We start from the raw sequence: 279,483 nt of genomic DNA on the forward strand, positions 1-279,483 counted from the left end.
TGGAGACGTGTGCGCCGCTCTGTGCCGTCAGTGCCGTTGCAAATAAAGATTAAGGGAGACAAACAAGCATCAGGTCAAAGGTCAGCATTAACTGAGAGGAAGCCATTATTATCTATTATAATCTATTATAATCTCCAGACACTGATGACTCTAAACCGAATTAAACTATTACTCACCACACAAACAAATGAAAACACGCATCAATTCTTCAGACGTAAACAGATTAGAAATACGTTTCGGTGCTGAGATGCACATTTCGGATTCCAGTTTTATTTCTTCTAGTGACTTTGATTTTGTCTTTCACTGTTATGATCTCTCCCTTACAGAAAATGACGTCCACACCTGTGAGGACATTATCAGAATATTGCAGCTACATTTCGAAAAATCATGCTTTTTTTGCACACTTCTACACAATCTTTCATCAAAAGACCAGGAATCTATTAAAAGCAGCATTGAATCTTTCCGCTCGGATGAAAGCGTTCAGACGCGTCTGATGATCTCGACAGATTTACATGAGCGCTACAACATTTTTCATAAACGATTTATCAAACGCGCTGACACGCTGCCCAATATCTGCTCCCTCTGCATTAACGCCGTTTAGACTTCTGTCCCAACAGAGACTATGTTGATGCATAAGCAGAGATTTGAAAGCACAGGTTCAGCTCAACGCACAGATTTATTGCTATCCGGACACACTCGGGTAACGGGTAAGTGTGTGTGTCGAGATAGAGGGTTATGAGCCGCGGCTCAGCGTGGGGGCCGTTCCGCTGTGGGACCCCTGCCCTCTCGCTCACCAGCCCCTTGATCCACGGGGGACGTACGTGGTTTTGGGCTTTAATCTCATTCATAGCACGCTGGGGGGGACATCAGACACATCTCAGACACAAAACTAAAGTCACAGTACTACAGTGAGATCATGCAAATCCCAGAAATATCCTTCTCTTGTTCAGTATAGCCTATCTGTCTTATATTCCAGTGTAAACGTCACCTTTCTGCGCTGAAATGTGTTTTTATTCATGCTTAAAATAAACAACGGCCTGATGCTGAATCACGATTCAAAGTTAAGCAGCATCATCACGATGACGGTGAGATGTTATTGAATCGAGATGTGTGTAACACATACACGCTCCCTCGAGTCCACGAAGGGGCAGAAAGGGGACGGGGGTAATTGAGCTGTGGGGGGTGGGGAGGTATCTGGGGAGGAGGAGGGGCAGAGGACGTCGGCATGGCAACAATCAACGCTGCCGTAATGTGATTCTGATTCATTCATTCGTTCATTACAGACCTGACGTCTGCTCTCAGACACGCTGGAAATAAAACTGGCGAGGAAACGGGCCGCTGAGCGTTCACAGACTCGAACGATACGATTGGACGGCGTTGAGGGGTCACCTCTGATTTGATGTTGCTAAGACACAGAGAGCAGAAGCTGAAGAGAGAGATTTTTCCAGTGCTGGTTAAACCGGAAGATTTTTATGTGATGACAAATAAAATTGTGTATGATTGAATTAACGCCTCAATTAACTACTTTGATGCCATTAAGATTAAAAAATGAACAAAAAAGATGTCAAACACCTGTTGACCAGTTACTGTGTGTTTCAATCATAGAGATCAACTATAAACTCAGTTTACATGTCAGGTATTAGATCTGCTGGTAGAAAGAATGAGACTACAAAATTACATCAATATGATTCATAAAAGGATGTTTGTAGCCATAATATTTTTATTACGTGATAATCACTTTATAACATCTATATGACTAAACTGTGATATTCTGTAAATAGAGGTAACTGACTGTACACCCCTTTAACTGTGACTATATATATATGTGTCCTATGTAATATGGCAAAATTAATAGCATAAGAGGGATTTCTCTTCATTGTCAAATATAAATATAATTTTTTTTACAAAACCCAATATAACCAATATAACATCTGACCCATTAGTACAGTCTTCTACTTCTTTTCTACTTTCCTACCCCCCCCCAAAAAAAACAATTCTTTGCTTCGTATATGGTGATAGGCTCACTGAGAGCAGCTTTTACTGCACCTATGCATTGTTGTTCTTTTGTTGCACAAATTGCTTTTATTGTTTTCCCCTAGTACTCTGTATGTCACTTTGGATGAAAGCGTCTGCTAAATATAACACAGCCACCTCTCAACCCTCGTTGCTTAAAGGGATACTTCACCCAAAAATGAAAATTCTGTCATCATTTACTCACCTTCGAGATGTTCCAAATCTGTATAAATTTCTTTGTCCCACTGACTCCCATGGTAGGAAAAATTACTTTATCTTTTTTTTTGGTCAAAAAAGATATTTTGTAGAATGTAGGAGAGCAAAAAGTTCTGGGGCACTTTTGACTATTTTTCCTACTGTGGGAGTCAATGGGGGGCAAAATCTGTCTGGTTATAAGCATTCTTCCAAATATCGTTCTTTGTGTTCATCAGAACAAAGACATTTATACAGATTTGGAACAACTCGAAGGTGAGTAGATGATGAAAGAATTTTCATTTTTGGTTGAAGTATCACTTATTTTGTTGGTCCAAGTTCCAACGTTGAAGAACAGAAAGCAGCTGATAATTTTATCAGACTAAATAAACCACCACTAGATGGCCACAGAGGAAAGAAACACAGAGAAAACCCTCTTCATCTCACTCACAAGAACAGAAGTGAACTCAAAGTGGGTTAGTTAAACTTGCACATACTTGACTAGTTACAATATGTTGAAATTGTTTTGTTGTAGGCTGCACGGATTAATGTGATAAACTAAACATACACTATAAATTGTTTTCAGAAAAAAGGATAGTTGTCCTTATGTGTAATAGCAAAGCAAGCCAAGTTTTAATTTTTCTTTCACTAGAATTATAACGAGGTGAGCATCATAGATTCGTACCTGTATCCTTTATTTTTTTTTCTATGCTTCATAAATGTGGTATCTGATGTTTTAGGCCTTTCTCCATTTAATTTTGTGTTGATTTACAACTTTCCCCGTGTCGCTGTTTGACTCTCAGGTGTGACGCTACCAAACCCCGCCCCCACGCGAAACTGCGCAGCCCTGGCGGCGTACGACATCACGCAAGTAAGCGATTTGAATGCAAAGCAAAGCTCTTTCTTTACATAACTTCTACAACCGCACAATGTCACTCACATACTAATATATGTAAAGATCGTATTCAGGGTGTCTTTCATTACATTATTATTATTTTGCGCGAGCGCCGCATGAAGCTCATGTCGCCCAACTCCGCCACTCTTCATACTGTGTCGAGGTGGATTGTGGGATTGACGGCGGTGAAGGTTAACGAGCCACAATTAATTTTTGTAAACGTGCATTTACATTGAGATGACTGTCAAAGTGTTTTGTGGTTTTGTCAACATTTTAATTCACATTACTGACAGTAGATGTGTTCCAACAGTTTACTGTCGTTTTCTTTTGCTGAAACATTTGTTGGTTCTGTGTGGTGCGTTGTTTGTGTGTTGAAGTGGTGCAATAATAAATGATGAGGAACCCAGATAAAATGAGTCACGGTTGAATAACAGTAGGCAGAATCTCTGTGCCAGAGACCTCACAGACACTCACACATACACAAACACACACTGCAAGTGTTCGACAGATGGCGGAAGGTTTTCTCTCTCTCTCTCTATTTGCATTAGAGTGGCAAATATGACAATGCCAGAAATAAACCTACACACCCACCCACACGTACACGAATAAGATCACTTTAATGTCTCATTTTCATGGATAGCAGTTGGAGACCTTTATCCCTACTTCTCAAATGTTTCTCCTTAGAAAGTGACCCGGTATTCTCAGGTTTTTCCCCAGAAGAGAACAGTCTTCAATGAGGAATCAGAGAAACCCAATATAACATTTCTCAACATTCTTTCAAGAGCAAATGATATGAGCTCTAATCCATGTGAATTTAAGCCATGGGCACTTTAGTGTTTGTTTTTATTTCGTCTGATGAAATTTAGAAACATCCGATACTTGATAATTGAATAAACTCTGTGTGTGTTTAAAGTTTTTTTTAAGTTCATGTGGTTTGGAAGAAACAGGCAGATGGTAAGAAATGAAGGAGCAAACACAAATGTACATAATAATTTCATGTATTTATTGAATATTATCAATATTATATTGAGAGTGGCTGAAATCTCCAACATTTCCAGTGAAACAACTCATGTAGTTAGTAAATCCTGAATCTTGAACACTTGTGTGGTTAATGAGAGTATAAAATCCTTTAAGAATACCTATTTGCAAAGAGAAAATCTTCGAATAGCTGTAGCATTATATAATGCAATATCCTAGAATGATCATAAATAGCAGAGATATACAGTCCTAGTATATGAGTATTGTATTGCAATTAACCTGCAGACTTTAATCACGTAAGTCAATAAAACACAAGAGACACTGTTGTAAATATGAGAATAAAATGACCGTCAAAATAAACAATAATTACACCAAAATAGAAAATGAGCACAACACACAATCACAGGTTTCCATTCAATAAAACGCATATCGACTGAACCTCCTGCCCTTAAGCCAAACCAACTCGTCATTTATTTACAAAGGTACCAAAATCTTTACACAAAAAAGTTACATTTGAAATTCAAACTTGATGCAAGTTAAGAAAAAATAATCTCTCTCACACACACGTTTACACAGGCAATTTATAGAGAATCTCAAAAACATGTACATGTCAAATTTCACCCTAAAATCAAACAGAAAATTCAATATAATACATAATTATATCTTTTCTGTAGCATTAAGATGTGGCGTTATTTAATGACAATTAGCCCACCAAAATCCTTTTACTCTGACAAAAAAGGGATTATATGAGATTATATTTTAAGCAGTTATACACGGTGGTATTGTTTGTTGTACTTGATTCAATTTATGCTGATGTTTTGTTTTTTAAATCGTCATGTCTGGACAGGATTAAAGTAAGGGGTGGGTGTAAAAACCGTCCTTCAAAAAATGGATTTTGACAATTTCATTTCTGCTGTTTATTCTGGGGTGAAATTCTCAGGTGACATTTAGTCCCATTTCTACAATTGAGCATGAAACAGGACTGAATTGGCAGAATTCATTTGAGATCTTTCATTTAAATCTCATACTTTGCCTACAGGGAGAAAAGCGTCTGATGGATTTAGATTGGGGTAATTTTCACAGCAAAGGCACAGAACCCCTCAGAGCGTCAACCACTGCGGAGCACACGAGACGTCTGATGCGAGCAGGTTAGGGTTGCTATGGAAACGGTCAGAATGATGCTGTCTGCAGTTCATGCTACAGGTGACAGGTGTAAAACCTGCCTACATTTATCAGGATCTCTGACACAATTTATTTTCACTACAGAAGGCAAAAATGGGCATCTTTAAGAATTGTTGTGAAAAAAACCCTATAATACTAGTTATTATAATCACACAATAAAAATGGCAAGTGTCCTGAATGTGCTCGTAGAGCATTCTGCCTGTACAGTAACACCAATATAATACTCGAAAATTCTTTTTTTCCTGATTTCTTGTTCTTATTTCTCTGTGCTATCTGCAATAATAGAATATTTTCTTCATGCATGTATACTGTACATATATATTTATGTTTGCGTTAGCATTGGCTGAAACTGCTTTTAGCTTAAATGTTGGTTGGCCTACATCCGATTCATATATTTATAACCAAATCCATCTCACGGGCGGCACGCTTACACAAACGAGTTCATGGCATTAACAGGAGACGGCGGCTCTGAGCTCTCATGACCGCGCAGCACGCTCCGATCAGACTTCCCGCTATACTGTCCTATAAAAGAGCCGTCCTCGTTGAACTGTGTGTCTCCAGAGTCTCCGTAGTCAACTAAACTGTCGTCACTATCGTCTCGCTTCACGGTTCCACTGGACGGTGTTCGGCTCCCTTTTAAGGGTTTATGGTCCTCGTCACTATAATAAACAAAAACACATGCAAGAGTTACAGGTGAAGTTATGATGGGCATCAAACTAATAACAACAAATAAAACGATGATGAGAGAAACATGCAGGGCTCCGACTATACCAGCATCACATGAACAGTGAGCCTTGCATCATTAAATAAACATGCAAGTTTTGATACATATTCAATATTAAAATGAAATATTCAATATTCATTTGTAAAGTAATGCTGAATATAAGCATATTTATAACAAAAATGTCTGTATGTCATTCCAGGTCAAATTTTCCATGTAAATATTTTGAAGGCTGAAGATGTGATGAGACGTGATGGAGCGCAAGCGATGACCTGCAGACACCTGCGCAGCTTCATGACACGTGCAACACGCTGAGCTTCATTCATGAAGAATCTCTGTGTATTTCAATCATTACTGAAACTGTCCCGTTAAAATAATGCACATAATCCATATCCAAGCTGATATACAAACTATTTACACAGAACTTCTTGCATGAATGTTTCATGATAGATTTGCACAGACGTTCGTTCCAAATGAGGCCAATCAGCTGCAAATAGAACAAATGAAATTGGAGTGAGTCGAAGCGATGACCGGTCAGATGGAAATGCGCTCCTGCTGTGAAGTTCTCATGAGCCATATGACAGCGTTTGTCTCCATGAATCAGACTCTCGCATGCAACGTCCTGCTTACCGAACCCGCAGCCGAGCGACACAAACGTCACGAGACAAAAAACAAGCAGCGGAGGTCATACTGAGAAAGAGAAAGTGTATCGGAGTACCATCAGCCCCTGGAAAACAACACAGCTCCCGGCCAGCATCATGACCCCCGCCGGGTCCTGCGGGAGCCTCGTGGGGCCGTTCTGAGTGATGCTAGCGATTTAAGAGTGCGCGTGATGGCCGAATGAAACAGTCAGGAAATCATTGCATCTAGTTTTTGGAAGGTTGTTCAGCTCTTTTGATGCGTCTAGGTAATGACATGATGTGTCTTGGGGAAGTTGCCGGAACATCACAACCTCAATCTACTCATCCATCATTACAGTTTCTTATATCTGTTTTATCAGGCAGTGGAGGGGAGGAATTACTGTAAACAAACTCACACACGGCCGAGTTATTTATGAACATCATTAAGAGCTCTAACAAGAATGTCTCATCTAAATAAACATTTGACATGACTGTATAGAGATCAAATCTGTATTTTGCATTCATGTACAAAATGAAAGAAAAAAAACAGCATTTTTATGACTTGGGGAAAAATATAAAAGTCTGTTCAGGATTGCTGTAGAAAAGTAAAGTGCGTGAATGTTATTGTGCGTGCAGAATATAAGCCGGAAGAAATATTCAATTACAGAAGCGTCACATAATATCATACAATACCTAGAATATCTGCATAATGAAAAGAATCCGTATTTAAAGCTTATTTAACATGTGCATAAGCATTGAATAATCCATTCAGCATAAGGAAATTAAAACAGAGAAAGACAGTCAGTTCTTTTAGCTACAGATGGAAATATTCAGAGTCCATCGATGGCAACAATTTATAGTCTATAAAACTGAATGTCACATTAAAACCTGATCGGTGTGTATGGAAGCACATAATTCTGTATCCCTGCAGAGCGACTGCGTGCCACATGAAGAACAGCGTGATGAATCCCAGAACCTTCATCCCACAGCAGAAGACTGAGTTTGGGGGGGTCACTGCTCCTGAGGACACTGTGTGCTGGGGTCAGAGGTCAGTGTTCTCTCACCTGTACTCGCCGAATGTTAAATCGTCGTCCTTCATGGGCTGAATCTCAGGATCCCCGTGAGCGTCTTCTTTCTCCTTCACTGAGAGAAACCAAAGGAACGAACGTCAACCATCAGGACATTGAACGTCATCTCGCACGATCAGGTAGAACTGAATATTTAGCTGGAAATAATGTGGGCGGGATTGGATTCTGTCAATCAGGATTTGAACAAATGGGACTTTAAATCAAATAAAACCAGCTGCCTTGATACCATCAGCAGAACAGGAAAGACGTCTCAGAAGTGAAGAATGTTGCATGGACATTTGGACATTTTTTAAACACTTGAGACTTTAAAGGAACAGTTCGCCCAAAAATCATCGTTTACTCGCCTTCCAGTTGTTCCAAATCTGTACAAATGTCTTTGTTGTGATGAACACAGAGAAAGATATTTGGAAGAATGCTTGTAACCAAACAGTTCTTGGCTACCATTGACTGGCATAGTAGGAAAATATCTTCATAAGTTTCTTTGTTTTGGTGAACACAAAAGAAGATATTTTGAAGAATGTAGGAAAACAAACAGTTCTGGGGCCACTTGGTAGCCAAGAATGGTTCGGATACAAGTATTCTTCCAAATATCTTTCTCTCTGTTCATCAGAACAAAGACATTTATACAGATTTGGAACAACTCGAGGGTGAGTAAACGATGACAGAATTTTCATTTTTGGGTGAACTGTCCTATTACGCGGTGAAGATTTTCTCACCTGGATATTTCCCGCCTTTGTTTCTCTTGATGAAGCAGACGATGAGCAGGATGAGAATGAGTAAAGCGATAGCAGACATCAGACCGATGAACCAGCCCTGAGTCGCAATGTCCACCTGAGGACTCACCATCGCTGAGGAGAAAGATGAGACGCGGTGAGACACACCAAACATCTCCATCCTCAGCATTAACAAAACAAAAACACATTTCAGATTTTAAGGTCATTAGCAGTGAAGTTATGTCGGAGACGTGTGATTTTCAGGGCTCAGAATCCTGAAATCACTCTGTCGTCAGTTTCACATATAAACAACAATTTATAATCACATGACATCCAAACGAATGCTTTAACATGTGAAACCGCTCAATCCTACACTCTAAAAAGTGATTCGTTGTCTCAACAACCATATTGTATTATGTTAAGTAGCTTCTACTTAAAGATATACACATTTTTGAAATTTTTAGCTTAACTTAAAATCCTTAGTTCATGCAACACAAAAATATAAATTACAGGAAAAGCTCAAGAGTATGCATGAAGTGAATGGACAAATTTGAGTTGTGCAAATTACAGTTCAAATTAAGTAAACCTAACATACATTTCCAGCGCAATGAACTTAAAATGATCAGTACAAATGCTGTGAGGAATACCCATAAGCCCCTGTGCCTGAAAAGTTAGATTATTCATGCTTTTTTTTAAATAAGCATTTTTGGGGCATTTATATAGATGTTAATAAAATGTATAATGAAATTTAAGATGTATTTAGTATTATTGATGTTGTTTTGTTGTGAATAATTGTTTCTGTGAAGTTACCATTCAGGTGATTCGTGTTTGCTTTGGTAAGCATAGACCCTGTTCAACCCGTCATATTTCTTACCACAATGAGGAAGACACACATGCATCAGAAATGCAGTTTGTCGTGTGCTTCTGTGGAGAATCATTCAATGACTGACATCAAATCAGTCATCAATTATTTCAATACCGTGTGTTATAATAATATACTTCACTATGCCACAAACGTTTCCATTGTGCGGCCCCCTTTGTGTAGAGTGCATCGCTTTGCGGCCCCCCTTATATAAACTAATTATCTTAAACTTATAATTTTAATTAAACCAAAAACTAATTCTGTTATACAATCCTGGGACATCAATACTTTTGGTTGGTTGTCTTATTTTTCTGATGTTTGATTATATCAAATGTATGATAAATGTCTATATTTCATATAATGCCACAAAATCTGTGGCCACCCTGGATCCACCTTGGGGCCTCCCAGGGGTCCACGGCCCCCAGTTTGAGAACCACTGCACTATGCTATATGAACATTAAGGTAAATGAATGAAATATTTAAGTACAGCCTACATGAGCACTGTACGTGGATTGAACTCGTGCTACATCATTTTTTAAGTGAAGAAGGTCAAGTGAACTCATATATTTGTCTTAAAATCCCCTTAAGTTGAATTTACTTAAAAACCATTATGCAAAAATGGTGCACATACAGTATATTTTAAGTAAAGTCAACACATCATTTTTTACAGTGTTTAAACATCAAGCAAATGTTCAAAACTCAAGTAGAGAAACTCCTCTCGTACAGTAGGATATAGTCATGCTGCTAAATCCAAAAAACAACATCCATCAGATTCATGCGGCGCATGCATGACACACACCAACAAGCCGCTATAGATCTACATAAAACCACACTGCACATGCCAATCGCTTCAACGACATCACGATCACACGACCATCATGCACAACTGTCACATTTCCCACAAGGCCTTGGGGTCGAGGCTGACGTGATGCCTCACCTGGGACCTTAACCAACAGCTCTTCAGAGTGATGGAGCGTTCGGTTGTCATGATCTCTGGCCACCACACGCACCTTGTAGGCCAAACCTTCTTTCAAACCCTTGAGAACATGAGAGTGAGATCCGTTCACCTTCTCTTTGTGCCAGTCTTCTTCACCTGAGGGGTTTCCGGCAACAGAGGAAACAGTTCAACATCCCGTGGTATCTAGATGAACTACATCCTAGTTTCGTCATGCAAGTTAGATGAGTACGACTGTTCAAGAATCTGAAGGTTAAATCTCGCACAACAGCGCTGGACTGAATCTACACTGCTATGATCCTTCGGTGAAGAGACCGGCATACAGCTCTCATCCGATTGACCAGTTACTGTTCTGCTGGTCTGTTCACTGGGGTGCATGAGGTGTTAACAGTATGAATCATGAGTCGTTCAGTATTAGTGTGATGCAGGAGATTATTCATCCGTCTGATGTTTTGGGTATATTTAAGTATGTCTTTCTATGACTTCTGGGACACTAAAACATGTCCACCACAATCCACAACACAACAAACATGCATGAAGTCTTACTGTTGTCTATAATATATTCAACATAAAGATGGTTTTCTGGGCCCCAGTACTCCCAACTGATTAGCGGTCCATCCTCGCTCAGAGACGAGCTAACGTTCCCAAACGCAGGAGCGGCCGGCAGCGCTGAGCACACACAGGAGAGAGAACACATCAAACCCACGCCGTCGACCAACACGGGTCACGTCGGAATGACCTTTGAACTTCATACTTCATACTGAGGTATGAAGGTTAATATAAAACAGGTCAAAGGTCATGCACGTGTACATCTGAGCTGTTTATGGACCCTGAACGTTCAACCAAATGAGAATCCGAAAGAGAACAGGATGAAGGTCTGCGCCGTGTTTGGTACTCGTACTGACACATTGACATGAAATGAAAGCGGTGAGGGGTGTGAGGTGGGCTCTGATGGGTGATCAGATTAGCACAGTTAGGGGCTACTGGTGTCTCTACGGTCTGTACCCTTGTGCTGGGGGGAGCGCGGCGAGCTCAGGGGGACGAGGGGAAAAGCTGGAGCTCCTGGAAAAAACAAACACGCACGCACGCAAAGACACACATAAACACACATATGCATGCAGGAGGACTGAAGAGTAGACAGCGGGTCAAAGGTCACCAACAGGGGTGAGATGGGAAGTATTCCTGAAAACTGACTTTAAAAACAGCACACACATCAAGGACATCAAACATGATGTTTTGAACCAGATTCGTGATTCTAGAACGCTTTACTGTCCACAGTCAGCGAACGCTTCATTTCGAATCCAGCAGAAGAACACACTCGTGTTCACTCATTAGTAGGCAAACACGTACCTTTATGCACAATGGTGACGGCTTCCTCGGTAAGAGCCGGTCCGGAGCCCTTCAGGGTCTTTGCACTGAAGTAAAACTTGTAGCGTGTGCTGTGTTTGAGGTTGTGCAGAGTTACGCTGCTGTGATTGGACGGGAGGTCCAGCTCCTCCAACACGCCCAAATCGTTGCTGCTATTCACTGCAATGGGAAGATGGGCGGGGTCTTGTTACTTTGACCAATGATCCGTCATTTCTTCATGAACTATATAGCATGTGCATCCTTCCAAAACTATCAAGAGAGGCTTTTGTTTGGTGCATAGATACAAATTTGGTTTAGGCAGTTAAAATAAAACAAAAATTAAGACTAAATATCATTTCAGGAACACACATCAGTGTGGGAGGAGCTTAACTTGTTCTTGAACTTCTCAAACAGAACACATGTGACTCGGTCGCACCTGTCTGATATTTGAGCGAGTATCCCATAAGATGTCCGTTCCTATGGTGAGGTGGACCCCACTCCAACGTGAGCGATTCCAAATCTGAACCCACCACCCGGAAGAATGACGGAAAACCAGGAACTGGAGAAGAGACAGGATTTACTCAACACTTCCATAGTTCATGAGATTTTATGGAAATGTGCATGCAGCAAATGTAAACAGATATAAAACGGACTGAAGACATCACTGAAGGCACTTACCGTCCTCGGGGGTCTCAAAGCGCTGGACAGAGGCGGCGGGACCCTCTCCTCGCCCGTTAAACGCCGACACGTAAAGACTGTAGACGCTGTGCGGGTGCAGGTGGGGCAGTCTTCCTCTGGTTTTATTGGGACTGAAGATCTCGATCTTCTGGTCGTTGTGATGAGAGTTGTGTCTGTGTAGACTCCTCTCACAACGGTAATGAATCTAAAAACAGGATTGAAATCAAAGGCCGCTCTTCTGATGTGTCACACACGTGTCACAGTTTGTCGTGTGATACTTACTTTGTAGCCCTGAAGTCGGCCTCGCACAGATTTAGGAGGAACCGCCTTCCAGTGGATCTCTGCCAGCGTGCTGTTCACCACGTTAACCTGGACGTTATCCGGCGCTGCTGAAGGAACTGCACAAATGCATTCTGGGAATGAGCAATTCTGCTAGACGTCCAGCTTGTTTAAGCCAAAGGGTCATTTTAAGGTGTGACTTACAGTCCTCGCCTGAATATCCGATAACAACGGCAGGTTTGGGTCCGTGATCCACAGCATTCAGAGCCTGAACCTTCACCTCGTAGGGGACGAAAGTGGGCGTCCCCGACACCACAAATTTGGTGACGTTGGCCACGGCGACGGATGTCCACTCTGTCTCGGCGTCCTCTTGACGCCACATGACTTTATATTTGAGTCCAGGACCGTTGGACTGTAGAGGCGTCAGGGGCTGAGAAACGCAGAATTGTGGATATTAAAAGGAGGAAATGCTTGCCATTTGTATGTTTGTTGTTGACAAAACTTAATGCAGTTAGTTCCTGTCTTACCTTCCATGATATGACCAGATTGTTGTGTTCCGTGCCCATGGCTCTGACATCACTGGGGTTCTCATCAGGAGCTTAAGGGTCCGAACAACACAACCACCATCAAAGACTCAATGTGTACGCAAGCGTGTTTGTATGTGTATGTGCTGGTCCGAACCTGCGGGGTTGGTTTTGTATTGTCGAGTGGTCTCGCTGGGCTGGCTGTAACCCACGCTATTGAGCGCCAGCACTCTGAAAGTGTAGTGGACGTACGGCGAGAGTTTCAGATGAGCGGTGGTCTTCATCCCAGGAACCTCAGTGAGATTGTGCCACACTCCGGCGTGATGAAGACCATCTTCATACTGAATCAGAAACTCTGGAAACGAGACGGATACACACATATTGTGATTATAGAATGTAAAGTATCTTACTCAACTCCGACTGATAAAACCGGCATGTGAGAGAGGTGACGTACTCGTGATGGGGCTGTTGTGGTCGTCTCCGGGCGTCCACGTCAACTGCACGCTTCTGGCTTCCGGATCCGTCAGTTCTAGATCGGTGGGCGCATCTGGCTGCTCTGAGGAGTCACACGTCATCATTCAATGGCTTTATGTCATAACAGACCAAACGTCAAGACAATGCCGCGTGCATTAAACTGACACATGAGCGGACTGAGCGAACTTAAATAGATTCGACATTCACATGATGATTCATGCAGTTCAACACCGACTAAAACACATCTGCGCTGCATGAGGACAGACATGAAATGAGACGTTCCTGTAAATCGTGTTACCTTCTCTGGAAACAAATAAAAAGATTCAAAACTAGATGAAAATGGAACTGAACAAACGCTGGTCATTTAAAAAAAAACATTCAGCCAGAATCAAACTCATATTCATACAAAATAAATACGATTACACATCAGCATGCTCGACTCATTACAAACACACACGAGCCCACGGCATTATGGGAAGCGTTGTGTTATGTGTTTACCGGAGATTACAGCAGGGGTGGGTGTGGTCTCTGAGTGGGCGGGGTCAGAGGGAGTGAGGAGGAAGTGTTAGTTTACAGACGACATCACTCTTGTATTTAAGTCGATATATTTAGCTTTACAGTAATGTGCATTATGGAAAACAATCTATTTTCTCTCCTTGAAAGTTTAATGCTATGTGATGAAACACAATCACAGCCAATCAGAACACATCTGATGTTTAATATTTAATAATTAATGTGTGTATAGCAGGATTTCTGACCAATCAGATTTTTTAAAATCTAGAAACCAAAATCTTTCTGTCTTTGACGCTTTCGGCGGTCAAATCTGGTTTGATTTCCTGTGACACTCACCGACCACAGTGAGGAGAGCGCTGGCCGAATCCTCGTCCAGCGTGGTGTTCACGATACACGTGTACTGACCAGCGTCCTCCTCTGTCACATCTGTAATGGTCAGACTGTCTGAATCCACTCGGAACCTGAAACCAGACACACGAAAATGAGAAATCTGCGAGGAATCTGCTTAATAAATTGGCTTTTTTCTTTATGCAAACTATGTCCTCGCCTCTCGTCGTCAGGAAGCTCTCCGTTGTCCTTCAGCCACGTCACGGTGGGCACGAGAGACGGGTCGTGTCTTACTTTACACCCAAACACAACGTCTCGGTTCCGCTGGACCACTCTGTACTCTGGTGGTCTCAGGATTCGCGTGGGCTCTGAAAGAAGCACAAAACTCAAGATTTTAGTTTCAAAAACGTATTAATGAAAAAAGACACGTTGACTCGTTTGATTGAAACGATGTGACAATGTGACAAAAGAGTTTTTCATCCTGATGCTGTTCTTGAATTGCTCTTGGTGTCTGAGAGGACATTTTGTTCGTTTGCATCTTCAAAACACAGACAGAAAAGGACAGAAAAGGGCAGAAACTGCCAACTTGCAGATTTCAGTGTAACAAAAAAGCAGTCGGTCCTCATGCAATAAACTGCATCTGTTATAGTGCCGATGAGCCGAGACTGAGCTGATGTGATTTCTTCTGTTAATGGTCTCAATACCGGATGTTGTGCTTCACACAGACACACTTAACTGCAGTGGATCTCCTTTAGAAAGTGAAAAACATGCAAGCTAAGAGCTAAAGCCTTTTAACATGATGCGTGCTGGGATACCTGGAGCCATAAAGATAAATACACAAGGCTATCAAATGCACTAAAATACCGTCAACACAGCACAACAAAAACATCCGCGAACATCACCAACCCTGAACAACAGAACGAGTCTCTCACCTTTGACCTCCAGGTACACGTGGTTCTCTGAGATGCCGAGCGAGTTTCTGGCGACGCAGGTGTACTTTCCACTGTTCTGTTTCTGAGACACGTGGATCTCCAGAGCTCCGTTTTTGTGGAACACATAGGGGTCGCCTTCTAAAGTGCTGGAGCGGCTTTCTTTAAACCTGCCACAAACACCAATGATAACTATCGGCGTTCACCGCTACACTAATACTGTCAGACAGGCACAAACAGACACAGTCTTACCATGTGACCGCTGGGATCGGAGAGCCTAACGTCGCACACTTCAGCAGCGCAGGTTTGTTTATGATGACCTGGTAAACTTTATTTGGTGTGGTCAGAACTCTGGGAGGCTCCGCTGAAACACAAACACACGGATGTCGATAACAACACCATATACCATATCACTGTGCAAAATGTGATTTATGTCAAAAGTTTATTTCGAAAGGTAAATTGTAGGTTTAGTGATGTGTGTGTTTTACTCACCCAGTACATTGATGAAGGCATTGGACAGTAAATATCCATATTCATTAGACGCGTTACACTGGTAAACGGCACTGGAACCAGTCTGAACCTCTGAAAATATGATGGTGTCGTCTTCCACTGTCCTGCTGGGATCTGTAGGAGCATCTGTCACGTGAAACAATGCGAATGTAGTGTGTGCGAAGCAGACCTATCAGCAGTCACACTATATTTTGTGATGATTCTGATGTGGAGACGGTCTCTTACTCTCTATCGGGACTCCGTTCATGGACCAGCTGATGGTGGGTTTGGGGTGACCTCCCGCCCGGCAGGTGATCACGCCCGTCTCCACGGGAGCTAGAACCAGATTCCTGGGAGCACTGATCCAGTACGGAGCAGCTGGGATGATAACAAGTTCATATGAATATTAATAATGACGGTGTGTGGCATTAGATTCGAGTTTTGCTCTGCGTTCAAGAATCAAAACTAAAGATCAGGAGGAGTGAGATACATTGTGAGATGTTTTTCACCTTTGACAGTCACTCTGATGGTGTGATGGACCGTTCCGTGCCGGTTGGAGGCAGTGCAGCGATATTCTCCAGCGTCCGCCTCTGAAACCTCTTTTATCCTCAGAGTCTTATGGTAGTTAGGGAAGGAGCCACGCATGCTCGGTATCTCACCGCTGACTTTATTCCACGAGATGTCAGGAGTGGGGCTGAATGAGAGATTAGAAAATCTCATGACACATCAATCACAACACGGTTAATATTCATGATGTGATGAAGCCACACGGGTGAAACTCACAGGCCGTCTGCGATACACTCCATCTCTAAAACATCTCCTCTCAGAACCAGTTTAGAACTGACAGGCTCGGTCGGTACCATAAACGTGGGCGCTCTCTCCTCGCCAGCTTTTTCTGAAATGAAAAGATGATTAAGACCCTGATGACTTTGGTCGCTCGTATACACTCGTGCCGCACAACTGGACAATCTTGCGGCTCTCACAATTAAAAGGGCAGCAGAACTTTATTTTTAAAATGAACTGAATTAATCAGGGTTCAGAACATTCTCAATCCAAAAAGAATTATGTCAATGTCTCCTAGCAACAGCCAATGTATAAAGCTTTATTTGGGCACTAATTTTAGGACTGTCAAGTGATTAATCGCTTCCAGAAAAAATGTCGTGTTTACCTAATATATGTCTGTGTTCTGTGCATATATTTAAGAAAACAAAAAAAATGAAATTAATTTAATTAAATTATTGCACGTAAATATTTCCTAAATATATATACATGTATGTGTGTTTATAAATACAAAATAAATATGCACAGTTCACAGACACATATTATGTAAACACAAACTTTTATTTATTGATTTTTTATTTATTGATTTATTTAATAGGGACCATGCATATTCATGAACATTGTTGTATAAAAATACACCATGAAAATATGCCAGAATTAGTAACAATAACTACTTTTCATCTGCAGTCCCTATTCTGGATGCAATTAATCGCGATTCATCGTTTGACATCCCTAGTTAAAAATATTTGTTGCGATGTAATAGTGTTGTGCGTGGATAAATGTTCAAATAACTTACAAATTAAAAGATTCGAATAGAGAAGAATTAACACATGAAGATGAACTGAGATGAGTTTAGGCAGAATGAGATGAGAAGAGTCAGTGGTGAGAGGATGAAGATGTTCCTCGATATTCTAAACATTTAAACCTGTTTAATTGTAGAATACTTTTAGATTATAAAATCAATTTTTTATCATTTAGTTAAAACCTTTAATAGTCTTGACAAGAAAGAAAACAATTTAATTGTAAGACATAATCTTTGACAAAAGAAACATGCAGTAGAGAGATGCGATTAATTCCGACTAATTCCCATTAATCAAGAAAACAAGAAACTCGTATTGAGAACTCAATACACAAGAATCATTTGTGTGTGTAGGGTGAAAGAAGTTTAGGGGTAAAGTTGAGGTTAGATTTGATTGGGTGTTTGGTAAAACTGGTTGGTTATTTTATAGAAGGGGGGGTCAGTCACTAGGGGGCGCCATCACTCACCACCAAACAAATCTGTTTCATTGAAATAAGCTTCCATTGTGTCATTGATTGAATCCACTGAAACACAACAAAACAACAAATCAAATCAAACTGAAATGAACGTAAAATATCATCTGACGTCTATGTGGAATGTGATTGGCTTAGAAAGAAAACTCAAAACGAAAGAAGGGCCGAGACAGACAGTTTCACACGGCTGCAACCGTGACATTTCTGAGTCGAATGATGTTCGACTGAAGAGCTTTCGTTGTTCGGGCAGACGTTTAAATGATGAATGGACACTCAAATCGTCTCTGAACAATGGCGTTCATTCAGGCTCAGATCTGCGGTTAGACCCATAACTACAGGAAACAGACGTCCCACTGATCTGCGTCAATCTCCCACAGGAGACACTTACTGTTCAACACGCGGACGCTGATGGGCTGCTTCTGCTGGATGGTCTGCGTGTGCGGGAATCGAGCGTAGCAGATGTAGTCGTTTCTGGAATCTTCTGTCTGGACGCTGGAGAAGTAGAGGTCTCCGTTCAGGCCCTGAGAAACTCTCCGACTCTGAGGCAGTCGCTGGAAATCTGGAGAGACAGAGACGAACGTGTCTCATTCACAGCTGCGGTGTGCTACTCAAAACAGATTTAAAGTCACTAAAGAAAGTCTCAGATTAGATTCTTACTGTTGTCCATCCAGAATATGATGGGTGGGGGGAGTCCAGCGGGGGGCCGGCAGGGGAGAACCAATGACTGTCCTTCCTGTGCGATGATTGGATTCATTCTCTCTTTGGACCACAGCGGTGATCCTGCGGGAAACACAACGGAATCATTCCGATGTGATAACGTTACAATCGTGATGACAACACTGAGGTGATGATGCAGGAAAATGAAGCGGAGAATGAGATCTAAAACACTCTGAGGGTCAGTCTCCTGGAGGGTCCGGTGGGCCGTCACATGCATTACAGACAAAATCACATTTACCTTTCAAAATTAGATCCATGATTATGCTGAACAAGTCTTGTGAACACAAAAACAGTGACAATGAAACAATAATAATGGTTGTTATGGTGAAAAATGAGCTAATGTGTGACGTCCCATCATTGGACGAGAGTTCAGACGGTCACGTACTGGACTGCCGGATGATGATGTTGTTGGAGACGGCGGTTCCGAGCTCGTTCCGAGCGGTACACTGATAAACGCCCTCGTACGCCTCAGCTTTCTCTCCTCCGCTGATGTCAATCACGAGCGTTCCAGAATGAGGCTTCATGATGACTTTGGGGTCTTTATCGATGTCGAAATGAGTCCCATTCCTAGTCCATGAGAATCTGGGGGAACATGATATTCGTTATTTTACGCTCATACATCTTTAAAACTCTATACAGTAAAAATGATCTCACCTGGGATGAGGTTTGCCTTTGGCCTCACAGTGGATGATGACATTCTCCCGTGGATCTATGATGAAATCTTTTGGAGACTGATGGGTGATGGTGGGAGGCTGCGGCACTGTGGTCACATGACACAGGAGTTAAACACGCTCCTCGCAACAAAAACAGACAGGTGCGGGTTCACCTACAACACAGGGACCGTTTGCATGCAGGCTTTCAGAATAAAAAAAATACATTGACTTAACTTATGATTCCATGCCTGAACGGTTCTCTGGCTTTAATGTATGTAGCACAATGTTGGGTTGTAAAAAAATCGCTTACAAAAAAATATACACTCTACAAAGCATGACCAACACACACAAATAAAAAAACATTTCGTGCGAACGTCATGCAAACGCAACCACTGCAGATTCACGGCAAACTTCATAAAACTACAGCAGATGTGCGGAAACTTACATTTTTCCAGAAGTTTAGCTTAAATCCCCATCAGAACAGAGACAAAAGCACACAGACATACGCAAGAAAATATCATTAATAAATAACACGAGCTACCTGCTGACATCTGTGATTGTGTTTATGAACAGCACCCACATTAAAACAACAGAATGAAGATTTATTAAAAAAATAATAACTGAGCATAATACAATAGATCGCAACCTTCAGTCCCATTTACAATTATCAATAAGATATTCTAGAGCTTAGCATAGCTATAAACTATGATAACACTAAAGAAATGTCTTGATTGTTGGTCTTTTAACTTATTTTAATACTTGTTATTTTTAAGCATTTTACATCATCTTAAATCCTCCTTAGAAGTTTCTTGTGGCCTCCTCATGTCCATCGGCCTCTGGTTGAGAAACAGCGGTTCTGTGTTTGTTTGTATTGTAAACACACATACACACGCAGATCAATCCTGTGCGTCTCTCTCAAGCGATTGTAATTGGACAGAGTCAGCGAAACTCATTCCGTCCCATCAGCATTTGCACTAAACACACACGCACACACGCATGTTCAACAGCAGTTTACTCTCTCATGAAGACAGCAGCATTACTGTTTATTACAGTAAACCACTGCGTGAAATTGTCTTTGAAACTGCTATTTAATTGCGCACCTTAGAGATGTATTTGACACATGAATATGCGAATGATGCGTACAATCAATACGAACGCAGTTCAGTTAGTGGCGCAGGGATTTTAAGAGATACGTACGGTCGAGAGGGACCTCCAGTGCTGCGATCACACGACACAGGAACATCAACAACAGGGCGAAACGGCCGTCGCTCGGCCCGTCCATGATGAGCGTGGGACCAATGAACCGCCTCTCCAGTGAGTCGAGTCCCGCCTTCAACCGCGATCACGCAAACGCATCCAACACTGAGAGAGACGCAGAAAAAGAGAAACACACACGCGCTTTACAAACTGTGATCACACATTGGTTTATTGTATGGATTTAAATGTATGAAAGGATAAAACAAGTGGACCCTGGACTACGAATAATAGCCACAAACTAGACTAAGTGACATCATAAAACAAACACAGAAAGAGAGAGAGAGATTTCATATCCTGTGCTGTTGATTATTCGTCAGTCTGTCTGATGACATCACGACCCCGCAGGGCACGACAGATCGTCGGTCTCGCTCTCTGCCCTCTGGGACATTACATTAGTAGCGGTTGGTCATTTACGGCGGGTTCAGATCACGTCTGGGGAGCGCTCGTGTGAATCGCAGGCCTGCGGTCATGATCAAACACAGGAACAGCGAATCAAAAATGTTTTCATCATGAGCTCTGTATCTGTATGCATACGTAAACAAACACCTTTTTTATCTCTTACAGACACTATCGAACTGAATGACGTACAGTACAGTAACCTGAGGTTGTGAAGATTTGACAAAATGTTAAGTTGTAAGTGGCTCTGGATGGATAAACGTACTTGTTATAAACGACATCATGATCTAATTTGAATTCAAATGCGGTCCGACTCTTACAGTCAATGAGGCATCAGCTCATTAAGTCTCACAGCGTGTCCTGGACGATCCGTTCTGATTCATCTGTGCCCTACATCATGCCGAGACGGTGATAAAGTCTCTATGTTTCTTTGTTTCAGGCTGTACACAAATGTCTGAAGCATTTTGGTATTACACAGACAACGAAACATTCAGAGCGAGGGCTGAAAATGACGTCAAACACACAAAACCGCAGGGTAATTGTCTGAAAACACTAAAAATGTGTGATGTTTTCACAAGCGCTGGAAGTCATATCAGGCAACATTAATGTTGTTTGTGACTATGTTCAATGCATCTTTATCTTGCCACATTAACAAAAACATTGTTGAGATGGATTGGATAAAAATGTCAATGCAAAGTTGTAAATGATGGTTCATAACTGTAATGCGATTTAAATAACAAGACTAAAGCCTATAAAACAAAATACACAAGTCCTGTGGTATTTCAAACTTAAAACATTTTGTTTCAAGAGGATTAATGTATTTCAGGAGATTAAACGGCACTCGTGAAACCATTTTACAGGGTTTTGTGTTAAATTAGTTTGTGATGTTTTGTCTCAGACACATTATAAATGTAAATATTCAATAACCTTCATGGATCACTTTCATCCGCACACATTATACTTGCAAACCCAAACGTTTCATGTGAGACCGCTGCCGTATTCTTCAGGGTAAAAGCAACCGCTGGTTAAACATCGTAGCACATCATATACTCTCTACATGTTTTAATAATATTTTAATAATATTATTGTAGATTTATCAACGCATGTCATTTCGAATAAAACAAATGTACACTTCTTACTTTTACAAATCCCTTCTTAGCTCTTTCTTACCAATTTACCATTTTGTATCTGGCCTGTTCACTCACTGACGCTGTCACTCAAGGGCACTTCTGTCGTTCTGCTACTTTACATTGTTTTCCTAGACGATGGAATGCAAATGTTTATGCAACGTGTCTCAGTCTCTTGTGAACTCGGCTCGCTCCGAACCCATTAACATTCTCCTCTTTTCTTACATTCATATTAACAAACACGCCGTCCACAGACATTCCTGCTTTCAGATGCTCGTCCACTGAGATGCTAATGTCTGGCACGTCTTAAAGGAGCGACGGCTCATTAACATGCAAAAACTCGCCTCTCCAAGAAGCTACACCACAATTACTGAAACCACATAACAAGATCTAACTTACTAAATCAAACAAGTTGTACAGATTGTTTTCACATATTCATGCATTTGGCAGATGCTTTTATCCATAGTGACGTACAGGTTATTACATGTATCAGTATGTGTTTCCCTGGGAATTGAGCCCACAAATGTTACAAAAATACAAATTGAGCTACCAATTCTACATTTGTTTTTGCTTTCTGTGCACAATCCAAATGAAAAGCCGAGCAGAGGAAAACGTCTGAGGCGAGACTGCGGACAGACCGTGTTAAAAGCAGATGAGACCTTCGCCTGACCCCAAAACAAACACATCAAAGACAGGATTACAGGTCTGGAATCAGTTTAAAACTCATTAAAATGAGATGAAGGACCGCTCGTGACCCTGTAGACTGAAACACACGGATCTGTGTGTGTGAGAAATATCCTTCACACACAGATGATGATGACGGGGGGGCTTCAGACAAACTCAGTAATGCTGCTATTGTTTTCTGGAAAAAAATCCACATTCAAACACAAAGCAGACACACATGGCCTGTGTTGAATCTCCTCTAAACCCGTTTTACTCTGAGTGAACGCATTGAATCAAACATTCATGTGTCATGCCAGCATGTGATAAATCACACACTCACTTCTGACACCTCCATCACATGGCTGTTTCCATGCCGACATAGCTCTTTCAGAAATCGGTTTCCTGCATAGTGTTGACCTTTCCAATAAGCAAAAAAAAACAACAGACAAAACAACATGCATCCGTCATGTGGTGTCACGCAACATTTGAACTACTTTTAATACATTTTTCAAAACAGGTTTTTCAATTTCAATTTAGAATGAGTACCAACGCAGCTTTTATTAGCTCATATTCATTTAGAGACCACGTGAAACATTTATAAATGCCTACTTTTTCTACTCATAAACATATTCTTTTAAAGTCTGTTTCTATTTGAAAAAGGAGATAACTCTAACAGTTTTTAAAAATGTTCAAAAATCATGTTTTTATTATGTTATGTTTTACCTGTACCTGTATTTTTTTGTTAGTTATTATTACTTAATCAAAACTGTAGTTTGATTGATATTACTTGGAGTGCACAATAAAAAAACATTAGGGATTCACCGATATGTAAATTTTGGCCGATAACCGATAATTCTTTAATATTGGAAGCCGATAACCGATATATGGCCGATATACCACGGTATCTACTATTATTAATATAAAATTCCATAAGACTGAAAAGGCAAAAAGTGGACAACTGCTTTTATTTGAAAACATTGCACTGCAGAAAACAAGGTAACCATTAGTTCTTTTTTCCCCCTGAAAATCATGTACTAAGCCTACTTTACACTACTTAACGATTCTTTAACCTTCAAACTTTTCTGGTATATTTTTTATTTAATAAACAAATAATAGATGTTCTTCCAGAGCAACCCAGAAAAATGTTCTTAATAGCCACGTGTCTAACAGGTCTCAAGACAGAAAGCATTCAGACAGCAGTCTGATTCAAACAATATGCTTTTGTTCCTATTATTTACACATTCATAAATTCTACATCTACATACTGTACCTACATCAACAATGTTTTGCTAAAAGCAGTAAGTGAATGATGAGGACAGAAAGACAGTACTGGACTGTACTTTAACTGTGAGCAGCGTGCAGCTGAAGACGTTTAACCAGAGGAACGGATTTATCGGCTATAATATATCGGCCTACATTTTATTATCTTGTAAAAATCTTGTTTTTTAGGGATGCACGATAAATTATCGGCCATATCGGTACCAGCCGATAAATGGTCATTTTTAATTTTATCGGTATGGCCGATAATTTATCGTGCATCCCTAAAAAACAAGATTTTTAAAAATGTGTAAAAACAGAGTTATCTGTTTCTGTAAATAAACTCTTCAATCGTAGCCAAAATGTCAAATGTAAGTTGCTTAAAAGTGCTAAATTGATAAATGTACTTTAAAAAACCATTCAAATAGACTAAAATATAATGATAGAAATCTAAAGAATTTGTTATCTATGCTTGGATACACAACAAACATAATGAAGAAAAATACGGGAGGGACTGAAACGGTACGATGAACTCTCCACGTGAAATGAATTCATGGCAAATACACAAACCATTCCACAATGACACGGGTGTCTTTGGACCGATCGTTCGCAAACAAAGCAGTAAAGTTAACATATAATAATGGGCTGTATTGTCATGTTAATGTCCGTCTAATGTGGAGGCTGCTGAAATCAGTGACCTCAGCTCTTTCAGAGGCCATTGGGCGGCTCATTCAGTGCTCTAGAAACATCTCTGAGGGATCAATAGCCTCTCGCTCTCTGGTGGCTTTGCGATGTGCTGACTGTCCGCTCAGCTCCTGCTATTGTACTGCTGTTATTGAGCCCAGCCAACATTTGACTGTTCAACCATCAGTACATTTACACCTCAACAGACCAAAATAAATGAAAAATAACATTTCAAATGCTTGGGAATCAAATCCACAACATGTTTGCCGCTAACGCAATGCTCTACCAATTGAGCCACCAAACAGCACCAACTAAAGAACACCCTGTCTGTATTCACTTAGCCCCCCGTGACTTTGGTGGGCGCTTGAACTCTCAAGATACTGGACTGAATCCAGTTTTCTATCTCGTTTGAGTTCGGGTGGGGTCAGCGGGGTGCATGTGGGACAGACGCCCTTTCATTGAGTCTCCACCTCTGAAAGCAGCTCTTTAGACACTGAACTCCACCTGCTCGTCTCAAAGGTTTTCCTGGAGGTGGGCCGCTCCCGTCCCACTCACAGCTCCGAGAACAGTAGATCTCCTCTGCCAGGAAATGCAATGACTGACAAATAAAGACGGTACATTGTCAAGGCAAGTTCTCGTGTCTCACATGTAACCGTGTCAGGAAAGTTCACACACACAGATCTGATACTCCATGAGCATATGGAAAAAGAGAGAGAGCTCATTATGAAGAGTTTGTTTACAAAATGAGATAACTCTGTTTTTAAAAAATGTCATGTTTTTATTATGTTATCGTGTTTTTAGTGTGTTAGTTAGCTGTATTTCTTTGTTATAATGGCTTGAACCAAAACAAACTGACTGCAGTGTGATTGACATTAATTGGAATGCACAATAAAAAAACATGTTTTTTGAAAAAATCTCTTTTGGAAATAAACTCTTCACATATACCCATACATACGGACATACATACATGCACAACGCAGAGAGAGAAAGGGATGCAGAATATTTAAGAAAGAAGAGGTGGTGACATTCTGTGGCCTCTTTTCACCTCATTCATATGCTGCAGGTGAATAGACATCATTTCCCCTTCAGCGCCCTCAAAAGACCTACGACCCTCCAATCTCAGAGCCTCCGCTACAAACAAAACCCCATTCAAAGTGTGAGAAAATCAAATTGCTCCCGTTCCGTGTGTGTGTGGGGATGGAGGAGGGCTCGGCCCGCCTGCTCGAAATCACACATAGAAAAAAACACATTTCATCTGAAATATGTTACACCACAAGTCGATCACGTGTGTTCTACATGTTTTATAAAGAGATCTCCGAGACATTTCTTTCAAATCTAAAATGCATCAATATGCCTTAACCAGGAACCAATAGAGATATTTAAAGACCATTTATACAGAAAACTAATTGGGAAAATATTTAAAAACAGAAGAGTTTTTAAAACTGTCATGTCTGTCTATTGACTTTATCGGATGTGTTCCAGTTCATATGTTGACTGGCGAGTGTGCTGACCCGTTCTAATGCGTGTCCTGTTTTCCAGTGACCCGTTCAGCCTTCCATTAAGATAACAGACAGTTCAGAAAAGCTTGACACATCACTGACACAAACCACTAACACACTGGACATTTACTGACGTTCAGATTTACAACAGGATTTAATGTTGTGTGTGTGAGTGTGGCCTTATTTTTATATCCCGGTGGGGACCTAAACCTGAATGCACACCAACACAACACATGGGGATTTGTGTCACCGTGGGGACCAAAATTGAGGTCCCCATGGGCAGAAAAGCTTATAAATCGTACAGAACGATATTTTTTGAAAATATAAAAATGCAAAAAATATAAAAATCATTATGCCTTTGGACTGTCCCCACGGAGATGATAAACCAGTGTGTGTGTGTGTGTGTGTGTGTGTGTGTGTGTGTGTGTGTGTGTGTGTGTGTGTGTGTGTGTGCGTTTGTCTCTCTTTGACTCAAATCTCACCGAGTTCAACACACAGGATGTTTGGTGGCACTCCAGGAGGAAGAACCTTTCTAACTTCCCCTCTGCTGTTTTTAGTCAAACCAGTACAAACACATCTGCTTTCTTGCCTTCTGGATCTTACTGTACATGCCATTCTAGAATTGTGTGCCAACAGAGCCCGTTTACTTCAGGACAAAAGAAAGAAAAAGGTGAAACATAAAGTGGTGATCAGTGAATTCATAGAAATTGATGAGGTATTGCATTAGCAGTTTTATTGAATGCACCGCAGACATTGAATGCGCAGTCAACCACTTTGGATATAAGTGCTGTCAAATGCATCATTGTTACAGTATATATAAACAAGTATACATAAGGAGAGCCTAAAATGAATTGTTGGGATTCAGGTTTTGGTCAGCTGATTTTGGGATCTAACTGAAGCCTGTATTTTTAAGAGGTGTGCCTGCTCTGTGGTTAATAGAGGTCAACAGGAACATGGCTATAGATCAGCTCCACCACTTTACTAGAATCAGGTCACCCAGAATGCCCAGCACACAGTGACTTTCCACAGACTATTACAATGTCACAGTAAGACGTGTAGTTAAAAGCTTCATGTCAGTGGAAATAATAATCATTTTATTATTATGATTATGCATATTTAATGTAAACTAGTCTCACCCTTGACAGTACAATGGAATCGGCATAACAGCAAAGGCCAAGTGAAGTGCATTGTGGGATACAGTAATCCACACTGTGTGCTCTGGTTGTATACTGCACATTTTGCCAAATTTTCACAAATGCATAATAAAAAACGGACTCCGTATGCATACTAAGTGCAGTATGGTAGAGTATCGTTGTGAACACCGCTGTGAACATGAGACACGTTGAGTTCTTGTGGTCAGTGTTCCCCAACCATCTGCCACTCGTGTGAGCGCTGATCTCAGACCTGCTGCTAAATCTTATTGGCTCCTCACCTGCAGAGAACCCCCCACTTCTGCACCATATGACTGTGACCTGCTGCTCACAGATAGAGACGTTTAATATCAGAACCAACAGAAGATTAAACAAAGAGCACAGCACAAAATCTATGCAAAAGTCAAGATTAACATTGAATTATATTTATGTCTATATTATGACTACAAACATACCAGTGTGACAGGGAACAAATGACATATCTGTACACAAATCTGATCCCCCTAGGCTACACCCGTACATAAGTCTGATGCTAGTAAACTACATCTGTACACAAATCTGATCTCTGTAGACTACATCTGTGCACAAATCTGATCTCTATAGACTCCATCTGTACACAAATCTGATCTCTGTAGACTACATCTGTGCACAAATCTGATCTCTGTAGACTACATCTGTACACAAATCTGATCTCTTTAGACTACAGCAGCACAAAAATCTGATCTCTGTAGACTACATCTGTACACAAATCTGATCTCTTTAGACTACAAGTCTAATCTCTGTGTAAATAATTGGCATTGACAGTAATTGTTGGTAACAATGAATGTTGACTGTTCTGCTAATGAAAATCTTCAATAAAGACTGACAGGAATATGACTCATTTAGCGGGTTTATGAGGTGATAAAACTACATTCTCCATCATGGCAACAGTAAAATACAGTATTACCTAAAACATCAATTACACCTAATGTGCACGTCTACTCTTCACTGTGTCGTACTAGCACCACAAAAGCTTCCTGTCTTTGCTGGCAAGAAAAATGTAATTACCTAACAAGTCTTTTTATTCAAACCAGAATCACTTCAACACGCATCATGTTCCCTTGGAACATCGAAATGAATAAATGCAAGAACTTTCTAGAAAAGCCTACAGAAAACCGTCACAAAACTGATGAGAAAATTGCGATGTGATGTTCACTTACAGCAAACACAGTTACATAATCACAGTTCAGATGTGAAATATACCCGGAGCATCTTACGCCAACATCATGCTGTATTTGTGCATCCATAAACACCCAAACAGTGCTGTGCATTCATAACCCGGATAAAAATCGGCATACGCATTACGCAATTGTGCCAAATATGAGCTGGCCAGATGTCTGAAATCTCTCAAATGTCTCGGAGATTACAGAGATTTTCCCCCAAGAGGAATAAAACAGGATGATATTTTGACAGAAATCATGTCACACTGGCACAATTCAAAAAGTCTGATGGGTTCAAACTCACCAGAGCAGATCTGATCTGATCTATCCTCGATCTGATCTTCTGTCTTTCTTTAGAACCTGAAAGCAGATGAAACAGACGTTCATGAGCTCATGAAAGATGCCATAACAATAACAAAGTTCTTTTTTTAAGATTAAAATGATCACATCACTGTTCCTCGGAGTCAGAATTCTGTCTGTCTCATCAGATTTACAAACACTCACACGCACACGCACACGCACACGCACACGCACACGCACACACACACGCACACGCACACGCACACGCACACGCACACACACACACACACACACACACACACACACACACACACCTGTTCTCTTTGACAGGTGTTTTCAAACCTGCTATTCGCACCTCTGAATCTCACACATGGATGAGAAGAGATTCAGACCAGCCTCGGAAACCACATGAATTCAACCAGAGTAAAATACGGAGTCAAGAAACAGAGAAATTGTCTTCATGAGCATCTCACACAATTCTTCTTCCATCTCAGTTCATTATTTGTTTTCAACTTCATCAGCATCTCACGTCTAAATCATCAAACCGTGTTTCTGTCAAGTGTACAAACTGATCAAATATACACTTTGGATAAAAGCACCTGCCAAATGCATGAAAGTAAACTCTCAAAATGCAAAACCTTGAAAAATAAAATCACTTTACCTGTCCTGCTGCAACAGTCCACCAGTCCAAACAACCCAAAATATACAACAAATATCCTACACAAATACAACAGTCAGGTCCACATGTTTCCCCAGCGTCAGTCTGTGCCTGAATGTCACTCCGAAATGAGCGCCGTACCCCTCACACACACACAGAGGGGCGAGCGGCCCCTCCCTCACAGCAGGATTAAATCAATCTTTTGTCTTTGGCTCAATGGAGGTTAAACATTTCCTTCTCTCACGGGCACGCCAGCGCAATCTTGAAAGTCTAGCACAACTTGAGGCACAGTTTGTTTGCTTTGTTGCGCCTGTGTTTTTTTTCTTTCATTACTGACGTTCGGCCGATTCAATGCTGATAAAAGTAACAAAACAAAATACATAACAAGTAAAAAACTCCTTTTTTTACGATTCTTCAGTTTCACGCTCAGTCTGGAGGTCCGGGGAAAGTGGCACTTGTGACGGTTTTAGGAAATGCCTCGGGACAAAATGTAACCTTCCCATCATCCCCTGCAGTGAAGTGAGAGCTCAGCAGCAGCAGATGTTGCAGGAGTGAAGCTGTACTCATGTGCTGATGGGAATCTGTATATTGCAGCCATTAAAGAAAGTCTTTTGTTAGTTGCGGCCGCGACAATGGAGGGAAGTTTCCCTTTGAAAGCGTCTCTTTTCTCTCGGCTCGGGCAGTAATAATGCCGCTCTTTTACAAAAGACCACGACTCGAAACATAATCCGGCGCAAAGTGTTTGTCCGTCACATTGCACAATGAGAAAAGGTCCCAAACCAGCCCATTCTCAAATTCACCACTTTTATATCCCCTTTAGATTTCCACTGCCAACCGAAAAACAACATCGGTGAGCCGCTGTAAGCAGGTAAGCCGTGTCGTGTTCCTGAAGCTGGCGCTAGCGACGGCAAAGTCATGGGTTTGTTTCCCAGGGAACACTTAATGAGATTAAAGAGAGAGCAAGTGAACACGTTCCAGAGAACATCTCAACATGATCTCAGATAGTTTAGTCTTTGTTATTTCTCCTAAGAACTTTTTTAAGAGTTGTATGAGACCAAGCTGAAACCTAAAAGAAACATAACCGAGAGTAGAGATGCAAGACATGCATTAAGCAATAATTGAATATAAAAAGCGAAAAATGCAATATGCAAAACTTACTAAATATCGCAATGTGCAATACAATAACTTTGTAAATTGTATACTTAAATATTAAAATACGTTTCACATTCTTTCTTGCGAAAATGAACAGACACGTTTAACAGCATTAGATCAAAACTAATTAAACGTTATTTAATGTTCTTGCAAAACATGACAATATTTACATTGCAAAACTCACTTTGGCTATATTTCGATATGTTGTGCAGCCCTACTCTTGAGGTATTAAAAAAGGTATCTGATTCTAGATCAGTGTATCCCGACAGATACAAACAAAGTTTGTTTATATAAAACTATAGATAGACTACATAAAGTCTATAGAAATGATAATTAGCTGCATATAAAGACGATAGACATCTATAGTATGTCCCCATTTAGCGCCACATCCTTCCAAGAATGTTTTTCTGAGCTCTTTGGGGCACCATATTCCTCATGATGAATGGAGCTCATTTCTGATTGGCTGTCAAAACGAACAGGATTTTGAACCCTCTCGAGTTTGCCTCAAGTGCTGTTCGGGGGGGCCGAACCTTCCCCTTCAACATAAAAGAAGCCCACCGCAGAGCGCTGTTTTTCTGTCGTCTGGGTGACACGGTTTACAAACAACACAATATCCATTAAAACAACATCATTCATTGGTCGACTGTCTTTGGGAAGCAGCAGCTGTGTCGTTCAGCATCGTGTCCCGCTTTCATAAACCTAGGATGTGATGAAAGTGTGACAGTCTTTTCTGAAGATCAGTGAAGATCCGTGAATCGGGGCTGGTTATCACCAAGAGAAAGTAGGTTAATTTAGGAGGGAATTTGAGACTCGATCAATGTGAAATGATCTGCGTGTATCAGGTGGATAAGTGAGGTTATAACGAACAGAGAAAAACTCCAAATGAAGAAGTAAATGGATAAAACGAGAGACGGTCTCGCGGGATTCAATTCAGAAAGTCAGGACACAAAACCAGGACAATGGTGGCAGTCTAAGAGGATATTTACAATATTGACTTTCTTAATCCCGTGGAAAGGACACTGAGGTCAACCTGCCCCTTTTACATCCTAACACAAAAACTCAGAACGCACACATACGCAGGAAGAACCACAGGCTTTCACGCCGGTTTTAAACGTGTGTGATTCTTGTTTACTGTCTCTCTACAGATGCATTGATCACAAACACAGAGCAGAACAACACACATGCCACGCTATAACAGGGTTGAACGACAACATCTGTTTCACCGTACTGACACATTAATGAGCTCACATGTTGAATGAAAGCAGTTCGTCTGATCAAACAGCATATAAAGATCAGATCAGCTCTGATGTCGAGCTCCGGCCCGCTTCTGCATTTCTAATGTGCGATCACATGAAAGACAGTTTCTTCCCATTCACAGACAAAACAAATGCACAGATCCAAATCAACACTTAAATCATTGAAAGCATGTTGAAAGCATCTGGTCTCATCATGGGTCAAAGCTGATGTCCTGCCCCGAACTGATGACTGCAGTCGGGACATCGGCACACGCGTGTCGCGTGTAGCCCACTGTGACAGTGAATTATTGATCTGAGGAGCTTTACGTCCACACACTACACGACACACCTGTTACGAGCATTTATAATTCACAATCTTCATTAATGAAGTCAAAGAAACTCGCATAGAACGCAAAGACTAAACCAGAACATGAAAGACGACTTGAAAATATTTCAACGACGTCATCCGTCCGTACTGTACTAATGCATCAATCCCATAATCCTCAGCGACAGACCGATCATAAAACACAGATCAACAACAAATAGATGCTGGAAACCAGCAGGCTGGTCTATTTATAGAGCTGCTGAGAATAAAGGTTCCCTGCAGAAACTCGCACTCATCGCTGTATTTTAACCGTGTGTTGAGAGAACACGAGAAAATTTCATGAATCATTCATTTTGCCTCGGTAATTGGATTCTGCTTTTAACAAAAACAATGCAGCATTACTAATGTTTGTGAGCCACGGTTTCTGCATTGTGAAACTGGTTTGGGATCCGATTTCACTGCTTGTCCTTTGTTTTTGATTTTAAAACGCAGAATGTTATTAACTTGATCATTTGTCCATTTTGACAGTGTCTCTGTATGTTGGTACATGGTCTATGATTGATTTTCTATATTTCTTTCCCTGTCTGCCGTGAAGAAAAACAGAGCTTCATTTCCGGGGCGGCGTAAAATATGCTCTGGCTGGTTCAGGGGTAAAAGCGTCACGTTATCGATCGGACCTCCATTAGGCCTATGGCACAGAATGTCGCGGGTCTCGACTGCATTGATGTTGTGGGTCATGCTTCATGCCAGCTTTAACACGGAAAACAAAACAAGCCAATATCTGTATTGACAATGAGTGTTAAATCAACACATTCCCCTGTGAACTCGGCACAGATTCTTTACATCTATATATTACCCCTCTACATTCACAACGTGCTAAATATAAAAAAGAACTGAGATAGGTGAGTAAATTATGATTGACATAATGACGTATGTTGTTGTTTGCCACAGACACATGAGGCAAAAACAGATAAATAAGTCTATCCTGCTGCTCTATTAAAAATGATTGAACAGACGTGATAATGCAAACCGCAGTTTCAGACGGTAGAAAATAACAGTTCTGGTAAATGCCATGAATTTTGCAGCTGGCAGCATCTGTTATGTCAGCAGATGTAATCGGAAGGTTCCGGCGCAGAAGTTAATCTGCATATTCATTGAGTTCATTATGTGTGAACATGTCCGACAGCATTAAAATGAGAAATGACTCGTTGAGTTTAATAGAGATTTCATCTGCGGTTGTAAATGAGGAAACACTTTCTAAACTTTCTGAAAGCAAACTTCGACACACACTGATACTGCATGTGTGCCATATGCGCTATAATTCATAACTCAATCACACTCTTTCTCTCCCTCTTTCACATCAGAAAATGCTTTTTCGTTCAACAACATTCTTCAAAATATCTTCTTTTGTGTTCTGCGGAAGAAAGAAAGTCATACAGGTTTGAAATGACAAGAGGTTGACTGAATTTTTATTTTGAAGGTGAACTACTCCTTTAAAATAGTGAAATAAATCAAATAGCTGCTAGATTGACAGGCATGTTTCAGCATGAAAACAATTCTTCGCAAATACTGTCAGTCTTTTGACCGTTTGGATGGGAATGATTGTTACTCAACATAACATCTGCCACAGCTAAGCAAATAGACCCATTCACTCTCATCAACCACAAAACAAACGATTAACTCTTTTAACTCTAGCCGACACAAGAGTTAGCACAATGTGGTCTCACGTCTCTTATGTCCATCATCAGACGTTTGTTCAGACGGGCCTGTCGCCGGTGAGAGACGTTCATCCGACCGGAATCTACTTGACTGATTAACAAGCCTAAAAGTCAAAAAGCGAAATGGCCCTCGACTCTGGACCAACAGAGACGGACAGACAAAAGCTTTAATGCTTGAACCTCCACTCAAATCAAGCAGCTAGACAAACAAACTTCAACTTCACATGTAGTTAGTAAACCAACATTAATTGAAGTGGTTTCTATGTTAAATGGCATTGACAGGAGTGTCTATAGTTAACCTCTTTACCTCTGTGTTTGTTTAAGGAGGTTCTGTGGTCAGCTGGACACAGTCTGATGGCTGTTCTTTAAAAGCATCTGGTTTGCACATCGTGCCCTCACCGGTGCTATACATCACTTAATAAAATGAATGCTGTAGAACGCTGAATCAACATTTCGATGCTGCTAGATAGTCTGAAAGCCATCAGAGAGACATAACATCGTCTGTTCCTTACCTGACTATCAAGAGTCAACATTCATATCTTTTCAGATATCAGTTTCTATTACAAGAATGATAATGGTCAACCACGAGTATTAAGTCCCCGAGAACCGGAAGTTGCGATCGTTTTTACTTCCGTATTCTGACACATTTCCTAGTGAAAAGAAATTTAAAAGGACAAAATTTGTAGGCGTGGCTTGCGTTTTTCACTGCGAATTGATTGGATGTGTAAAAACAGCTGTTGCATTGATTTTGAAATGAAACTGGCAGCTGACAGTTGAAGGGGAGGAGTTAACGGACGCTCCGCCCAAGCCTTCTAATTTAAGTCATTTGAGATGGATAGTCATTTCAGGGCAGAAGTGCATTTTCAGATTTTAACTGAAGATTATGAGGGCACATTAGTTTTAAAAAGAAAATGACCCACATTGATAAGATGTTTACTATAAACGCTGCAATATTTAATGAAAAAATAAGAATGGTCATTTTTTATTTCACTGGGACTTTAAATGAAGTTCACCTCCCAGAATACATGAACAACCATTTTAAAACCACTGAATATCTTTTAATACCAGAATTGTTGCAGACGCATTTCTTTAATCTCTCTGTTCATTGCGATACTCTGTCCGAACTCAAAAGAGTCTTTATAACCAGGAATGCTTTTTTGTTGCCCCGTACAACCACCGATACCCTTTATGCGCCAGCATTCCTCCTAAAGCCAAAAATCAGCACATTTCATTCTCAGTAACTGTCCAGTGCATCCAATCATCACAATGCCTGTCAGAGTCGACCAATCATTAATAGACAGGAAGTACAATAAACCCCAAAGCCGTCCAATGGAAAGGTGGAAACAGTATCAACACACAAGAGTCCCAAAGCGGCCCACACAGCGACTGGAACACATAGATGGTGGTTCTTTTCTTATGATAAACAGCCCGCAGTGTTCCCCGCTTTGTCATGCATTGCTTCAGCGTCTGGTTTATGGCATGATAAAAATGCATTGTTCTATTAAAACTTTGACCGTGACATAGAGCAGGAGGTGGTCCGTTAAGCCAGCGCTTACCCAGACTGGCCCGACATTTACGCCCTAGAGTCTGAACAATAGAGCCGATGGCCTGTGATCCCAGCGGGCCCAGCATTCAACACCCAGAGAACGGAGCCCAGACGCGACCGAGACCATCTCAGACGTTCTGGGACAGCAGCCCGTAACACTGGCAGGGGTGGTCACACCAGCAGAAAGTGGACAATATATATTCATTTTCTTTAAATGCGTCTGTCAAGACACGGCGTAAGTGCCAAGAATCTTTCATCAAGAGTAAATCTTAAAGTTCACATGCAACATTGTGTCAATAACATAGTGGACTCTCTTGTCTTGTATTATTAAGAGCACTCAGAAGCTCTTATTATTGTTTTAGAGGGACTTACCAGAGTATATCAGTGAATGCTCTGGTTAAGAGACCCGGTCAAAGGTGTTGCCCTTAATGGTCTGATCTGATTGATACTGGAACACTTTAATGGCTGGAAATGGGATGAAGGTGTTAAGCTACTTAAATGTTTACGTGTAAACTAATTGAACAAACTATCGAGTTAACAACATTCTGCTACAGTCATAATGACCTTTATAACGGCTGTGATGAGGTCAGTCGGCAATTAGGATTTTGATTGGTTGTTAATGTTTTAGCATTTATTAGCTGTGACTAAAAACTATGAGCTGTGAGTTTAGTTCAGAGTTCTGACATCACAACTAGGGAAAATCCAAAATAAAAGTTTGTGTTTACATAAATATACAGAATGTCTGTGTGTACTGTGCATATTCATTTTGTATTTATAAACACATATACATACATGCATATATTTAAGAAAAATATAAAAATTAATAAATATTTATATAGAATTTAAATTACTGGTCAATTTAAATAAATCGAAATATTTCTTATACAGTATAAATATATATATGAAGAGTTTGGTTCCAAAATGAGATAACTGAGATAACTTAAAATTGATTTAAAAAAGTGATTACGTTTTTAAAATGTATCAGACTGCAGTTGGTTTGTTTTGATTTAAGCCATAATAACTAAAAAATACAGCTAATTAACACAATAAAACAGAACACAATAAAACATGATAACATAATAAAAAACAGGATTTTAAAAAAAAAAAATAAAACGGAGTTATCTCATTTTGGAACCAAACTCTACATATACAGTACAAGTATGTGTATGTGTTTATAAACACAAAATTAATATGCACAGTACACAGACATATATTATGTAAACACAAACTTTTATTCTGGGCGATTAATCGTTTGACCTCATAACAGATTTCGGTGATTGTTTCTGAGGTACGCTGAACTCCAGTCACGTGACCCAGAAGCATCTCTTACAGTGTGATGACATCCACATCTGAATCTTCACTGCTCTCCACATGAAAAGCTTTAAGAAAGAAGGATTTCCCAGTTTACTGGAGCGTTTGATCCCAAACATCCCTGACTCATCTCATTCATTCCCTGTTTCCAGCTCTGAGCTTAGTGACTAACAGCACAGCTCTGTTTGCTTACCTGTCTCTCTGTCTTTCTTTCTCTATTTTCTCACACATTCTGGCCTGTCTGTCTTTTGCTGTATTGTTCATTTGTATACCGTCTTGTCTGTCTGGTTTTGTCTATGTCTCTTCTCTGTCCTGTCTATCTGCCTCATTCTGTCTATCTTCCTCTTTCTGTCTATTTCTCCACAATCTGTCTGTCTGTCTCTGGACCGTCTTGGCTGTCTGTCTGTCTTTTTATCTGTCTCTCTCTCTACTGTCTCTTTCAAAACCTTATGTCTGCCTCTTTCTGTCTGTCTCTCTCTCTACTGTATGTCAACCTCTTTCTCACCATCCGTCTGTCACTGTACTATTTTTCCATGCATTGTCTATTTGGCTCTCTGTACTGTCTGTCTTTATATACTGTCTATCTTCCTCTCTCTCTCTCTCTCTCTCTCTGTGTACGGTAGGTCTACTTTTGTCTGTCTCTCTCCATACCTTGACTATCTGCCTTTTCTGTCTCTCTCTCTCTCTCTGTATTATCTCTCTGCTTCTTTCTGTCTGTCTTGAACATGGTTTTTGCATTTCTTCTATTTATTAAGCTCATTTTTTTCACTATTGCAAACTGAATAGTCAAAATTGCTTTTAATATAATTTGTCTTGCTTTTCAATAAAATACAATACAACTTAATATAAAATTGAGCAAAACAAAATACAAATGGAACAGTATTAAACAAAAAATACCTCTTTAATAGCCTATATTAATTAGGCCTATAACTGACTGTAAAAGAATGTAATGTAAGTACTCTGTACCCCTACAACAAAACAGTTCATTAAAAAGTGTCATTCCACATTAGGCCTATAAGCTAAAAATACGAATAAACTAAAACTGTTGGATTATTATAGGCTACATTGCAAAATGATTTAAGAAAAAAAAACATCAAGCAAGCAATTCTGACTGATGCTGACTGACAACCATTTCAGTTCAGTCTCTCTTCCAAACTCCGCCCACAAAAGCTGACTGTTCTCTAAGGTGCACTCGTGGCCGGGATGCACACGAACATACTTTGACAAGTTGTTTAGTACAGGGAACTGTGTGCGACGCGACCACTGTATGATGTCAAAATGTCGCGNTGGTGTTCGGTATTATTCGGCCTTCGGCCAAGTGTTTCACATCATGTTCGGCTTCGGCTTCGGCCAAGAATGTTAGATTCGGTGCATCCCTACTAATTAACACAATAAAACATGATAACACAATAAAACATGATAACATAATAAAAAACATGATTTTTAAAAAAATAAATAAAACAGAGTTATCTCATTTTGGAACCAAACTCTACATATACAGTACAAGTATGTGTATGTGTTTATAAACACAAAATTAATATGCACAGTACACAGACATATATTATGTAAACACAAACTTTTATTCTGGGCGATTAATCGTTTGACCTCATAACAGATTTCGGTGATTGTTTCTGAGGTACGCTGAACTCCAGTCACGTGACCCAGAAGCATCTCTTACAGTGTGATGACATCCACATCTGAATCTTCACTGCTCTCCACATGAAAAGCTTTAAGAAAGAAGGATTTCCCAGTTTACTGGAGCGTTTGATCCCAAACATCCCTGACTCATCTCATTCATTCCCTGTTTCCAGCTCTGAGCTTAGTGACTAACAGCACAGCTCTGTTTGCTTACCTGTCTCTCTGTCTTTCTTTCTCTATTTTCTCACACATTCTGGCCTGTCTGTCTTTTGCTGTATTGTTCATTTGTATACCGTCTTGTCTGTCTGGTTTTGTCTATGTCTCTTCTCTGTCCTGTCTATCTGCCTCATTCTGTCTATCTTCCTCTTTCTGTCTATTTCTCCACAATCTGTCTGTCTGTCTCTGGACCGTCTTGGCTGTCTGTCTGTCTTTTTATCTGTCTCTCTCTCTACTGTCTCTTTCAAAACCTTATGTCTGCCTCTTTCTGTCTGTCTCTCTCTCTACTGTATGTCAACCTCTTTCTCACCATCCGTCTGTCACTGTACTATTTTTCCATGCATTGTCTATTTGGCTCTCTGTACTGTCTGTCTTTATATACTGTCTATCTTCCTCTCTCTCTCTCTCTCTCTCTCTGTGTACGGTAGGTCTACTTTTGTCTGTCTCTCTCCATACCTTGACTATCTGCCTTTTCTGTCTCTCTCTCTCTCTGTATTATCTCTCTGCTTCTTTCTTTCTGTCTGTCTGTCTGTCTGTCTGTCTGTCTCTCTGTCTCTCTGTCTCTCTCTGTACTTTGTGTCCTCAGGGATGTATTTTTTTATGTATATGCAACATTGTGTAACTGGTTTTATGCCAGCAATTATGGCTGATTTGACCAGGCTATTAAACAAGTTCAGACAAAAGTGAAACTTTCATTATTTACTTGCATCATGCTTTAGTGGAACAAACAATAAATCAACAAAATTGTTTACTAACAATAAATCAATAAAAACAAGTAGTACAGTACTAAGATCAAACTGTCCTCTGATTCGATTCATCAGATGTTCTTTCCAATAGAGCCGACGGTCGTACAATTCTAACTGAATGCCACAACGCAACTCGCCACCCACAAGACAATGTCACCATGACTACAGACATGCTTCTACATCACTATAAGAGGACCCTTGACACGCTGACATCATCAATGTCAGACACATATTTCACTGTCAGGAGAACAAGCGCGGCCCAGCGTGTCTGTGGGAGTCTACGGCAAGCGCTTAGTGACACATGCTACCATCTCTCTGTTCTTCACGAAACCTTTGCCCACCGCCAAATAAAAAACAGCCATTAACGTTCGCCACAGACTGCCCCCTATTGAGAAACCTTCGGAAATAACAGAAGCACAGAAATGAACGGCTGATGTATTGCGGTCATTTATTGCCCTTAAATTCACTTGAGACGTGGAGGCCTAAAGTCAAGCGCTGTAAAAATTCTACAAGTACAAAAGGTGTAAAACGTGTTAGAAATTCGACTGAAACGCATTGTTGTGTTCAAACCTCACACAAGATCAAAAGCCTCTCTAGCTTTCCGCTGCGTTTCTTTATTCTCATGCTAATCGCTCCATTGCTGGAAGGGAGAATTTGTAACTTGTGTTTTCAAAGGATTCCCCAGGAACCCTAATAATGGTTTCTTTTGTTTAAAACACAATATCATGTAAATCCTTTATGTGTCAATGCACTTGTTTCTAGGCACATAAATATAAATATAGAGTGTTAAAATAATGCTCGCCCTTTCATTCATAAACTACATCAAAGAACATGTCAGAGAGGAAAGCTCGTGATGTCTACGCTTTGATGTACGTGTAGGTTGCCGTGGCGATGGTTAAATCTGAACCCTGTTGAAGGAAGTGGTGGGCTGGGGTAATACGGGAGGTCAGAAGTCTGTCAGCCAACCACAGAGAGTAACGTGAGGTCAAAGAGAACGGTTCAAGAACAAGCCACAAGAATTATACCACATATTTCTGAATGTTAAGTTAATAGAGTTTAAAATAAATGTATAAAAAATATTTTACCTCCACACGTTCTGGCGTGTCTTAACGCCTTCAGACATTCTGCAGATGACGCTGGTGTTAGTTTATGTGCGTGTGTGAGGGTGGATGCGGTTCAGGAGGTGAAGATGGAGTAAAGATTTATCACTCTCTCACAGAACACTATCTGAGCTTTAGAAGACTCACAATCCCCGCAGGTTCAGCTGCGGGCGCACAACATCTAATTGGATTTTTTTCCACCATGGAGAATCCAATCGCAAACACCCCCGTATGTTTGTGGAGCGCTAGGATATTTTCTATTCTGCAAGCAACTGTTAGACACAATAACGGTGACAGCTGTGCCGCTGTGTCAAAATATATGAACTGGAAATGAAAATCACGAACTGTTACCCGAGTGTAAAATGAGCCTTTACTTCCTGTACGGTCTGAGAAAACAAACCCGACGTATTCAACACACAACAGCTTACGTTTCAGGTTAACAAAACCAGCCATCTCTAGTTACTCTGAAAGGGGTGTGGACGACCACAACCTTTTCACAAGCTAGATAATAGCAAATTGGATCTATAGTCTCTAGATCACTCTTCCTGTGGACCCCTATAGAGATTCCCAAGAGAAGATTATGAGAGCCAAGAGAGGACAAACACTTTCCCTGTCCTGATGGGATTCCCTCATCACGGATAACCGGATCTAGAATGAGTTCACAATAAATACAAGCTCTGATCAGAACGTGGACAGGATTGGAATTGGGTGCTTATTTATTTAGAAATAATAGTGGAATATAATCACAAACCTGATTCGAACCTGGATCATTACCATGAGCAGTGTTGGGTGTAACTAGTTACGATATAATTAGTTACTATAATTCAATTACTTTTTCAAGGGAGTAAAGTAAGGGATTACTCTGTGATTTAATTACAGTTACTTCTGTTGTAATTAAACTAAATACTTGGTGTAATATATGTGTGTGCAATAGTGGAATTGACATTAAAATTCAAAGTCTAACTTTAAAATCTGTGCTTTATTGTATAATTTGTAATACTTTGGTCAGTTAATAATACTACTTTATATAGTTTTATATTATTCATTTGAATGAATTAAAAGAGCCGTTTCATGTCTATCCTTGAATCACTTAACTAATCAAGGTTGATATAGGATATAGAAAGTAATAAGTAATTCAATACTTTTTGGAGAGAGTAATTTGTACAGTAATCTAGTTACACTATTGAATATGTAATTAGTAACTAGTAAGGAATTACTTTTTCAGAGTAACTTGCCCAACACTGACCATGAGCACCGCAGTTTAAAAGTTTAAGTTTTAGATGTTAGCTGAAATTTTACATCAGTAAAACGGATCTGAATAAACTGCATGATGTTAAAAAATCTGACTGCACGTCAAACCCCACCAGACAGCAAGAGCTAAACGGCGAGCTTTAAGCCTAACACAAATGAGCAGAGCACAGAGGATCATGGGATTAATTTTAGTGGGTTGGTGGGATTCCTCAACCCTGCACATCAATCCTGCTCCATATGGACAGACTGGACTCTCAAATCAAACAATTGAAGTGACAGACGTTTTGTGATGATGAAACCAGAAAAGCTGATGTAGACGTGTACGTGTACGCTAATGCTAAAAACACGTCTGATTGCTTACAGCCGATCGGACTTAATTTAGACATGGGGACAAAACTTAAGCTTTATGTCTGAGATGCAATGTGAGGTTCAGTGTGACAGTCTCTTCATCTTTACAGGTGATGTACTCATCTGACCACGCAAAGCTAACTCAAGTCCTCATGTATGAGATCCACAACTATGCAGAGCAGATCATTGTGGTAAAGTGTTAGTAACATGTAGCGTAAGCAGCTTTCATACAAAGCCCATTTTACTTCCATGGCTCATTTCTTCAGCTTGATCTTCTCACGGGGCAACGCATTAGTCTCTCAGGAGAAAAAACATCTCCCTCTTCGGCTCAAAGTGAGTTCTTCTCGAGCTCCCTAGAGACCCTGCAAATGCATTGACCGGAGATCCTGTTACAAACACGTCCTTCTCCTGATTAAAACATTCCCGTTTTGTTTTCTATGTCATGAAACTGAGGAAATGCAGAACTAGGTTACAGAGTTTCTGTTGTTTATTTATTTACATATGTACGTGCACCACCTCAAGTTTCCAGTTAGAAGCGAAAAAAATTGTCACAACCTGATGTCAAAGGAGAGATCATTTTTCCAGACCAATCATTTATATGCTCTTTTAGAGAGTAAAACACATTATGGCTCGGTTTCACAGACAAGGCTCAGCCTAAGTCAGGAGGTTAAATTGGGATATTTAAGTCGCTTTTATTAAAATGCCTTAGATAAAAATATCACTGGTGTGCATCTTGAGACAAAACAATGGGAATGAGATATTTTAAGATATGTCATTTATTTTTAGTTAAGACAGCTCAAACTTTTATTTTAGTCTGGGACTAGTCTTAGGCCTTGTCTGCGAAACCGGGCAAAAATGTTGTTAACCCCGGTATTAAAACTATCGTAATCCAAATGGTAATCAATCTGACAAAAAATACCACACTTATACTATAGTAAAACCATCATAAATTTTGCAAAGGTAACCTGTAATCAGTCCTTCGTGTGTGATCCACACATTGTACAATCTTCATTTTTGATGTCATGTACAGCTGTCCCTGGATCAGTCTGAATCCTGAACGTGTCACATCTGACAGACTGAATTAAGTTCCTGGCAAATAGGACTAATACCTATTGTCCTCCTGCTCACTCTGATTGGCCAGTTTAAAAACCTTGGTCGAGTGATCTCTCTCTCTCTCTTCTGATTGACATTTCGAGGGTTTTTCATTTTTATACAATTCCAGTGTGCTGATTTTAATGGGTTTCTGACCTCAATCCCCTAGAAGCATTTCCAAGCCGGGGCGGAGATTAGAGGTGGGAGATTATGATTTTAACCAGCAATGTGGGACAACAAAACAAGAAGCAGTATTCTTCCCCATCGGTGCCATTGGGAAAATCATGATTTCAGAGTATTTTATAGCGTCATAGTCTTTTCTGTTCTATGAAATCTAGACAAATGGCCTAAGAGCACACAATTTCAGAGCACACAATTTTAGCTGTGTTGTCAGTTTGACAAGGCTGTTGTTTGGCAGAATGATTCCTTTAGACATAAAAGCTGATTGGTCTCAGAGCTGCGGTGAACGAAAACGACTCAAAGACTCGATCTGTCCATCACCTACAGCAGAAAACACCACCATCAGCAGCCCAATGGACAAACACACACTGGAAACACAAACAGTGAAGAAAACTGTTCCCAAAACAGATCTGTCCTCGTTCTAACTCTATTTTGAGTAACAGTGCCCTAAAGACCAGACTGTTCCAGAATCAGATGCTTTGAGAGGGGATTGGTGACAAAATGCATGTTTTGTAAATGGGTTAAGCTGATTCCAGACCAGTGTTAACTGGGTAAAGCTTTAAGAAGGTCTCTTGAGCTCAGCAGTTTCAACGCTATGGATGAAGCCACAATACTGTGCTTGCTGAACAATTACACTGCACAAGTGTGTGTGTGTGTGTGTGTGTGTGTGTGTGTGTGCGTGTGTGTGCGCGCGTGCGTGTGCGCGTGTGAGGCCTTGAGCTTATGCAAATTTGAGGAGGATTTGGAGAATCTCAACTGAGCTTGTCCCTCTCTCTCTTTATCAGTGTGTCTCCCTTTCTGTTTCTGTGTGTGTGTGTGTGTGTGTGCGTGCGTGCGTGCGTGCGTGCGTGCCTCTCTCCCTCCTTTGTGTTGATTGACGGATGCACTTTATTTTATCATAAAGTTTCTTTCTGTGCCAAGTCTGTCTAAAGCATCAGTAAACACATGGTCTCCTCTGCACTGGACACTTCTCCTGCCATCTAGCAACCAAAGGTCATGCAGAGTGCAGTAGCGCACGCTGGGAAACTCTGGAGAGAAAATTCCGGAGCTCCTTTTTTGCTCAATTTAGGATGCCCCCTCCACACCCTTCCCACTTGAAGATAAAGACAAAGACAACGACCCCACGAAGAGAGACACACAAAACAGACCGTCTTTGTCCATCCCTGCTTCTCTCTTCAGCTTGAGCGCACACGTTCTCACACATGCTCACTAGCTTGTGAGCTTCTTCACACGTAAGTCTGATGTTGTTACAAGCCCAACATTACATACATGCATACATTTAATCCAAAGCATGCAACTCATAATATTAACTTTGGTTTAAAAGCTTTACATTACACCCATCTTGTTTTGTACAGAATTCTATTTAAAATCAATATTTATAAATAAGCTGACTGCTCATAATCGGACATAAAAGCTTCCTAAGATGACACACACAATAAAGTCATCTAATATAATAGAATATAAACAGAGCGAACAGCAAAAGATATGTAATCATTCAAAAACACCCCCCGATTCGGACGTAAACACAGAAGTAATGCAAAAGACCGCTAAGCATTAATCACAGTTATCACCATGAAAGCAGCGACAGCATCTAAAACATGCGTTTTATCACAATCCGACACGGCATGCCTGGATGGGCTTTTCATTTAGAAACCCCATCACTTTGATAATGTAGCTAAGGTCTCATCTGCAGTCATTTACAGATGTGTCTGAAGTCATTACACCATACAGTAGCTGATAAAAGAAGTACATCAGCCGCAGAGACACGCTTGTTTGTGTTATCATTCCCACAAAACACTCATGTCTATTAGAACTAAACAAATACAGCCAGGGAGCGGCTCTCTGGTAAACCTTCAATGCTCGCAAAAATAATCATCCTTCTTCATAAACAATATATGATGAAAGCATTAGTGCCAATGAAGATTCAGTAAAGTAAAGTTTCAATATATCAATAACAAGGAAACGTTCACTGGATAGGGTAGAGTCTGAGCTTCGGTTATTATGAAGGTAACGCGTGTTTCCCGTGTTGACAGTTTGTTTGTTGAGGTTAGGCAGCTCGACTGTGAGACAGGTGTTTGCTCTCCACTGCTGTCTATCTGTAGTCCTCACGTCCACCTGCATGTTCTGTCTGTCAGGATGTACTGAGATACAGCTGGAAGCTCAATTATCTGTTATGTAGTCTTTATCGTATACATCTTTTACTAAACTGCTTACTTCTTGCATTTGAAACTATATTCACTCGTATTGAAGAAAAAACATTTTAAGTCATTTCACAGCAAACCCTACTTAATAATTCATACCAATTTGAATGGTTTCCATTACAAATACCATTACAAGCCATCGGCTGTTTGCCAGTAAAACCATAAAAAAACTGCATGTAGAAAAAAAAAAAAATAGAACCCTGCCCAAAAAACAATAGAAAATGTAATGTATTTAATAGTTATAATGGTTTCTTTAGGGAAACTATAATAGTGTCTATTGGTATATATATGATCCCTGCTGAAAAAAACTATAGAAACCCAATAGAAACCATTACAGAAATTCTAACGGTTTACAATAAAAAATCATTATGAACCATTAGCTTTTTCCATTAAAACCATTACAAAATGCCTTTTTGTAGTGTGTTTTGGGCAATCCATCACATACCAGTAGAACCATTACAGTTTCCATTAAAACCAATACAAATCCCTAAACCCATTAAAACCATTATCATTTCTTTAATGGTTTCTATTGTTTTTTTCAGCAGGGTAAAGAAGTTGTAATGGTTTAAATGGTTATAAAGGGACTTGTGTTGGTTTTAATGGAAACTATAATGGTGTCTACTGGTGTGTGTTGGATTCTATTGGTGGGATGTTATATTCTTTTGGAATAATGCCCAAAACACACTACAAAAAGGAATTTTGTAATGGTTTTAATGGAAAAAGCTATTGGGTATTCTAATGCAAACCATTAGAATTTCTGTAATGGTTTCTGTTGGGTTTCTATGGTTTTTTTCAGCAGGGTGTTTTCTGGGTTTTATTCCAGTAGGGTTTAATGATGTTTTATTGGTTCCCATTCGCCAGAACATTCTACCAAAAGAACCCAACACTTGACCATCACAGTTTCCATTAAAACCAATACAAACCTCCTATTCCAACCTATAAAGCCATTCTAATTTCTGTGATGGGTTCTATTGTTTTTCATTAGGGATTAGATAAGTAATGAGACATACACTGAATATCATCAAAAGGATTAAAATATCAACACGTGGGCTGCCCTAGATTTAAATTATTGTTTCTGACAGCTGGGATCAGGGTCAGCATATGAGCTGGAATCGGTGCAGGTTTTTACCAAACCCTCCCAAAGAGGGTAAAATCTACTTAAAATGCACTTTAAAGAGATTCTAGAGTGAGATTTGGTGACAAAAGTAGGCCAACTGCAGCGCTATACAGTATATGTGAACATCATTGCACGGCTCATGAGGCCACAAAAAATGAACACGACATGCATTCAGACAATTCTTCAGACGACTCCAAGATGACATCATAATGACTCAAACCACGCGTGTGTGTGTTACTGACGCGTTTCTGAGTGACCAGCGGACAGCACGCGGCTCCGCGGACTGGATTTGCTTTGTGGCAGAATACCCAGCATGCCTCAGCATCCCACAGGGTGAAATAAATGGCATTCACATTCAGATGCCCGAGTGGGTATCCCTCCCACAGAAGGCTTCTTTCCCATGGGCTCAATGCCACCCTGACACCCGTGGCATACGCATCCCTGGATCACACACACACACGGGGCATCTATAATGCCAGTCACAAACAAACATGTGTTTTTGGAGCCCGTCTGAATCTTGTTTAATACGGCCCATCTGTCACGTCACTGTTTCTGGGACACTCATAAAGAAAAACAGTCCAACAGTTTTCCAAACTCAACGCTGAAACACAAGCTCCACTTACTCAATGTTCTAAACACACAATAGATCTCAAAACAGTTTAAAGAACAGCGCCTCAGATTTGATGGCAATGGATGGTTGAGGAGCTGCTATTGTCCCGTGTGAGTCTGTAAAGAGTCCAACTCATCAGACAATGAGGCCGTCATTAGCATTGCATTAATTGGGAGATGTGACCCAGTACTGGAATGCGTGTGTGTGTGTGTGGGTGTGTGTGTGTGTGTGTGTGTGTGTGTGTGTGTGTGTGTGTGCGCGCGTGTGTGTGTGCGTGTCGTGTGTTTGGGGTGAGGAGGGTGTGTGTGCGGGGTTAACTACAGTTTGTGGACAGATTTGTCCTCTCAGCAATGAACTAGCCTGTTGTCACTTCAATTAACTTTACATAAAAATAGACGTCTGGAGAATAATTGAAATAGCTAGGAAAATATGTGTGCATATGTTTGTGTGTCAGACTGTTTAATTTGACAAGAGAATTGTCTATAGAAAAATACTTTGCCACAAACCATCCCTCAAATTCGAGCGCTCAATTGAAATGTCGCAAGAAAGATGATATGCCTAAATGTTCTTATAATTATAAAAAATAATACATATTTAACACAAATAATTAAAAAATGGCGTTATTAAAATTACACTGGAGATGATGCCATACAAACGTGTCATTAACTCTGAAATAACAAATGTCCCTGTCTGACAAATTAAAATAATCGGCGATATAATCTGATTGAGAGCGCGCGAGACCACTTAAGCGCGCGCCCGAGCTGCACCTGCTCTCATTCCCTAAACGCAAGCACATTGCTTAAAAGTAATTTATTAATGTCATCACTCAACACAACACGTTACAAAAATAATAATTACATTTAATTTCAGTACGCCACTTATTTTCGATAAACAAACGACAGTCTACTCTAGGACACAACTCACATAACGCTGAAATGTCAAATTAAACGTCAAATCCCCAATGAAAGAGTGAATCTTACCTCATTATAACGTTATATCACCTGGAACATCACATTCCCCAAAAAACGATTAACGTTAGGTCCTAAAGACTACATCATTAAATATCACACATCACATCCGAGAGAAATGTACCTCTCTAAATATCACCTGGGACATCACATCCCCAATAAACGAGTGAACGTTACCTCATCACCTGGAATATCACATCTCCACCAAACAGTGAACCTTAACTGAATAAATATCACATGAAATATCACATCGCCAAAAAAAGGTGTGAATATTACCTCACGAAATATCACATCCCACATATCTGCGTCTCATAAACCGTGTCAAGTGCTTCTGAGCGCATCAGTCTCGAGCGCGTTCGCGCTTCTTACCTTAAACTTACGAATTATGACATTCAAACTACCACAGCGCGTCAAACACATGATCTACTTACCCAACGAAACCCAGATCCGCTTCTGGCCCGATCCGTGAGTCTCTGCTTCAGTGCGATTCTGTCAACGAGTCTCCGCGCGCTAATCTCCAGAAAGTGCGCGCAGCTGTCGGGGACGCGTCGCTTCAAATGCGCCCGGATCTCGGGGACGCGCAGGGCTCAGCGTCTCACTGCAGCGACGCCTCCAGTGACAGCTGACCCGGGACCGGCACCCATTCATCTCGTATCAGTCAGAAACACAATAAATACACACATTTACAACACAAAGCGACTAGAAAACAATTTATGAGATAAAGATGGTAATCTGTCACAATAATGAAACCCCTGCTGAAAATAAATAATGAACCATGGCAGACATAATCACAGAAAATATAATGGATAGATATAATGGAAGTTATATGAGTTTTAATGAAAAATGAATCGTCTCTGTTGGGCTTGTGTTGGGTTCTTATGGGCGAGATCTGAAAAAATATCCCAGCTGAAAAAACTATAGAAACCCAATAGAAACCCTTACAGAAATTCTATTGGTTTCCATTAAAATACCATTATGAACCAATAGCTTTTTCCATTAAAACCATTACAAAATTCATTTTTGTGGTGTGTTTTGGGCATAATTCCACTAGAATTAAACATCCCACCAATATATTCCATCATATCCCTGCTGAAAAAAACCATAGAAACCATTAAGGACGTTGTAATGGTTTTAATGGTTTTATAGGGATTTGTATTGGTTTAAATGGAAACTGTAATGGTTCTACTGGTGTGTGATGGAATCTATTGGTGGGATGTTAAATCCTACTGGAATAATGCCCAAAACACACTATAAAAATACTTTTTGTAATGGTTTTAACGGAAACAGCTATTGGTTCATAATGGTATTTTAATGGAAACCAATAGAATTTCTGTAATGGTTTCTATTGGGTTTCTATAGTTTTTTTCAGCAGGGATACCAGTTAAACCTACAGTTTCCATTAAAACCAATAAAAATCCCTTTTAAACCATTTCTATAAACCATTGAAAAAGTTATAATGGTTCTAATGGATTCTATTGGTGAAATGTTAAATCCTACTGGAAAAATGCCAAAAACACACTACAAAAAATAAATGCCACCAATAGATAGATAGATAAAATACTTTTGTAATGCTTTTAATGGAAAAGCGAATGGTTCATAATGGTATTTTAATGGAAACCATTATAATTTATGTACTGGTTTCTATTGTTTTTTTCAGCAGGGACGACATAAACGAGTTTTGTAATGGTTTTAAAGGTCATAAAGGTGTTTGTAATGGAAACCACCAGAATTTGTAGTTGTTTTTAGTAGAGGTATCAATGTCTTTTAAACATGTGATTTTGACCTGTTAGCGCTGGCGGGTTTAAACCTTACGATCTGATGTGATGAGATGCACAGTCACTGAACATTTTCAAGAACTCGGTAAGAAACGATCCATGTATCCTGTGTGCACATATGACTGTAAACATCCTCAAGGTTCGATGTCCTTTGTTTAACACTTCTGAGACAAATGAGCAGGCCACATGGTCAGGTTCTGTTTTCAAACAAACTGATGAAAATAAGCAGAACGTGGAGGATTCTCTGCATTCTCAGTGATGTGCTGAACGTCTTCTACAGTGTTGGCGAACTGTATCGTAACTCAATCCTGATCAGCTGAATAACAGCATCTTTAGCTCCTGTCTATCTCTGTGGCTCTGCTCTACACTGATCACAGTTCAACTCAGAAAAAAACATGTCTTTCAGTCTCGTCTGTGTCACGCTCCAAAGATGAAAAAGAAAACCAGCTCAGGAACTACACGAAACAGAGCGGAAAACAGGCAACCAGAACGAGATAAGAGCAAGAATCCTTCAATCTCCTGGCGTTTCCCCCCAGCACCCTTCAACTATTTTTCTCATTGCTGTATGTCTGCGTTCTTATAACCTGATCTCCATCGGTCCCCTGGGGTCCCAATCACTATGAACCGCAAGGGATCATGGGACTTGTAGCTGCGTTAATTGGGCCGGTCTTTCATCACACACTGCCTGCAGTCATCAGCTCACAATCACAATCCAATTAAAACCGAACATCAGCGTCTGAACGAGAGTCAAGTTAATGCACAGCGTTTTACATCCGCTAAAGCAAATGCGAGACAGAATGAAGAGCAAAGTCTGTTGTTTGACCATCTCAAGGAAGTATGCGGGACAAGCTGAAACTCACACGAAAACATGCATTAGTGTAAGAGCACTGAGATCCAAACACACGTCTGGATATATGACCGACATGACCGGATGAATTACTGCTGCTATGACTAACAGACAATGTAAACAAACATCTGCGGCTGCTACAAACTCAAGGTTAACGGCTGAGGTTAAAGGCGGACAGAACTGAGTTTAATGACTAAGACACAATCTAGAATGAACTTCTACACGATCACAACTGTTTTGTGCCTTCAACACTTATCATTTATTTGAATTAACTTTAAATTCTTTATTATCACAGACGGCACTTACAATATCTTTTTATTCAAGTATTATGAAGGATGTCACTGTAGATTTAATGGACTGCTGCAGGCAGTAAAGCTTTTACCATCAGCAGAGATCTTCAATGCTGTTAGCACTCACAAAATCAATGCGGCCTCCTCCAAACACGCCTGATGCTATTCGACTGCACACAAACTCTCTCTCTCTCTCTCTCTGTACAGTTTCTAAGCCCCTGCAGCAACACACACTCGCTATCTTCTTTCCCTGTGTCATGAATTTTCTTTCACACGGAACAATACAAACTCTACCCAACACACCGCATTAAATCTTGTGTTCGACGCATTAGCCGAACGACCTAAAGTACATACCGTATATACTGTAAAAAATCCATTTATATATACAGCCATGGAAAAAATATACACATAAAAGATACACAGTCCAGAGGTCACAAAACCGAGCAGCACATGATGCTACAATGTTGTGGGTGGTTGCTAGGGTATTGCAATGTAGACGCTAAGGACTTCTGAGCGGTTGCTAGGCCACTGCAAGGCTGTGGTGGGTGGTGAGAGGATCTCTGATCTCTGAAGCCAAAGAAAAACACGCTCTTCATCAAGGGTTACTTTGACACACGCCGGACGCAAGAGGTGTGAGACCTGCTGTGAGATGTGACCCACGTTCAGGCCCTGCTGATGGAATGTTACCCTATCAGTGCTGTTTGCCAAGTCACACAACACCGGTACAAAAGCCTAAGATTTGGCTAAAAACCCTGGACTTACACTGAAGGAAGAGAGTCACATCTAGATGCCATCAGTGATGTAGGAGTGGACTCTGAAGAACACCTTAGCAACCATACAAAAGTCAACAACAAGAACACACTTGCACAGCAACACCCTGGCAACCATTCCAACATCATAAAATCACTAATTAATGTTCACGAGTATAAATGTGAATGTTGTTTAAAGAGGAAAACACACAAGACACACAAAGATCATTTCAGAACAATAAAAGATAAACATTTATTATTTTAATATATTTCTCAAATAAAACGAATGGAAACAGTTTAATCTTCATATATGTCTTTATATTCATAACACTGCAAAGATGCTTTCTCGATAACAGCTTCATGGTTTAGTCTTATTTAGACTCTGATTTACAACGCATCCTTTGAGAACTTCACCCAAAAGGGATTAAAACACATTCAGACAGATTATTTTACACACGGACTTACTGACCGTTAAAACCCTGAGCAGGAAAGAAATACCACAGCACAAGGATGAAATCAGAAAACATGCACATATTAAATATGAACTGAATTTTGTTTAAATAACAGTAGAATGAAAATAAAACGTGAAAGAAAAAGATTTTATGGATGATAAAGAAAATGATAACAATTGAGTGTTTTTCACCACTTCAGACTGACTTTTATTTTAGTATGAACTCCTGCATTTATAAATGGTTTAAACACAGCTAAAGTTCAATAACACAGCTTGAATGTCTTTGTACACGTATGTGTGCGTGAAACAAACGCGTCGGATTCAGAACATCTACTATGTCAAAAGCTTATGTATTTCATACAGTATGTACTGTATTTCATCAACTAAAAACAAATGAATCCCAACAGTCAAATGCACATGTTATAAATAAAAACTCAAGATTGATAAAACTACAAACAGAACGAGTGGATCTTCAAGTATCAGGTGTGAAAGAGCTCAAACGATTCATTTCAGAGTTGCTTTATATGATTCATAAGAATCAATCACGTTCAGCCGTGGCGTGACGAAGTGCTTCCATATGTTTAGGTTTTGTACTCTATATAGAGACACGAGAGGCCTGTCAAAATAAAAGCTTCAAAGCTTCCAAACTAAAACAACATCTCGCCTGTTTCTAAATCACACAAAATTACAGTAAGTGCTTGATAAATAAATGATCAAACATGTCATCTGGACCGTATTATGTCACACAGACCCGCGGACGAGCCGCAGACTGTGATTGGTCACAAGAACTCTCACATCACTGAGCTTAAATTATTTTAGTGGCAATTTTAACTATGAATTAATCTTGAAATCTTAGTGTTTAATTAGAATATTAGAAACAGATCATATTAGAGCTTATTTTATATCATTCACATCAACTATAGGCAGCATCGCATATATATTCGATTATGGCATGGCACAAATGTATTCAACAGTTCCCTGTCTTCTTAATTGTGTGTAATGTTTTGATGTTCGTTTTACCATCAAATTTGAATCATTTTAATTGGAAAATAGTGGAAAGTGTAAATGTGAATTTTTTATATCGGACGTTGCGATACAAAACTAAAGACGGTCTCCTTTGATGTCTGATCATTCAAGGCTTTGGGTAAAACCCGACGTGATTTTTAGATATCCAACCGCTTTAGCCTGATTCACTGTCACTGAATGGAAGGATGTTCAAATGAAAGCGAATGGTGACCGAGTCAGTCAGTTTTGGGTGAACTGTTCCTTTAAGGGAGTTTTCTGTCGTTTTATCATGTCAACATACAACGAAAGTAATGTAAGATCTAATAATTCCTCTTTAAAACACCTTGAGTTTCGTCTGGATAATTAAACCCCCGTAAAGGTTGTAACGGTAAATTTCTTCTTAATATTGAGCAAGAGGGATGTGAGGGACTGGACATTTTAGCACGTTTTCATGGAGAGGTAGTTTTCGTCCTACGCTTTGTACAAACCCTCGTACATGTACGCTTTGAGTCGAAGCCACTCCGTCAGTGTCTGGACGGAACTCTTGTCTCGCGTCAGCTTGTCCACGACTCGTCTGACTTTCTCCTGGTTTCGCTTGAGGTACCGAAGCCCCTCGGTCTGCATCTGCTGGAGTTTCTCGTCTCTGCTCTCGTCCAGAGGAACCTCCTCGCTCATGTACGGGTTGAAACGAAAGTACGTGTGTGGAGGGAGAAGAGCGTCCAGCATGGTGTGAACTTCTAGAAAGACATGTTTTTCCGTTAACACTATTTTTCAGAACATTGGGGACAGAATATGACTGAATGCAAACATGAATAATCCAATAGCAGTGAAAAAAACGGCCAAACCAGATGGTTTACTGAAATGACGGTGGATTTAAACAGCAGTTAGCGGTCCTCACTTGAGTTGTGGGAATTCAAGGATTTCACAGGAGTGACAGCTGTCAATCAACTACATACAGCATTCTTACGGTTACTCTGCACTCACCTTCAGTGTTTGTGGCGCTGCTTATGACGTTGGAAAGTTTGGTCTTCAGACTGGTGTAGGCGACGCTATTCCTACCGGTGGTCTCGAAGCGTCCGGTCCCCAAAGAAACGACACACTCGAGCGGAACGCCGGGCCACAGACACTGACACTCGTGGATGGCCAGAGCCGTGGGATTATTGATCAGCAAACCTCCGTCCTGCAGACACAAACTGGACTTTAGGTTCACATTCACCACCAATCAAACTTCAGACACCAAAACTTGAACTCTGGATGGGATGTAAACTTCTGAAACACATGTCCAGACGCACACTTCTAATCTGTTTGTCGGCTCACGAGAACACGTGTGCATGAGTGTGTCATCTGCATACATTAAGCAGAACACTAGAAACGCTCACATTACAGTCGGTGTAACAAAGTCAAGAGTCATTTAATATCGATGCATGTTGGGTGAGGTTAATGAGTGTTTTCTGAAAGCGAGGGGGGTAGAAAGTTCAAACGCAGGGGTGCTCATTACTGAGGGAGACCCCGAGGGCTCTGCAGACGTCTGGAGATTTACAGCATCTGTGTTCTGAGGCCTGTGTGAGAGTAACCCCACGGGACGACAGCCACATTCACTATCGTAGCAGGGAAAGTGTGTCGACCCCGCCAGCGTTTCAGATACAGAGAAACGGAGAATGATAAAAAGAAGGAGGGGGTTAAAGATGGACGCTCAAAAAAAACGCAAATTAAACATGTGGCTAAAATGAACTTATTTGACACAGTTTAACGAAATGATGTTCCACTGGAAGACTCAAGAAATCGCTTTTGCTCAACAAACTTCCACAATTCAGGAATAATTCTGTTCACATTTCATTTTATGGGGCTTTTCGTAATTTTGCATTGTTGCAAAGAAGCTATACAGTAAATACAGTACTGTACATACTAATACTGACATGAAGAAAAAACAAATCATTGAAAATTATGAAATATATAGAATACAAGGTATTACAAGAATGAACTTGGAATAGCACAACGGTCATTTTTTACCCAGAAAGCCTCAACATATTCAAGACCAGCCAGCTGCTGGGTTTCCTGAACAGGCAGTTGACCAATCAGACGGCAGGAATCTGACTAAATCACATTTGCTGAGACATTCCAGAAGAATTGGTCAAATTGGATGAATCTGAAAGCTGAAAGAGCTTGGCTGATATTAATATAAAGGAATGATGTCATCGCTTACATCTTATAATCCAATACAAGTCACATTCAATTCATCCGTCACATTCCAGAAGTGAAATGCACTTTACATGTTGTTTTATTCTGTCAATAAATCTCATATTAGGACTATCTAGATCTTCCTTGATTTCCTCTGTGGTGTGTTAAGATTGAAGATATTGAGTTGTGGTGTTGTGAATGCGCCGTTTTCCAGCTGGCTGGTGACGGAGTGTGTTTGCTTTCCGTCTCTGTAAATGAGGTTCATCGGAACGACCGGTGAAAATACGCGCTCCATCTCACTTTGTGTACGATCAATAATTCATCCCGAGCAACAGCTGCAGGAAATGCAGAGACTCGCTTCAACGCAAGAGATGAAAAGTGTGTGTGAGAGAGGATTAGAGAGAGACACGGAGAAAGAGAAAACGAGACCGAGAGTGAGGAAGAATGACTTTTTTACCTTTAGGGTCTCGATAGTTCCTTATAAATAAGATAAACGTAATAAACATCAGAAGAATGAAAAAGATATATAGATGAATAAACCAGAAATGTAAGTAAAAACATCTATATGTGAGTAACAAGATCTGTGAACCTTCAGTGAAACTAGTATTAACTGCTAATGTCAAGAGAAGCCTTCTCACACTTGTTGGAACTCTTACATTTTACGACTGCTTCTTCTGCACAGAGGCATGTCTGAAGAGTACAGAGTAATCGTTTAAAACCCTGGATATCCAGCAAAAGCTGCCAGTGTTTGACAGGTCAAAGGTCATTTCCCCTCAAAAAGATCGGGGACGCCAATGTCACTCTCACTCTCTTAAATGACGACATCAGGCATCCAGAACACAGCAGGTCAAAGGTCTGCAGAAAACACTACATGTAAGATCAGATACAAACAATTCAGTTCTAGATTGTTCTGTCTGTTTCTGGTGTTATTGCAGAAGTAAAGAAGCAAGCAATCACACCGATTCGTGAGAAAAATCACAGGTGAGATCTCTTATTTCTCCAAGACATTATAGAGATTAAACAGTGAACAAAAGGAAACGTTTGCTTGAGTATGGTCTGCGTCTCAGATATTTCACCTGAGAAAAAGAGTCAGAAATGAGCTCAGATTTGTCAAGTCTGCAATCAAAAGTCAATATTATAGAAGATCTCAATATCAACTCAAACATTTCTCACCAAATCCAGATTCTTTCACCTCTACAATCTACATTCATTTACACCTCTAGATTCTTTAGCGATTTCAACAGTTCTCAACGGTGTCATTTGTTTATGTTTTTATTTCTTCTAAGCAATATCAGTAGAAACATTTGAAAGTTGATATTTCTGAGCTATAAATAAGCAACGAAACTTTCTTCTGGAAGAATGGGAAGTTTGTAAACAGAGTAAAGACTGAAATACCAGCTATCAGTCCTAATAAGAAAAGTATTTCTTTTATAAAGGAATGCGTGGCTAATCAATGTTAAGGGCCGCTGACTGCTGTAGTTCAGCTAAACTCTCACAACAACTGACAATAACTAAAAAATGGAACTAGGAAAACATTTTAAACATGTTAAAAACCCAATAAAGGTCTCAGATTAGAACGGTACAGTGATGTTACTAATAAAAATGTATCATTCAAGTGTCCAATGCCGAGCTTCTGTGTGACAGACAGACATTCATGAAGCTTGATGGGTCATGACACAAGGTCATCATGCCACATTATGCAATTACTCTGACTGGTTCTCCTCTGTGACCTTTGACCTCTGAAGTCACAGGCAGTAAATGAGGTTCAAGTTGTGACGATTAACACCCGAAGACAGGAGCCCCATCTGGGCGGGCGAGCGGTAGAGCGAGAGCTGCCCTCAGGGTACGAGTGAGAAATACACAAGACAGTCCTAATATTAGCCAATGAAATCACTGCATGAGGATTACCCATGAGAAACAGTGCTGTGGGTTATATCAGGGCTGAAATAGAGTGCGATGCTGATCATTTTTGCACTGCAGATGATAATTCACATACGGGTTCGAGCGCTGTGGTTATTTAAATCTTAAATTGCATTTCATATATAAAGACGAGGCTTGACTAAGGACTATAAACATGAGTCAGAAATATGAGCCAATCCAAACGTGCCAGACGTTTAGATTAAAGTGCCAGACCATCTTCTCTAAGCAATGTATTTTTTACATAAGCATACAAGATTATTTTAGTTTACTAAAATGAAAACGTTCCTGTTCATTCAAATCAAATCAAATATTGACCTAAATTTTGGGGGAAAAACTTAACTCAAGGAAAAATTGAAAAGTTGCCTCAAAAATGAACTGAAGTTAGTTTAAAGCTGTAAAATTGTAATGATAAACAAAAACTAAAATAACTCAAAATAAACTCAAATAAAAATTAATTAATCTTATATAGCAACATTAAAATAAACCAATAAATTGACAAAAGCATACACCAAAATTGCTAAAACTTTAACTAAAATTAAACAAAAACTAATTTAAAATATTTATAAAACTAAATCAAAACAAAATAAAAACTATAATAACTCCGTAAGCGTAAAACACACTTTTTAAGTCATTCATGAAAACGTGTTATTAATTATGTTCCATAAATTGTACTTTGTAGTTTTATCATGAATGTAAAACTCTATTATATTAGCCACAGCATTGAAAAATAAACCTCATTGAATGTTTTTACCAAAAAAAAAGATCTCTTTGCTGAACCTAGATGCAGCAAAACCACTTTGAAGACATTTATGGGACACTTTTTTTACATTTCCATGAGACCACACACACACACACACACACGGGTGTCATTGTCACATGCACGGCTGGCATCACCGCGGAGACCGTTAAAAGAACCGCGTGTCTGAGCATTGAAAGCTTGTGTGCTCTTCACAGGCGTCACATATGGAAATAGATCTGATATTTATAAAGTACAGTGTTTGTGAACAGATCAGACACTCTGAACGATGTGACGGTAAAATCTGATTGGTCACCCTCATGTCGGTCTTAACTAAGCCTATCACAATGCCCAATTTTCACTGCACAAGTATTGTGGCCAAAAACGTTCTACGTCTATTAAATAAAAACATAAATAACACTATCCATCAAACATTGTAACGATCTATACGTGAGCACATTGACTCATTGAGACTCTCTGATTTTAAGTCTGTCTAGCGGACACACGCAAAAGATCAGAAGCAAGTGTACCATTAACTCCACAATAACTCCATTGTGCTCAGTGTGTGAAAAGCACAGGATCAGAACCTGTGACACTAACTTACCCATAATGCCTAGAGCCTGACAAACACACAGACAGCCAAACGTGTGAACACTGCTGGTCTCTGAGCTGGACTCTGTGTGGGAGGAATCTCATCCGTACATCAGCGTGAGCTGAGGAACATCAGTCTGACGCTACAGACACACAACGTGAGAGGACACGTTGGACACAATTTCTGGGAATTACCCGAGAACACGCATCCGTCCAGCTCATTTAGAAGTGAATTAAAAGAGCAAAAGAACAGACGGTGGAGTCACTAACATTACAGGAAACGAGCTGTTATCAGACTGATCTCACTGAAACTGTTTCTGCTGGACTGGACATCTTCACATTGATTTCTGGAGATGACATCAATCTCCTGAGATGACTGTAGCCGTCACAAAACATCACACACACAGATTAATGCACTGCAGTGTTGCTCCTGGATGATTGATGATGGCAAACACACACGGCTGATGCTGATGAGTGGATGATGTAAACATAAGCAGCATTATTGGGACGGGCTCCCACACAGAGCAGGACGTGTGTCCACTGTCAGAATATCTACCAATATTCTGGATAAGGATTGAGGAAGCTTGGAAACGTGGTAAACAAGTCATATTTTCAGGCAGAATTATTCGGTGAGCATCATCTGCGGTCTCACCTGATGTAGGTCGTTTCCAAGCGCAAACTCTTGGAAGTATCCCGGGGCTGCAGACGACGCTCGGATGGCCTCCCACATCTTGTGGTGACAGCCGCCACGGTAATGCGAGCGTACACCGGGCGGCAGGGTGTAGTTTCTGAATACGTAGGCCTTTATTGGAGGGCCCCGGTTTACTACTGTGCTCACCGCCGCCACCTGGTGGACAACGAGACAAACAACCAAAGACTGAACATATGTGCAGTATTGGCACTTCCCTGATCCCATTTTTTTTCTAACGTTAACTCTTGTATAGAGCTTAGGATTGTGGGTAATATTCAAAGATCACGCATAGATGCATCATTTTGACAACCTATTGAAAATATTATGTGACTTTTATAATCATAAAGACGAGATTCAGCCACAAACAGTAATATGCTCAAAAAAAGATATTTTGATACAAAAGAAATAAAATGACCCACCTTTGGGCAGTCGGGGTTACGTGATGTTTCGATGAGAATATCCGAGCCCATTTTCTCCCTGCAGAAGGTAAAAGATGAAATAAGACGGCGATGTTTCTCTAGTTTGGTGACAAACGTTCAGTGGCTCACTTGAGGACTTTCTCCCAGATCTCGCTGTCGTAGAAGGCGTGACTCCATCCCATCTTCACCGTTCCTACAATCACGTTCTGCCTGAAGACGTCGGAGCTCAGCTTCCTGTAGAGATCCTCGCACTCCTTCAGCGGGATTTGAAAGACCCCCAGCATGAAGCCCAATATAGCACCTGACACAAAGAAAACGCTTTTGTTCATATTCCATTTAGACATGATTAGCGTGACTAGTAAGACTAGTTCGCTACCTGTACTGACACCACAGATGTAGTCAAACAGCTGGTAGATGGGTCGTCCCGATAGCTCCTCGAGCCTGTGAAGAGTCTGAAGGGCCAGCAGACCCCTGCGGGAACACACGCAGAATGTACGCTTGGATAAAACGCTGAAAGAAGTTCACGTGGTGAGAGCGGGTTTGAGAGCAGCTGGGTCACCTGGTTCCTCCTCCGTCGATGGACAGGATCCGGATGCCTCTGTTCTTCACTGGCTCGATGTAGCCCCCCAGAGCCAAAGCCTCCCTCACAGCGGCCTTCAGAGACGCGTCGCTCGCCTGACGCAAGCGGAGCAGACGTGGAATAACCTTTTCCTGAGAGAGATTGACCATGTTAGGAGAGCGTGGTAATTCCTCACTAACTCACCTTCATGCCATTCGAAACTTGTAGTGCAGAAGATATTTTGAAGGATGTTGATAACCAAACGACATCAAACCCCATTGATTTCCATTACTTAAACACAAAACCACCGAGACATTTCTCAAAATATCTTCTTTTGTGTTCCACAGATGAAAGTCACATACAGGTTTTGAATGACATGATGGTGAACAAATGATGACAGAATTTGTATCCTGTTAATATCACTAAAGGACTCGCCTTGATAGCCGCAGATCGTGTTTCTGGAAACTCCAGCAGATGAAGACTGAGTTCCTCCACCCTGCTGATGTAGAGACGCACGTCTGACGCGCGGTGAAGAGCCTGCACCAGAGCCCGGGTCCGGTTATCCACACTCACCCGAGCAATGATCTAGACCAAACATATATGAGCCCAATTCATTTGAATAAAGTCTCAAATGTTTCTCCCAAAATTATTCTTCAAATACATAAAGTATGAAGGTGTAAAATGAATGTAGATTGTAGAGGTAAAATCATCTGGATTTGGGTCAATTTGATGAAAAATGTTTTTAATTATTGAGATCTTTTGATTGCAGACGAGACCAATCTGAGCTCAGTTTGAGACATTGATGACATCTCTTCTCCAACTCTAATGACAGACACATTTCTGACTCTTTTCTCTGAGAAATATCATTTTCCATTTGCTCTCTATTGAATCTCATTAATATCTAGGGGAAATAATTGAGATTTTAAAGTGATTTTTCTTTCTTATGGGATTGTCTGTGTTTATCTGTCTCTTTAACTAAAAGTAAACAACATCTACACCTCTGGACTTTCATGTCATTGGACACGCATGACACAGAGCTCACAGGTCCGGCAGCTACGAGTTTATTTTGAAACAGTTCCTAGAAAAATCCTGAACACACGACCTCATCATAGGAGTGTCACATTGCATACAGTAAGCATGTCGTGTACATAGAATACATTGAATTCAAGACTGCTTGTACAGATAAAAAAGACAATAATGTTTCCATTGGTAAAGGTTTGATGCCGAGAGAACACGCATACTAAAAGAATGTATAGCTTGAATGCACCGCAAGTTAGAAATCTCAGTTGCTAACATTTTTCTAAATATCTTTCTTGGTGTTTAACAGAACAAAGAAATGAAAGTTGAGTAATTCATGACAGAATTTTCATTTTGATCTCTTTAATGTACAGGTAGTACAGGTACCTTCTCTCTCTGCAGCACTAGACGTCTGGCTCTCTCATCTGCGTCTCTCTGTTCTTTACTCGACGTTTTCTTCAGTTTACCGGCGTCGTTCTCAGCATGAGAAGGTTTGTCTGCCTGCACTTTGTCCTCACTTCTGAACCTGGGAACCAGCGGGGTGATGTAGTTTCCTACGAACGCTTGGACGCTCGGTGACGAGTAGGTGAAGTAATTCCCGAGTCCTTTATTGACAGAGACAGCAGAACTTGCGACTGAAGGTTGGACTTCTTTCACCGGCACAAGAGAAGTACTTTCCTGTCCATTTGTCGAATCAACCTGCGTGGATGAGCCGATGTCTTTAATCTCGTCTGTTTTAGTTAAGCTGCCAAAATAAGAGTTAATATGCTCAGACAGGTAGCTGTAGGTCTCGCCCAGGTGGGCGCTGAGGGACCCAGGGTGGAAGAGGGGTGTGGTCTGCTGGGCCGTGACAGGGTTTGAAGGCGGGGCTGTGTTTTTGGCCCGAGGTGTGGCGGTCTGGGAGGTAGCAGTAATGTTATTGGTACTGTGACAAGTGTCTGTCAATCTAAGCCCATTCTGTTCCAAGGTCCCAGCTGTAGTGGAAGGCGGGGCAGAGGGCGGAGTCTCAGGTAAATCCTGAGGTGGAGCCGAGGTTGAGAATCTCTCCTGCTCTTTCTCTGAAGGTGTTTCTTGACCTGCCTCCTTCGCTTCCCCCTCTCGATCGCTGCTCGGTTTGAGTCGGCCGATTAGGGTTCGAATCTCCACTTGCGTTCCACTCACCACTTTGGAGACCAAGTCCAGCGTGCTACGCAGGCGAGACATGTGATATCTCAGGTCTATCGACCCACGGCACGTCGACGTGCTAAAGTTGGAGATGTTGGGGTGGCACACGACTCGAAACCTGAGTGGGCCGACACCACACAACCAGGACCCTCGGCGTCGCACGTGTCCCCAGGAGAGTCTGCAGCCCAACTGTCTTTTGACGTGTAGATGACAGAACGGGTTCCACAGTGGGGAGAGGGTGACGGACGCACGTCCGGGTCTGTGCCATAGATGCAGCATGTAGGCTACCGGCTACGAGAGTCATCACGTCAGCATCTGCAGATCAGACAACACGCTTCTCATCCTCCTGCGAACAATATCAATTAATACGGTGTCTTACATTTCTACATTTACACTGTTTTCTAACAATGCTGTCTAAGTCTTTGTTTATTGTGCTTGTTTTGTTGTCATGGCAGTGGTAAAGTATGTAATTAAATACTACAGTAATTTACATGTGACAATATTAAACAGTATGGTACTTTAGTGGAACCTAAGGTGCCCACGGTCAATTTTTGTAAATTTTAAGGCTAACTACACCATAACCAAAGCAATCATAAGATATTTATTATTCAAACAAATATATCAGCAATAACACCAGGGGCCCGTTTCAAGAAGGAGGTTCAACCAACTCTAGGTTAAACCTTGAACTCAGAGTTGGTTCTGAAACGGAAAACCTCATTTCAGGGTTAATATGCTCAGAGTTTTCACTAAACCTCCTTTCTGAAATTATTTTTCCATTATTTGGACGCAATGTTTACAAATAGATGGTATTAATGTACAGTATTTTAATCAAATGTACTTTCAAAATGAAAATACATTCAAATACAACGAATAAAGACATATATTTACGTAACATATAACGGTTTGATAATATAAATAACGTTACCATAGATAGGACACAAACATACAGGTCACACAGATAAAACTAAACATTCTACAAAAACAACTTCGATAAAAAAAAAACATACCTGTTGGTGAAACACTGACGTATGAATGTCGGTTAAACAAGTAAAGATGAACTAGTAAATATTCTTGCGCTGTTTAACTCGCGTCGGCTTGTTTACGGGTCAGTCCTCAACACAAGAGCGTAAACCATGGCGTAAACACACAGCCACTTCCGCTCTTAGTCATGTGACCCTCAATAGAGCGTTTTGACGGGCTACACGAGTTTCTACGTTTTCAGCAGTGCGTTTAGCTGTCACACTGGTGTACTATTACTGTATTTCAATTCACCAAGACAAATAAATTGATTAATGAAAGACTTTAATTTATTTTACCGTACGTCTCCGCCAAGCAGCGCATTTCCACTTTGGCCCATGGCTGCGATGGGTTAACGGCGCCGCCATATTGGACCGGGCATGAGTCCCCCATAAACAAATAGAAGTGGACGAGAGAGTTGCGGGTTTTTTCTGCATAAAAGCACAATTTCCATTTCTCAACCGATTTAAAGAATTACGATCTACACGGAGTTTAGAAGCGTTTCCCCACGAGTTACTTAAAGCCTTAATAGTTAGACTTAGTTATTTTTCATGATTGACAATTGACAACAAATATCACAATTCTTATTTTTTTTGTCTTACTTACTCATGTATGACACTATTTCAAAAAAGTAAAAGTAAATCAAAAAGGTTTGGTGTCTACTGATGCTCCCTATAAACAGTTCTGTTCGTGTGTATTTAGCACAAACTGTACAAGATTAATTAAAGACTGAAATGTAATATAAAGGGTTATGGGTTTGAACAATTTTGTTTAAAAGCTATTTAAAACCCATAGACTTTTATGCATCCCAAAGTCGAAGATGAGATGCAGGGGTGACCGCGCTTTCTCAGTATCTGCCCCCAGATTGTGGAATGCTCTGCCACTCTGTATTAGAGCTGAATCTTCACTATCTGTTTTTAAATCAACGTATCATGGCGTATCATGAATTTTTTTTTTTTAATATTTCATTCCGTATCTGTCTTTATTGCTATGTTTTTATTTAATTGTGCAGCACATTGGTTAACCTCGGTTGTGCTTAATGGTGCTATATAAGTAAAACTGACATTGACATTAAAAATCATGATACTTGCATTATGTTTTTAAGCAGTGAGTATTTATTTCTAAGTATCTTCTGTGTAAAAACAGGATGCGAGTCATGTTATAACTGAATGATTTTCATCATTTTCTTTTTTTTAGAGATAAATACAGTAAAAGATAAAAAGTATGTTGTGCAATAGTGGAAAAGCTTTCCTGTAGCTCAGTGATTAGAGCATGGCGCTAACAACACCAAGGTCATGGGTTCAATCCCAGAGATTACACATAATTACAAACAAATGTAGTATAATGCAATGTAAGTCCCTTGGATAAAAGCATCTGCCAAATGCGTAAATTTAAAACAGCATACACGGATAATGGGTCATGAACAAATAATATCTTTCTGCCATCCAATTTAAGGTCTACCAGCCTGGCCAAGCTGGTTTGGCTAGTCTCTTTTAATGTAATGACCAGAATAGACCAGCAATTTATCTGTAAGTGTTTAAACATTCTTTGTTATCTGTAAGGTACTTTTATGCTCATTTCCGGATAGGAAAATGTTGTGCAATACCTTTTTTACTTAAAACTGACATTACTCTCAAAAAGTAGAACAACATCAAAATGGCAGCGCTGCTGAAGCTTTGGTTTCTACTGATGCTCCCAATAAACACAAGTTTGTTTCATCTACAAGAACCTCTCTATCTGTTTGGAACCAAGGGTCTTCATGTCACGCTGCAGATGGTCTGCAGAGATTTAGCTGAAGACATTTCTTTCTATAAATCAGATCAACAAAGGTCTTTTTTTCCTCAACAAATCAACTCCCCGTCAGTACGTCAATCATGGAACTTTACCAATCCTCATTTCAGAAAACCAGGAGTTTTTGTCTGAATGCTGGAAACAAGGAACTCTATTGGAAAGAAGACATTTTCACGTGATAGTGTGTGCTGAGAAGGATACAGAAGAGAAGATGTCTTTACATCACGGTGCTCCTGCAGACATTCTCTGTCAGAAGTTTAACCCCAGTCGTGGAGAAACTCTTCAAGTGTTTAAGAACATACAAAACAAATCATACAAATTGAGCTGTACAATGATTTTGGATACCAATGTGTCCCTAGACATTATTCCAGATGTGCTGAGAAGCAGAGTCGTGAATAATGGATCTTTAATTCATTTCTCAGATGTGTCAGCCGTTGATTCTGGACTTTACAGCTGCGTGGTTTGGAGGGACAATCAATGTCAGAACGTCAAAGAAACTTCACTGGATGTTAAAAATCAAGACATCTTCTTGGAACCAAAACAGAGTTTCACTTTGTCGTGTCTTGCTAAAGATGTAAAACCAGAGTCAATGTTAGCTTGGTGGTACCCTGTCGGACTTAACCTGCCTGGATTAAAGAGCGAATATGACCAATCTGAAATGTTGAATGACACACAGACTGGTAATTACTCTCTGGTCATACCTCACGTCACGCTGAACCACACTGGAACATACACCTGTAGGGCAGGCCAGAAATATTATAATGTGGTCAACATTTTTGTTTGCTCCGATCTTGAACCCATCAATATGACATTCTCTTTGGGTGACGTGGCCTACCTGAAATGTCACCCGCACCTCACAGAGACTCTCAGAGTACAGTGGTATCGGGAATACGATCAAAGCTCCAAATATCTTCTGACGGACACTCACGGTGGATTCGTAAATGAGAAAATGAAGAACCGGCTGATGGCATCCAACGCTCAAAGCTACATAACCATTTTAGAGCTTTTGATTACGGATGGTGGCTCGTATTGGTGCAGGGTCTGGGGAATACGTGATGTTAAACGAGGGTTGTGTTTCAAGCGAAGAGTCCACTTGACATACGTGGGAGATTATGAGGGCACTTTTTACATGGTGTATGCCTCACTGATGGCCAGCATGCTCTTAGGTATGATTATTACTGTGGTGTGCGTGACTGTATTAAGCAGGAAGAGACGCCCGCCAGTTTGATGGTGATGGGTACAACTCGTGCTTGGAGAAACATGTCAATCGCAAAGCTTATTGCAAAGATTTTTCTCAATCTGCAGTGCAAAGGTAAACAAAGACCACATTGAAAATGTAGATTTTCCATTAAAACCAGAAAACAGAGTATGTTTTAAATAAAGAAATGTATTTTTAAATCAAGAAAGGTTATGACAAAATGAAAAAAAAAGGTAATTAAAACTGTTAATGTAACGGTTATTATTTGATTATTTAACTACTTACAAAAGGTTGAAGAACATTCTCAAATCATGATGCATGAAGACATTTCTCAAATTTGTATAAATTCTTCAATTGTTTAATAAAAAAATGTTATGCTTACTAACATGTCATTTACATTTTCCATTAGGTTAAATTAAATGTTAAAAATTAAAAATTAAAGCATAACAGAAGTATTTTACTGTTGGTCACATCTTTCGGGTATATTTTGTGTTGTTTACTGCTGTTTCAAACACATATTATATAGCAACATTTCAGCTGAATATTGTTTTTAAATATATATTTGTGTTTATTACCTGGCTTGTATTGCGTGCTTGTGTCTAAATTCAAATGTAACCCAATAAAGGTTTGTCTTTTTCAAACATCTATCAGGGATCTCGTGCAATTTATGTTCAGCGCCAACAATAATAAATACACAACAACACCAGTAAAAGTAATGCAAAAAAAAAAGGAAAAAGTTTCTTTCTTCGACAACTACACGCTGAAAAAATTGAACTTTTTGCTCACTTTTTTTTCAAAATACATCCGCTTGCGGCGGTAACAAAGTGACACCACAGTGCTTCTTTTTGCGCATGCGCAACTTAATAGCCAGTAAATAAATTAAGACAATAAAACACCGATCCAAATGAATGAAAACGAATTAAAATGTATTTTAATTTTTACATTATTTCACATTTTTCTGTAAATACTTTGTCTTACTTGATTTGGTATTCTATATCGACATACGGCGATATATTTAATGTTTACATTATTAAATGGTTACGTAAATCAAAACTGAACCAATAAAACGATCAACACAGGCTTTGGGACGCGTCGTTGCTAGGAGACGAGACATCCGTTATCCGCGTGCTTGGCGACCAATGATTTGACGCATTGTTGACGCGTCAGGGGGCGGGGTCACGCAGTGGAGGTGGGGTTGTACGAAGGAAGCTGCTCGTGAAGCACATCGAGCAAAACAAAAGCGATTAAACGAAACATTTTGCGACCACATTTATCTGCTGGTGAGTTTGTTACGGTTGATTTGTTCTAATATAAATGTTGTTTAAATCAATCGATCCCGTTTAAAGTCTGTAGAAACGCGCAGCTGCGATTTAAACTGAAAAGTTCTGCATCAGTTTGGGTCTCCTAAAACTCCTTATAGATCAGTTCTGAATTTGCCTGCAGTATTATAACTAACTTCTATTAATAGGTTTTAACTTATTAAGATAAGTTTTAACATGACTGCAGGTTTTAACATGACCTCGTTTAGTACATTACGTAAACTGCAAAGCAGACTGTTCATGTTCAACAGATGCTCTGTGTCCCCAGGTTTGCTGATGATGTCAGGTTTTGCGTCTTCTTCCTCCAAGAGTTTAACTTCCACTCCGCTCAAATCCAAACCCAGCGTCCTGCAGCGCAGCAGAAGTGTAGAATCCACAGGTGACTCCACCTCCTCTCTGCTGTCACCCATCTATCATGACAGCTTTGAGCTATCAGAAGATGAACCAGACCACCATCACGCTCAGCCCGCTAACAACAACAAAACCGTCACGTTACGGGAAGATGTTGCACCTGGAGAGGGATCCAGGTGAGCTGCACTGCGGAGATGTTTCGCTTGAATTCAAATCTCCATCACGCTAGTGTCCCGTCCTTTCATCTATAGTCGTAACATTTGTTTTCAGGGATGAATCTGGTACGGCGGACAGGTCTTCTGATGCACAGTTCATGCTGGGTGCCTGGGAGCAGTGGCTCGTGGATAAAGCCCGAGAGGATCGTGTCAGAAAGCAACAGAAAGCTCTGGAGGTCTAATAGTGTTTTCTAGTATTTCTAGTCACGACAACAACGACACAGAGCCACAGACAGACATTCATTGTTTTATCTCTGTTTTTACATCATCGTTTTCATCTTTCTGTGACGTTGATGTTTTTCAGGATCTGGCACTGAAGGAAAAGCAGGAACGAGAGAAAACCCATCAGCTGAAGAAGAAAGTCGCCAGCGATGGGAAAATTCAAGAATGGCTGCAAATGAAACGAGAGCAGGTGCCTAAATCTCATAGATGCTTTGGTTTTGTAACTATGTACACGATTCAAGCTTGTGTACATAACGCTGATGTCAGAATGATGTTTAGGTGTCTTGAAGGCTACTGGGATGAATGTACTGTGTTTTGTCTTCAGGAAAAGAACAAAAGCATTTCCAAGGAGTTCCAGAAAAGCAAAGAACAGCTTCAAGAGGAGAAAAGACGTGCAGGCATTGAAGTCAAAGCCCGGGAGAAATACAAAGAGTGGCTGAGACAAAAGAAACAGGAGGAAATGGAGAGGAAGCTGAAAGAGAAGGTTTGACCTTTTCTCCAACTGACTTTGTCTGTTTTTTATAGAATAATTCAAGTGAATACATGCTGATTTTTGGTTAACTCGTCCATTGAAAGGAGGAAGCCGCCCGGAGAGAAATGGAAGAGCAGGAGCGTAAAAAACAGGCGGATGAGAGCTTTAAAGAATGGCTGGAGTCGATAAAAACTAAAGGAAAAGTGAGTCGACAGTCTTCATGCTCGGCCGGTGAGTAGAGAACTGCGTAACCAACAAATGGATTCTATGTCAGATTTGAAGGTTTGCATTTTGCTTGCAGGCAACTATAACAACGTGAATTATCCATCGCCAAGCTTCGTAAACCCCATTCCGTGGAAGCCCATTCACATCCCCAAGCAGGACAGAACGCCTAAGAAGAGTTTGGGATGTAAGAAAACATCTGGACCGCCAAAAAGCCAGTCGACCCCCTGTCTCACCTACAGACCTAAAGACACTCTCAGCTTTGCTTGCAAAAGACGGTGACGTTGGCATCTGCTGGTCTGAGATCAGTGTTGGACAAAAACAGATCAAACTCAAGATGAGTCAATTGAATATTTCTGCAGGTATTTATGAAGTGTATTCGGATGAGCTACTAGCTCGACGATACAGAATCCACATGTTATACAGGACGTGTTGGATCCATCCAGAGGCGGATTTGTAAATCTGCAGGTTTGATGTTCCTTGTGGATCTCATTGTTTAGGCCTTTGGCAAAGTTATCACAAATGACACATTCTGGTGGCATATTTTCACATTCCATACTTGCTATTTGTGGATTTAACAAATTTTTGGTTGAGTGTGAACCGTATTGTTTTTGTACAGTTTTTCTCTTTCAATAAAAGATATTTGGAAGTGTTATGCATTTAGATGGATGACCTCATTTTAATGGAAAGACTTAAAATTGGCATGAAACAGATGTTGAAATGTTGTTGTCTTCCTTATCGTGTCAATCAGTTTTTGATTGATCGGCTCATAGGAGGTTGGAAGCCTGCCAATGGACAGTCAATAAAGTCCCGCCTTTGTGCCCTAGCCCGGGGAAGGTTGATTTTTATGATAATAGATTATAAATCATTTATAAGAAACACTCCAATATTCCATAAGAATAGAATTGTTCAATCATTTTAAAGTTTGAAAGTCACATGACCTCTCAGATCACTAAAGCAATGCCCTGGCGAACAACTCTCGTGTTATCTTCAGATGACGTAAAGGTCTAGTTGTTGACGTGTGTGTCAAAATGGGGTCGGGGCAGACTTGGAAGTGAGACTGTACGAAGGAACATTTTTTGGTCCCCATGAGGAAACAAGTTTATAAATCATACAGAATTCACTTTTGTGAAAATGTAAAAGAGCAGACAGTTGTGTGTGATTGTTAGAGTTAGGGGTAGGGAATATGATATACAGTTTGTACAGTTTAAAACAATTGCGTCTATGGAATGTCCCCATAAAACATGGAAACCCAACATGCGTGTGTGTGCTTGTGTGAGAGTGTGTGTGCGTGCGATGCGAGGGAGGGAGTGAGTGAGTGAGTGCGTGTTATGCCCCTTTCCAAGGATCGCCACCTTGACGTGGTGGAAAGGCTTGTGTGTTCCAGTAATCCCAAGAGTAAATCAGTCTGGAGTGTTTCACTTCAGATTGGCATGTTTACGGGTGAGGTTCCAGACTAAGAGCGATCCGAATGGTTATCAACAGAACAAGACATACAAGTGAGAGAGTTGTGTGTGCTTGTGGGATAGATGGATGGATGGACGAACAGAGTATGACTGATAGAATGATTTTTAAGTTTAAAAGTCAATAAAGTCTCGCCCTCGGGCTCTAGCCAGGGAAAGATTGATGTTTTTTTGATGAAAGATTATGCGGCTATTTGAATAAAAAAAATGACACTGATAAATCATTTTTAAGAAACACTTCAATATTCATACGAACAACAATAGCATTGTGAGTAAAATTCATTATTTAAACGAAGCCTAATTTAAAGTTGAAAAGTCACATGACCTCTCAGATCACTAAAGCAATGCCCTGACAAGCAGCACTCGTGTTATCTTCAGATGATGTAAAGGTCTAGTTATACGTTGATGTATGTCAAAACAAGCCGCTGTTGTGTTGATGGTGATAGAACATTTAAGGAGTTGAATGGCCAGAGTTATTATTCAGCTAATCTGCATTTCCCCAACTGTGGAGTCATCAGACACAAAAGACCTCTGACCTCCAGACCGGGCCCGGAGCCAAATGTGGTCCTGACACAGACGTGTGTATTGTCAGATGTCAAGCTGTGCCTTGTCGTTCCTTCAGTGGGTGACGTGATTCTGCGTGTGTGTGTGGGACGGGGCTCATGCATTTACAACTGTGCTGTATGTTTACTGTACACACTACTGTAGATTTGACTTTGCGGGAGCAGAAATACTGTAAGTTTGACTAAAAAACATTTCTATTATCTCTGTAGAAATACAAGGTGCGTTTAATAATGAAAAATGTTTCCAGGTCATTGTTGTCTCTTACAAAAAAGTGTGTTATTAGTGTACGTTTTTCAACTAAAAATGAAGTTTCAGTCGATTTATGTACTTCTCATAAATATATGCAAAATTACACGTTTCTGTATACTGACAGAAAACTAGTATTTGGTCTATCTTGTACTCAACCTTTGAATGGACATATACTCAAAGTATGATAACGTATTGTATACTCGTATACTTGGCTTGTAGTTGTGTTTACTCTTGATTGAGTAGCCTATTACATACTTTTTCCACACAGTTTTCCATACTGTCTGTGTCTCATAAACTGACATGTTTAAATAGTAATAATATAATATATAAAATAATGTATAAATAATAAACTAAAAGTATTAGGTAAAGTTTACTTAAATAACTTTTGGAACAAGTTAAAACTGAAGTTTACTCTCAGTAAACGTTTGTATTTTGAAGTCTAAAGTTTCAAAGTATGCTTTCAGAAGTATTCAACTTATAAACTATCAGCATACCTATAAGTTTACTTGTTTTTTGTTTGTACTGCGACTATACTACGTGTTTGTAAACTAAGTATGTGTGCAACATTTACTACGGATAGACCCAACTTGCGGTACACTTTTACAAACTAAAAAGTACGCCACTTTTATTTTAGTAAAATAAATTTATTTATTCATTTATTTCTTAGATATTATTTATTATAATGATCTTGCTTGGTCTATAAACACCATGCACTGTGCTGTGTTTTACCTTTCTGTGTTTTTCTTATTTGCTCCTGTAAAGCTGCTTTGGAACAATGCACATTGTGAAAAGCGCTATATAAATAAAATTGAATTGAATTGAATTTAGTCCCAACTAATACTGAAAGGGTACGCTATACTACTACTACATTGATATTACTTTAGAAATTATACAAAAAATGTATTTAAACTTAACTAAAGTTTACTTAATAAGTAAGGGGTTTCTGTAGCGAGTTGTGTCAAGGAGGTAAGTTACAGGCTGGCAGTCAGACTGATTACCTGATTTGGGATCTGTATTAATCATTCGTTGTCTTTGTTCCAGATATATCAGATCTGATCTGGGTTTGAATGCATTAGTTCGGGAAGGTGTGAGTCTGAGTGAGTTGTGTTTATATCCTGTTCTACTGAGCAAAGGTCACCCCTCTGCTTTCACTTCGTGGTGTTGAACTCTGTAAGACATGGAACTGACGTGTTAAACTCGTCTGTTTTTACTCCCCGATCAGGTTAGACGGAGAAGGAGGCCAAGCCTCCCAAGTGTGCAGTGCGAACGTCTCGTAATGTTTTCTCTCTCAACAGATCGCTGTATTGACAAACAAACTGCAGTTCCCAGAGATGCCGTGGTGCAGGTGGGCCGGGAACTGGACGTCCCACCTCCAGACGCAGGTAGACGGGCGTGACTGTTTGCCTTTGAGGCACTCGAGTCAAGGGTGGAGGAAAGTTGTGTGAATTCAGTGTCAACTTGCCGCCAAGCAGTTTGGCGATATATTTGGAGACGGGCTGTTACAGATATGGATGAAAAGCCACTGAACCTTTAATGTTGTGCTGTTTTGGGATTTATGATTTATGAGAAGACGATCCAGAAGTATTTATTACAGAAATGCAGTCCGCAGGTGAAGAAGCTGAGGATTGCTGTGACTATCTGTTCAAGATCGTTCTGATCGGTGACAGCAACGTGGGAAAGACCTGCGTCGTCCACAGCTTCAGGTCTGGAGTCTTCAGTGAAGGCCAACACAACACCATCGGCGTGGACTTCACCGTTCGCACCATAGACATTGATGGCAAAAAAGTGAAGGTGAAGGCACTTTTTCCTTTTTAGACAATGTTCTTTAAAGAGATAAAACCCCCAAATAAAATTCTGTTATCATTTATTCACCCTCACGTCATTGAAAAATTGTATATGACTCTTTCATCTGTAGAACACAAAAGAAGATATTTTGAGAAATGGTTTTGTGTTCATACAAGGGAATTCCAAAAGTTACCAATTTTTCAAGTCAAACAGGTTTGAAATGACACGAGGGACAGAATTTTCACTATAAAACGGTCAGTTCTGGTCCTTGATTCTGATTGGCTTAGCCGAGTTCTAAGCCGTTATAAAATACCCGATTATAAAACGGTCAGTTCTGGTCCTTGATTCTGATTGGCTTAGCCGAGTTCTAAGCCGTTATAAAATACCCCGATTTATAATGGCTGACAGCAATACATAGCCTAAATATCACTTTATTTACTTTATTTTATGAAACCTTGCTACACAAATTGAATAACCATTTTATAAAAGCAGTAAAACTCCACTTCGCGGCGTGCCACAACGCCCTTAGCTGTTATAAAATGCACTGTAACCCACTGCTTCTAGGGGCTTATTGCTTTATTTTTGGGTGAACGATCCCTTTCAAGTCCAAAAATATATATTCAGGAAATCTGTGGCACTTGTGAAAGCAGATGCAGGTGTGGGACACGGCGGGACAGGAGCGTTTTCGAACCATCACTCAAAGTTACTACAGAAGTGCCCACGGTGCCATGATCGCCTACGACCTCACCCGACGACCCACTTTCGACTCCCTTCCTGACTGGATACAGGGCGTGGAGCAGTACGGAGCCGCCAATGCCGTCTTTGTTCTGATAGGTCAGAGGATTTTTTCATTTAGTTCTTTTTTGGATTTAGTTCTTACTTTCCAATGCAGACAAGAACGTATAATCTTTATAATCGTTTTGTTTTTGTTCTGCAGGGAATAAGTGTGACCTGGAGTCTCAGCGGCAGGTGTTGTTCGAGGACGCGTGCACTCTAGCGGAGCAGAAAGCGGCGCTGGCGGCGCTGGAGACGTCCGCCAAACATCACCACAACATCGAGGAAGCCTTCGAACTGATGGCTCGGGAACTCATAGTGAGACACGGCGGCATCGTCCATCAGGACAACCAATCAGATTCACCCATCGTTTTCTTACACTCCGATTCTCATCCAGTAGATGAAGGGCGGCATCCAGAGAAGAAGTCATGTGACTGCTGATGGACAAGTTATATTTCTGACGAGTCTGGTTTGAGATCGCTGGAAAACAAGGATACCAGTTTGAACTACTACACTGGGATCGAACGATAAGGACGCTGGCTCACAATACAGATTTGTCATGATACATATGAACAATTTCTTGAAAAAGTGGAAGGCACCAAACACAATCTGGCAACTTAATTGCGTTTAATGAAATAACTCTGTAAACATGTATACAAGAACAACATGACAGTTTTGGGACATTTATTCTGCAATATGTCGTACACAATGTAGACTTGGTAAAAACAGTAAATTCAATAAATCTTTTCTTTGTTTTTTAAAACACAAAACTGTAAATTTATAGGGTTAGGTGTGTATTGAGCAATATTTTTATTATACCAACACAATCACTTCGTAACTATTTTACAAGGTGGCTAATTCATATTAATTCATACGATCTAGCTGCACGTTTTTGTATGACTCACAATCACACAAATTAATATAAATTAGCCACATCCTAAAAAAGTTACTTTTTTAGACTTTCTTTCTTCTGCAAAACACAAAAGAAGATATTTTGATAAATGTTGGTAACCAAAAACCGTTGGTCCCCATTGACTTCTATTCTATGGACACAAAACCAATGCCAAAGTCCAAATGGGGACCAACATTTTCCAAAATATTTTCTTTTGTGTTCTGCAAAAGTCATACAGGTCTAAAATGACAAGATGGTTTGTAAATAATGGCAGAATTTTCATTTTGAAGGTGAACTATTCCCGTGTTAAAATAGATATTTAACAATAACAAACGAATACATCACACAGGTTATGAACCGTTTACACACACAAACTTGTGTGTCAAAACAGATGGAGTGATACAGCGCTCACATGAGGGCGAGACAGAAAATTCATAGTTGGGCGATGTACAGTGTAACTCAGCTAGACCTGACACGACAATCAAACACAAATATAGTTCTGTGTAAACGGTACAATGTGTCCTATAAACCTAGTGATCCAATTTAGATGATTCAAGACTCGTTTGCAGAAAGAACTACTGTGACACATACTTTAAGTCCTTTAAGTTAAGAAACACACATAAGTCCTTCTTGCAATGGCATTGGGTTGTTTCTTCATTAACTAATATGGCTTCACGGATGACTGTCTTTCATTGCTTTCAGAGTTTATGCCCATGAATTATTACGACTTGTTGAAAGTCACATGAAGTTCCTGTAATGCTCTGTTTTTGAGCCGATGGCAACAGTGTAAACCCATAACTCTAATTCCTACAGTGCATGAAGGAAAATAGTTTTCAATTGATTCAACGAGACAATTTACAAACAAATAGTTTCACGAACCGTTTACGCAAACATTAAGTAAAAAAGAAAGCTGGGTTGTTTCAACCCATGATTGGGTCAAATATCGACGGGCTGTTCAACGACTAATTGCGATTAATCGCATCCAGAATAAAAGTTCGTGTTTACACTACAAATACAAAATTAATATGCACAGTACACAGACATACAGTATATTATAAACACATACATGTATATATTTAAAAATGATTAAATGTTTATATATCATTGAAATGATATATAAATATAAATGTATACATCAAGTATTTCCTAAATATATACATGTTTGTTTATGTGTTTATAAATGTACGGCGCACATATATTATTATGTAAACACAAACTTTTATTCTGGATGCGATTAATCGCGATTAATCGTTGAACAGCCCTAAGACAGGTTCATTATTTCTAGGTTAATTTAACCCAAGACGTGGGTTTTGCTGAAACATTTCAGCACTTTCTGTACAAATGACGCATGTGAATCAGTCTGCGGCATCTGAAGGCATCATTTGGGATGAAGCCTAATATCGCATCTCGCATTTGAGATTGTCAACACTGGAAGTGTCAAAGCTGTATGTCATAAGTAGGTTTACTAACCACCGACCAAAACTTTTTGATCAATTTAAATCTAAAATTTTCTTTGAGAATTAGTTGGCAATTTGGCATAAAAATTCTTGAAATGTTAAAATTGCTATAAACATAAATACATACGATAAAAACTAAATTTGATTTAAAAACCCAGAGACTAAATCACAGATTTGATGTCAAGATCAAAAGTTATACAAATAATTACTAACAAAAAATCTTTTTTCAAAAGAAAACCGTTTCATTTCAGATAAATAGGGATATGGGAAAGCGAACAGCAAACTCTGACGCTTCTAATGTTTGACAGGCACATCAATTATATTTCGTTTTGACGTCACCTCGCACAACCGGATCTATTCCAGAGGCCAACCTTCTAACTGAAAAACCAGCTCCACACCTTCCCGAACGTCCTGGACCACGAAGGACGGTTGTGTGAGGCTGGGGTCAAAGCAGAAGTCCCTGTGACCGTGGAAAATCTGCTGCTCCGTGACCGTCTGCTCGGGGTCGGAGGGTAAGTCCTGCTGATCGTGGTTGTAGACACCCGTGCAGACCAGGATGGAGCTGCAGCCCTCGGGCAGACGATGCTCGAACGATCCTCCGACCGACACCTCTCCAGAACGTTTGGCATCGTCGAACACTTCATACGGGATGTCTCCGACGTGTGCTTGCGCTTGGGCACGGGTGCAATTTATGGCTTTGAGGTAGCGGTTGTAGAGGTTTGCACCGTATATGTCTGCCATCGGGTTGTCACTATGAGAGAAACACGAACGTCAGTGGAGCAAAACTTTGGAATAATTAGGGCCTTGTTTAATGTACAATCTGGTTTGAAACATCTCGCATACACATCGACTGACCCAAGACAAACACTTCCCATGAGCGTAACCAATCAGACGTTAAATAAAGACTCACCCAATGGCGTAAAGTCTTTCTACAGGTTGGGTCCAGCCCAGATTCTCCGCCTGTTGTCTGATGAGAAGCTCGGCGTAGTTATAAGTCACAACACTGGGTTTCCCAATAAGAGCTTCGTATTTCAGCTCACAGCCGGTTATCTTCTTATAGATGTTCTCCAGACAGACGAGAAACATGCCGTGACCGAATCTAATGGTCAGAAATATCAGTCCGCATTACTCGCTTCAATTCAAATAGTACGTTTATAAACATCCGTGTACGGGTGGTCAAAAAAGTTCGTTTAAAGTCAACGCTAACCTCGGGTTCTTCGCCTCGGCCATCCACAGCAGATCCATGTTGCAGGCCAGTACGGGGATGTGCGGGTAATGCGGTGATGTCACAGGGTTCCCTGGCCTCCCATTGGACAAGAGCACATCGGTAATCAGTTGTAAGTTGGTCTCCCATCTGATAGGCTCACCGAACAGCACGACAGCTGTAACATGAAGAAGGCGTAATACGGATGAATAAGACAAAAACCCATTAGAAAGAAAGCAGAGGATTGAAACTTACCTTCAATTGGTGGTAAATCCTTGGACGGAGGGATCTGTGAAATAATGAAGAGGAGTTGGTTTTGAGGATTTGAACAAAGCCCTAAGTGAACACTACTTGTCTCTACTCACAATCTCTTTGGGTCTGCGATTGTGATCCACCATGTCCAGGAGAGGATACGCCTCCCGTAGCGTGTCAATGGTCACAACGTTCTTAAAACCTACACTGGAGTTTAGTTAGTCAAGAACACGTATTTTCAGGTTGTATAATAAGTTATAAACATCTTCGACGCCAAGGGTGTCGCTCGCTATGCGGTTGCTAGGGTGCTTATCGGCCCAGAAGAGCCCCTGTCTATATTTGGCACAGATCCCGTCCATATAAATCTGTTTTATCGTCCAAAAGGTAAAAATCGTGATCAGCTTCACACACCTGATGCGTTACCATGGCGATCCATCACACCACATTCAACTGTAAAGGCATCGCAGGAGAAAAGGATACTTGTGTGCGACGTCCACGACGGGTCCCTGTCCAGACACCAGGACGCACATGTCGTGAAACTGAGTAAAGACCCGCAGGGGACTGTGAGACAGCATCACCTGCTCCGGTGACACCTGTTGACATCAAAAGCCCGTCCTCGGTTTTGAACTGTTATAAGAGCAAAGGCCACCTGACAAGAGTAAATGTATGTCGACACTCACCTCCACCTCCAGAAGGTGAGAAAGCTGCTCTGCTTTGGTCTGTCTCATGGAGTTCCCCGCGTTCGTCACAAACACCACGGGCACCTTGAAGTTTCCGTTTCCATCCACCAGATTCCTGAAACACTGTTTAGCAGCAGGGATGGGGGTCCGGCCACGTACCAACACTCCATCAATGTCAAAGAGAAGCCCGAATAAGCCGCGGTCCTGTTAACACACGTGACATGTAGTCAGTAGACATCAGACACTTGTGTTCAAAAACAGTTTTACTCAATACAAGATGACCTGACGTTAACATTGACAATGGTGATGATGATGGGTTGAACCTACTACAATCTTTTACAAACCAGTTCAGATGTTTCACAACAATGCCACACCTCCCAAGTGACAAAGTGATTAATTCCTGCTTTAAATAGCACGCCCTTGTAGACTATGTTCTCGTTTTTAGCAAAAGGAAAGTGAAACTTAGGGGTTAACATTACATTGCGAATACAAATCCAGGTGAAAGTTCATGTGTGTCAGTATTTGGGACATATAACGTTATTGCATTTTTGTGACGCTACTGGCTCGCGCAGCCACGAACGCTACCTACTAAGTTTTAGGACACATTTAGGGTCTGTCTAGACTGAAAATACAAACTAACCTTATAAAAAAAGCCTAGTTTTACTACTCTTTCTGATGGCTAGGACGTTTTTATTTCTCTTATGTTTTATTTATAAAGGTTAATTGGTAAATATTATTAATAAACGTCAACTCACTGTGCTGTAGCGGCGCATCGTCTGCGCAGGAGCAGCTGCACGATTCATCATTTTCCTGCTCAATTTCACGCATCTCCACCCGAGCTTAAACATATTCAAACGAGAAAACACCCCCGCCATCTTCGTAAAGTAAAAAAATATAAAACCGATACAGTGTTTCTACTTTGACCTGAGCATAACCCCTCCTACTGCTAACCATAAGCTCACATGCTATCAGCAGCCACCTAACATGTTTTTCTAGTGATACGGGCCACGCAGGAGATCATTGAGTCTGAATCAATCCCTCTGTGGAGCGGTGTTTCACCACAGCGGTGTTTAGAGATGTCAGTGACAGGCGCAAGTCTGACGCCACCCGCGGGGGAAGGGGTTACGATTGCGCATGTCTGCGCATGTTGTGCGCTGCAGGGACGTGCTTTAATACCAGCTCGAGACTTCCGGTTTCTAACCGGCGGCGTGTTTTTAAACTGAAGTGGACGAAAGCCTGCAGGTAACCATATAAATAACATATGTAATAACAAACTAAATATATTTTGTTACAAAAAGCATTACAAATAATTATGATTTTATCGTTAAATATCAGTTTGATGTGTGAGCACGAGCTAATCATTTGAAATGACGAGTGAGCAAGTTAACAACATAAATAAAAAAACACGAAGTTGTTTATTTTAATGTGATTCATTCATTTCTCTTAGGTGAATATTTATGTTTTGATGTACAAGTGAAGTTCTAGAGCTGTTAACGGGGAAGTTAAATATATAACGTAAATGCGCTTTAATAAACCGCTGGTGTGCTTTGTTCGTTTTCATTAACCACCGCAAAGCGTCGCGGTTTACATGGCAACCACAAACGTGTCAAACTCACTGATCTGGTCAAACTGAACACATATGATCACTGAAGTGCTTTATGTGTGTCAAAACATCATATGTGTTATACTGAACACACCTTAACACATGAAAACATGAATCTTCAACATTTTATATTTTCAAGCAGCATCTTTACTTCAGACAGAGTTTGTTAGTTAATGAAATATATTCAGAACTGATTTGCTTTTATTTCGCATTTTTATTTTATTTATCCGTGCAGTGCAGCACATTCAATTCTGATTTTCATTTTAGACTGAAACTAAAGATGCATTCTCCGCCCACAAAGGAGAATCAAAGAGAAAGGTACATGTTTACATTGTGCTATTTACTGGATTATTCAATAATATTATTAATAAAGTATTATATAGTTTGTACTATTCTGTACGTATTTCTTTGTAAAACCTAAACCATAACTACGATAAAACAATTTGTCTCACTTCTATTGTGTCACAAGTTATGTAAGATTACTGTAGAATACTCAATTCTGTCTCTTACAGAAACAATAATGTAGCTTTACGGTACAGGAATAGTGTTCAAAATAATGACCGTATTGATGTATTTGATTACATAGATTTTACACGATATTCCAAGGTTATTCAAAGAATGTCATGGTATTAGTATGGCTCATGTGCGAACAGCCCGTCCCGTCTCTGTGTTGGTGTCAGTCGTGAGTCTCCTCTGCCCTCCATCTCTGAGCGTCTGGCGTACCTGCGGCCGTCCCGGGAGCTGCTGGAGTTCTACAGACAGAAGGTGGCTCAGTTTGATGGAGAACACGAGGATCTGCTGCAGATGCTGGAGAAATACAGAGGCACCGCTGAGGAGCAGGTGGGACATTACGGATGAAAAAACATTGATGTTTGATAATTCATTCATAATATTGAAATAATGCTGACAATATACTGAGCTCACAATTTGATACAGTATTTGTTTTGTCGTAATTTATTGTAATATTGTTACACCCCTAATATTGATTGTAATAAGAGTCATCTCTGCATGTATTGTTTGTTTGCCTGCTGCACATTTGTACAGTATGTAATGCATGCGTATTTCCGCAGCACAAGTTGCAGTGGGAAGTCCGTCAGCGCGAGGAGGAAATCGCGGAGCTCCAGAAAGCTCTCAGTGATATGCAGGTGTATCTCTTCCAGGAGAGAGAGCAAGCGCTCCGTCTGTACGCCGAGAACGACCGGCTGAAAATCAGGTCAGATGTCCAGCATCATCCTCAACCGAGTTCAGATATAAACACAGACTGATGTTTACAGTCTTTATTTATCATCACAGAGAGCTGGAGGACCGGAAGAAGATCCAGCATCTTTTAGCGCTCGTGGGTCCAGATCCGGGCGAGATCACCTATTTTCACCGCGAACCTCCACACAAGGTTTAAAACCTTGGTGTTTTCGTCGCACTTCAGGTGTGTGTAAAGCTGTTCTTGACGTGGTTTGTTTGTCTTCTGGTTCTTAGGTCACTATTCCTCAAAGGAAGATCCAGCCGAGATCACTGGAGGATTCAAAGGTGGCAAAACCTTCAAAGCTTGGATCAGCAAAAGGTTGGATACTCCTCTCTTTTCTTCTCAAACTTTGAGTAGTTTAGGTCACACAGGTAAAGTTAATCAAGTTGCACGTGCTTACGGCATGCACTCCAGGAAGCAGAAAATCATGTAAAGAGGGAAAAGATGCTAGAAGTTCAGAGCAACACAAGCAAGACAACCAGACGTTACTGCTGCAGGTGTGTGTATCCTCAATATTTATATCAGGACTGGTAAAATACATAAAACAAGGAATTGACTGTAATGTTTATGGGTGTTGTTCTCACGTGTCCAGGTGGAGGCGCTGCAGGCTCAGATGGAAGAGCAGACTCGGTTGGCTAAAGAACAGGTGGAGGCACTGCTGGAGGACAGACGCATTCATCTGGAGGAGAGACAGGTGCAGCAGAAGCGTGACCAGGATGGAAGCACAGCCCTCACGGACAAGTGCGTTTAATAACCCATCCGTCCTGTTTTCTGATGTGGCCTAGCCGAGACCCTCATGTTGTCCCTCTGTCCCGTCAGACTCCAGCGCACACAGAACCTTCTGTACGAGAGCACCAAAGACTTCCTGCAGCTGAAGTTTGAGAGTCGAGCTCACGAGAAGGGCTGGATGGTTGAGAAGGACCGTCTGCTGCGTGAGCTGGACTCGTGTCAGGAGAGACTCCGAGCGAGCCGCAGTCATCCCGAGCAGCGGCCTCCATCCGTAGAGCCTCCGTTTCTCACACAGCCCGGCAGAGAGACCAGCCAGACTCGCCGAGAAGAGATCAGGGTCAGACTTCAAACATATGTTTGGTTTTTGTATGAAGCTGTTTTGGGGTCACACGTCAAACACGTGTTCCAAGTTTGACATGACATAGACGCCTGGAAGAGTTTTAAATGGTCATGTAGACTAAAGACTAGATTGACGTCGATTGTAAAAGATGATGTTTAAAGGGAAACGTGTTTAGTGCTTGTTGTTTTTCCCAGTAGGCTTTGCAGGAGGAGCTGAAACAGACTCATAAACTAGCCGACATGTACCGAGAGCAGTGTGTGACGCTAGAGACTGACCTCTCCCAGATCAGAGAACAGGGAGATGTTGGTCGAGAGATATTCAAGGTGCACAAACAAAGAAAGAAATACTTTTATCAACAGTCTTCATTTATGTGTTAAATGATCACGTGGTTGTTGTGTGTGCTTTCAGGAGCGCTCCGATAAGATGGCCAAGCGTCTTCAGCTGATGACTCAACGCTATGAAGCTCTGGAGAAGAGACGTGCCCTGGAGGTCGAGGGGTTTAAGACCGACATCAAACATCTGAGGCAGAAAGTCAAAGATGTGGAGAAACTACTTTTCAAAGTTAGTCATTTCTATTTCATTTAGATCATTGCTCTGCGTTGTTTTCTGTTGTTATTTGGCATGGAGAGATGACTTGTTTGTATCATTATGTGTTTGCTTTCACTAGCTGACGCTCAGCGCGAGTCCTGACAAGAATATGGCGATGCTACAGGAAGTGCGACAGAGCAACAAACGCACGCTCAGAGTCCAGAATGAACTGAAGACCCTAAAAGCAAAAATCTACAAACTGGAGAATGAACTGAAATCCTGAAGCTACCAAGACCACACATCCTTGACAAGATGTCATATCAAATATCTGTTTCTAAGACAGAGAAGATATTCGGTGTGTCTAAATGTACATACTTGCACACAGAAGACAGAATTGTGTTTATTTGTGCTTTTGTTATTTCTATGAGATCAATAAAGGTTGATTGTTTTTTTATTGTTTTGCAAGAAATTCATTATTTTAGACTGATTGGAGAAATACTGAAACGTTTGGAATGGATTACACATGTTGAGGTTCACAAAAAACAAAAGCACACAGGCGAAACCTCTCAAGCACATATTCTGGTGATACTGCACCATCAAACCCCTTTTGTTTTAGTGTTACTAAAATAGACTTTCTTCATTCTCTTCATGAAAAATATGTATTCCCTTTAAATCTTGAGGTGAAAAATAACCTGGCCGTACCTTCATGAGATTCAGTCATAGGTCAAAACGTATCCTGAGCTCATCAGTAGTGACAGTTTTTCGAGAAAAGTCACCAGATCATTGTCTAGTCCCGTTTCATTCAAGTAAAGCATCTGTTTCCGCAAACAATATCATCTCCAAATAAGAGTTTTGTCATTTGAACTTGAATATACAGTATTGCACAATAGTGTCAAACGTACCATCGTTATAACGTTGTAATAATATTAACAGTACAAATGTAACACTTCATAATATGCATCGACTGTAAAAACAGCCAAAATATATACACTGTAAACTAAAATCCACGTATAATACAACAGAACTGACCTGTAACAGCATCAAAACACACATCAGCACGTCACCTGTAGACCTCAGTGATGACCGCACAATGACAAAATAATTCAAATCACGGCCCGTTCGCTCCTGAGGCACAAAGTGCATCGTCACTTTACACTCGATCACATAAAATTAATTCTGAAGCGTTGACACTTTGGCCCTTTTGGTGGTTGACACAAATGTTTAAACTTCACCAGCATTCTGCCAGTTTCCCCATCACACAGAAGTCATTTCACTGATTTGAACTCCTTTGGACTTTACCAAACTATGTTTCTGTGTATTGCTAGGACAAAAATCGAAGATTCTTTCATAAACTGCACGAGTCCCGACCAGCAGAACAAATACAGCAGTGTGGAAAAAAATCATGTTGTTCGCAACATTCAAATATTTCATATTTCTGCGATAAAAAACCCTTCAAGACATCAACAGGAGTAAACTTACATAGACCAGAAGTTTTCAAACAGCTGGCCCTTTAAGAAGCACTTCTCCGTGTCAGAATGATCATGTTAGTGTTTATTGGGTTCACATTGTCTGGACTGACCCTGGGTCAGATCATGTAGTTCTTCTTGAGCACCTCCAGGTACTGTTGAGTGGCTTTGCTCACGGGGTCCGGCTGTTCCAGGGTCAGATTGAGATTCTGAGAGCCCGATGCCGAGCCCACGGGTGACATACGGGCAGAACCTCCCTCCAACTCTCCTGCAACTGAAAGAGAGAGAACTATGAATGAATATACCAATGATTTTTAGTGTGTGTTACGTAAGAGAATCAATTGAAAGGATGACTCACCGTAGTCCAACTCCTTTGATATGTTTTTCTCAAGCTCTTTTTGCATCTGTAACAGAAACAACCAACATCATCGGATGAATGTTCCAACTAAGTTGACTTATATTACAAACGACTGACTTTATTGCCGTGTTTACATATGAGTATAGGAACAGCCATTACTATATTACTCACTTATTGCAGTATGCTCAATATATTTAATGAGATTTTAAGAATTGATCAAAAATCAGCCAGCTCGTACAATAGTCACGAACTGCCATGACATTGACCTTCAAACCAAAATCAGACCTATTAAAATGTGCAGCAGACAAAAAAACCACATTAAATACTGTACGCCGGAAATGCAATCCTCGTTCAATTCATTGCGTTCAACTTCCAAAAGTGAAGCATTTTCACACAAAAGACTTTTATCTAAAGCTCAGTACCCTAGAAAGACATGAAAGCAAGTGTGTGCGTGTGAAATGTGTGTGTTCTGTGATTCAGGCATCTGCACACAGCTACACACCTGCTCAGGTATCAGGCTGAAGAGAGGACAGGTGAGAAACAGACTTTTGAGCAAGAAGCTGAAGAAATAAGAGGCAGGAGAGTCCAGAAAGCAGCCGTGAACAAAACACACCACTAGATTAATCGTTACGCTTCTGAAGGAGAGCAAAGAAGTTTACTGAAGACAAGAAAGAGTGAGTTGATCAACCTCTACCAAACTTGTGCACGTCGCGCTGGGAAACCTGTTAATTGTGCCTTTTTCTGAATAAAGACTGCCAAACGACTAAATGAATCAAGCACTGAGTTTGGCAATTCTGACTCCTATCACATATCCCCCCACCATTTATGAATGATTAGTGTAGGTTTAAAACGGTTGTTATTGTTGGTGGATATGAGAATGAAATGATTGACACTGTATGTGATTAGCAGCTCATCGCTCACCTTTGCCAGGTAGGCCTCTACGCGGTTGCTCTGGGCTTCTCCTACCGTACCCAGCAGAGAGGTACCCAGACTTCTGTTCAGCGGTCCTAGAGATGACCCGTACGCCCCCACATCCAGAGCGGGACCTCCTAATCCGCCGTTGACGATACTGCCTGTGAGCAGAGATTTACTGCGCTGTCTCTCGCTCAGGAGTTTAGCGTTAGCCTCTGCTAGCCTCTCATTCGATCTGCAGAACATGTTTAAAAAAAAAGTGTATGTAGCGTATAACTGGAAAAACGACATCATCTTGAAAACAAGTTCATGCAGCTGGAAACTGGAGTTATGCTAGTAGTAAGCGTGAGGCCACGCCCCCTCACCGCTCTAGTTTAGAGGCGAAACTCTTCCTGAGCCGCAGCTCTTCTGTGTACAGTTGTTTGTAGCGCTCTAGCTCGGTGCGGCTGGAGTCTCTCTGCAGCGAGCTGTCCTGCTGTACGCTGCGCGCGCGGCTCAGATCCGCCTCCAGATCCCGGATACGCTGCTCTAGGTTGGCACGCTGACTCGCTTCGTTAGCAGCTTTCATCTGCTCCAGAGCCTCCTGAGACGCGGCCTGCGTCTGATGGAAACCAAATCAAGATCAGATCAAACTCGACGAAAATGTGATTCAAAACCATCTGTGTTCGCATTGTGTGCACCTGCAGGAAGAGGTTGACCTCCTCCAGCTTGTGTCTGATCTCCTGCCGGGCTCTTTCCTCCGTCTCCCTGCGGTACTGTTCGGCCTGACTTTGGTCCATCACACCGGCCTGCAGCTGTCTGCGCAGACCGGCCACCTCATCCTCCAGCTGCCTGTTACTGCACTCCAGCTGATCGTGGCTCCGGCTCAGAGTCTTCACGGAGGCCAGCTTTTCCTTCAGCTGCCGGTTGGCCTCCTCCACTCGGGAGCAGCGTGACGCCTCCTGCTGGCACTGAGAGTGAAGCTCGTCCACCTGTGAGGAGAACACGGAGGGATCTTTCAACGCTCTCACTCAATGCATGATGTGCTCTGCGTGATGTGATGCTGTACCTTAGTCTTCATTCTACTTAGCGCAGTCTCCGCCTCCAGCCTGTGACTCATGTCTCCTCTGAAGCTGCCCAGAGGAGAGTCCAGATGTCCACCGCCCTGTTCCCGCAGCTGTTTCTTTGCGCTCTTCACTAGAGTCTTCAACCTGACATGCACACATGATGAACTGAGAGACATTCTACACGCCTTTCATGTATTGCTTTATTATTGGTTCATCATTTGAATTTCAGCTTTGACCAATCAGGGTTCAGAATGCTGTTTTAACAGCACTACAGCAGCACAAAAGACAACATTTAGTTGAAGTCAACATGAAATCAAAGTGACAGATTCCTGGTCCTCCTTAATGCGCATTATTCCAAATATAAATAAAGGTTTTCTTTTCAAATTATGTTTTTCTTAAATATTAAGTAATTAAATTAGAAATGTTTTTTATTGAATGTAAACATTACATATAAATTAAATTATTACAAATTTTTTCTTATAAGATATAAATTATAAATATTATTTAAATGAATCAAATTATACATATTTTTTCTTATTAAAATGAAATATTTTGTTCTACCTGGGAAAAGCCATTTCATTTTAGACTTCAAACAAATAGGATATGTGCTGAATTTACCAAAGAATTCACAAAACGGACAGTTCACCCCAAAAATACACTGTCTATCACCATTTACTCACTCTTGTTTGTCTTCTTTCACTTTTGTGTACAGAACAGATCACTACGCTAGTCAATTTTGGGGTGAACTGTCTCTTTAAATTGACCCAAGAACACAACTTACCACCCGAAGAAGGTTCTATTTAAAAAGCGAAGCACACTACAGGTGTCGCAAAGATGCGTCCTCTCTGTACTCAAACACGTCTACGGCTGCAGGGGTGAAAGGTTAAAGGGTCACCTGTACATTTCTTTCTGAAGCTCAGTGTTTCTCTGCATCTCCTGCTCCAGGCGGGTGTCCACTGACTTCTTCTGATCGGTCAGCTTCTTGCCTTTTTTCTTCTCGAGTTCCACCTGAAGGCATTTGAAATGATCAGAAAAACATCACATGAGCCATTTCTACAAGCTTGTTTGTTTTTATACTCGAATCTTGACTGAATGTTTTGTTCTGATTGGATGTTTTCCTTTTCAGCCACCTGATTGGTCAGTTCTCCTTTCTCCTTTTCCAGCTCGGAGAGGCGGAGTCCCAGCCGTGAGCGGCTCTTTAGCTCCTCCTCCCACAGAGCCTGTGAGTCCTGGGCATTATGGGACAGCAGACTCTGCTTTTGCACCTGAGCAGAGGACTGCATTTGTGATTATTTAAGAACAAACTCTTTTTGTTATCATCCTCGCCTTTCATTGTCCGACTGATGGTTTACCTCACGGTTGAGCTGATCTTCTAGTGTCATTTTACTGCTCTGCAGGTTTGTCACGAGATCCTCCAAGCGATTTCTGACCTGAACACACATGCACAAACACAAACATCCGTTGCCGTCTTGAAGTTTCTTGGGAGAAATACTTTAGATCACCACTTTCTTAGCAAAACGCTTCATGCAGATTAAGCTTTTAACATCAAACCAACGCCAGAAGAGAAGAGCACAGGAATTCAATGAAAATCATCTCAGACCTGCAGAAAGACCGCCACCAAAAGAGAACAAATATTCAAGGAACGACTAGAGAGAAACTATTTCAAGCAGTAAGATCAATCGTCATTTTGATTTAGGTTGCAAGAACATCAGGCCCAGAAGAACTATCCATGGAGAGATACGAATGAAAGGGACTAAAACCACAGCTAGATGTTTGATACCAACCCCGTCTCCAGGCGATGAATCTGACAGCTGTGAAGAGAGGGACTTTACCATCAGTTTACATGAACCATGTCACCTCTTCTTTACACATCCTCTCTCTTTGCACTGCCACAACCAACATTTCTCTCCAAGTCCAAGTGAATTAAAAGGATGAGGTTCTGTGAGGATTCATGTGATATCTGTCAGAACTCACCGCAGCTCCCTCCTGAGCGCTCTTCTGCAGAACCTCCACGCGGCCGGTCTGCTGTTTCACTGCGGCCTCCAGTCTGGCGTTCTCAATCTCCAACCTGAAATGGTGTTAGACGTTCATTAAAGAGATGCTGCATGCACCGTCCTGTCATTTAAACCTGTGCGAGTTTCTTTCTTCTGCAGAACACAAAAGAAGATATTTTGAAGAACGTTGGTAACCAAACAACACCGAACCCCACTGAGACATTTCTCCAAATATCTTCTTTCGTGTCCCACCGAAGAAAGAGTCACATACAGGTTTTGATTCATTTACTAGTGAACCGCACCTCTGCATGGCCTCTTCCAGCTGTTTAAGCGTTTGCTCTTTGCTGGCAGACGCAGCCAGCGCCTCCTCTAGTTTCTGGGCGGTGTTATACACCTCACGCTCTTTCTCGTCTAAAGTGTTTTTCAGGTGACTGATGCGTCTCTCAGCCTGGACGTGAAGCTCTTCGGTCTCCTGAAGCTGAGACGCAACACAACATCAATTCGCCTGTGTAATACGCAGTATTATCTGGGATTGGATGGTTTTCAGGAAGGAAGTGTAATTTGATTGACAGGTACCTTCCCCTTTAGTCTGTCCAGTTCTTTCAGGGTGCGCGTCTTCTCCTCTTCCAGGTCGTTGCGGTACCGCGTGTTGACCTCCAGCGAGGCCTCGCACATGGAGAGCTTCTTCAGACAGTCGGCTAGTTCCTGCTGAAGCTGTCTTAGAGACGCCTGATTAGAGATACAAGGTTTATATGGGATTTAAAGGAATAGTTCACCCAAAAATGAAAATTCTCTCATGATTTACCCCAACTTTTTTTCTGCACAACACAAAAGAAGATATTTTGAAAAACGTTGGTCAGCAAACGACACTTAACCCCATTGACTTCCATTGTATGAACACAAAACCGTTTCTCCAAATATCTTCTTTTGTGTTCCACTGAAGAAAGAGTCACACAAAGGTTTACAACCCCATAAACGTTTATTTTTTAAACAGGAAATGACCTCTCTCTCGCTCTTCTCCTGTTCTAGTTTATAGTTCTGCTCTCGCAGCTCTCCATTGGTTCTGGCCAGCTCTTTGCTTCTCTCCTCCACCAGATGAACTCTCTCCTCTCCGTCCGCCCGTAACTGGTTCAGCATCTCGGCGAAGTTGTGCTGGACGTCCGTCACGACCTTGTCTTTCGCCGAGCCCTTGTTGAACGCCTCCTCCAGCTTCTGACGCAGCAGCGCGCTCTCGCTCTGAGTCTGGGCCAGCCTCTCCTGCACAGCTTCCTGTTTGGCCGCGGCGCGACTGGCCTGCTCGCGTTCGCTCAGTAACGCTGCCTCCAGTTCTTTGAGTTTGGCCTGGGCTTGGTCTCTCTCTCGGGCCAGCGCCTCCAGCAGCACGCCCTTCTCGGTGACGGCCAGAGAGCTGCGATGACACTCGTTCTCCAGGCTGTTGGCACGCGCCTCTGCTTTGCTGAGTTTCTGGGAGAGGGATTGGATGGTGTCACGCTGGGCGTTGGACCCAAAGATGTGTTTCTCCTGAGCACGCTGGTGTTCCTCGCGGTCTCGCTGGAGGGTGCGCTCTGCGTCTGCGCGCGAGGCCTGAGAGGTTTCACAAATACACAATGAGATCGGTGTAGTACCAAAAATACGGGGTTCAAAGGGAACAAAAGAAAGGTTCTGGACTCTGACCTGACATCTTTCGGCCTCCTGCAGTGCCCCCTGCAGTCGGGCCCTGCTCGCCTCAGCCTCTGCCTCCAGCTGCTGCCTGGTTTGTCTCTCGTGCTCCAGTTTGGTGCTGATCACCGAGCCTTCGGCCTTGAGAGCGCTCAGCTGACCGTTATACTGGAAAACCGTCTGGGCTAAAGCCTCCTCGCTCAGTTTCAGGTCCCTGCGAGTATCCTCCAATCTCTCGCGCAGGGCGTCTCTCTCCTCGGCCAGCCGAGACTCCTCCTGCCGGCTGTTGGACTGACAGCGGTCCAGCTCGGACCGAGCGCCGTTCAGATCGTCCTGAAGGGTTCGGTTCTGCTGCAGCAGCTCACGCTCGCGGTCCGAAGCCTCCGTCAGTTGGGACACGGCCTGAGCACATGATTACGTTTGTTTATTATTAAGTTTGTTTAAAACAAAAAGTGGTTATAAACTTTAAAACTGTAAAATAGTGTATGTGCCGGAATACATCGGTTTGGTTGGTTGGATCTGACAGTAAATCAATGCTAAAGTGCAGGTCATTAAGATCAAGCTGACCAATCACGTGTCAGGAAACTAGATTAGAGCCGTTAACGGAAAGGTTTTCCAAGTACAGAGAATTTCCGAGGCAATGCAAAGATGCGTGTATAATACTGCCTAATATGAAAATGTTTGTCTTTTAGAAACATCAAGTTCACTTTTACGACCACAGTTGGTCATATTTAGAGGGGACAGCCGTACCTCATTACTCTTGTTGAGGTTTCGGAGGTTTTCCTCCTCGATGTCCTGCTGCTTGCGCAGGTGGTTATTGAGTAACTCCTCCTGCAGGGTGCGAGCGCTGCGTTCATGAGACAGGAGACGCTGAGACTCATCTCCGTCCTCCTCCAGCTAAACACATAAACACATCAGCACAATGAAAATAGACCTGAAGAACGCCTCTGGACTCGCTGGAAAACTCAGCAAGAACCAGACTGAGATGGTGGCTGGCTTAAACAGAGGATTGGTCACCTGTTTGATGCTGTTTTTCAAAGCTCTGATCTCCAGTTCCAGACTCCGGACCTTCAGCTCGGCTTTGTGTCGCTCCTCGGCTTCGGCTTGCTGCTGCTCCTCCTTCCTCTGGAGCTGCTCGCGGGTTTTATTGTAAAGCATCAGAGCGCTCTGATGTTTTTCCTGCTCCTGTCTCAGCAGGAACCTTCAGGAAAGAGAGCCGTTATGAGAGAGATGTTATCGGACCCATTGTCAGAGAAATTGTCAATTAAGGAAATGGAATTGTGGGTATGCATGCAGCTGAGCTCACTTGAGGTTGTTCATGTCGGTCTCCAGCTCCAGTTTGAGATGTTCCAGGCTGGATTTGCTGCTTCTCATCTCATCCAGCAGAGTCCTGAGCTCACCGCGTTCTTGCTCCAGCTGTGACGTCTTTTCCGCCAGACGGCCGTGTCTGTCTCGCTCTCTCTGGATGGTGCGCTCATACTCGTGAAACATGTTCTGTAGTTTCACGATGCTCACTGAATCTGCGGGATGCACCAAAAATACGCGATTCACAACCAGATCTGTGCTCTCAGTTGAACATCATTGCTGTCATGGAAGACATCTCATTTATGATTTTCGGAGACAGACTCACCCAGATAGCTCGAGTCGAGCTGTTTGAAGAGCAGAGAGGCGTTACGGTATCCAGATACTGGCGTCTCCAGATCCTCAGTGGCTGTGTCTGAAGACTGGGTGAGATCTTCAAAGTCATCGGCCATCTCCAGCTCTCCAGCAGTCTGTGTCAGGAACAGAAACTCTGAATCAGCACTGACACTTTTCAGAGGAGGTATACAGCACTTGAATGAATGAAGCTCACCTGCTCTTTCCTACGCCTTGAAGATGGAGATCTGTCCCGAAGAGAGAAGAACAAACATGATCGTTACCAAAACCAGACAAGACTGGTTGCATGGAGAGCACGTTTGGTGCTCTAAATGCACTTGAGGATATAATGCAGTATTCTTTATAACAACTAAGATTATACCTCCACTCACACACAATCTTTAGTGCTTGTGAGGAATTCTGGGAAATATATTTCGTCACATCGACGTCATTTATTTGTTTTGTATCATTGTATATTTTAAATGACAGTTTATATAGTAGCATTACATAACAAATAAATTCAAACGTATACTTATTTATATAATAAATACTGCATGTATACCTCCTGTCCTCCTCTGACAGCTCACTTAAAGTACTATCATCAAAGACAGACTCAAGGTCTCCGTTATGGCAGGTCGTAGGTCGGGAGGGGTCGGCCTGAGCGGGGGGAGCTACACGGTGGTTTCTGGCTTGGCTATCTAACATTCTCTTTTCCTCCTCTTCCTCACCATGTGACGGAGCCCTGTTACTGCTGGAGGGCATAAATCTCATCATGACTTTGAAATGAAAAAGGCAACAACACAAAACAAAGCTACTTGTATATACTGTGCACACACTACAAACTTTGTTTTGGGGAGTAAACACACTTTGTAGGGTTTCCACAAAACATCTATCAGCTGTGGTTATTTGCTAAAGACTTTAAAAGGGACACAACCTGTTTATAACTCTTTCTTCTATAGAACATGAACAAGAAGATATTTTGAGAAATGTCTCAGTGGTTTTGTGTCTATACAATGGAACTCGATGGGGTTCAACATTACCAACGTTCTTCACAATATCTTCTTTTGTGTCCTAAACTCAAAGTGTATTAAGCATATGATTTTCTATCAACATATTTACCTTCTTGAACTTCTTGTCAGGTGTCTTGGTGAAACACTACCCTGTTTTCTGTCACCAGCGGTTCTGTCCTGAGGTTTTGGGTTGCCAGAGTTGGTGTCGGTTTTCTTTCCTTTTCCTCGATCAAGTTCATCTCGTTCTCTGGATCCTCCAGTATCCCACAAACCAATGATCTGATGTTCTCCTCTCATATCATCCGCCTTCTCCTTACCCACCTAAAATACAGGATGTTAAAAAAGGGTTAAAAGATATTTAATGTTCATAACACATATAATATATATATTGCATTTCTTCAATTAAAATTGTTAGATGGTCATGCCAAACATTGTAACAATGAAAAAAACAACATCACCTACAAAAGACAAAACTCCACACACAAACGCCACATGTCTTCTTTTCTTGTCAAAAAGAAGCTCAGAGGACTAGAAACACTTCAAGCCGACATCAACAGAGAAGTTTCACGCAGAAATGGCTGTGAAGAAGCTTCTCTGTTGAGACACATGATGAAAGCACAGACTAACAGCAGTGTGACAGATCTTCAGACGGCTGGAGGAAACACACGCGTGACAGATGAGGTGCGGACTGACACCCGTGTGCGGTCTCAAGGGGAACATTTGAAACCAGCACAAAACATAAACTGATGAATATTTAATATTGTAACACACGGTTAAAATACTGTTGAGGTCAAGACGGATACATGACAGGATGGCCAAATGAAAGACCCCATGAAACGTAAGGTTTTGTGGCTTGTGGTCTTTGTCTGTTAGCTTTAATTTGAATGTTCAAACAAAAAGAAAACTGTCAACATGAATCATAATCATCTTCTTCTGTGGAAAACTAAAGGAGATATTTTGAGAAACGTCTCGGTGGTTTTGTGTTCATACAATGGAAGTCAATGGGGGGTCAATGTTGTTTAGTTACCAACGTTCTTCAAAATATCTTCTTTTGTGTTCTGCAGAAGAAAGAAAGTCATACATGTTTGGAATGACGTGAGGGGGAATAAATGATTTTTTTAACAGAACTATCCCTTTACGCTCCTAGTCATTTTCAGAAAAACTCAACAAACCATTTCATGGGGTCTTTAAAGGCATGAAAATGTTCACGATTTGAAAACACAGTTCAAATCATTACTGACATTGGCAGGGAACAGTCAGGAGCCGGTCAGTAAAATAAGAGGGGTTTGTCCTTCAAGCAGACACTTAAGGCAAAGGAAAATAAAGACTTAATTCTTTTCACAAACTACTGGAGACTCGCCCCGCTCTGGTGTCCTACCTCATATCTGGACTTCCACAGGCCCTCCTCAACCTCATCAGAGTCAGAAGAGGGCATGTTCAGAATGTTAGGTGGGATGTCCGGCTCAATAGCATCTAGCCGTTGGGTTCTATGGCACTCATCTGCTTTTTCAGCATTAATGTTTTCTGGTTTTGATGGACACTTTTTGGCTCTTGCTTTGGTTCCACTACCTACAGACAAATCTCCATCATCTTCATCAGAGGAAGTGTCCACTCGGTTGTCTCGGCTGATGGTAGGATGATGCTGATCATTGGAAAGGTTGTCCTGATGACGGTCTGCGTCACTGATCTCAACACTCACGGCTCGTTGGACACCTTCCGGAGGTTCTTCAGACTGCGAGTCTTCCAGGCCAGACTCCCTCTGCTCAGGAATTGGCAAAAGTACGGCACTTCTCGCCCGAGCTGTGGGACGCACTATCGGCTCGTCCTCTTCCTCGCTGGAATCTTCAACATCAGCTTCCTTTTCGTCGGTAGTGTCCACCTCTTCCTCTCCCTTAGCTTCTTTTCCGTCTTCCCCATCCTTCTCCAAAAGATCAGCAGGCTCCAGTTCTCCAAATCTCTCTTTCAGTTCAGCTGTCACATTTTTATATTGGGATTTGGTCTCCTTCTTTTCACTCTCCACCCAGATCTTCTCGTATCGTTCTTCCCAGGGAGTGTCACTAGCGTTTATCCTCTCCTCCTCCTCAGGAGAGGCTCGGAGATCCGAGGGATCACGGTTATACGGGCTACATACATCTACACAAGATGCTGGTAAAGTCTGTCTGGCCTTCGTTTGCAAAATTGGACAAAAGAATACAACCAACTATGAGACACCAAACACATCTCTGAAGGACTTCAGATGGAACGTGACATGCATGTTTTACACAACAGTTTATTGTCACAGAGATCACTCATACTTCAAATTAAAATACAATACAGAAAAATAAAAAAAGACATCCTATAAAGGGATCACATTATGCATCATTTTGTGTTCAAATTTGCAGGGTGTCAATGGTACAGTAGCACAAAAAGCATCATGAGCAGACCTCATGGCACACCGAAAATGTTTCAAATCATAACATGGCCCCTTAAATATCTCACAGCATGGAATGATTTCGCAAACCAGCATGGCAAATGAAAAATAGGTCATAACCTGAGCAAAGATAAAATCCTCTAAAGCTGAACCCAACCTTTAATGAATCATCTTCATTCTACCTACCTGATCTTCCTGTTCGCTAGCATCTAAGTTGCTGTCACTTTCATCATCTTCTGCTTTGGGTTCCTGTCGAAGAGCTGAAGAGGAAACTTCCATTTTACCTTAATATACATTAAATACATTGAGATGTCCACTATCCTGAAAGTCACTTTGCCGAGCAGATGAAATTTACCTGTGTCAGACTGTGTGATGTTTGGCAGTGTTATCTTGGCTGGACTGGAGATGTCTGTATCCCAGTCAGATTCTACATAGTATTTATCAAATCAGGTAAATTAATTAGTATTATGATATACATTCATTTCAAACACCTTGACACACTCAGAAATTGACATCTAGTGTTCCACATGTACCTTCACTCTCCGGCCTTTGATTTGAGTCCAGGCGGAGTCGTGGCAGTGGGCTTGGCTTCGAGCTGGCATCTGTGTTGAGAGATCGTGGGCTGGGAAGAGGCGGTGTGGTTGAGGGTTTGAATCTCTCCGGATGCATGTCTTTAAGTTCTCTTATGTCCATGTCTCGCTCCTGGGGCGTGATGGGTTTCGCGGGGGCTGGCGGGTCGTCACATACAGGTTCCTCCTCCAGCTTAAATACGGGAAAATTCTTACTGGCCTTACTGGCAGTGCTGGCAGAGTCCCAGTCTGAAGCATCTGTAAGAAGCAGCGAGATTCTGCACTAAAAGATTGCTGCATAAAAATATATATAATAAGGACAACTTACAAATAGCAGCTCTCTTTAAGAGCATAATTCTATGTCCGCGCTAGCAAGCAACTAATTTATTTACTGAAGCACCAGAATGACGGAGCATGTGTGCTAAACGCTAGGCATCAGCAGAACTATAAACAGGTACACAAGTGCTTAAGTATCTAACCTGAAGGGCGATGTGCTTTAAATGAGACAAACACAAGAACACAAGCACATCAGACTGTAAAATGGTAAGACTGATTCGAGAATGTCAGAGTAAAGCAGAGACATGAAAATTACCTTCAAGATCATCAGCATCCCCCAAACCCAGTTCTTCCATTAGATCTGTTAAAGGAAAGATGGGTTTTAAATTAGAAAACAGAAATCTTACAAGATATTATTATGCAAAATTTGTATTTACCTGTTTTCTTAGCAGCTTCTCTTGTGTCCATCAGCTTGTTGAGAACAGACACTGGCTCCCTTTTTATCACTTTAGGCTGCAAAGAGTAAATTCATTTCATATGAAACTGTATACGAAGTAATAACATTTATTATTTACATTAAAAAAAAGTAATATCTGATTTCTGATGGAATATGCAACATTCAAAATCAAACAGACAGAAATGACATCACTATTGTATCCTGAATTGTGATTGGTCTTCTCCGTTACCTATGTTTGAATTCTAAATTGTGATTGGTCATGTTTACCTACATCTACTTGAAAAGACGCTTACCGGTATTTCCAACTCCTTTTCTTCCTCATCATCTTCTTCATCATCTTCTTCATTTCTAACAACTGAAATGCACCAGGAAACAATGTTTTAAAAAAACGTATCTCACACACTATAACAAGTAGCATGAATTTTAACACACAAGCACAGGTCTCCATGTAGCAGGTGTGCAGGCATGCACATGCAGGAATGGAGGTCGCTTTAATGCCTATGAGGGGGCGTGAGAGCGAACAAATGCATTCAAATCTTTCTGTAACAGTTAGGTTTTAGCTGTTCATCTTGTAAACATGTAATGGACCATCTCCACTGTTAGTAAGTATTAGCGGAGCATCATCAAAATTTAAAGCCTCCTTGCAACATGCCACGAACACGCAGATGACAACAGATGTATGTGAAATCTGAGAATGCAAGAACAGGATGTTAATGCGACGGCTATAACAGAGATGCTGCAGGGGATTATGGTTAATGAGCAATCCAGAATGACAACAGCCAATCATGATGCGGAATGCCTACCCACAGTCCTGCAGCCTCCTGGCTGGTCTACACTTCCAAATAAATTAACATTCCTCTCTCGCTTTACAAAGGAGGGAACGTATAAGAAGTCTACAAAGAAATTTAATAAGATCATGAAATGCAACTCTAAAAAAATAACCCATGCCGTGCATCACTCGACGCAGCATGTACAGTCAAAACTTTGATTAAGCAAAGCCATGGAAATGTCAATCTTTTCTGCGTATATTTTTAAGCATGAAATGGTTGCAGAAGGCAACAGAGGAAAGGTTATAATGGCATATTAAAATGCAATAATAAAGGAAAAACAGTCAAGAAAAACTAATCTGGATGGGTTTACACACCTTCAGGGTTCTCCTCACACACATCGGACATGGATCGGTGTGGTTTGGCAGGAGCATGCTTCTTTGTTGGGCTCTCAGAAGCAGACTGAAATGAAAGAAATTATGACACATCAGAATGAAATGCACAAACAGAAGCCTTTAGGGTTACAATCCTTTCCAAAACCCTCATGACCTACATCATGTACTTAATAAAGCGTCCGTGTGATGTTTATGTTTCAATACATAGTTTTTTGCACATAATTAAAAATGTGTTCATTTTAATATTTTTAATCATCCATTTAATAATTTACATACTTTCTATCACAATCTCACATCACTCCCTGCAGTTCCATCATCAACCACTAGGGTCATTTTGATAACCCTCGGTTAGGAAGCCTGTCTTCATTGTGAGTGTGATCAAACCCAGCTTTGTTTTTAACCTATCATATACCTCGGAGTCCCAGGGAGAGTCATTGTGTTCGTCGTCCTTCTCAAGACCCAACTCTGAAAGGAAATCTGGAAAAAAAGCAGAAGATATGAAATCACACAGAAGTTTATACTGCCATGATAAATATAACATAGTCACTGCAATATCCTAAGTTGTCATATTAGTGAAGTAAAGTTACCTCTTTGTTTTTCTTTGGTGGCTTCACCGTTTTGAGGCTTATTACACAGTTCCTCCAGTTCTTTCTTCTCATCCTCCTCTTCTTCTGCGTCCTCCTCCTCTTCTTCTTCTGCGTCCTCCTCCTCCTCCTCTTCATCATCTGTGACTGATTCCTCCTGTTTAAAGAAAACAAAACAATACAAACTCAACAATGTTGTTAAACCAAGCCGAGCGAGCTGGAGAACAAACAGGGTTTGTTTCGGTTACATACGTAAAACAACGTTCAACATAAAGGAAAGCAAAAGTGGAATGCGCAAGGACAGATCTGTCAAAGACGCCTTATTAGCTACACAGCTACCACATCTAAAAGCTACAACAACAAACCACATATCAACACATTCCAGCTCTGGCTATTCTAACCATCATCTCCAGAGTACCTGCAGGGACCTTCGCTTTACAAGTCTTTCTTCCATTACAGATTCATTTATACAGTTCTGCTCCACGTCTTCTCCATCGGAATCAGAAGTGAGATTGACGTCATCTATGACTGTGTAGGGAATTTCTTCTTGTGGAGCTGGTTCACCCTTCGGATGTCCTTCAGTAAACTCCACAGAAATGTCACCTTTGACAAAATAATCTGTGCTTTTACTTTGAGGAAAGTCATGATATCTAGATTTAAAAGCGTTTGACGGTTGATTCAAATCCTCTGATGGTGACGGACTGTTTGGATTAGAGTTTAAGATCATCTCTGTGTTGGTCTGTGGTTGGCTTAGGCTCTGGTCAGGACATTCATCGATGCATTCATCTTCTTGTGACAAAGAATCGTTGTCACTGACGTCCGAGTTTTGACCCATTTCAGAAACTCTGACCGAGCCATTCGCAAAATCATACTGCATTTGATTCACCTGACTGTCTGATTCTTCACTCACATCCTCCTCCTGTCTCCTGTCATTTATGCTTTGCTCTTCATCGCTCTGATCATCACATTCAACAATCATGGACACAGGTACGGCTTCACTGTCATCATTCTGATCTGTGTGGACAGGTGCTTCATGTGTGGTAATGGGCTCAGCAGGTCCTAGTAAAACAGCATCCTGAACTGAAGGGTGAGATTCTTCAATGTCTGATGGTTTATCTCCATCACTTTTCTCTGAGCCAGACCCCCAGGAGACCTCCGGGCTCTCTGGTTTCTTGAGTGCCAGCAGTGCCGTTGCCAAGTTTGGTAGCTTCTTGGTTTCAGCTTCATCCTCTTCTTCCACATCATCCCTATTATCATCGTCCTCTGCAGTATTTGTCACCTTAGATGTTGTAGTAGGAATGTCGTGGCATTCAGGAGTACTTACTTCATGATCTGCCACACCTTTGAGTGGAATGTCATTTTCGTTGGGTTGCTCTTCAAATGTTTGGGTTTGTGAAGCCTTCCCTTCAATTCTCATCAGCTCTTTATCTTCGTCATCATCCCAATCATCTTCATCACCTTCATGACTCAGATTTCTCTGTAAGGACATGTTGAACTTTGCAGGTTTTGGACTGTCATTGGCATTCTCATTTTCATCCTCATCAGAGAATATCGCCTCAACCCTGACAGCTGACACGAGGCAGTCATCTCCTAAATGAAGAATCCCTGGAATTGAACCTTCATAAAGCGAAGTTTCTGGGTTCTGAGAAATATCTGCTGAAGTCTCTTGCGCTGCATGTTCTCTGTCTTTCAAGACGTTCGTCTCGTTTCCATCAGTCATGTCTTTAATTTGATCAAGTTCTGATGTACAGAGTGCCTCTGGAGTTAATTTAGGAACATCTATTGTCCTACAAGCGTCATCAGCTTCTTCCTCATCTTCACCCTCCTCTTCATCTTGTTGCTCAGAATTGTCATCTTCTTCTTCTTGATCCTCATTTTCATCATCATCGTCACTGTCTTCTTCCTCCTCTTCACAATCATCGTCCTCATCCTCACCTTCGTCATCCTCATCATCCTCCTCAGATTCTTCCTCTGGACTTTCACTGCCATCCATATCTAGTTTGCTACTAGAGGGCAACTCGCTCTGCCCGCCTGCCCCGGCAGGATGAAATTGGTGAAATAATTCCGAAAAAGGAAAAAAAGAGGAGAAGAGTTAGAACCTGTTCCAGACAAAGACACAGTGAGTGTTACCTTATAAGTGTTGCTGAAGGGGCCGGTGCTCATCTGGGATGGGTGGGGTAAAGAAGCAGGTGAGGGTGCTACAGGGAGTTGGGCGGAGGTGCTGCGGGAGGGGAGGGGTCGGGGCAGCGGTGGATATTTTGCAGCTTTCCCCTCACTCTCTGACTCTGATCCGCTCCAGGATTTGTCTGGATCTCGATTCGCTATGTCTACAGGCAAAGACATTATAAGCCAAAGCTCAATATGCCTTGTAGGTAAAAGAGCCAATCGCCTCACGAGGTGGACCAACTTGCATTAAAGGAACTATGCTACAGGACAGGGCCTTCAAAAAACTGCACAACGACGATCCCAAAACATCATCACAGAAGTTTAGATTTGTATTTACCCACTATCTTCTCTTTTTTGGAGGCACGTATGAGTTTCTTCAGGTTTACTTTCTGTTTCTGTGAAAAAAAATGACATCAATTATCATCACATGTATTCAAAGTGTTAAGCGCGTATGCGTACGACAGAACTGAGAAATACCTTCGGGCTAAAGTCTAACTCCTGATCATCATCTGATGAAGGCCACGAGACTGCAGCTCCACTTTTTGATGCCCTTCAATTAAAAAAACAAGGTTTGATACTTAACCCATTAAATCATTTGCTGTCTCATCCTGTCTGACAAATCAATGCACTTTATCTTACCTACTAATGGAGTCTGTGTGGGAAATGTCCTCTGTATCTGAAGCGAGAAATACAAGACAGATTAACTGAGATTGTGCCATATACTGTATATACTGCATGTGCAGCCAAGTACATGACCAAAAAGACTGCCTGAAAAGTTTTGGTGTTTGAGCTTAAAAGTAGGAAATCTAACTACAGATGCTATTTCTCTCGTAAAGGGAGAACAAAATTAACCCCAAAAGATTGTTTTTCATCATGTTGTGTCTAATCTACAGTACATACACACCTTTCCCTGCACCTGCAACACTGCCTCCTGCTGCTATGACAGATGAGCGTGATATAACAATGGGAACACAACTAATCAAAACACTCCAGGTAAAATACTGCAGACTACTGTGACACTGACATGTAATACCATACATACTTATGAGCGTGGACGACACGACAAATTAACTGATATCATCAATCGCTATATGGGTAAACTCAAAAATTCTTACCATCTTTATCCAGAGCTGGTCCTCCCAGATGCAAACCAGCCCCAACACTGCCGGGGCTGCCCAGAATGGACGTTCCTCGCTGTTTACCGGCAGTAAAATGGGAAGGAGACTGCAGAGATTTTCTCTTGGTTCCGTGCTCAATGATCAGATGAGAACAGCTAAAGCCAACAAGACGAATACGGATATAAGCTCTAGTGAATGAAAGCTATAAACATTTAGTGTATTTTCGAAACACACATCTTTGAAGTCCACAGTGAAGTGTGTTTGAAATGTAAGCGATCAAACTTACGCGTGGTGTCCGTTCATGACAGCATAATCATCAGACGACCATCCTCTATTGTCCTTCGCTGTGATGTCAGCATCGTACTGGAGGAGCAAACGCACCATGCTGATCTGACCATTGCATGCTGCTATCATCAACACAGACCTGAGCAAAGAATTCGGCATAGAATGTTATGTTTAAAGTTTTGTTTTGACCTAACCACACAAAAACATACATTTGAAAAGTAGACAAGTTCATTTTTTTAGATTTCTTACCGCTGCTCTTGGTTCTTCACATTGACATCTGTTCCTTCTTTCAGAAGAAGCTCCGCCATGTCCGCATGATTGTCCATCACAGCCAGCATCAATGGAGTGTTTCCATCCTGTCCATCAAACAAAAGAAAACACATTAGCTTTCAGTGTACAATACAATTCTTTCACGTCTGTAAATGCATACTGCCATTAGGCCCTGACTAAAAGAAACCGAATGTGGTTTCCATGCCTAGTTTTTACCTTGTTCTGGGCGTTGATGTTGGCCGCGTGCTCCAACAGCTGCATGGCCACAGGCAGGGAAGGGATGCGGGCGGCCAGGTGCAGTGCTGTGTTTCCATTGATGTCCACCAGGTTTGGGTCAGCTTCATGTTCCAGGAGCAAAGACACGCAGCGGTCATGCTCACATTGAACCGCCTGCCAAGCACCAAAAAACATAACCAGTGAACAATAATGCAAAGAAATCCCATAACTACTAAGAACAAACAGACAGTACCTTCATTAAGGCGGAGCGGTTCTGATTGTCACATAAGTTTAGTTTCACTTTGTTGTCCACTAAGAACTGAACCACATCTGTGTGTCCGCAGGCACAAGCGATGTGTAGGGCAGTTCTGCAGTCAAAGAGGATTATGTGAATGTGATTTTAAGACAAGCTAAATGGTTTTAATATGTCAAGCATTACCTGTTTTCTTTGTCCAGCTGGTTTAAATCGTTCTTTTTGGCCAGCTGTCTGAGTTTGGCCACATCTCCACTGCACGCAGCCTTATGTACCTTTCCGAGGTCTTTCTCCTTCACATCATAGCTGGCTGAAAGCACGCTCCCTGTCTCAGACTGGCTAGGAGAGCCCTTCTTTTTCTTGAAGTTAAATATTTTCTTCATGGCCACAGCGCATTTCCCTCAGCCGATCGGAGTCTACCTGAGGTTCAGGTACTGATCACCTCACACGTCTCATTCATCCTCTAAAAATAAATCCTGCAAAGAGGATTAGAGTTATTGAATAATGACAGAGAGGCAACCTGTTGCGTACATCTTGAGCCAGAGCTCCTTGTGCTAACCGTTTTATCATATGTTATACCTATCAAATCTATATTATTTACATATATTATTTATCTAGCCTGGCTCTCCTTCTGAAAGTACTGAAGCACGAAGGTACTCTATGATTACTATTTTCATAAACCATAGTATTTACACTATACTTCAGGATACTACAATGTAAGATTGTCATTAAACTGCTGTGGTACATGTCTAAAATACTACAAATACTAGAAAAACCAGATACTCTATAAGAAAGAGGAAATGTAATATTTTCGTATAAAGTGTAAAACAATGTTTTTAAATATAAAGAATGCAGATTTATATATATTTACAAAAGCCTATAATCTCACACTGATCAACTCATTTTGACACGTTAATCTGGTCAACCAAATGCAACGACGTGGATACAAACTCACCTAACGTTACATTTTCGTTTAAATGTAGACCGTCCGTTAAGCAGCGTTATTTTAAATGAAAAAGAAGAACTGTTTCAAAAAATATTTACTATTGAAGAGGACGCATCTAGTTTCCTCAGAACGCTGAGCCGTTTACGACGGCGAGGCTAGCAAGCTAGTTGCTTCAGTTACCATGGCAACAGTGTGATCGCTAAGTTATTCATATTTCATTATCAAATGTCGTACTACATCAAAGATTAATAGGACATTTGGAGAATTGTTATGTGTTTATTAAAGCTTGTTAAACTCGTCTGTTTTGGCGCTTAAACGTGTGAATGTAATAAAATACGGAGCTTGTTATTTTTGACACAAGTTTCCACACGGAACGACACAGGCGGAACAGGAGGGAAAGGGTGGGGCTTTAAAACGTCCACATCGTCCATTGGTCGATTTGAAACAATTGACAGACATAAGTATCGTCCAATCACAACCCAGTCTTTCCTGAAGGAACTCGATTATGATTGGTCAAATTTGCTATGACAGACATTTGCAGCAGAGCTCTCGAGCTCTCTGGTTTTCATTTGCAAACGGAATTTCTGATCCCGCCTACAATTAGCTGTTGACCGCTTGTGATTGGGCAGAGCACAATTTGAACTATTTAAAACGTTTTGAGCGGGTGGTTGGAAAACAAGACGTTGTCGTACTGGAGGGATAACTTGTATTTATTTTTTAATGGTTTAGGGAAAAAATAGTGGAAAGGCTTTTTAAACTAGTTACTGCTCTAGTTTATTGTAATTTTGCGCCAAAATCTTTTATAAAGGCTGAAGAGGTAGGTGAAGTTTTGCTGTTAAAAATGTTTAATGCTAGCTATAGCTAACGTTACTTATCATTCGGAATAACCCAACCATTAAGTCATGTTGCTTTGTAATTATTCGTATATCGTTAAATAATTTGTGTAGCCACGTTCTTGCGTTATAAATATTCGTTAGTTGTAAATTCACATTTTAGTGCGCACGCGCCTGGGCATGTTCGTTTGAACCGAGATCAGTATGAAGTTTTGGTTTACGGTTTTTATTAGATCGCGGATGTTTGTTTAAATATGAGAATTAAAAGGTCGTTTTGAGCTAATATTTGCAGATCTGGAGACAGATGGCACAGCCAAAAAATGTCTGGATACAAACCTAATATGGACTTCCCCTTTGTTTGACTCAAATCCTAAAAATCATGCAAGCTATATATATATATCATATGCACTAGTGTGCATTTTGTGAAGGCAAAAACATATAATTTTCCATTTGGTAAAACGTCATTCCATTGTGTTAGGGGGGGGTTTGTTTATGTCCTGCTGTTGTTATAAAGCTGTCTGGGTTCATTTTCAAAACTAAAACTCTCTACTGACGTTGTTCACAGGGACGCCATCATGAGTTCTTTGCCGGAGGCCACTCGATCCCTCATGCAGGTTTTTTGTGGCAAACTGCAGAAGTTTACCGAGGAAATTGATAATGTCCACATGGTTTGGCTGGGGGAGATCGAGCAGGAAGCCTATCGCATGTTTTCCAGGTGAGACCGTACAGTCAGTTTGGGCGGCGGGTAGTCTGTCATGCGCTTCTGCACTGCTGTATTGTGTTATTTAATGCAACGCTGTTGTTTTTGTCATGTTTTATCAGTGGTGTAAAGAGTACCTGAAAACCATACTTGAGTAAAAGTACAGATACCTTGCAGCGAAAACTACTCCATTACAAGTTACAAGTCACCAATTCAAAAATGACTTCAGTAAAAGTCTTCGAGTATCTGAATTGAACAGTACTTGAGTATTTTACTCGTACTGAATGTAGGCTCAAAGCAGCACTAGTCTTCAACACTTAAGAGACATGTCAGTGAAAAACAAGAAACCGTTGATTCATGAGGAGAGCAATCACATTTATTTTCTTAAATCTAGGGCTGTCAATCGATTAAAATATTTAATCGCATGATTGTAATGAGTTAACTCGTGATTAATCGCACATTTTTATCCGTTATAAATGTACCTTAAATGAATACTTTTCAAGTTTTTAATACTCTAATCAACATGGGCATGGACAAATATTGATGCTTTATGCAGATGTATATTGTTTATTATTAGTGAAACCATACTCAACATGGAGCATGAAGACTAGACATGTTTCAAAGGTCATAGATGTTTTTCAAAGAACTTGTACATGTCTACTAAACACATGAAAAAAAAAAACCCAGGAAAAACACAGGTTCCCATTACTTCTTTCTTTGCACTGAGCTATTTACTTACACAAGCATGTTTACATTTTCGCAACTGTGATAGCTCGGTGGAGGCTGTGTGCAATGTAAGGCATATGCTCGAACGGAAGCTGCCTGGCCGCGGCAATCATGTTGCGTGCACTATCGGTGGTCAGTGGGCTAATTTTGAATTCAATATCCCACTGTCTGGGTACCTGCAGAAAGTGCTCAGCGCAAACGTTAGCATAGTGCCTCTTGTCTGTCTTCATAACGGTCAAAGCGGACGACCGTAGTTTCCAGTGTGTGTCAAAATAATGAGCCGTGACCCCCAGGTAGCTATGGTTACTGAGAGAAGTCCAGTAGTCTCTGGTGAGCGCAACCGTGTTTGTCTGTCTTATCGCCTCCTCGACTTTCGCTTTCTCCTCTTCGTAAGAGTCGTGAATCTTGCTTGTAACAGTGGCTCTCGAAGGTAGTTCATATGTGTAATCGTTAGATGCGATGCGAATAATTTCAAGTAGACCCTCGTCCTCCACTACATTAACTGGCCTACATGCTGTAGCCACCCATTTAGCTATCGATGTGGTGAGTCGTGCTTGTGGAAGCTGTCCATCCGTCTCTGCTGAAAACAATCTAGTGTGGTTGTGCCGCGAGAGGAGGAGAGCTCTCTGCGTCAGTTGTATGCTTCGCCATCCATCAAGTGATATTTTAAAACTCTACGTGCTGCGGTGATAGCTTAATTCACATCGACAATAAATGCAGATCACTTTAGTCTTGTCGACAGAACCATCAACATCTTTTATATATGAATTTACGTTCAGAAGACCTATTTATTTCTCCATTCTGTTTGCTGCTGCATCGTTTACTTTCTCAAACTACGGGCAAGCCAAGGGTCAAACAGAAAATGGGCTGCGTTAATCGCACGTTAATAAAATATAGTGCCGTAAAGGAATTGCGTTAACGTGTTAACAGTTGATTCATGAGGAGAGCAATCACATTTATTTTCTTAAATCAAAATAAGACTGAACACCTCAAAATTGCAACAAATCATGGTGGACACCATAACACTCAAGTCTCATTTAAGCTCAAGTGATCATAATAAACCAAACTCTTTCAAAAGGTTTCTTCAATATAACGGATAAATAAAATAATGTTAAGTCCAATTAAAAAGTCAAAGCCTTTTTAAACTGGACATGCTGGTTTTGGCCTCATCATCAGCTGCTGTCATGTCCTCATTTCACATAAACCGCCAGCGATTGACATTGATAACCCTATCCTAACCCTAATTGATAATGCACTCTTTATTCACATAAAGAAGCCATGTTGACAAGTTTTAGTAAGTAAGAGCAAAACCCACAAGATATAGTACCTTCAATGCCCTGTAAATGGCAATATTAATTCTTCTGTATCAAAAATAAACTGCCGCAAAAGAATGATAGGTACCAGGCGAAATGTAATGTGTAATTGCATTATTCATTACAAATGTAGTGGAGTAAAGAGTACATATACTTGTTCAAAAATGTAGTCCAGTAGAGAGTAAAAGTTGCTAATATCTTTAATACTCAGTACAACTACAAAGTAGCCAAAAAGATACTTTAGTACAGTAACTAAGTACATTTACTCCCAATACTTTACACCACTGTGTTTTATGGTGCAGTGACTTCAGCACAGAGCCAGAGCTCATGCCCAGAACTCCATCGCAGAAGAAGACAAACCGTAGAAAACGAGTGTCGATGGAACTCCATGAGTCTCGCAGTAAGCGACGGTGAGGTTTCTTCTGTTTTCACTTTAGAGATGGTCAGTTTCTTGACAAGTGCTGTTTCAATACGCTATACTATTATTTTTGATGGGGAGGTACATTTCAGAGCATTTACAGTGGGTATATTCCTATACATTTAAAGGGCTCGCGTTCCATTTCCCTTCCAGTTTCTCCAAGGGCAAACGTAGCAATGTTCGTCGCTCCTCTGTCCAGCTGACCCTAAACACCATCTCCGAGCTGGTTACACCACACACCTCAGACAGCTGCTCGGAGGAGCCTGCTCGCCGCACCCGACGCAACAGGGCCACCGCAGCGGCCGAGAGAGAACCCGTCAAACGCAGCACTCGTAACAAAGCTGCCGCCAAAGCCAAGGAGCCTGAAGAGATTGAAGTGGTAGAAGCGGTAGAGAACATTCCAGTAGTGAGAGAAACCGATGAGGTCCAGCCTTCAGGTTCTTGCCAGGATCAGCTGCTGGTGTCTGAAGCCATGGTGAAGATTCCCTCGTCAGAACGTTTGAGTGCGGAGTCATTGCTGAATTCTGGTCCGTCTCCTGGTCGATCTGCCAATAAAATCCCCATTGCAGTCTCAGAGTGCCAGGGCACACCTCAGGGCTCATCCCGGAGATCAATCCGTCGGTCACTAGTGGTGCGGCGCTCACTGGTGGGTCTCAGGCATAGCATGACACTGGAGGCTGTTCGTAGGGCATCCCGACGCTCTTTCCTGAAGAAGAAAGTCAGACAGGGAAATTCAACCTGCAGCAGCTCCGTCAGTGGTGAGTGACTGATTTACCTCACATAATTGTCATGTGACTAAAATCGCTTGAAGCCTCTTGTAAGTAATGCTGAATCTACTTTGTTGAACCAGCTTTTTCTTTACCACCTTGCATATCCTTATCCATCAATTGATCCACCTGAGTGGACAAGTGTCTAGAAAAGACTTTTTATATCCATTTTTCTTTCCAGGGGATATGTGTATGGACATTGAACCTGAGGATACTGAAGAGAACCGAGAACAACAGTGAGTTTTGTGGACCTGAAAATGGATAGAAAATACATTGCTGTGTCTTGTAATCGAACCTAAACTATTTGGGTTGGCGAAGCCATCCAACATGAATTTTCATGTTTTTCAAAAAAGTAAAAACCTTGTTTCTATGCCTTGATCAAGGGCATTGAGATAAATTGATCCTCTTATGAGTTTGAACCCACAACCTTTAATTTACCAGCCCAGGTTATTTTACCAGAATTTCTCGTTGCTTTAGGATGGATGAGAAGCAGAAGGTGATGGAAGAAGCCACTAAAACAAACACCGAACCAGAGATTACCCAACCTGATGTAAGAGTTTATTTACATTTTATCATGGTAGCTGTTGTTTCCTCTATCGCTTAAGTTTTCCCTTGATTTAAAATATGTTGGCCTTAAGGACTTAAAAAAAAAAACGGATGTTCTTTAGTGCTTCAAAATTCGCCTTTAGATATACGCATTCAAAACAGATTGTCTTGCACATGTGCGCAAACAAAATCTAGAAATCCCATGACATCACGCTACACTTCAACCTCTCGTCAAAGTTCTTATCCAATCAAATGCACTTTAGTATCCGAAGAGTCCTATCCCCTTCACTGGTGCGGTGTTATATCAGCCGCTTGTTAGCACGTTTATGTCCTACAAGGTGAATAACGTACGCATAGTGCAGGATATGTGTTGGGGTATGATTCAGACAGTGAAAACATGTTGTATATTGGTATGAATGAAGTCTAACTCTCATCAGACACGCGAGCGGTTGCACATGAAAATGCTCCGGGTGAGACACGACAGAACATAGAGGATCATATGCGCAGATCATGCGTGCAAATCTGCGGAGAAAACAAAACTTATCTGATCCGTTTCAGGTCTGCACAGTATTAGGTTTAATGTTGTGTATTAAACCTCTATGGGAGAGCTCTGGCATCGCAACCTTGATGAGTAAAGACAAATGCCAGTGTCACGCACCATAAATCGCATGGCTTCAAATGGTATCTGTGATCTTCCTAATCTCTCCCATTAGACTTCTATACAACTGTATCACATGCTGTTCAATGCAGCTTTGCCAGGTTGACTGTGCTTTAAATGAAGTGCTATTCGTTACTTTAAAAAGGGGGCGGGGCTATCTGACATGCTTTATGCATTTTTTTTGTTGAAATTGAACACGCAGCATAATTTGATGCGTTGACAAAGGCGATTCAGGGGGTCTTTAACTTGCATTTGTTTTCATAGGAGCCTAAACCCCAGCCTGCAGAAGAAAAAGAAATTTATATAAACGACATGCCTGCAGAACAGATCGATGAGTCTCCCAGCACCAGTGAACACTGTCCTCTTACACGATCTATGAAAGCCTGCATATCAGACACTGGTATCTTCCTAACAGGAGCTAAACTGTTATATATAACGAAATGGATAATGTTGTGGAATTCAAATGGGGTTTTATTTTCTAGATGGCAGTGGAGAGTCGAAAACCAAAGCAGAAGTCCGGTGAGATGACCGTGTAATGTATGCTTTCATCTGCCTTTTATGGTATGTTTTCTTACTTTCTGAATTTCTCCGGTAGGGCCACACGCTCCGGTTCTAAACGGCGTGCAGCTGAGGAAGCAGTCCAGAAGATCAGCACACCCAAAAAGAGGTTCTCTCCTCCAAAGAAGTGTGTCACGGTATGACCATTTCTGACCACTACTGTAATGCAGCCCACGTCAGAACTCTGGTTGAAACTTAAGTGCATTACTGTGGAAAACCACATAATGGCGGTTTACTTTTTTTTATGATTTGTGGCCAGTTTGTTTTGCCACGGTTTCATTTGAGTATTGGATTAGTCTATTGAGCTCAATGTGGCTAGATTTTCTGACATGACGACAGTGTTTACTTGCTTAATGGCCTGAAGTAAATTTCTGTTTGCGTAGAGCATTGCCCCGCACATGCGCTCGTTCATGCACACTGTGCAGAAGAATCAGATGCTGATGATGACACCTGGATCTCTCGGCCGCAACGCCGTCAAACAATCCTTCATCAAACAGTCTGCCACTAAAGTTGATGGCAAGGTCAGTATGTTACATGTTTGAGAGGTTTTTGTATTTTAGAATAATTTAAGAATCTACACTGTTTGTTTGCTAATATTTGTCGAAGTAAGAGCGTTAGTTGGTAATTGTGCTTCCTGTTTTTCCCCCTTAGTTGGGCTTAGGCTCTGTGGTGAGTATGAACGCAGAGAATCCAGACTTTACTTCATGTCAAAACCATTTTAACTTTTAGAAGCACCCAGAATTCATTTCTGTTTAACTATGTGTTCTGATGAGGGGGTTTTGATGATGGAATGTTTTTCCATTAAAAGTGTGTAATTTTGTTACCACAAAGTCAATTTTCTGTGGTAATTGAAATCATGCCATTGATGTTGATAGAGCTCAACATGTTAAAACATTCCTTTCATTTGAAGAAAGTGAATTTGAATTTAACATGTAAAATTGAAATTGAGTTGACCCCACATCAGATTAACCTCTTTGGTCATGTGCCTTGTGTCCATTTCCTGAATGTGTGTTTGGTGTGGGTTGGGAATTTCACCTTTACCCATTTGTGAGTCTTTGATGTTTGTCTGAGAGTTTACTAATTTTTGTATTTATCTGTCCTGACATGTTTTGTCACCGCATTAATGCTCCTGAGCGTTTCTCTTTAGAAGCTTGCTGATCTCTAAAAAATATAATCTGTAAAATATTCCCTACACTTTCAGGAGCGAGAGCGGCAGAAGTGGGACGCTTTGAACAAGAAGATCGAACAAGAGGATGAACGAAAGAAGAAGATCGAAGACGAGAGAAGAAAGAAACAAGAAGAAATGAAAAGGTTTGGTGTTACCTGAATAAATCTCGTGAATCCTGCACAGAACATGTCTTTCTCCCATAACCTGCCTAGATCTTAAATGATTGCCAATGTAGGTTTAATGTGAATGCTAATCATGTCTCAAAAGTGAGTTTCTTCTCTTTAGGAAGCGTGATGAGCGCTTGAAACGGGTTGTTGAGGCTCGGGTGAAGGGAGAGAAAGAGAAGGAGCAGGAAATGAAAAAGAAGATTGAGGAGAAGATGGCACAACTTGAAAAGAAAAACGACATGGTACTTAAGATTTCAGAATTGATGGGGAACCGAATGAATTGGAATCGGGATCTGGGGTGCACAGTGCTTCATGGAGATATGATGTGGTTCACTTAGATGCGTGTGGAGCGGTTGGCAGAGGAAAAAGCCAAGAGGAAGGTGGCCACTAAACGACAGGAAGAACTGGAACTGCGCAAGAAACAGGAAGAGGCGGCCAGACAAAAGAAGCTTCTGCAAGTTGTAAGTCAACCCCTTTAGTGAGAAAGCCATATTACACTTTAAACTTTGCTCACTATTGCCAAACAAATTTGTTTGTATGAATTCTAGGATGCGTTTTGTGCACCAATTACAAATGCTCAAACATTGTTCTTAAAACTGTTAAACTAGCACTGTCTTTAAACCTGTGGAGCCCTCTCACGGCTCAATGGGCCAAGCAACAGTGCCAAAGTAAAGGGTTGTTATATAACTGGAGTCTCTTGGAATTCCTCCCAAGTTGCTCTTTTAAAAGCAACCTACAATTTTATCTATTTATCTAAGTGTTTTTTTTTTTTTTTTGCCCAGCTATTTTGTGGAACAAATGTTGCTCCAACTGAAGTGATCTGCAAGTCATTTGTAGCTTGTTAAAGAACTTAATTTGAAGTAAAAAATACTTCTGTGAGTGATCAGTTGTTGAAGTTTGCGTAGAAGAACTGCATGAAGCAAATTTACTTGTTTCTTCATTAGGAAGAGGAGCGACGACTCCAGGAGCTACTGGCCAAACGTAAAGCCGAAGAGGAGCGAGAGAAAGCCCGTAAACAGGCCGAGGCCACGCGTGCTCTGGAACTGAAGCGAGAACAGGAGCGAGAACTGGAGAGGGAACGACAGGCAGCCGCTGAGAAGTCCGTGCTGTTTCGGGTTTCATTTTATTATTTGCTGTCTTAGAAGTCATCCACAGTTCTGATCTAAACCAGAAAGGTTAAATGCGTGTTGTGTTCTGCAGAGAGAGGCTAGAGAGCGAGAAGGCTATCGCTCTTCAAATGGAACTGGAGCGAGCAGCCAGAGAGAAGGAGAGGAGAGAGATGGAGGAAAAGAGGAAGATGGTGAGTCGTGTTTGTTGCCTGTTATGACATGAATATGATGTCATTGGTCAAATACCTTTTTTAGACCGCGTTATGCACACCAGCTAACTTGCTTTAGTTAAATGTATCTTGTTGAATTTGTTTTTACAGGAAGAGCAGAGGAGAGCTGAGGAGGAGCTGGAGGCAGAACGGAAACGTGTTGCAACCGCTGCAGCGCAGGTAATCCAACTCTTATTTGGACCTTTACTGCTTTTATTGTATTGCGTATTCTGCTATATTGAGTAGTCATCTGTCCGTATGTTAACATGTTCATGCATAAATGTTTATAACAGGTCTCGGAAACGCAAGCATCCGCTATGCTCAACACAACCATTACGAAGGGTTCAGCTCTTAATGTTACTGTAGATCTTGAGGTGAGTAGGAATCTTCTCAGGTTTGATGTCTTGTTGATCTGTTATGTTACTGAAGCCCTGTATCGATGTCTTCAGAGCTCTCTAATGAAAACTCCAGTTGGGAAAGGAGCTGCTCACAAGACTATGGATATTGGAGCTGGACTCAATGTTACGGTCGACATTGAGGTGAGGTCACAACCCAATTTTGGAAAGAAAATACGAAATTCATTATTTTAATTTGATGTATAAAAAGCTTTAAGGATTGTTCGCCAAAGAAAGATCACAGCTAGTTTGTAACTCGTCCCCTCTTGTTCTTTGCAGAAATCTCCGCAGTCCTACCAGATCACTCCTAAAGGCCAAAAGGTGGCCGTTTTAGTGAATCCTGAAGATTATGGTATGGATCAGAACAGCGATGACTCTACAGATGACGAATCTGCTCCCAGAAAACCCATTCCATCTTGGGCCGAGGGTATGAAACTGCTTACATTTGTATATTTACTTAATTTTTGGATATACGCGACATTTTGCTTTTCCGTTTTATTTTCGCTAATGTATTTCTCTTGTGTTTTGTGCAGGTATGCCGCTACAGCAGGCTATAATGAAGCAATATTATAACCCTGTGGATCTTTATTCTTATTTTGGGGAACCTGAACCACCCAAGCTGGAAGACATCTTCCAGCGGACCAAACCTCGCTTCTTCAAGCGCACTAGTTCAGCTGTCTGGCACTCTCCACCGCGCTCACACATGGGCAATAATTAGGCAGCAGTGTTTGTTTTTCCACTTTAAATGTCCCGTTTTTATGTACGTGTCGTTTATTCTTAACTCTTATTATAATAAAGTTTTTTTTTTCCATGTATATGCTAGTAGATAAATCTACTGAAAAATAGCCGCAAGTGGCAAACTACAAAAGATGTCATGGAAAAGTGTTAATAAAGGGGTAAAATTTTATCATCTGTGCAATGTTCTTTTCATGTCTTGTCACTTTTGGCAATGTCTGATTAAATGTAAATGTGTTGAGAAATATCTTTGTTTGCTGTAATGCTTTGCTTCTGTCTTTGTTTCTACAGTATCTAAACAGACAAACTACTCTACAGAGTACGTTTCATAAAAATGATATCTCTTTCGGGAAAGAACCGAAAGCGTGACGACATCTTAGTTCTGTGTCTGCCTCCGTAGTACTTTGAACGGGAGGGGTGGAGTGAGCTGTTGGTTGCAATTCACAACCTCACCGCTAGATGCTGCTAAAATTTACACAATGGTCCTTTAATAATGTACAGAAAGTATGTGAAAACTAAATAACCTTAAAAAACAGGTTTACAAAATTCTAAAGACTCCCTCACAAGATGTAAACATTGGTCCAGCAGCACTTCCAGTTTTCATATTTATTTAATCTTGCAAAGATAATCCTGTAATTTAACATTTTGATTGGGTTATAATGTTCTGTTGGTTGTATTTGGTTCAAAAACTGAAAATTAAGTATTTTCGATCCGCATGGTTTACGCTTTCCAAAATGGTCTATAAAGAAAAAACTAGAAAAATGGCCACATATGCTCAAAATTATTATACACAATACATTTATTTACAATTCGTTCCCGTTTTAATATCTGATGTGGGGTGATGAAAGAGACTCGACTAATTTGATGTCCAAAGAATATACAAAGTCAATTATTGTGAAGTAACTTTTAATTTGGTCTTATTTAGATGACATTTCAATCAAACTTCTGTTCAGTTATTAGTTATGAGTAAAGCATATTAAAATATTACCTCACCAGTATCCGTCGGTCACTTTCCAGTAAATTGTCAGAGGATTCGAGGCAATGCGCATGCGCAGATCCAGAGAACGCGCACATTGGAAACTTCATCGTCACTAACGTGAACGCGCGTCAAGGGAACAACAGTCGCCTGGGAGAACGAGCTGAAATCAACACACAGGTACTGTAGCGATTCAAACCCGTTTTATTGTCATAAACAGCGCTTGCTGTATTGTGATTGGCCGCAGTGTTATTATATGTGTAATGTTTAATCGGTACAATAACAGGTGCATTTCACGGCCACACGTCTAATAATAGTTCCGTTATTTGAGGCATTTGTGAATCTGCGCGATCGGACATTTACCGGGCAGTTGATGTAAACAGATTAGGAATCGCTGTCCATATTTACTGTATTTATAATCTATTTCTTAACTGGGTTAAATACGCAGTTACATAATAAATGGCTGCCGCTGTGTTTATATTAGGTCAGGGTTTATATTGGCAAGATAATATTGTCAGGTTTATTGAATGAAGTGGTGTGATGCATTTCCTTTAAATGTTCAGTGCATCGTGGGATCAAGCTTAGGATGGGCGTTGGAAATGGCCTCCTCTCCCAAGCAGTAACGTTTAGTGACCCACCCACCCTGCGCATCCTATATAGGCTTCTGTTTTCATACATTATGTCGCAAATTATAAACCTGTTTAATTTAACATGATAACTGATAATTTACAGTAATTTATGATAAATATTGACGAATTCTGTTATACGTGAACCTACCAATATTTTCAATTTATAAAGTCTCGATATATGTATTTAATGTATTTTCGCCTGTATTGACATTATGTCATGAATTGGAAAAGTTTGTGTAGCTGGAGGATTATGACGTATGCTTCATGGATGAGTCTTATGATTTTTGTGCTTTAAAAGGAATGATTCATCACAAATTGGAGGGTTTTTTGTAATTGTTTGGAGATGTGCCAAACCCTATGCTGTAGTTTCCACGGAAAAGCCATTTTAAAATCTCATGGAATTTTAAAAGAACCCTTGAGCAACTCTTTTTTCCATACAACAGCTTCTGGCCATTTCACTGTCAGGCTCCATTAAAGGAGAATTGAACAAAGCATGAACATTCTCATGCAATTTCAGATGTCTACATGACTATTTTATATTAAAGGTCCAGTGTATGAAATTTAGTAGCATCTAGTGAATTGCAACCAATGTTTTACCCCACCCCTCCCTTCTGAAGCACTATGGCGGCTGAGACAGAACAAAGATGTCATCACGCTTCTGCTTCTTTATCAAAGGAGATAACGTATTTTATGAAACACACTCTGTTGAGCAGTCTGTTTAAGGCTACTGTAGAAACAACATGGCGAATTCCATGTAAGGGAACCCGCGGTGTATGTTGATTGAAATAGCTCGTTCTCAGATTAAAACATAATGGTTCATTATGTAAGGTCTTGAAACACCTCTGAAGACATAGTTATGTATATTATATTGCATTTCTGTCAATAGATCCTCCCAAAAAAAAATACACACAGAAGTCAATCGCAACTTCCGTTTCATGGTGACTTTAAAATACAAAAACTATCTTTTCAAAATTATTTAGAATGGCTTCTAGGCCTGTGATCATTGCTATCCGTTGAAAACGTACCAGCGCAAGAAAACTTTGCTTGCTAAGAATTATTAGGTTGTTTGATCTCAGAAAACTGTGTCTGATATTAATACACATTTGACTCAAATTTTCATGAGATTTTGCTCTTTTTATTGATTTTCTCTCTCTCTCTCTCTCTCTCTCTCTCTCTCTCTCTCTCTCTCTCTCTCTCTCTCTCTCTCTCTCTCTCTCTCTCTCTCTCTCTCTCTCTCTCTCTCTCTCTCTCTCTCTCTCTCTCTCTCTCTCTCTCTCTCTCTCTCTCCACAGAGATGGGTCGTCTAACAGTACTGTTACTCTGTATGGCTCTTGTAGTCTCAAATGTGGCCAAACGAGGAGGTGGGAGTAAAGGTGGGTTTGGCTTGGGCAAGACCAGCAGCAGCAACAACAAAGGAGGAACCAGCAGCAGCAGTGGAAAGAGTGGCAGCAGCAATACTAAAGGATCCTCATCTGGGACACACTCGTCCACAGGAAACTATCCTCGACAACCTCAAGTACCAAACCAAAATCCTCCCCCCTACCCTGGAGCTGGAGGCGGGTACCCTGGCCAAGGCAGGTACCCAGCGGCAGGTTCTAATCCAGGTCAAGGCTATCCTAACCAAGGTAGCTACCCGGGGCGTAATCCAGCGCAAGGTGGTTATCCAGCTCAGGGGGGCTACCCCGCTCAAGGTGGTAACCCTGCTCAAGGTGGTTATCCGGGACAAGGTGGTTACCCAGCACAAGGTGGCTATCCGGGACAAGGGGGTTACCCAGCACAAGGTAACTACCCAGGGCGCAGTGGTTACCCAGGACAAGGTGGTTACCCAGCACAAGGAGGCTACCCAGGGGGTGCAGGTTCTTACCCCAACAGGTACCCTGGACAAGCAGGAGGAAACCCTTACCCAGGTGGAGGCTCTTATCCAGGATATCCAGTCCGAGGAGGAGCAGGTTCCTACCCTAACCAGTATGGTGGTGGTGCAGTAAGACCAGGAGCAGGTGCATACCCAGGAGCAGCCCAGTACCCCTACTGGAACCCCAATAACAAAATCATGAGCCCAGGTTATGGTGGTAACTACGGTGCTTACGGCGCTGGCAGATCACCCTTTGCCCAGTCTGTGCAGGGCATGGGTATGGGCCCTTCTATCCAATCAAAAGGGTTTGGGAAACAGGCAATTATGGCTGCTGGAGCCGGAGCAGTGGCTGGGATGGCTCTGGGCTACGGTCTTGGAAGTTTCCCCCGTCCTCGTTTTAATTTCCACAACCCGCAGGAGGAATATTACTATAATAACTACATGTACAGACGCTATGGTCAGACACCCTCTGATAGAAATGTAAATGAGGACACCAACTCTCAAGGTCACAGACCAGGTGGTTCTGGAACTGGCAGTTCAACCTCTGGGCAACAAAATAACAATAACCCTCATGATATCTTCCAGAATCCTCCACCTCAGTCCTATGATAGGTTCATGGACAACTGTATGAAAAGAAAAGACTTACTGCGAGAGAAACGGGACGTAAGATCAAGAAGATCCCCAGATCTTTCAGAGCCCCAAGCGGCACCAGGTGGCGAAGTTACTGTTGAAGTCAATGATCCAGTTGTTGCTCAAGAAGATGCTTCAAGCAGCAACAGTACATTTGAAACCAGTACAATTGTGACCTCCAAACCACCTGAAACACCCAGTCAACCTCAGAAGCAAGTAGGAGAGGAAGCTAAGGATGACGACGATACTGTTAGCATTGTGGAGATTGGCTATCCAGCACTGATTGAGCAAATGAAAGCACGCCGTTGTGTAGAGCTTTACATGGTTTATGCAGAACAGCATGCAGCCAAACAGGTGCAAAGTCGTAGTGAGGAACAAACCTACAGCGGGAGTGGTGACCTGTTTGGACCTCTTGGCCACAGAGTAATCCTTCTGTCTGTTATCTTCAGTTCTCTTTTATTTGGACATTTCTAACAAACTGTGATTGTCAGTGCCAGAAATTTGGACCATTGGCTGGAAATAATTTGCAAACACCCATCATATTTTATCTGGATGTTTCTTAAACTTACGTTTCTTAAGACAGATTCCTTGTGTGTGTAAAGCACACTTGGCATTAAAGCTCTTTCTGATTCTGATTGAATATTCAGCAGACATAGAAACAATGAGTAACACTTATATTAGCACTGCTTACAATGACTAAAATGTATAGTTGCTTATCATAGTCATATTAGTCATATTAAATACACCTCAAAAGTTAAAAAAAACATATACACTCTTTATTTCTCTTATTCTATCACTGCCAGTGACCATCTTGCATGTGTTTTTATGAAATTTTCTACCGACATCTGTTCAAAGACAGGATTTTGCATGAGCCTTCTACTATCCCAAAAACATGCATGGCATTGGGGTTTCAACTTTTTCATACATTTCATAACGTTTCAACTGACCATAAATATTGTTTGTGACTTGAAAAGGTGGCTTCCAGTTGTGTTTTCATGACAGCAGTCCTACTTGTGTAGAACATATTTTTAAAAGATTTGTTTTAGTGTTTTTTTATAGTTTGATCTGTTCACCATTCTTCTGACATTGATTTATTTATTTTAAATTGTGAATTACTCTTCATAGGTCTGCACTGTTGGTTTTGTTATGTAATGTTATTTGTGTGATCATATCAGTTTGGTTTCATCTCTGTATGTACAATAATACTGCTGTGTGTCAGTTTCTTGCAGGTCAAATGTACTATGAAACGAAAACACTGTTTATTCGACCTGCTTTGTTATGCTGGTCTTTGGATATCAAGTGGCCCTGAGATAATATACCATTTTATTTGAAGTTAATCCTTCTGTCAATAGTTTGTTTGTTTGGTTTCTCTGAACGGTATTGCTAAACATTTAAGTAGATTATCAGCAAATTTGAGCACTTTGTTTAATTCATTATTTTAATATAGAGAGAGCATCTTTTGACATCCAGTGAAATAAGTGGCAGAAAACAATACTTATTGCTACCCAGGCGCATATGTGATGTTACGCTTTGAGATGTACTGAATGTTGAAAATGTTTATAATGTTATCATTACTGAGAGTAAAATCATTAAATGCACCTTAGCCGCTTGTCTGTCTTTTTCATTTGATGTTTTAGATGTGTTTGGGGATAATTATGTCTTAAGCAATACATTATAAAAAAGTTTACAACAGCTATAAATGATCTAACATGTTGTCAGGTAGGCTAAATGTTTTGAGTCATATATTTTGTTGCTCTTGCGGGAGTCCCTTACTGTTTTCACCATTATATTTGTTTGATTTTCTCATGTTGACAGATGACCCGTTCATAAAGCTTAATTAAACCCTGAGCGGAAAACCACTAGCACCCTGTAGTCATACATCTATTAGAACTGTCAAATTCAAGTACAGGAATAATCATATCAAAACACACACAAAGGAGGATCCATCAGAACCATTCGTCTTCACCTGTGTATTTTGGGATATAAATCATCCCCTGGGAAAAAATCTTGAGTTGAACAGAATATCACAGGAGATGAAAATCCCCATATTGATGCTCATTACTGTGACTAACCAAGCAGAGCAAATGCGCACACAGCGATCACAATATTTTCCTGTTTATTACATCATTTAGGATCAGACAAACAGTTTAGAAACACTTCTGTGATCACTCAGAAGGGGTCAAAGGTCAGGTTAAGAACTGGGGATATACAAAAATAAAGGTGCTACAAAATGCTTTTTCACAGCAATGCAACAGAAGAACCATTTCTTTTTCATCTTTCTGTAGTCTAAAGAACCTTTTGCAAAACAACTTTATGAAACCGTACAGCCAAAAATGGTTCTTCTATGGCATTGGGTGGCACGTTTATTTTTGAGTGTTTAGAGAGGTCATGCAACGTTCTCTCTTGGCAGTTTTGACCATATGCCAGACAGAGGTTACTGACAGAAACTGAGATAAAGATAAGCTAAGGAGAGTTAATTATGAGTTAATTATAACCCTGAAATGCTCACACATTTGCTACCATAAATGTTAGCGGTAGCATTGCTGTGAGCCTTCTTTTGCCGCGGGTTGGGTGTATGGATGCAGTTATGAACAGAAACACATTATTCATTGAGACAGATACAAGAATGCAAACAATGTCAATGCTGATATTAGTTGGAACATAGATCTCTTCTTTGTTTACACACTGAAGTGTGGTTTATCTATTTCAGCTTTACATCTTAAGTAGGCCTACATTGTGTGTCGGCCACTGTGTGTTGAATTTTGTTCCTGTAGCTCAGCTGGAAGAGCATTTTGTTAGTAGTGTAACATGGGTCTGATTTACAGGGAACACACATACTGATAAAAAGTATACATTAAATGCACTGTAAGTCACTTTCGATAAAAGTGTCTGCCGTGTAAATGTAAATATGACACACTACTCTGTAGTTTGTACATGACAATATTTTTTTTTAACTTGAATTCATTGCATGTCACTTTTTGTGTTGCATTATGTTTGTTTGCAACAGCTGTTCTCTTTGAGTATGCCAAGAAATGATGATGTATATGGAAAAAATGTCATTTTACAGTCACTATGCAATTTATGTGCACTACTTCTTACACTTTATTTCTTATGCTTCAATGAACGTTTAAAGGGAAAACTGTTTTGCATATTGTTTTCATGCCGTTGATTTCATTCCAAGAACTTGTCTCGTGAGTCAATAGAGTCCCCCATCCTCCTCGCGCGCGTCTTTTAAAACCCGTCACCTTTGCGCTCTCGTGCACTCTGCGCAACGATCACGCGTGCGGTTACCGAATATCTGTACACTAACGATGGCTTTGTTCTGTTTCTCATAACTGCGTTTGCTGACACTAACATCACTCATGAATATTTCTCAGAGTCCTGCGGGTCTGGCCACAGTGCTGCCTCTCACTAGTTTTGGCAACGTGCTTTTGTTTCTTTTCAATTTAATTCTCGCCACTGCCATCGTTTTTCTTAACGTGTCTGTTTTTATTTCAATCATGCTGAACCGAGCGCTGCGTAACGAGAACCGCTTCATGTACATGCTCAGCACCTGTCTCAGTGACATTTGCTCGGGCGTGTCCTATTATTATTGCGGGGTCCTTGACGTGCGTGACAGCTATGACTCCCCCACGCGCACTTTCTACATCGCGCCTACTTTTCTGGGTTTGTCCTATATGGCGATTCTGGCCGCGCAGGCGGACCGGTACCACGCTGTCTCGGCACCTTTCAAATACTCCCAACGCATGACCCGTAACAGAACCTTACTGGTGATACTGGCGTACTGGGTTTATGCGTTTATCATCGTGGCTGTTAATAATCTGGTGACTATGGGGGTCGCGAAGATAGTGACGGGCATTGGCACTTTTGTGGCAAACATTTTCACAGTAATAATCATGATTGGGTTGAACATTAAACTGTTTTTCATTGCAAAGTATCAGCTCGAGCGCGAGCCCCCGAGCGCGGAAAGAGACAACAAGCGCGCGTCCGTGTATCTCATCGTAGTAGTGGCCGTGTGCTTTCTGGTCGCGTGGTTGCCTATCTTTCTTCATATTATTGCGTGCAATTTCGCGGGATCCACGTGCTACGCGTTCAAAAACGAAGGTTCGGACCCTCTGCGCACTCTGCCGCGAGTGAACGCAGTTCTCACCCCCTTGTTGTATATCAGGGGCTGTTCTGCACTCCGGAGCACCCTACTGAGTGAAGTCTGGAAAACGCCATGCAAGAGGAAAGGGTAAACTCTCTCTCTCTCTCTCTCTCTCTCTCTCTCTCTCTCTCTCTTGTCTATAAAACCCGTTATTTTTAAAGGAAAACTCCCTCTCTTTCTTTTTATCTAAACCTCTTTTTTTGAGAAAAAATATACATCACAACCCAAATAGTTAAAATGCCAGAGAAGAAAAAATCATGTATCAGAGACTTAAAATATTTAAATCATATATCAGAGACTTGAAACTGTCTCTGATGAAAGCAGTTACATCATGATCTCACTCATGCACATATTTCACTTTAAACTTGACCTTTGTTTTGTTATCAGAGTGGCTTTTAGAATATTTAAAAGATATTTTGGATATTTTATATTTTGGCAATTGTTCTCATTTATTCTTTCTCAGTGTGAACCCTCAGTCTGTGGAGAAGACCGAAGCCCCATAGACACGATGTAGCAATGGTTTTCAAGACGTGATCTAACACATAATGAGAAAGATAAAATGTTTTAAAAGATGTGCCATGTGCAAGTCTCAGGTCATAACATATATCTTAAATATTGCAATGTTGTCAGAGCATAGGTGAAATAACAGTGATGTCCTGAATATCACAACTGATGTAAAATAATAATGTCTCAAAATCAGCACCTTTCATTAATGAATGAATAAAAGAGATTTTATTGATTAACTTTTGTTTGAGTCAGATCATTGTTTATACATTTTCTATTCCATACATCACGAGTAATGCAAAAACTGACGTATATGCATTTTGGATAGAATTTTCTGGAATTGTTTAATCACTTATTTAGATTATTCAGTAGCTATTATTATCAATGTTGTTTCTGTAATTTTTACAACGGAATTCAAATCAGTATATAGAAAAACCTTAACAGGCCTATTGTTATATGGCATGTAAGTGTCATATGGTTTTATTGGATTCAAAACCATAACAATTATTTAAAGAATATTATGTTGTTATTAATGTATTATGTTATGTTAGTTATTAATGTAGAATGTTTATGGTAGGTCTTCATTTTATAGGCCTCATTGTTTTAAAACCATCCCCCTCTGCACCTGTCCCATTTTTCTCATTGTATTGTCCATCCATTGACTATTAAATATTTACATGTCAAACAGCACATAGAAAAGGACATTTGAAAGAGCTTTAAGGAAAAAAATACAAAGTCAAAGAATATCTGCTAACACCTTCCCCTCCATGCCAAAACATTCACCTGCGCTTAACCTACAGTGATGGTTTATTTCTCTAGGGGGCTTGTTTTATCCCACTCGTTTCTCCCTTGCTATCAAATCAAGTGTGCTTGATTTCCTCTTGTTAACACACGTTCGCTCTCATAAAGAGATTGACCTCAAGATGCATAATTAGCAGCCTAACTAGACCCTCAGGTACACTGGGGGTCTTATGACGCTGTAGGGATGTTAGGATTGTCAGCTGATGATTAAGCGTGTCAAAACACATACACACATGGTCTGGATCCTGTCAGAAACACATATGTTCATTTGTGTGTTCTGGGTCATATTTAAACAGCTGAGACTTTTATTTAACAAATCAGGAGAGATTATGATCCCATTATAGAAGATCATTATTGTGGTTATTGAGGTAGAACAAATGCACAAAGTTTCTGTAAACACACAAAGTTATTATTGACCGCGATCAGCTTGTTAAAATAATCTCCATGGGAAACAAGTTTTTGCTTCTGATAAATGTCACTTTAAATAATTATGAGGAGTCAAGCTATGAGAAAAATATTCAGCTGCTGTTTAAACATATCAGAATAAACACAGTCTTTGAGGCACATGATGATCTTCGTGTGCTCTTTCAGGGTTAAATGTGACGCACACACTTGAAATTATATATATTTTAAGTGCAATAGAATCTAAAGAAGTGCAGCATTTTAAGATGCTGAATTTTATTTCTTATACGAGTTTATTTCTTATACAGTACAAGTTTTATAGGTTACAAATGTTAGTTAAACATGTTAAGCAACTTTTATGGAGGTTTTGTAAGTGAAATTTATTTTAGATCACTATACGGCAGTTCAGCATTTTTGTTGTCACAGTTTTTTTCATATAAAGCATTACATTTCTAAATAAAGTTTTTATATATATAAAAACATGTTAAGAAACGTTTCTGGTCATCATTATGTCTGTGGCAGCAGGAAAAAGACACACAGGCCTGCAAACCTTATAAACAACTATCAACATCACACTTTAATTCTCGAAATATCCAGTCAACTCTTACACGCATTAAAACAGCTCTTGATAAAAATATTGTCTTTGGATAGCTATATACAGTATATTGCACATGTATGTACAGACAACTTGCAAGCAAATCATTAGTGAGGCTTTCTGTGAAATCAACACTAAAGTCTCTTAATTATAAGATTTAAAGTTTAATTTCAATCATTAATTTTACTATGATTTCAATCTTTGACATGGCCTTTGTCATTTTTAAAGATATCAATGTTATATTTTCACAGAATATTTTATGCATTATGATTATTTTTTTCTATAAAGTAATTTTAAAAAATTACATTAGCTTGGTTTTCAATGGCTGGACCATATTTATGTACATGGTCCACAGTGTCTGTCTTGGCACACTTGTATCATTCTTTGGCCTTCCTCTAGTTTGTTCATTTGAAAGTAAAATCAGGAATTACAATAGCCCCATGTCCTAAACCAGACATTACACAAGAACAAAAAACAGCATGGATTATATCTCATTTTGTCTCAAACATTTAAGTGTTTAAACATAATTTTTATCCAGTTTGTTTGAAGTCAGATCGCACCTTGCAGGTCGCTGGTACATCTTTATTGCTGTGGTTCTTCTCCACAGACCGAGGATTTACTCTGAGAGAAACAATGCAAGAGAATCTTGGCCAAAAAGAACAATGAGGTTCTAGAATGAACATAATCAGCTTTCATTTTCATAGTCAGCTTACATCATTTATTTCTTTTTTAAATGATAGTCAGTTAGTTACCGTGTGTTTAGTTTCTAACTATGGACCAAAGAAACAGGAAAATAAAAGTGCAGGGAAAAATGCTATGGGGCTTGTAAAATGCTTTCCTGCAAATAAAAATTAAATATTTGATAAAATCAGCAAAAGACACGGATGTCATCCACTGGCCTGTTCCTGGACTGTAAGATCAAAGAATGTAGATTTATTGTATTAAGTTTACACTTTGAAATAAAAGAACATGTGATGATATATGGAAAGGGCCCTGCACAGAATACCTGAATAAGCACACAATTAAAGATCACATAACGTCTTAATATAATATTTTAAGTGCGTGAATTATGCAATGGATTTGAGTGGATCAAGTTTCTAAAGGGTTTTGTTGTACATATCACATGCAGGCCCTCAACTGCAGGCAAGACTGATAGCCAAACTGAAAAAAACCTAATGTAAACTATTCTCACGGGACATGATGGTCGGAATACATCGTCTTGGTCAAATTTCAGTCCCAAGAGACGGACGCTCGTCTACTTAAGCAGTCGTAAAACCCGTCTCTTCCATCCACAAGACGCATTACAATGCTCGCGTTAAACCTCACCGTTCCTCTCTCAGTTGACTTTACGCGTCCTGAAGATTATCTGATATTTATTTTTCACATCCTGTTCGCCACGAGTTCGGCTCTCCTAGCCGGTTCTGTGGTCATCGGCATCGTGCGCACCAGAGCCCTGCGCTCTCAGAACCGCTTCATCTTCATGTTAAACACCAGCATCAGTGACACATTAACCGGCTGCTCTGTCTTCTACCTAGGCCTGTTTGATGTCCAGGAAGGCTATCCGTCCCGAAACGGCACCCATTACATTCTGCCATCATTTCTAGGGGTGAACGTGTTGACTTTTGTGTTTGCGCAGTTTGACAGATACCTGGCCGTGTGCTACCCCTTTTTCTACAAGCGTCACGTCACGCGTGGGGTCGTGATCGGCGTCTGCGCGCTGTGCTGGGTTTATACGTATTCGATTCTGACCGTTCAAAGCGTCGTGCCGGTAGCGTCTGCCGCTCAAATCAACGCGTTTGGGGTGATAGTCCTGCAGGCGATCGTGGCCGTCAAAGTTCTGATGACCATCAAACTGTACATGATCGCCAGACATCAGCTAAGCCGAGAGGCGCCCAGCAGCGAGAAGGAAAGCAAGAAAGAGTCACTGCGCATTATTGTTTTTGTGGTCATTTGTTTTCTCGTTTTGTGGTCTCCGTCCTTTATAAACATCTCAGTGAAATATGTGACCAAGACCGGAATGAAGTTTAGAAATGAAGCCACGAATCTGTTCGCAATCATGGCGCGCTTTAACGCGCTCAGCACGCCGGCGCTGTACATTTGGGGAAGCCCGGCGTTATGCGCGGCGGTGTGGAACTCCGTGTGGAGCAAAGCATTCAAAAGAAGAAAAACTAGGTTAATCTTTGAACCTATTTGTGTTAAACAGTGTTTGTGTTGTATATCTAATACACAAAGCAATATTATGGAGGCCTACTGTAGTCCTTTTAAGATGCACCAAAGTTTTATGTTATTTCTAAATTAATGTTAAGTAACAAACTGTGATGATTTGCAATTGGAGTCTTCCCAATTGGTGTATAAATGCATAACTGTGCTAAAACATCTTTTTTAAACAGGGTGGACTCCACGAAGAAGGGAGGAGGACAAATCCTCAGCATCGCACAGCAATGTGGGCCTACCTGAGCAACACAAAAACTTAAACTACCTTCTTGATTACCCTAAAATTAGAGTTGTCAGAATAATTTCATTCTGAAAGGCTTTCAGATCTTTTGGATGTCAAGCATTGTTGACATTCAGTAACCTCGTTTATTGATTTTCTGCGCTTTAAATTCTTTGGCTTCTCAAAGTCTTATTTTCAGGAAGTGAATTTGTTTTAGAAAAAAACTTTTAAGAGTGCTGTGTACGGTCGTTGTCAGTGGGCTAAGATTTGTGCCAACTCAAGAGGCTTTCTTCAAGCTGGTTACCCGTTTTAACTTGTACAACCCTTCAGAAGTTATTTGCTTTATGTCGTGAGGTAACAGCTGTTAACTAAGAAATTGGCTCCAATCCTGTGATTCAAACAGGAGCGCGTGCTAACAGACAGCGCTGGATGGATTCAACGACGAAAAGTAAGAACTGTAACACATTTAAATTTAATTTAACACTAATTTAATTTAGATTCTAATGAAACAAATAAATCGTCATCTGAAAAAAACCCTCAGCTGACAGATTAAGGTACTGAAGGGGAATTTTGGTTAAATATGTACACCTGCCCTGATCTGTAACAACAAAATATATTCATCATATTTAAGAGTTTTACGTGTAGCATCAAAATAATCTATTTCAGACACGGATATAACAATTTGTACAGATTATTTCTCACTAAAAGGCTTAATGTATTTATTAAATAAATGGACCAAACTGTATATATATTAGCATCTACAAACCTATGATTCTGTTTGTCAGAAATGAAAAAAAAACACATGTACTTTTTTAACTTTAATGGACTGTTTTAATAAAACTTTTTAAAAAATATTCTTAGATATAAAGATGAAGACTAAATACTGTAACTGGATAGGTTAACAGCATCAGATCAGTGTTTATTCCCAAAAAGGTAACGGAAATGTCAAATTTAAAACACAAATATGATGTCATATCCAGGGAGGGGAAAACAAGAAACTTAAAATAACTCAAACTTGAGACAATACGGATAACATAGCAGCAAGTTAAAGCTCATTTTCAAACTCACTTATAATCAAACTGCTTTGCAAGGAGTCCCTGCGAGCCATAAAAACAGCTGCGGACTCATTAAAATCAGCAGTTCTGAGACAAAAATGAAACTTTATAACACTGAGGACCCGGAAAATAGCCCAACACGAACTGATAATCTTTGTGAAATCAAATAAAGGTTCTACATGCGGTTTAACCTCTCTTCACCTGCAGCTCACAAGATCAATGGAGAGCACTTCAGGACTCGGCTGGTGGTTCGAGCCATGCGTTTGAACAGAAGTTTATGTTGAAGTTGGCAATAAAGCCACAGAGTGTGACAGTAGATGGGTGAGGAGAAAAACGTGACGAACCAGCAATCGTCTCCAGTCATCCGACAGTCGTGCTTAAACTGTATGAAGCAGATGTAGAGTGAAAACGAAAAACTGAGAAGATGCAGAGTTTCACTCTCCCTTAGTGACCAGATCTTCAATGTAGGCGTCCAGCTCATCATCTGAGCTGATCTCTATGTCCTGAAGAACAACAAAAATATGAACACAATTATTACATGAAACCAATCATCCGTGTCGTTTATATTTCCCAAGAGTCCACTCTATTTCTACATGTGCACACAGCTTTGTAGACTTCACTTACTACTACGTTTTTACATCATTTTTGCATAACAGTTTAAATATAACTGAAATTATATTCTGTTCACATAGTAATACGCATTTTCCAAATAAACAAGGATGAACATTCTTTAAAAACGTTTCTGTCTTCTATGATCTTGCTTGACTTTCACGTACCATGTTTGCATGACACATGCTGTGCATCATCAGAATGTCACATATGAATGTTCTTGCGCATTAGCAAGGTCAATGTTAGTGTGTGTATTTCAGACCTCCTGAACTTTCTGCAGCAGAGCTACGATGTTCGTTCGCAGTTTGCGAAGTTTTTCTTCCGACTCTCGGAGTTTGGCCTCTGCTCCGCTGCTCTTTTCCTCCACGGCTCGCGCACGTGACTCTGCTCGGGTCTGATAGGAATTACACAAGCTCTGCAGCCCGGCCTCATACTGCTGAAAATACTCTTTCTGTAACACATAAATCTGAACAGTCATCCGAGCAGTGACCAGACAAGCTTACAAACATCTCGGAGGACTTTATGACAGCAATGCGTTTGGTTTATACTTACAAGAGGAAAGGCCACAAGGTCCTCTGCGCTCATAGTGTTAACAGAATCTTTAGGGATTCGGAAATCTGGCGGGAAGAAATACCGTAGCAACATCCTGCATCAAACAAACAAGTCATCGTTAAGTTAGTAATGAAATGCACAACGAATGGAATAAACTGCGCAAAGCACAAAAACTCAGACTTGCCTCATCATGGTCACAAGGCCTTCTGTTGTCTCTCTGCTCGGCCCGCTCTGAGTCGTGTCGGGTTCGGCAGCGGTGGGCGGAGTTACGGACCGCGCTGGAACCTGGTTGGTGTCTGGACTTTGTGACTCCGGAGAGGCGGGACACATAAGACGGACCTCATCGCTGCCTTTAAACACCCTGAAGAAAAAACATGTAGTCCATAAAACATCTTAAAATTTAACAACATTTTTCATGATCTAACTACTCTACGCTTTTGTTATCTTGAGAGATGATTCAAATACAGAATCTAAGTTCCTTAGAGTTTTTAAATTTTATTTTATTTTCATCTCTGACAGCTGTTCACTTCCTATTAATAATTGTATACACATTTGTTCATACACATAACTTTGTTTATTATTTGTCATATACTGTACTTTACGTATATGATTGCATTACCCTGCTGCCTCCCAAATTTTACCCATTGTAAGCATCAAAATATTTGTATGTTTCACACCATTAGTGCTGCGAAAATCAAAATCATTAAATCCATTTTTATGTTTGGTCGTACAGTGTATGTATGCTTATTTCAACGTTCGTATGTTTGCACATACCATCGGTCCCTCGGAGTGTTCATGGGAACATAGTCAAACTTGATCTTCCAGCGTACGTTCTCCTTCCCCGTCTCTACCGCTGTTACACGACCTGTGAACCACTCTCCATTCACCTTCGCCTCTACCTGAATGCCTTTATCTATAAAACAGTTTAGTCACAATTCAATACACCCTTCATTTATAAATATCGAAATGGAGTGCAACATTAAAAATGATCTGTTACCTTTCTGAGCATTTTTTGTTGCATCTTTCTTTAGATCTTCAGTAATAGCATTACTATTACTAACATGCTGAAAGAGAGTTTCCAGACTCATTAAACCTATCTCAGCATTATTTATTACATTTTATTTTCGGAGGGGGTTTTGTACCTCTGTAATGGTCTGTTTAGCTGGTGTTGGCTTTTTTTCCACTGCGGTTTTTCCTCGATTCTGAGCGTTCGCTGCCATCTTTGATTTCTTGGGCTGAGGTTCATCCTCCTCTGACGCACCGTCTTCTTCCTCATCCTCCTCTTCTTCTTCCTCTTCCTCCTCCTCTTCCTCTTCACTCTCTTCCTCCTCTTCATCTACCTCTTTCTGGACCTTACCCTTCTTTGCGTTTACTTTCTTGCTGGCTGAAGTTTGTTTGACTGGAGTTTTGATAGACGATGGCTGAAATAAATGATTTGCACATTATTTTATACCATGGTGTGTCTGAATCTACTTTGCGTTGGGTGGTTCTTCGCCTCCACGTCACCGTGGATTATCCCTTACTTGTAAAATAACATAATTTTAGTGCGTATGCGTGTAAGATTACTTACTGTAGCAGCACGGCTCAGCGTGGCGCTTCTGCGAGCTGCTGGCTTTGAAGGTGGAGCTGGGGGCGTGGCTATAGGTTTAGGGGTGGTCTTCACCACCTTTGCGGTAGGGGCGGGTGATTGCTTAGCTTTAGGTGGAGGAGCTGGTGGGGTCCGGGTAGGACGTGAGGGCGTTGTGGGTTTAGGGGGTGGGGTCTTCGCTGCTGGAGGCTGACTGACGGCTCTTTTGACCGCGGCAGGAAGAGGCGGCGAGCGCGGACGCGGCGCTGTTCGCTGGGATGAGCGCGTTGGCTATAGGATGATAAACAAGTAGGTCAAAACCCCCCCCAAAAAAATAATCTCAAGAAACATGTCAAGAACATGTCATATTTCACCCAAAAATGTAAGATTCACAGTACCTGAGCTTCTGCAGGTTTTGTTCTGACTTCTAGAGGGAGCTGTTTTATATCCGCTGTCGATTTTATCGTTGTTGTTTTCTAAATCAAAATAAATAAAGCGTTAATTCGTATTAATACAGAAAAAGCTCAGAGCTGAGTGAAAATAATGGACAGATATGGACCTGCAGGGCCACCAGTTTCTCCTGCTGTTGGCGGATTTTTTCCGACAGATCTTTCTGTTTCTCATCCGATGTCTTGATGTCTTTTTTCAACACGCCATTGGGCAAGTTCTGTTTCTGCTCAGCGGCGTCACACCTGACAGAACAGGACAAAATTATATTTTAAAAAGCAAAACCCACAAAACATCTTATATTGTGCCAATTCGGGTGTCTAGCATATCAACCTGTCCTGCGTTCCATCTGGGTTCATGAGACACACCCAGCTGTCTGGGTAGCGCTTGTCCACAGCATCCATCTGAAATGGCAGCGTCCGCCATTTTAAACACTTATCTGTAAAAAAGCAGACAACCTTGTCATTACGCAAAACATTTTCTTTAAAGAAAATTTGTGTGAAGTGTGGAGCTGACGTTGACATTCATACCGCATTGGATGGTGACTGGTATCTCCATGGCTCTCCGTCGGCGAAACCGAAGTTCGTGTGATGGGGTGGAGTTCCAGTTGGCCGACAAATAACCGAACTCATCCCAGAACTTAACTATCCCTTTCTGAGCTGTTGAGGGAAACATTCATTACAAAAGATAACAAACCACTACCAAACCTACCATCAACAAACAAGACACCCAAACACAAAGACTGACCTATACCAATGTCCTTCCAGTACTGGGCGAGATATTCTCCCATTGCTCTCAGCAAATGTCTGTACTCTTTAGCGTCTGCAAAGTCTTGCTTGTTGTGAGTTGGTTCAAGCACTAGATAGGGTACATCCACCACTCCTACAACACCCCCACACGCCCTGCACACACAAATATTGATCATCCATACTACATCACTGAAGCCAAAGTTTGATACAAGTCAACGTGTTGGTGTAGGCAGTCTGTGAATGTGTGTGATTCTCGCTCACATTCCACCCTCCAGCTGTGGTCCAGTCTTCTCGTACATCTTAATGAGACGACTGCAGTTGTAGATGAACATTCCATCCTGATCTCGTCTTTCGATGTTAACGCCAAAGATGAAGTTCAGCTCCTTGGGTTCTTTCAAAGCTCTGATACAAGAATATTCATACTAGTTGATGTCTGAAAGCCTCTTTAAAAGTTTTTGTGTTGGAGAGATGTGTGTATGTGAATGTTTTACTTTTGCTTGGATGCATGGATGGCTTGTTTTCTGGTAGCTTCTGAGCGCAGCGCTGCAGCCGAATCTTGTGCTTTTCTCAGAGCAGCCTGGATTATTAAAAGTAAGAAAAATATCTTTATTGTATCTCCATATCTAGAAATCTTTTAGCAGTTTTTTATTTATTTAAAGCGGCAATCCTTAACTTTCGACATCTCTGTTTGAAACCCACCCCAAGAACTCTGGCCCCTACATTTGACTCCCTCTTTTAATAATTCTATGGGATTGTTTATGCCCGTGAATGTGTGATCAGGAGGTTCTTACTCTGGCATCTTTGGATAAATCATCACCAAGCTTCAGCTCCAGAGCTCTTGCTTTACTCTCCGCCTCCTTTGCCTTCTCCTCAGCTGAAGAGGAAGTCACAAACATGCACGAAGAATCAAGAAATGTGTGAGACATTTTTTTAAGCACATTTTCGTTTCTGTCACATTACCCAAACACTTCCTCTTCTACAAAGTTTTTTTTTATAAATGTGCCTGGTGGCTTTTGTATTTATGACCATGAACAACTTCACCCTCTGTCAAAACATGTGGTGCAGTATTTAAATAGATGAAAAGCAGCAATGGTCAAATGAAGGAAATGACATCAGAACCCACAAACGTAGTCAGACAGAAATCATCTACTAATGTACTATTCTAGTTGACTGATGTTTGGCTGCAGGTTGGATTACTCACCGAGTTTTGAAAGGTGATCTGCTTTCTTGACTTCCTGTTCCGCACGGGTTTTAAAACGCGTTGATGTGTATTTATACATCCTGTAAGTAAAACATAAATACTGGACCACTGAGAAAAATGTTATCCCATCTCTTAAAGAATTTAAATCTCTGGATTTAAAAACAGAGGCTGCACAATGTGGTAGCATCTTTGAAAACACATTGATTTTACAACAACTGAAATGTAGACTGTTCCAAGATGGCAGGCATGTCAATGTGTTCACTTAAAGCAGTGGTTCTCAAACTTTTTTGTTGTATGGCCCCCTTTGTGTAAAGTGCATTGCTTAGTGCCCCCCAAATAAATACTTATCTTAAACTTACATTTTTAATTGAACCAAAAACATATTCAGTTATACCATGCTGGAACATCAATTCTTTTGGTTGGTGGTCTTATTTTTCTGATGTTTGACTGCACAAAATTGATGATAAATTTCTATACTTCTTAAAATGCCACAAAATCTGTGCCTCTCTGGAACCATATCGGGGCCTCCAGTTTGAGAACCACTGACTTGAGAGTCAGAAGTTTGGTAATCGGGTTTTATGGGTGTACCTGGGGTTATACAAACAACAGGACAATCTTTTGGTCCGGACTTTGTGGCTCTGAATAAAGATCCTCATTCTGGGGTCGATGTAAAGGACCGCAGCATACGCACGGAAGGACCTTCTCTCCGGTTTTCTGTTTAGAAACACACAACCAACTTTGATGTTGAAGATTGATGCGGGTCTCACACAAGATCTCATTGGCGTCATATTGACCAATTTAGTGTGTGGCCATTATGTGTGGACTTACACTCCTTCAACAGGTGTCCCGGCCATCAAAATGTCCTGGTGGTCGGTTTCCACATCTAACTCTGGCTCTCTGTTGTCCATCAACTTCAGATTATAAACTACAACAAGAGTACCTGCGCACACATATGAAGAAGTAACTTTCGCACCAACCCCAAGTCAACAATCGCAATCTGACAAAACACATCAAGCTGTAAAACTAACCACTTGGTCCTTCAATCTTCTTGAACTGACGGAACAGCTGCTCTTCATTCTTAAAGGGAGAATACTTAAAGATCAGTTCGGTCTCGATGGCGTATTTCTCCGGGTCTTGAGATAGAGGTTGCTGGGTCTGCAAATCCCAACTTGGCAGCGGAACGATCACCTGCAAATGCATGACAATGGGCCAATGAAATTCTTCAAAGTCTGCAGCCCAATCAGAATAAACGTTCACTTGAGCATTAACCAATGACGTACCTCATCCAGCCCCTCTTCTTCATGAAATGTTCGTGACAAAAACAAACAGCTTAATTTGTTGTCTTTTTTGGTGAATAGAATGAAGTCCTTTCCAATTCGCATTGAACCCCTAAAAGAGTTAATGCGAAACTCAGCAAAGAGTAAAATAAATCTCTGAGATTTATAAAACGTCACTTGTCCAATGAAATGAAAGAACAAGTCATTTATTAAATTAGAGCAGGCCACTTTACTTACGACTTCAATCCATTTCCATACTGGCCGATGTGAGTGGATTCTGGGAATCGTTTGCTGGATTTGCCGAACTGGATAACATGTGTGGCTTCACCTGTTCAAAACAGTTCCAATGTCATCACTGCGGCTCGTAAATTATTCTGTGTATGAGATCTTTCTGGTTGTCATATGAAAATGATTTCTGAGGGATTATCTCAGCTTCAAATGTTGTACTTACTGGGGTCCATTCCAGTGCCATCGTCAAGAAAACAGAGCATAAAACCGCCTCTCAGATCTGGTCTCTTCTCTGATTGGCCACAACAGAACAAGTTCAGATTGAATTAGCTATCGGTTTCGAGCATTTTTTTGGTAGTGCTGAAATCTGTTTTCATTCTTATAAGTAATGACTACAATTGTTTGTGCAAAAGAATGTTTCCAACCTGTGAAGATATCTATCCGTGTTGCATTCGCATCTCTGTAGACAAGAAACAGAGCTGACGTTCAGTTCCTTTCAATATTTTACATAACTGTAATGAATCTGAACTATCTTGATAGCTTTAGTTTGCATATAAAGTACCTCGAGTTGTCCACAAGTTCGGCCAAAGCTCCAAAAAGAAACTCATGGGTTGTCCTGTTGGCAATAAAATAATCGGTCAACAACAAAAGAAACGCTCTCTTATGATGGCCAGTATAATAAACACCCAAGTCTGCGATGACTTCTCTCTAAAGGATAAGCATCTGCACAACTATTCTTGAAGTTCTTAATTTGCATGGATGTTCAATGAACAGATATTGGTCATGATTAATGTCAGAACTCTTATTGGTAGTCCTGTCGCTCTGCATTTGCCCATTTAGCATCCAAAATGGTGAAAATGCTGCATCCTTGAAGTAGGTTGTATATCTTCTTAATCCCTTCTCTTTGATTCTACCTCCAAAGTAAAGTTTGAATCTTTAGCCACTGTCAGACGCATCTTCAGTCTTGAGGAAATTTCATCATTTGGTAGCCAATTTATCCAATCTTCATGTGTAATTCCAAAACCACTAATGGAGTCTGAGCAGCATCCAACCATAGGCACCAGCAATAACCTCTTCAAATTTGGAAAAACAGTTGTTGAAGGTTAGGCAGGGAAGTGTTGGCCACAGACGAATTAACCACCAAGGTTCACGGACCAATCAATGGATATTGGAACACAAAAACTGTAGCTTTGGAGAAGCCCAAGTTTCATTTGGAATGACTGGCCATATGCAACTTTTAAGAGTCGGGCCCCAAAAGCTATGCTATAAATACTATGGAAAACAAGTGTTGGTTGACAAAGAAATAACCAGTCTACACCAGTTATTTGGGTGAATGGGGGGGGCGGGGGTTGGTTGGGTTGTGGAGGTTTTCTTGCTGTCCTAATTCTTCGTTCTTGACGTGTTTATTCAAAGCACATAAAATAAGTTTTTACTTCAGGCGTGGGAACGGGATTTTAGAGGATAATGTACTATTCTAGTTGACTGATGTTTGGCTGCAGGTTGGATTACTCACCGAGTTTTGAAAGGTGATCTGCTTTCTTGACTTCCTGTTCCGCACGGGTTTTAAAACGCGTTGATGTGTATTTATACATCCTGTAAGTAAAACATAAATACTGGATCACTGAGCAAAATGTTATCCCATCTCTTAAAGAATTTAAATCTCTGGATTTAAAAACAGAGGCTGCACAATGTGGTTGCATCTTTGAAAACACATTGATTTTACAACAACTGAAATGTAGACTGTTCCAAGATGGCAGGCATGTCAATGTGTTCACTTAAAGCAGTGGTTCTCAAACTTTTTTGTTGTATGGCCCCCTTTGTGTAAAGTGCATTGCTTAGTGCCCCCCAAATAAATACTTATCTTAAACTTACATTTTTAATTGAACCAAAAACATATTCAGTTATACCATGCTGGAACATCAATTCTTTTGGTTGGTGGTCTTATTTTTCTGATGTTTGACTGCACAAAATTGATGATAAATTTCTATACTTCTTAAAATGCCACAAAATCTGTGCCTCTCTGGAACCATATCGGGGCCTCCAGTTTGAGAACCACTGACTTGAGAGTCAGAAGTTTGGTAATCGGGTTTTATGGGTGTACCTGGGGTTATACAAACAACAGGACAATCTTTTGGTCCGGACTTTGTGGCTCTGAATAAAGATCCTCATTCTGGGGTCGATGTAAAGGACCGCAGCATACGCACGGAAGGACCTTCTCTCCGGTTTTCTGTTTAGAAACACACAACCAACTTTGATGTTGAAGATTGATGCGGGTCTCACACAAGATCTCATTGGCGTCATATTGACCAATTTAGTGTGTGGCCATTATGTGTGGACTTACACTCCTTCAACAGGTGTCCCGGCCATCAAAATGTCCTGGTGGTCGGTTTCCACATCTAACTCTGGCTCTCTGTTGTCCATCAACTTCAGATTATAAACTACAACAAGAGTACCTGCGTACACATATGAAGAAGTAACTTTCGCACCAACCCCAAGTCAACAATCGCAATCTGACAAAACACATCAAGCTGTAAAACTAACCACTTGGTCCTTCAATCTTCTTGAACTGACGGAACAGCTGCTCTTCATTCTTAAAGGGAGAATACTTAAAGATCAGTTCGGTCTCGATGGCGTATTTCTCCGGGTCTTGAGATAGAGGTTGCTGGGTCTGCAAATCCCAACTTGGCAGCGGAACGATCACCTGCAAATGCATGACAATGGGCCAATGAAATTCTTCAAAGTCTGCAGCCCAATCAGAATAAACGTTCACTTGAGCATTAACCAATGACGTACCTCATCCAGCCCCTCTTCTTCATGAAATGTTCGTGACAAAAACAAACAGCTTAATTTGTTGTCTTTTTTGGTGAATAGAATGAAGTCCTTTCCAATTCGCATTGAACCCCTAAAAGAGTTAATGCGAAACTCAGCAAAGAGTAAAATAAATCTCTGAGATTTATAAAACGTCACTTGTCCAATGAAATGAAAGAACAAGTCATTTATTAAATTAGAGCAGGCCACTTTACTTACGACTTCAATCCATTTCCATACTGGCCGATGTGAGTGGATTCTGGGAATCGTTTGCTGGATTTGCCGAACTGGATAACATGTGTGGCTTCACCTGTTCAAAACAGTTCCAATGTCATCACTGCGGCTCGTAAATTATTCTGTGTATGAGATCTTTCTGGTTGTCATATGAAAATGATTTCTGAGGGATTATCTCAGCTTCAAATGTTGTACTTACTGGGGTCCATTCCAGTGCCATCGTCAAGAAAACAGAGCATAAAACCGCCTCTCAGATCTGGTCTCTTCTCTGATTGGCCACAACAGAACAAGTTCAGATTGAATTAGCTATCGGTTTCGAGCATTTTTTTGGTAGTGCTGAAATCTGTTTTCATTCTTATAAGTAATGACTACAACTGTTTGTGCAAAAGAATGTTTCCAACCTGTGAAGATATCTATCCGTGTTGCATTCGCATCTCTGTAGACAAGAAACAGAGCTGACGTTCAGTTCCTTTCAATACTTTACATGACTGTAATGAATCTTAACTATCTTGATAGCTTTAGTTTGCATATAAAGTACCTCGAGTTGTCCACAAGTTCGGCCAAAGCTCCAAAAAGAAACTCATGGGTTGTCCTGTTGGCAATAAAATAATCGGTCAACAACAAAAGAAACGCTCTCTTATGATGGCCAGTATAATAAACACCCAAGTCTGCGATGACTTCTCTCTAAAGGATAAGCATCTGCACAACTATTCTTGAAGTTCTTAATTTGCATGGATGTTCAATGATCAGATATTGGTCATGATTAATGTCAGAACTCTTATTGGTAGTCCTGTCGCTCTGCATTTGCCCATTTAGCATCCAAAATGGTGAAAATGCTGCATCCTTGAAGTAGGTTGTATATCTTCTTAATCCCTTCTCTTTGATTCTACCTCCAAAGTAAAGTTTGAATCTTTAGCCACTGTCAGACGCATCTTCAGTCTTGAGGAAATTTCATCATTTGGTAGCCAATTTATCCAATCTTCATGTGTAATTCCAAAACCACTAATGTAGTCTGAGCAGCATCCAACCATAGGCACCAGCAATAACCTCTTCAAATTTGGAAAAACAGTTGTTGAAGGTTAGGCAGGGAAGTGTTGGCCACAGACGAATTAACCACCAAGGTTCACGGACCAATCAATGGATATTGGAACACAAAAACTGTAGCTTTGGAGAAGCCCAAGTTTCATTTGGAATGACTGGCCATATGCAACTTTTAAGAGTCGGGCCCCAAAAGCTATGCTATAAATACTATGGAAAACAAGTGTTGGTTGACAAAGAAATAACCAGTCTACACCAGTTATTTGGGTGAATGGGGGGGGCGGGGGTTGGTTGGGTTGTGGAGGTTTTCTTGCTGTCCTAATTCTTCGTTCTTGATGTGTTTATTCAAAGCACATAAAATAAGTTTTTACTTCAGGCGTGGGAACGGGATTTTAGAGGACACAAAGCAAGCAAGCAGGATATTCATGAGCACACCTTTATATTCTCCTTTATTTGACCACAAAGTTGAAACACATTTTCACTAATGTCTTAGTCATTATTGCAATCTTTCGCAATTTGTGCCATTACTCAAGTGTTGTAAGCCGGTCTATTTCATAATATTAATAATTGCTGATCTACCTACCTTTAACATCATATAACAACTTTGGTTGTTTAATGTTGGTCAAGTGATTTAATACTGTATAAAGGAGCATTTTTCAGTCAGATTCAAATACCAGTTGGGAAAGTCTACCTCTGCAAGACTATTAACTATTTTTTGTTTTAGCAAATACATAAACACTGTACCGCCATTTCCTGTTCTTCTCCCGGTTCCACGATTGCTTAAAACAATGATTTATACCTTGGGTACGATTTCGCACCTAATGTCAGTTTGATGTTAAAGATCGCAGCATTAATATTTTATAAAATCTTTATGTGGGTTATATTAGATCATGTAGCAACTGCTTTGTTAATAATGACGTTTTTGTCATTTGTTGTATTCAAATGAAATAAGTAAATAGCAAGTACATTCAAATATTAATTTGCATAGTAAATGATCTGTAAATGTAACACTTTCTCTTGCACTCAACTGATAAATAAACATTACTTTAAGTATTATTGCATGCTAGGAGACTTCAGTATTAGTATTTTAAGGTCTAAAGGGGCTATCTAAAACCATCAACACAAACTCATACACATATTACTTTAAAGAATTTAGACAAGGCATAGTAATCCTTCCCCCATTTACTTGTGTTATAACATATCCTGTTTCAGGAAGTGCCTTTTTTACAAAGTTTTCACAAAACCCATTGTGGGGACAAAAACATAACTCATGAAATAAATTTGACAGGTATGAATGGACCCTATAAACTCTGTAAAGGCTTTTAGGACACTTTTTCAAAATGATGCAAGGTTTCCCGGTGCAAACACGGTTGTCGCAGTCTCATACATACATACATACAGTAAACATACACACAAATTGATACTTACGAGTTTGTGTGCAGATACTCAAAGGTGAGCTGAGCTCGGTTTAGTGAGCTATAATTTGTGTAGGCCATCCTCTTAAGAAATAAAACGAATACTAATAAAAAAACGGATGCTGATCGTATTGACTTCACTCCTTTACATTCTGTCCTCTGATCATGTTTGATCGTTCAAGACCTTTAACACAAAAAAAACAAGATAAGATTATATTCAGGATAGATATTCCACCTGCTGGGCATTTATTTTCTTATTGGGAGAAATCTATGGCCGTGTTTGAAACAGAATTCACACACTGTGTACTGTCTAAAGTTTAAAACCGCAAACATCATGCAATAAACATACAATACATGTTTTAAATAGCATCATTATCTTCCATATAAAAACTATTTGGAGTATTTCCTCAAATTTAAAACTCCTGTAAAAACATTTGGATGTCTAACCATATAATAAGTAAAAATAGAAGGTTTTTCCATTTGGGATTTGTTTGCATTATGCGGTACAGCATTTCAGTGTGCTTTGTTGCAAAATGCATATTTTGGCAAATGTAGTTCTTGTGGGTTTTAGTTAATATACTATATGTTAGCATGCAATTCCAAACAGCCTAAAACTACTTAAAGAGACCATTCGAAACTTAAAACCCTATCTAAAACTGTTTATAGTATGTACACTTCAGTTCTTGTCATATAGAGTTAGTCACAAACTTGTATTATTCCATCTCGAGTTTCAATATTTATTAATGTGGATATCCAAACTCCCAACTTTTTGATATTTCTGACATAATCACCCAGTTGAGGCATGCATGATGGATATATGAAACATTCACTAATCTTGCATTTAAAATTATGCTAATAAACGCTCTTCTGAACTAAATTATAATACAGACAGGTGAACCCGTGAGTGTGAAGTGTGGGGGAACATTTTACTGTCCGTTCTTGAATCGACTCCATCTGCATTTCACCGCAAATCTAAGTGGGAGTGGAGCTAAACACACACTCAATGCCACCCCATGCTACAAGGCCCTTGGTATCAATGCAGCAGCAAACCCCAAGTACCTTCCAACACTTTGGTTTACAAGGAATTTCTAACTAAGCAATTTCCTTGTATAATGTCAGTAACGTCGCAACTCTCGACTAACGTAAATCTAGCGCACGAGCAATAATCAAATAACTGCGACCTGCCCACGAAAAACAAACTGCATGTATAAAATCAACAGCCTTTGTACAGTGAAACGAGAGATATATGTGATTTCAATAATGCAAACCATTTAACCATCCCCGTGAATTCGGTTTGTTTTGGTCCAACGGTTTCTTCCGGTTGCATGGAAAACGACACCCAACAATACTTGTTTATTCCTTTTTCGCTCATATAATGTTGATGCAAGGCCGCGAATCGCTCCAGAAGCGCTTTCTTTCCAACACACGAGCAGCACTGAGATTTTTAAACCCGCCTACCGAAACCCGGGCGACCAATCTGAAAAGCCGCTGCTTCGTTCTGCGCTTAGTATTGGTCGAAGTGACCGTCGCTCAGCGTGAAGCAGGAAACACATTTTGTAACCCACAAGGAATGCGTGGAAAAACGCGGGGAGGGAAACGTGCCTCAGGAAAGCACGAGTGATCGATACATTCTGCGATTGGTTTTAAAATCGAATGTAAGGTAATAATGATGCTAGAATCTTTAAACGTCGTTAAACCCGGAGCCGCTATAAATGTGTTTTTATATATGTATTTTGATAAATTGTTGTACTGATGAGCGCGTGTTTCGTGGTAAAAGTCGTAGATTTCTAGAATGTGTTAAATATCAGGTGAACCATTTTAGTAAGAGCTGAAGGTGAGAGAAAAACAGACCAACGACGAAGAACACAAAATGTCTGCCGTCTGTTCTTGACCGTCTGTGTATCGCACACTCACTCTTATAACAGAAGGTTGGCGTACTATCCTAAAATGTCCATACTATGTGGTTTTTAACATTGAAATAGGAATCTAAAACGATCTCGCCTGTCTCTTTTAAACCAATCAGAGAACCCCGTTTGATTTAAGATTTTTGAGTCTAGTAGAAAAGGGCGTGTGCTGAAATCTCTTTAAAATCTCGTCAATGATGGTTGTGTCGCGTATTTAGTTTATAACACAATGACATTTAAAGGGGTCATATGACACTGCTAAAACGATTATTATCGTTTGTTTGCGATGTAATTAAGTGCGTATACACGATTTAAGGTTCAAAAACGCTGTATTTTCCACATACCGTGCATCTTTGTAGCTCCTCTTTGCCCCGCCTCTCTGAACCGCGCGGATTTTTTACAAAACTCATCGCTTTGAAAAGCGAGGTGTGATATGATTGGCCAGTTAACCAGTGCGTAGTGGTTGGTCGAACATTGCAAGCGTGTGATGGAAATGTAACGCTTTTTACCATATTTGGAACATCGTGTTCCAAAGCATTTGTACTGACAGGTACGCCCACCTTACTTGCGGATACATTTGGGCGGTCTTAATCAACTCATACATTTACATTGAGTCATTTAGCAGACGCTTTTATCCAAAGCGACTTACAGATGAGGGAAACAATGGAAGCAATTGGAACAACATAAGGACAACAAAAAGCATAAGTGCAAAAAAAGAAAATTGGTCTCATATAGCCCATCACAGTATACAGAGCTAAGGAATTTTTTTTTTGAAAGAGCAGAAAAGAGATAGAAGTCAGAACTGATCAGTCAGGTGTTGACGGAAGAGATGTGTTTTCATACCACGAACTAATGTAGATTTGTGGGGGTGTGGTTACACGAGGCGTTTCAGGCAGGTCTGGGTGAGCGTTCTCTTTTAGAAAGAATGCATCTTTTGTTACCACACTTTAATTTTTGCAATTTTACGTGTCTATTACATGCATGGGCAACTTATAACTCTCAAAAGACACGTATTCGCGCCATATGACCACTCTAAGTATCCAAATGACGAAACGCATGGACTGCAAAAATCCAAACAAACAAAAATACAAAATTTCATTTCAGTGATGCATTTTATCTTTCTTTTGTTGTTCTTCAATGTTGGAATGTGCAGGATTTCTTTTGCATTTTCGTATATTTACAGATTTGTTACATAATTTAATCCAACATTACGGATCATGGTCAAACACCCTTTATTTTTTCCATTTCAAAAAGGCACGACAATTATATAAGATGAATTTCAACAATCCTTATTTTATGGCATTAGCAATATACATTTTTAACCATAATCTTCCATCTTACTCTTAGAGTAAAGTTTAATGACAACTGTCAATTCCTGGTTATGTCTTTGTGGAATTTAACCCTCAAACACTGTTACACAATGCTTCGACTATTCATGAAATGAATATGTACGTGGACACCGGTTGGTTGCGGGAATGGGAAAATGAAATCTGAATGTCCAGATGTTGCCTTTTTAATAAAAGCACCAGGTCTTCATATGTTCCCGTTCTTCATGGGCTCAGCAGTGATTCCTATGAATTGAATATATATTTAACATAACATTTTCACAAACTACAAGAACAACTCAAATTAAAGTGTGCGTTGAATATAAAAGATGACAAAGGTCTACTTTGTGTATTTGTAAGGTTTACAGAGCCCAAAATAACTACCTTTTGGAGATCATTCGCCTGGTAAGAATGAGATTTTGATGAACATGTTCCACAGAGAGTCATCAGGACACAGATGACCAGCAGTGAAACACTGACCAACAGCAGATGATACCTACATATGGCTTTTTCCTCCTGTTCAAGAAAAACAAAAGTGAAATCAGCTTATGTTGGAATGATCATGTTTACAACATGAGCAGCTGCGACAATAAGATCAATGAAGCTTGCAAGAAATTTCTGGGCCTGATAAAACTCATGTCTTCTACCTGCGTGAGCAAGACCGTCAGGTGTGGATCTGCTGTGAACCCCAGACTAAAGCAGTGTGGTGAATCATGCTCGTACGTTTCTATGGCAACTGCTCTGACAAGTGATGTGGTCTCATCTACATTCTTCGTCAATGAGCATTCTGGGGGTGACCTGAAATATCAATAACTTAGTTTGTATGATGTGATTTTGTTTAAAAAACGAAGAGTATGGCTGTACATCCAAGCTCCTTACGGAGTCTGAGGAAGAACGTGGGTCAGGGCAGTGAGCTGCAGACAGATCAAGGATGGTCCAGTATGTGTCCCACCAAGAGTCTGGTTGTTAGGAACATCAGGGTGCAGGTGAAATGAAACATTCACAGATGTTTTTGCTGGAGCTCCTGTGATAGACAAATATCATTACAGGAAAAGTTTGCTGAAAAATAAAAATAGTTTTATCAAACATAAATGCTGTTATTTTTGTCTATAGAACACCGTACGTAAAAGAGCCGTATTAAGATTCTTTGAAAATTCTCTACTTAAGTTCCACAGAAAAAAAATACATTAAATGTTTTTGTCCTGAATTAACACTCATACACACAAACCTTTTACACCCAGCTGGCTGCCCAACATTGTAGCACTGACAACGCTGTCAGCTGGGACGTTTCCCATCAGCACCAGAGGTACCAGGACAGAAACATGAGAAGTGCTCATGGAAACATTTGTTGTAATTCTGTGTGCATGTTCCACCATACGAGGGGAGTCTTCCTCCAGATGTGCATCTGTATCGTTCAAATGTGTGCAGAATTGGAAACCCGCAATAGAACCCAAAACCTGGTTCCAGCCCTTAAAAAAGTGCATGATTTAGTTGACAACACTAGATTAATTAAAGTCTAAAAGAAGCCAAATATAAGATAGAATTCAAATAAAACAGAAGATTATTAGAGAAGCAAACATCATGATCAAAATAAAAGATCCAAATTAAGGGTATACTCACTAAACTTATATCTGGGTTCTTTATATCGTGATACTGAGAGTAAAGCCCAATACAAACAAAAGTTATGGACAGAATCAGCAAGCACAAGAAAAACACAACAACAGGAGGATGTCGAGACAGGTGACCTCTCAGGACAGATACAGGCCTCCAATGACCCATAATGCACCAGTTGTGATGACACCACCTATGAAGTGCAACCACAGAAAACTGTCACATACAAAAGTACATAGTCTGGTTCTCTTGAGCTGACTGCGGTTAACAGTTGAACCAATGCATTTAGGAACTAACAGAATCAGTCAATATTGTAACTTCACCCTCTTGCGATGACACCGCTTACCTTTAACGACATTCATTTGACCAAGACTTGGTCGGGAACATTAAAGATTTCTTATAGCAGAAGACCAATTTTACCAATATTATTAAACCGCAGTTTGTGTTAAGGCTGCGCAAGCAGTGTACTCACAGGTAAACTTGCCTTCGTGTTACCTTTTCATAATAAAAGACTTATAACTCGTATTCTACAAGTAGGGGTTTAATTTATTAATGGATATTTTAGCGTTTGCAGTCCATGAATACTTGCCACCACTAAGTAAACGTTGTAAACTAATTTATTTGACGTGTGTACATTCAATTTCAAACAAGGTTCCGTTAGACGTTCATTTGAACAGCCAGGTTCAATAGAGCTTTTATTTTGTAAAACTGCAGCGGAAGTGTTGTCCGTTGTTTCCCTCTGGCTCCTGTGGTTAGCATGTTAGCTCTTGCTGTTTGAATGAAATTTGAATGGTTTCAAAGTGATATTTGCATACTGAAATTGGAAACAAGTGATCGAAAGGTGAGAGTTTATGTATTGAGACGTATTGGTGAGTTTTATTAAAAAAATCATCGTGATGCATTTACCATGATTTGGCTCATGAAAGCTAACCCATCTGCTCTTTAGCGCAGTATAATAAACCGTAAATAAACAAGTATAATAATTTAGTTTACACACATTATTTAATGTCAAACACATTTTACTCAAAATTAATCAGTCTATACATAAGTCTGTCGGTCACTTAAATATATAATTACGTAAATTAGTTATTAGGGTTGTACGTTTTACAATTTTTACAAAGTGTTTACGAGCTATTTAATGGACTGAGAAAACGAAATGTTTGATGCTGTATACTGTAATCCGATTCAGTGAACAAATTGCAGAAATTAATTTTCAGAAAATATGGACAAATATACAGAAAAAAACATTTCTTAATCTTGACCTCAAAGTTAGTTTATTCATAGCCTAAAGGCTGTCAGGACATCTAACGTTACTGAGTGTGTAGAAGTGACTTTTTTATCCTATTTGATGATCTTTTTTTTGACATTTCAGTCATGTCTTCCGACATTGTGAAAAAGAGAAAACCAAAGGTGATCAGAACTGAAAGCAGTAACGTTACTCCGGAAAACAAACGGGTTCGAGAAGGAGATCAGGTAAGATGCTGTGATATCCCTCACATCTAAAATACGTTGACAAGAGCTTGTGCTGTAATTTCAGAAGAACTCTGTTATTAACTCTAATGCTTCTATTTTCTTATAATTCTCATGTCCTTGTGCAGCTCAGTGCAGTCAGGTCACATGTCAAGTTGAGGAAGGTCAGGTTGAGGGAGGTTCAGGTATATTCCAGCAGATCATTCATTTAGACCTCAAGATGTCATTCTTTGTTGAGTTGTGTTCAGATGAATAATGTTGTGATGCTGAGCGTTTCAGTGAGCAAGTACTCTGATTGGCATGTGTAGGTCACGTGTCCTGCAGGATCTCTTCCTGTTGGACAAAGGAGGCTGTATGCAGGAAAGAATCAGGTTCCAATGACATCTCTCGCTCTCTCTCTCTCTCTCTCTCGCACGCACGCACACACAATCTTTCTCTGTTTGAACACCTCACTCTTTCCATGTTGCACATTTTGGTGAAGTCATATATGGAGTCACTATATTCACACAAACCAATATCTGGGTCATAGTTCACTCCCAAATCAAAAGTGCAATTAATTTCAGTCCACAAAAATCTAAACTTAGACATGTGTTAGGTCACAGGTGACGTTCTGCTGGTAGGCAGACTGTGTTTGAATGTTTTCTGGTAGCTCTGCTCAGTGTTTGTTGTCTCTCAGGACGTGCGTGTATATAATGAGGAAGCGGAGCTGGTGAGCAGAGACGCGCAGCAGGATTATAGTCTGTATAAAGACACGTGTGCCGCTCTGGCTACACTGATGGCAGAAATCCAGGAGCTGAAAGCCAGCGGCGCTAAAGACGGGGTGAGATTCATGCATTCTGTTATTTCTCTACGTGTGGAAGGTGTCGTTCAGTGGAATCCAAGTCGCTTTGGGGAAAAAAGCGTCTGCCAGCCAAATGCATAAATGGAATGCCGCTGACATTTGACCTGCGCTATGTTTTGCTAGAATGTGGAGATTGAGGAGAGACGCAGGCAGAGCAGCGTTCATTTCATCACTTTGAAGAAACTCAACCGTCTGGCGCACATGAGACTGAAGAAAGGTCGAGATCAGACACATGAGGTATGTACATGCACTTTTACTGGTGTGACAAAGATTTTTTAACCAAGAAAATAAAAATTCTCCTTCTCTGTCTGCAGACGAAGCAGCGTGTGGATGTTCTCCACCTTCAGCTTCAGAATCTGCTCTATGAGGTCATGCATCTGCAGAAAGAGATCGGCAAATGTCTCGAGTTCAAGTATGACGATCAGCTTGTGTTGCAAATATTTGGGAATTTTAAATTTGTGTCGTCCAGACAGTAAAATGGAAATGAACGTAGTAAATATAGATAATAACGTGAGGAGCAGATGTTAATGTGTGCGTGTGTCAGGTCCCAGCATGAGGAGATCGAGCTGGTCAGCGAGGAGGAGTTCTTTCAGGAGGCTCCAGAGGAGATCTCACGGCCTCACGTCACTCGAGACGACCACCACCAGCTCACCCTCGCTCGACTGGACTGGGAGTTGGAGCAGAGGAAGCGGTGACAGGCGCACATCTGATACATCTGAATCATGACCACAGAATGATAACATTGAGAAACATCTTGTTTCATCTGCTCATTTGTGTGTCCTACAGGTTGGCGGAGCAGTATAAGACGTCACTGGCCAGTAAGGAGAAGATCCAGAAAGCTATTGAACAAAAGAAAGAATATCTGGGCAGCCTTCAGCCTGGACTGCAGAACATCATGCAGGTAAAGCTCTGGTTTCACGAATTAAACTTCTTTCTCATTGTGGCAGTCCTGACTGACTGTTTCTGTCTCTCTTAGGCGTCTGTACCAGTTCAGGAGTATCTGTCGATGCCGTTCGAGCGCATGCAGAAGCAGGCCGAGGTGGCACGTCACCTTCCGCCTCCTCTCTATGTGCTACTGGTGCAGGCGAGCGCTTATGGACAGGCCTGCGGTAAGACACTCCCCACCCCACCCCACCCCCTTCTCAGAGCACATTGAAACGAATTCTGTAATGACATCACGTGATGTGTGTTTTAGACAAAAGTTTGTCGGCGAGCATCAGTGGAGACGTGGACGAGGCCAAAGCTCTCTCCAGACCTCCAGAAGACTCACAAGGTGCATGTTTATGTCTGTGTGTCTGTTGTAAGAGTAAGTGCAATCCATCAAAATCTGATTTTGTGTTTTTTCTCAGATGATGAGAGTGATTCAGACGCTGAGGAGGAGCAGCAGAACACAGTCAGACTCTTTCATTCTTTAGTTTTTCTCTTGTGCTTTAGGTTGTGTCTTAACTCTCTTATTTTGTGTGTTCAGAAGCGTCGGCGAGGGACCGTCGGCGTTCAGCTGGATGACAAGCGTCGAGAAATGTTAAGGCGTCACCCTCTCTCGCTCTGCATTGACCTCAAGTGTAAAGGTGTGTGCGTTATCAAACAAACACAGTATCTTTTCATTTAGTTTGACAAATCACTACAAAAAATATATATATATATTTTATTTTGTAGTAGTAGTATTTGTGTATCAAGAGTGTTAGTGATTCTGCTTCATAAATAAAGGAACAGTTCACCAAAAAATGAAAAATCATTTGCCATTTTGGGTCACCATTGACTCCCATAGTAGAACAAAAGACTTAATCTTAGTTAAAAAGCTTAGTTACAAACTTTCATTAAAATATCTTCATTTGTGTTCAGCACAACAAAGAAATGTATACGTATAACAAGTGGAGGGTGAGCAAATTGTCATTTTTGGGTGAACTATTCCCAAAACGCTATCTATTAGTTATTTCACCTTAACTAGTCTTATTAAATGTAGTTTGTGACATGAAATGATTTGAACAGTTCAGAGAAGCAGGAATGATATGAATTGTATTCTTCCTTCATTTTTTTCTTAGACAACAGTGTGCTGCACCTGTACTTCTATTATCTCATGAACCTCAACATTCTCACTGTGAAGAGCAACGTTTCCACTTCTGTGGATCTGTCAGGAGCCATCAGTGCCGGGTCAGTCGATGAGCACGACATCCATATCTAAACCATCTTAAATGATTTTATTTAACAACATTTTTACTGTGTGTGTGTGTGTGTGTGTGTGTGTCACAGGGATCTGATGAACCCAGACAGTTTACTCAACTGTCTGTATGCCTCTGATCTCGGCCGGGAGACGCCCAACCCTGCCAACCGCTACCAGTTTGATAAAGTCGGGTAAATAACTTTAAGTTAATAATCGTTTTAAATCCAGAGTTAAAATACTGATACAGATATAATCAAACATCAATGATCTTTGTGTGCAGAATCAGTACGTTTGAGGATTACGTCTCAGATTTAGGACATCCGTATGTTTGGGTGCAGAAACTGGGCGGCCTGCAGTTCTCCACTGACAACGTGCAGGTGTGTGTTTGGCTTTATAAATGTTTGACTTTCCTTTTTGTAATAGTTTGACAGTACGTTCAGACAGATAGTTTTGATGTCGTGTTTGTTTCAGGCCAAGCTGACTCGTAACGCTCTGAGCGCCAGTCACATGGAGAGGACCATGAAGCTTCTCGGAGGTCGTCTGCAGTCCAGACTGGCCCTACACAAACAGTTCAGCTCGCTCGGTACACACACGCATAAACACGACAAACTGACGCTTGTGTTGAACGCAAGGCTGTTTACCTATTAAACAGAAGTGTATGATGGTCTGTTCCAGAGCACAGCATCATTCCTGTGTCCAGCGAGTGTCAGCATCTCTTCCCCGCTAAAGTGGTTTCCAGCCTCACGCGCTGGACCATGATGAGCTACCAGGAATTCACTGTACGTTCCTCTGCGTCTAGAATCACTCCTGAAGAATGAATGTTTCCTTCTGATTCCTGAGAGATAATGTGGTTGTTGTCTGACAGGAGCTGGGCTTCGTGCAGCATTTGCTGAAGGCTGGTCTGGCGTGTGAGACGGATCTTTTCTTCATGGCTGTGTTGGAGAGAGGAACGGGTGAGAACTGTGTAGCCAGAAATTTGACCATCAGCATAGCTAAGAACTGCCCACTTAGACAGAAAAGGACCATTCAGGGTTTGGTTGTGGAATTTGTGCTGAATATATACGTCTCGCATATGCTCTTTAAAAGTTCTTCTATCTCCATCAGCACGTCTTCTGGCCGCTCTGGCGCTGAACCCTCGGTATCCTGAGGTCACGCCCCTCTTCTCCCTCTCCCTCCAATGGAAAGGAGAAGGAAGCGGCCGCACTGACGATAACCTGCGGGTAAGAGCACCACGGTCCAGATCTCTTCAGATGTTTACACACTCAAGAACTGAAGCGGATTTGTTTGTTTGCAGGCAATCGAGAGTGAGGTAAACGTCTTCCGCGGTGAGCTGCAGGGGCCGCGTCCAGGCCTCCAGCTTCTGACCAATCAGATTCAGCGTCTGTGCGTGTGTCTGGATGTGTACCTGGAGACGGAGAATCAAGTGTGTGATGGTTCAGAAGGTCCCAAGGAGTTCCCCAGAGAGAAGATGTGCTTGAGAACCGCCAGGTAACTCGCAGAACGCTCATCTTAACATAATTTTACATTGAGTTCATTCTGTTGTATTATGTGAGAAATAATGAGAAACATCTCTCTTTCTCTATCTGTCTGTTTCTTCAGGGGTCCCAGTCGTCTGAAGCCCTATAAGTACAATCATCCTCAGGGTTTCTTCAGTCACCGCTGAACATTTGGGATATGAAGATAAAGAATCTGATCTAGTGTCATTAGGAGATATCTCATTCGCCCACTTTTAGCTCCAGTTTTCACCTCTGTTTCATGTTTTGGTAATATGATATGGATTAGAAAATAAAACGTTGTTTTTGATAGTGTTTTTCTGTCTGTCTCATGTTTGTGCTGTGTGTGAACTCAGGAGAGCCATTACATCAAACCATGAGATTCGAACACATGACCTTTGCTTCAAAACAATGTATTTGTAGACTGTAGACAGATCCATAAGTGTTCAAATTCATGTTGTTATAGTTCAATAACGCAAGGGGCCAATGCAATACACATCAAAATAATTATAAAAATCAAATCTTAAAGATCCAGTGTATGAAGTTTAGCGGCATCTGAGGTTGCGAATTGCAACCCCATTTTGAAGCACTACGGCGACTGACACAGAACTAAGATGTTGTCACGTTTTTACTTCTATGCCGAAGAGGATAACACGTTTATGAAACGCGCTCTGTAGGGCCGCTGTAGAAACAACATGGCGAATTCCATGCATGGGGACCATAGCTGTATGTAGGTAGAAATAGCTCATTCTAATGTAAGAAAGGCATAACACTTCATTACTTAAGGTCTTTATATGCATCTGAAAAGGTAAACATGTATATTATATTGCCCCCAGAAAAGATCCCCCCTAAAAGAAATTACACACTGGACCTTTAAGTTGAGTTTGGTGTGATTTGAGGTCTTTTTGCTCTCACCAACTTGCTATGTTTGGCTGGATTTAACTGCCCTGCCATTGTGTTTTTATACGTAAATGTTAACAGACCATGTTAACAGTATTTTGCAATAAAGCTGCAGTAATCATAAATACACCTGGTGGAAACAGATAGCCACCCTTATCATAAACAAAACTACTAAACTCTACACACTATTGTAAGAATATGGCTGTATGCATGATGCCTCACATTATTTTCGTTGTCCCGTTAACAATTACTATTTTAAAAATACATATGCATATATTTTATAGAATAGTTGGCTTTAAATACACGTCTAAATATTTAATGTCAGAAGAACATAAAATAATGTAGCTTAATCGTGGTGATATAGGAAGTTTATGAGTTTATACTCTTATTTTGAAGTCGCGTTCCGTTTATCCGATCACGTGACTGTGAATGCTTTGCAGACAGGCTTGTCAAACCTGCATGTCCACATCATCTTTGGTGAAGTAATGAGCATTTGTATCACACGGTAAACACTTACACTAGACAAATATCGGGTACGTGTGTGAATTTACTGTAATTTATTGTTATTTTTAGCGTTCGGTATTAAAGCTACAATGCAGGTGCATTTACAACTGCAGTTAATGCAGATTTTAATTTCGTATATACACACATGCAATATATACAGCACTTTGCTAATGGCATAAATGGGCTTCTAAGACTGTACGGTAAATTATTTGATGTATTTAATAATACATACAATATTTAATATGTTCTTTCTTCCAGCAGCAGAGGTGCTGAAATGAGAGCAGATGTGATATTTCTGCTCATGTGTTTGCTGGTACATGTTGTCAGAGGCACATTGTCAAAGACCGATGCCAAAAAAGTCAGTAAGATCCAGGAGGCTGAGGTGAGACAAATGTTTTACATTTGTAAGCATATCATAACTAAAATGTGACTCGTTTTTGATTTTTCATGAATGTTTATTATAGATGAAGTATGTCATGCTTCGGGTCTCCAGTGATGCTGCTCAAATAAATGTCAGTTAACCATGTCACATGTGTGTGATGTCATTTGTGTTTGTAAAGACCACAGCAGCAGATCGTCCAGCGCAGGACCGGGGTCTGTTGGTCTCGGACCCTCTCTGGAAGGATATAGTGAGGGAGGAGAAGCGTTACTGTCCGCAGTGCGTTTCCGCACGAAACTTCCAGGGAGCCGTACTGGGCTACATCACACCTGTGAGTCACACACCTGTGTCAGTCAGAAACACAGACCTTGTCTCAATACTTGTTCAATTCGTGGCTTTTAGCGAGTCTGTCTACTCGTCTTTCTGTCTCTCAGTGGAACTCTCGTGGATACGACATCGCAAAGCTGTTTGGTCCCAAGTTGACGTCCGTGTCTCCAGTGTGGCTCCAGCTGAGACGAAGAGGACCGGAGAGTTTCCACATCACCGGATTGCATGACCACGACCCCGGTCAGAACATTTCTTCACCTCTTTATAAGATCAGCAGCGACACAGGTGTGATCTGAGAGATGAATAACTCTTTCTCTTTACAGGTTGGGTTAAAGCTGTGAGGAAGGCCAACAAAAAAAACAAAATACGTAAGCGTGAATGGATGTGTCTATGGATGAATCAGTGGCTGTATGCACGAAGTTCTCAATCTCTCTCAATTGTCTTTCTCTCTCTGAAAGTTCCTCGGCTTTTGTTTGATGGATGGTCGTATCAGGATTACATGAGCGTGCTGGACAGCGAGGACGAGATGGAGGAGTTGGGTCGAGAGGCGCTGGAAGTGGCAAAGGTTTATAATCTCAGTCTAACATAACACAACCATTGTGTTTACGTGATATTAACTCAGTCAGTGTATTCGCGATGTAATATGCCTGCTTTTAATTCCCAAAATATGAACTGATTAGCTATCATTTCTTCTTTGCATGAAACACAGGCTGAAGGATTTGATGGGTACACACTGGAGTTATGGAGTCAGTTAGGAGGAAACAAGAGAAAGTAAGATTGTGTGTGTATTACTGGGAAACACTCGGTGCTCATTGTTGTGTGTTTTCTAAGCACGTGAGATTTGTGATTCACTTCCGTGTGTTTTGTAGAGAGCTGGCGCACTTGGTCACACACCTCTGTGAAACTCTGAAGGTCGGGAAGCTGAGCTGTGTGCTGGTCATCCCTCCTGCGATAGCACCTGGGTACATGAAGTTTCTGGTTTTTTGTCGTTCTTTTCGCCCACTTCATTTGTCATGAATAAATCGAATGTGTGTTTGTTCGTCTAATGGTCAGTACGGGTCAACCTGGTATGTTTGAGCGAGAGGATTTTGAGAAACTGGCACCTGTGGTGGACGCGTTCAGTCTGATGACGTACGATTATTCAGGCCCTGGAAGGTCAGACACACACTTATACACTGTGTTGTACTGTTTGTTTACTCTTTGAACTCATTTAATGACCGATTCTGATTGGCTCTGTGGTGTGTAAGGCCCGGGCCGAGCTCTCCGCTGCCGTGGGTCAGAGAGTGTGTCCTTCAGCTCGCTCCTCAGAACCAGTGGAGAAATAAAATCCTGGTTGGAATCAACATGTACGGTCTGGACTTCAGCAGTCATGGCGGGGCAGAACCACTGCTGGGGGGAAGGTAAGAAACACTGTTTTTTCAAAAATTAAAATAAACAACGAAACAAAGATTTTTGCATGTTTCAAATCACACAGAATAGCAAAAAAAAACAACTAGAATGTCAAATTAGCTGCTTAATGTGTTAATTGCATTAAAATGTATTTTTGTTGTAAATTGTAAATGCTGATAAATATGAATTGTTCACTGAAATTTGTACTTTTCATACATCTCGTGCAGATATATTGAACTCCTGAAAGAGGTCAAACCTAAACTCCAGTGGGATGAAAACGCTGGAGAACATTTCTTCAATTATAAAAAGTATACAAACTAACTTTTAGCATGGATCAGATCATTACATTGTTTCATTAGAAGAGTGCAGTAAAATAATCCATTCCACTAATATTAAAGAATGACTCTTGAAATGTTTCAAATTGTTTTGCAGGAATAATGGAGTGAAACATGTTGTTTACGCTCCCACTTTAATGGTTTGTATAAAGCTCGATTGAACATCAACATGAATTATGAGTAACGTTTAGCTCTGAGATAATCTCTCTCTCGTTCTCTAGTTTCTCCAGCTCCGTATTGCATTGGCATCTGAACTGGGAACTGGAATTTCCATGTGGGAACTGGGACAAGGATTGGATTATTTCTATGATCTTTTGTGACCTATTCAACTGTGATTAAACCTCCATTTGTTTAATCTGCTTCCAAAAATACAGTGTAATTTATCGAGGAGTTTAGGATATTTATGGCGATACCATTGTTGAGCATGCCAATAAAATTATTTTTTAATTACATCCCAGTCGAGAGCATTCTTAATGGAAAATCAGCAGTTTGAAGCGTTTTTTATTGAGGAATACAATTGTGATGCACTGGTCCAAATTTCGTTTGTTTTTCCTGCTGTATTGTGTTCATTGTACTACAGTCACATACTGTATAGACGCACAGAACATTTTGGTTATAAAAGATATTAACATATTTAAAACAATTTAAAACATGCTTTGTTAAACTGCTATTCTGCAGCAAAATATTGAAATTACTTTAAACATTAACATATCCATTTGTATTATATCTATTTACAGAGTTTATTCTTGAAAAGGTTTTCGTTTTGCACCTCCTCCTCACACTGAAATTCAATGTTCACATTTTACAAATTAAACAAACGTTTAAATGATCATATAAAAAGTCATATATATTTCTCATTTAAACTCTGGTATGTCATAACATTTGAAGTGGAGAAGACTCGACGACGTGATTGATTTCCTTTCAATAGTGTAATACACATGATAATACTTCAGGTTCACATTCAGTGACGGGATCTTTTGTTGAATCTGAACACGTTTATCTGGCGTTACACAGCAGGACCAGATTGTTGACCGCTGCACATGTGGACTGAAAGTTCTGCCCCGTCACCAGATGTCGATCCAGGACCACATGAACAGCATCCACAACGCTCGCTGTGAAGGACACATTTTTTGGTGTGTTAAAAACAATCCAATGTGACTTGTTCATTTAACACAAATCTATTGTGAAAAAAGCACAGTGTGAACATTCTGTTGATTGTCTTTTCATTTCTGATTGAACTGTGCCTTTAATAAGCTCAAAAGTGACCTCACCGGTGTAAGATCCACCGCTGTCTTTAATGAAGTCCTCCACAATGAGTGGCAGGTTTGCGAAGTCTGGAGAACGTACAAGCTCAAATACAGACGGCTGAAAGAACAACAGAACAAACACTACAGTCATTTCCAGACACATCTGTGTTATAAAGTTGTTGATTGATATGGTAGAAATGAGCAAATACGCCAGTCATGCTGTAGCCTTTAAATATCCACTTCTGTTCCTCTGTGGCGCAGCAGAGAGCAGCTACACCCTGTCCCACAGCGCACATGGGCTCTACGACATACAACCACACACAAGAATGAAGCTGAACTTTTATCATGATCTCTATTAACATGCGAGATGCGTTTAGAGATTGACTCACTTTGGTGTGATGTGAAGTGCGACAGGATTCGTGCGAGGGAGCCGCTGTGCGCGAGGTCATTCAGGGCCCCCGGACAGTCTGGAATCAACAGCGTCTGGTAACGGGCACCTGAAACATCACACAATACATCAAAACCTGAAATAAGCAGACCTGTGGTGCCTATGTCACACATGCAGAAGAAAATATTTCTCGGACCATCGATAGACTCCAGTTTAGCCGGATTGGCATAAGGTTTGATGCTGAACTCTTGCACCCATCGGGCTGTGCTGTCATCCACACCGACAAAGTCAATGGGCTTCCCCTGTTACACAGAAAAAGTGATGGGATGGTTTAATTGGGTGAACTGGACAGACACTGGAGAATAAACTTGATATGGATGCTGCAGTGTGTGTTTTCTCACTCCAGGTGTGGCTGTCTGCAGATTAAACACTGAACTGCACATAGTAAAACACTGTTGAAATGATCGAGCTGATACTCCTGGAGGATACAAATAAAACTGTTTACTCATCCTATCTGCCAAAGAACATTCCACCAATAGAACCCAATATATTCCCAGTAGACACAGACAGAGACCATTATAGTTTCCGTTAAAATAGAATTTCTATTATAACCATTAAATGGTTTTATTGTATATTCAGCAGGGTTGTGGCATATATACATGTGAACGATGTAAATGTTTTCAGTCTTACCTGCAGGTGCAGCACTGGCCACAATCAGACAAGTAGGTTTAGATGTCATGTTCTAAGTTTGCAGAGATCGATCGTCAAAGAGCGATAAAAAAAATAAAAAGAGCAACAATAACCTATTAAATCGATGCGATAAAATAGAATAAACGTGTTGAAATAATGTTAAAAACACAGAGAAGGGAAATCATTTGATCAGGTGATATTGTTTAGATGGGTCCGTCTGTTATAAAGTTCCGTGTGAAACAGTTGAGGCGGAAGTAGTTCCAGTAGAGAGGGGGACCTCATAAAACTCGATTTATCGTTGCATTTAGCTCACGGTTTTATTAAAATGAGTGAGCATTTAACATTTTGTATATTGTTTTGTTTAATTTTTATCATATAGATTATTTTCATTAATCGTTTTCTGTTACAGGCAAATGTCGTTTTGGTAATTTCAGTAACGTTACACGGCAGGCACTAAAGTCACATGCGAATAAATAAATGTAAATGTTTTAATAATTTACAAAACTTTCATACACAAAACATGCATAACTTCAAAATTAAAATAGTAATAATATGAAGTATTTAAAACAGTAAACCTAAACTTAAAGGTAAAACTATTTTTTATCAATAATAATTATGGTAGAAGGGTTTAAACTCGTTTCTTATGGGACACCAGCAATAAAAAAAATTCTAATGATTAATTTTATTGCAAAAATACACCACTTTCAGCCAAGGGGTAGATGCTTTTTGAACATTGGGGTTTGAACTATGTTTTCATTAATAATTCCAAGAGTGACTGTCCGGCAGCCAAAACATATTGACTCATCATTGTCACATTACATATTTTGACATATTTATGATGCATAATATATATATATATATATATACACACGGTAAAAGTATACAGTAACAGGCATGTGTTTTGGTTGGTACAGAGCTCATGTAACTCTTCGTTCAGTATAAATCTTCTTTCAGACTTTGAAACAGGCAGCAGGTAAATATCATCCCCACAATCTGATACACAAAGAGAGAGATGTCAAAGGGTGAATGAGAAAAACGTGATATTCATAACAGTACACTTTAAACAACATTCAGCGCAAATAAAAGCTTTCATGATTGTATTTGTGCAATATATATCAGTGTATAAATACAAAATATCACCTGTAAAAATGCAATCCCAAGACCCACTGAGCCCAAGATCAGCAGATGTTGAAGTAAAAACTCTTCTAGTTTTGATATACAACCACCCTAAGGGAGAAAGAGACTTAAAAAGATTCTATACGTCTTATAGCTTCAATGAAATATTGATATCTACTCAACAAAAAATTTGAGCAATGAGATTTCAACTTAAGTTTATTTCTTTGATTTTCTCCCCTAAAAATAACCCCAGACAATATGTCGTCTCCTCTAGACTGTTGAATAAAACTCTGTGTAGCTCTTCCGGTGTACCTCCACTCTGTAGATATTAGATGGGTGGTCTCTGACCCCGCAGCGCTCTGAGGGGGTCTTACAGCAGCTGTCAGGCACCAGTCGTCTGTCAGCATATGTCTGTATCCAAGCACCTTCCCTCCAATCAGCTGAGCTGTTACTACCACAACACTTGAACTATGCCAGACAGAGAGGGAGAGAGAGAGAACTTTGGTACATTTGCATTGTAATGAAGGGTCAGATTTTACTCACGTAAACATTAACAGAAATTCATCTAAGCAGAAACATTTCAAAAAGTTAAATATTGAATCTTAGTTGATGCTTAAATAAAACAACCGAGAACTCATTCTTTGACTCTAGTGTGATTTAGATCTATAATGATTTATCTTACTTCTTGCTGGAGTCTGTCCACGGCTCTGGTGATTTGCTCTTGACCCGGCTGCTGGTAGTTTTGGATCATCCTCTCTTTCAGATCGGCCCTCAGTTCAGCGTTCAGCTGCAGTCACAGATAAACACGTCAGACCATACGCTGGGTTTCTGCATTTCAAGCTGCAGGTTTTATCATAGTGTATATAAGAGCAGGAGATGGGGAAACAGAGAGGAGTTTGGAAATATTGTTATCATTTACAGGTACAAAGTCCCATAAATTCAAATTATCGTAAAATATGAATGTAAAAAGTAAACAAAGTTATCATAAGAGGAAGTTTAGCTGTTTCTTTTCTATGTAGTTGTTTACCTGGTAGCAGAGAGGAAAACACTAGAGGAGGAAGAGGAGGGAGGAAGAAGATCAAGGGTTTTATAAAGGTGGACAAACAGAAGAGTGGACGAGCAGAAAACATACAACACTCATCATGTGCATGTGGGTTTAATGGGACTCACGATTCATGGTTTTCTTAAAGGGATAGTTCACCTAGAAATGATTTTATTCACCCTCATTTCATTCCAAACCTGTATGAGATTTTTTCTTCTCCAGAACACAAAAGAAGATATTTTGAAGAATGTCGGTAACCCAACAACATTGACTTCCATTGTATGAACACAAAACCACTGAGACATTTCTCAAAATACCTTCTTTTATGTGTTCCACTGAAAAAAAGAGTCGTAGGTTTTAAACCACACGAGGGGGAATTAAATGTGACGGGTGATTTTCATTTTTTGGGTGAACCTCATGTTTTGACGTCGTCATGCATTCCCATAATAAAACTCATTTGATATCATGGCTGTACTGCAACCATTGTTATCAGGTGGTTAGTTACATGCATACATGCAGAGATGTTTGAAGAAGTTATAATGCAAAAAAATACACAAATATGGAGAATTATATTTCTACCACGGTGAATGTGAGTTTACCTCCTGATAATAAACATAGGCCAAAATTCCAGCTGTGATCTCCAGTAAAAAGATTAACAGCAACAAAATGAAGAACTGCAGAGGGAAAAAATCATATATAAGACACATTCATAATAGATTGTACATACTGTATAAACTGGTTGCTAGATGATTATGTCAAAGAAGCCCACCAGCAAGTCATTAATATGTTGCATGTCTGTGAATGTAAATCTATTTGATTTGATTTATTAAGAGTTTTCTTACTAAATGAACCTTCAGTTTGTGTTTTGTTGTGTCAGTGTCAGAGAATGAACAATGATGACCTTTTCATCTTACACACACAACTTTCATATCAGATGCTAAAAATGTACTGTCGTGGTCGAGCAGCTGATTAAAGTTAAACAAATCTCTCTCTCTCTCTCTCTCTCTCTCTCTCTCTCTCTCTGTATTATATGCCCAGTGTTTGCAAGCAACATGTTTTTTGTCCCTTTCTAGCCAGCCGATAACTCTCCTTCTCATTCCTCTTGTCTGTATTCACTCCCTTTCCTCTATACTCCCCCGTCTCTCTCTCTTTCGCTGCCCGTCATTCCTCAGCTATGACTCAGTTTCTAAGTCTGATCTCTTAAAGATACACACACCTTTATATAAATCACATATGATATTGAGCGTTGTGACACCTAAAAGCGCACACTTACACAACCACACATACACAGAGAGCAAACTAATTTGAACCCGAGGTGACCGCATGCGCCCAGAATAATTCCTGACGCGACACACTGCTGAATGTCAAGATTCCAGACGGCTACTGTAATCCGGTGTTTACACTGTCCACTTTGTTCATTCTCAAAACTTTCGCTTCACGTCTTTGTGTTGGACTTCATCAGTTTGCACTGAAACGATGAAATTTTGTGCCATTTCCTTCATATATACTATATAAATGACATGGACTCGAGCTATATCTAAAGGCCAGAATATAAAAGAGACTTGGGTGGGGAGGGGGCGCTTTTGACTCAGCCACCTAGTATACCCAGAACACCATAGCAACTGTATAGCAACCCCCTAGCAACCATCCAGAACACCTTAAGATCTATACTTTTGTACGTAGGTACGAAACCCATCCGTGTGTTTTACTTCGGAACATTGACTACATTACCCATGATGCCCTCTTACCACTATCAGCAGACCTCTTTGTTCCCTGATGGTGGCGCAGCAGCCCAACATCCCTGTAACCACGACGATGGCCCCTGCACCGATCAGGATGTAGGCTGCCACCATGTAAGTGCTGGAGGACAGAAGGCTGATATAGTCGCTTTTATCCACCAAAGTCCATATTCCCACCGCCATCACAGCGCCCCCTGCCAACTGACAGGTTAAAGTGTAGTTCAGTCCATTTTTCAACACAACATATGCATTTACATTGTTATGCATTTGGCAGATGATTTGATCATTTAAAGGTGAACTCAATCGATACATATTATCCGTGCGTGTGTTTTCTGGAAATCAACCCCACATCTGTGCTCACCAAAAAGAAAAGATTGAAGACGAACAGAAGATATTTGAGGCATATCGTCCCACAGGTATGCGTTTTTCCTTCCACATCTGCCATCCTGCAACAGATGGAGAGATTTTACAGGGTTTTAAAGACGGCATCCGTTTGACAGGTGTGAGGAAAACCACGAGTCCATCTCAGAACCCCCGAGAGACCCCCGCTCTTTATCTGACCCCGACTTCACACAGAATTGATGCGATAACGCTGACTTTTGTGTGGAAGTTCAGTGGAGAACACGCATTCGGTGAAATGTGTTTTTCACTCCAAAATCAAAAGGAAATTAAAGGTCGGTTGAAGTAAAAGCATGTGGAAGAAAAACGTGTCATGAAAATGATAAAAAAATTCTTACAGTCCAAATATCTTCATTCAACATATCATTATTTATTGTTTGGTTTTGGGGTGAAATGTGACCTGTAATAAACCCTAAAGATGCTAATATGTGTATCAACATAGTCTCGGCTGTTTCTCCGAAAAATTGCTTGAGACAAATAAAAAGAAACAAATGAGACAATTGTTCAAATACATAAAGAGTTAATTAATGTAGAGATAAAATAATCTGAATTTTTGTTTAAATTTGATGAGAAATGTTTGACAAATCTGAGCTCAGTTTGACACATTGTTGACATCTCTCCTAAAACTCTAATGACAGACACATTTGCCAATTTCTGACTCTTTTTCTCAAGACTCAAGAGACGTAAGCAAAAGTTTCCATTTAATCTCATTGATGTCTAGAAGCAATAACTGAGATATTAAAGAGATCTCATCCTTTCGCATGGGAATACACATGCGTCCAGTTCGCGTCAAACAGGGAAACTTTGAGAGAATCTGGGGTGTGGAGGTGGAATAATCTGCCAGAACGACAGGATATGTGACTCACAGAAAGTGTGAGACAGTCAGAGAGACAGACAGGCTCCAGTAAAAGAACTTTTACTATAGTAACCCTGTAACCTCAGCCATGAGCAGATATATCTCTGGCCGTGTGAGTAACTCTCACATCTCTCTTCAGTGTGGAAACAGACTCCAGTCGACACTACGGCTTGTGTTTTTACACCCGCTTGTTTTTTTATGGCATCTGCTGGATTTCCTACTTGACATTAAAAGAACCAGAGACTGTTGTTTTAGAAATCCATCAAATAAGTATGAAATAGAGTTTATAGAACATAATATAATAGCTTATAATTCATAAATATTGAATCTTGTATTTTGCTTTTTTATAAGACAATGTAAATCGTGGATTCACAGGGCCCTGGGCAAATATTTTCCAGTTGGTAAAGTCTTAAATACAGGCTGAGCTGTGATAAGAATCATGGGCTGCGTGACCTCTCGTGGCCCCAGTTGTGGTCAACATATGAATAGTTTATTCAAAGTTTTACAAGTTTTTTTCAACATCATCTGAGTCTCATGAGCTGAATTTTAAGTTCTCACACACCTCACTATCTGAAGAATCTGACATTTATTACAGATCCTGTTACCTGCAACCAAATATACAGGACGGCCACGAGATCATAATTAGAAAGGTTATGATCCCTTCAGTACATTAAGGTGTTAATGAGTTTTGAAAGTGTTATTGGTAAACTTTTAATGAGAAACAAATAAATAACAGATCAAAGGATAATATTAAAATAGATAAATACATAAAAATTGATGTTAAATGCAAGCGTACATGGTATGTATTCAAAACTCATAAATCAAAATATAACGCACATATTCTGTCTATTTATGACCAACATACGCAAGGTGAAAAAACGTAAATCGTTCCTAAAAAAAACACTCACCTTATGAGACAATCGAAAGGTTGTGATGAAAACAATGTGATTTGTTTAATGATGTAATCCAGTAAGGTTTTTTCCAGGTGTCCGTTTCCTTCTGTCCTGTTCGTGTTTGTTGTAGGCACTGCCCGCGCGCGTCTGGGGTCTTGACTCTTGTGCGAGCTCGGGGGCGCGCAGAATGCACGGCAACTACCTCGAAATGACATGCGAGGGCGCTGTCGAGCTTTCAGATAACTCGCAAAATATTGCAAATAATAATACACACGTTTTGATCATGGAGAGAACGGGCTACAAACGCGGTTGTAATTATTTGCAAGTGTACAGTCTAGTAAAAAGCATAAATGTAAAAATGACATTTATTTTATATTTCCAAAACAGTTGTTAATACATACTGCATCAAGATAACACAATGCTCCAGAGTAATACTAATTATTATAAAATACATCAACATTCACGTTGCCTCAATCCTCCTTAACAATGAATAACAATGCAGTAACCATAGTGTAAACATATTTGTAGTAAAAGTGTGGTACACAAACATGGTACACGATGGTAGTCGATCTACCAAAAAGCGGGTTGATTTTCAAGACTTTTCATAAAATAAAACCATCGTTGATATAATACAAAAAGATTGTTAAAACACAGCAGGTTCTGTAGTGAGTAACCAGCAGTATTGTGGGTTAATCTTAATAAATATTATATTTTTACATAGTGCATTTAAACCGTTTTTCTGAAGTTTACAGTGACGTCACTTTATTATTATTAATGAGTGGTGTAGTTCCGCGGCGCTCATGCGCAGCAGCGCCCTCTGCTGGACGGCACTTCCAGGCGGAGCGCGGACTCGCACTGTTTATCCTGCTGCGAGGCAAGTAACCTTTAACAGAAAGAAATCAACTTTTAAATCTCATTACACCTTTGCACTTGCTTGGTATCAATCACTTCAATCTATGTGATCCTGATATCACCTGGTGAGGTGAGTCATGACCTCTTCCACGTGCTGTTTGTTTTTAGCACTGCACTCGTAGAACTCAGCCTGATACTGCTGTCAACACAAACCACATCAACACTCACTTCACAAATACTGAACCCTTAAGTGTGGCAGAATTTCTCAGAGTCATTTCTCACCTCGGCCAACCTCCGGCCTTGTGGTTTGGTCACCTGCCTTTTATCATCTGTTGCTAGGTCTGTCTTATTGCCTAGCAACATCAGACACGCCCCCTCTGTCATCTTTTCCTACCAATCACACACACAGACACATAGTAAAGTTTCAATCAAGGTTATGTAACTGAGATGTACTGTAAAGATACCTTTTGCATTGTGGTGTTGTCATATATTGTATTAAATAGTTGGCACTCTCTTTTAAGACTTTCTTTTGTAATAATCCGAGCTCACCTGCACCTGGTCCAGCCAATGGCGGACAGCCGTGAAAGACGTCTCCTGGGTGACATCATACATAGCAACGATGCCATCCGCCCGACGAAAGTACTGCTGTGTGATGCTGTGGAATCTAATGTGGAAGAATTTAGCAGCTGTCTATCATGTTAAGGTTTGTTTACTACACCAAGGAAACTAGTAATAGTAGATTAGGACAAACAATTGGATTTTGGGTGGGTATTTCACAATACATGAATAATTTTTCCTATGTTGATGTCAGACCTTTCCTGTCCTGCGGTGTCCCACAGCTGCAGAGCGACGGGTGTGGAGTCCAGCATCACACTTCTGACCTGGAAATCCATCCCTGTCAATCAAACATGACAGGTCACATGACTCCGCCCACAGAAGCGTCGCAGGTAAATCAGAGTGTGAGTCGAGCGTCTCACCGACAGTTGAGGCCATGTTGTTGGGGAAATGTCCGCTGGAGTAGTGTTGGATGAACGAGCTCTTTCCCACCCCAGAATTCCCCAAAAACACCACCTTAAATACACGCTGTGGACTACACTCCTCCCTCTGTGAGAGAGAGAGAGAGAGAGAGGGGTATTTATTCAGAGAACTCTTTCAAGGATCGTGGGGAGTTCAAAGCTATTTCATGAAAATAAATATTTGTAGAATCAAGTATTTATAAAGTAAAAAATGTATTTGAAAGTGAAATGACCGAAAGTGTGTGTCACCCATGTAATGCAAATACCTGAGGTTCATCTTTGGCATGAAGGACCAATATACTCACACAGACTTAAACTAGCACACAAATGAAAACTCTTTTCGCAGATGTTTTACCGTGGTTCTCTCTGAATGACCGGTACTTTTGTCCTCCGTCTCTTCAGCCGTTGAGAGTCTTTTCGGTCGTGAATTTCTCAGCGAGATGTCTGGGTCCTCCAGCTCCTCTTTGGAGTTTGTCGTAAGATGTCTTTAAAAGTCACAATAATGTCTCAGGAACATATTTTAAGACGTGTAATCAATGCCGAATTATGTAACATCATTCAAAAAATCTGGATAGTTGATTTTCCCCCTAAAATGATACAAATATAGATCAGAATCAGATAAATCGTCTGCTCACCTCTTTGCCGATTTTTTGGGTGGGAAATAGTTAGCGAGTATTGATTCCCTCCTTTGAACGGGTTTCTTCATTTTAGATGTCTAAAGAACAGTATGGAATATTATTGAAATTAGACTTTTTACATATAATCCTTTATGTACATGCTGTATGTATGTTGTTGACAAGACATCATATTTTTTGAAATATACAGTATTCGTGGTTTACATTTTTTAACAATATTATTTGGATGAGCTATAAAAGAGACATGGATCGAGATAAATAAACATTTTTATTGTTCAATGCCAACATACAAGATTGTTCAGCTTTATAAATCTTAAGATGGTCTCTAGTTTGTTCCTAAATACTTCAGAGACAAAACACAAACTGACACAGCAGCTCAATTCAAGAGACACAGAATCACACTCAATTACATAAACAAAAAAGTAATAAAATAAGAGGTGATGATGTAAATGATTTATGCTTATTTATTTGTTATATTTGTAAGTTATATAAAGGCTCTTGTAAGCAGAAATTGACCATGTAAATTGTTTGAATAAAATCACAGTTACATCTGTAACATCTTTCTCCAAATGTGATCAGTTCCATGTTCACAGATTCTCTTGTTCCACAGGAGGTCGACGTCATTTGTTTCTTGACGTTGTTCCTTGTTCTTCCTGACCAGTGAAGTAAATCCTCCCAACACCATAACAAACCCATGTATACGAATTCAGACTTCAACGTGTTTCCGAAAGAGGGTGTTGGCTGTCTTCATCCCGAATCCAGACGGCACGCGGGTTTACCGAAACCCACGAAAAATGCATCCAGCAGAATACATTCGTTCACATTTAGCTGCACCTTCCGGAGCAGTGCATTATGGGTAACATTACATTGGCAAGTATAAAGAGGCAAGTTTAATACGGGTAAATGTAGCGCGGCCACGGTGAGATGGTGTGTGCGCAGCGGCACGGAGGATAAGGGGTGGGGGACGTGAAAGGATGTTTTAGACTAACCATCTTCTGAGCGTGGTGGGCGTCTTTATCGTCCCGAAGACGCTTGTTCATGTCCCTGAAAGACAACGTTTTGAAAACACAATAAGTTGTGTACACACCCTTCGGATGTGTTTGTATTGTCTATCTACTGGAGTTTTACAGCTTCTCAGATAAACACTCCAGTTATCAATAAGATCAATAACCAGAATAACATCTGTTATTCGTCTCCGAGGCTCCTCGTAGGATATGGTCACTTATGTTTTGATTGGCCGGTTCCTGTGGTCTTATCTCTCAGATAAGACGAGGTAAAAAAGAGGCCATAGTACACATCTCCACTACATACTGCAGTATACACCTGTCACACTGCATACTACAGGTGACGTCAGGACATACCTGAGCAGGTCGAGCTGTCGCATGAGACTTTCTCGCTCCTTCTGCATGTTCCGGGAAACTTTCAAGACTTCTCTGGAGAGATGAAAAACAATGATCATATCATTTAGAATGTAATAATATAATATTGTTAAGTCTGAGATCTAAAGACTGAATGGGTCACACACCTCTCTTTGCCCTTCTGCTGGTGTTTGATGTTGTTCTGCAGTTGCTGTAGTTGATTAATAGCACGCTGAAGCTCGTCTCGACTCTCATCCAGATGTTCCTGAAGCTCCTGGTTGATGTTCTGAAGTCTGCGGTTCTGAACGCGAGCGTCGACCTGATCGCTGGTCAAAGAGTTGATTCTGCTCTCCAGCTGCACGCACACACACACACACACACACACACACACACACACACACACACACACACACACACACACACACACACACACACACACACACACACACACNCACACACACACACACACACACACACACACACACACACACACACACACACACACACACACACACACACACACACACACACACACACACACAGAGGTGAGTGAGAGTTTGAATAATAAAGTGTCAACGAGTGAATGAAGTCTGTACCTCTCTCTGTTTGGTGAGGGTGAACTCCAGCTCCTGTTCTCGTGTCCTCAGCTCCTGGAGCAGCTGCTCTTTTTTGTCCCCCTGCCTCACACTGTCCTTCATTAACAGACCGACATCATCACCATCATTACATCCGCGTCATCATTATCCTCAACATAAACTTTACAATACTGTCAATACTTAGAAGTATCTGAATAGTTTAGATTTCAACTAGTTCAAATCTAAATCACTGAATGAAAATGTATTAGACTTGGGGTATAAATAAAATTAATATGACATAAGTGAATAAATGAATGACTGAAGCATAATAAAAGCATGGATTCAGAGGCCAAATATGGAACATTTTATCTGGACTAATCCATGCCGGCCCAGAAAATATTGGTTCAGATCTTTTTATTGTTCTTTAGAGTTGCATGGTTACTTTATACATTTTTATGTATAAAATATATAATTTATAAAATATTATTATAGAATTATGTGTATATTTTTTAATGATTCATAATTTTTTATCACATGTGGTGTTGTTAATTTGAACTGGTTGATTGAAGCTAATGTGCAAAAATTCATAAATTAAAAATGTATATAATGGAGTACCAAAACATATTGCTTGTAAATGTTTTGATCTTTGTTATTTTTGTTCTTGACAGTTGTCTTTTGTTCCATTTGGTTTCTTTATATATTTTTATTTATTTATTTTATTTTCAAATGATTTATATAATTATTAAAATTATGTAAATTATTAATTATACATTTATATACAGTATATATAAATAAAAATATATAACCAAATGCAAAAGTACTGTACTGAACAATCATAATAAAGATGAGAATATTTTCAACCAATATTTACAGGTACTTTAATATATTTATACATGTGCAATATGTATTATTTTATATATTTATATATTCAACTTTTATGGGGTTTTTTAAAAGTCAAAAGGTTAACCTAATTTTTTTAACCAAATGTATAACATAATAAGTTCCAGCAATGATTATTATAGGAAAAAAGGTGTGTGTGTTTATGTATTTACCAGATCTTGTCGTTTCTCTCTCTCCTCTTTTAACTGACTCTCCATGTCCTCATACATGGAGCGAACCACTCGGTCATGATCTTCTTCTCTCCTGCAGGACATTTAAACACACAATCAAACTTCTGTCATATATCATTCATCTCAGACTTCAGCATTGAACAGAGATGAACAGATGAACAGAGATCTGACCTGCAGAGTTTCTGCTCTAAGTTGTCTCTCTCTTTGAGGGCGTCCTGAAGATGAGACACGGTGTAGGACAGAACCTCCTCCAGCACGCCCAAGAGCTCGGGTTTGTCCCGCTGGAGTTCAAACCAAAGACTGCACAACTCTCTGTGGCTAAAAACACAAACACACAATTAAAATCCTTCCAAACAGACAAATTGATGTGTTATTAATGATGTGATGAGTAGTAGTGAGGGTGTCGCTAAGGCAGTGGTTCTCAAACTGGGGGCCGTGGCCCCCTGGGGGGCTCCAAGATGGATTTTGTGGCATTTTATGAAATATAGAAATTTATCATAGATTTTATGCAATCAAACATCAGAAAAATGACACCACCAACCAAAAGAATTGAGGTTCCAGCATTGTATAACTGAATGTTTTTGGTTTAATTAAAATTCTAAGTTTAAGATTATATGTCTTTATATGGGGGGGCCGCAAAGCGATGCACTCTACACAAAGGGGGCCTTACAACGAAAAAGTTTGAGAACCACTGCGCTAAGGTGCTTTGAGTGGTTGCTAGGGGGTCACTAAACGCTTAAAGACTTTCTGTACGTTGGATTGTCCATTATGAAAAATGCCTGTCTGATTAGTTAATATTAGGGCTGTCAAGCGATTAATCGTGAATAAAGAATAAAAGTTTGTGTTTACATAACATATGTCTGTGCACTGTGCATATTTATTTTGTATTCATAAACACATACACACACTGTACATGCATAAACAGTATTTAAGAAAAAAATAAAATGAATAAATGCTTATGTATAGTTTCAATTATTGGTAAATATAAATCAGTACATCGAAATATTTCCTAAATATGTATACAAGTTTATGTGAATATTCATAGTATATAGACATACTGTATATTATGTAAACATAAACTTTTATTCTGGATGCGATTAATCAGCCCTTGTTAAAACATACACAATAATAACACACAAACAAAACATCTGAAGATCTGTGCTGTGTTTTCCTCTAGAAAGAACAATAATGATAAAGTCCAACACGCAAGCACAGTTCGACACAATCTTATCTTTTTATGACGGGGGACATGATTGTGTATATTTACTCACTCTGTGAAGAGTTTATCAGCTCCCAGCTCCATGAGAATGTGTGTCAATCTGATCTCTGCTGGCTCGAATCGCTCCTCTTCCACTAACTCTCTCTCACCGCTCCTCGCTCGCTCCTCCGGCTCATAGCCAACAAGCTCTCCTGTGACAGAGAGAGTTGATTATTTTGAGTATCAATATTTTAACATCTGATCAAAGAATGAGTTCAAATATAAACAGATGCATTATTGCTGCTGGTGCATTATGGGATATACACACAGACACACACACACTGACCTAGGCCGGTGTGGAACTCAAGGGGGGTGAGGAATCCATTTCTGCCTCGGTCTAGACTCTCAAACACAGATTCCAGCTGCTCGGGAGAGAGAGGCAGCTCGCCCTGTAACCGCTGATGACCAAACACACGCACACACATGTTGCGTTTCCATGTTTTATCATGTTTCCTAGGAATCGAATCCGCAATTTTTGTGAACAGATCATAGTTCCCATGTAGATGTGTCCGGTCTCACCTGCATGTCTCTCTTTGTGATGAAACCCTTTCCTTCTTTATCACAGAGCTCAAACAACTCTTTAGCTTTGCTCATGCTGCCCGGACCGTCGGAGATAGGAGAGGGCGCTCCGCTCCCCGACTGTAACCTCGCCGTCCGACCTGGCAATGGGCTCCGCAGTCTGGGGCGGGGGGACATCTGACCGCTGCCCGTCCCCTCCAATATCACACCGTCCCTCAGCCAACCCGACATACCTACAATGAGAAATCAAAGGACTGTAGAAATACTTGATCTTCATCTCTAATGAGGAACATTTTGTTGGTTCCCCTAAGAGAGAAAAATCACAGATGAAATCTCTTTAATGTCTCAATTATTTCTCCTCGACATTGAAAGGAGAGAAAATTGAAACTTGTTTGATTTTCATCTGCGTCTCAGATATTTCTCCTGAGAAAAGAGTCTCACAAATGTGTCTGTCAATGGAGTTTCAGAAGAGATGTCAACAATGTGTCAAACTGAGCTCAGATTTGTCTCGTCTGCCATCAAGATCTCAAAATGAACGCAAACATTTCTCATCAGATTTACACAAATCCAGATTATTTGACCTCGACAATCTACGTTCATTTTACACCTCCACCATCTGAGCTCCAGCCCATGATCTCCGTTGAGCCACAGAAACCCAATCTTTTCATTATGTCGTTTGTGTATCTATTTTAACGTTATAAAGTTAATGACTTGGTTAAACTGTGTTAATTAACTACAATAGCTGCAAATAAACATTAACCAGGATGTTAAACAGCCCGACACACTTGTGGGATGTTTTCTGACCTCGGTCATGAGATTTGTGACTCAGAGAAACTGTGTCTGCATTAACATCACATTTCAGCTAAAGGGTTTTCAGTCACATGCCAACGGGTGAAAATCTCGGTCCGTACGTCTCGGTTGTAAATCGAGCAAACTAATGTTCTGTGTTTGTTCTAGTGATAGAGAAAACACAACTCCTCCCTCAGTAAATGTCCAGCCTGTTTGAATGACCTGCTCCACGTCACATGACATCCACTTCTACGAATAACAAATGGATGACTGATATAGTCTTAAAACATTATAGATATCTAGAAGTATAAATCATACGTGTGAAGTTATGATATGTAAACGTGTTAGGATAAGTACATTTTTTGGAAAACAGCACTGAAACACACGGGGATTTCTCATGGTTAGACTGACGTGACATTATGATTTACTGTACACACACCGGCTTAGAAAGAAACTCCCTCTTACGCCACAAACAAATTCACATTCCACTATACTGGACATTTCTACAACTTAAATCACGATCGACTAAAATAACATCACGTCACTAACCAATAAAGTTAGCGAACACAAAAACACAATATTGTTTTTATTTTTGTTGTGCTTTTCATCATGTATAGACTTCCAGGATGTTCTCAGCAGAACAGGATGAACTCATGTGACGTGTGTGTGTGTGCGTAGAGAAACAAAGTGAGATGCAAATAAAGACTTGAGCTCAGTTTACACAGACATTACTGAACGCTCAGCAGCATCAATGTCACGTCGGCCGTGCGGATGAGGTCTAAACACAGGAAATAAAATCCACAAATGACCAGAGGTCACATGAACAACAAGAAGGATTTTCCTAATAAGTAGATGGTTTATGTTGTGGTAAGATAAGCTCAGAGTGATCATACGTGATTTAAATCTGTCATATCTGAGCACTGCAGGGCAATACAGAGCACGACAGATTCTTTCCATGAAATTCTCCAAAGAAACTTCATAGGTACAATATAGTAAGTGGTCGGAATAATCTTTAAATACCTAATCTTTGAACATGTTTGATTAGAAATGTGTAGTTGCTTGAAGTGAAATTTATAGGCATGACAATAAATCCATAGAGCAATTCCCACACTTCCCTCATTCCACCAAGATCACACTAAGGCAGTTAAATCATTAATCTGTTATGATGCAACAAACCAAGGAAGAACAAATGTGACCATGTGCAAGAATGACCACTTTTGTAAGTGTACAACATTGCATTGTATCCTAAAGTAGACTTTGACATTTGATTTCTCATCAAGTATGGATTTGATTTCAGAACAGGTGGCAAAAGTAGGGTACTTTAGCAGTGCCGTGGTACAAATATGGAAACAGGTCATCATACTTTAATATTAACCATTGTACAAAATGATGGCCATTCTTATCACAGTGTTTAATTTGTACTTAAATTAACTTGAAAGGATAACATGGTATTATCATAGTAGCCTAAATGTAATACCACGATTCTAAGGAAGATGGAACCAGACACGTATTATATCAATGTTATGATTTAATGACTAGTTAATGAAACTGATCATTTTAGAACGAACAAAGTATCACGTTGATAATGTAAGCCATATGTCAGCACTGCCAATACACTTTTCATTGGTAAAGATAACACTGAAGGGTTTTAATAGTTGAAAATCTGCTGAATTGAGTTTATTCGTCAAAAAAATGAAAGAAAGAAACTAAACTCACCAGATCTGCAATGTGGAGTTCGTCCAGGTGTACTACTGCAGTGACAGGTGTCTGTACGGAACTCTATAGAGCAACGCCAATCTCATCCAGCAGGGGGATGCAGAGAGTCAAGCGCAACCGATTACCATACTGCTTGTAATAGACACATCTACTGGGGATTTTATAATTTCTCAAATTATAAAAACAATAAAATGAATTATTTATTATTTAAATTTAATTTTATAATTTATATTTTACGCTTTAAGAATAATTCAAATAATTTAATTTTTTTTTAAAGTTTAGTTAAATGCCTTTCTCTGATTTCAGGTAGATTTTTGTGCTACGTATTCCCAAAACACATTCTTCTTCACATTCAGTTTGTTTAATGTCTAAATAAACAAACTCTTATTTATAAGGGTAAACTCCTATATCTCTGTAAATAAACCCATCCCGTCTGTCTTTGCTCATTTTTGGCATTAAAGCATCAAGTTTATCAGAGAGGTAACGATAACAGTTTAGGTTATAATCCCTTTCACACAAATCACATTTTTAACGTTTTAACAAGCTTGTGCCAAAGTTTGGACGTAAAAGTCTCTCTTTATTTCAGTCATTACGGTAAGCGGCTCTCGCGCCGTTGCTACGGGAGACGCTTGTGCTCCGTGTCTGGCGGTCAGCTCGAGCCAGCAACGCTCCTGCGCGATCACGACGCGTTCTGACGGACTTAACGATGCTTTCATGGGTCAGGTGGACTTCAGAAACATGATTGCTGAAGGTCTAGCTGTACAGGTGAGAAACTTCTTAACTCAACTGTGTGTTGTTTGCACTGTTAGCCGTTAGCTAGTTAGCTGCGTAAAAATCTGTGCGTTGGAAAACTCAACCAGATTGACTGATTCATGGTTTCTCTTGAAAGTTTAAAAAGTTTATTGTCCATTTCAAATGTCCTGTCTTACTACAGACTTGGATTTACATATGTCTTTAGTAAAATGCCCTTTCACTAAATGCCGAGAGAGTTCTTGAATAAGATCAACCTAACATGATAGATAGATAGATAGATAGATAGATAGATAGATAGATAGATATATAGATAGATAGATAGATAGATAGATAGATAGATAGATAGATAGATAGATAGATAGATAGAAATTCTAGTACACTCCGTATATAGCAGTATACTGTAGTATGCAGCACTAAAATATAGTAGTCACTGCACTGCACTCTTGTATACTGTTGTATTCTGTAGTATTAACGACAGTGAGTTGATAAACTGTTGTAAATACTGTAACAGTTACTTCAATGTTTAGTGGTAGGGTTCAAAAACACTTTAGTATCTAGGAACTACTCTACTTTTCTATAGTAAATTCTAAAGTATACTACAGTATTCATATAGATACATAAGTAGATACGGAGATTTTGGATTTTACACACAAAAGACTAGTACACACATTCACAAGGTGTATACTGAAGATATGTATTTATAATGTTGAGCGAGCGAGCTCGCCTGTGTACAATAATCTGTTTTTATTTAGAGTTTTGAATCAGACAGAGATTAGAGCGGCCAAGAACGTCTCAAGTCCTCCTCCATCAGTGAAATGAACCCATAATCCCCTGCGTGACCTTTGTGACCTCCGCCTGCTGTTTTGACTCACGGCCAATTTAAAACAGACAGATAGTATAGTATAGAGTGAGATTATTATTAACATTATGGATATTATTATTAGTATATGGATGAGATGAATAATATTAATATTTATTTCATGTGGGAGTGTGTGGTGCATTAGATGTCATTGCAATGAAACATATGGTACGGGAAATGCTGTGCTATATTCTGAATACAGTCAAAACAATAGTATGAGTATAATGTAAAAAGCTGTGGTTATATTTTCAATCCCTAAAATGTCATTATTGTGGTTCTGTTGTGATCTGCAGTGCTTCCTGTTCTTTCTCTCAGGAGAAAACATGCGACGATCTCAACCAATGAACAGTCCGAATGAGGAGTTCACCATATCAGAATCAATCCTACAATTCACCCGTCATATTCTTCAGTGTGGCTGACGCTCGGATAAAACGGATATATGGACCAATTCCAGGAGTTATCATTGTTTTTATTTTTTATTTTTTTATGGAACAGCAGGATACGAGTCTGATTTTTCATATTTCATATAATCAAAATAAAGAGAATCCCCCTGTCTGATGAAGGGTGAACTTTAAGATTTTCATATGGAGGAGATTTGTAAATCCTCTGTGTGTGTTAGTTGATTCTGGAGTTCCTGTGTGGGTTCAGGAGGTTCAGATCGCTGCAGAGATGCTCCAGACTAATAACTACTCGCTGGTGTTGCTCATCCAGCTCGCACTGCTGGCCTTTGACCTGTTCGTCAACTCCTTCAGTGAGCTCATTCGGCCCGTCCCGGTCGTCCAGCTAGTGCTCTTCATGTAAGTAAGAGTGTGTGTCATGTAGAGAACAGATTTAAATCATGTTTACACACAAGAGTCTTGCAGGCAAACACAGTTAGACTATAAATCTGACATCTGAGCACATATTAGTCTATTACTACACTGACATACTTTGATAGAGTGATATGAGTGTTTTTATTCGGTCTTCTCTCTCTTCCTGCAGAATCCAGGACATCGGCATCCTGTTCAATGTCATCATTATTCTTCTCATGATGTTTAACACATACGTGTTCCAGGTGGGACTGGTATCTCTGTTACTGGAGCGATTCAGAGCGCTGCTCATACTGTGTGCCCTCTATCTGACCCTCAGCATCTGCTTTCACTGCTGGGTTATGGTTTGTACATAAACATTCACTTTCTCTCCGTCAATTGTTTTAAATGCAGACTAACCCTATCTGTACCTGTACAGCTTTAACTCACTTTTATTTTGTCCCAAATTATAGAAACAAATACTGTATATTAGACACACTTGAAGAATTAGTATGGTGTGCATCATTTTCACACTGTTATTTTCTGTCTTATCAGAACCTGAGGTGGATGGACTCAAATCGTTTCGTGTGGACAGATGGCCTTCAGGTTCTCTTTGTATTCCAGAGACTTGGTAAGCCAACGTTAGACTTCAGCCAAGACCTGATTATACACAAAGGTCACTGTTGATATTCTCAAGAATCTCTTTATCGCTTTCTGCATGTGTGGAGATTAAACTGTGTATATAAATATATATTTAATGCGGTAGGGATGTACAGTACATCAGTGACCACATAAATATTTATTATAGTGATATTTTTTATTAATAGATCAATATTTGATATTGAAGCCATTTTTATTATTTTTAATGGTATGTGTGTATTAGAAGCTGATATTATCTGCGCTTTTTTATTCAATTCAAACAGTTTTCTCCTGTAGGCCAATTTTGCATGCAGAAGATATCAATTGTGTGTCGTCTATCCACAGCTGCTGTATTGTATTACTACTTCTACAAACGCACAACCGAGTACCTGGGTGATCCCAGACTTTACGAGGACTCTCCGTGGCTCCGGGACGCGTTTGCTAGAGCGCGACAGTGAACATTGGGAGCACTGGAGACGAGAGAGAGTTAATAGAAACAGTCTGTGTGTGGCTCAAGAGGAGCATTATTGCTGAACGATCCACAATATAATTCCACAGTTTTGTACAACGCATAGAACTCTGGAATCTGGATCTTGTGTTGAAAACAAGCGGCAAAGAAATGACCGTTCATCAAAGAAGTTCACGAATCCAAGTGGATTTTAAGTGGCGATTAAATAGACACAAAGCAAACTTTTTTATGCAAATGAAAGAGAGAAAATGGCTTTCTTAGACCAGACAGAAACGAGGTTCATATTATTCTGCGTCTTAAATAATGGATGACGAGAGTAAGAAGAAAGAAAAGTGACCAGTCTGAATGTCTCATGTCAGTTTACAGCTGAAAATGTGTTCTGTACTTTTATAAGTTGAACCTGACAATCAGAATTAAGGTAAAGTTTATACTAGTGGCACAAACAAAACACATAAATCATGTTTGTTTTCACACAAATTGTTTCCCACTTGTCAGATGTATTACTGATATTTTGTTGTATAATGTGTAGTGTTTTCTGTAATAGTTTTGATTACTGCTGGCAGCGGTGATTTGATTGTACAGATGACCCCAGTGTGGTTTCCTAAACTTTAGTTTGCATTTGGAGAAGTTGAGTTGGATAGGTCTGAGGAATTATTTTTATGCATTTTTTTGTATGTTGCACCATTTTTTAAAAAATGTAAAATGTGTTTGTTTTTGTCCAAACATGTAAGAATTCTGTTAAAGGGATACTTCACCCAAACATGAAAATTCTGTCTTCATTTACTCTCCTTCGAGTTGTTTCAAATCTGTATAAATGTCTTTGTTCTGGTGAACACAGAGAAAGATGTTTGGAAGAAAACCAAACAGTTCTTGGCCACTATTGACTACCACAGTAGGAAACAAACAATGGTAGTCAAAAGTGCCCCAGAACTGTTTGCATTCTTCAAAATGTCTTCTTTTGTGTTCAACAGAACAAAAACATATTAAACAAATTTGTCCTAGTCAATGGGGGGCGAGATCTGTTTGGTTATAAACATTCTTCCAAATATCTTTCTCTCTGTTCATCAGAACAAAGAAATGTATACAGATTTGGAACAGCTAAAGTGAGGAAATGATGACAGAATTTTCCCTTTAACTCTTAGAATTTTGTGAATAAGTAAAGTGCCTCACTCTTAACACTCTTAACACAGAGTTACCAGCACAGTTTCTATAATCTTGTCGGTCCACATGCTCTGTTATAATTGTGATTTTCTGTCACTGCTGACGTAGTAATAATAGACATTTTCCACCGATTGCCTCATTGACTTATTTAACGTGATGCTTAATGTCAGAAATTGAACCCAAGCAGAATTGTTTTGTAAGCGGGATAGCACCAGTACAGTCTTACTGATTGTGGTTCAAGGCTCTGTTTAGGTTTGAGCTCTGAGATTGACAGACTGTTCCATTCTCACCTGTCAGATTAAACTGGGATTGGGGCATTACACACCACAAACAGCCTGCAGGACACTAATAGCACGATCCATTTTCAAATACACAGCCAACTCACCCTTGCCTTGTGTAATCTAATGTGTTTTTTAAACACTCACAGAATTATCGTTGTTTTGTTAAATGTTGAAAGTCAAAACCTCTACAACACCGTAGTATATAACAGGCTTTACGTCTTTTACCTCATGGATAAATGAGTATACTTTTTGGCAAGCTTTTCTTCATCTGTAGTGTTTGCATTACTTTACACTACACTTAAACATTCTTAACTATTCATATTTTATAAAAGGGTGTGTGACGACTTTTTGCAGCGCTGCGCCGACCGATCGATCGGTTTGTGGCACCAAAGTATCGCGAGAGTTACCTTCGAATAGCTCTCGCGGTACCCTGATGCCACACGCCGATCAGTCTGCGCAGCGCTGCAGGAAGTCGAAAACACTTGACACCTTCCGAAAAATGGGCAATAATTATGAGGCATATTCAGCCAATTATCTTTCAGTGTTATTTTTATTGCGTCATTAACATGCGTCCTGTTCAGAGGAGCGGGTAAAGAAACTCCACATTCACATTTATGTAATTATTAAAGCATTTTAAAGCAAATGAAGAATGAACACGGTCGTTTCTTTGCCGCGATGGACTGAGATCCTGTCTAGGTACTATTGGTGAGTAAAATTTGATTTATACATCATAATCTGTAGATTAGATCGCCACGTCTGATTCGTTTCGTTTAATTTATTGAGTGACGTTTGATTATTTGGGATTATAATGTTTTAATAATAAGGAATAAGTGATATAATAGGCCGTACTGTAATGTTTCTGCTTTATAAATTACAGTTTCAAATGAAGTTAAACATGCCTTCTTTTCGTTATTCTTCGCCTGCCTCTTCTACGGGACAGTAACAATGCCCCCTGTTGGCCATAACTGACAGTTGACTGATCTGGTCCAAGAACCATACAAAACCATTCATATAAATGCATACATTTAAGAAAACAAACATACAGAATTTTGATTTTCTAACAAAAACTGTTTTATTTGTGAAAGATTAACCCACAATCCCTTCATCCTGCCAGTTCAAACTCCACCCCAGATTCTGGTGCTTGACCCTGGATGCTCTGATCAACCCGGAATGTTCTGTTGTACGTGTCGTGGTCCACTGCCCAAACCTGAGAAACACAAGATGTCTCATGAAGTGGCTTCAAAAGGTAAACGCTTCATTTCTAGCCTTCAGAATTCAGGAATCTGTTTTTAGTCCACCAAGAATCATTGCAGTAATTAGTCCAAAATGATAACAGAATGGCACCTATGGCAATAAAAAAGGTAACACTTGCTCAATCCAGAATATAGATTAAGTCAGCATATACTGCATATAATACAGTGTCTATAACAGTTAACACACAGCTAGACTAATGCAACAATACAAAAATAAACAGCAGAATTTAATACCGTTTTCGGTGTACTCACATCAGATGTAAATGCCAACCCACAGTAAGAGGAAAAGAACTCCGAAGCCCATGAAGAGTGATGCGACCAGTGAAATAAGCAGCTCTTTGTACACGTCTCGTGTGTATTTTGTGGACGTTACTTCATATCTGAGAGTGTGTTAAGGATGCACACTGAGAGAAACTGTGTACTGTGTGTACATCTGGTATTTACATCCATCTAAGAGAAGTCAAAAAGATTCTATGTGATTTGATAACACTGCATCTCCAATACATTCAAAGATGTGTAGGGACTGCAATGAGTAAATGTATTTAATTTTGTCTACGGTGTGGACCTTTTTCATAAGCCTTATGTTAAAATACAGTAACACAGTGAGTGATCACAGGTCTGTTCGTTACAGTTGAAGGATACACAAAAAACCAGGCTGTGAAGAACATGCCGATGGCCAGCAGCACTACAGTCAGGTGGGGGAACACAGCAGGATTCACCGGGCTGGTGTACCTCGTCATGGCTTCCAACTCCTGCAAAAAACACACGTAAGTTGTTTATTTTAAATGCATTTCAACATACCTGCCGTTTTCAAGTGTCACAGATTTTTGCGACATTGATCTCTGTCCATTTAAGAAGCACAGAATGCAAATATCACTTGTGTACGGAGGGTCCAACAGTGGACATCAACAATATAACAAAACGTTAAATATTAGAATATATCAATGTACTGTTTACATAGACTGTAGTTTATACAGCTGATATGCGCGTTTATGACTTTATGTGCATTTGGTGAAGATCTCAGACTATAAACTGTGGCTAACAGCTAATGCTAATGCTGTCAAACTGCAGCTTTAACACTATTTAACAAGACAACCGCTGTGAAAGCGAACACTAGACGCATTGCTTGCAGTTTAAATTAACATCTAGACACTCGGGTGTTTAAAAATATAATAAATAGCTTTAAAACAAGTGTACTTTACCATCGTGTGACAGGTAGAGAGTGAATCTGTCTAACCGGAAGAAGAGCGGTAACAGCCACGTAAGTGAAGAGTGACCGGAAGAGTGACGGAGAGACGCACGTAAAATAAAAGTCCTAACGCAAAAGTCCGCTTGATAGAATTTGTACCTATATAACCCCAGTCATATATGACAGGAGTCTGACACAATAGGCAGACAACACATTTCTTTAGTATGCAGAAAAAAATATTTATTTAATTTATGTATCACCTTCATGCATTCATATTATGTCATCAGTACACTCCGTACATAAGGAAAAAGTGAGAGAAGTTGCAGATGAATTAAAAACAATATGTATTAAAAATACAGGAGGCTTTTACAAAGCGTAAATAAAGACAATGTTTTGGCAGATAAACACAACAATGACTAAGACAGTGTAGGAATGATAAAACTTAATATTTTAGTGCTTAAAGCCAAAAGATAAACATAAGACAGACAGCTGAGAAAAATATGTTTTTTTTCCTTTGGTGGTATTATCAGTTTATAAAATGATATACTACAGTTCAAAGATCAACAACGAATTATTTATCTCATTTAAGACTGAAAACGTTTCAAATAAACCACCATGATTCAACCTGGTGTGTTATGATTAACCAACAAATCATAAATGTTGTCAAATTACATGTCAGTAAGAAAATTACATGAAAAAATGAAAAGACATGGCTGTAGATAATGAAGAATATGTGTTATAACAAAAAACTGCATTCTCACATGAAAACAAGAATATTTATATATATTACACGGTATTTAAACAGTTCTTAGATGCCACAGAAAACATTAGAAAAACTTATTTACAGTGCATAGTTTGGAAGTGCTTCATTGACACGAGGCTGGTTTATTTTGGACCGGATTTGTGTGGTATTATGCTTCTAATGAATTAAAAAATATCCATATATTAGATTTTAAAAGATCATCCCACATGACTTTAAAATCAGTATCACCCATTAGTTGTATTATAAATGGTCATTTTAGTGCACATTTTCAATCAACACCGTGATTGAACGTGGCTACATGTCTAACATAATCGCATATTGCCGAACCTTACAAAAACTACATTATGGCTTATTTCATACAATATCTGTAACATCAAACTGGTATTAATACAAGAATGTGAAACAAAAAATGTAAAAATTCATTGCAATGTACATAGTCTGTAACATCAAACTGGTATTAATACAAGAATATGAAACAAAAAATTTAAAAATTCATTGCAATGTACATAGTGCTGGATTAAGAGGCAAAAGAAAGACGGAATAAATTCCTGACAATAACAGTGGTGACATGGGGTCATTACAATAAAGCTACTGAAATAAATGTAAATACAAATATTGGGTCATTGTCTGATAAATTCTCTGACACGCTATTGAGCAACACTAATTTCATGTTAACTTGTTTACAGTTAGGGTTAAGACAACTATACAAGACTATACTGCATATATATACTGTCCAGAGGATTCCACAGATTTCATTTGCACACTAAGTATAAAGTAACAAACTATAGTTGAAATAAAATGTAAAAATAAAAGTAAAACGCAGTAACATAACACAAGGTAACATAAGGACCGTTGTTGAAAGTCAAAGTGATAGTTTCCTGAAGTATGTTCATGAGCGTAAAATACTTTTAAATTGGATGCTGAAATGATCCAGTGTTCTGGCCAGTGTATGACTTTCAAAGCGATTTTGTTGTTTCTTCCAGTGTAAATGTTTCCAGTTTCCTTGAGAAATCCAGTGGATCGAACCAACACAAATTGTTAGTTTTCCAGTGGTTGTTTTACTTTGGTTTCCAGTGATTGTGTTTAGTCCAGTGGTTAGTTTTACTTTTGCATACTTTCGATTTAAATTCTAGACATGATCTCACACTTTTATTATGACTGTATATTTATACTATAGCCACAGTAAAATATATGTCTTTCTGTGTTATTTATTGTATGTCTCACTATGTCAGTTCAAGTTCAAGATAACTCAGTGACTTTGGACAGTAGAAATGACAATTTATGTTTGAGTAATAATGAGCCTGTTTGTGCAGTTAAAGCCATTCCAGTGTTTTATAATCAACGAAAATACAATAACTGTGTGAGTGTGCATTTAGAGATCACACGAACAGCATATGAAATCATTGAAAACATCAGGCATTTTCTTCTCAGGACAAGACACCAGTATTTAGACGTGTAGTTGCATGATCTCTTTGTCAGGGTTAGAGATATGAACTTTTCCAGTTGTTTCTGATTTCTCTATAGGAAACATTTTTGCCAATACACTGTAATACACAAATAAATGTTTTCCTTATTTTTTTCCAGGAAACTCTGAAGTTTTCCATGAGAGCGGGAACCCTGCTCCTTTTATGTCAGGTACTCGGGTTTTTTTAAATACCCCTGCCATTGTTCCTGGGCTCTTGTGTGTGTTTAAGTGCAGTTTATGGTGTAATTGTGACTTCACAGAAACTAATACAGAGAGAGAGAGCTCACTTCATTTAAGTCTGTTCTGCCCCATATCCACCCACTGGTACCTGTTCATATTATATCCTGGCAAATCAAAAGACATTTAACATGTAAGTGCGTGTGTGTGCACAAGTGTTTATATAAGCGGCAGTATCCGAGTGAGGCTAAAGCTGATTTTAGAGTGGTTTAACAGCAATTCTGTCTGAAATATTCTCGTATTCCTCTCGTCTTGTACAAATACGCATTTCACAAAGCAAACATAGATAAGAAGACGTTATCGACCCGCCCAGATAAAACAGTCTTTGAATCAGGGACGGCTGTATGACCGGACACAGGAGAAGTATAAACGCTGCTGTGTTGTGTAGCCTGAATGTTGACACTCAACATGTGCTTTGAATGAGGAAACTGTACTTCGAGCTCTGAGGGGAAATAACTGACTCTTCTTCGCTGCTACATCCAGTTTCGCTCTGTAAAGAGAGGCCAGAAAACCGTCACTCAATATACACATCCCTAAGCAGTCACTACTTTATAACGTTCAATATCGTTGCATTATCCATCATTTTTTGTTACTTACTGAATGTGACACCTGGAAGTGGTAGGTGACCTCTTGGAATGGCATTACGGGAAGTGACCACAGGTGACTGGTGCCCTGTCAGAGCAGAACAGTTTGTATATGACAAGTGAAGTTTATTGATGGTTCTTAGTGGGAAGAACACTAGGTGAATATATAAATTCAAATGAATAAGTTTACCGTTGTAAAAGTGCTCCGCTCTGGTGAGAAAGTAACTTCTGGATGATTTGGACAGAGGCGCCCCCTGGTGGCTCCACGCTGCCATATGCACACAACATCAAAGGAGCTAGAAAGACAATATTATAAGACATGGATTTAAAAAAACAGGGTGATTAAAGATTATATAGTTAGTACAAGTATTTGTGTGTGCGCGCACTCACATCATGTGCAGAGTAATATAAGATAAAGATGTGTTTTTGTCGCCATGCAGAAACACAGTGAAGCTGCAAATAAACAACACTAACATGTTTTATTAGCACGTTTACAGCATTAGCATGGTAACATGTTTATTTAATAAACATTAGTGCTACTGTTGTACTGAACTGATCACCCCACCTGCAGCTCTCAGGTGATGAGCAATGCTGCGGTCTGATCTCCTGATCTGTCTCCAGGATGTGTAGTTTGTTTAGACAGGCTAGTGGATGTAAAAACGACAGATGAAGTGTCATTGATACAACAATGTTTAGCATATATGCACTGACGTTTTAGAGTCTGGGGTCACTTGACTGAAATGTTTCTCATGATCTTAAAAAAATAATCTGCAAGTGTTTTTGCATATTTTGAAATTATGCTTGAAGATGAAAATATAGCTGTGATAACATATTAACAACATAAATTACATTTATGTTGCGTCATAGCTTTGCTGAGTTTACTAATATTGCAAAATGTGGAAATATAAAAAAAAGACAAGTGACCCTAAAATTTGTGCAATTAAAAGTTGTCATAAATGCGGTTGTGTGTATTCTTCATGTATGTGTATATACCATGTGTGTTTATACTGCGCTGTCTCCGGGGCAGTTGCTGTTGCCCTCCGGGCAGGCGTTTGGTGGCTCCGCTGAGCTCTGGGGGTTGAGGGGGCCGTTTGGATTTGCTAAGGAACAGAGGAGCTGACGTGTGGCTCAGACGGTTCTTGTTGCGTCCGTCTTTGTCCAGGGTCCGAGACTTTCCCTTCTTGTTAACAGTGGTCTGGGTGGGGACAGCAGTGCTAGAGTCTGAGAGATTCAAAGACAGATGACACAGTATATGGATTAAATGTAAACGGCAATGAATATCAGCATCTGAATGAGCTCTTTTACTATGGCAAAAAACCTCCATTTAAATCCAGCAAACACTGGTTTAAGAGCGGCCACAGTCAGCATAGAGCAGCTTTTGATAACTTGAATAATATGACAGCATGTAAGTGATGCATTCGTGGTTCATGTAAAAGTCACAGGAGATTATAACATAATCTTTATTACATTAGGTTTACCGCAGTCCAGCATTAAATCGCTTTTTACAGCAATGTCTAAATAGCTATTTAACATCAGAGCAAGATATTACATTTGAATGAAATATTAATGCGATTAATTAAACATGCACAACAAGACCAGGAGTGTGTGTTTAGATCAATTTAGATTTCATGTTGATTTGTCTATGCTGTTGTAATACCTGGAGTGGATTGGTTGGTGCTTGGAAACGGACTGATGGTGGCTGATTGGTTGGTCGTGGCAGGTGTCGGAGGGCAGCAAGCCGGGTGATTGGACAACAGTGGTGAGGTGGATTCTGTACAAACAATGAACTTCAATTTACCCGTACATAGTCTGTGAAAAAATATGTACAGGGACAAATAACGTCTGCATTGTTTGAATAGGTGGTGTTTTGGTACCTGGAGAGAGAGTGGACATGGTTACTTTGCCTGGGGTGAAGGAAGCCTGACGAGACGATCCCAGAGCAGAACGAGACCTGATAAGAGGACATGACTTTCCTTACTTATGAATCACAAATAAGATGTATTTGTTATCTTAGTTGTTATAGCAATGACATTCATCAGAGGGTAAATACAAAAACTGTAAAGCCTTACTCATACAGTAGGTCAATCATTGACTCATTTATGTCTCGTTATTTCTTTTGAAACTTTTAGGGAAAACGTTTGAGTACTCAAGGGAAACAGAACTGAGAATGCCACTGAGTCTCCTGCGCTATGAAAGAGTAACATCTTAAACGGGATGAAGAGGAACGGAGGACAAGCAGAGGAGATCGTACCACAGACAGAAGGATGGACAGAATGTGACAGTGGCAGTAAGGAAGGGCGTCCAAGAGACTAAGAGAAGGCAGCGAGGCGCAGAGCTACAAATGACAGAAAAACACTAAGAAAATGAGCGAGAGATCACAGAAAAAGAAATAAACTGTAAGCATGATTCTTCATGATTTCGGTTGTGAGAGAGTGTGTGTGTACATACCCCTCTACATCAGTTATGCTTCCATGATGTTGAAGATTGAGCACATACAGGATGGACATGGAGATGACACTACAGAGCAAGACAGAGATGATGCAAAATGAATGTGCAACAGAGACTTTAAACACTCTGGTATGAATGAAATGATGTTGTGTGTCACCTGAAGGCCATGATGATGACCAGGGCCAGGATGGTTCCCTGCATGAACCTGTAACTCAGACAGCCCTGCTCTGGAACGGACCTCTGCAGAAACACACGTCTCAACCGTCAGGACACTAACCGCTGTGCAAATCTGTACATTTTGTGCTGTCTAAAAATCACACCTTGCTAATGGGCTTGGCTGTTTTTTTCCTAAGCGGTCCACTTCCTGTTCTGCTAAAATAACTTCCCGACAGGCTGGAAAATAAAGAGCATATTTTTTCCGACTTTATTCAAAATCTGGATTGACTTCAGATTGCACGTGCCGTGCGAACACACACCTGACCGTGCCTCCGCTCACTGAACTCTTCATGCTGTCCAGTCGTCTCAGTTTGGCGAGTTTTCTGCTCCAGCGCTCGAGCTCGTCGATGCGAGTCTCCAGATTATCGGTGAGTTTACAGAGCTCCTTCACTGCACCCACGTTCTCCATGAAGATCCGATCCTGTGCGTTTAAACACACGTGAGTGACAGACAGACAGACTGCGAGGGTGTCAGCATGCGAGTGCGTGTGTGTGGTCATACTTTATTGACAACCAGTAGGTTTGGGATGGTCTCTCCGTTCGCACATACCACGTCTCCTCCTTCTTTAACTGCCTCTGGAAGAATCTGCTGGACCTCTTGAGCGATCACCCCTTAATACACACACACATTTAGGGGATCGTAAAAAGTATCCTAACATTTCAAATAGTATTTTTACGCTGTAAATAGTGATTTATAATATGGACTCTGGTACCAGTCTGAGCTGTGGTATCGATGCCCACCGTAGCTGCAAACTCAGGCTTATACTGATAATGCACCAGCCTCATCTGAGAGATCCGCCTCAGGTTATCAGTAGTGTCCACCTGGAAACCAAGAGAGAGAGAGAGAGATGACAGTGTGATTATGGCACAGGTGAGTGCATAGACGGTTTCAAAGTGACAACATAAACAAACGTTACTGCGCATGCGTGCGTTCGTGGACTGCCCTTAACTTCCGTACACATTCACAAACAATAGAGTGCCTGTAGATTAAACAAAATGCAACAAATCGTTTATTTTATACAATTATTATACAATTCAATAATAATACAAATTAATATTAACAATTTTTTTTATTAAATATAAATATTTATATTATTGGACACTAGCCAAACACAGACCGGAAGTTAACTGCAATCCCGGTGCGCATCCGATGAAACAGTCTATAGTGTACGCTAAATAACACTTGCTGTTAACGCAAGGCAAGTTTATTTATATAGCACATTTCATACACAAGGTAATTCAAAAAGCTTTACATAAAATGACTGACAAAGGAAAGATAAAATACATAAATAAGACATCTTAAAAAGCAGATGATTTAAAATTACAAATACAGCATTAGAATTTAAAAGACTATAAAACTGAAATAAAATTGATTTAAATTTTGTGTGTATATATAAAAAGAATAAAATCAAAGGAAAATATAAATAAAAGTGCTGTGAAATGTTTTTTTTCTCAAACACATACCTCCTTCACATTTTCCTTGGCTCTAATATCAGAAGGATGCACAAGGGAACCCATGACCTTCAGGTTACCGTGGACGACCAGGGCCTCATCGGGGCGGTCAGTGTTTATGCTCACCCGGCCGTGATGGTATACAGAATCCGACATCTGTCCTCTCTGCCACAACACTTCACTGTCGCTCTCAAACTGACCCGGGTTAGATGCCTGAGTCAGACAGACAGGCAGAAAGAACAAAAAAAGAAAGAAAAATGGACTAAGTAATTGAAAAATGATGTAGTAAATGGCTGGGAAGGCAAGTTGTTAGTTGTCAGGTTCAGCTAAATACATGCCGTACAAACATATGACATACGTACATGTCAACTAAATATTATTTATAATAACATCAGTCAGTTCTTCATTATCAACTAATAAAAAAAAAGAGTTTAAAGTCCCAGTGTAATAAAAAAATGACAATGCCTATTTTTCATGAAATATTGTAAATAGTTTATCAATGTGGGTCATTCTCTTTTCAAAATTCGTGTGCCCTCATAATCTTTAGTTTAAATCTGAAAATGCACTACCTTCTTGTAAGGACTATACATCTTAAATGACGCATGTTAGACGGCTTGGGCGGAGCATCCGTTAACTCCTCCCCTTCAACTGTCAGTCTGCTGCCAGTTCCATTTCAAAATGCAACTGCTGTTTTTATACATCCAATCAAATCGTGAGAGAAAGACAAAAGCCACGCCCACAATTTTTCTCATTAGAAATTCCATTTCACTCAGAAATGCGTCAAAATTCGGAAGTAAAAACGAACTTCCAGTTCACAGGGACTTTAAAGACCTTAAAAAGACCTTAACAATATCAAATAGAGATGAAACACTAAAAAAAGATGCCATGAAAAACTGTCTAAAAAGGAATCAGAATCAGATAATTGACAGACAAGAGATAGGCTGTGATTGGAGGAGGTCGGTCAGACACGACCAGACTGACAGCGGTTACCCTGACGATGATCCTCTCGGAGGCTTGGGCTGCCAACGTGAAGCTCTGACTGTGACATTGAGCCTGAAGTGCCACGACCAGCATGAAGTACCTGCACACACGTACACACATATATAATTCTGGGTTAAGTAGAACAATGGCATTCTGTCTGTAATAATACACAATTTTGTCACTCATTTTTGTAAAGCTCGAACTGAGTTTTACAAGATAAATAACTATTTCTTTAATGGTCTGTCTTTCTTTTTGTGTGTCGTACCTCTGGTCAGGGTTGGGCTTGCCTTTCTTCCTCATGTTATTAGCTGTAGTCTCGCTGAAGTGGAGACGACCCACCGTTACCTTCGTAACCTGTTCTGGAGGCAATGTCACTCTGTAAAACAGCAGGTAAACGTGCATTTCACATGTGAGGTGAAATCCACACTTGTATGTTTCACATATACTGCCTGTCCTGGTTTAAAACGACTCACAGCACTGGTTTAAAGGGTCTCTTGCTGCGGTCCGATTGTGACTGCTCCACGTTAATGGACTGGTTCATCGCTTCCAACTAGAAGAAACCGATAAAGACGTTATTAGTCATTCAGCTCTTAAATGATTTCGAGTGTTTGTCGTTTGGTTTGGCTCACCTTGACTCCGTTGAGTTTCAGGTAAAAGCACTCGATTTGCTGCAGGCCCTCGCTGGTCTTCACATATTTGGGATCTCCGGGCATTCCGACGTACACTGTGACCTGGAAGTGATTCTTCTTCTGACAAACGAATGCATCGTCCGCCAAAGAGAAGTTGAAACCTTTATCTGCGTCCACCCTGTAGGTCGGCATGGGACTGAAGAGAAAGAAACAAATATGAGTGATATTGAGATATGAGCTTGAAAACACTTAATATTTGTATCAGTATGAAGTTTGTTTTCGTCATTTGGTACAGCAGGATCAGTGACAAAACAGATGAGAAAACACTCATTCTATCCCAGATTGACTCATTGATCTTCGTATATTTTTCCATTGCTTAATATAAAAAATTAATCAAATAAATCATCATTAACGTTTGGATAATATTTCATATTTGAATGATGTCATATGGGATTGCACATCGCAACGCTTATCTTCAAATGAGTCAAGTTCTGAGTTCAAATAAAAAGAATCAGTGTGTAGTAAGTATTTGCATTACTAAATGCCTAACCTCTCTCTTTCTCTCTCACTCTCTGCTCATCCTTATTCTTCTCTCGCGAGCCAAATCTCTGCTCTTGCTCTCAACTCCTCCACATATCTCACCTCATCGGAATTCCCTGGCCTCTGCCATCCATCTCTCTACTGCCTGATACCGCCCTGTACCCCATTAAAACCATCTCGGGACGCACACTCTCGCTCTCGCGTCTATTTCTCATTGCGCTGTCATAAATCTAAGCACAGAGGTGTGTGAGAACAGGGCAGCACCCACAGCTCTTTTCCGCTGCCGTCGTATAACGGGGTCCATTTGTTTTGCTGGTGCGGCTGCCACTTGATGCACTGATAGTTGGGATCCAGGTACGAGTTTTCTGCATCCTGCATCAAACCTGTGGAGACATGCATGCTTGCATTATCTGGTGCTATCAGAACCAAGTCTGTAACACTCCAGAGTTAAAAAGTATAAATAAATGTAAATTAAGCTTGGACAAAATGGCATGCTTATGAGAAGGATTAAAACATACTGTAACTGTGAGTTAAGGGTGTGAGGCAGGTCTGAAAAGAACGTGTGTTTATACCTGGCTCTTGTTTGATGATGCCCGTGAGTATCTGAGAGTTCAGAGTGCTGTTGGGTGAGTCTGAATGTTTTCTCTTTTTTGCCGGATGAACAGGAACACCACTGGAGACACACACACATACACACAGTTTCAAACTTTCATTTGTTTTTGTGTTTTTTTTTACATCGCTGGTTCTGAGCATCTCTCTCGCTCTCTTACTCTTGTCCTTGTGGATGTTGCAGGAGTTGATGTAGCATCTGACCCTGCTGCATGTCTCCGCCCCCACCGCTGACTGGACCAATCGAATACTGCGAGATCATGGGCTCTGGCTTAAGGTACATGTCTCGATGCATGCTGGGATAGTGGGGATGTGTGGGGAGAGGTGGGGGACTGGTCATGTGACACATGTCCTCAGGCGTCATTGTCCTGAGCATGTGCGGATCTGAGATGGAAAAAGCAGGAATTCTTTTCAAAATTGTATTGTAGTGTTTTTCTCTCGGTCTATCATAAGTGACACTTTTATTTCAATTGAGCAGGATAAACTAATATGATTTAGCTTTTCAATCTCCATATTTAGTGAAACTCTAATGTTTGGCTTCAACCTTTTTTTGATTAGCGTGTCATTTGCTCCTGCTCGACACCAATGGCACTATTCCACTGGTACACTCCATTATTTAGCGTCTGGATTTCAGCCAATCAGATTGCAATATTCCACACCTTTCGTGCAGGTGAGTGTGTAAACTAGACAGATTTACTGTTCTACTGAATGTGTATCTAACTTTTATAAAATACATGTTTGGATCATAATACAGTCACTTACTGTATATAGTGTACCCAAGTTGAAACTTTTTTTAATCATTGTGATGCAAAACAAAGCACATTGATTTGCAGATATTAAATGTCTCACAGTAAGCACAGCATCCAAATACAATGCAGAAGGCGTTGAACCTGCAAAGTTAATACACGTTTGGATCCTACCTGCATTTAAGATCTGAAGTTATTTATCCATGCGTTTCCCATCATTCCTCACTCTGTCAGCTAACTTATACGAGTCTCGACCATCCATCTCTCAAACCATTGCTTGTCTGTCACTTCCTCCTCTCTCTCTCCCTCTCTCTCCCTCTCTCTCTCTCTCTCTCTCTGTCTCTCGCACACGCCCTTGGTCTGCCTTGATCTTGAGTAAACTTCATTAACACCAAACTTAAGTGTTTCAAACCTCATGTTTTCCGTTACTTTAGTTCTCTGTTTGCTTTTGTTCTTTACGTCTTGACTTGTTCTCAATGGTCAACATATTTAGACAAACTGTGACTCAACAAGTTTTCACACTTATCCATGTTGTGTTGAAAAAGACAACAAGTTTTGTTGTTTATTTCGTTAAACACATTTCTTTTTTGCATCGAAAGCAGTGGTTTGATCCACATTGAACCGTTCGGGTGCACTGATCTTACCGTTGGCTTGCTGGGGAGAATATGGCTCTGAGCTGGAGTCCGGAGGGGACTCGGGTAGTGTTCTGCAACAAAACATTACATTATTCCAGAAAAAATGTGAGTCCTCATCAAAAACATCTCAGATGATATCTGATTGAATGGTATCTGATTACCCTGGTGCGTACTGTCCGTGGTGGTCCGGTTTGACGTGTGAGGCCTGTTGGTGGTGTTGAGGGGGTTGACTCTGTTGCCCCAGGCAGGGGTAGTTTTGTCTGAGGTGGCCCAAGGATGGTGGTGGTGGGTAGGGGTTCTGGCAGGGCTGGGGCAGAGATGGGACGAGACCCTGGCGCAGGGGGATGGGAGGGCTCACGCCACACCCTAACCCCCCGGAAGAGGATGGCCCGCCCTGAGGCGAGGGGTACTGGGGTCCTAGGGTACCGTGAACTTCTGTGAAACAACTGTAGGAAAAAGCAATCACGAAATATCTAATACAGCCAATAGGTTTATCATTGTGTAAACACATCATCATGTTAAAAATAGTTGAGGGCGGTACAGACTGTGTCTAGATAACACTCAGAATCTCAAGAATATTTTAGGAAAAAAAGTGTGCGTTTGGTTCTCACATATCTGTGCTGTCGTCTTCTTTGCTGATATATTCTTCCAGGATACTGGTGTCAATGTTGTTTGGCTCCAAAGAGCTGTTAATATCATGACCTGCGGAAAAAACAGGCAGAGAGAGGGGAGGATTTTATATCTTGAAGCGCATGTGTGTTCTGACACAAACATGATAAAGTATGTTTCACAACATTCAGATTTCTGTGTATGAAATGCTTGTCTCATTACTCAAAAATGTACAGATGACGTTTAAGTGGATTTATGCTACACTTTTGATCATCTGTTTGTTGATTAAGTCAGATTAATAAAACCTGGAAAGTCATGAAAAAAGAGATGTCAATAAATACAAACACTAGGATGGTTAAAGATGGCGGCTACAACCCTTCTCATTTCTCTTTCTTTGCATGTAAAAACAGCCACAGCAATAACAATTTTACAATTGAATATCTCTCACGTCTCAGTTCTCCAACACTTCACCAAATCTCTCCAAATCTCCACCACATGACCTAATCACTCCATTGCAACACCTGCTAAAGGTCACCAACACCCAAGATGATTGAGCCCAGCGGTTTCCCAGACAAGGATTATCTTAAACCAGGACTAGGCCTTAGTTAAATTAGGATAATTAGGTTGTTTTAAAAAACATACTTTACAAAAAAACATTACTGTGTGCATCTTGAGACAAAACAACCACAGTGATATATTTTAAGATATGTTAGTGCAAGTTGTTTTTGATCAAGGCATCTCTCACATTTAAGTGAGACTAGGCTTAAGCCTTGTCCGGGAAACCGCCCCAAAAAGAAAAAGAAAGAACATCTTATTATTACGTAATTCATTATAATACTTCATACAAACGTTATGCAATCAAATGTTTTACTCAACCAAATTTTTACTTGCAACATTAATCTGCATTCGATTTGCATTAGAAAGTGTGACACATTATAGCATAATTCATCCAAAACCATATTAAATAATGTTAAATTCTAATATAATTTTTTGACATTTTGCTGAAACTTTTTTACTGGTAAAATGCGTTAAGCCAGTGGTTTCCAAACAGAAGTATGAATACAGAGGGGACAACAGGAAATATGTAAATACATTTAGATATACCTACATTGACTTTGACACACTTGCATTGTAAAAAAAATATCTACAAATTTCTATGTGTGTATACAGTATAGATATTAAAAATATGTCACTCCTCTTAACCTTTATACAAAAATGGAACATAAAAGGGACGAAAAATGCTTTAGGTGAATGCATAATCAGGTATATACTGTAGTCAGCCTCACTAAATCCATGCTCGCTCTCTCTCTCTCTCTCTCTCTCTCTCTCTCTGATAGATTAGACCACTAACAAAGCGGAATGTGAAGAATTCCGATGTTAGTGTTGGGAAAACCTCTGCTACGTTTCCCTCCTAATAGATCAACACAGGGTTCAAATCCCGCCCCAGTGGATATCCCGACCTGGACCTAGGTGTCAATGCTGGTTTATGAAAGTAAGTATGTGGTGTATAGGGTTTCCCATACTATTTATTAGTAGGATTTGCTTAGGCATGAGTGACTGTAACTGTTGCTCAGGGTTCAACTTTGACACGTAACACATCCCACGCAGTTTGTTTATAAGTAGTTGGGCTTATGAATGATCTTTACCTGATGGATGATAAAATGGCCAAATTCCAGAATATCATACAGTCGGGGGACCAGAATGTAAACGCGACCAGAATATTACATATTCATATCAGAATATTTACCTAGAAACAACCCACAGCATCTTACACATCAGCAGCCTAGCAACCAGCGGTGGCTTACTGAAAATATTTGCTGTCAGTAGAAACCAAGCATAAGCCACAAGTAAAAATAATGAGTTCCATAAAGCATGTTAGTAATCTCATTATAAAAATGGTTAGTTGGCTTAATGAAAAGTTGGTTGGCTGCGCTGAAGGGGGAAAACCAACACTGACGTGACGTTTCAAGGTCCCCGTTCGCATGGATGCTGCGGTCAGGGTCTCTGCTTGGACTTTTGGTTTTATGTGTGTGCCAGGAGGGCAGAAAGGAACAAAGACTGATGACTTTACTAAATAAGATCCAGATGTTTTAGTCCTCCTGCGGTAAATCTGCCATCCAAACACTGATAACAGCGGCAGAAGTGACTGACGGAAAGGGAGAACTTGTTGGGGTGAGGGGGAGGAAGAGAGAAAGAGAAATGTTTTTAAACAGTGAAGGAGAGAAGGTGGTTAAACAAACAGAGAAGAAACAAAAGACCTGTACTAAAAATGTTTGGGGAAGTTGTGCATTGTGATTATTAGGGAAGTTATTCTAAAACGTCACTACTTCAATTGCTTTTATAGATCGAAATAGTTTTAATTGATATCAATGATCTGTACGAGCAACAGTAACATTACTCATTGCTTACTCAATGTGTCAAAAGCTTGTGCTTGAGTATAACTCATCATAATTAAAGCATTTTGCAATATTTTTTCTCTCTGCATATTCACGATACTTTAACTGAATAACACAAAGTCATTTCTCCTATTAGAATGTGAAGCGGTCAGTAATGATTTTTAATTTACGTCTTTCCCATCAGACATTTCAGGCACAGCTATATTCAGATGCATGTGGCTCATCCGTCCAGAAGGTAAATCGTGTGATTCATGATGTGTCAAGATAATGGGGATTATGTCCGGCTGTGTGACAGGGGTTTGTACGTCAGTCAGTGGCAAAACATAGTTTAGTGTTGGAAGAAAGTTTGTGTGTAATATTAATTCATGCTCATTATAATTAATTCCATTCATTGAGATTAAGACCTGAGATCTATATGTTTAGTTATGTTTGTAGGGTTGTGCTCCAATCGTCAACAGCCTACAATTCAATTTATGAATTAGAAATATGAAATAGAAAACAATTGTGTTTTGTGATGAATTGCATATTTTACACTTCTACCCTTTTATAATCATCTTTGTGTCATGCCAAACAATGCTTCTTAACCATGGTAAAACGACTGTAACACTCAACCTCTTCTGCCTTGTTTTTCATGTAATTTGCTGCTACAAGAGACTTTGATTAGTTTCTTGTAACAGTCCTATCTGGAATTTCCTATGAAGAACTGATGATTAGATTAAAGCTCCCTTTCTCTTTCCCTCCATCCGTCTATACCTCCCTCTGCATCACACATATATCCTGCTTTTTTATCTTTTTCTAATTCTGTATAAACAGTAATGGGTGAGTCCATAACGTGAAACAGATCTGTGTACTGCATGTGTGTGTTAATTATTAAGCCCTAATTCACACCAAAGTAAAGCATAATAGAGCAAAGTCCATTATTTATCAAACGGTAAACACTACCCAGAATGCCCCGGGTTCCTTTAAAAGACAGTAAACTTACATGAAACACACGTGGGTTATCGATATGATCCATGCAACATGTTTCATTTGAGTATCCATATGGTTACAGAGAAAAACTTTCGGCCTGTTTACTCTGAAATAAGACTTTCCAATTAATACCACACGTGTTGAAATCACACACCAAAAATGCTGTCACTATGATCAAATGAATTATGTGGTTGCTAAGGCGTTGCTAGGTGGTGGATAGGATGTCTTGGGTGGTTGCTTACTGGCCCAAGTTACAAGGTCCCGCCCCCAAATCTCTATTATATTCAGATTATATATGATTCAGGACTCAAACAAGGTTTCATTTTCTGAGAATCATAAATCTGAATGTTTTTAAAAGCAATAGGTGACCTTTTCTCAACAAGACTTGTGATTTGAGATGTTATCCTTGTCTATATACAACACACACTTATTGCAGAAAACGTTGTTTTATGTTAACACGCAGAGACACGGTCAAAAAAATTAATAAATAGCAGTAATACATATTAAGAATAGACAATAATGATTTTTAACCAAAGAAGGACAGAATGTGAGAAAGAGAGCAACAGTACCTGCTCGAAACCACAGCATTGTGTTTTAGGAATATCCTAGACCTACAACACTGATGATGTGTGTATGTGACCCAGAATGTCTCATATCCTTCCAAACGACATGTAGACCTTTCTGCCTCGGACCTTAGTTGAGGGTTGCTCGACTCTCTCTCTCTGTGTGTGTGTCATAATGCAGGATTAGGTCTCAGTCATGAGAAAGAGCTGTACCAGGCCACCACACACAGTTATAGTCGCCCACCAGCACTGAACGCGCCGGCCGACCTGAGCAGCTTACCTACACTACACGAATATTACAAAGTGAGCGAGAGGGATTTATAGAAAGGTATAAGACAAAGCTGCGAATTTCTTCATACTCTCAGTAGATGATGGAAATGTGTGAATGTCGGGTAACATTAAGGAATTTTAAAGTCCCAGTGAAATAAAAAATAGTCGTGAAATATTGTAGCGTTTATTGTCTTTTCTCTTTTTAAAAATTTGTGTGCCCTCTTAATCTTAAATTAAAATCTGAAAATGCACTTCTGTCCTGTAATAATTAATGACGTATGTTAGATGGCTTGGGCGGGACATCCGTTAACTCCTCCTCTTCAACTGCCAGTTCCATTTCAAAATGCAACAGCTGTTTTTATACATCCAATCAAATTGCAGAGTAAGATGAAAGCCACGGCCATTATTTTTCCTCATTCGACATTCCATTTGATTCAGAAATGCGTCAAAATACAGAACTAAAAACGATCGTAACTTCCGGTTCACGGGGACTCTAAAAATGGCTCAAATTTTCTGAGGGGTGTAATAGCCCACGTACATCACAACTGTCAGGATTTTAGTTCAATCTTAACCCCATTCCCCCAGTAATCCCCATTTACTAGATTATCTGGTGTGGTCTAATCAGACAAATAAGGTTAACTGTTCCATTTTTCCAAAAGTGAAAAGCTATGTTAAGCTTAGCTATGCTACGGCAAACATCACAATTAGTATTAGTTACACTTAGGGATTTAAAATAAACCCAACCCTCCTAAATTTCACCAACTAGAGTATTACAAAGACTTGGAGGTGGGCTCTTGTAATTTTGACCACAACACACCCTAGAAACCAGTTAATGGAGCAACCTCTCCAAAAACCTGAGCAACCTGACAACAACAGCCTGGCATACTCATGGTAAAATCAAACCTCTTTTTTAAAATGTCTGTACATTTTTTAAAAGATTTTGGTTACATTCTTAAATGGCATTTATAGACTGCCGATGATTAAAGTTTTGAAAACAAGAAATAGTTGAAAAATATTATAAAATAATACATTTATTAGCTATTTGTTTTCTAGATTTTTGCTACATCACACTATAGGACACATGTACGGTAGGGCTGCACGATAATTTATCGCGATACCACTAAATCCTATTGTAATCGAGCTGGCTGCGATATGCAATGTGTCAATTTTTTTTTTGCGTAGCTTGTCCGTGAAGCACGGCTCTGGGATCAGTAGGAAATGCTGCTCGATCTAAAAGCAGTGCGAGTTTGAGTCGCTTATAATGTGCATTTGAAAAAGCAACACCCGTCAAACACGATCATTATAAATATACTTTATTATCATAAAAATACCTGATGAGGCTTGAGTAACAGTGATATAAAGATGTCTATAGGCATTTCCTAGATTCTAGAATGTGTTATGGTCTTCTTCTGCAGTGCGTATTTGGAGTTTCCGCATGAGCGCTCCCTCTGGCTTTCGGATGCAGCAGCATTTTACCGTACTTCACACAAAAGCTGTGCATAAATCACGTGATATTTATCGTCGGTTTATCGTGACAGCCCTAATGTACGGTATATCTGTCAACTACCCAAATACGCAACAGAATGTGGGAAACGGATCACGGTCACCTGAAATGTAATTTTTGGTGTGTTGTAATAAAACTGTCATGAATGTTACAGGCCTGGCTGCTCAAACACAATGCATTACATGAGAGAGACCACGCGCAACGGCCAAACCATTCCCCCCTTAAATATCAGCTCCCAGAAACCATCAGATCTTGCACAATAAGAGTACACCGTGATTGATTGATTTGAGACCCTTTAAAATGTGTCTGAAATATATATAAATATATTTTAAGAATATAAACTTGGTTAAAAATTTCAAACATTCAAAAATGTTATATTTAAAATATATATTAAAAATGCTTCCAAAATAAACTTTTTGGCATCGTATATGTTTTTGCTCTTTTGCCATATTTTAAGTAAATAAATAGTCACATTAAATTAATGTGATACAATCAATATTGCTTACTGTATATGCAGTGTTGGGTGTAACTAGTTACTAAGTAATTAGTTACTGTTATTTAATTACTTTTCCCTCGAAAAAGTAAAGTAAGGGATTACTCTAATTTTTACATCAAACTAAATACTGTGTGTAATATATGTGTGTGGAATAGTGGAATTGACATCAAAATTCTAAAGTCTAACTTTAAAATCTGTGCTTTATTGTATAATTCTCACATTTGTAATACTGTGGTCAGTTAATAATATTACTTTATTTAGTTTTATATTATTTATTTGAATGAATTAAAAGAGCCGTTTCATGTCTATCCTTGAATCACTTAACTAATCAAGGCTGATATAGGATATAGAAAGTAATTACTAATAAGTAATTAAATACTTTTTGGAAAAACTAATTTGTACAGTAATCTAATTAAAACTATTGAATATGTAATTAGTAACTAGTAATGAATTACTTTTTCAGAGTAACTTGCCCAACATTGTGTATATGTTTGCTGCAATGTCATTACTCACAGTGTCATACAGCCAGACGCACAACAGTCATTGTTTTGTTTGCATGATTGTTTGAATCTTTCTGATGTGATTCACTTTAACCAATTACACTTGCACTTGTGATTTTTACGAATAATCCTTGCATTCGACATGTGTGAAAAGTTAATTTTGTTTATTTTAAAACTTGTGTAAAGCTGTTTTCATCATCTCATGTACTAGAGTATCAACAGATCAGTTCTGTAAATCAGTGTTTATGCCCAAATTATCATATACATTGTGTGCTGCTGATGTTTAAGAACAGACATGTACTGTATGTTGCCTGTGCATGTTGGCATGTGTGTGTGTTTGTATGACCTGTGCCCTGCCCTTATCTCACCCCACCCACAGCATGTGTGTTTATGTGCGTCTGTCTGTGTGTGTGTGTGTGAGAGAGAGAGAGAGAGAGAGAGAGAGAGAGAGAGAGAGAGAAAGAGTGAGTCTAAGTCTGTTATCTCTCTCCCTCGCCCTGTCTGCACACTGTCACACTAATGGAGTCAGAACGAGCGGGCGATAGGGAAAAAGACATGGCAAGAGACAGAGAAACATTACTCGCACCTCATTCTGTTTTTTAACAGTCTTTCAGGTATGCTAGGAATGTTCCCCCTGCATTAGACCGAGGGAACATACGTACCCCCTCTAAGCAGCTTATGACACACTAGCAGGCAAGAGACCATTTCTCAGTGTTCTTATGTCACCAGGGGTTTCAATGCCAGTTATCTTTAGGTAAATGTCTGCGGAAAAAATCCGCTCCACGCTTCTTAGTAGAGAACTAACAGAAACCAGCCACTGTTTCCCAAAATTCCTTTCAACACCCGAAATTCTCAGTCCATCCAGATGAAGAAGAACACAGCGAGGCTTATCTGAGCTGTTTTTTAGTGTGTGACTGGTTGCCTGCTCTTCTCCGACGTATTTGTCAACATCACAATTACAATTTTAAAACAGTATATAAATAATTTAAATTCAATTTAAATTCAATTTAAATCTTTTTACACAACTAAAAAGTGTTTCTGCTGGGGTGGTGTACATTACTAGATGTATGTATTGTGCTTTTCTTTCTTCTTCTAAGAAACATATTGCAGTGATCTCACGCGTCTCCTCTTCAGTTTCAGGAGAGAAATGTCTCGAAGAAGAACCGTGCTCTGATTTGCCAAAGTACCAATTATTTCAATATACATTATTAGTGATGCTATACAAATGTATTTTAGACAGCACTACAATTTTACTTTGTCAGTGATTGTCTTCATGACTTTTTTTATGAAAAAATACAGGAGAAACATATGAGAACATTGATACTTAAATGGAACCGAACTTAACTCCATTAAGTCTCGTTCTGAGCTATGAAAGATATCCTCTGAGCAACAAAAGCAGCTGAGGGTCAAATCAGTCTTACAGACAAACAGCTCAATATTCTTTGTCTTTTGTGCTTTGTGTTGCTACTTCACAATGGATGTCCATTTCAGACCCCCCCAACCTATCACCCTCAACGCACAAACAAACAGAGCACAAACACACAGATCATTCATCAGGAATCTCCGACAAACAATTAAAAATTACAACCAGCCATCTATTGAGTTGCACACGGATGCACATACACGATATACAAAGAGTTCAGATGCAAACCCATCAGACCACTTTTAGTTTAAACGAGCATTTTTCATCAGGCTCCTAACATTTACTTTCAGCAATACCAGATATTTCAGAGCGGGCACAGTGTGGAATTTAGCAGGTTTTGAAGCAAAATTATTTGAATAATGAATACTACGTGTGTGTGGAGAGCATTCACTCAACATCGAAATCTCATTTTTGACGGAGGTGCCTTTTAGAGGGTTTTGCATCTGAATTATTCATATTAACCATCAAAAAAGCAAAAGAATTTTAATCAGCAACAATAAAATGCTTGATTTAAAATCAAAGCGAGACATCTGTGCACATGAACCAGCATCTGACACCTACTTTCAGCACATTAATATTGTGAAACAAGGGGGCTAAGCTCATGATAACATTACATAATAAAGAATTAAATCTCATTTACAACTCTTATCCATATTTTCAATGCTCGTATTAGGAATGTCAAATGATTAATCGCCATTAATCGCATCCAGATTAAAAGTTTGTGTTTACATAATATATGTCTGTGTACTGTGCATATTCATGTTGTTTTTATAAGCACATACACATATATGCATATATTTAAGAAAAATTTAAACTTAATAAATGTTTGTATAATTTCAATTATTGGATGCAATTAATCGCGATTATATCGTTTGACAACCTTTGTTCGTATGTTCTATCACAAAATGATCACATCTTATAAGAAAACATTGCAAAACGTCTTGGGTGTTGCTAGTCGGTTACTAAGGTGTTCTGAATGTTTGTAGCACATTGGTTTGTGGTCGCGAGGATATTCTGGACAGTTGCTTTTCGCCAAAGTCATTATGATATCTCGGCTCTCTAGAAAATCTCCAGGGCTCCGCATCAGGGCAACAACGAGGGTTTCGTCTTGATCGAGAAGCACCCCGCCTGCCTCACTCCCTAACTTAAGAATGTAAACATGTGAAACTTTCGATAAAGTCAAGAGCAGCGCTTGATGGCCATATACTCTGGAGCCCAATGATGTCAACAGTGTTTACAGTACAGCACTGTCATGTAAACACAGCATTACACCTGCTCTGAGAGCAGACACTTGTCAGGCCTAATGATGTGTCACGAATTATGGTTGGAAAATCCCTACGAATAGAGTTCACGATAAAAAACTGTGGCTTTTATGTCAAGAATGAAAGATTAGGGCGACCACTCTGAGCCGAGGAGACGTTGCTAAACTTTGGTGAACCAAGTTTGCTTCTTTTGGAAAAAATGAGAAAGCGTAGCGAGAGTTAAGATGAATGGGTTAAAAAAGATAGATCTGTAATTTACGAAAACTCAGATATGACCCTGATTAATCACATTTTTTTACTTTGAACTTTTTATATTTTGCCTGATTATTTCACATTGAATACTTTGCTTTTTCTCTTTAACCATTACACACACAACGTTTATCACATTCCTCTGTTCTTCCAGTGTTTTTCCTCAAAACCCCTCCTCCTCTCCTCTCTGGATTCCATCCTTCGCTCCCCGCATCTCACCATCATCTCATGCACTCATTTCCACCTTTAGCCCTTCCCCATTTCCCCAAATTCCTTTACTGTTCTGCCTGTCCAGCTTTGAGATGGATCATCATAGGCTCTTTGTATCTTTGTCCACGAAATACCCCCTAAAAACCCCACACATGACATTTAACCTTCCTAAATCACATGGCAGTGATGTCTGAAACACAGGCCCTTAAAAACTTTATCAGTGGACACGTGGTGCTTTCATGTCAACCGAAACTGCAGGAAAAAATGGCAAACAATTTAATTGGACTGTGTCCATGGTGAGCTTGGGTAAAGTCAACAATACGATGATGAATGTTAATAAATTAATGTTAACCTGTAGACCATTCTAGAAACAAATAGGATTTTGTGTTTTTCTCAATCAAGTAATGAAGGCTTACATAGTCAAATGTTACCCAAGTTGTTTATCGCAATATTTGGTAACAAAAAGTTCATTGTGCCACGGCACTACTACTTTTTTACTACAGTAATGCTAATGTTTTTTTCGGGGAAGAATGTGGTAGAATCGTCCTGAACGTGCCGGTAAATTCCACCTGTTCTGACCAAAAGAACTCTTGGGAAAACATCGTAATCATTCAGATCAGATTAAATCTATATCAAAGTATTTATATAACAAAGCATCGTGGTGTTATAATTTCATAATTTAACCATGGTACAGTCACGATGTTTGTTTATCAGAGATTAACTGCTGATATGTTTAGCATTGTATAACATTTGTTCCTAATCTGATGAGTTATTTTTTTCTTATGTTATTGTCGCACTGAACATTCCAACAATAAACTTTCTTACCTTCGAAGAATCTCTGTAAGGCCTCCGTTTCATAGATCACGTCCATTCTAGCGGCTCCCGCTTATAAACTCCATTAACGTGAACGGACGGATCCTCCGGCGCTCGGGAGCGGCGGGAGTCGCGTGCGCTTCAGACTCGCATCCCAGTTAAACAACTCCACAACTAACTTTATCAAATTACAAATCACAGAGCGCCCCAGATCGATTTCAATGTCTAAACTGTTTCAATATTGTGTTTAGTCTTCATAAACACTTTAGTTTTTGGATGCTTTTAGCTGTAAAGTTCGAATGAACCCACCTTTCCTGAGGAGAATTTACCTTTGAATGTCAGGTGGAGGCATATTCCAGTTTGCCCCTTAGAAAAGTCGTTTGTTTGTGACCACGGCAGACCACTACAAAAATATTTCTGTAATAAAGAGTCACCGTATGTTGGGAAATGTTTTTAATCGTTAAAAATATCCTGTGAGGGATTTTGCGCACACCGAGCTGCGCTCGAGACCCTTTTCAACATCAAGCACGCTCAGCGTCCTTCTCTGCGCGCTCCCGTCCTCAGACGCGCTGTGCGCGAGTTTGAAAAGTGAGCACGAGAGGAAAGACAAACGTCCCCCCAAAAACAATATATGAGAAGATAATTTCCCTGAACCAATAATGATCATTTTTTTCGCATGAAGGACATCTGAATTCAAGGGGCAGTTAAGTTTAATTTTGGTAAATTATTATACATATAATAACTTGTAACTTTTATGTAGTGCTTCACTAGACCTAAAAAATGCTATGGTAAAACAATGGTTCTACAAAACCTTTTGAGATATATAGTCATTACGTATGGTATGTACAGTATTAACATATCATGGTATTACCATTTGATGATATTAAGTTTAATATGTATTTCTATAAATGTATGACTTTTTACAAAACAATTTCCCTCTTTTAATCCTAAAAATAGTGTTGCGTCACTGTAGTTGTGTTATTGGTTAGGGATTTTGAATGAATGAGGTGTAATGCCATCATTTATCACTCCATGAGCTGAGTGATGTGTTTCTCTCCTCTCTTTATCCGCGACCTCTTTACAAACAATGACCCTGTGTCCATCTGACCCCCCTCCCAATCAAATGCAGTTTTGTTGTTTTTACTCACAGCTGGAGCATCTTTCTCTCTATCTCTCTTTCTCTCGCTCTCCTTTTTCCTCTGTTTGACCTGAACAACACTGTCGTTCTTCCCATGACACACTGCGTGGATTGTTTGATAGGACGCAGGCGAGAAAAAGAGAGCTAGAGGCTGCAGGGACAAAGAAACATCTGGCCATGTTAATGCACTTCGTCTAAATGTGATGTGTATGTGTGGCTGCACACATGTGATCCTCTGCTGTCAATCCACAACAATGAGTGTGTGTGTGTGTTTACTTGGGGGTTTGTGTGTATAGAGCATGTCTTACGTCGTTTGTATTTCTAAAGTTGAATACAAGATATAGTCACACTCACATTCAGTAAACCTATAGTTTTAATGTAAATAAATAGTTAATTGCACACCTTTTTCTCTTTTACCCATTTCTGTTATAGATGGATTACAAAAACTAATTGTAATTGTCATTATAAGCTTTTTACATTCACTAACTATATAGCGTAAAACATGCCAAATAATCAATTTATGTATGTATATTCAAAATGAATGTAACATTGCATTTGACAATAAATGTATGTTTGCTAGTAAGAGGCTAGAGCGTGTGTGTAAGAGAGAGAGAGAGTGAGTAAGAGAAATAGATTCTCTTTCTTTCTGAGCAGATGTGTTGTTTCACTTCACACTGACAAATGTCTCTTATCCTACATTCCAGTAAAGTGTGTGTGTGCGCTTAAATTGTGTTTCCTTTACACACTATGTATGTTTCTCATATAGGTGGCTTATCGTGTATTTCAGATTTTGCAGTTATTTAGGATCTTACAACTTAAACCAAAACTAGATCTTTTAGAAAGTTTTAGTACAGTAACCCCTGTTGAAAAAAGCAATACAAAGTCTAATAATAGTAATAAATTATTGTTATTATTTCAGTTTCTATTACTAATACCATTATGAACCATTAGCTGCGATCGTTACAAAATTATTTATGCAGTGTGTTCTTATTCCAGTAGGATTTAATGGTGTTCTACTGGTTCCCATCTGCTACATCCCACCAATATAACTCAAAACATTACCAGAAGAGACCCATGGTGGCCATTATAGTTTCCATCAAAAAATTATTCATCATTATAAACATTTAACCCATTCTGTTATGATTCTATTGTTTTTCATCAGGTCTTTATAGTCTAATATTGTCAAAATCGGATTAAATGTCGTTCAACACAATTTCGCTCCTGTTCACTAGAGGGCGCTGTTGACTCACGAGCGCATGAGATTGACCGACGCAGCGGATACTGACAGGGAAGCAAAATGGCGACTGGCATGGCAGGTATGCATTTTCGTTGCCATAGATACTCATTTCTCGCCATTAACGAATGTATTTTATAGATTTTGATTTAAATCCTAATGCTTACGTGAGGATTGTAAACCGCTTTAACATGCTTTACTTATGTTTTGTGGTTTAAAGTTGTGTGCTGTTGTATGGAAAGTAGGGTTTAAATTAACGTTAGAGTCTGTGAAAGTGCAAGTCAAGAAATGTTTTTGCAGGCATGTTTTCAAGCTGTCTGTTAATAATTACCTTTTTAATATGTCTATAGTAACGTGTTTTATTGAAGATACTGTATTCTGGGTATTAAAAATTATTTATTTGTTTTTCTTTGCAGGAAAGAACACCGTTGTTGTATCCTATCTTTTATATGCACATTCATGTCCAAAACATGGTTTACGGTAGTTTTCCTTTGTGTGTTTATATGTGAAGTTTCATGTCTTGTGGTTGCTTTACTTTAAACCTTAATTCACAACAGATCTCATCTGTGCTGCTCCAAATTCTTCTGTATCTGTCAGCAGTTTACAGTGTGTTGTACTTTCTGTCCACCCTCTCCATGATCATCTACAAGAGTGAGTATGTCCTCAAAATGCCTTGATGCTGTGTGTGTTTTACCTTTGCTTAATAATCAACCACTGACAATGCCATACCAATGCATTTGAATCCACTCATAACACTTTAGCAAACACCAACTACAGCCTTCTGGGGTTTTATAGATTTAAATAATTGTGTGCAGAAAATGTGAATGTTTAGCTTTGTGTTTTTGATGCTGTGTGTGGCAGCTGAAGTGTTGAGTTACCCTGAAGGGCAGCTCACTCTAGATGTGTGTCTGCTGTTTCTCATGGCTGGTCTGGAGGTCCTGAGGGTCTACTGGGGTGAGTCGGATTATTATTGTTTTAATTTGACAATTTATTTTGACTTTGACCTCATGCCAGCTTCTTTGCCTCAGGGGTCAGAGGAAACCTACAGGAGAGCGAGGGCTACCTGGGTCTGAATCTGATCGCCACGGGGGCCACGGTGCTGTTGGCGCTTTATTACCTCATTTGGCAGTCGTATGTGCTGCGAGCTGATGTCATCATTGGTGCCATTCTGCTCTGCTTGTATGGCTTTACAGGAATTGTGGGGTTCGGGGCTCTGGCACGCTTCACAAGGTTAGTGTTCACATGCTTGTAGTTTTACACACCTGAGCAAAAGTTCTTTCTTTATTCTGCACAAAGGATTCAGACTTTGTTTTCTTTAAATATTAATTTCCTAAATCTGTTGCCTATTATACAGGTATAAACTTAATTTGAAAAGCAATATCTCAGACCATAAATTGGTGTCGTGAGATAAGAATTGTAAGAGGTCATAGATATTTTTGCGGATCTTGTCACAGTCTGAGACATTGTTAAGATCTCTACTGAAACTGTAGAAGAGGTCTCTTTATGAGCAAAGATCCAAGATGTAGAATGTAGGGCAAAGTCTCTACTTGCGCTCCGTTTCTTCTTCCACTGTCATTTAAAAAGTTGTAAACTAATATAGTCCTTCTCTTTTGTTTCTCGTTTTTTCCTCATGAATGAAAATCAGCTCATTTTCTGAACGGCAGTCTTTAGGTTTAAATTATTAAAGGCTTCTCATTCAGTATCGGACAGATTAACAGCCTCTCCTGCTTTGTCCCTGCGCTAATTTAAGAATCTATTGTCCTGGGAGTGACAAAACAGCCTCTCTAATAGGCCAGTCTGGGTTTCAGCAGTTGCTTGGTGCTGATAATGTGCCAAGCAATAGATGCAGAAAGGTCTAGACGTATACTGTATACAGCAGAGTCTACAAACTGTTTTTTTGTTTTGCTGAGTACATACAGATAGATATTTTAGTTCTTTTTGCAAGTTGTCCTGTATTAAAATCCCATTGTTTCTTCAATGAGTTTAAATAGAAAGCAAATTGAAACTTTTACAGAATTTTTCAGAATCCCAATGAAAAGAAACACCAATCTCATATGTACAGTATGCCGTCTAGAGTTTTGAAAGAGATCTCAACAATGTCTTGAAAATACGTAGATTATTTTTCTATATTGAAGTAGTTAATGAGTTAATATCTGCGTTAAGTGTGTCAGCGTTTTTTGTATTAACTGTATCATGTGCATTTTTCCTCAGTTATTCCTGACGCTGACTCATCACATCTGCTTGGCTACAGTTGAAGATTGTTAGGGATATAGACTACATATCCCACAATGCACCACATCATCTGCTGCAAACTATGAAGCCATGAGGAGGTGCCAGAGATTAGTTGCTATGCAACGTTTTATTTTCTTACATGTAAGTGTAAACATAGCTAATGAACCGTTTGTATTTGTTCGGGGTGTTTTTGTAAATAAACTCATTAACTTTAAGTCAGTTGATAATTAACTCTTCATGAATTACACACTGCACAAATGCATAAAGAATGTTCTATGTACTATGAATGAAACCCATCGCGCAGTTTGTTGCTCTTCTAAATGTTTTACTTCAGTTTTGACTTATAATTTTTGCAGTGCATGTGATAAAACAGGTATCAGAATATCTTGTAAACATGGGTGTTATTTGGTTTTGTCCAGTAAACAACCCCTCACACCATCCTAGCAATGTGAATTGCTGTTTGCAATATGCAGTTTTCTCAAGAGAATTTGAAAATTTTAGTTTACGTTTTATTTGCTTTAGGCTTACGGTAAACATAGCTGTTTCTCTGTGAGTTCTTTACATCTTTGTTGTTGTTTTACTAAGGTAAGTGTTTCTCCAGTAGGGGGCGTCTATTTGGCATGTTATTGGTTTAATTGTAGTGTGCCAGTCTGTGCTTGCACAGTACATGATTTATTGTTTAAAATCGTTCAACTGTCATATGATATGATGTTTTTTCCTTTGAAAAATTACTCTAGTGACCCGACGTTGACCCTATTTGTAAACTGTATATTTGCCACATGTAAATTTCTCTCTGTTCTACAGGAGATCAAATGCCCGGTTTCAGCAGACCTCAAACAACCAGGTTTTAGCATTTCAGAATATATAACTACTTATAGTAATCTTATTATGCATTCTTTTGGGTGGATTTCAAGGGCAGACTTAACAGAATATGCTCTTTTTCAGCGGTTAAGTTAATCCTGGGAAAGTGATAGGTTTTAGGTGTCACAGTTTTGCCCTCTGATGTTAATTATAAACCAAAAATTCAAGGTTCCCAAAGTCAAACATTCCACTGGCTTGTGTGCATGTACTGTAGATCAGCAACCAGTCTGCATGCCAGTGGATTTAAACATCCTTTGTGTGTTTGTGTTTAGAAAACAAGTCTTTCTGTTGGGCTTTGGTTCGTCAGGATGTGGTAATATTTAGGTGTAGCTCCTCAAACTTATTGTCTTAGTGTAGTTATTGACTTAATAATTATTGTGAAAACTCATTTAACCTGATTTAAGAGTTAACAGAAAGAAAGAAGTTTGTTTGTCATGCTCCAAATCCAGTGACATTCAAACCTGTCTGATGTTCCACCCTGTTGCTCCTCTTTCACGTCATTCTTTAAAAAAGACTCCTTGATTGCACAGGGTTACAGAATTGGACCAGTTACTGGAATTTGCTTACGAGTCAGTTGGTTGGTAAATACTCCTACAAACGTTATGTACCTATGTATAACCCCAGAACAACATGCGTATTTAGGTAATATAAGTAGCCTATAATATATATATGTTACAAGTTTTCATTCAATAACATACGTCAGTTAATAATAAGCAATATATTTATAGAGCCTTTACATTTTTTGTTACTGTAGTTAATATCACTTGATATTGTTGAATTCATATTTTGTTCATGTTAGGGCATTTTGCATTAATGTTAACAAATAGGTCCTTATTGTAAAGTGTTGCCATGAATTTTGTTAGGTTTTTAATAGCTTCAAGAATTTCTATCATTTGTTATTTAGTTATTAGTCCTCCAACTTTTGCCTATACTGCATTATGAGTAGTTTTAGGAGGCATTTTAGGAGAAACCTAGACTGATATGACAAACATACTAGAAAATAGTTTACAAAAGTACCTTATGACTTCTCTTATGTTTTGTGTATATTCCAGAAAGACTCCCATTAAAAGTGCATGCGTTCATACGCAGGCCCCACCCCCGTCTCGCGCTGCAGTTAGAGTTACGCGCGCCGCTCACCTGTCACTAGCTCGAGCGCACCTGTCGCACGGTTTCACTCTTCATCCTCATACAAAACACTTTTTTAACGTATTTGAAAGCGTTTTCTCTTCACCTTGACTACTATAAACGCACCGGTTTTGGAGAAAGGTTGCACCTGTGCAGAGATGGAGACTTAAAAGAGGAGTTTACCTCAGGAGTTCATAAACGCGAGGAGTTCGAAGAACAAGATCAGAGAGTTTCTCTCCGCTGAGGGGTAAGAAGTGTTTATATCCTCCTTTAACCTCAGTGTCGCGACTGACACCAACGCGACGCGTTAACGCCAGAACGTTCTTGACGCGCGAGGCAGACTCAATCATCGCAGCTGCCTTTGCGCGTTCTCGTTCTGCCGCGGCATTTGGACGAAGTGTTGACAGCTTTTTCAATGCGAACACTTAAAAGCTCACCGTGAAACGCTATGATGTGATAATTTACATTTTGGTTCATTTAGTTACTGCGTTTAAAAGTTTATTAAAGTAGTACAAAAGTTTAGGTAGTAACGTTTTTTGAAAGTGACCTCTTGCGTTGACAACAAAAATCCTTATAGTAGTACTAGTATAGAAAGTAACTCTTAAAAGTAGTTTTATGAATAGCTTTAAAGTATTTACGGTAAAGCTACAGCTACAGAATATTAAAACTTGAAAAAAAGTTTTATTTAATAGGTCTTGAGTATAAAATGTAGCTGCAATATTTCAAAACGTGTCATTTTTCTTTGATGTCCATTTTTTAACTTGAGCTACCGAAACAATAAAACATTCTGTGAGGTCTTACATTATTATCATAATCATTTTTAATTAAAAAATGTAAATACTGTAAAGTAAAAGTATTTTCGCTAAATTGTCTTCGTGTGTCTGGTTTAGCAACATTTTATTTACTTTGCACACATGCCCTGTGCATATATCATATGTCTATATATTTGACCACAGATCAAATCTGCCTTCTTTAAATATTTGTATTGCATGTTATTGTATTGTCTTATTCCCTAAAGGTCTGCTACTGTAAACCGGGTATTGTAAAAGTCCTTTGACAGTCATATGACAATCACTACAGTTCAGTCGTAGGTGAGCACATCCGCACTGCTATTCAGATTTACAGTAATGATCCGAATGAGAGGGCTCGACTGGCCTGGCTTCCCACGGGATAACAGGACCACTCTGTTTCACTCTGTTCTTCTATGTCTCCACATGACAATACCAGGCAAACACATTCATCATTGACAGATCACCATCATCATTTCCGACAGTGAATAAAGCATTGATGAAGCCAATTCTCCCCTTCAGGGCACAGGTCCGGTGGACATTATCTCGGTTTGAACATCTGTTTGAAAAGGCATTATATCATTCACTGAAGTCAATAAAGGTGAGCTTAATGGTCATGGTGGGGTTGACTTTGTCGTTTATAGCTTTTAAAACTCGTACGGTCAGTGCAGAGTTAACCGGGAGTTTACAAGAGGGTAGACCAGATTCAAATCAGGATATTTGGCTCTGCGGTATAGCGCAGGCTTGACACAGGGCCGAATCTGATTGGTTGAGGTGTTCGTGAGCAGATGATTGGTGTCAGTCATTCTTGCCGCATCATTATAGCCGCCCAGATTAATAGATGCACCGAAGCAGTGGCTCTTGAAATGCACAACGCACGGTTGAGAAGCCAAACCTGGAGTCGGTCCCATCTGAGACTAATTGCTCACCTAAGTGAAAGCAAATGAAATGACACGCTCATGTTGCTTGTAAAGAGACGCAGTGGCTTTTGGTGTGTTGAATGTGCGGTTTGTTGTCGCACAATCGCTTAGAAACCAAGGTGTTCATTAAGATATATGATTTCTGTGGTGTAGATGAGGTGAGAGATCTCTGTGTTCCCGAGGATGTCATGCGTGCATTTCTTATTTGGAAGATTTTTCATTTTCCGAAATTCAAATTCAAGATGTTGTAATTCTGCATTTTGCATAATTTTGCATTCTCTCAGATTTATGTTCTTGATGAACATTGGCTCATTCGTTTCTCGTTCCTTGTAACGTTGCTTATGTGGCTTTCATTCTGGCTTGTGTATTCTGTCAATAGACTTTTGCTCGTTTTCGAATCCCCACAACTTCCTGCTGGCTACACCGGACGTGCTGACGTTTGTTTATGGTGATGGAAAACGTCGGCGTGGCTTCCAGCCAGTCAACCATGACACCACAGAGAGAATCTCGGCAAACCTTTTGGATGCGATTGTATTTCCTTGATACTTTCTGTCTTTAATATAAAAATGCTTGCGGGCAAACTGTTGATTTCATAAATATTGATGGTGCAAAGCAGATTTTGAAGGACTCTAGACTTTGCTCATGGTTGACACGTCTCCAGGTGCACACACACTCACCTGCTCTAATGATGCCACTCTTTTCAGATTCTTTGAATAGTTTTGGTCTGTACAGCTTGGAAATGATGTTGATTGATAAATTGTGTAATATCTACATTTTTCTTAAAGATAAAGAAGATATTGTTTGGGTTCAAATGTAAACTCACACTTTACTCCTGAGGCCCAAGTCATCTCCGATGCGTCTCCTCTGGTTTTTCAGAAGAGATGTCACAAACTGTGCTGATATTTGCCATAGCTACTATCTAAAGATTTTAAGAATAACATTTTTAAGAGACTTAAAAGAACCTGACAGCTCTATTATATTTCCTAAACCATGAAAGAGCGACTGTGAGCAATAACATTGTCCCCTGGCAGGCTTTGCTGATGTACCATAGAAGAAAAAGGTATCCGTACTCTGACAGTGATGAATCAGCGTTAGATCACGTTGCCGGATGGACACGGTTCGGACGGAAATATTAATGTTGTAAACAACTGAAAAATATGAAGCTGAACTTTCCTGCTAAACCTGTATGGTCACGTCCGACATTTTTAATAACCGTGATGATGGACAGAAATGATTAATTCATTGAACAAACACATATACAAACTGTGGTCACGCAGTGAAACTTATGCATCCAAATGGAAAAACGAACCTGCATGTCAATCCAAAGGAAAAAGGTGAGGCGTGTGCAGCCACCAGCTTCCTTAAAAACTGATTTCGAGCGTGGAGGTGTGTGTTTAAGATTTAAAAAGAGGCGTTGTGAGGGAAATGTTCTTTTGGACCGCTCTCAAAATACCAGTCCATTCATCCGCTCAGGTGTGTCAAATACCGCATTGGTGAGTCAATGAGCTCGTTGTTTGTGGAAATCTCATTTAAAGAGAGTGAACGTTCCAGCGCTTAAGTCACTAAAGGAATTCACCTTGACAAAACACGACCTGTGGGAAATGTCTATGAAGTCGTGTTACACTGCATGCGTTACATTGTTGCATTATTTCTCTTTTATATAACAAAGGAACTTATTTATGTTTGTCACTTTGTAATGAAAAGTTGCCATTATTTCTGCATTAAAAAATTGCAAAAAGCGATTGTTTTGCTGTGTTTGTTTGTTTGTTTAGGGGTACATGAATTTAGTATGAGGAAGGGTTGTGTTTATGAGTAAATACCGTAGCTTGTTTGGAATTGAATACTAACATACTGTTTACTGTACACTACCTAGTGTTTTTGAAAAGGATGCGACTCACTCTGTTGCGTGTTTAAATCAGTGAGCGATGTTCATGAATTGCTTTGTTTTCCCTTTAATGTCAATCACTTTCAGAGATCAGAATTTTGCAACTATATAGTTATTCTAGCTATAGAATTATATATATACACGTTTTGTCATTTTAAATAACAGCTGCATGTATCAAATCTACGCTCCAAGTTTTTGTCTATGTTATGTCATGCTGTGTTGTATATTTTCTGTAAGGTTCCGAATTTCATTGATGTAAAAGCTTTTAGGTAATTGCATAATAACTTTATCGACCCATAGCATCTGTATGACTTTAAATGGTCCGGTGAGTGATTTACTGACTGCTGATTGGTCGGGTTGTTTATTGTCCAGCTTAAGTGATCTAATGTAGTGCCTTTGTGTTGTTGCGAGCGAGCGCGTTTTGTCTGTTTCTGAATGGACAGATAATGGACAAAAGAGTGTACAGAGAAAATCTGTACAGATCGTTTCACACAAATACAATTATTAATCAGTGCCTGGCCTGTATTACAGTGTTTGGAAAACAGTGCCGTGTTGATTTTCCTCAAACATTCAGGTTACGGTTTTTCTGAACAATTGTCAACCTTTGCCATTTAGCCCAGATCTCAGATAGATTTCAGCTTTTCGTGTGTTTTGTGATCTTAATAAGAGTTTTGAAGTTTGAAAAACTAACTTATATACAGGGTTTGCCATTCGTCTAATTTACCTTCGTTCTTGTCCGACAGTCTTGAAACAGTGTTTCTTCATTTGCTCTGCTTAGATGATTGAAGATTAAATCAGAAAGTTTACATTTGTTTACATGTGTTTTGTTTGAAGGTCAGTGAGATCTTTTGAATGATGGGGATTGAAGTCTATCTGCATTTATCTCATAATATCGACCAAAAGAGAACGTGTTTTGGGAAGTAAGTGTTTAGTGTCAATGATTTATATGGATGTTGGAATGTATCCACTTAACATAAGACTAATTTCAGATCTTAACATCTTAATGTTCTCAGACATCATTGTGCTTTTGAGTTTGTAAAGAGACCAGATAGAGACTTAATTCTCCTCCAGTTCTCGCAAAGACGTTATGTACTGTACATATCACTATTTTATCACATTTATAGTCATGCAATATGTCGGCAGTTGTCTCCTTTGTGTTTGTCTCTTCCAAACATGTTTTAGGAGAAACATCTGAGATGAAGTTTTTTTTTGCACGAGCTGCTGTATAACGTTGTAAAGCGAGTATGAGAATGTGACGAGTTTTACAGAAACTTTTAACTGCTGCTGGAATGTTTATTTTATCGCTTTGCAAGTAAATGTTCAATTTTAACAAGCGACAGATCTTCTGCATTTTTGAAGAACTGGGCAAAAGTTTCATTTCACTTTTTAAATATTTAGGCTTATAGCGTAAGTTTTGTTTTCTCGGAGCGGTGCAAAAACCTCGGATGTCATTGACACCAGATATCCACCAAATTAAGACCAATGAATAAAACACACAGATAAGAGATACACCAGAGATTGTGAGTTCTAGATGTGCAGGTATGTGTCAGAGAGGTGCTACAATAAAGCACAAAAGAAGATATTTTGAGAAATGTCAGGTCAATGGGGTCCAATGATGTTTGGTTATTAGCATTCTTCAAAATATCTTCTTTTGTGTTCTGCAGAAGAAAGAAGTCATACAAGTTTAAAACAACAGAGTATGCAAATGATGAAAGAATTTTCATTTATGGGTGAACTATCCCCTTACTATGTAAAACTAGCTTAAAATCCACAGGATTGTTTTAGGATATTTACATTTTAAATGTAATTTTGTGTTTAATGTCTTTGTTTTGTCAGTTTATTCAAATCTAGAAAATGTAGTAGGTCATCTGAGCGTTTCACACTTCTAAAACATTTACATATTGTTCACACTGCATTCTACAAAAATAGTATGATACTGTAACGCCATTCAGAAGATAGCACATTCCCAGCGCGTCAAGGAGTAAACGATAGTCAAATTAGTTCCTCATCTAAATCAGACATTCAGGTTAAACAGCCTGGCTCCGGTGGTAGCGTTGACACACCTTCATCAAGGATTTTAAAAGTATGTGGATTTAATGGGTACAGAGTTCTTTTTTGACCAGCTCAGTGTGAAAGTAACTTTAATATTTTATGCTTGTACTGAGCTCATGTGTTTATTTTCATATTTCATAGCCGGGCGTATGTGTTTGACAGCAGGTATTTAGGCAGGTTGGGCAGTGGGATAAAACAGAAAGTAGTAAACACTAAAGTTATAAAGTTTGTTTAACATGCACATAGATGTTGGTGTTTATGTTTCTATATGTAGAGCTCAGTTTGTTTGCTTTGTATGAATCAGCAGTCAGCCCGGAATATAATAGTCCAAAGAAAAAAAGTGTTTACTTTTCTAATCTTTCCTCGAATTGTAATAGCTTTTTCCACCTCTTAACTTTGATTTTGACATGATTCTGTCTTTAATATAGAGCACATGTTTCTCCATCCACTTAATTCCTGATGTGAACATACGTAGAGATTAAAAAACAAATCTTTATAAAGTCCCACCTTATATTTAAAAGTCTTTTAGTCACACCCTACTGTTTTTCTCATTATCTGTAAATCTGTCACATGAAAGTTGGAAGTTGAACTTATTGACTTTTGTGTTTGGTTTAGAAAGACTTTAAAGTTATTAACTACCTTCCTTTTGCGGCTAGTTGAAATATAGAACTAGAACCTTTGACTACAGTTCACCCCCCCAAAAAAAATGCAGTCATCATTGATTGATATTGGTATTCTATTCTGTTCTGTTCTCTTCTCTTCAGCTTTCTTGTAGCTCATTGGTTAAAGCATGGTGCTAGCAACACCAAGGTTATGGGTTCGATCCCAGGGATTGCACATAATGTGACACAAGTATAATGCAGTTTAAGTCACTTTGGAAAGAAGCGTCTGCCAAATGCGTAGATTTAAATGTTATTCTATTCTAGTTTAAGATATTCTGAGTTGAATGTTGTTTGAACTGTATGTTATGTTTTCCAGGCAGCCATTATATTAGTGTTAAACAACAGCTAGAATATCACTAACATGCAAATGAAGTTTTATTTTACTCCAGATTTTTACATGCATATTGTTTTATTAGCACGTTTGTTTTACAGTTGTAGCCTCAACCAACATTGGCAGATGCTTCAGAGATAGCTTCTGTTTTGAGTTGAGCGCCGGGTGTCAGGCTGTTTATTCGTGTCTGTAATTAATTGCACCTTTGAAAAATGTCCAGAGGATCTGGAGGTCTTGTTTCAGGCTGGGCTGCCAGCCGGCTGTTGTCTGTGAAAGCATCTTCACGGGACAGCAGACAGGAGAGCGTTTACAACCAGAACATGAAGCCTGTTCACAACAGGAATGATAAATATAACGCCAACTATATTAACTATGTGTTAACTTTCCATGCCAACGAATGATGATGGTATGGTTGTTTTAAGTTTGTGTTGTGTTGCAACACAGCCAGTTACTATCCCTGACAGGTTTAAAACAAAAAAAAGGTAAAAAGATTAACATAAAAAACACAATATCAAAAGATTATTACAGATGAATCTCATTTAATCACCATTGTTGCGATTTCCCCAGACACCTCAGACTTCATGGTGCAGATTTGTCTGTATATTTTATATTTACATTTATGCATTTAGCAGACGCTTTTATCGAAAGTGACTTACTAAGCATTTAAGCCTATACATTTGATCCATATGTGCTTTTTATGGGCTTCAAACGCACAACAGTTGTGACTGATAATCGGTTATTACAGACATCGATGGATTTGTGGTATTTCAGAGGGTCATATGCCTCGAGAGTCACACGCAGAGATAAATTATTCACGCAGCCTCGAGAATGAGAGAGAACGAACAATGGACAGGTGATTGAAAGAGAGAAGCGCAGAGGGTGGGGAAAAAGCGGGGTGTTTAGTGAGAGATTTACACAACTTTAGATGGCAAATTGTGGCAAGGTAACAGGTCAGTGATGATGACACTGCTTCGGAGTCAAGATCCTGGATTTTCAGTGCAGAATGTGTTCAGGGTTTACAGTATGTGATGTCAAAACAGGTCGTGTTAGTTGAAGTGTGTTAACGAACAAAATACACATTTAATGTAATTGCTGTGGAATATGTCCAAATTCTGTTGTGGTAGTAATGGTATTTCTCTTTCTCTTTTTATCACAGGTGGATGTCATAGAACATGAGTGATTTGGGAGCCCCAACAAAACCAAGCAAGTGAGTATTTGGCGTGAAAAATACTAAAGATGCTTCTAGCGACACAAAAACTGTATTTGATTGTTTTGCATAGCGATCAGAGAGCAGGTTCATGTGTAACTGAGCGATTCTTTTTGACTAAACATACAAATTAAAACCTTAAATCTTAAATCAGGATTAAGAGAATAATAAACCAGATCCTTCGACATTAGATTTAAAATATTTTGTTTAGGGCTGTCAAATGATTAATCGCATCCAGAATAAAAGTTTGTGTTTACATAATATATGTCTATAAACTATAGAATGCATATGAATTTTGTATTTGTAAACACAATAACATACACATACAAGTATATATATTTAGGAAATGTTTAGATGTATTTATTTATATTTACCAATAACACAAAAAATAACCTTGAGACCAGTTTTTACTGCACTTATGTATTTTGTTGTCCTTGTGCTGTTCCAATTGCTTCTATTGTTTGCCTCATTTGTAAGTCGCTTTGGATAAAAGCGTCTGCTTAATGACTTAATTAAAAGCATGCGATGATTCAGTCCTAATTTCGTTACTTTAAAACATTTAATGTTTCATTTAAATTTTAATTTAAAGTGTTTATTAGTTTAGTTTAACAAATGTTTGTATTACTATTTGTTCTTGTTTTCGCAGCTGTTTAAGAATTAAAGGAGTAGTTCACTTCAAAATTAGACTCCATTGACTTTCCATAGTAATTGTTATTCCTACTATGGGAAGTCAATGGGGGCTTATTTTAAAGTAAACTACTCCTTCAAGAATCAAAATTGTGGTTCTAAGGTTTGTTACCTCTAAAATAACAGAAGAGCATGATGTACAACCGATTATCGCCCCTATAATTTGTTGGCCAAACATTACATTTGTATTTTTGCAGTTCAGTATTATGCGTGTTTCTCCCATTACGTGTACCTGTAGAAATAAAAGCACCCTTTCTAACGTACAAAATAATTATTACGTAAAATTATTTTGTTCGCACACGCACGCACAGCACGCACAGCACACACACACACGCACGCACGCACGCACGCACGCACACACGCACACACACGCACACACATGTTGGGTTTCCATGTTTTATGGGGACATTCCATAGACGCAATGGTTTTTATACTGTACAAACTGTATATCATATTCCCTACCCCTACCCCTAACAATCACACACAACTGTCTGCTCTTTTAGATTTTCAAAAAAGTTAATTCTGTATGATTTATAAGCTTGTTTCCTCATGGGGACACAAAAATGTCCTCACAAGGACAAGGATTTTGGATATTGCCATCTTTGTGGGGACATTTTGTCCCCATACCGCAGGGTTTACTCTACCCCCCCACACACACACGCACACTAAGCTAAACATCGTGTAGCTGGTGATTTTTGTGGAATTGTGTGTGTATTAGACTCATAGTTAACAGACCAGTACTGTTCAAGAATGTTTACTTTTCCTGTCCTGTTGGAAACAACCTCTCTCTCTCTCTCTCTCTCTCTCTCTCTCTCTCACTCTCACTTATTTCACTCTCGTATGCCTGTGGATAGTTCTTGTACGATCAGGGTTTCAGGGTTCAGACCAGCAGAGTGTCTGTTGCGTAGTAGTTTTAATTTAAAGAGATGAAGAGCAGACATCGTCCCCCCTCCTCATCCTCGTCTCCTTTTCTTTGCAGTGGGGTGGCCAGATCGGACAGCAAGATCAGCGCCAAGACCCTGTTCGGTAAGTGAGCCTTGCGCTTTAAATGAGAGGTGAAAGCCATTTCACATCGTGTCTGGATGGTAACCCTTGTTCTGTAAAAAGTCTCACGAGACTCACTCACACGCAAACGTGAATCTCGTGATAGTTTCGAACGTTGCCATTGAGATGCAGCCGAATTTATGAAATCCAAACCGAATGCTGGAATTCGCATCGTTTCTGTTTGTGTTTCATGAGATACACGATGTGTGTGTGTTTATGTGAGTGTGTATGATGTCAAGGTGTGTGTGTGTGTGTGTGTATGTGCTCAATCATGTGGTCATGTATCCATGCGTCCTTCCCCCTCTATGACATCACATCCTGTTTCTTGCTTTGTTTGCCCTCTGCCTTTGAAATACCAGTCAACATGTCACGGTATGATATGTAACCTCACTCTCAGAGAACATTTGCATCTGTATCACACGCACACATACACACACACACGCACGCATGCACACACTCACGCACACACGCACGCACACACACACACACATAAAGAGGCTGATCTATTAACACTGTGATTCAGCTCAACCATTACAATCAGATATTTGCCAATCAAATGAGAGTGCCAGCATATTTCTGACAGACCTCACAGACGTGAGATTATGACAGAGGAAGGGAGAGACGGAAAACTTCTGCGGTTTGAAACACAAAAGGAACTTTTATAAAAGCATTGAGCCATGACACACTGTGATTTTTGACACGGCTTGTTGTTGAATGTGAACTACTGAAATGTGTGACATGAGCGACTGGAAATACGAATGCTGAATTTTAAGCTGGACCCAAAGTTGGATGTTTATGGTGTGGCTGTAGTCATGGCGACCGTGTGTATGTACTGTGTGTGTCTCGAGGGGTGTGTGTCTGGGCCTAACTACACACAGTCCACCTCTGTGCCCGGGCCGGGTGTGTCTGGAAAAGGGGGCGTGTGCTCTGGTCTGGTCTGACCTGTACATAAAAGAAGCTTTGAGATACAAAGCAAGAGTGAAACGCAGTGAATGTAGAACAACATTAGATGCAGAAGAGAGTCAAGAGTTCGGTCCTCGAAATACTTTCGTCAGTTACCAGAATGTGACACACTTAACCTTTGGTCAATGACTTGTTGTGTTACAACCTTTCATCACTTTGGCACAGATAATAATAGCTTACGTCATATAAATAGCTAATATTAGCTCTAATCATTTTTTTATTATTATCCCAGTTATCTTTTTTCTCATGTTATTTTACTTTTAATAACTTCAGTGTGGTGTTTTGCACTATTTTTGTTTTGCACAACGTTATTTGTGTATCTTTTTGGCTGTTTGAGACAGCGAGAGACAAAAAGAAAAAAATAGCAATGCGGCAAATAATAAATGTATGTATGAATGATTATGATATACAAATTTTGGGTACTAAAGTCCAGGAGTCCTGGGGGAACGCGCTCCGGTCTCCGTCTTCGGTCTGTTTGCAACCGCATTCTGTCTTTTCGATTTACTTTTTGAAATACGGTATACTTGATTTTACACTTTCTGAAGAAAATGTTTGTTGCTAGGTTATTCAAAACTTGCCACCATGATGTTTCTAACATGTTCACCTTTTTTGCTTATCGAGTCTGTTCTTAGGCATTCTGGGTGGTTGCTAAGTCATCGCTAGGTGGTTGCCAAGGAGTCCTTAACGACAGTGACATATTTTGTGTTTGTGGGTCATGAAACCAATGTCAATAATTTGTTTGATTTCACAATGAATTGTGACCTGGAAATGTTACTTGTGGTTCACCCGTGTGTTTATATGTGTGTGTATCAGGTGCACCTGAGCCTCGCATCACAGACACAACATATTTTTATGTTTTTGTGCGTACTGCACTCATTGACCCATGGGGACATACACTTCCCTGCCAGGGGAACACAAACACACACTCATTCAGTGACCCCTGGAGGTTTGCACACATGCACCATGCCGCACCTTTAAATCTATTCTTGTGGTTTGGGTTTTTGTTTCCTGCCCTCTGTTCCCCATCAGCCCAGCGCATGCAAAAAACCTCTCCAGTCTATTACACCGTTCATGCTTACAGACGGGCCATGCAAATGCCTCAAATCCCACACCCTTATCACACATCTTCAGATAATAGAGAGGGACAGCGATACTGTACATTCAGATGCTCGGAACGATGGTCTCTTCACATGCGTTACGGCTGCTCGACACCTCGAAACAGTAATGTAATACAATAATCTAATGTTTGACACATTTTTTCTGTTTTCTCTTGTCTTCTGGTGGTTTCATCTCTGTATGGAAGCTTTGGTGGTCTGGGGTTTGTGATGGGGGCAAATGGTTTTATTTGTAATCACAATCAAATTGCATTGTTTTTGAGATAAAAATGTACAAGTTTTATCATTTTATTATGTTACATTTTTACATGTTTTCATTTGACTTTAACTAATCAAAATAAGCTATAAAGCAATTTCACTTTATTATTGTTATATTTATACTTTATATTTTTAATTGTATTTATATTTAATATATTTAAACAACAATTATATTGTTTATTATTATTATTGTCGTTAGTAATATATATATATAATATAACATTTTTATAATGCTTATAATAATAGTAATAATAATTATACAGTAAGTTTAAATGCCTTGTAAAGCCAAAATTTAGGTCTGCAAAAATTGTTTACAATAAAATTGCAAATAGTAGCTATACATTTTCATACAGTTGTGAGAAAGTCTATGTACTTTTCTGAGGTAGTGTTTGTTGCTTGTGTAACAGGTGGCGTTCCTGTTTCGGGATGGGATATCATAGCAGGTTGGCATGGCAACATCACGACAGGTGATGCTTGTACATGTGAAGGGGTTGTGAGACAGGTTTGTCCTCAATGGAAACAAAGGGTTTATTTGTAACTCTATTTAGATAGCAAAGTTGGTTTTGAGTGGGATGGGCTTTTACAAGTCCTATAGAAATACAGAATATGTTTATTCTAAAGGCCATATTTGTACATTTGTGTGAACGTTACAATTGAAAAACATTTTTGTTACACATTAAAGAGAGAATAAGTGTTGCATTTAGACACAGATCATGTGAGCGTATAGGTGAGATGCGGTGAGGGACAGACGGTTGAGAGCGATTGTGTTACTCAGACCCACAGCAGTCACATCAGGACGGCGGTTTACCTGACGTCATGTCTATTGGAGTGTGAATTTGTTTGTGTTCAGAGGTCAGAGGTTTTTACTGGAGAAAATGTCAGTGTCTGTTAATCTTGTAAATGCGAAACTTTCGCCCGGTGAGTGTGAACACTGTCTCTGTTCTCATAGAAATACATAGTAGAAATAAAAACATTCATTGATAAATTGAAGTGAGAAAATGACTGTTAATGTACAGTACATGAAGGCATCCAGTTTAGTTCGGATAAGTTGTTTTTAAAAGAGTTTGATGAGAAATGTTTGAGTTCATATTGAGAGCTTTGACTTGTTGGCAAAGTCTGAGACATACTTGAGATATCGTTTGAAACCTTTGAAGAGACACATAACTGGGGTCTGGAGAGACCAGTGAGAAAGAAAGAGCTCTCATTGAATGTCAGTTTGCAGACTGAGAAACCAATTCAGTTGTTTTCAGTTAAACGTCAGCTGTGAGTTTAACTGTTGGTCTTAAATTTACCGAACCATCATTACTGACCCAGAATGCCCCTCGGGCGCGGGAGGCCGGGGTTCGACCCGCGCGGCGTTCTGCGGTCTCTCGTTGCGAGCTGTCGACATGCTGTGAGGCGTTTGGAGTAAATGTCAGGCATGAATAACGCATGTGCGCAGCTCGACTTTCACAAAGACGCCCGTGGACCAAAAGCACCACACCGCTGTTTATACTCTCTCCGTCCAACAGGAAGAGAGGCAAAGAGTCGATGAAGACTTCCTGATGTTGAGATAGAGAGATAAACGGAGGGGTGTGAAAATATAACGCTGGTATCTGATCCCCTCACAGCAGCTGATAACAACACGTTCATGTAGAGGTAATGATTAGCTCTGGTCACTTAACCTGAAAGAGATGACCCTCTCTCTCTCTCTCTCTCTCTCTCTTTCTCTCTCTCTCTCTGTCGCTGTGCTAATAAAACATAAACTTGAACTAAACTAAATAATGTTTTATAAACATCTTTTACACCTAAAATGGACTATTAGCTTATAGTTGACACGTTTAAATCGCTTTGCAGGTATTTCCTTCAGACAACAATGAGATATAACGGAGAATCAATTTCTGACTCAGTTTTTTTGTCTTGTCCTCCTGTTCAACATTTTTAGACTTCTTAAATCAAGATGCATTTTAATGAGAAGCGAAATGAAAAATGTGTCATAAGGATGATTTTATACCTGAAAAACATCCGCCTATGGAGTAAGAAAAATAAGCCTGTTTTTTCCTTTCAATTTTGATTAATTTGATTATCAATTGGCAGATTTTTTAATAAACAAGACTTTAAGTCATTGTTCTTCTCAAGTAAAGGCATCTTTAGTTAAGTCAGAAAATCTCTTTTTTTTTGCAAAGGAAAAACTCTGCTTTGTCTTAAGACAAATACCTTATTTGTGTCGATACATGTATTTCTCCTAAAAATCTGATTTATCTCCTAAAAATCTGATCAAATTCTTTCATCCGTCTCTTGAGTTATCAGAATCAGAATCAGAATCAGAAGAGCTTTATTGCCAAGTGTGCTTGCACACACAAGGAATTATGAAGCTTTGAGTAATTTGGATAAAGCACTGTGTGTTATTCTGTTTTACCGTTAATCTGAAGTGAATGTTTTGTGCAGAGCTGATTTATTGGGCTGACGTAAAACAAACAGCGATATGATATGCGTTTTGTACTGGGGAGAAAGGGTTTATGTGCGTATAACAGGGGTTCACCTTTGACCTGGAATTAAAGGGGCAGGTGAAGCACAACTCCAACCTGTCAGTCCGTAACTTTTTCATGAGACCATGGAGGTCTTGAACACAGAGTTTTACGTTTGAAACCCTCGGTTCCATACCTAGGTAGGAAATGATGTTTTTATTCCAGAAATAGTGAGTGTGACGTTGTTTCTGTTCTTGATCGAAATAGAAATTGCATGTTGGTCATCTGACATCGACTCATAAACAAGAATCCTCTGGCGTGTTTTATTGCTGCTCTTTGATATCCGTATTGGTGGCCTGTGTTTGCTTTTGACTTTTATAGGACGGATCGTAACGCTTACGCTGACTACTCTTTCATACGTCTTGTCTGTTTTTGAGCATAAAAACCTCTCGCGTACGTCGTCCTGCTTGTCCTCTTACAAAAATGTGGGACAATTCAGGTTAGTGTTTGTCTGTTTCAGATGCGCTTGTTCATGAAAACATCTGCCATAGACGTATCCGCAACAAAACGACTTGACTGTTAAGATGTTTCTGTTTGTGTGTTTCAGAGCAACGGAAGAAATACTCCAACTCAAATGTCATCATGCAGGATACGTCGCAGTACCACGTGCAGGTAAGCAAGAGTCTCTTGTTTATTTGTCTCGAAGCTTTTCATTCTGTTGATCGACAAGTTAGCTGAACCTCGCCAGTCCGGCGTGCTTTTGGATTAATATTTAACGCGATTCATCTGATGACTTGATATCGTAATAAAGCAATCGGGTCATTTGATCGCAGCAGAGATTTATCAGGCCACGGTTGGCCACTGGCTCCATCTGAACGGTTATTTAACAGAGATAACACAATCTGCCATTCTATAACCTGCGTTAGTTCAATAGTCCTCCTGGATCGAGGAAACACATCTGTGCGTTTTGTGCACCGCAGCCTGAAAGAACCTCAGATTTAACTCGATGCTGATATAACGGCACTTTGATCCGGACCGGACCGCTGTTAAACTTTGTTCTGATACAATTTTACAGTTTTCTCTCACCCTTTACTTATTGTAAAGACTGTATAGTCCTGCTTATCTCCCTCTCTCTCTCTCTCTCTCTCTCTCTCTCACGTAATGTTGCACGCCCACCTCAGTCATATCAGGTGTTAAATGCTTACGCTCTCTTTTGTTACACCAGACAGATCGTGTCATAATGCTGAGTTTTGGCACGAATGATTCGTTTTGTACTTTTTAAATCAAATTGTTTTTATAAAAAATGGCTCAAAGGTTTCTGTAGATGGTCTTAGTGGACGTGATGTTCTTTTACATTAAAAAACAAATCTGAAGACATTTTCTGTTCGGCCACAGTGATTTTATATGGTTGCTAGGGTGGTTGTCAGGTGGCATTGAAATGGCTCAGGTCAATAGATCCCAGCCCTAATTTGTGTGATATTGCGGTCTGGATTCAAATCTTTATTTTGAAATGTGTATGGGTGGATTTTAAAGATCAGGATCTCAAACCGAATCCGAAAGGAAAACGAATAGATGCTTTGATTTGCAGAAACATCTCTGTGGAAACCCATGACCCTCTTGTAAACTGATTTTATTTGCGCAATCTTCTCCATATAAAACAGGATTATCAGTGAATTAAGCAATGGACCAAGTACATAAATCACATACTTGAGGAAGATCAGATGCCCCAGTAAATATTGTATTACACCTTGTGTAATGTTACTTGAGTAAAAAAGTACTTGATTAGTAAAAGTACTGATTGATCAAAAACATTAAAACATTCAAATTCAATACACCAATGTCAATTTAAAAAAATATGAAATTTCAGTGAATTTGTGCTTAAAACAAGCAAAAAAATGCCAATGGGGTAAGAAAAATCATCTTGAATTGAGTGACTAAGAAAAAGGTAAAACTTAATTCAAGATGATTTTTCTTACCCCATTGGCATTTTTTGCTTGTTTTAAGCACAAATTCACTGAAATTTCATATTTTTTGACTAAAAACAAGACTTATTTTCTTAGGTCAGTTTGCTCATCAAGAAAATGCTTCTTGATTCAAGAATTTGTAGACATTTTTACTGGAAAACAAGAAAAAAAGACTAAGTAAGAAAGTCATTTTTGCAGTGAACCGATTCGATAGTTTCATCAGCTTGTTTACAAATCGGATTGGATGACGTTGAAAATAACACTTTTTTATGAAATGCAGCAAAAAGTAGTATATAATGCTTTGTGATTTAATAAAAGAAACGTTTTCTGAAATGAATATACTCCGATAAAGTACTTGAGGATTTTTATGGTCCATCACCGAAATGAACTTTAAACCTTTCTTTGTGCATCGAAAAGTGTGTTTAAACGACAGCCCTCTGAGACGATGTCGAAACACTTGTTTGCGATTGGATTATTCCTTTAATCCACGGCAGTCACGTTGAGATCTCCTTCCATGACATAACCTTGTGCTTATGAATCATGTGTGATGCTTTGAATAATTCGGCTCAGGATCATTGTTTGTCGCATAGCACTATCCTGCACGCCCACTAACATACACACATGGGTGTGGTTTGCTAAAGTGGGTATTAAAATATTACAGCTAGGTGCGCCAGGATTACTCATTCTATTAAAATGACAATTAATTCTTTTAAGATGTTGATACAACGTTTCGCAACAACTGTTTTTCTTATATACATGGAGACAGTGTGAAGGTGTGTGCTTCTGGCCATGAGAATGTATATGATATACTATAGGAAACACGATCTGATGTTCTAGATTGCATCGCTGTGATATCTCACACAAGCATGAGAATAAATGGAGCGCAAATTGAGACTTTTCGCTTGAGGAAAAAAAAGATGCAGATTTTATGTTTGAGACTTCTCACCTCAAATCTACCGTATGTGTTTGTGTGTGTTCAGCATCTGTCCACCTTCATCATGGATAAGACAGAGTCAATCGCCACGGTGGACGATGCCATCAAGAAGCTCATCCTGTTGGACTCCAAAGACAAAATCTGGGCGCAGGAGATGCTGCTGCAGGTGACGGACAAATCCATCAAACTCCTGGACTGTGGGACCAAGGTGAGCGAGATCATTCCTCGTGTGTGGACGTGTTGAGCACAGATCGTAGAAATGAGAACAGGTTTCTGACACTAACATGTTCCACACCCGGCCGATCACCCTGCGGCTTAATGTAATCTGATCCTCTGGAATAACTGGATTGGGAGTGCTTCATCGCTGTGAATCGTGTGGAATGTTTGTGATGTCATTATTCTGCCAATAGAGCACAACCAAGACGGTTTGTTTTTACATAGAGAAATGTGTTTTTTAACCAAAATGCATAAAATTGTTAAAAAAAAAGGTCTGCTGTGAGCTCTGAGGTTGCTTCTAAAATGTTGAGATTGTTTTAAGCCGATGAGCATTAAAGGAACAGTTTACCCAAAACTCACAATTTACTCACCCTCAAGTTCTTCCAAAACTGAATGAAATGTGTTGTTCTGTTGAACACAAAACAAGACATTTTGAAGAATATGGCAAACTAAACAGTTCTGTGGCACTATTGACTACCGCTATAAGAAAAAACTATAATGGTAGTCAATGGTGCCCCAAAACGGTCTGGATACAAAGATTCTTCTAAATATACATCTCTTTGTGTTCAGCCGAACAACAACATTCATACAGGTATGGAACAACTAGGGGGTGATGACAGAATTTTCATTTTTGGGTGAACTGTCCTTTTAAGCTGTGTCATCAATGAGGCATTTCCCATCATGCTTTTAGATGACTCTGAAAAAGTGATGACATCACATGATTCCCTGATTGGTTTGTGCCAACACTACTTGACCCTTGACCTTATTAGTCACATCATTAATATGTTAATTTCTTTCTTTCTTTCTTTCTTTCTTTCTTTCTTTCTTTCTTTCTTTCTTTCTTTCTTTCTTTCTTTCTTTCTTTCTTTCTTTCTGTCTGTCTGTCTGTCTGTCTGTCTGTCTGTCTGTCTGTCTGTCTGTCTTTCTTTCTTTCTTTCTTTCTTTCTTTCTTTCTTTCTTTCTTTCTTTCTTTCTTTCTTTCTTTCTTTCTTTCTTTCTTTCTTTCTGTCTTTCAGGAGGAGCTTGAGAACTTTCCTCTGTCCACCGTCCATCACTGTCAGACGCTGCTGAACCAGGCGCGATACCCTTCAGTCCTTCTTCTCATCTGTCAGGACAATGAACAGCACAAACCCGACATCCACTTCTTCTACTGCGATGAGGTTGAGGTCTGGAGACTTCATTGACTTCTGTTCTTTTATACCATCTAGTTTTCCTCTGCGGAACTGTTAGACTTTATAAGATTTGTGTTGATCTAGATTTGTGTTTTCATTACAAACACCGGTATGTTTGTGTGTATGTACATAACACATTTTTAGGGACCAATTTGAAGCCAAAAGTGGGTACTAATTTGCAAAAAGTCTATAACAATATACTGAAAGCTTATGTTTTTGTAAGGGTTATGATGTGGGTTAGATTACAGTTTTTATAGCTAGCTGTGTGTAAGAACAAGTCTGGAAACATAGAAACATGAATAAGTGTGTGTTTTAGGCAGAGATGGTGCATGCTGACATTGACAGCGCTCTCGGAGATGATCAACGGGGCAAGAAGATGCGGCCACAGACGCTCAAGTGAGTCACAGCCCTCAAAGAAACACCAGAAAGCTACACCTTACTCCATTAAAACGGATGATAAAGGATTCATTAAACCACAAAATGTAACTTCTGTCATTAACTCACCTTCACGTTGTTCCAAACCCATTTCACTTCCCCTTTTCAATGAAACACAACAGGAGATTTCATTTTCTGTGTCTAATCATATACCACACATCACTGCCCATTAGTGAAATCACAGATGAGATCTCTGTCATATCTGAATTATTTCTCCTAGACATCAATGAGATTCAATGAAGAGTTCATTTGTTTCTGTTTTTTTCTCATAAGCAATTTTAGAAACATCTCGATACTCCATCAAATCTTCTGATCGTCTTAAAAACATAAATCCAAAGGGTTTCTTGATGTTTGCGGAATGACGAGAGCGAGTACATGATGTAAATCCGTAAACACGGGTAACTGGATCAGGTCATAGTAAAGGCCACCGGGTCGCTCTGATCTTGTGTGAAATAGTTGTTCATTATTTAGGGATGCTACAGTGTCACTGCTGGCTTTGGTTGCGTTCAGACTTGTGTTTTAAGAGCCGGTTTGACGTTTATTAGTGAGCAATTGGGATTGTTTGAAATGTTAAAATAGCACTTCTAAGGCAAACAGGTTTTGTAAAGTGAGGCCCAGTTTAGAAGGTTTTGGAATGAAACATTTTTTTCTCCTTCAGGCTGAACCAAGAAAAGATGAAACGCCATCGGGAGACCATCATCCCACCCTCTGAGCCGAAAGGTCCTGCCCCTGGGGTCAAAGGTCGAGTCGCAGCCACAGATATGAAAGGTGATGCGGTGACATCATGTGCTTATTAATACTGTACTTACAGTAAAACAATGAATACTCACTAAACACACTTTGTCTCAGGTGATTTGTCGCCGCAGGACCCCGAGTCCAATATGAAACTGGCCCAGCTCATTGAGAAGGACGTGGTGAGTGCCGGCGTAACATCACACACACACAGTCAAGCACTGAGCGTATCGGATGAACGGTTACATCACACCAGACGTAACGTGTAACTCGGGTGTTTGTGTGGCTTCCAGCAAATCCTGAACTGCGCCCTGGACGACATCGAGATCTTCGTGGCGCGTCTTCACAAAGCGGCAGAAGCTTTTGCTCAGCTCAACCAGCGCAACCGAAGCAAGAAAAATAAAAAGAAGGGACCAGCAGGTGATACACACAAAACAACATAAACATTCCCGCTGAATGCCCGCACAACGATGTATTCATATATTCATTTTCTGAATCTGAATCATTCGTTAAATAAATAGGTTAAAAAATAATTGGTGTGATCATGCATTGTTTATTTATTTTGACACAAAAATAATCTCACACGCTGTTTGGGTTTGTGTGTTTCAGAGGGCATGTTAACACTGCGAGCGAGACCTCCATCAGAAGCCGAGTTCGTTGACTGTCTGCAGAAGCTCAAACTTTCTTTTAACCTGCTGGTGGGTTTATAAATTCATATTAAGATGTTTCTCCTAAAATTGTTTAGGAGAAATAAAAACAGAGACATGAGTGTAGTCGTTCAAATCCATGAAATACTGTAGACTTTCGAGGTAAAACTTGAGTAAATTTGAGAAATGTTGAGTTGATATTGAGATCTTCAATAATATTGACTTTTGATTGCGGACTTAACAAATCTGAGCTCAGTTTGACACATTGTTGACATCTCTTCTCAAACTATTTGTGAGATTTCTGAATCTTTTTCCTCACGAGAAATACCTGAGACACAGATGAGACTTAAAGAAAAGTCTCCATTGATTCCATTGAGGTGTAGATGAAATGACGTAATGTTTGGCTTGATACTTGTGCCGTTAGGATGAGAATTAAAACGAACATTAATCGTTGGTTTGTTTTTGTGCGCCCTCTACAGGCCAAACTGAAGAAGCACATCCAGAACCCCAGTGCTGCTGAACTCGTGCATTTTCTGTTCGGACCTCTTGAGCTAGTGAGGATCTTGGCACACAATCACAATCGTACAGAATTGTTTTTTGGCCTGTAATTTATGTCATTAGCTGTTTACGGTCGTTGCATTAATACACAGATTACAGACGGACGTGACTCAGATTTGCTCGTTATGCTTCTATTCAGATATTGCAGAACTGTGGCAGTCCCGATCTTCCGCGCATGGTCCTCTCTCCTCACATGTCCCAGGACACCGTGGTCTTCCTGAGAGGTCACCTGACCCCTAAAGAGTTGACCAGCTACGAGGTGCTGGGTGACGCATGGACTCGGCCCAGGTGTGGTGGAATAATACATTGATTGTGTGTTAGTGGCGAGCTGAAGTCGTGTATGTGTGTGTCGTATGCTGCTTACAGTATAAGTCAAAGTGTGTCCTTCTGTATCTTAGAGCTGATTGGCCGAAAGAGCAGTGCGCTCCTCTGTATGTGCCGAAGTTTCGGAACGGCTGGGAGCCGCCGGTGGAATTGTTCCGCACATCGCCATGGGAGACGGAGAGTGTGGAGGTCCCAAAGAGCGCAGCGTTGCCGAAATCCCCAGCGCAGCCAGAATACAGAAAAGAAGAGGTGAGCGAGAGGACAGCGTGTAATGTGTTTATGATACTGCGTTTGATCATGTCAAATTATGTGCGTTTTTTCCTCTTAGTTCTTTGGATCACAGTCGCCGGTGTCGAACGGGTGAGTTTGACTTTTGTCCTGACACACGGGTTCTGATTGTCATTTACAGAAAAGTTTTTTACAAATAATGAGTGATAGACTGCTAATGTCGGCATACTTTTGAGTTTGACCACCATTGGAACGTACCCTCAGTAAAAACAAGTACACTTCAGGATCAATATATCAAGCATATTTTAGTATACTTTATGTAATATGCAAGCGAATATCAATGTACAGTTAGTTGTAAGTATACTGTTTCAATACTACTTTGGACTAAAGTAGTCCAGTTTTTAGTTTATAAAAGTATACTTAAAGTATAACTTACAAGTTACAACAACTACGTTTTTTGTTTGGACTGCAACAAGTGATATTGGCATACTCATAGTTTACTAGTACCATATTATTTGTGCACTTTGGGCATATGACTATGTTGCAATTTCCATATACATTTTTAAAACAATATATGGAGAGTTTGGTTCCAAAATGAGATAACTCTGCTTAATTTTTTTTTAAATCATGTTTTTTTATTGTGCATTCCAATTAATATCAATCAAACTGCAGTTGGTTTGTTTTGATTTAAGCCAGAATAACTCAAAAAATACAGCTAACTAACACAATAAAACACAATAATAACATGATAACGTAATAGAAAACATGATTTTTGGAACCAAACTCTTCATATTTATGTTGTGAAATCCTTACTCTTCTCCAGGTCTTACTCGACGCCGTCTTCTCCTCGCAAGTATGCAAAGATTCGCTATCACTTTGTTGCACGGAACGCCAATGAGCTCTCAGTTCTACAGGATGAAGTTCTGGAGGTGTGTACATGTGATGTGTATGATGGTTTGATCTGCGCTGATGCTGTGTGCTATCTCACGAGTCATGTGCGTGTGTGTTCAGGTGTTGGAGGACGATAAGCAGTGGTGGAAGTTGAGGAACAGAAGCGGTCAGGCGGGATTCGTGCCGTATAATATCCTGGATGTCGTGAAGCTAGAGGAACCTTACGGCATAAACGATCCACCATACAGTCCGGTAACATCGACAGACAGAAGAAAAACGATATTAAAAAATACATATTTTATGTTTTAATTCTCATGTCTCTTTCTCATCTCACAGTCCTATCGAGGACAGTCTCCCTCCGGCTCATTGGGGAATGACAAAGACAGTGAGTTTTTTTATATGTTAACCACATCCGCATGACACCAGAATAAGATGAGCGCAGCTGCAGTTTTTGTTAGCAATCAAAGCATGTTTAGCATCTAGAAGCATTTCAACTGGTTGTTTAAACTGTCAATCAGACACCCTCTTCCTGTCTAAATGTTTCTGTTCTTGTTTCAGGTCACAACCAACACATGGAAAAAGTGAACGACGAGCTGCTTCTGCTGATCACCAACAGTAAGGTGAATCCACCCGCCAGGAACTTTAAGGTGGAACGTCACCCCAGCTCCGCCGTGCCGCTGACCTTTGACTCTAACCCTGCGCAGGTCACCACGTGGCTCAACTCCAAGGGCTTCAGCAAACCGTGAGTCTTTATTGTAATAAAATTGTTGAAACGACTCATACAGTATACTACAATATAATCATTTTAAATAAATGTAAGTAAAATATTTTTTTAAAGGATCTTGAGGAAGAGTATGCATGTTTTTTTTGTCAACTTTTTGGCATAAACTAGCATACAGACTATCTCAAAGTTAATAGAAATGAACTCTTAAACACGATTCTTTATAGATGACACATACAGTATACTCTAATAATGAATTAGAAAGGGGAAAATAAAGGCATATATTCAGAATAAATGTGATCATAATAGTGTTTTCTCATACTGTGGCTGGTGTCTTCTGTTGCAGGACGGTGGAGCGTCTGGGCATCCTGACAGGTGCACAGCTGTTCTCCCTCAATAAGGAGCATCTGAAGTCTGTGTGCGGAGACGAGGGCTCGAGGGTCTACAGTCAGATCACTGTGCAGAAAGCACAACTGGAGGTCAGCAACGACACGCACACGCACAAGTCGTTTCTATGTTTTATGGGAATTTTTCACAGACATAATCATTTTTATACTGTACAAACTGTATATTTAATCCCCTAACATTAAACCTACATTTAAAGGATTAGTTCACTTCAAAATAAACCCCCGTTGACAATCCATAGTAGGATCAAAAATTACTATGGAAAGTCAATGGGGGCTTATTTTGAAGTGAACTACTCCTTTAAATCTAAAAGCTTTTGGATTTTAAAAAGCGTCATTTAATATGAATTATAAGCTGTCAAGGAAAACCTCAGGACTGACATAAAGTCAGTGCAAGAGAATGCGAAGACACATCAGGCTTATTCCATTATATATTCATTTTTGAACTTATCTTAAAATATGTGTGAAAACATGAGTATTGTGTTGTTGAAACATGAATATGAACTTGTTTTATTTGCTGTGTTCAAGATCTGCACACATTGCTTTTTTTTGTTATTTTGACCAGTTTGTCCTGTTTCGAATGTTCTGCAAATGCAAACGCAAACAAAAACAATATTTTCTTTTAGAATTTGGGAGAAAAGTCAAAAATGATCGTTTTAAAATGACCTATCAATGGTAAATTTTCACTTTTTTTTCAGCAGCTGTATATTATACAATTCATTCTGATTCAGTCTATAAATGAATCTAGCTGACGTATGTTTATTGTCTCAACATTTCACTTTTTCTGTATTAGTTTAACACTGTGTAGTCATACAAATGTACCTTTAGCTTTCCTTTGGCTTCTTTTTCTATTAGAAGAGTCAAGGAGAATCTGAACTCCAGGAAATCATGAAGAAACGGCAAGAGAAAATCGAATCCGGCGACATCTGATCGCGCTCACTGGAACTGTCAATCAAAGCGTCACCTGGCAACAGTAGCTGATCGACGGAACCCTTTAATGAACTCAGATGATGAAGTGTAGATTCTGCCATGCTGTCCTCCAAACGTCTAATCTGACGTATTTTTTAATTGTATATTTATTGTTGGTGCTTTTTAATATTAGTGTATGTACGGACCTTACTGTCATTTATCCATATCCAGAAGTTTCCAAATCTTCTTCATGTTGATAAATGCTTATAAACTCTTACTGCATGAAAACAATGTGCGAGTCAAACATGTCCATGTGCATATACAGTATGCTGTATATAAAACCTGGACATATTCTTGACAGATTGAGAATTTTTGTCTGTAAACAGAGTGAATGTTTAGAATGTTCTGGAAGTCTGTACTGAGAAATGCATCATGCTGCGTATGTAAATAATGTGCTAAAACTAGTCTCAACACACACGTTCTCATGCTGATCATTGTCATGTATGAATGAAGCAAGAACAGTAAATTGATCTCTTTCTATTCCATTTCTGTCAACGTGGTAGACATGCTTTATATTCTCACAAAGGACATTTAGAGAGAAGTAAAAAATGTATACAATCTTGTGTTAAATCTTAAAAGAAAAAAAACAAGCAGTTAAGTTTAGTGTCAATGCACAGGTTGAGTTTAATCAGTAATCCAAGTCATTGCAATTCAAATTAAACCTGCGCTACAATCTCTTAGTATTACCCTCTGCTAGCTTTTGTCAAAATGTTATTTATAAAAACAAATCATTGTATTGTAAATTTAAAAAAATAAAATTATTACTAAACACAATCGTTTTAAAATATCTCTAACAGCTACATCTGTATTCCAGCAGACACGACTTTCTCGTACCATTATGCACCTGCACATTCATGAACTTTCTCATCATCCTTTATTAAAAGCGAATTCAGTCTCATCACATTTAAAGTGCCAATTACATTCCAATCCCAGACAACACAATATCAAAAACAAAAGTGCTCGACATCAACTGATCGACCGGTGGTTTAGTGCCATCCTTAACAGCTAATAAACTACTCAATCACTGTCAGTCCACTGACACGCCTATAAATTCTTCATTCTGATTGGGCGTATTTCTGGTTTAAATGGGAGGGGTTTGTTTATTTGTCAATTATTTGTGAAGGTAAGCGTCCAGCCAGAGTTCTCCGGATTTTTCCAAAGACCTGCAAGCAAGCAGAAAGAAAGAAATGAGTGCTTACGTGTGTGCAAAACAAATCTGGATTTTGTTTATGGTTTACAAAAGATTGTTTGCCATTAACCCTTTTTTATGGGCCATCCATAAATTGGTGCAATGTTGTTGTTTTATGTTTTTAAGAAAATAAAAATAAGTACACTTTAAGCAAAGTTGAAGAATAATATTTGCAATGAAACCTAGACATTCGATATTCAGGTCATACCTGACGACGTCCGCAAAAGCCCGGAACAATGTCTTCTCGTTGTACTTTACTCGATGTTTCTCACATAAGGCCCGGACTTGAGGGGCGGCGCGCCAGTAGTTGTGTCGGGGCATTGTGGGAAAAAGACTGGAGAAAAAAGTGATTTAAAGAATTCATGGCACATTCTTTACTTTTGCATACTGTATAAATCGCTATGGATTCTTTCACACAGAGTGCCAAAATTCACTCCTAAATCAAAATGTTATCGATCTTAAAAATTTTTTTTGTATAAAACATACTGTAAGCTTTACGGCAATGTGTTTAGATAGACAGCAAATTGTAAATGTTGTGTAAGTTGAAGTAGGCCTAAATAAAAAACAGCCAGTGCAATATCCACTTTTAGTTACGTCTTAAAGATATTCAGAATTCGTTACACTGTAGATGCAGAGAAACGTTTTTGAGTCATTTCTTTAATATTCTTGAATGTTACTAAAAATCGTAATGAGCTGCAAAACATTTATATGATTTTCCACTAAATTGCAGAATAAAGTCTGATGAAGGCATATGAAACTATGTCGAAATTATTTTTTAAATCATGTGTTGCATAAGTCGCATATCACTTTTGCAAATGAGTCACACAACAGAAAAGTATTTTTTGCTCAAAAATATATACATTTCTATATGAAAAGTTTGATTCAAAAATCATGTTTTTATTGTGCATTCCAATTAATATCAGTCCAACTGCAGTTGGTTTGTTTTGATTTAAGTCATAATAACTCAAAAAGTACAGCTAACTAACACAATAAAACATAATAAAAATCATGATTTTTTTTTTTTTTTAAAACAGAGATATCTCATTTTGGAACCAAACTCTTCATATATTATTATTAGATGTATTCGATTATTTTGAGATAATGAAAAAATATTGGTTTATTCTGTTCTTAGGAAATATAATGTGTTTTTATCAATAAAGGGAAATATATCATGTTTCCAAATATACCCCACACATTTCGTCCATGTACATGTGGGTGTTTATTGATATAAATAAATAAGGTTTCTGGGCAGCCACAAGACTTTAAAATGCTAAAGATTAGAAATTCTTGAAATTCTGTTTTCCCATTTCGTTGCCATTTTTGTTTGTTGGCATTTGTGTGATTTCAAGTTGCATTACGTTTGCTAACTCAATTTAAATTCACAGTAAATGAGAAACTAATTCGGAACTTCTCGATATTGCACAGCCTTGGTTTACAGAAAGGATGACCCGCACAAACCGTTCCACATACTTACTGGTGCTCAATCTGAAAGTTGAGGTGTCCACTGAACCAGTCGTTGAAGAAGGACGGCTCAATGTTACAGGTTGCCACCAGCTGAAGGAGAGAAAAGGGAGCGTTCATCAAACCGTGTGTCTGACTGCGTATCTTCATGCTGCTGTGAAGACTAACAGTGAGTGTACCTGCATACTAAACCAGTCTTGATGCTTCTCGTGATCGATGTTCATGGGGATGTGACTCATCTGGGTCACCCACACAAACCAGTGACTCTCGATGAACCTGCAGACCAACACAAAGACACATTCATACAGCCGTTCTGAGACAACGTGTGCTTCCATTTTATGACTGTAAGTTTAGTTCAAAAAGAAACTGTAGAAATATATTTGAATTAATGATTGAATACAATTTTGAGACTTCGCAGGATTTCACATACTGGGTCACTATAACAACCATGTTAAAGGTGTATAGGTCTGCGATACCTCACAACGTTAAACAGAAGCACCGCTCCAAAGAAGCCATAGAACTGTGTGAAACACAGGAGGTATCGAACGTAGTAACTTACACACCAAATAAAGTCCTGCAGAAGAGACGACATAAGAAGAAACCCTTATTAAACATCTCATTTCAACAGCAGCTCATCAGCCACGAAGTGGAAACAGTTGTCATGGCAACCTACCACCCAAAGACCATGCGAGATCATGTTGTGAATGATCTGGAACTGGAAATACACTGGGATGAGCAGAGGCGGTCCAACTGAGAAAAGAGAGAAGGGGAATGAAATATCCAGATATCCCCTGCAATTCAAAGATACGAACAGAAATGTGCCTTGATCTGCGCTGAACGTTTTTCAGAATAATGAATCTTATTTCAGAAATATTACCCAAATGATATTAAGGAAATTCGAAATCATTTAAAAACATTTAAATAAATAAAAAAACAATCCTGCATGGATGTCTTTAAGATTCAGATCAGCTCCAAATGACGACAGCAATAATGTTGCTTGACTTACTGAAGAAGAAATACTTGTGCTGATGGTTGTAGGGCATACGTTTGATCTTTTTAATCCCGTACTGTAACGGAGAAATAAAGAACGTGTTTAATAACACAAGAGATCATGTTCATGTACGGACGATGTGCGTTTACCTCCAACGGCTGAACATCTCCCACCACAAACGCATTGAGCATGTTGACGTCTGGATCTTTCTTGATGATGTTGGGCTTAGCGTGATGCTGGAAGTGCCGATGGTTCCACCAGTTGGCGGACGCGCCCTGTGATCACGCACAAAAAAACACATGCCCGATATATAAATGGCAAAATACATTTTAGGAATATAAAATCTATACATTTCTATTTGAATTGTAAGCTTGTTTTTATCATACTGACTTAGATGTTCTCACGTGGTTTACTGTATTATTCGAACAGGTCTGTAAACGTTTCTTACCTTCAGTTGTCCGATGGTAAACTTGTGCACTAAATGATTCCATCCTGATGTTTTAAACACGGACAGGTGACCAAAGTCATGCTGCAGCCATCCAGCCTGAGACTACACAACACATAAAGACAAACACATCCGCTGTGATTTTCAATGTTAGTCCGATGAAAAGACATCGTGAACCTGCTCTCTGACGGTGACGGCAGAACACTGTTGGTCTTTAATGTGAATACATCTCATAAACGTCTGTCATACCTGCGCTGTACCCAGTAAAACAGCAACCACAGCCGTGGTGATCCAGCCGGTTCCAAAGTACCACAACATGAGCAGAGCGACGGCCTCCAGGAGCAGAATGTGACCCAGATGCAAGATGAAGAACAGCGGCTGGGTTTTAAAACAACCCTCAGCTTCCAGACGCTCACGCAGGGCTCGGAAATCTTCCACAAGAGCGGCCTGAAAGAAACAAACTGCTCAGATGTTGCTCCGTCAAAGTTTGAATAATATAAATATCAACTCAATATAAATGAGAGCGCAATAGTCGAGACACATGAAGAGCATGGAGGTGTAAATGAGTGAAGATTGTAGAGTTGAAATCATCTGGATTTGGGTCAATTAGATGAGAAATGTTTGAGTTCATATTGAGATCTTCAATAATATTGACAAATCTGAGCTCAGTTTGACACAGTGTTGACATCTGAAACGCCGATAACAGAGACACTTGTGTGACTTCTGACTCTTTTTCTCAGGAGAAATATCTGAGACGCGGACGAGACTCAAGAAAAAGTTTCCATTTGCTCTCTAGGAGCAATGTTTGAGGTATTAAAAGAGATCTCGTCTGTGATTTTTCTTTTTTATGGTAACACTTATGAGAATGACAGTCGTATTTACAGTAGCTGCAGTTCGGTTAAAGTGCAAACCTTGGGTTGTTTTTATTGCACAGGTTAAAATAGCGCACGATTTCAAACACATAAGGACTAACTTTAGATTCATATTTCTCTGACTGACCATATAGGCTTCCCACAAACACCAAAAGAGTTTTCGATGGAACAGGGCAAAGGACGTTGACAAAGGTTTAATGTTAAAGCTCAAATCAACAAGCTGTTATGTGGGTGTCTGAGCTACAGCTCAACCAACTGGACAGGGTAAAAAGGCGTTGATCTGTTTAAAGGTCAGATAACTCCGGAAATGATCCAAAACTTATAAAAATATAAACCATCTGTTGCTTGGAATCAAACTTCTTCGTAAGCTCCTGAAGTAAAACAATACGAATCCAAATTTCGTGTAAATCTAACCAATGGGTGAAGAGTGATAGAGACATTTGAGGGGACGGTTCACACACACAAAAAAACAATTCTGCAATGATTTATTCCCCCTTGTGTGGTTTAAACCTGTATATGACTCTGTCTTCAGTGAAACACAAAAGAAGATATTTTGAGAAATGTCTCAGTGGTTTTGTGTCCATACAGTGGAAGTCAATGATTATCAACGTTCTTCGAAATGTCTTCTGCAGAAGAAGACAAAAAGAATGAAAATCATACAAGTTTGGAATGCCATGAGGCTGAATAAATGATGAAAGAATTTTCATTTTTGGGTGACTGATTCCGCAAACAAACATCATGTAAATCCAACAGCCATTTTAGAATGTATGTTTGCGCTTTTGTCATTTGTCAGATCTGAGTGAACGAGTCTTTATAGAGTGCTGTTGTGAAGGTGAGGGTGAAGGTCCTGGTTTTTAACTCTATGGACGGTTTCATCTTAACAACGTAAACAAACGTTACTGCGCATGCGCACGTTTGCGACCCCCCCTCCCAACTGAACTTTCGGTACACATTTACAAACAATAGAAGTGCCTGCAGATTATTTCTGATAACAATCAAAAGAAACCGAGAAGAACCGTTACTTGGTTAAACGTCTCTCCAATATTTTGAATTTAAACTGCGATACCAAGCTCAACCGCTAGATGTCAATGTACCATACGGTTTGTTTAAATGCGACCGAACTACAGGACCCATTCAACAAATAAAATGTACATACAACAAAATTCGACAAATCGTTTATTTAATAGTTATTATAAAGTAAAATATGAATACAAATTAATATGAACATAAATTAAATTAAATATGAATAGTTATATTAGACACTAGCCAAACACAAACCGGAAGTTAACTGGGGGTCAGGCGCGCGCGCGTCCGATGAAACGGTCTATACTCACGTTCTTCTGCCGGTCTTGACTGGGTTCAGACGCCTCCAGCTCACCGATCAACAGCGGTTTCATGTACTTCCTCACCAGCTGGAGGTTTGGGTGAAACGCAGTAAACGCCTCCTAAGATTAAACACAAACGAAACACTGATTACATACAATTGCATTTACATCAGAACAAATGAATGCCTGAATGCTTGTGTCTCAGTAGTGTGGTACCTACTTAGACAGCAGTTTTGGGCTTTAATATGGCATCATGGCACAATTATGATGCCCAAAAATGCTGTCTACAAAGTTTAGCAAGTTTAAAATCACAGCTTCTCTGCAGCAGCCTGGAGTATATCATATTTATGTCAAATATGCATTGTATATTTGATTTTTGTATGTGCAATGTTTAATATTTATAATAATATTGAAAAGGATGCAATCTTTGCTTTGCAGTAGTCTAAGGTATACTTTTATTGTATTTATATTTTCAAGTTTCATACTTTTAATGTAAACTGTAAACTATTTTATTACTCAGATGTAAATGCCGTGTATGGCAGTTTACTAAGGTTAAACTCACAGCCTTTGTTATAGTATTCTAATATTATTGTTAAATGTCAAATACCTCATTTTTATGGTTTCTTATATTATGAATATTTAAGTCAAATATTTACTATTTCATCATAAAAAGTGATATCCAAGATGGCAGCTCACTTAGTTTGGAGACACAGTCTTTGTTTCTCAACTGCAAACATTATAATACCATAGATAGTATTTATTTTAGATTTTAAATATATAAGAATTTAAATATATTTTTGGCAAGGTGCACAAAAAAGTGCCCCAAAATCCAAGTAGATATCATAGATATCAAAGAAAGTACAGGTTTTGAAATGACAAGAGGGCGTGTAAATGATGACAGGATTTTCATTGAGAAGTTGAACTCCTTTAAAGTTATTCCTTGTCTGTCAGTGTTTTACCGTCGCATCTTCTCCAGCATAGTGTCCAAGAATCCTCAGTCCTCCAGGGTGTCTCTTCGCCCACTGACTCACATCATAAACCTTCCTCTCCACCACGATCCACTGATCCCCGCGCTTCGTGTGTTTCTGCACCTCCTCCCAGCTGTAAGAGCCGAACCTGCGCTCGGTGCCGGACACCCGGTCCGTCTGCTGCCCTCCGCCGCCCATCACTCAAACTCTCGTGCTGCACGTTTTCTTCAGCTTCACTGCAATTACACAACATGCATTCAGTTGGAAAGAAATGCATCGAATGCGCAATAATTCTGAGCGAAAACAGTAGGATTTCTACAGGTGTTGGGATAGAGTTTAGTACTCGGCAAAAGCCGAAACAATATAAAAAGATAATAATCTCGTACTGCTTCTCTGTGCACAAACGCCGACGTTCACACATTATTATTTTTTATATAAAAATAGTTCTTTAATGTAATAAACAGCTCGTTTCCCCTTTTTTAAGTAAAACAGCGCTTGTCTTTGTTTAGGAATGACACAATGGATGCTCACGTAATCTCATTCATAATGGACAGCACAGGCAAACCGAATGAACTCGTGCTGAAATACACGTAGTGACGCAAATTTGCGTTCTCTTACTGAATTTTGCTTTTGTCACATCAATCCATTGATGTGTTTTTATATAGCGAAATGTTTTTCATGCACCGTCTTATATGCACAATTCTTTTTTTTTGCATACTTTTAAACAGCGTGCTTTGTAAATGTTACATTATCTTAGTATTATGATGAAACGTGAACACAGTAAAGTAAAGTACTGATGACCAAACATTTCTTTATCGTTTATGTAACTTTATAAAATGCATGTTTGAATAAATCACTCACTCACCCTGTCCACAGGCACTTGAAGCACACACTTTATCACGCAGTGTGTGTGTGATGGGTAAAGGAGTCTGATGTTGGGCTCATGCTGTCTTATACACCCACACTGCATCACTTCTGTACTGCTGCCGAATTCCGAACAGATCATTCGAGTGCAGCCGACCAATCAGCGACGGCTCCGCGTCAGGCTCGCGAGCGATCAGCCAATAGGAAGACAGTGAGATCTTTGGGAGGGCGGGAAATAAATAGAAGTTATTACAGTTCGAGTCCCACATAACCGTCAGTCCGGTGCTGTGAAACCACAAATTGCAGATGCGCTGCGAAATTTACGGGAAAAATTTAGATTTTTTTCACGATGCATTTGTAACAACGGTTTTTTTGTGCATGTTTATAAATATGTTATGGTAAAGAACAGGCTAACAAAAGTAAATTTACGTTATAGTTTACGCCCCACATCGTTTTAATGTTCAAGTAGGCTGGTATAAAACATTGTATCGGGTAATGCACAGGTTATTAAAAATACTGGCGCCAAAATGTCATGTTGTGTTGTTAGTTTCTTCTTAAATTAACTTGTAACCACACACTGTTAAAATAAATGTGATTTAAAGGTTCTTCGCAATGCCAAAGATGAACACGTTTTGGTACCCCAAAGAACCATTCAGTCAAAGGTTCTTTAAAAATATTTCTTACCTTTAATCTGAAGAACATTTTGTGTCTAAATTGTTATTTTCTGGCATTTTAAAGGTGCAGCTAATCGTTTAACTATGAATTCTCTGAAAATGTGTAATCTATAGCTATAGTCAACTCAACACATATGCAAAAATATTTCAAGTAAACTTGACTTCAAATACAAGAATAAAAAGGTCCTGTCTGGTAATTCTAATTGAATGTTAAGCAGAACATTTTAGATGAAAAGGATGAACTTTGGACTTTTTTGTGAAGAAAACACCACAGTGTGTGTTTATTTACCATTCTGTATTTTGTCTGACCACTGTCACGATAGGCTATGTACAGCTGTGAATAATTTCTGCAGCATTTATTCTGTGATAACATAATATGATATGATAAGACTGAGAGATGCTCATAAATGCTCATTTAAGCACAGGTTCAAAGATGACATTAAAGAACAAAATGGAGCTGGAATATTACTTTGACAATAAACAATAGGGAAATACAAAACAACACAATACATGCCATCCTCACAATACTGCACAATCATTTGGGGTTATAGAGTTTTGGACACATTCATGATTCCATTCAAGAAACATATAATGTATGTGGGGCATTTATATGTCATTGTGACCCGAAACTGATTAAAAAATACACTGCTAAAGACTTTGGCCTTCATCAGGGACGTAGGAATGAACTAAACAAGTGGGCAGGGACACGTTGTAAACCTCACCATCAGCTCAGTTCATGAATATTAATGAGTAATTTGTGGGTTAAATGGGGGTCTTAGCTATTTCTTCAAGGGGTTCAGAAAAGATTTGCTTTTAGGAAATACCTGCATGTCATCACGTTACGGTCAGGTTCGTAGGGGTCGATGACGTAATCTGGCCGCTAGGGGGTGCGTGAGCTCCCTGACATCGTGGAAGAGCGGAGTTGAACTTTGATGCTTCACACCAACACTTGAGTACTACAAACCTCCCGAGTCTGCACATTTACTGTACACTTATCAGTGCAGAGAATTACAATGCCATACATGCACTTCATGATACTATTTATTAATCATTCATTATTAAACATCAAGGTTTAGCAAATACAATTAAATTAAAGATTAAAATTAAATAGGATAAAAAAACCAAAGACTTTTCTTTCTGTTTTATAGGACTAGATAACAGGTTAGATAAAAATTAATTATTCTTGAAAGTTAATGTAGAGTCTTATTGGGCAACTATATCTGCCCAAAGGCCTGCTGCAAAGAGAAAATTGAGTAAAATATATGCACAATTGCTGTATGTTAAAGTGCTGGATGTTAGGCCAGGAGTGTTAGTTTGAGATAGAATAACCCAACGCAGTACATTTATTAGTTTATTCAACTCTGTTGCATTTCCCTTTACAATCTTAAATATTATTTATTCTGAGAATTTTCCTATTAATGTAAAGCAGCTAAAATGTGTACAATACAATACACATCTTTTTTCATCAGGCCAAAGTAGCATAAACCTATTTGCTTTAAATAATGTATAAATAAAATGAAGAGTTTATTTGCAAAAACAGATAACTCAGAAATTATGTTTGTGTATTCCAAGTGATAGGTGGGTTGTTTTAATTAAGTATAATAATACAAATACCACGATAATAAAAACATTTTTTATTTGTTTTTGTAAATAAACTCTTCAAACTCTTCTTATAATAAACGTAATATCAAAATACTGTATTATAATATGATAAATAACAGCCTGATAATAGCCTACAATTCTTTTAATGAAAATGTTTCCTTTTTTGCGCAACAAGAACTTGTAATAATGGAGTTTGATCGCCCCCCCCTCTCTCTCTCTCTCTCTGTCTCTCTCTCTCTCTCTCTCTCTCTGTCTCTCTCTCTCTCTCTCTCTCTCTCTCTGACCACGTGACAGTATGTAACTCTCATGTCCCTGTTTCGGTTGCTAAGGAAAAGAGAGACGGTCCATGACAACGCTTTATGCTCCGAACCGACAGAGAGAAACGCGAGACGGGTTTGATCGTCCGACAGAGAAAGAGCGAGGGAGAGAGAGAGAGAGAGTGAACGAGAGAGCCTCGAGCACGGCTGGAAACTTTACGCTGACGTCTCAAAGGATTGCGCATGCGATTTCCGTCCGCTCGGTTCACACAGACCGGAGTTATTATCACATCATCGGTTCGGTTCACATTGCCGCCGGCCAGGTCAGCGTGAGAGTACGAGCCCGGGATCCGCGGACGGCCACCGGGACGAGCGCCGCGTGCCCGCGCAGGCACCGATCAGCACGAGCTTTGACACATCTGCGACTGTTACTGAAAGTTTGTGACTGTGCTGTAAGTCCAAACGGTCTCATTTAAAAAAAAACAAATGTATATTTTTTAACAACTATGAAGGAAATGTAGACATAGCAGATTTGACACAGTAAATGTGTTAAAATTCTTTGATTCTTTGAAAAAACTTTAATTTTAGGAGTAAGTGACATTTGTCTTAAACAAAAGAAACGTTTTGTTTGTGTTCATACAGTGCCAAAATTGAGCTTTATTCCTGTTACGGTTCAGACTATATTTACAATTACTATTACTACTACTATTATTATTATTATTATTATTACTACTACTACTACTACTACTACTACTACTACTACTACTACTACTACTACTATCTGATGCACAGTTTGTAATATTTTTATTTACAAAGAAAAAAGTACCCATTGAGATAAGCTACACAAAACTTCACAATGACTCTTTGCTGGCATCACTGCTTCGTTTGCTGACATTGGACTTTGCCGTATGGGATCCGAGGTGAAGTCGTCTGCAGCACCATGCGTCGCTGTACTGGGTCAATTTTACAGATTGAAACAGACACAGGGGGGCGGGGCCAACCCCACAGACCGCCTCACCCTCTCACCCCGTCCTGAAACACACTTGAGACACACAGACAGACGCCGGGCTAGCCGGCCAAAGTAATGGGCAACTCCTCTCGAAAGCATGCCGAGGACGACGGCGAAGGAGAGGAGAAGAAAGATCATGAAAAGGCAGAAGGAGAGGAAGAGGCAGAGGAGGAGGAAAAAGAAGAGATTGTGGAGGATGAGGACCTGCCGCTGGGAGTCGATGACCTCTTGGCGAGCGGAGACCCCGTATTGGACTTGAGCTACTACAAGTTCCGCCGCCTTCCTGGGCAAGTCCTGTATTTGCAGTATTTGGAAAAACTCTACGTCTGCGGGAATCGTCTTCGTGACATCCCCAAGGGCATCGTTCGGCTGCAAGGTTTGCGCACCATGGCACTCGACTTTAACAATCTCGATGATGTTCCGTTGTCGGTGTGCCAGCTGACCAACCTCACGTGTCTCTACCTAGGCAGCAACCGTTTGATGAGCCTGCCGGCAGAAATGAGGAACCTACAGAGCTTGCGCTGTCTCTGGGTGGAGAGCAACTACTTCCAACACTTTCCCAAGCAGCTGTACGACCTGCCCCACCTACGCTCCTTGCAGATGGGGGACAACCGTCTGCGCACCCTGCCCTCTGACCTATGGCGCATGGATGCCCTAAGAGGTCTCTGGCTTTACGGAAACCGCTTTCAGGAGTTCCCACGTGTGCTCCTTAAGATGGAGCAGCTCGAGATTCTGGACATGGACCGCAATCGGATATCGGAGTTTCCCAACTTGCATCATCTCCCCGCGCTGCGCCTCTTCTCCTATGACCACAACCCTGTGAAGGAGCCACCGCGCGTTGGGGAGGAGGTGTTGATCGTCGGAGAGGGAGCCGAGGAGGTCCTGCAAGCCAGAGAGAGGAGGAAAGGAGCAAAGGAACGGGCGGAGAAAGAGGCGGAGGAGGCGGCGGCTGCGGCCGCAGCGGCGGCTAACCCCATCATTCACGGAATACTGAAGAAACTGAGAATGAGCTCCGCCCTTAATCTGGCAGGAGCTAAAGAGAAAGAAACAAATGGGACGGTGCCATCGACAGAGCAGGATGGGTATGGATCGCAAGGGGCGGAGCTTGAGAGACAAGGTGTGGCACATGATGAGTCTGAGCTTGGGTATGAGGAGGAGGGTCTGGAGTACGAAAGGGAAGAGCTAATCTGTGAGGGCGAGGGGTATGATGAGTACGGAAGGGCGGTGCTAGAGTACGAAAGAGGAGGAATGGACTATGAATACGAAGACGAGGAGCAAGAGGAATATGCGCAAGAGGGAGGAGCTTAATGTTTGCATGGGTTACAATAGCGTGCTGTTAGAAGTTAAGTGTGCCACCAAACAATTTTGCAACCCAACATGACAAAACTGACTCTCTTTGGGGTGGACATATGTGGAAGTATCATTATATTCGCGATTCTGTTTGATGCCACTTGTGGCAGACACATAAGGGTTGCAGGTTCAATCCCAAAACCGAACTGGAGAATTACTATGAGATACTTGAGGCCCCGATAATGGCACTTAAGTCCTTGATGGGATGACGTCTTTCTAAAAAAAAACCGGAAAGATAGTATTAGTGGGAGAAGGTGGATATCTAAAGGTGTTTTACTTGGAAATACGGGCGGCTGTGCTTCTAAATGACTGTTTACTGAAAAACAACTTTTCAAAGACAAAGTCATGAACTAGCATCACTCAAGCACCCAACAGATCATCAAAGAAGTATAACAGCGTTGCTATTTTTAAAAGCACTTTGTTGGCTGGACCATTGTTGCAAACACAAGACTTCAATAATGACAGGGTTTAAAGACTTCACAACTGTCAGAAATCAACTGTGAAACTGCACAAAATGACTATATTGTGTGCTGTGTGTTTGTAAGAGCGTGCGTGCCGAGCTCTTCTTAGACATGAGTGTACTGTTTATAAGACACTTGATACTGCAATTGCGGTGATGTGTGTTGGTGAAACCAAATATACTCTTATTAAATAACCATGGAGTTTGTCAAACATGTTTCAATGATTCATGTCTTGTGGGGCGCAAAGAAAATCTGATACCGGGCTGGACGATATCACTAAAATCAAATTTCAGCCTTTTGACAATATTTACTGTAATACACTCTAAAAATGCTGGGTTATTTTCAACCCAGCGTTGGGTAAGCAATGGACGAACCCAACCGTCGGTTTGTAGATTAACCGCTGCGATGTTTTAACCCAAAATGTTGGGTTATCTTAACCCAGTGTTGGGTCAAGTATAAATACTTCCTGGGTTAATTTAACCCAACAGTTGGGTTGAAAATAGCCCAGCATTTTTTAGAGTGTACGGCCCAGTTTCACAGACACGGCTTAGCTTAGTTTAAGACTATGCCTTAGTTGAATGAAGATATTTGTTGCTTTTATAAAAATACCATAGAAGAATACATTACAGGTGTGCATCTCGACTCGAGAAAAAACAATGGCACTGATATATCTTAACATATTTCAGTCTGTTATATGACTGTTATATTCAGTCAAGACAGGTCACACATTCATTTTAGTCTGGGACTAGCCTTAAGCCTCGTCTGTGAAACCGGGCCCATATGTCTTAATATTGGTGCGTCTGAAAATGGTGAACATTGTCATCAAAAGATTCAGACCAAGTGGCCTTAAAATGACTTAATGTATTGAAATGCTTCTTAAAGCTGCAATCCGTAACTTACTCAAAAATCTGTTATTGTACAATTGCATTAAAAATCAGTGTTGAAAACTAGCACACAAGTTTTAAACAGAGATGGGGATAGAGGCGAAAGTTACCGATTTAATTCTGTTGCGATATGTTGCGAATGTTCAATATTCAATATATCGCTCAGTCACAACCTGACAAAAATCCAAACCGCTCTCACAGAATTGAAGTTTCCACTTAAAATCATGGTGGTGGAATACTTCAGCCAAGACGAGAGACAGATACTGAAGAAAACCATCTCTCTGCTGTCTTCTGCTCGAAGGACTCGATGTAAGGACAGAGGAGAGATCCTAGTGTAGCTGGAAATATTCTGTTTAAAAGGATCGTTCACCCAGAAATGAAGATATTTTGAAGAACGTTGGTAACCAAACAACATGTAACCCCATTGACTTCCATTGTATGCACACCAAACCCCTTAGACATTTCTCAATATACATTCTTTTGTATTCAACAGATAAAGACTTTCAACCACATGAGGGGAATAAATGATCACAGAATTTTTATTCTCAGGTGAACGATCACTTCAAGTCCTGAGAGAAAATGACACGGCATGATAATAAACGGCATAAAAGTCAGATATAAAAGGTACAGCCCGTTCTCATTTTCCCAATTTCTTCATTCTTTCCCTCCACCATTGGCTTTGTATTTACAGATGTTCTCTTCCAGCTGTCTTACTCCAGTCCAGAAGTATTTCACTGAACTTTCCTCCTTCCTTCATCCATCACCGTGCCGTCTAAACGCTTTCTCTCCATTTCAATCCCATCTGTTAAAATATTTATGTAACGTTTTGAGTCTGTCATTATTGCTGTGAGAATCTGAAACAAGTGCTTTGGCACAATCTGTGACACGAAGTGGAGAGAATCGCGTCTCCGCCCCTTTCTGCTCGCCAGAGTCAACACCGAAGCGAATGCCTTCACACGACTGTGCACGGCTCAGGTGTCTTTAAACCAGCCAAGTTTCAATTTACAAAAACATTCCTTCATTCACATTCGTGATGTACTCTGCTCTAAACTGTCACGATAACGTATTTGTCTAACTGGTGCAAATACTTTGTGATGTGTACATTACTTGCCTGTTTCTGAATGAGTGTGTATCCATTCCACAACTGGCAAATCAGGCAGCACTCAATGACTGTTACGATACTAATAAATGAAAAGGTTTGTAAACGGACATCACACATTTAAATTCAATTAATTTTATTTTCACATTCAAAAACCGCATGTAGCATCACAAGTGGACTAATGTTTGTTTGCGATTTAGTTCATTATGACTCTTTGGAATGGATCACAGTATATACTATAGTCCAGTGGTTCTCAAACTGGGGGCCGTGGCCCCCTGGGGGGCCCCAAGATGGATCCAGGGGGCCACAGATTTTGTGGCATTTTATGAAATATAGAAATTTATCATAGATTTTATGTAATCAAACATCAGAAAAATGACACCACCAACCAAAAGAATTGAGGTTCCAGCATTGTATAACTGAATGTTTTTGGTTTAATTCAAATTCTAAGTTTAAGATTATACGTCTTTATATGGGGGGCCGCAAAGCGATGCACTTAACACAAAGGGGGCCTTACAACGAAAAAGTTTGAGAACCACTGCTATAGACCACTTTGGAAAACGTAAGCAACTCTGATCCAACGCTAGTCCAGAAGAACTTCCCGTTTCAGATTTTGAACCCTGAACAAACGTTTGACCAAACAACAAACAAACTACTAAATAATGGAGCCAAAAAAAGAAAGTTAAACGAATATGTTACAAATAAAAAATGAAACCGGAAGTGCTTTTTGGCCAGTGTTTACATCTTACGAAGTGGTCTATACACTGCCCACTAAAATATTTCTATGTTAACAATAACATATAATGCCTGTTCACACCAAAGACGATAATGATACCTTTAGCTATAAATAAGCTTTCAAAAATGCTTCTATATTTAAAAGAATAGCATCCATAGAGTCCACACCACAACAGTAACAAGACACAGGAACGTTTCTTGGGATCACTCCCGGAGCGATTTTTCATACTAATAACCAATAAAACAATCTATTTAAACTTAAATGGCTCGTGCATTTAAAATAGCTTAGAACAGACGTTGTCATTAGGTGGTGTGGACGCTAACAACAGTTATTACAGTCAATTGATAATTTTCTAAATTCAAGAAACAGTGAATTTGTATGACACCTTTAAAGCTATGAGTCAGACCGATTTTGGCCCAGCCGTCAGTTCTGGATCCTGACGCCCCAAGCGGCGAGTATTTGTGAAGAGACTGAACGCTCTGACATAATCCAGACCTGTTGAGAAGAGCACAGTCTCTGCGTTTAATCATTACTGCCAGTTTATGTTAGCACCGTTCTGACACAAGGTAACACGAAGTCTTGAACAAGCGGTGGACGGGCTTCTCTACCTCGGTCACAGTCAGATCATCTGCCGTTTGTAATGTGACTCATTGTGCGAGTGTGGCAGCAGTATGGGAGGGGCCATCACGGTCCGACGCCAATGATTTCGCTCGTGATAAGTAGGGCATGTTTGCTTGTTTGTTTCATATGCCAGTTTTGCACGGCAAGCCATTAAAAGCATAACCAACAGGCTAGACTGCAGCGTGAAACCTACATATTTACACTTCTGTGCATGTCCATGCAATCTTAACTGTGATGATAGAGAGTTCTGGGTGCTTGCTTAACCAAGACACAAAGGATTTATAGAATCAGCTTTATTGCCAGATGTTTGCACGTACGAGGCATTTGTTTTGGTGAAAGAAGCATCTAGTGCACAGAAACAACAACAGCAGTACAGAGACTATAACACAATACAATACACAGATGATCTATATGTAAAAAGAATAGTATACGATAAAAAAGAAGATAAAGATATATAGTGTAATAATTATATTTCAAAGGTTTACCAGGTGACACGTATGAAACAATCATCCCAGCACACTGAATTATTTTTTGAGGAAATAAAAAACAAGCACATTATTCATTTTACAACTTAAAACTAAAAGACGCTGATGACAGTCCAAACCTGTCTCACTTTCTTCCATAAAAAATAAAATCATCTGGTTGACGTTTCATAATGAAAGTGAATAACAAATGGGCCTGTCAAAATGACAAAAAAGGATGTTATGCTTAAAGCATTCTGAAGCCAGGAACAAACAGAAATAGACACTTTCATTATACGCGGTACACCGTGGCTAAGAGCCTGTATACTGTACATATCGGCTCGAAAATGTGTTTTATATTATAGTATATTTTCTAAGCCACCAAAGAAACTGGGTGACCTATTACTTTCAGGGTTATCTACATTTATTTGCAAAATATTAAGTCTTGCATGATAATATTAAAGGGATAGTTCACCCAAAAATAAAAATTCTTGAAAAAACAATTTCTTTGTTCTGCTAAACACAAAGGAAGATATTTGGAAGAATGTCAGTAACCAAACAGATCTCACCCCTCATTGACTCCCATAGTATTTCTTTTTCCTACTATGGCAGTCAATGGAGGATGAGATCGGTTTGGTTACTGACATTCTTCCAAATATCTCCCTTTGTGTCCAGCAGAAGAAAGTCATTAATAGAGGTTTGGACCAACCTGACGGTGGATAAATGATGACGTAATTTATATTTTTGGGTAAACTGTTACTTTAATATCTTGGGTCATTTTGCTTCTTAAGCTATAAATGTCATTTTTTGCAGTGTGTGCCGTTAGATGTAAGAGACAGAAGCTCACACACACATAATCCTGAGCAGGCAGGCACCATAACTGTGCCCATATGCCAGCAAGCTGAGCTTTCTGTCAGTGCCACTCCTCTCTCTGCATGACTGCACGCTTGTGTGTTTATCTGTGCATGTTAATGCCTTTGTGTAGGTTATGTGTGTGCAAGCATACGTTCTGATCAGATGTTGTGTATGCAAAGTGTTTAAATATTGCTGTTCCCACACTCAGTTCGATGTTAACAATTCTGTTCTGTTCCTCAACGATTTTGTGTCAAAATTCAAAAAGCTCAAATCAGTTTTCGACTTCTGTTTGGGTAAGCACGTCTTCTTCAATAGTCACTTTCATGATGCTAGGGTGTTGCTAAGTGCTTACTAGCCCACGTGAATAAAGTGCAGGACACAGCCAAGTTTAAATACCGAGAGATAGGATTTTAACTCAACAGAGATGCCGACATCGCAAATATGAGTAATAGTTTGTTTATGATTCGCAGACCAGTATTTCATCTATTCCTGGTTTATTGTGCATCCAGGGTGTGATATCCGAGTTTATGCCTGTGAGAGAGACAGACAGATGATTTTCACACATGTTCAGGTGGTTGTGAATGAGAGGTAGATGGGTTTATGTGTGTACCTGCTGCTGTCTCGCTCGCTGTAGCCGCTCTGTCTGTGCATCTGTACGCCTCCTGTCATCCAATCTGCTCTCACCTGCTCCACTGACGCTCTGTCACAAAACCTGAAGATAAACATTTACATAAAGATAAAAAACAAAGAATATTGTGAATTGAATGTCAAGTAATGCTTCATATCTGAATTTTCCCTTTTGAAATCAACATGGCACAAAAACGCCCAATTTAAATAAATGAGCAGTCAATGCCGCCTTTAAGAGAACACACAGACGTGACTCACTTGCTTTGATAATGTGTGATGAAATGTTGTGGGCTGGCTGGTGTGTGTGAAAGGCTTGTGATGTTGGGGGCGTTGAGGATGAATCCAGACGAACACTGTAGAATACACAATGGCAGAAATCCTTCTTAAAGCACCAACACACAAAATATATTGTATATACACACACACACTATTTTGAGTCAGATTTTGAAAGGATTACTGTATGATTTCATCTCTCGGTGTTTTTGTGATACAGAGAAGTACTTCGAGTCCTAAGAAACCTCCATCACTTTAAAGCCCTTTAGTTTTATAATTTTAGACAAGACTATGTCAAGCAAATGTTGAAATTTGCTATTACTATTACTCACTATTTCTACTGGTACATCAAGGAATGTTAAAAAAACTTCCAGGTTTAAAAACAGAGAGTGCAGTTTGAACTATTTACTGATGAATCAAAATATTTGAAAGTTGGTTTTACCATCGGCCCAATGGACCATCTGACTGCAGGAGATCTGTCCGTCTGTCTGCTTTCTTCACTAGAGTTACCTTGAAAAGAGACCTGTGGGCAGAAAACACCAGAAAAGAACTGATCCTAGGCCAAAGAACTGTAGACATAGCGAGAGAGAGAGAGACATACTGAACTGGTCAGAGGTTTCTGCGTGTCTCGTGTGAATCCAGTGTCTCGAGGCGCACAGAAGGCAAGTTTTGGTAATGCTTCACTGCCCTGAAAGAGAGACACGCACGCACACAAACATGCACGCACATCAAAGTAGGATAGAGATCTCATCCAAATGAAACACAGTTTTAAAATCTTTCAAAGTAAAGATGGAGGCTAAGAGCACCTGTAGGAATGATGCTGGAAGGAAGTCAGTCCTCGTCACACTTTGCTGTGTCCTGCGTGCGTCGTCCTGACAACCGTTAACACCCAATCAGAGACTGTCATGAATAGTATTTATTAACAGGGCAGGTACACACACACACTCACCATGTTAATATGATGAGGTAGAAAAGTGTTCGGCTGTAAGCTGGTTCCCTCAGTGTAACCACTTTCCTCTCTGTGTCCAACTAATACACAAACAAATACTTCCAACATGATTCAAACACTGTAAAGTTGAACTGAAATCAAATCAAACAAGGCCAAAATATTATTTGTAAACGTTCAACGAAACGAAACGAAAATGCAATAACAATAAACTGAAATAATTTGATACGTTGAATCACTAAAATAAAAATCGAACTAATACTAAAGCTGCGAAAAAATCTATATACCAATAAATAAAATCGTATGACAAAAGCACAGAACAAAATCACTAAAAATGTAACTAAAATGAATTAAGCTTAAATAAACTGTTTAATATGGATAAAACTAACATGAATGAAATTAATTTAGAATAATAAACAACTACTATTAAAGCAAAATAATAAAATATGGCAATTCACAAGAAAACCGTTTAAACGGAGTAGTTTGCCTACAAAAAGATCTGCACTCCTTTATTCATTTTTCATAATGCAACACAGCACGAACAAACAAACATTTAGGTTTCTTGCCTTCAGTAAATCTTCGATCTTTTTTCGACAGTAATTATTCCTATTTTTACTTACCCAAAACTCTAAGAGGACGGCGAGGACTGTAAGGTCCTTTACTCTCTGACTGACAGGACACAGCTCCCTGAGTGAGAAACAGAACGATGACGTCTAGTTAAAACAGTCCTGAAGACCTGCTGTGTTACTGTATGAATGTGTGTTGACTCGCACAGGTCTTGGCTGAGTGTGAAGCTGTAAATATCCGCTCTCTCTTGGTCTGGACCCCGAGCAGGCCAGAGCCTCCGTCCCATCAGGCTGCACCAGACGCCGGTAATGACGCTCAGACTGAGACTCAAAGCTGTCCAGCAGAGACAGACTAAGAGAGGATATCAAACAAAAATATATTGTTTTAGAGTGATTTACAGAAGGGGTAAATGTGCAATCCGTCATACCCGAAGTGTGGATTATCATAGCGGTCCAGGCTGGAGGTGTAGTAGAGGACAGGACGAAAGTTGGCACAATAACCCGTCCCAGAATGATGGCCGAGACGCGGCTGGAAATACTCCTGACCTGGACAACACTCGACATTTTATCCAGAAAACAAATCATTTCACGGTAAAGCCTCAACTGTGGTTGCACCAAAATCATAATTTATGGATTCATAATTCATTCATATTTCAAATACATTAGTGTAACAAAATCATTTTTGTTGACATTTCTTTACTTGCATTTAATTAAATATTTGGCACGTAAATAATTACAATGCATATATATATATATCATTTACAGTGAAAAATGTTTTCTCAGTAAGACTTTATAATAAGTGTACTCTTATAGATAAAGCAAAAATATGTAACAACCTTTATATCTTAAGAACATGCTTGACAGTATAGACCGTGCTGTATGTGGTTATAAACTGTGTGATCTCACCATATGAATGTCTGTAAGAGGTGCAGTAATGGTCAAGACTAGTGTTGGTTAACCGGCCTGCCGGTGGTCTACCTGCTCCCAAGAGTCCAACCATCTCTGAACAACCCAAACCAAAACACTAGCCTAACAACACACAACTATAAAAACACAAATATAATACGAATTCAATACAGTCTAACATCCAGTTACTGCACGACAATTAAAAATATAGTGTGTGTGCGTACAAAAAGCGCATTTAAGTGTTTACAGCTCGTGGGTTGGATCCCAGAAACAAATGTAAAGGATACTGCAATGTAAGTCGCTTTGGATAAAAGCGTCTGTCAAATGCACAAATGTGAAGTAAATGTACAGCTACGTCATTTACATGCGCAACCGACGGTTCTTTAAAACTACAAACAAAACGTTCTTTTTGACATTACTTTCATCCTGTTGTTGGACACGTAACTAATGTGTGCCTTCACGATTTTATTCAAATAAAGGCAGCAAGATATTGAAATAAAACCGGTTTACCGTCTCCTGCCGCTCGTGCGCGTGCCTAACAACCACAACTCACCTGAGCGCGGGAGTGTCGCGCTGTTACCACGACAACCACCTGGGGGGGTCGTCACATGATGAAAAGTATCGCGTGAGGTGACGGCCAAGAAAAAAATCGGTATATAATATGGATAGAAATTCCCGATTAGGACGAACAGATCTTTTTAGGCTGTTTATTTTTTTGAGATGTTGTACTGTACGTCAACAGGTGAGATCCTCTGACGTCATGTGACAGATGGAGGCTTGCGGATCAGTCCCACGGTAAAGGAGGAGTATTTTATTCTTTTTTTTTAATTATGCAATATTCTATATATATGGATGCAAATAATAGTAAAAGTTAATCTTTATTTTGGTTCTTGAAAAATAAATGAAAACGTATATTTTCTTTAAAAAGACATCCATGCTATATGTAAATCCTATAATGTATTTGTCTAATGCTTGATATTCCCCCTGACTGTATGCATGTTTATTGTGCTGTGTATACAATAGGCTACTTGTTACTATACTTTGTGTCTTTTGTCTGTTTTGTTCAATTAAAACGGATGTTTCGCACAGCTTCGTGACTATACATATATTTGACCACTGGGTGGCGCTGTTGATTGGTTAGAAAAGTGGATCTCAACGTTTTTGCCCTCACCTATAATATTTACGATTTACTCAAAATGTTTGCCCAATAAAATATCCAAAACACTGGAAAGATTCATTATAATAATAACCAAACATGATTAAATATCTTAAATGATAGTTGTTACAGCTTATTTGAATGCTTCTTCTGTCTTAGTTTATATTCACGCTTTGTTGTTGTAGCATCAAGAACCTTTCACATTTGTCTCTATGAAATATTTACTCTGAGTGTGTATGGCTACTGTAGGCCATGTGCCTGCATATTATTACGTCCCAGACACATTTAATAACCGCATGGTGTTGTTTATCATCACACCTGAGCTACAGTAGTGTCCCCCAGGTGTGAGACAAGCAATAACACATTATGATGTTAGCATCACTCTCAGGCTTGGAAAGATAAAGTCAAATCCACCATTACGGCGGCCGTCACCGGACCCCTCCGGTCCACCTCTCTTCCCCATTAATTCTCGATCACCTTCAGTGACAGGGCGTTTGCTCTCTTCCGTCCCAGTGAATAAACGTCTCCTGTAGGGCGACCTGTCACTCTCCTGAGTCCATGAAACTCTCATTTTTCTGAAACCATAAATGCACAGCTTTGTGGCTGGGGACACAACAGGATGAAACGCTGTTATTTAAAAACCTCCATGTTCAGTATTATCACCAACCCATCTGTACTCACAAAAAAGGCCTGTTACCTCGTGCTAATGCGTCTGTGTGTCAGTCAGATTTGATCACATTTAGACTGCAGACGGCCGTCACACTGAGGACGGGAACACTGTGTGCCGATCACTGACCCAGAAGCCATTTACCTTTACTTTGGCACAGCTGATCTCTTTTGTAAAGACTGACGGCCGTGACTGACAACCATTTAAATTTGACTTTTTCCACTAATAAGGAGAATCCAGGGCCTTTTTTTCATCCCGAAGCTTGACAGTGACAAAATATCTTTTCTTATTTCCCAAAGTCAAGCATAAATGGCATGTGGTGCTTTGTTGTGGTGATTGGAGGTGACAGTGGACTGAGAAGATGCGTCTCTTTAATGAAACTGTCTTTCAAAAGATGAAACTGACGCCGCTCATCACAGAAGCTTCTTAAGCAGGTAAAGGAACTCAGTTTCCCTTGAGCACAAACAAATGCAATAAACGCAGGAGGAAATTGATCAGCAGTCAAAATAAAATAGTGAGAGAAAGCACAATGGACATCGTGGAAGAAAGTCCCAACTTTCCATTAAAGTCACATTATTGTCACTGATGACCAATAAAAATAGCATAAATACGTGCACATCATACAGACATTATTGACTGTGCATGTGCACATTTTAAGGATGAAATCTATGCAATATTTGACACCCAAGGCCCTTGGTTCTTAAAGGGATAGTTCACCCAAAATTGAAAATTTTGTCATGAATTACTCACTTGTTTGGTTGAACACAAAGATAGGTATTCGTAAAATATTTTTATTCTGTTAAACACAGAATGAGTTATTTTGAAGAATATAGGAAAACAAACATTTTTCTAAAAATCTTTCTTTGTGTTGAACAGAACAAAGCAATTCATACAGGTTTGGAAAAACTTAGGTTGATTAGACAAAATTTTCATTTTTCATTATTCTAAATATACTTGTGCATATTAGAATGACCAACCAGAAAATACTGATAAATTGCTAAATCGTATATGTATTCATAATTTTCATATTTGATGCGTAACTTACATTATTAGCCATAATGGAAATGATGGTTCATTTCAAGTAAATAATCAAAATAATGTTTGAAATAAATTATTCACTGCAACAAAATCAGAGGTCTCAAAAGCAATATTTGTTATAAGTTTTGCAATAAAAATGTCGTGATTTTTTAATGTCCGTTTTCGTCTCGGAGTGTGTGTTGTGTGTGGATGTAATCTCCAGTTTAAAGTCAGTTCAGTCCTCTCAGATCAATCATTCTTGTCTGTTTGCTTGAGGCTTCGATAGAAACATTTTCTCTCTCTCTCTCTGTCTCTCATCCTTTCAGAAATGCTCCAGATTTATCTTATATACAATATAGTATTTCATACGACGACAATGTCAGCATTTGGGTAGTTGGTATAAAATGTCAAGCAGTGTCCAACAGTGACACACAAAAAACTATTAAAAATGATGAACTTTAAAGAATCAGTGACTATCCATATGCAATTTGTCCCAAATTCCTCTATTTTTTCTTCAATATCAATCCTCTCTCTTTGCACTTTGAGCATGTAATATGCACCTCTTCATGTCCCACGTTTGCATTTTCACACTCATTTCTCTTCTTTTCCTTTCTCAGCCCGTCTCCTCCTTCCTCCCTCTCTCTCTCTCTCTCTCTCTCTCTCTCTCTCTCTCTCTCTCTCTCTCTCTCTCCATCTGTCCCGAGGTCTGCTGGTTCGTGCAGTGTCTGGACTCTCTTTCTCCAGGAACTATCTTGTCAAAACAGAGAATGCTTGTGTCTTTCCCAGCATACAGCGTGAATACGGCGAGTAAGACAGATGGAGCAGAGGAAGCAGAAAACAGACGCTAAAGAAGAGAAAATCTATTCATTGTGCCACAGAGAAGACGACGAGAAGAGAAACAAAGACGAGCTGAAGAAAGGATTTCAGAGTTATTCACACATGCAGTCAGTGTTTGAATCTGAAGTGGATTCGCTTTATGGTTTCCTCATTTCTTTACTAGTTGATTACTCATGATTTTTTTCGTAATGGTTTTCGCTGTTTCCTCTAAAACTTCACGTGTCTAATGATTTTCCCTCAGTTAATATCATCGCAGATCTCTTCCAAAACAAATCCTGTATCATTTTTTTAAAAGAAACACTGGCATGTACATTGCATCACATACATAATGCATGTCACCAGTGTATATTTTACATTTTAAGCGTGTTGTGCTGCGTGACAGGAGCCAAAGAAAAACAGTCAAGAGAACGGGAGAGGCAGACGGAGAGAGGTGTGGATGGAGTGTGTCTAATATTAGTCCTCGGTGATGTCACAATGTGGCTCCCACAGCGCCGGCAGCGTTTGGACGTGTGCTGTGATTCAAGAGGGCCGAGAACTCAGCGTCTAGTCTGCAGGAACCTGGAACACAGTGTGCAGGTCCTTTATTCACTGCAGCCTCCCGTTCTAATTATAAATCCCTCTGCCATTCCTCGGCATCCTCTTGCATTCTCCGTCCGGCTTCTTTTGCATCCTTCTGCTCGTCACTCCCGCGTGTCGTTCAGACGTTTTGATGCATCTCAGCTTGAAAACGACACAACCCACTGTTCATCTGTGCATGAAAAACGCATTCATGCTCTTACTGTATTGATGGCGAGCAGTTTGTTTGGTATTCTGCTGGTGTATAACACAATAAAGATTAAACGTTCATATTAAGCCACAATTATTGATAAAATTGCTGACATGCATTACAAAGTATTTATTTTGAACCCTCAATGCAATGCTATTCAAATAGAAAAAAAGCCGTAATAGCAGGACGTAATGAGAATTGTTACATTTCTTAAAAATTTCAGCCCTGGGCGGAAATATACATACAGTATAAAACTATTTGTTTACAAAAATCTCTCTCTCTTGCACACACGGCACTGTCAAACTGTGGCAAATGAATATGCCATGCAAAAATGAATAACACACTCGATCGCAATATTACTTGAGCATGACAAACTATGCATGGTAATGAATTCATCAGTGTTTGCTTGCATATTTTTCATTGTTGTATTCTATTTACAGACAATTTCCCTATTGAGATCACAGATCCCTATTAAACCCTATACTGTAAATATAGGTCAAAACTCAACACTGAAAACCAGAAACCAAAATCACATGTCTGCCTTTCAGATAAATTATATAGGCTATAAGTAAACAAAGTGAATCTGAGAAATCATTGAGAAAACAAGAGTACAGTATGTGTATTTGCAAAAAGCACCAAAATGTGTGGCCCAGTTTCTGAAAAACAAGATTAAGAGCATTAACGTTTCATTTAAATCATGATTCATTTTGCTGTACTTTTTGTAATTAAATCTTTGACATGACCCGACTCAGCTAATATTAAAGATAGCACGGTAATACTGTATTTTCACAATAGTCTACATCATGTTGGATGATTTTAAGGAGAAAACAGGAAATCACAAACAATGATTTCATTTTGTAAACATGGAGGACGTGATATTTAGATGTCAGTGACATTCCAAAAAATGATGAATGACCAGTCTCCACAGCAGGAGGTTTACAAATGAGTCAATTTTATTATGGAACATAGTACGAACTGTGCTCCTTAGGTCCGTCCACCCTCACATCCAATCACATGGAAGGGTGTGGGCAGGAAAACAAATACAAACAAACGAACGAACAAAGAAAAATCAACCAGTAAAATCACAGTCCGCTCGGCCAAAAAAACAGGAGAGGCTGAAAATTGGGAACGCTTTACCATCCTAGCTCTGGGCGGTGATCTCAGACGCCTTCATCTCAAACCACGCCCCCCAAAATCAATAAACTCTCTACTGCCCCCTAGAGGAACAAAATCCCAAACATTCACCTTCTCCTAGCTGGAAAGCGGCGGTTCTTTTATACCCTGCCACAAGAGCGATACACAACATTGGTGTTTGTTTATACATCGGTGATATCGTGCATGTGAAACTCTACGCTTATGGAATGTTTGAAGTTTTTTGAGAAAAGGGAAGAGCTTCGGAAAGAGAGAGGCGTCTGGAACGCTAACCCAGTACATTACACACACATAGACCATCATCATCATGAATAAACACACACACACACACACACACACACACACACACACACACACACTTATAGACAATACACTAATTTTAACTAAACACTGGTGTGTGCAGAACCAAGGGCCATGAAGATTCTCGAAAAACAGCTTTATACTCTTAAAAAAGCAAACAGGACAGATTGCTAGCCAACTTTCATTAGCATTGCATGGGATCAGTTTAATGGCAACTCCACCTGTGATTCCTGGTGAGAAACAGAAACCAAACGGGAAAGAAATGGAAGGCAAACCATAGGGAAGATATTCTGTCCTAGACTACAAGAGTGGTACTTTAACATCTATACATGGGAAGCACGTGTGGACGAAGACGTAAGACCTTACGACACACATTACCGTTCTGCGTTCCCAAGCGCTCTCCCGGGCGCCTGAACCTCGCTGTGTTCAACAACAAACGAACGATTGAACAACCAATAGAAAGAACGACACACCGAGTTTAATGCCACTATAGGTACGAAAACGGCGAAAGAAAACCGAACGATGACCAGGAAAGAAAGCGAGAATATAAAAACGCGTGGCATCCGTCGGGCTTTACAGAAAGCATGTTTAACTGGCTTTAGATCGCGTCTATGCTGTTAACCTCTATCGACACTATGCTGTGAATCGCTCACAGGCAGCTAAATCTATACAGTACTGTTATTTTTCATAGATTTATATCCTTTTTTTACACTGTACAAAGTTGGCAAAAAAATACATGAGTAAATACATTGAGTCAGATTGTACACATGTGTGACGCAGAGAGGTGGATCGGGGCGAACGAGAAAGAGCAAGATCAGAAATTGGAATGTGAACCCGCCCCCCGCCAGACGATGATATATACTGATCTCTTGATATATACAGTATTTATATATATATTTTCAAAACAAATGTTTATTTCAGATTCATTCAACGTTTTGGGTCAGCGCTCCATTTAACGCCGTTCAAGAAGCCGGTAATTAAAGTCCTCGTTTGTAATTTAAGTGGCAGCGGTGCGTGTAAACTAAAAAGTGCCGGCTGAAGGAAAACACATTATCGTCCACAAATTACTATGCGTTCTCTAAAAAGAATTGCCACCCCTATTTCAGTTTCTTTGTGAAATTCCCTGACGGCACACATATATCTGGGAGACGTCTATTTGATGTCTGCATTTACATCTGCAAGACGTATTTTTGATTGTTTGCTGATCTGCAACGCGTCTCTGAGACGTTTCCTCGCAGATGTCAATTGGACATCTTGAACATGTCTGTAAGATGTTTATGATTTAGAGCGTATGTAAAACTGCCTTTTCTAAGATGTTTTTACACAGCAGATGTTTTCCAGATCTCTAGCAGACATCTTACAGACGTACCTGCGCTATCTGGGTTGTGGCGTTTCACTATGGCAGGAGCTTTGCAACCTCAGTCTACAGGTAAGTATCTCTATGAACGTGTTGTCAAAATCGCTTACTTGTCTTAAAAACAACTCTATTTGCTTTCAAATGTGATCACACACCTCGTCTCAACGTGCCACATAATCATCATTTCTGTCGGTTTGAGGAATGCTTTCTTTATATCCAACAGAACAGCCGAGTATGAACCCATTTGGATCTGGAGGACATTTGGCCGGGGGTTTGGGTTATTAGGACTTTGGCTGTAGACTTTTGGCTCTCTGTAGAGAGAGAGCCAGAGGGTGGATGATAGCGATAAACCCCGCCAAGCACAGCAGGCTGTGGCATATGGAACGCAGACAGGGTTTGTGTCCACGCTGGACTGAAGCAAGTGTGTTTCTGTGTCAGCTGGCTGTAGTCACGGTGTTCTGAATGGATGCGACCTGTATAAAACCAGAACCGTGCTCTCATTATGTCAGCCCGACACCTATGCATTTCTATTTTAAAATCGCACGCCTCTCGAACTCGTACGTGCTCGTCTGGGGCGATATTCTTCAGCGTCTGGACGCCGTGTAACAACCAAGTGCAACCAGATAGAATCATAAATCTTTTCTCTTTTGAGTTCATGTCTGGGGTTAAATACAAAACATGTCAACAGAAACTAAACAATACGTAAAAATCATTTTCCGTGATATCTTATCTGTATTTAACCCACAACATTGTCCAGTTATTTTTTTCCAAACAACACTTGCTATGCGCTTGGTGTCTATTTTCTGTCGCTTGAAATTTGGACCAACTGGACTCTCCAAATAGCTGTATATAAGACCTCATACGTTATACTACCATTGAACAGTTAACTTGTCATGTCGCACCCTGTTGGGGCGCGTCTGGGGGGCGTCTAGTGGAATTGTGGGTAATCAATGAGATGAGTTTGGCAGTGTGATGTCATATACGTTTGGCAGTTTCTTTTGGCGTCTTGCTCGTTCTCCTTCAACCTCGCTTCCCCGTCTGCAAAAATACATCAGACATTGAAATCCCTCGTTCAAGAAGGGCGAATGTTATGATCGCGTCATCAGCACACCGTTAAGAATATCTGTTTTCAGTACAAGTGACAAACAAAACAATGTACAATGTTTGTCTTGCGTTTTTGCTTTGTTATTTACAAAAAAAGTTCTTCAAAACATGAAACCGGGAGTCTCCCGTTTATCGCATTTATGATAAAGAAAACACCAACCACGCACATACGGGCGCACACAGAGTCGAACATTAACAGAAGAATTATTACTTGTTTACCGTCATTCAGAGTATATCACACTAAAACCCTGACAGGGAGGAGTCAAGCCGGCCTGACGGACGGCTCTTTAAACCAATAAAGAGAAGCGCAGATGGGAAGCTGGAGCTGGTACAGTACAACAGAACTAAACTCTGAGAGAGAGAGAGAGAGAGAGAGAGATCTCCCATTACATAGACATAGTATCTCACCATCACACTCTCAAAACAAACAAACAAACAAAAGAGAGAAAGAGTTTGTAAAGTACCGAATGTATCCGACTGATCAGGTGAGAGACAACAGGACAGAAGAATCTGATCTGAGAACTTTACCGATCAATAGCTCACAATCAACAATTACATTACATAAGAGACCCAATGGCCACATTTGGAGACTACGCACAAAATATAGGCAATATAAAACCTGATCTATGTCATCCACACTTGTCACGCCTCCATAATACATGTCCCATAATGCATTGCATGCAGTCATTTTTACCCATGAACGTCCGACTACATCAGCGTTACCCAACCTGGGGTCCATATGCTTTGAGGTCAAATATAGATGCAAAAAATCAGCTCCACTAATGATTTTATAAACATTTTAAAATATTTATTTTTAATAATATTTTAATTAATAATATTAACAATTAAATTGAAATCATATATTAGGCTAGAATGCCATAATAAGGCTGTACATCTTTTCACTCTTTTACGCTCACGTTGTGCTCGTCAATGTTACGACAAAATCATGACAGAAAAATGGCCGAGAAACTTTCAAGTGGTAATTCTCCCATCAGAGCCGATCACAAAAGTATTTACAAGATATACCTACACAATATTAGAAAAAAATGCTTTTGTAAATGTACATGCGGACTTTAAAGAAAAAGGTGTTGGGAAAATAGGACTAGATGCGGGGATCATAAAAATGAGTTGTGAGTGGATTCACAGGCAATGCAGCACTTGGTCAATATTTATATTTTTAATTCTCCAAAAAGATTTGGAGTTGATGGAACATAAACAGTTCAAGTCTCCTGCGCTTTGATAGCTCGGCGACATTTTAACAGCTGTTGAAACAAACACCCACGACTATGAGCGGCCTGCATGATGCAACCAGCTGCAAAACATCCAGAGAAAGTCATTTCTCTCTCTTTTCTGAAGAATCGATAATTGGACGGGAGAAGTGACTGATGCACGGTATCAGCATGTGAATTTGTCTTTCTGCTGTGTGTGTGTGTGCACATTGCATCTCCAGCCATGAGTGTGGGAGATCCACGACACATTCATGGCCGGGAAGAAATTGCGTTCTCAAAACAGTAATTTGGTCAAATGAAAAACAGAGATGATTGTTGTCGTTTAATGAGCTGTTAAACCAAAGCATGTGATTGAGCGATCCCGTGTGTGTCTGCAGGGCTCAAAATACATTTTTGCCACACCACCTGACAATGACGGGTTTTCAGGCCGTAAATATTTCTTCCCGGCCATGAAACAGTATTCTGCATCATTCTGCCCCTAAGGCAATGACAATATTAATTGTTTTTCCTGCATATTTGTGACAAACAAATCATTTTGTTATTGGTAAAATCATACACAATATGAGACGATCTGTGTCTATTTGTCAAACAGCACTAAAACATTTGCGGAGAGCATATTTGTGTTGGTGCCGTAATGTGAGAAATATTCCACATGTGGAAAGTTTTGGATAAAAATGCAAAAAGTGAAGGCATCATAGATTAGGATGCTAAATGTTCCACGAAGGTAAAACGTGGGTTAAGATGTGACAGATTTTTAAAAAGGATCACATCCTTTTTTTTAACAACATAACTGCAGCCATGTATTATATTGCAGCTCGCCAAAAAACAGTCACAAGGTAAGTGTCTAATGTGTGTGTGTGTGTGTAAGTGCATGTGTGTCATCTGGACTCATGGCGTGATGTGTAAACTAAGAAAACATGAAAACTAAAGTTTTCTAAGAATAATAATACTACATAAGCTCATTTGTGCAAACTCAACAAACAGTCCAGATGTGTTCACCAGATTTAATCTGAAGCGTTATAGAAATAAAACATTTTACAAATTTCTGAAATACGCTAGAAATAAAAAAATGTTCACATCACGAAGAAAGCGGCGCTTGTCCTTTCACTGCCAAATGAAAAATTACTATTATGAGTTTCCTTAATCATATTACTGTAAATGCTCTCTTATCCGCAGTTCACTTTGGATAAAAGTGTCTGCATCATGAACAAATGTAAACAAAAATAAACCATAGGGCTTGTTTATTCAACCATTTACATGATTATGTGGAAATTTGCTATCTGAGACAGATTTTGTTAAAGGAACAGTTCACCCAAAAATGAACATTTTCATTTGCTCACCCTCGACTTCCAAATCTATATGATATAAATTTCTTTGTTCTGATTAACACAGAGAAGACATTTGGAAGAATGCTTGTAACCAAACAGTTCATTGACTACCATAGCAGGAATAATTTCTTTGTGAATTTCTTTGTTCTGTTGAACACAAAAGAAGATATTTTAAAGAATGTTGGAAAGCAAACAGTTCTGGGGCACGTTTGACTACCATTGTCATTTTTTCCTACTGTGGTAGTCAATGGTAGCTAAGATCTGTTTGGTTACAAGCATTCTTCCAAATAACTTTCTCCGTGTTCATCAGAACAAAGAAATTTATACAAATTTGGAACAACTCGAAGGTGAGTAAATGATGACAGAATTTTATTTTGGGGTAAACTGTTCCTTTAAGCTGTTTAGTTGACACAAGCTTGCAATTTGTACCAGCACCAGTAGGCTAAGACAAGCAGATGTGATTCTCGCGTGAATGAACACGCGTACAGCGGCCAAATGATCAAAGCAAGAACGAGGAGACCTCAACACAACCCGATTACACATGCAACCGCACACGTGCACACACACACAGCAGATATTTGTGTACGCTAAGGCTAAACGATGGAGAACACAAACACACCATTCAAACTATATTATTATCCGATTACATTGAGCGTATGAAAGTGCTTTATTAAACGCTCCAGTGATGGCTCTCGGCTCAAAGCAGATGCACTGCGGAGTTTTAAATACAGACTACAAGAAGCGTTGCGGTTTGCCTTATCACATCCACACCTTTAGATGTCTAATCTCGGGTTTAGTACTCAATACACATTATTTACAAAGTGATTGAGTTATTGATAAAGTTTAAAGGCCCATTTAGACCAAGAAGAATAACTATAAAGTTATAATAAATATACTTTATTTATTTTAAATAGAATACAAATTATATATATTAAAAGGTTTCACATTTTAATTCAATGGATTTTTATTTATTGACAGTCATGTTTTTACCGTTCGTCAGCGAATTTGGCAAAAAAATAAAATTGACTAAATTGATACCAACAATATTGTTTCTCTCTAACTTTATTGCCATAATTCTTTTGTGGAATATAAGTTTTTTTTTTAAACTTTATGAATATTTTTCATTATGGTTATCTTTTTTTGTGTACAGTAAATGGGCCTAATAGATGTACAGTAAAGTAAAACAAAAATTCCACTCCCTGAAGCTTTAAATCTTCTAGATTATCAACATTTTATGTGTTGTATTTTGTTATTGTGTCCCGCCTACTGCTACACACTATGAGCTAGAACAAAACAGCTCCGATAAGCAGGTTTTTTGGTTTCGATGAAGGTCTGAACATGTTGTTCTTGAGCTGCAGTGAGAGAATTGCCAGGCGTGCGCTGGTTCTGTCACGCTGAGACTCTCTACACAACTGCGGAGTCGCTCGGTCCCCATAGAGACCCTATGGCAATGGCACGCTCCATAGAAACGCCACACCTCAACCCAACACATCACGCCATGAGTCCAGATGAGACACATACACTTACACACACACGCACACACACACACACACACAGAGAGAGAGAGAGAGAGAGTCTGTCTCAACCAGTCCAGCCGCCCGGAATTTGCTGCTTCTTCTTTAAAAGAAACTCCTCCCTTAAAATACAAAAGCTATTTATTATTGTATTAACAATTATTATAGTTCTCAATGTTACACCATTAAAAAGTGCAGATCACGTTTCTCCAGGAGAAAGTGATAAGAGTCTCAGAATAAGACAGAGTAGGACGTGGGAAAATAGAACCGGATATTCACACACTTTTGATTATTTTTCACATCGATGAAGATACACGTTAATGCCATAATACACATGAGAGAATCTCACGACACCTGATTTCAAACCCAAAATCAATAGAATGACTTAAAAAATGTATTTTTAGGAAAGTGATAGTTTAGATCCATTTTCAACATTGTAAGCACATTTCTGCCTCCGGATTTCACAACCGTAATGCAAAGACTGTAATTCCCATTTATAATGTAAAAATACACCAAAAGATAGTATTGATACATCATAATAGTATTTGTATTCATTTTTGTATTAAACTTGTATTACAGCAAAGAGGCTCCGTATGTGCTTTAAGCTGCAATCGGTAACTTTCAGTAAAAAAAAAACCAAATACGTTTTTGAGCAAGTACATAAAAAACTGTATTTTAATCTGTCTTCTTATTTTAACCCCGTTTGCAAAGGAAAGCTCATAATAATGATTTATAATTTGATTTATGATTTGACTTGAACCCATGTATAGAAAAGTACGTTACGTAACGTTAGATTAGTGAATAGCAAAAGTTACAGTTTGCAGCTGAACTTGTCATGACGATAATCCCACAATGCAAAAACTGTTAATATACTTTGTTATGTTTTTATCTTATGATTTTGGGGTGAATGGTGAGATTGGCTCATAGTCTCACGCACACACATACGCGGGTAAAAGCAGGTGTTTTCTGCTAACTGAAGGATTTCCGTCAAAGACGATCCGCGATCAGCGCATACACACACACAAAAACACATCACTAAAGCAAAGTGTGGCAAGAACTATATGGTGCACATGGCACAAAAAAATTGACAAAACATTTTGCTTCTATTTTCACAGCAGATTTGGAAGAACGTTTTCGGATTTCTTCAAACGTCTTTTTTGGGGAAAAAAGATGACATCAAGTCATTTTTTGTGTTTTTTTTCTTCCATCTGAACGTCCTCCAAAAATCCGTGGAAGGATCCGTAGAGGAAGCCTGTGTGTTTTTCTCTTCTCCGCCCTTGGTGGTTCAAGTTTTTACGCTATTTCTGTGGAATCTACTGCACGTCACTCACAGCACACAAACGACGAAGGATCCCGGCGAACAACAGGGAGTTCACTACTATTGTGCCAGCGATAAAGAGAAACCACAGAGAAAAAAGGAAAAGAGAATAGAACGATGAAGTTCATTCGCCGTCTCCTGATGGCGTACGATGTCAGTTTCCGGCTGAACCAATCTGAACTGTTTACGTAGAAGAAAGAGAGGAGAGCGATCAAGAGCGACGGAGACTCGAAGCGAAGGCATGGCGAGAAAAAACATACGGAAAATCCGGTCGAGCGGGAAAGAAACGGAAAAGGCTTGGAGAGGAGAGGGATTGTGAGCAAAACAACTATAAATAGAGACGTAAATAAAAAAAAACGAGACTGTTTGTGGAAAGAAAGCCCGTCGTTCCCTCATGGCTTTAATTAGAAGGGCCCTCCGGGGGCTGAAAAACTTGCACGGGACGTCTGAGCCCTGGAAAAATACAACTCCCAGAGTTCCAGTGACTTGATCCGTTTCAGCAGTGGCCAATTTAAAAGCTGGCAAATGAGATCCCATGAGCTCCGGGTCTAGACGAAGAGCTTGTACTTCATGACATGAGGGATAGACTCACTTAGAGGTGAAGACGACAGGTGAGCACAGATCAGGGACGTGTCAGACCTCCCCAGCCTGGGACCGCGAGGGAATTGTGGGAAGACAAACAGAAGTGGAAGGAAAACGTCCTGGTAACGTGTAGTTACGGTTCAAGCGCTCTCAGAGCATTTTTTTAAATGGCTTTGTTCGACTTTCAGGTTCCGAACGCGAAAGATGCAAAGAACCGTTTGCGTACAGTGTCATGGAGATCATCTATGATTGGTTGATAGTTAGGCCTTCACATTACATGTTACCGGACGAGAAAAGGCGAAAGCAAAAACGAGGTTGAGAAAGGAGAAACGTTAAAGATCGGATGGCTAAAAGTACCCGTGTTGTGCCGTCTGGCAGCAAGTTTGTCTTGTGCATAAGGACGGGGTTCGGGTCAAAGGTCAAATGGGCTCGGGGAACCGGGAAGTGTAGAGGGCGAATTAGGCTTTGAGGGCGTGCCACTGCGCCACATTCGTGCGCGGCCGGCTCAACATGTCTTTCCAGTGTTTGACCTCGGCTGGCCCGCTCTTCCATGACAAGTAAATCTGAGAGAAAGAGAGAATTGAAAATCTTTCAGAAAGACGGTAAAGCATGTGAACATCTCTCATCATGATTTGGTTACACCGACAATCTTTGGGCGCAAAAAGTGTGTCCTCACCTTTCCGATGACATCATTGCGGCTCAGTCGATCCTTATCCATGACGGTGATGATGATGGTGGTCTCTCGGAGAACGTGCGCGGGCACGTCGAAGGGGAAGGACTCGTTGAAAATGGGGTTCAGGCAGCGTTTAATGGTCACCGTCTTCTTTTTCTCCACACGCTTGTCTTTGTGCATCAGCCACACTTTCACGTAGGGGTCTGCAGCCAATCCGAGGAAAAACAGGAAGTGAGTTAAGCAAATGAGACCTGTCACAATCCAACTGTGCAACATATGTCCTTTTCTTTATGGGCAACTGCAAACGCGTTGTTGTTTCATTAAGACGAAAAAAAGCGCCGGGTTGTGTTTCTGCGTGTTTGTACTGTACAGTATATATTTGGGGTTATTTTCTGGTGTGTACCTGAGGTGCCCCCGATGTCCATGGCTTTGAGATTTCGTGCTTTGATTATATTAACAGTGATGGTGTTGGCAGTGGGGTTATAACACAGAGACACCAGCAGATCTCCACGCCTTCCCTGCAACACAGACAACAGGCATCACAAACCGTTCATCGCTCAGTGGGAATGAACTAAATTCGTGAACGGGAGAGCTGCATTCTGTTATCGAGATCTATGAGGGGTGCATCAGGGTCGGCTCTCAACCCAAAGATGCTTTTGGTTTCTATGTCTTCATATACAGTATTATGTCTCACAGATTTACAGCTTATATCTCTTATATAACTATGTATCTCCAACTACACAGAAACGTAATGACAATCCTCTTTCACCATTCTTATAGTTCTTGAAACTTGCCTTGCCATTTTTGCTTCCGGGGCTTAACTGAACCAGGCTTTACATAATACTTGAAGTTTAATGTACGAGTCATACAGATATTCATTTTATGCAGCTGCAAAACACATGTAAAACTTGAATACAGGACTGCAGGTTTAATCTCTATGCTGGTGTAACGCTTCATCTTTTTCTTCCAGAAACCCGATCGAAATCCGAAACAGCCGAGGCAGCGGGTGACTCACGCTGCCGTCACTGCAGGGTTTCAGATCCTTCCAGAACGTCTTCAGCTGTCCAAGCTCCACTTTATTCAGAGGGATGGACACCTCCCCGATGGGGTCATTACGACTGAACCGATCGTAGTCCAACACCTGAAGATAGAGCGTTCGTTCCCGCACCTTCTCGTACGGAAAACCTGAGGGGTGCGAGACGCGAAAATTCTCAGAGTTTTCTGTATATAAAGAGCAACTATAGTCATTGTGATAGTTACACATAATACATTGGCATTTATTTAGCAGATGCTATTCTCCAAAGCGACCTATACAAGCATTTCAGATGGTTTCTAAATATAACACACTGAAACACAATGACGCGAAATAAAACTTGTGCTCATTGCTATTTAACTGTGTGTACAAAAATCCTGTCTGATTTTGGGAGAAAATACATCTACAGATGATCTACATGTATACAGATGAACCGACAGATATACCTAAAATATGGAGAATTGCTTCATCAATATTATCTATAGCAAGAACATAATCCAGAACAGACCTTCAAACAGGAAAGTTTCGTTCCAGTGAGGATTGAGATTCTTTCTCTTGACTTTGGTCTCGAGTTTGTGCTTTCTATCGGGCAGCAGGTAGATTTTGACGAAGGGGTCAGAGGTCCCGGAGAAATCTTTAGCGGGCAGGTCCTGACCTTTGAGGATTTTCACCGTCAGAGTGGTGTCTTGGAAACTGTAGCCCAAACTGAACTGAATCCTGCCCAGTTTCTCGCTAATAGGTCCTTCGTCGTCTTCAGACCCCGGAGACAACTGCAAGATGTTTGAAAGAACAAATCTTTTGTTCATCTTTGTTTTTTCAAGACAGACCTTGCTATTAAAATCAGACTTTTATAGTTTTCTATTGAGCTTTAAAATTCCTGTTGATTTTAAATTTCGCAAAACAGCAAACTTGAAGACGACTATGAAAATGTTCCACAAAGTACAGCTTTGCATGTTCACGACTAAACTCAGGATCTAGACTTGACTTTCTCGTCTTATTTTTGGGAAATAATTGCAATTGCAAAAGCTCTTGGCCGGAATAAGCAGCAATGTGCGCCGGACCCATGCATAGCCTACACCACAAACACATCGCCCTACCATCACCATGTCTCCAGTCAGGGAATTTGCCAGGTCCGACACTGAAGAATGACCGTCTGCTTCCGGCGGGTGACCCTTAGGACTGTTCGCTGGCTTATTCCCCATATTCCTACTGTAGGAAGGAAAAGAGAGAAAGAGAGAGATTACTCAAAACACCCGTGATGTTTCACATGGGTGCCGAGTTTCACAGTGTGTTTTTAGCGTCCGTCCACTGAATCCAACAAAACAAACCCAGACGACCTCGGACCTTGTGAGTATTGGATATTTTGACTGACTTCATCACAAAATGTACAAACGGACAAGAATATGAAGACAAATTAATAACAGGCATACAAAATAGTTTTACCTGTGACTGTCAAAACAAAAGCCAGAAGAAAAAAAGCCACAACAGATACAAGTAAATATACTTTTCTTGTTAGACAGGACAAAGTGTTACTTCAGTTTATCACAGGCTCGGAAAAACGAAACGCAAACAAATGAACAGTCGAACAATCGATGCAAAACAAGACCATAAAAGCTGGTAAAAATATTCATGGTTAATAAATCCGTTTCATTTTTCCAGGGTTGCCGTCTGAAGCTGGATTGGGATTATTGTCCTAGAGTGAAACATCTAAAGGAATGTTCTGGGTTCAGTTGTTTCCAGAATCTTTATCGACAATGTGTGTTTTGTTTTGTTTTATTTTGAAAAGCACGAGTCCTCCAACGTTGTTCCACAAATGCTGTTATTCATAAACATTCCTTTATTCTTTGACTAAACTACTGAACTAGTTGACAGGACCAAAATAAACCGGGGCCAAAAGTAGAGACAGCGAGAGAGAGAGAGACAAAGAAGATGAACACGAGAAAGACAAACACAGACATCTGAATGACACTTGGTGTTCAGACACAACTAAAAGGAAACAGACAGTCAGTTATTTACAGTACAGTGAGAGAGACACCAGACATGAACAGAGAAAAGCGACGAAGGACACACACAAACACAGGTGAAAACTGTGACAGTAACAGCTGAAAAGAGAAAGACAGACGAGGAGGAGCGACGCTTATCTGCGATGCGAAGGCAGAAGATTATTGGCATGACTGGAGAGTCAAACAAAACCACGAGAGAGACGTCAACCAAACCAGCACAGCTGCTAGAGAAAGAGAGGTCTGGAAAGACAAGAGTTGCGTTGGGTCATTCAGAGAGAAAGAGAGGAACGAAAGTTAAACGAAAGCACACACAGAGCTAGAAACATTTCAGATTAGTTCAATGAAAGAAAAGGAACACAAATAGGACAAAGAGACCAGGAGAAAGTGTTTGGTTTTTTCCAGAGAGAGGTGAAGCTTTAAAGAGAAAGAGAAAGCTGGAAAGATAAAACAGAGAACGAGTAAACAAACAGCGTAAAGGAACACAGTAATGACACAAAGAGAGCAGGAGGGAAAAGAGAGACACGGAGGAAGGTGGAACTTTCTGTCTTTAGACTGGCAGGGAGATATCATTCATGGTCTTGCAACCTTTTCTGCCTTAAAGGTACAGTTTATCCAGAACATCATTTTCATTCATCATTGACTCGTTCCAAACAAACACGAATTTTTTGTGTGACACATAAAAGCAGGTGTTCAGCAAAATATCCAGCCCATTAGATCTCGTTTTTTATTCAATGACAGCGGATGGTGACCACAGCTGTCAGACCCCTAAAGCGAAACGTTTTTACTTTTACTAAAGCCATAAGTATACTGTACAAAAAAATATGATGGACATTTTCAATTACAAGCCTTAGTTTTCCAAACAAACCATTGTACTTACGGTAATTCTCTAAATCCTAAACATACCCCAAAGTTTTGAATTCGACAGAAAATAAATGACAAAAAATCATCTGCACCGAACAGCAAATAAATGTCCTTTTTAAAACGGAACAGAAAATATCTAGAATCCATTCTGCTCAACACCTTTTTTCACGCCCACAGACATGAAAACAGATTCTAATAGTTGTCCTTCTGAGTAAACTGTGCCTTTAAACAAGTAAATAATCACAGCTGGATCCCCACCAGTCTAAGGAGAGCGGAGGTGGTCCGGAGGGACATATCTAGCTCGGGCGGGGAGGTTTACGCACAAACCATAAAGTGTCTGTCTGTCAACACATCTGCTTCGGGAAAACGTCGAGACGTTGGCACTTTTGCAAATTCACCGAAATTGCACCAAAACTGATCATGGGAACACAGATTTAATGTTGAAGACACACAGACATTACCGACCGTACACAAAAACACACAGAGCAGGCAAAGCGGGACAGACAGACAAACAGAAATAGACGCTGGCCGGGGGAAGGAGGGGAGAGAGGTTCATAAAAACAGCTTTAAAAGGAATATTCATGATCTGTGTAAATGATTCAGTCAGTAATTGGTTAACCGTAAAATCCAGCACAGTGAACTTGTTTTATTATCTGGTTACTTTTGTTATTAACCCACACACACTTAGCTGCCATTGAGATGGAGTGAAAGCTGAAGAAATGGAGAGTACAGAGATGAAAATGAATTAATTGTAAAAGTGTGAATTTGGGGAGTGATTTTAATGCAAGAAGTACCACACAAAAACAAAACAATCAGACAATGTCCATATTGTCAATATTTATCCCATTATAATATGATTTACTTATAATAGTAAGTTCACTTGACGCGCGCGACCAGAAGTTGGGTAGTAAGTAACCATAGCAACAGCAAAAGAAAGGGCCTCAAGTTAGGAGGGTAAATTACGAAACGCACTGTACATAAAACGTAGGTTCTGTTATTTTTATTGCAGACTTACACATCACTTCAAATTGTATAAGTTATGTGACCAAGACGTTTAAGTGTAGTTGGAAGTCTTTAAGATATTTGATGTTTAAATAAAGTATATTGCGGTCGAACATCAACAAACTGAGAGAAAACTATGTAAGGGATAATCCACAGCTAGCCGTGCGTTAAGAGAAAACATTTAACACAGAACATTGACTTCAGTGAAAGTCGCTGTGTAATTGTCCCACTAAGACAGAAAGTTCAACTCGAGTGACATAACCTGCTTTCCATTCCGAAGTGATCATCCCTATGCCCTAAACGCTAGGGAAAAACGCAACTGTATCTCTTTCTTTCCGTTGAAAATTCGGCGAGGAAGGGCGCGCGCGAGGGAGAGAGAAAGCTACGAATGGGCTAAGAGTGCGAGGTGACCCCAGCCTGGAAAACAGGTGAAATAAGGACAAAGAAAACTAAAGTACAAGCCGACCATCTCTTTCTCGGTCTATCTTTGCCGTTATGTCCCTGTCTATCGATTAATAGCAGATAAAGGACGCGCGGACGCGTCTCTGAGGGCTGAGAAATGTATTCAGTGTCTCGCGCAGGTTATTCAAAAGTTTGCCTGTTAACTGAGGTATAACGGCATTTCGCTGCAGCTTTTATCATGAATATTAAAATAAATATGAATACTTTCTTCATAAATGGACTCAAAACCGGTTTGGTTAAGGAAAAGTTCCGGTTCTGAAATCTGAGAGAGTGAGGTAAAGTACCGATGTGGCGGCACATCACATGAATTGCAGTACAATTAACGTAACTGTTCTTGGTAAAATAATTGTAACAATTTTACAGTAACTTTATTAGGTAATATAATACGTACAGATTTAAAGTTCTTTCTGGACATATGCAATGGGTTTAGGATGGCAGAACGAAAAAACGACATTGACAGATGGATAAAAAGCAATATGGAACAACTATAATCGTATACACAGAGATATATAAACAGCTTTATATAAATATTTATATGTACAGTGTTCAAGCAGAGGTCATGGGTTCGACCTCACTGAACACACATACAGATAAAAAATAAATGCACTGTGAGGCGTTTGCCAAATGCATAATTTAATGCTTATCAGAATCCTCTGATGATGTGCCATATATCAGGCTATATCTGGGTTAGTTTTGTTTTATATATGTAGTAAAAATCTAATGAGGCTCGTTTATGGATCTGCAGATAGACCTACAGTATAAACGGCTTGGATGAGGAGGCGCAGACGGCAGCCTGCAGGTGTGTGGAGTTGCCAGTAGGGGGCAGAAAGAGCCCAAATTCCCCCGACATCTGGAATCTGCTCTTCCAAGCGCTCTCACCTCAAAAGTGGGCTGTTGGCATAGCAACCAAGGGGTGGTGGGCACGTGAGTGTGAGCATGTGTGTGTGAGGGATTGGTGGGGCAGCAAACAGGAGACCACGGTGCAAACACAGTTGACGGGGAGGAGGATATATGACAGGTACAGGTGAGCGCCTCAATGACATACATGTAAACATACATCAACAAACAAACACGCGCACGCGCGCGCACACACACACACACAATCAGAGGCGGGTTGGAGGCGGGCCGTTTTGGGGTTCACCATGACCTGTTATACTATCCTGCTTTTACCTGCCCCAGGACCAATGCACGCACCTCTCTCTCTTTCTTTCCGAGGTTAACGCGATGAGTCCAGGCTGGAGAGAGACGCCAAACACACAACCATCCACCCCACCCGCCCCATATACATTCCCATCAGAAACAAACAACTCATGCAGGAAATATCAACACACAAATGCAAATGACACCAATGCTCATTTCTCAAAACACACGCATCCGCTCTCCATCCACACCACAAAGAACGTACCAGAGATCATTACATAACCAACCCACTCTGCACAGCGCCTGTTTCTGCCAATAACTCATTATTTCTTGGAGTGTGTGTGAGACACGCCAGGCCTTTTGAGACAAAAGTCAAAGCCTTTCCAGTACAAGCACACACACACACTGCCGTTAGCACATCCGTTTCATTCAAAGCATGTCATAATTTCTTAGACAGCAGCCTTCCACACTACAACACACAAACAGGAGACACAGAAACTTCTATTAATACACGCACAACACACAGAGTCCATCCCATATTTAATCTGGGCCCGTGCACAGCAGAACAGCTCAATTAAAATCCGATGCTCCTGGGCATAACAGACATCCCCTAGACAAAGTTTCCCATCCAAATCCTTCGTTTACAAGCACGACCACACACAGCATAAACCTCAGAGCGTGACGTGGAGAAAAACGAACTATTCGTACTGTATTTACTACATTAAAATGCACAAAAACGCTAATCACCAAGTTGTATTTGCGCACATTTTTTGTGTGTTGTTGGAACGTTCACAATGATAGGAAAAGTATATTCCAAGGTAGTGTGTTATTGTAGAGAAAGAGGGAGAGATATGAAACGACGTGCACAGTCAGCCTCAAATCATCCCTGTCGGCCCGCTGCGTCCAAAACCACTAATCCTGTTCTTTTTCCTTCATTCTTCACACCTGTTTTTAATCACACACCGTGCTTTCTCTTTATCTACAGCTAATTACACAAGATTATCTACTTGAGTAAACGAGCCCTACAACCCAAAACACAGTTTCAGCACCACGGACAGCTCCATTATTCATTCCCTATGAGTCTGAGATTGAGGCCTGACCCGCTTCCTCGGCTCAACAGGGCTCGGGCCACACGCCTCAAGGGCATTCAAACAGACAGCCACTGAATCACGGTAGGTCCACATGTAATGTTTGTCACTTGTAGTTTGTTTCTACTTGACGGCAGTGTCTAAGCGCATTGTTAGGCGACTCACGTGAGATGCGCTGGCTAGATTCCTATTAGCAGTCGCTGCGTCACGTCACTGCGTCTTTGCGTGAAGTTGCTCTACGTTCAGCTCTGTCATATTGCTGACTATCGCATGCTATCAATGAAAATGAACGACTTCCTGTAAAGTATATATACTGTATAAGTTGGTAAAGACAGCTTGCTTAACTAAATGTCAGAATAATGTCATGTATGATAACAATCAAGCACAAGAATTGAAATTTCGTGCCATTTTTTCACTAAGGTAAAAGTAGCTCAACAGTGTTGTGTGTGGGTACAGACAGGGTTGCATAAAGAACCTCATCATGTAATCATTTAAACAATATGCAGTGTGCCTGCAACAATGTGTAGTCACAGACACAAACCGCAGCATCCAGAAGGCTTGTGTGTACACCGAAAACACACCCACCCACTGCGTGTGTTGTTGTTAAAGGCCACGAGTGTGTAACTTTAAACACAGGCAATAAAGAACCACGCTTTAGTCACGGGGGCTTTAATTCCTGCTGATACTATAATCCGGAACGAACCCACTGAGAACAACATGCAACATGATGTAGTGTGCGTTTGTGTGCTGCGTTTTAACAGAGCTCATTTCAACATTGGATACAAATAACGCTTAATAACATCAACTATGTAGCTATCAGCCGATGTCAAAATCTACAGCAGGCCCAAAAAGTAGTTCATTTGTACTATTTTTATATGAGTTTTAGCTCAGTATATAATGATAATACTTTCACACACTTTTAGACAGAGAGGGAGAGACTCGAAGGCTTAGTTTAAATCGAAATATTTTCTCTCTCGCATTAGAGTCATGAGTTTCACAGCAAGGCGTTTATACTCTATACGCGTGCGAGCTCTCCTGCATCCATTCATTCTAAATGCCATGATCACAGTGGGAGCCACAGCCCAAATCCAAAGCAAAGCCTCTCTATAAAGGTGCCACACGCTTGAATCAACAGCCAAATGGCAGAGAAAAGTGTGTGCGCGACGAGTGTTTACGTGACAAAGAGGATGTGATGTGAATCC

At 39.9% G+C, this 279,483-nt stretch overlaps 26 protein-coding genes, 1 long non-coding RNA gene and 1 other non-coding gene across 74 annotated transcripts in view; 14 read left to right on the plus strand and 14 right to left on the minus strand.

Moving 5' to 3' along the window:
• Positions 1-4,088: 4,088 nt before the first annotated feature.
• On the minus strand, positions 4,089-48,701 carry LOC130551661 (neuronal cell adhesion molecule-like). 14 transcript variants are annotated; one of them, XM_057329466.1, is made up of 31 exons: positions 48,578-48,700; positions 28,739-28,794; positions 20,399-20,563; positions 19,647-19,664; positions 19,203-19,308; positions 18,934-19,130; positions 18,489-18,611; positions 18,220-18,390; positions 17,826-17,882; positions 16,563-16,674; positions 16,289-16,473; positions 16,026-16,157; positions 15,783-15,926; positions 15,543-15,654; positions 15,294-15,460; positions 14,582-14,729; positions 14,371-14,495; positions 14,020-14,049; positions 13,502-13,603; positions 13,205-13,402; positions 13,051-13,121; positions 12,728-12,953; positions 12,527-12,642; positions 12,245-12,449; positions 12,003-12,125; positions 11,570-11,746; positions 11,225-11,281; positions 10,202-10,357; positions 8,406-8,537; positions 7,666-7,744; positions 4,089-5,919 (listed from the first exon to the last, which is right to left on the minus strand). In XM_057329466.1, exons 3-31 carry the CDS (start codon positions 20,481-20,483, stop codon positions 5,688-5,690), a joined length of 3,786 nt encoding a protein of 1,261 aa, XP_057185449.1. In that variant the 5' UTR covers positions 20,484-20,563; positions 28,739-28,794; positions 48,578-48,700; the 3' UTR covers positions 4,089-5,687. The 14 variants fall into 14 exon arrangements, with proteins under 14 accessions (XP_057185449.1, XP_057185446.1, XP_057185447.1 ...); XM_057329457.1 differs by lacking the exon at positions 11,225-11,281 and adding an exon at positions 10,766-10,888 and having other exon boundaries at positions 4,090-5,919; XM_057329459.1 differs by lacking the exons at positions 11,225-11,281; positions 48,578-48,700 and adding exons at positions 10,766-10,888; positions 48,423-48,478 and having other exon boundaries at positions 4,090-5,919.
• A 3,357-nt stretch (positions 48,702-52,058) lies between these two features.
• LOC130552158 (calcium-independent phospholipase A2-gamma-like) lies at positions 52,059-63,686 on the minus strand. Its single transcript, XM_057330312.1, has 10 exons — positions 63,546-63,686; positions 61,762-62,884; positions 60,793-60,942; positions 60,358-60,509; positions 60,175-60,269; positions 59,928-60,099; positions 59,799-59,856; positions 59,341-59,535; positions 54,248-54,443; positions 52,059-54,000 (listed from the first exon to the last, which is right to left on the minus strand). The coding sequence occupies exons 2-10, from the start codon at positions 62,815-62,817 to the stop codon at positions 53,735-53,737; spliced, it is 2,340 nt and encodes a 779-aa protein (XP_057186295.1). The 5' UTR covers positions 62,818-62,884; positions 63,546-63,686; the 3' UTR covers positions 52,059-53,734.
• Positions 63,687-67,712: 4,026 nt separating this feature from the next.
• Positions 67,713-70,012, plus strand: ccdc34 (coiled-coil domain containing 34). 2 transcript variants are annotated; one of them, XM_057329733.1, is made up of 7 exons: positions 67,713-67,824; positions 68,132-68,390; positions 68,485-68,605; positions 68,734-68,841; positions 68,977-69,135; positions 69,228-69,354; positions 69,425-70,012. In XM_057329733.1, the coding sequence occupies exons 2-7, from the start codon at positions 68,140-68,142 to the stop codon at positions 69,625-69,627; spliced, it is 969 nt and encodes a 322-aa protein (XP_057185716.1). In that variant the 5' UTR covers positions 67,713-67,824; positions 68,132-68,139; the 3' UTR covers positions 69,628-70,012. The 2 variants fall into 2 exon arrangements, with proteins under 2 accessions (XP_057185716.1, XP_057185717.1); XM_057329734.1 differs by having other exon boundaries at positions 67,723-67,824; positions 68,115-68,390.
• A 358-nt stretch (positions 70,013-70,370) lies between these two features.
• LOC130551808 (ras-related protein Rab-19) lies at positions 70,371-74,673 on the plus strand. 4 transcript variants are annotated; one of them, XM_057329743.1, is made up of 6 exons: positions 70,371-71,543; positions 72,663-72,718; positions 72,917-73,003; positions 73,224-73,412; positions 74,057-74,240; positions 74,344-74,673. In XM_057329743.1, exons 3-6 carry the CDS (start codon positions 72,953-72,955, stop codon positions 74,619-74,621), a joined length of 702 nt encoding a protein of 233 aa, XP_057185726.1. In that variant the 5' UTR covers positions 70,371-71,543; positions 72,663-72,718; positions 72,917-72,952; the 3' UTR covers positions 74,622-74,673. The 4 variants fall into 4 exon arrangements, with proteins under 4 accessions (XP_057185726.1, XP_057185724.1, XP_057185725.1 ...); XM_057329741.1 differs by having other exon boundaries at positions 72,663-73,003; XM_057329742.1 differs by lacking the exon at positions 72,663-72,718.
• Positions 74,674-74,788: 115 nt separating this feature from the next.
• On the minus strand, positions 74,789-79,543 carry hdhd5 (haloacid dehalogenase like hydrolase domain containing 5). The gene is made up of 8 exons (XM_057329720.1): positions 79,421-79,543; positions 78,666-78,869; positions 78,466-78,578; positions 78,099-78,192; positions 77,989-78,022; positions 77,737-77,911; positions 77,440-77,628; positions 74,789-77,280 (listed from the first exon to the last, which is right to left on the minus strand). The coding sequence occupies exons 1-8, from the start codon at positions 79,538-79,540 to the stop codon at positions 76,884-76,886; spliced, it is 1,326 nt and encodes a 441-aa protein (XP_057185703.1). The 5' UTR covers positions 79,541-79,543; the 3' UTR covers positions 74,789-76,883.
• Positions 79,544-79,793: 250 nt separating this feature from the next.
• Positions 79,794-83,393, plus strand: ccdc77 (coiled-coil domain containing 77). Of its 2 annotated transcripts, none has more exons than XM_057329714.1 (12): positions 79,794-79,907; positions 80,536-80,586; positions 80,922-81,108; positions 81,339-81,481; positions 81,562-81,658; positions 81,742-81,826; positions 81,923-82,005; positions 82,101-82,249; positions 82,328-82,574; positions 82,775-82,900; positions 82,986-83,138; positions 83,245-83,393. In XM_057329714.1, the coding sequence occupies exons 1-12, from the start codon at positions 79,810-79,812 to the stop codon at positions 83,386-83,388; spliced, it is 1,563 nt and encodes a 520-aa protein (XP_057185697.1). In that variant the 5' UTR covers positions 79,794-79,809; the 3' UTR covers positions 83,389-83,393. The 2 variants fall into 2 exon arrangements, with proteins under 2 accessions (XP_057185697.1, XP_057185699.1); XM_057329716.1 differs by having other exon boundaries at positions 80,949-81,108.
• Positions 83,394-84,673: 1,280 nt separating this feature from the next.
• si:ch211-272n13.3 (ankyrin repeat domain-containing protein 26) lies at positions 84,674-104,177 on the minus strand. 13 transcript variants are annotated; one of them, XR_008962653.1, is made up of 47 exons: positions 103,907-104,177; positions 103,138-103,427; positions 102,952-103,066; positions 102,699-102,872; positions 102,462-102,568; positions 102,214-102,351; positions 101,925-102,082; positions 101,714-101,746; positions 101,449-101,485; positions 101,287-101,359; positions 101,147-101,204; positions 100,774-100,970; positions 98,647-98,800; positions 98,472-98,536; positions 98,042-98,126; positions 97,701-97,790; positions 97,191-97,252; positions 96,878-96,953; positions 96,757-96,801; positions 96,644-96,658; positions 96,129-96,422; positions 95,951-96,022; positions 95,782-95,855; positions 94,564-95,349; positions 93,295-93,506; positions 92,738-92,926; positions 92,393-92,423; positions 92,171-92,312; positions 91,847-92,060; positions 91,558-91,741; positions 91,291-91,437; positions 90,556-90,942; positions 89,884-90,465; positions 89,458-89,610; positions 89,184-89,359; positions 88,862-88,955; positions 88,672-88,698; positions 88,240-88,317; positions 88,018-88,164; positions 87,783-87,895; positions 86,890-87,031; positions 86,522-86,812; positions 86,207-86,442; positions 85,851-86,076; positions 85,432-85,489; positions 84,930-84,975; positions 84,782-84,845 (listed from the first exon to the last, which is right to left on the minus strand). XR_008962653.1 is itself a non-coding variant. In XM_057329668.1 (46 exons), exons 2-46 carry the CDS (start codon positions 103,332-103,334, stop codon positions 84,691-84,693), a joined length of 7,074 nt encoding a protein of 2,357 aa, XP_057185651.1. In that variant the 5' UTR covers positions 103,335-103,427; positions 103,907-104,175. The 13 variants fall into 13 exon arrangements, 12 of the variants coding, with proteins under 12 accessions (XP_057185662.1, XP_057185651.1, XP_057185652.1 ...); XM_057329668.1 differs by lacking the exon at positions 85,432-85,489 and having other exon boundaries at positions 84,691-84,845; positions 101,714-101,743; positions 103,907-104,175; XM_057329669.1 differs by lacking the exon at positions 85,432-85,489 and having other exon boundaries at positions 84,691-84,845; positions 92,738-92,923; positions 103,907-104,175.
• A 380-nt stretch (positions 104,178-104,557) lies between these two features.
• On the plus strand, positions 104,558-114,438 carry incenp (inner centromere protein). Of its 2 annotated transcripts, XM_057329696.1 has the most exons (21): positions 104,558-104,714; positions 105,296-105,445; positions 107,772-107,879; positions 108,041-108,645; positions 108,836-108,890; positions 109,132-109,204; positions 110,123-110,258; positions 110,341-110,377; positions 110,454-110,553; positions 110,800-110,937; positions 111,068-111,085; positions 111,618-111,727; positions 111,870-111,993; positions 112,090-112,212; positions 112,696-112,850; positions 112,952-113,051; positions 113,181-113,249; positions 113,363-113,443; positions 113,519-113,608; positions 113,744-113,891; positions 113,998-114,438. In XM_057329696.1, the coding sequence occupies exons 2-21, from the start codon at positions 105,306-105,308 to the stop codon at positions 114,180-114,182; spliced, it is 2,595 nt and encodes an 864-aa protein (XP_057185679.1). In that variant the 5' UTR covers positions 104,558-104,714; positions 105,296-105,305; the 3' UTR covers positions 114,183-114,438. The 2 variants fall into 2 exon arrangements, with proteins under 2 accessions (XP_057185679.1, XP_057185680.1); XM_057329697.1 differs by lacking the exon at positions 111,068-111,085.
• LOC130552333 (small nucleolar RNA SNORA50) lies at positions 112,357-112,492 on the plus strand. The gene has a single exon (XR_008962708.1). It is a non-coding gene; the product is annotated as a small nucleolar RNA SNORA50 (small nucleolar RNA).
• An 818-nt stretch (positions 114,439-115,256) lies between the features above and the next one.
• prnprs3 (prion protein, related sequence 3) lies at positions 115,257-119,884 on the plus strand. The gene is made up of 2 exons (XM_057329710.1): positions 115,257-115,355; positions 117,097-119,884. The coding sequence occupies exon 2, from the start codon at positions 117,099-117,101 to the stop codon at positions 118,758-118,760; it is 1,662 nt and encodes a 553-aa protein (XP_057185693.1). The 5' UTR covers positions 115,257-115,355; positions 117,097-117,098; the 3' UTR covers positions 118,761-119,884.
• A 4,696-nt stretch (positions 119,885-124,580) lies between these two features.
• Positions 124,581-127,828, plus strand: LOC130551802 (C5a anaphylatoxin chemotactic receptor 1). The gene is made up of 2 exons (XM_057329732.1): positions 124,581-126,907; positions 127,126-127,828. Exons 1-2 carry the CDS (start codon positions 126,042-126,044, stop codon positions 127,190-127,192), a joined length of 933 nt encoding a protein of 310 aa, XP_057185715.1. The 5' UTR covers positions 124,581-126,041; the 3' UTR covers positions 127,193-127,828.
• Positions 127,829-127,994: 166 nt separating this feature from the next.
• morc2 (MORC family CW-type zinc finger 2) lies at positions 127,995-143,355 on the minus strand. Of its 2 annotated transcripts, XM_057329693.1 has the most exons (27): positions 142,598-143,355; positions 140,363-140,533; positions 138,435-138,488; positions 138,298-138,332; positions 138,096-138,164; positions 137,882-137,972; positions 137,648-137,756; positions 137,396-137,555; positions 137,196-137,307; positions 136,956-137,081; positions 136,368-136,447; positions 132,940-133,022; positions 132,640-132,725; positions 132,410-132,550; positions 132,147-132,301; positions 131,930-132,058; positions 131,733-131,838; positions 131,512-131,644; positions 131,351-131,428; positions 130,956-131,243; positions 130,528-130,806; positions 130,383-130,449; positions 130,160-130,298; positions 129,570-129,746; positions 129,386-129,479; positions 129,096-129,284; positions 127,995-128,727 (listed from the first exon to the last, which is right to left on the minus strand). In XM_057329693.1, exons 2-27 carry the CDS (start codon positions 140,428-140,430, stop codon positions 128,659-128,661), a joined length of 3,117 nt encoding a protein of 1,038 aa, XP_057185676.1. In that variant the 5' UTR covers positions 140,431-140,533; positions 142,598-143,355; the 3' UTR covers positions 127,995-128,658. The 2 variants fall into 2 exon arrangements, with proteins under 2 accessions (XP_057185676.1, XP_057185675.1); XM_057329692.1 differs by lacking the exons at positions 136,368-136,447; positions 136,956-137,081; positions 137,196-137,307; ... (6 more) ...; positions 140,363-140,533; positions 142,598-143,355 and adding exons at positions 133,350-133,429; positions 133,938-134,063; positions 134,178-134,289; ... (4 more) ...; positions 135,280-135,314; positions 135,417-136,172 and having other exon boundaries at positions 127,997-128,727.
• Positions 143,356-143,468: 113 nt separating this feature from the next.
• On the minus strand, positions 143,469-145,674 carry zgc:158398 (uncharacterized protein LOC568894 homolog). 2 transcript variants are annotated; one of them, XM_057329738.1, is made up of 7 exons: positions 145,536-145,674; positions 145,199-145,382; positions 144,807-145,047; positions 144,458-144,602; positions 144,226-144,376; positions 143,963-144,094; positions 143,469-143,824 (listed from the first exon to the last, which is right to left on the minus strand). In XM_057329738.1, the coding sequence occupies exons 2-7, from the start codon at positions 145,355-145,357 to the stop codon at positions 143,804-143,806; spliced, it is 849 nt and encodes a 282-aa protein (XP_057185721.1). In that variant the 5' UTR covers positions 145,358-145,382; positions 145,536-145,674; the 3' UTR covers positions 143,469-143,803. The 2 variants fall into 2 exon arrangements, with proteins under 2 accessions (XP_057185721.1, XP_057185720.1); XM_057329737.1 differs by having other exon boundaries at positions 143,469-144,094.
• Positions 145,675-145,901: 227 nt separating this feature from the next.
• thoc5 (THO complex 5) lies at positions 145,902-151,469 on the plus strand. Of its 3 annotated transcripts, XM_057329698.1 has the most exons (22): positions 145,902-146,030; positions 146,562-146,662; positions 146,788-146,844; positions 146,968-147,030; positions 147,336-147,479; positions 147,624-147,737; positions 147,815-147,912; positions 148,045-148,191; positions 148,287-148,401; positions 148,477-148,609; positions 148,696-148,773; positions 148,850-148,893; positions 148,969-149,068; positions 149,543-149,651; positions 149,751-149,852; positions 149,942-150,038; positions 150,133-150,244; positions 150,337-150,440; positions 150,527-150,614; positions 150,766-150,881; positions 150,956-151,149; positions 151,261-151,469. In XM_057329698.1, exons 2-22 carry the CDS (start codon positions 146,564-146,566, stop codon positions 151,322-151,324), a joined length of 2,178 nt encoding a protein of 725 aa, XP_057185681.1. In that variant the 5' UTR covers positions 145,902-146,030; positions 146,562-146,563; the 3' UTR covers positions 151,325-151,469. The 3 variants fall into 3 exon arrangements, with proteins under 3 accessions (XP_057185681.1, XP_057185682.1, XP_057185683.1); XM_057329699.1 differs by lacking the exon at positions 146,788-146,844; XM_057329700.1 differs by lacking the exons at positions 146,788-146,844; positions 146,968-147,030.
• Positions 151,470-152,472: 1,003 nt separating this feature from the next.
• Positions 152,473-155,440, plus strand: chid1 (chitinase domain containing 1). 4 transcript variants are annotated; one of them, XM_057329726.1, is made up of 13 exons: positions 152,473-152,587; positions 152,817-152,940; positions 153,119-153,268; positions 153,372-153,504; positions 153,588-153,632; positions 153,723-153,829; positions 153,974-154,035; positions 154,134-154,226; positions 154,318-154,419; positions 154,512-154,664; positions 154,881-154,961; positions 155,086-155,128; positions 155,210-155,440. In XM_057329726.1, exons 2-13 carry the CDS (start codon positions 152,833-152,835, stop codon positions 155,306-155,308), a joined length of 1,176 nt encoding a protein of 391 aa, XP_057185709.1. In that variant the 5' UTR covers positions 152,473-152,587; positions 152,817-152,832; the 3' UTR covers positions 155,309-155,440. The 4 variants fall into 4 exon arrangements, with proteins under 4 accessions (XP_057185709.1, XP_057185707.1, XP_057185705.1 ...); XM_057329724.1 differs by having other exon boundaries at positions 152,473-152,559; positions 152,820-152,940; XM_057329722.1 differs by having other exon boundaries at positions 152,474-152,559.
• Positions 155,441-155,473: 33 nt separating this feature from the next.
• gatd1 (glutamine amidotransferase class 1 domain containing 1) lies at positions 155,474-157,541 on the minus strand. The gene is made up of 7 exons (XM_057329745.1): positions 157,314-157,541; positions 157,025-157,101; positions 156,820-156,925; positions 156,625-156,732; positions 156,445-156,536; positions 156,260-156,353; positions 155,474-156,100 (listed from the first exon to the last, which is right to left on the minus strand). The coding sequence occupies exons 1-7, from the start codon at positions 157,360-157,362 to the stop codon at positions 155,985-155,987; spliced, it is 642 nt and encodes a 213-aa protein (XP_057185728.1). The 5' UTR covers positions 157,363-157,541; the 3' UTR covers positions 155,474-155,984.
• A 155-nt stretch (positions 157,542-157,696) lies between these two features.
• cd151 (CD151 molecule) lies at positions 157,697-163,494 on the minus strand. Of its 2 annotated transcripts, XM_057329739.1 has the most exons (9): positions 163,374-163,494; positions 161,572-161,656; positions 161,220-161,411; positions 160,071-160,145; positions 159,457-159,477; positions 159,112-159,216; positions 158,742-158,897; positions 158,454-158,540; positions 157,697-158,306 (listed from the first exon to the last, which is right to left on the minus strand). In XM_057329739.1, the coding sequence occupies exons 2-9, from the start codon at positions 161,653-161,655 to the stop codon at positions 158,247-158,249; spliced, it is 780 nt and encodes a 259-aa protein (XP_057185722.1). In that variant the 5' UTR covers position 161,656; positions 163,374-163,494; the 3' UTR covers positions 157,697-158,246. The 2 variants fall into 2 exon arrangements, with proteins under 2 accessions (XP_057185722.1, XP_057185723.1); XM_057329740.1 differs by lacking the exon at positions 159,457-159,477.
• A 229-nt stretch (positions 163,495-163,723) lies between these two features.
• Positions 163,724-173,205, minus strand: cracr2b (calcium release activated channel regulator 2B). Its single transcript, XM_057329709.1, has 18 exons — positions 173,147-173,205; positions 170,642-170,874; positions 170,409-170,520; positions 170,136-170,274; positions 169,036-169,182; positions 168,847-168,937; positions 167,816-167,911; positions 167,387-167,574; positions 167,223-167,294; positions 166,851-166,905; positions 165,862-165,941; positions 165,582-165,711; positions 165,188-165,314; positions 165,024-165,105; positions 164,760-164,874; positions 164,493-164,600; positions 164,333-164,409; positions 163,724-164,241 (listed from the first exon to the last, which is right to left on the minus strand). Exons 2-18 carry the CDS (start codon positions 170,870-170,872, stop codon positions 164,157-164,159), a joined length of 1,935 nt encoding a protein of 644 aa, XP_057185692.1. The 5' UTR covers positions 170,873-170,874; positions 173,147-173,205; the 3' UTR covers positions 163,724-164,156.
• A 570-nt stretch (positions 173,206-173,775) lies between these two features.
• tmem138 (transmembrane protein 138) lies at positions 173,776-177,938 on the plus strand. 2 transcript variants are annotated; one of them, XM_057329747.1, is made up of 5 exons: positions 173,776-173,911; positions 175,052-175,555; positions 175,740-175,911; positions 176,102-176,177; positions 176,531-177,938. In XM_057329747.1, the coding sequence occupies exons 2-5, from the start codon at positions 175,428-175,430 to the stop codon at positions 176,641-176,643; spliced, it is 489 nt and encodes a 162-aa protein (XP_057185730.1). In that variant the 5' UTR covers positions 173,776-173,911; positions 175,052-175,427; the 3' UTR covers positions 176,644-177,938. The 2 variants fall into 2 exon arrangements, with proteins under 2 accessions (XP_057185730.1, XP_057185729.1); XM_057329746.1 differs by having other exon boundaries at positions 175,074-175,555.
• Positions 177,939-178,635: 697 nt separating this feature from the next.
• Positions 178,636-180,662, minus strand: tmem258 (transmembrane protein 258). The gene is made up of 4 exons (XM_057329750.1): positions 180,552-180,662; positions 179,992-180,101; positions 179,602-179,729; positions 178,636-179,303 (listed from the first exon to the last, which is right to left on the minus strand). The coding sequence occupies exons 1-3, from the start codon at positions 180,552-180,554 to the stop codon at positions 179,603-179,605; spliced, it is 240 nt and encodes a 79-aa protein (XP_057185733.1). The 5' UTR covers positions 180,555-180,662; the 3' UTR covers positions 178,636-179,303; position 179,602.
• Positions 180,663-180,766: 104 nt separating this feature from the next.
• Positions 180,767-203,750, minus strand: myrf (myelin regulatory factor). 3 transcript variants are annotated; one of them, XM_057329684.1, is made up of 28 exons: positions 203,436-203,750; positions 203,119-203,284; positions 192,454-192,544; positions 192,004-192,288; positions 191,852-191,913; positions 190,623-190,845; positions 190,425-190,525; positions 190,121-190,235; positions 189,313-189,508; positions 189,157-189,233; positions 188,949-189,059; positions 188,684-188,783; positions 187,715-187,915; positions 186,964-187,072; positions 186,753-186,862; positions 186,512-186,672; positions 186,356-186,428; positions 186,193-186,275; positions 186,036-186,104; positions 185,839-185,922; positions 185,462-185,538; positions 185,245-185,358; positions 184,581-184,808; positions 184,153-184,231; positions 183,978-184,040; positions 183,778-183,883; positions 183,601-183,675; positions 180,767-183,493 (listed from the first exon to the last, which is right to left on the minus strand). In XM_057329684.1, exons 2-28 carry the CDS (start codon positions 203,162-203,164, stop codon positions 183,407-183,409), a joined length of 3,126 nt encoding a protein of 1,041 aa, XP_057185667.1. In that variant the 5' UTR covers positions 203,165-203,284; positions 203,436-203,750; the 3' UTR covers positions 180,767-183,406. The 3 variants fall into 3 exon arrangements, with proteins under 3 accessions (XP_057185667.1, XP_057185666.1, XP_057185668.1); XM_057329683.1 differs by having other exon boundaries at positions 203,416-203,750; XM_057329685.1 differs by having other exon boundaries at positions 188,693-188,783; positions 203,119-203,750.
• Positions 203,751-205,290: 1,540 nt separating this feature from the next.
• LOC130551812 (transmembrane protein 80-like) lies at positions 205,291-209,362 on the plus strand. The gene is made up of 6 exons (XM_057329748.1): positions 205,291-205,560; positions 205,895-205,911; positions 206,036-206,129; positions 206,340-206,432; positions 206,507-206,708; positions 207,690-209,362. Exons 1-6 carry the CDS (start codon positions 205,542-205,544, stop codon positions 207,697-207,699), a joined length of 435 nt encoding a protein of 144 aa, XP_057185731.1. The 5' UTR covers positions 205,291-205,541; the 3' UTR covers positions 207,700-209,362.
• Positions 209,363-209,716: 354 nt separating this feature from the next.
• Positions 209,717-234,735, plus strand: eps8l2 (EPS8 like 2). 2 transcript variants are annotated; one of them, XM_057329705.1, is made up of 21 exons: positions 209,717-209,943; positions 217,491-217,541; positions 219,208-219,254; positions 224,663-224,727; positions 227,000-227,161; positions 228,186-228,335; positions 228,658-228,737; positions 229,435-229,544; positions 229,626-229,690; positions 229,802-229,928; positions 230,118-230,206; positions 230,635-230,709; positions 230,853-231,001; positions 231,112-231,286; positions 231,366-231,397; positions 232,089-232,194; positions 232,277-232,408; positions 232,493-232,541; positions 232,715-232,898; positions 233,224-233,356; positions 234,137-234,735. In XM_057329705.1, exons 2-21 carry the CDS (start codon positions 217,507-217,509, stop codon positions 234,209-234,211), a joined length of 2,040 nt encoding a protein of 679 aa, XP_057185688.1. In that variant the 5' UTR covers positions 209,717-209,943; positions 217,491-217,506; the 3' UTR covers positions 234,212-234,735. The 2 variants fall into 2 exon arrangements, with proteins under 2 accessions (XP_057185688.1, XP_057185689.1); XM_057329706.1 differs by lacking the exons at positions 209,717-209,943; positions 217,491-217,541; positions 219,208-219,254 and adding an exon at positions 223,974-224,554.
• Positions 234,250-242,480, minus strand: fads2 (fatty acid desaturase 2). Its single transcript, XM_057329719.1, has 13 exons — positions 242,367-242,480; positions 241,493-241,737; positions 240,543-240,653; positions 238,586-238,783; positions 238,340-238,441; positions 238,041-238,166; positions 237,907-237,967; positions 237,574-237,650; positions 237,377-237,474; positions 237,080-237,176; positions 236,914-236,993; positions 235,648-235,773; positions 234,250-235,413 (listed from the first exon to the last, which is right to left on the minus strand). The coding sequence occupies exons 2-13, from the start codon at positions 241,697-241,699 to the stop codon at positions 235,362-235,364; spliced, it is 1,335 nt and encodes a 444-aa protein (XP_057185702.1). The 5' UTR covers positions 241,700-241,737; positions 242,367-242,480; the 3' UTR covers positions 234,250-235,361.
• Positions 242,481-242,496: 16 nt separating this feature from the next.
• On the minus strand, positions 242,497-255,878 carry saxo4 (stabilizer of axonemal microtubules 4). Of its 3 annotated transcripts, XM_057329731.1 has the most exons (11): positions 255,693-255,878; positions 255,215-255,332; positions 254,994-255,138; positions 254,841-254,907; positions 254,224-254,303; positions 254,081-254,146; positions 253,876-253,962; positions 253,717-253,797; positions 253,260-253,354; positions 252,985-253,086; positions 252,178-252,905 (listed from the first exon to the last, which is right to left on the minus strand). In XM_057329731.1, exons 1-11 carry the CDS (start codon positions 255,784-255,786, stop codon positions 252,869-252,871), a joined length of 972 nt encoding a protein of 323 aa, XP_057185714.1. In that variant the 5' UTR covers positions 255,787-255,878; the 3' UTR covers positions 252,178-252,868. The 3 variants fall into 3 exon arrangements, with proteins under 3 accessions (XP_057185713.1, XP_057185714.1, XP_057185712.1); XM_057329730.1 differs by lacking the exons at positions 252,178-252,905; positions 255,693-255,878 and adding an exon at positions 242,497-242,583 and having other exon boundaries at positions 254,994-255,505; XM_057329729.1 differs by lacking the exon at positions 255,693-255,878 and having other exon boundaries at positions 254,994-255,505.
• LOC130551797 (leucine-rich repeat-containing protein 10B) lies at positions 244,942-248,929 on the plus strand. The gene is made up of 2 exons (XM_057329721.1): positions 244,942-245,350; positions 245,715-248,929. Exon 2 carries the CDS (start codon positions 245,983-245,985, stop codon positions 247,213-247,215), a length of 1,233 nt encoding a protein of 410 aa, XP_057185704.1. The 5' UTR covers positions 244,942-245,350; positions 245,715-245,982; the 3' UTR covers positions 247,216-248,929.
• A 148-nt stretch (positions 255,879-256,026) lies between the features above and the next one.
• Positions 256,027-259,188, plus strand: LOC130551814 (uncharacterized). The gene is made up of 3 exons (XR_008962656.1): positions 256,027-256,487; positions 257,815-257,949; positions 259,150-259,188. It is a non-coding gene; the product is annotated as an uncharacterized LOC130551814 (long non-coding RNA).
• A 61-nt stretch (positions 259,189-259,249) lies between these two features.
• The window catches only part of syt7a (synaptotagmin VIIa), a 76,088-nt gene continuing 55,854 nt past the window's right edge, over positions 259,250-279,483 (minus strand). For both annotated transcript variants that reach the window (XM_057329707.1, XM_057329708.1), the window contains 6 exons: positions 272,823-272,934; positions 272,234-272,495; positions 271,708-271,877; positions 271,096-271,210; positions 270,696-270,895; positions 259,250-270,582 (listed from right to left, as the gene is read on the minus strand). In XM_057329707.1, the coding sequence (XP_057185690.1) occupies positions 270,478-270,582; positions 270,696-270,895; positions 271,096-271,210; positions 271,708-271,877; positions 272,234-272,495; positions 272,823-272,934 (964 nt within the window). In that variant the 3' untranslated portion in view covers positions 259,250-270,477. The remainder of the gene's footprint in view (positions 270,583-270,695; positions 270,896-271,095; positions 271,211-271,707; positions 271,878-272,233; positions 272,496-272,822; positions 272,935-279,483) is intronic.

The sequence above is a fragment of the Triplophysa rosa genome, linkage group LG3 (assembly GCF_024868665.1).
Source record: "Triplophysa rosa linkage group LG3, Trosa_1v2, whole genome shotgun sequence".
Classification (NCBI taxonomy): Eukaryota; Metazoa; Chordata; class Actinopteri; order Cypriniformes; family Nemacheilidae; genus Triplophysa; species Triplophysa rosa.

Bases quoted from the DNA above. Each gene is read 5' to 3' on its own strand.
- LOC130551661 (XM_057329461.1), bottom strand. From the start codon at position 20,483: ATGGACGGGCCGAGCGACGGCCGTTTCGCCCTGTTGTTGATGTTCCTG. The intron at 16,158-16,288 runs GTGAAAAACATC...TTATCATCCCAG, and splicing joins CATCAGAGTGACTGTCAAAG to CTGCTCCGTACTGGATCAGT. The intron at 7,745-8,405 runs GTGAGAAAATCT...GGTTTCTCTCAG, and splicing joins CAAAGGCGGGAAATATCCAG to TGAAGGAGAAAGAAGACGCT.
- LOC130552158 (XM_057330312.1), bottom strand. From the start codon at position 62,817: ATGCTGCATCTATGGCACAGACCCGGACGTGCGTCCGTCACCCTCTCC. The intron at 60,510-60,792 runs GCGAGTCCTTTA...AATCTCTCTCAG, and splicing joins CACGATCTGCGGCTATCAAG to GAAAAGGTTATTCCACGTCT. The intron at 60,270-60,357 runs GTGACCCAGCTG...GTGTTCCCGCAG, and splicing joins ATCGACGGAGGAGGAACCAG to GGGTCTGCTGGCCCTTCAGA.
- ccdc34 (XM_057329733.1), top strand. From the start codon at position 68,140: ATGATGTCAGGTTTTGCGTCTTCTTCCTCCAAGAGTTTAACTTCCACT. The intron at 68,391-68,484 runs GTGAGCTGCACT...ATTTGTTTTCAG, and splicing joins GCACCTGGAGAGGGATCCAG to GGATGAATCTGGTACGGCGG. The intron at 68,842-68,976 runs GTGCCTAAATCT...TTTTGTCTTCAG, and splicing joins TGCAAATGAAACGAGAGCAG to GAAAAGAACAAAAGCATTTC.
- LOC130551808 (XM_057329741.1), top strand. From the start codon at position 72,953: ATGCCGTGGTGCAGGTGGGCCGGGAACTGGACGTCCCACCTCCAGACG. The intron at 73,004-73,223 runs GTAGACGGGCGT...ACAGAAATGCAG, and splicing joins CGTCCCACCTCCAGACGCAG to TCCGCAGGTGAAGAAGCTGA. The intron at 73,413-74,056 runs GTGAAGGCACTT...TTGTGAAAGCAG, and splicing joins TTGATGGCAAAAAAGTGAAG to ATGCAGGTGTGGGACACGGC.
- hdhd5 (XM_057329720.1), bottom strand. From the start codon at position 79,540: ATGGCGGGGGTGTTTTCTCGTTTGAATATGTTTAAGCTCGGGTGGAGA. The intron at 78,193-78,465 runs GTATCCTTTTCT...ACTAAACTCCAG, and splicing joins GTCGTGGACGTCGCACACAA to TGTAGGTTTTAAGAACGTTG. The intron at 77,281-77,439 runs GTGAGTCTTTAT...TTTCTCTCATAG, and splicing joins GAAAGACTTTACGCCATTGG to TGACAACCCGATGGCAGACA.
- ccdc77 (XM_057329714.1), top strand. From the start codon at position 79,810: ATGTTGTGCGCTGCAGGGACGTGCTTTAATACCAGCTCGAGACTTCCG. The intron at 80,587-80,921 runs GTACATGTTTAC...ATGTGCGAACAG, and splicing joins AAGGAGAATCAAAGAGAAAG to CCCGTCCCGTCTCTGTGTTG. The intron at 81,659-81,741 runs GTTTAAAACCTT...TCTGGTTCTTAG, and splicing joins ACCGCGAACCTCCACACAAG to GTCACTATTCCTCAAAGGAA.
- si:ch211-272n13.3 (XM_057329667.1), bottom strand. From the start codon at position 103,334: ATGAAGAAAATATTTAACTTCAAGAAAAAGAAGGGCTCTCCTAGCCAG. The intron at 101,486-101,713 runs GTGTGTATGTAC...TTCTCGCTTCAG, and splicing joins TGTTGCAGGTGCAGGGAAAG to ATACAGAGGACATTTCCCAC. The intron at 88,699-88,861 runs GTGAGTTCTGAC...CTCTCTTCACAG, and splicing joins GCGCTCAGGAGGGAGCTGCG to CTGTCAGATTCATCGCCTGG.
- incenp (XM_057329696.1), top strand. From the start codon at position 105,306: ATGAGTTCTTTGCCGGAGGCCACTCGATCCCTCATGCAGGTTTTTTGT. The intron at 112,851-112,951 runs GTCCGTGCTGTT...TGTGTTCTGCAG, and splicing joins CGACAGGCAGCCGCTGAGAA to AGAGAGGCTAGAGAGCGAGA. The intron at 113,052-113,180 runs GTGAGTCGTGTT...TTGTTTTTACAG, and splicing joins TGGAGGAAAAGAGGAAGATG to GAAGAGCAGAGGAGAGCTGA.
- prnprs3 (XM_057329710.1), top strand. From the start codon at position 117,099: ATGGGTCGTCTAACAGTACTGTTACTCTGTATGGCTCTTGTAGTCTCA.
- LOC130551802 (XM_057329732.1), top strand. From the start codon at position 126,042: ATGCTCGCGTTAAACCTCACCGTTCCTCTCTCAGTTGACTTTACGCGT. The intron at 126,908-127,125 runs GTTAATCTTTGA...TTTTTTAAACAG, and splicing joins TTCAAAAGAAGAAAAACTAG to GGTGGACTCCACGAAGAAGG.
- morc2 (XM_057329693.1), bottom strand. From the start codon at position 140,430: ATGGCCTACACAAATTATAGCTCACTAAACCGAGCTCAGCTCACCTTT. The intron at 137,308-137,395 runs GTTAGTTTTACA...ATGTGTACGCAG, and splicing joins GAAGATTGAAGGACCAAGTG to GTACTCTTGTTGTAGTTTAT. The intron at 132,726-132,939 runs GTAAGAACCTCC...TTAATAATCCAG, and splicing joins ATTTATCCAAAGATGCCAGA to GCTGCTCTGAGAAAAGCACA.
- zgc:158398 (XM_057329737.1), bottom strand. From the start codon at position 145,357: ATGGGTCATTGGAGGCCTGTATCTGTCCTGAGAGGTCACCTGTCTCGA. The intron at 145,048-145,198 runs GTGAGTATACCC...CACTTTTTTAAG, and splicing joins AGAACCCAGATATAAGTTTA to GGCTGGAACCAGGTTTTGGG. The intron at 144,095-144,225 runs GTAGAAGACATG...TTTCTTGAACAG, and splicing joins TGACGGTCTTGCTCACGCAG to GAGGAAAAAGCCATATGTAG.
- thoc5 (XM_057329698.1), top strand. From the start codon at position 146,564: ATGTCTTCCGACATTGTGAAAAAGAGAAAACCAAAGGTGATCAGAACT. The intron at 149,069-149,542 runs GTGTGTGCGTTA...TTTTTTTCTTAG, and splicing joins CATTGACCTCAAGTGTAAAG to ACAACAGTGTGCTGCACCTG. The intron at 150,441-150,526 runs GTACGTTCCTCT...GTTGTCTGACAG, and splicing joins TGAGCTACCAGGAATTCACT to GAGCTGGGCTTCGTGCAGCA.
- chid1 (XM_057329722.1), top strand. From the start codon at position 152,540: ATGAGCATTTGTATCACACG. The intron at 153,505-153,587 runs GTCAGAACATTT...TTCTCTTTACAG, and splicing joins ATTGCATGACCACGACCCCG to GTTGGGTTAAAGCTGTGAGG. The intron at 154,665-154,880 runs GTAAGAAACACT...CATCTCGTGCAG, and splicing joins GAACCACTGCTGGGGGGAAG to ATATATTGAACTCCTGAAAG.
- gatd1 (XM_057329745.1), bottom strand. From the start codon at position 157,362: ATGACATCTAAACCTACTTGTCTGATTGTGGCCAGTGCTGCACCTGCA. The intron at 156,354-156,444 runs GTATTTGCTCAT...TTGTTCTTTCAG, and splicing joins AAGGCTACAGCATGACTGGC to CCGTCTGTATTTGAGCTTGT. The intron at 156,101-156,259 runs GTGAGGTCACTT...TGTCCTTCACAG, and splicing joins CAGCGGTGGATCTTACACCG to CGAGCGTTGTGGATGCTGTT.
- cd151 (XM_057329739.1), bottom strand. From the start codon at position 161,655: ATGGCAGATGTGGAAGGAAAAACGCATACCTGTGGGACGATATGCCTC. The intron at 161,412-161,571 runs GTGAGCACAGAT...TTAACCTGTCAG, and splicing joins TCTTCAATCTTTTCTTTTTG to TTGGCAGGGGGCGCTGTGAT. The intron at 158,307-158,453 runs GTGATATTTTGT...TTTGTGTATCAG, and splicing joins TTGGGATTGCATTTTTACAG to ATTGTGGGGATGATATTTAC.
- cracr2b (XM_057329709.1), bottom strand. From the start codon at position 170,872: ATGTCGGGTTGGCTGAGGGACGGTGTGATATTGGAGGGGACGGGCAGC. The intron at 168,938-169,035 runs GTCAGATCTCTG...AATGTCCTGCAG, and splicing joins TTAGAGCAGAAACTCTGCAG to GAGAGAAGAAGATCATGACC. The intron at 167,295-167,386 runs GTGTGTGACCCA...TCATCTCTCCAG, and splicing joins CAGCAGAAGGGCAAAGAGAG to AGAAGTCTTGAAAGTTTCCC.
- tmem138 (XM_057329747.1), top strand. From the start codon at position 175,428: ATGCTCCAGACTAATAACTACTCGCTGGTGTTGCTCATCCAGCTCGCA. The intron at 175,556-175,739 runs GTAAGTAAGAGT...CTCTTCCTGCAG, and splicing joins GTCCAGCTAGTGCTCTTCAT to AATCCAGGACATCGGCATCC. The intron at 176,178-176,530 runs GTAAGCCAACGT...GTCTATCCACAG, and splicing joins CTTTGTATTCCAGAGACTTG to CTGCTGTATTGTATTACTAC.
- tmem258 (XM_057329750.1), bottom strand. The intron at 179,730-179,991 runs GTATCCTTCAAC...ACACACTCTCAG, and splicing joins TTCACAGCCTGGTTTTTTGT to ATATGAAGTAACGTCCACAA.
- myrf (XM_057329684.1), bottom strand. From the start codon at position 203,164: ATGGACGTGATCTATGAAACGGAGGCCTTACAGAGATTCTTCGAAG. The intron at 189,234-189,312 runs GTGAGCCAAACC...GGTTTCTTCTAG, and splicing joins TGAAACTCAACGGAGTCAAG to TTGGAAGCGATGAACCAGTC. The intron at 186,429-186,511 runs GTGTGTGTTCGC...TTTATTTTCCAG, and splicing joins GTGAGCGGAGGCACGGTCAG to CCTGTCGGGAAGTTATTTTA.
- LOC130551812 (XM_057329748.1), top strand. The intron at 206,130-206,339 runs GTGAGTATGTCC...TGTGTGTGGCAG, and splicing joins CTCCATGATCATCTACAAGA to CTGAAGTGTTGAGTTACCCT. The intron at 206,433-206,506 runs GTGAGTCGGATT...TCTTTGCCTCAG, and splicing joins GGTCCTGAGGGTCTACTGGG to GGGTCAGAGGAAACCTACAG.
- eps8l2 (XM_057329705.1), top strand. From the start codon at position 217,507: ATGAGTGATTTGGGAGCCCCAACAAAACCAAGCAA. The intron at 229,691-229,801 runs GTGAGTGCCGGC...TGTGGCTTCCAG, and splicing joins AGCTCATTGAGAAGGACGTG to CAAATCCTGAACTGCGCCCT. The intron at 232,195-232,276 runs GTGTGTACATGT...GTGTGTGTTCAG, and splicing joins TACAGGATGAAGTTCTGGAG to GTGTTGGAGGACGATAAGCA.
- fads2 (XM_057329719.1), bottom strand. From the start codon at position 241,699: ATGGGCGGCGGAGGGCAGCAGACGGACCGGGTGTCCGGCACCGAGCGC. The intron at 238,167-238,339 runs GTAAGAAACGTT...GCGTGATCACAG, and splicing joins TTACCATCGGACAACTGAAG to GGCGCGTCCGCCAACTGGTG. The intron at 235,414-235,647 runs GTATGACCTGAA...GCTTGCTTGCAG, and splicing joins GCTTTTGCGGACGTCGTCAG to GTCTTTGGAAAAATCCGGAG.
- LOC130551797 (XM_057329721.1), top strand. From the start codon at position 245,983: ATGGGCAACTCCTCTCGAAAGCATGCCGAGGACGACGGCGAAGGAGAG.
- saxo4 (XM_057329729.1), bottom strand. From the start codon at position 255,410: ATGATTTTGGTGCAACCACAGTTGAGGCTTTACCGTGAAATGATTTGT. The intron at 254,304-254,840 runs GTAAGTAAAAAT...TTTGTGTATTAG, and splicing joins CCGTCCTCTTAGAGTTTTGG to TTGGACACAGAGAGGAAAGT. The intron at 252,906-252,984 runs GTACACACATAA...TCTCTCTCACAG, and splicing joins AGCGAGCGAGACAGCAGCAG to GCATAAACTCGGATATCACA.